The sequence below is a fragment of the Tamandua tetradactyla genome, chromosome 8 (genome assembly GCF_023851605.1).
Source record: "Tamandua tetradactyla isolate mTamTet1 chromosome 8, mTamTet1.pri, whole genome shotgun sequence".
NCBI lineage: Eukaryota > Metazoa > Chordata > Mammalia > Pilosa > Myrmecophagidae > Tamandua > Tamandua tetradactyla.
The window spans coordinates 34467013-34697694 of record NC_135334.1 but is presented as its reverse complement, the minus strand read 5'-3'; the positions used below and the strand labels follow the sequence as shown (position 1 = coordinate 34697694).

General features: G+C 36.4%; 1 protein-coding gene and 2 pseudogenes across 2 annotated transcripts; 2 read left to right on the top strand and 1 right to left on the bottom strand.

Annotated features, from left to right (window-relative positions):
• Window positions 1-32224: 32224 nt before the first annotated feature.
• Window positions 32225-183998, bottom strand: CWF19L2 (CWF19 like cell cycle control factor 2). Of its 2 annotated transcripts, XM_077113082.1 has the most exons (18): window positions 183851-183998; window positions 178679-178789; window positions 159204-159320; window positions 146080-146193; window positions 145218-145337; window positions 136595-136688; window positions 132540-132655; window positions 126447-127102; window positions 105263-105356; window positions 102323-102415; window positions 97046-97162; window positions 94849-94986; window positions 56390-56599; window positions 52709-52825; window positions 45804-45959; window positions 44281-44361; window positions 36527-36628; window positions 32225-32897 (listed from the first exon to the last, which is right to left on the bottom strand). In XM_077113082.1, exons 1-18 carry the CDS (start codon window positions 183941-183943, stop codon window positions 32754-32756), a joined length of 2673 nt encoding a protein of 890 aa, XP_076969197.1. In that variant the 5' UTR covers window positions 183944-183998; the 3' UTR covers window positions 32225-32753. The 2 variants fall into 2 exon arrangements, with proteins under 2 accessions (XP_076969197.1, XP_076969198.1); XM_077113083.1 differs by lacking the exons at window positions 44281-44361; window positions 45804-45959.
• LOC143644286 (large ribosomal subunit protein eL6 pseudogene) lies at window positions 87544-88342 on the top strand (annotated as a pseudogene).
• A 29904-nt stretch (window positions 183999-213902) lies between the features above and the next one.
• LOC143645055 (coiled-coil domain-containing protein 127-like) lies at window positions 213903-215358 on the top strand (annotated as a pseudogene).
• Window positions 215359-230682: the final 15324 nt, after the last annotated feature.

The window sequence follows — 230682 nt, the reverse complement described above, 5'->3', positions numbered from 1 at the left end:
GCCCTTTATCATGTTAAGGAAGTTTTCCTTCTATTCTTATCTTTTGAAGTGTTTTTATCAAGAAAGGATGCTAGATTTTGTTAAATGCCTTTTCCATGACAATTGAAATGATCATGTAGTTTTCCCCTTAACTTTGTTAATGTAGGGTATTACATTAATCTATTTTCTTTCTCTTTTTTTTTCTTCTCTTTTTGATGGAAGTTCTCTATTTCCTTGCATACTTGGGACAAAACGCACTTGATCATAGCATTTAATTCTTTTATTGTGCTATTGGATGCAATTTGCAAGTATTTAGTAGGGGATTTTTAGCAACTGTATTCATTAGAGAAATTGGTCTGTAATTTTCTCTTCTTGTAATTTCTTTGTCTGGATTTGGTATTAAGGTGACATTGGCTTCAGAGAATGAGTTACCTAGTGTTCCCTATTCAATTTTTTGGAATAGTTTGAGCAGGATTGGTATTAATTCTGCTTGGAATGATTGGTAAAATTCAACCTGTGGAGCCATCTGGTCCTGAGCTTTTATTTTTGGGGAGGTTTTTGTTAACCAATGCAATCTCTTTACTTGTGATTGGTTTATGGAGGTCTCCTATTTCATACAGAGTTGGTACAAGTTGTTCATGTGTTTCTAGGAAGCTGTCCATTTCATCTACATTGTCTAGTTTGTTGGCATAACATTGCTCATAGTATCCTCTGATGATCTTATTTATTATGTGGGGTTGGTAGTAACGTACCCCCTCATTTATAATTTTATTATTGCTTCTTATCTCTTTTTTTTGTCAATCTAGCCAAGGGTTTGTCCCTTTTATTGATTTTCTCAAAGAACCAACTTCTCATTTTTTATTCTAGCATTTTTTAATTATCAAATTTGTTCATTTCTGCTCTAAATCTTTGTTATTTCTCTCCTCTTTGCCTTGGGGTTAACTTGCTTTTTTTTTTTTTCTCTAGTTCCTTCTGGTATACAGTTAAGTCTTTGATTTTAGTGTTTAGGGCAATACATTTTCCTGTCAACAATGCCTTCACTGGACCCCATACTTTTCTTTTTTTTTTTTTTCATGATATAACATATATATGAAGCAAAGAAAAAAACAATAGTTTTCAAAGCACTCTTCAACAGGATAGACAGGATAGATCCCAGAGTTTGTCATGGGGTACTGTTCTAGCTTGCTAGCTGCCAGAATGCAACACACCAGAAATGGATTGGCTTTTAATAAAAGGGGATTTATTTTGTTAGTTCTTCAGAGGAAAGGCAGCTAACTTTCCACTGAGGTTCTTTCTTATGTGGGAAGGCACAGGATGGTCTCTGCTGACCTTCTCTCCAGGCCTCTGGGTTCCAACAACTTTCCCCGGGGTGAATTCTTTCTGCATCTCCAAAGGCCTGGCTGAGCTGCAAGTGCTGAGATGAGGAATGCCGAGCTGCTTGAGCTGTGCTACATTATGGTCTCTCATTTAAGCACCAGCCAATTAAGTCAAACGTCCTTCGTTGCATCAGGCACACCTCCTAGCCAACTGCAGATGTAAATCATCAACAGATGAGGTTCACGTACCATTGGCTCATGTCCGCAGCAACAAAACTAGGTACATTCACCTGGCCAAGTTGACAACTGAATCTAACTACCACAGGTATGATATCATCATCTCAGATTTTTCCTTCTAGCTGCTCCAGAACATTAGAAGCTAGAAGGAATAAATATTGTTTTATCATCACAATAAACTTTTTTCTTTTTTGTGAAAAATAATACATATACAAAAAAGCAATACATTTCAAAGCACATCACCACAATTAATTGTAGAACAGATTTCTGAGTTTGGTATAGATTATATTTCCACAATTTTAGATTTTTACTTCTAGCTGCCCTAAGATACTGGAGACAAAGAAATATCAATTAAATGATTCAGCAATCATATTCATTTGTTCAACCCTTACCTTTGATCCTTCTCCCACTCTTTAGAGGTATTTGGGCTATGCCCATTCTAACTCTTTCATGTTCAAAGGAGCTGTTAGTAATATGAGGCAGGGAGATGGAATTAGCTGATGTTTTGGAGAGGCTAGGCCCTCTAGGTTTCAGGACTTATCTGATCCAGGGGCCCATCTGGAGGTTGTAGGTTTTTGGAAAGTTCCCCTAGTGCATGGAACCTTCGTAGAATCTTACATTGTCCTAGGTGTTCCTTATCATAGGGATGGTTTAGGTTGGGGGTTGACAAATTATGATAGGTAGCAATGCCTAACTGAAGCTTGCATAAGAGTGACCTCCAGAGTAGCTTCTTGAATCTATCTGAACTCTCTCAGCCACTGATACCTGAGCCACTGATACCTGAGACGCTGATACACTGATAAGAATGTTATACTTCTTTTCCCCTTTTGGTCAGGATGGCATTGTTGATCCCATGGTACCAGGGCCAGACTCATCCCTGGGAGTCATCTCTCATGCCACCAGGGAGACTCTCACCCTTGGATGTCCTATTCCACATAGGGGGGAGAACAATGTGGATCCCATACATTTTTGATATGCTGTGTTCTCATTTTCATTTGTCTTGAGATATTAAGTGATTTCTCTTGTAATTTCTTCTTTGATCTACTGATTCTTTAAGAGTGTGTTGTTTAACCTTCAGAAATTTGTGAATTTTCCAGTCCTCTGCCTATTGTAGATTTCCAGCTCATTCTCCTATGAACCAAGAAAGTTCTTTCTATAATTTCAATGGTTTAAAATTTACTGAGACCTGTTTTGTGACCCAGCATGTGATCTATCCTGAGGAATGATCCATGAACACTTGAGAAAAAGGTATATCCTGCTGTGATGGGGTGCAATATTATGCAAATGTCTATTAGATCTGGTTTATTTATCATACTTTCCAAGTTCTAGATTTCCTTATTGATCTTCTGTCTAGATGTTTTATCTATTGATAAGAGTGTTGTGTTGAAATCTCCAACTGTTATTGTAGAGAAATCTATTTCTCCCTTCAATGTTACCAATGTTTGCCTCATGTATTTCTGGGGCACCTTGGTTGGGTTTATCAATATTTCTGATTGTTCTTACAAAAACTAGAATAAACATATGTCACAATTAAAATAGAGTGGTATATGGGACAATTACAATTAATGCAAACTAAGGACTGTAGTTAACAGTAATATTGTTATATTTTTCATCAATTGTAAAAAAAATACTATTCTAAAGCTAAGCATCAATAATAGATGGGTATAATGGGTATGGGATTTTTTTTCAGCGCGACAAGAATGTTCTCAAATTGACTGTGGTGATGAATGAATAACTCTGTGAATATACCAAGAGCCATTGATTGTAACCTTCGGATAGAGTGTATGGTGGGCGAATAAAATTGTTAGCCTCCCCCCTCAAGAAAAAGAGCCGGACTTGGTGCCCAGCCCTGTCTCTCCCTTTTCTTGGGGAAGAGCTGAACTTCAGCAAACTGATCTCCATCGTACCAAAAGCACTGTCTCTATCTGTCCTGCTTCTCCCTTGTTGGGAGCAAGTTTGAAATGGAACCTGCCAGGTTCAGATTCTTGGCTCATAAAGGAATGAAGTTGGAAATCAATAACAGACAGAGGGTCATAAACTTCACAAATATATGGAGGCTAAACAACACAATTTTAAACAAACAGTGGTTCAAGGAAAAAATTATAAGAGAAATCAGTAAATATCTTGAGGCAAATGAAAATGATAACAAAACATAACAAACTGATGGGATGCAGGAAAGACAGGGCTAAGAGGGAAATTTATTGCCTTAAATGCTTATATTAAAAAAGAAGGAAGAGCAAAAATCCAGGAATGAACTGTTCATTTGGAAGAACTAGAGAAAAAAAAACAAATTAACCCAAAAGCAAATAAACAAAAGAAAGAACGAAGATTAGAGCAGAAATAAATGAAATTGAAAACAACTGAAAATCAGTAAAACCAGAAGTTGGTCCTTTGAGTAAATTAATAAAATCAATAGACTCTTAGCTAGGTTGGCAAAAAGAAAGAGTAAATAAATAAAATCAGAAATAGAAAAGGAGACATAAACACTGACCCTGAAGAAATAAAGGAGGTAATGAGAGGATACTATGAGCAACTGTATGCTAATAAAGTAGACAATGTAGATGAAATGGACAACTTCATAGAAAGGCATGAACAACAAACATTGACTTCAGAAGAAACAGATGACCTCAACAAACCAATCACAAGTAAAGAGATTGAATCAGTCATCAAGAAGCTTCTCCAAAAGAAAAGTCCGGGACCAGATGACTTCATATGTGAACTCTACCAAGCATTCAAGAAAGAACTACTATGAATCCTGTTCAAACCCTTCAAAAAAATTGAAGACAGGGGAAGGTTACCTAACTCATTCTATGAAGCCAACATCACCCTAATACCAAAGCCAGAATAAGATAAGAAAAGAAAATTACAAACCAATCTCTCTAATGAATATAGATGCAAAACTCATCAACAAAATACTCGCAATTTGAATCAATCATCACATTAAAAGAATCGTACACCATGACCAAGTGGGATTTACTCCAGATATGCAAGGATGGTTCAACATAAGAAAATCAATTAATGTAATACTCCATAACAACAACTCAAAGCAGAAAAACCATAAGATCATCTTGAATGATGCAAAAAAGGCATTTGATAAAATTCAACATTCGTTCTTGATGAAAACACTTCAAAGGATAGGAATAGAAGGGAACTTCTTCAACATGATAAAGCGAGTATATGAGAAACCCACAGCTAACATCATCCTCAATGGGGAAAGACTGAAAGCTTTCCCCCTAAGATCAGGAACAAGACAGAGATACCACTGTCACCATTGTTATTCAACATTGTGCTGGAATTTCTAACCAGAATAATTATACAAGAAAAATAAATAAAAGGCATCCAAATTGGAAAAGAAATGGAAGGATACTATATGTCAAAAATCCCCAAAAATGTACAGCAGAATTATAGAGCTAATAAATGAGTACAGCAAAGTGGCAGGGTACAAGATCAACACCAAAAAATCACTAGTGTTTCTATATATTAGTAATGAGCAATCTGAGGAGGAAATCAAGAAAAAAAATCCATTTACAATAGCAACCAAAAGAATAAAATATTCTGGAATAAATTTAACTAAGGATACAAAAGACCCATATGAATAAAACTACAAGAAATTGCTAAAAGAAATCATGGATGAGGCGGGGCCAAGATGGCAGCTTAGTAAGGTACGTGCGTCTTAGTTCCTCCTCCAGAGCAACTACTAGGTGAACAGAAACAGTGCAGAACAGCTCCCAGGGCCACTGCAGGGAATGGACACACAGCGTTCCACAGTCTGGACAGGCTAGTCTGACTGCGAGACTCGGCTACGGTGAGATCCCCGAGCAGCGTGCGATTTCCTGAGCAGCGGCAGCTGTGGAGGCCGGAGCTCCTCCCTCCCTACTTCCCGGGCCAGCTGAGAGTCTCGGAGAGGCAAGTTTCCCAAGCCGCGGTGGCCGGCGCCCCTCTTTTGTGGGCGGCTTCCTGGACGGGCTACGAGTCTCAGATTAGAGGGCTACCCAAGCCATGGTGGCCCTCCCCCGCGGGCGGCTTCCTAGTCCGGTGGCGAATTCCCCAGGCCGCAGCGGCCGGTGACCGACGCCCCTCCCCCGCGGGCAACTTCCTGGTCCAGTGGCGAATTACCCGGGCCCGCTGCGGCCGGCGACTGACACCCCTCCAGGGAGAGGAGGGAATTTCCAACAGTGGCAGGGACTGGGTCCAACCAAACACCAATAGGGGAATTAATAAAGGAGCCACAGGGTCCCCTCAAGCTGCGGCGGCTGACGCCCCCACCACGCGCGGCCCCCCGAATCAACTGAGAGAATTGGATCGGAAATCCCAGGCCGCGGAGATCGGTAACCGGGAGGATCCCTTCCAAACACGTGAGACAAACGTGTGCCACGAGTGCCACCTACTGGGCAGGATAAGAAAAACAGAACCCAGAGATTTCACAGAAAAATCTTACAACCTTGTTGGGTCCGACACCCAGGGAAATCTGACTAAATGCCCAGACGCCAGCAGCAGAAGATAACGGTCCACGCTCAGAAGATTGAGAATATGGCCCAGTCAAAGGAACAAACCAATAGTTCAAATGAGATACAAGAGCTGAGACAACTAATGCTGAATATATGAACAGAAATGGAAAACCTCTTCAAAAATGAAATTGATAAATTGAGGAAGGACATGAAGAAGACATGGGCTGAACAAAAAGAAGAAATAGAAAAACTGAAAAAACAAATCACAGAACTTATGGAAGTGAAGGATAAAGTAGAAAAGATGGAAAAAACAATGGATACCTACAATGATAGATTTAAAGAGACAGAAGATAGAATTAGCGATTTGGAGGATGGAACATCTGAATTCCAAAAAGAAACAGAAACTATTGGGAAAAGAATGGAAAAATTTGAACAGGGTATCAGGGAACTCAAGGACAATATGAACCACACAAATATATGTGTAGTGGGTGTCCCAGAAGGAGAAGAGAAGGGAAAAGGAGGAGAAAAACTAATGGAAGAAATTATCACTGAAAATTTCCCAACTCTTATGAAAGACCTAAAATTACAGATCCAAGAAGTGCAGCGCACCCCAAAGAGATTAGACCCAAATAGGCGTTCCCCAAGACACTTACTAGTTAGAATGTCAGAGGTCAAAGAGAAAGAGAGGATCTTGAAAGCAGCAAGAGAAAAACAATCCATCACATACAAGGGAAACCCAATAAGACTATGTGTAGATTTCTCAGCAGAAACCATGGAAGCTAGAAGACAGTGGGATGATATATTTAAATTACTAAAAGAGAAAAACTGCCAACCAAGACTCCTATACAGCAAAATTATCCTTCAAAAATGAGGGAGAAATTAAAACATTCTCAGACAAAAAGTCACTGAGAGAATTTGTGACCAAGAGACCAGCTCTGCAAGAAATACTAAAGGGAGCACTAGAGTCAGATACAAAAAGACAGAAGAGAGAGGTATGGAGGAGAGTGTAGAAAGAAGGAAAATCAGATATGATATATATAATACAAAAGGCAAAATGTTAGAGGAAAATATTATCCAAACAGTAATAGCACTAAATGTTAATGGACTGAATTCCCCAATCAATAGACATAGATTGTCAGAATGGATTAAAAAACAGGATCCTTCTATATGCTGTCTACAGGAAACACATCTTAGGCCCAAAGATAAATATAGGTTGAAAGTGAAAGGTTGGGAAAAGATATTTCATGCAAATAACAACCAGAAAAGAGCAGGAGTGGCTATAATAATATCCAAAAAATAAGACTTCAAATGTAAAACAGTTAAAAGAGACAAAGAAGGACACTATATACTAATAAAAGGAACAATTAAACAAGAAGACATAACAATCATAAATATTTATGCACTGAACCAGAATGCCCCAAAATACGTGCGGAATACACTGCAAACACTGAAAAGGGAAATAGACTCATATACCATAATAGTTGGAGACTTCAATTCACCACTCTCATCAATGGACAGAACATTTAGACAGAGGATCAATAAAGAAATAGAGAATCTGAATATTACTATAAATGAGCTAGACTCAACAGACATTTATAGGACATTACATCCCACAACAGCAGGATACAACTTTTTCTCAAGTGCTCATGGATCATTCTCAAAGATAGATCATATGCTGGGTCACAAAGCAAGTCTTAACAAATTTAAAAAGATTGAAATCATACACAACACTTTCTCGGATCATAAAGGAATGAAGTTGGAAATCAACAATAGGCAGAGTGCCAGAAAATTCAGAAATACGTGGAGGCTCAACAACACACTCCTAAACAACGAGTGGGTCAAAGAAGAAATTGCAAGAGAAATTAGCAAATACCTCGAGGCGAATGAAAATGAAAACACAACATATCAAAACTTATGGGACGCAGCAAAGGCAGTGCTAAGAGGGAAATTTATTGCCCTAAATGCCTATATCAGAAAAGAAGAAAAGGCAAAAATGCAGGAATTAACTGTCCACTTGGAAGAACTGGAGAAAAAACAGCAAACTAATCCCAAAGCAAGCAAAAGGAAAGAAATAACAAAGATTAGAGCAGAAATAAATGAAATTGAAAACATGAAAACAATAGAGAAAATCAATAAAGCCAGAAGTTGGTTCTATGAGAAAATCAATAAGATTGATGGGCCCTTAGCAAGATTGATAAAAAGAAGAAGAGAGAGGATGCAAATAAATAAGATCAGAAATGGGAGAGGAGACATAACTACTGACCTCACAGAAATAAAGGAGGTAATAACAGGATACAATGAACAACTTTACGCTAATAAATACAACAATTTAGAGGAAATGGATGGGTTCCTGGAAAGACATGAACAACCAACTTTGACTCAAGAAGACATAGATGACCTCAACAAACCAATCACAAGTAAAGAAACTGAATCAGTCATTCAAAAGCTTCCTAAAAAGAAAAGTCCAGGACCAGATGGCTTCACATGTGAATTCTATCAAACATTCCAGAAAGAATGAGTACCAACTCTCCTCAAACTCTTCAAAAAAATCAAAGCGGAGGGAAAACTACCTAATTCATTCTATGAAGCCAACATCACCCTCATCCCAAAACCAGGCAAAGACATTAGAAAACAAGAAAACTACAGGCCAATCTCTCTAATGAATATAGATGCAAAAATCCTCAATAAAATTCTAGCAAATCGTATCCAACAACACATTAAAAGAATTATACATCATGACCAAGTAGGATTCATCCCAGGTATGCAAGGATGGTTCAACATAAGAAAATCAATTAATGTAATACACCATATCAACAAATCAAAGCAGAAAAATCACATGATCATCTCAATTGATGCAGAGAAGGCATTTGACAAGATTCAACATCCTTTCCTGTTGAAAACACTTCAAAAGATAGGAATACAAGGGAACTTCCTTAAAATGATAGAGGGAATATATGAAAAACCCACAGCTAATATCATCCTCAGTGGGGAAAAATTGAAAACTTTCCCCCTAGGATCAGGAACAAGACAAGGATGTCCACTATCACCACTATTATTCAACATTGTGTTGGAGGTTCTAGCCAGAGCAATTAGACAAGAAAAAGAAATACAAGGCATCAAAATTGGAAAGGAAGAAGTAAAACTATCACTGTTTGCAGACGATATGATACTATACGTCGAAAACCCGGAAGAATCCACAACAAAACTACTAGAGCTAATAAATGAGTACAGCAAAGTAGCAGGTTACAAGATCAACATTCAAAAATCTGTAGCATTTCTACACACTAGCAATGAACAAGCGGAGGGGGAAATCAAGAAACAAATCCCATTTACAATTGCAACTGAAAGAATAAAATACCTAGGAATAAATTTAACTAAAAAGACAAAAAACCTATATAAAGAAAACTATGAAAAACTGCTAAAAGAAATCACAGAAGACCTAAATAGATGGAAGGGCATACCGTGTTCATGGATTGGAAGACTAAATATAGTTAAGATGTCAATCCTACCTAAATTTATTTACAGATTCAATGCAATACCAATCAAAATCCCAACAACTTATTTTTCAGAAATAGAAAAACCAATAAGCAAATTTATCTGGAAGGGCAGAGTGCCCCGAATTGCTAAAAACATCTTGAGGAAAAAAAAAAGAAGCTGGAGGTCTTGCACTGCCTGACTTTAAGGCATATTATGAAGCCACTGTGGTCAAAACAGCATGGTATTGGCATAAAGATAGATATATCGACCAATGGAATCGAATAGAGTGCTCAGATATAGACCCTCTCATCTATGGACATTTGGTCTTTGATAAGGCAGTCAAGCCAACTCACCTGGGACAGAACAGTCTCTTCAATAAATGGTGCCTAGAGAACTGGATATCCATATGCAAAAGAATGAAAGAAGACCCATATCTCACACCCTACAAAAGTTAACTCAAAATGGATCAAAGATCTAAACATTAGGTCTAAGACCATAAAACAGTTAGAGGAAAATGTAGGAGATATCTTATGAATCTTACAATGGAGGCAGTTTTATGGACCTTAAACCTAAAGCAAGAGCACTGAAGAAAGAAATAAATAAATGGAAGCTCCTCAAAATTAAACACTTTGTGCATCGAAGAACTTCATCAAGAAAGTAGAAAGACAGCCTACACAATGGAGATAATATTTGGAAATGACATATCAGATAAAGGTCTAGTATCCAGAATTTATAAAGAGATTGTTCAACTCAACAACAAAAAGACAGCCAACCCAATTACAAAATGGGAAAAAGACTTGAACAGACACCTACCAGAGAGGAAATACAAATGGCCAAAGGCACATGAAGAGATGCTCAATGTCCCTGGCCATTAGAGAAATGCAAATCAAAACCACAATGAGATATCATCTCACACCCACCAGAATGGCCATTATGAACAAAACAGAAAATGACAAGGGCTGGAGAGGATGTGGAGAAAGAGGCACACTTATCCACTGTTGGTGGGAATGTCAAATGGTGCAACCTCTGTGGAAGGCAGTTTGGCGGTTCCTCAAAAAGCTGAATATAGAATTGCCATACGACCCAGCAATACCATTGCTGGAATCTACTCAAAGGACTTAAGGGCAAAAACTCAAACGGACATTTGCACACCAATGTTTATAGCAGCGTTATTTACAATTGCAAAGAGATGGAAACAGCCAAAATGTCCATCAACAGAAGAGTGGCTAAACAAAATGTGGTATATACATACGATGGAATATTATGCAGCTTTAAGACAAGATAAACTTATGAACCATGTAATAACATGGATGGACCTAGAGAACATTATGCTGAGAATCCAGCCAAAAACTAAAGACAAATACTGTATGGTCCCACTGATGTGAACCGACATTCGAGAATAAACTTGGAATATGTCATTGGTAACAGAGTTCAGCAGGAGTTAGAAACAGGGTAAGATAATGGGTAATTGGAGCTGATGGGATACAGACTGTGCAACAGGACTAGATACAAAAACTCAAAAGGGACAGCACAATAATACCTAATTGTAAAGTAATCATGTTAAAACACTGAATGAAGCTGCATCCGAGCTATAGGTTTTTGTTTTGTTTTGTTTTGTTTGTTTTTACTATTATTACTTTTATTTTTTTCTCTATATTAACATTTTAGATCTTTTTCTGTTGTGTTGCTAGTTCTTCTAAACCAATGCAAATGTACTAAGAAACGATGATCATGCATCTATGTGATGATGTTAAGAATTACTGATTGCATATGTAGAATGGTATGATTTCTAAATGTTGGGTTAATTTCTTTTTTTCCGTTAATTAATAAAAAAAAAAAAAAGAAAGAAATCATGGATGACCTAAATAAATGGAAGGACATATCATGTTTTCATCTATGAACAGTTGATCTTTGATAAGGCAGTAAAGCCAACTCACTGGGACAGAACAGCCTTTTCCATAAATGGTGCTTGGAGAACTGGATATCCATATGTAAAAGAATGAAAGAAGATCCATATCTCACACCCTATACAGATTAACTCAAAATGGATCAAACACCTAAACATTAGTGCTAAGACCATAAAACTTTTAGAAGAAAATGTAGGAAAATATCCTATAAACTTTTAAAAGGAGGCAGTTTCCTAGATCTTAGACTCAAAACATAAGCATTGAAGAAAGAAATAGATAAATGGGAATGCCTCAAAATTAAACCCTTCTGTGCATCAAAGAACTATGTCAAGAAAGTAAAAGGCAGCCTATGCAATGGGAGACAACATTTGAAACCACAAAGCAGATGTGGTTTCGTATTCAGAATACATGAAGAGATTGTTCAACTCAATAACAACAAAAAAACAAACAACCCAATTAAAAAAATGGGCAAAAGACATGAACAGACACTTAACAAAAGAGGAAATACAAATGGATAAAAGGTACATGACAAGATGCTCAACTTCACTGGCTATTAGGGAAATGAAAATCAAAAACACAATGAGATATCATCTGACACCCACTAGAATGGCCATTATCAAAAAAACAGAAAATGACAAGTGCTGGAGAGGATGTGGAGAAAGAGGCACACTTATCCACTATTAGTGGGAATGTTAAAAGGCACAACTGCTCAGGAAGCCAAGTATACTATTGCCATATGATCCAGCAATGTAATTCAAGATTTCTGTTCAGAGGACATGAGGGCAAGGACACAAATGGACATTAGCACACCAATGTTTATAGCATTATTTACAATGGCCAGGAGATGGAAACAGCCCAAATGTTCATCACTTGATGAGTGGCTAAACAAGCTGTGGTATATATATGCAATGGAATATCATGCAGCTGTCAGACAGAATAGTCAAGAAGCAATGGGGATGGAAATTGAGGACATTATGCTGAGTGAACTTAGCCAGAAACAAAAGGACAAATATTGTATTTTCTCACTAATATGAACTAATATTGATGAGTGAATTGAAGCTAAGAACACAGATTATCAGGAGATTGAAATAGGGTAGAGATTGGACAATTGGTGCGGAAAGAATACAGATTGTGCAACAGGACTTATTGTAAAAAATCAGAAATGGATAGCACATTACTATCTGATTGGACTACAATAACATATGTACATTGAATGAAATGCAATGTGAGTATGATAGAGGAAGAAGGGCTAGGGGCATGTATGAAAATAGAAGGAAAGATAGAGGATAAAAACAGGTGGTATAATTTAGGAATGTCTAGAGTGTGCAATGATAGTGATTAAGTGTAAAAATTAAAAAATGTTTTTGCATGAAGGAGAATGAATGTCAATATTGTAAGGTGTTAAAAATAGATGGTATATGGGAAAAGATACAATGTAAACTAGGGTCTATAGCCAACAGCAACATTGTAATATGCTTCCAATGAATGTAACAAAGGCATTATGCCAAAACTAAATGTCAACAGGTGGGGAATTGGGAAAGAGGTATAGATTCTTCCTGGAAGAAAAGGAAATGTTTTCAGATATAGTAGGGTGGTGAAGGCATTTCTGAACTCTTAGGTTGGATTGTATGATGTGTGAATAAATTTGTTTAAAAATGAAAAGATGCTCAGATGTGGCCTCTCTCTCTCAGCCAACATGACAAGCAAACTCACTGCCCTCCCCCTCTCTATGCGGGACATGACTCCCAGGGGTGTGGACATTCCTGGCAACATAGGACAGAAATCCTAGAATGAGCTGGGACTCAGCATCAAGGGATTGAGAAAACCTTCTCGACCAAAAGGGAGAAGAGAGAAATGAGACAAAATAAAGTGTCAATGGCTGAGAGATTTCAGAGTCGAGAGGTTATCCTGGAGGTTATTCTTATGCATTAAGTAGATATCATCTGTTTAGTTAAGGTGTAATGGAGAGGCTGGAGGGAACCGCCTAAAAATGTAGAGCTGTGTTCCAGTAGCCATGTTTCTTGAAGATGATTGTGTAATGATATACCTTTCACAATTTGACTGTGTGATTGTGAAAACCTTGTATCTGATGCTCCTTTTATCTACCTTAGGGACAGAAGAGTAAAATATATGGATTAAAAATAAATAAATAATAGGGGGAACAAATGTTAAAATAAATTTAGTAGATTGAAATGCTGGTGTTGGTGAGGGAGGTGTATGATATGTTCGAAATTTTTTTTCTTTTTATTTCTTTTTCTGGATTGATGCAAATGTTCTAAGAAGTGATTATGGTGACAAATATACAACTATGTGATGATATTGTGAATTATTGATTATATACCAAGAATGGAATGATCATATGTAAGAATGTTTGTGTTTCCATGTTATGTTTAAAAAAAATTTTTAATTAAAAAAAATGAACAGAGAAAAATAAGTGCTAGAGAAAATGTGGAGAAAAAGATGTACCAATTCACTGTTGGTATGGAAATGAAAGGTGTAGCCTCTTGGCTACAGTGTGGTGGTTCCACAGGAGGCTAGGGTTGGGATTGCCATATAATTCTGCAACCCTGTTGCTCAGTATATACCTGGAAGAACTGAGTCTGGGACATGAATGGACATTTGCACGCTGGTGCTTCTGGTGGCAGTGTTCCCAATCCACAACGAATGGAGATAGCCTAAGCGTAAAACGATTGAGGAATTGAAGGGGAACTATTGTGTATACACACAAAGGATTACTGAGTGTGCAAGAAGGAATGAAGCTGTGAGGCATGCAGCTGGGTAAATGAACCTTAAGAGTTGTATGTTCAATAAAAATGTCAGGAACAAAAACACAAATATTATCATGCCTCAATCATATAGACAAATTAGAACATAAAAATTTTGGTGAACTAAAGTTGAGAGTATGGGTTATCAGGTTGGGGCTTATTATAAAGGGTCCTAGATTGTAAGCTCTTACAGCAGTCATATATATTCAGAAGGTATAACTTTTAATTCTAAATTCTGAGATTTGAGCTGTTTGTACATAATGGTCTTTCCCAGAAACTTTGGGTATTTATGTGACACCTGAGACTCAGAGTTAGAGCTCTTAAGCTCTGAAAGTCAGTGTACCACATACAGGAACTGTTTAAAAAGCTGAAAAACTGATCAGACACCAAATAGAGATATGAATGAAGCTGATCTGGATAGGACTAAGGTGTATCAGAATACAGAGTAAACGATGATATTGTTCATATTTTAAAATTTCAACTTCTGTGTGAGACTAAACGGAGAGAATGTTTATTGGGTGCAAAATTTATAATTTGGGTAGTACATTTCCTAATTTAACTTAAATGTTCAGTTTAATTGAATAACATAAATACTTGGAATCTCATGGCATGAGATTTTGTTGTTGGTTTGTCCAGGTTAGTGTGATGCCCTAATAAATCCCAGAGTGATTTGGGCAGTGAATAAAGAAGTATTTGCAAAGTCCTCTTGGGGGAATAGGGAGAAAGGAGGAAATATTCAACTTCCCCATTTGCAGAATTTCTGATATTCTCACAAGCAGTGGGGACAACCAAATCAATAAGCCAAGCCCTCTATCTTGGGGTTCATCCCTATGAAACTCATTCCTGCAAAGGATAGGCTAAGCCTACTTGAAATTAGGCCTAAGAGTCACCCCAAGAGAACCTCTTCTGTTGCTCAGATGTGGCCTCTCTCTCTAAACCAACTCAGCAAGTGAACTCAGTACCCTTCCTCCTACGTGAGAAATGACTCCCAGGTGTGTAAATCTCCCTGGCATCGTAGGACTTGACTCTTGGGATGAGCCAGGACCTGGCATCAAAAAGATTAAGAAAGTGTTCTTGACCAAAAGAAATTAGAGAAATGAGACAAAATAAAGTTCCAGTGGCTGAGAGATTTCAAAAAGACTCGAGAGGTTATCCTGGAGGTTATTCTTATGCATTATATAGATATCCCTTTTTGGTTTATGGTGTATTGGAGTGGCTAGAGGGAAGAACCTGAAACTGCTGAGCTATGTTCCAGTAGCCTAGATTCTTAAGGATGATAGTATAAAGATGCAAAGTTTACAGTGTGATTGGTGATTGTGAAAACCTTGTGTTTGATGCTCCTTATATCCAGGGTGTGGACAGATGAGTAAAAAATATGGATAAAATTATAAACAAATAATAGAGGGTATAAAGGGTAAAATAAATGGGATAGATGGAAATACTATTGGTCAATGAGAGGGAGGGATAAGGTGTATGCTATGTATGAGTTTTTTCTTTTTTCCTTTTATTTCTTTTTCTGGAGTGATGCAATTGTTCTAAAAAATGATCACGGTGATGAATACACAACTACGTTATGATATTGTGAGCTACTGATTGTCCACCATGTATAGAATGTATGTGTGTGTAGGTTTCTCAATGGAAAAAGAAAGAAAAGAAGCAACACTGTATGGAATACCATGATTGTGGATAAGGTGTTACATAAGTCCACAGATGGTAGTTTTGGCAGAAGCACTGCATGCAGGGAAGGCAAACCCACATCTGGAGTATGTGTCTATTCCAGTTAAAACAAATTGCTGCCCCTTCCATAATGGAAATGGCCCAATGTAATCAACCTGCCACCTGGTAGAGACTGATCATCTCAGGGAATGGTGCCATATTGGGGACTGAGTATGTGTCTCTATGGCTAGCAGATTGAGCCCTCAGTAGTAGTCATAGCTAGCTTGGCCTTGATAAGTGCAGGTCCATGTTGTTAAGCCCATGATAACCTCCATTCCTATCACCATGACCACCTTGTTCATGAGCCCATTGGGCAATGGTAGGATGACTTGTATTCACAGAATGGGTCATCTTATCCACTTGATTTTTAAAACCTTCCTCTGCTGAACATTCACATGGGATACAAATATCTTCATTATGGTTTCCCTCCCCACTCCTCTTTTGTTTAGCTCACTGAGAAAGATCTATCCACATACCTCTTTCCCAGACCTCTTTGTCACCAATTTTCTAATCATGCTTCTTCCAAGTCCCTGACCATCCAGTCAAACCATTAGCAACCCATGAGTCAGTATACAAATGCACTTCTGGCAAGTTCTGCTCTTGAGCAAAATGAACAACCAGGTACACTGCTCAAAGTTCCACCCAGTGGGAGATTTTCCCACACCACTGTCCTTCAAAGACATCCCAGAAAGAGGCTGTAGTGCTGCAGCTGTCCACTTTTGGGTGGTACCTGCATATCATCCAGAACCATCTGTAAACCAGGCCTGAGTTTTCTCTTCCTCAGTCAAGAGACTGTAAGGAACTCCATAAGAGGACATAGTTCTGGGCTTGGAAAGAGAAGGTATTGTGGCAAAAATGGGGTCATGGGCATTTGGGCCACTTCCTCATGTGACTTAACTGTGCCCTCAGGACCTGCTCAAGCCCTATTTCTTGTATACCATTTCCATTTTATGATGGAATGCTGCTGTGCTCACCCAACTTTATGGCTTGGTTTTTCAGACAACATCCAGTTTGTGATAGGCAACTCAGTTCTCATGGTAACTTGGTGGTCCATGGTTAAGTGTTCAGTCTCTACTAAGGCCCAGTAGCAAGCCAAATGCTGTTTCTCAAAAGAAGTTATCTGCAGAGGGTGGTGAGACTTTACTCCAAAATCCTGTGGGTCAGCGTTGTGCTTATCCTATACGGGCCTGCCAAAGGCTCCAGACAGCATGTCTATTTGCCACTAATACTTCCAGCACCATCAGATCTGCTGCATTATATGGTCCAAGTGGCAAAGCATCTTGCACAGCAGCCAGGACCTGTCACAGACCCTCCTCTTCTTCCAATCCCCACTCAAAGCTAATAGCTTTTCTAGTCACTCAATAAATGGGCTGGAGTAGCACACCCAAATAAAGAATACGTTGTCTCCAAAATCCAAAGAGGCCAGCTAGGGGTTGTGACTCTTTTTTGGTCATAGGAGGGGCTACATGCAACAGCTTATCCTTCACCTTAAAAGGGATATACCAACATGCCCCAAACCACTGGACTGTAGAAATTTCACTGAGGTGGAAGACCCTTGTATTTTTGTTGAATTTATCTCTGCATCTTCTGACATGCAAATCCCTTAACAATACGTCTAGAGTACTTGCTACTTCTTGCTCACTACATCCAATCAGCCTGATATCATCAATATTATGGACCAGTTGATGTCTTGTGGGAGAAATTATCAAGGTCTCTGTGGACAACATTGTGATATAGGGCTGGAGAGTTGATATTCCAAGGTAGGATAGTGAAGGTATACTGCTGCTTTTGCCAGCTGAATGCAAACTATTTCTGGTGGTCCTTACTAACCGCAATCTGAATTAGCTAATCGAAAGTTACAATCATTGCCTACCAGTATTTTCCCGCCCCCTCCCCACCCACATCCCCACCAATTCTAGGAGGGCTTCCATTTTCAGTCATAAGGTCCTTCAATCTTGAGGCTCCACCATTTTCAATATGTGCCTTCCAAGGTCATCTTGCTTGCCTGCATCAGGTAGTAGAAAGGAAAGAGAATGAAGAATTGTGTGTATGTGCTTTATTTTAAGGAGTAAGGCTTCCACTCGCATTCCATTAGCTAGAAATCAATCACCTGACCACTATATGGAAGGCTTCATTGAAATATGTGTAGTTGAGTCGTCTGCCCAAGAAGAGAAAATTCTGGCCAATCCAGCCAGTCTTTGCTACATCTTTTAGCACCTGTTTTTTGATTAATGCATTAAAAAATACAATTTTATTTCTTTAAATCAGATTAGAAAATTTAGACTTTTCACTAAGGGTGGTCTTTGAATCAATTTATTTGAATATAAAATTAGGAATATTGCATTATAATGCCAAAGAACATTATTTTCAGTCTTTGAAAACTAGAGAACAAGGAAAAAGCAAAGGATCTAAAAGGAGTAAAGACGTAAATAATATGAAGTGTAATGCCATATCACTAAGCTATAATCAATCCACTCTTAGTTACTTGTACTAATATATATGGTAGATTTTACTACTCAATTGTTTTTTTATCTGTATAATCAAGAGCTGATTTTATATACCTAAACCCTTTGTGTATCTTAATGACCCTTATTATACTAATCAATCTACACAATACTCTTGAGTTTAGAGAGTCATTTTATATTCTTTATTTGAGCAGAATGGACAAGAAATTAAGTGTTTTATACAAAGGGAAACAGCATGTGGCTTCCAGGTTTACACTCACAACAACTAAATTTTCCCTCTAAAAAGTATTCAACTGAATTCTTTGTTTTTCATGCTGGTAGAAATGCAGTGACAAGCTAAAATTAAAATGGCAAAGTGAAGAAAATATACACAATAGTCATTTAAAATAGGTACACAAAAATTATATAATTGGAAGAATTAAAGGTTTAGACATGCATAATTTTCTCTCTAGTAGCAATATTCTCATGTAAAATTACTGAATATTAAAGTAGGTGTTTGTGAGGAATTGTATTCATTTTTTAGTTTCCTGTACAAGTACATCTATACTTTTTTTTTTATAAACACCTGTATTGAACTTAGGTATACAACCTGTGATAACACTCAATACAAAGTTATAGGTTAAACTTGCATCCTAAAATGTCATGTAGTAATAAAACATCCTTCAGAATATTTGCTCTAGAAGTGGCAGAAAGAGAAACAATACTAAGTATTTTATGTAGGATTAAACTTAAGCTTAAACTTAAGCTTAATATAAGTTAAAAATATAAGCTAAGCTTAATATTTAAATAAGAATACTAAAATGCTACATTCCACAAAGGAATTACCGATTTACACTTTCAAATGTTATGTACCCATCTCAATCATATTTGTTCCAAAAGATAAGAATACTAACAGAAGTTTCTCAAAGATCATGTTAATGTCCTTGGGATACTTCTGTGTCCTCTGGCACTTAAGGACATTGCCCAAATTTTATTAAATATTTCTTGATCTCAGTGCTTCTTCTTACCTTTAGAAACTACTCTCTTAGTTCTGAGATATCCCTTCAATTATGCAATTGCATTTCTAGACTCAGAATTATTTTAGCAAGTATACTATGTGTTAATCTATAGAAAATTTAAAAATCCACTAATCAAAAATACCATCTGAAATTTTTGGTTATTGATACCAATGGTAAAGTCTTGGATCAGGTAGAAGGCAAAGCAAACCTTAGAAAACAGTCATCTTGTTTTTTAAGTGCCAATAAAGTTCAATAATTCATTCAAATATTTACCATGAATCTACTGTATTTCAAGTACCAGTATTAGTTTACATAGGGGTAGACATGTAAACAAATAAATAAAATCTTATAGTTGCTATATTAGAATGCTGTACTTGGGAAAATGGGCATAAGAAAGTGGTTAATTCTACCCATGATGTCAGTAAAGTTTCCATAGAGAAGGTTAACACCTGGATTAAATTAGATCCTCAAAATGGGAGGTATCCTCCAGTGTGTGTGTTGTGGAAAGTAAAGAGAAGATTGTAAACAAAGGTAAAGATGCTGAATTAGCATTCTATGTTAAGTGACCTGAAGTAATTTGGTATGATCCCCATTGAGAGGAAGAAAGAGTGAGGTGGCAAGGAGAAAAAACAGATGGCAATAGACAAGCAGAATGAAGTAACATGATGAAAACATTTTCTCTCATGCCGAGGTGTTCAGACTTCATTCTATAGGTGATAAAGAACGATTGAAGAGAAGTAGTTGAAATGATCTTTTAGAGAACTAATTTTGACAGCCGTGTGGAAGGTGAAACAATAGTTAATTACAGTAGTCCAGAACGGAGATAATGGTGGTCTGAAGTGAGGCCACATCAAAGACAATAGGGAGGATAGTTGAAAGATGTTAAGAAAATATATTATTCAGGACATGATTATTGATTGAATGTGGAAGATACAAGAGCAGATGTGAAAAAGGACTCTCAAAGTTTCTGGCTTGACAATCTTGGCTTGTGGAAATACTGGAGGAAGAAAATATTTAGAGACGAAGAAAAGGTGTTTTCTTTTTACTATGCTGAGTCTAAAGTGGCTTATGGTTTGTTTTTTAAAGGTAGGGAATTTATTTAAGGAGTACACAAAGACAAAGGAACAAGAAATTACACCAATAGGTAAATTAAATAAAAAAGAAACAGCTACTGGAGGTCTCAGTTAGGTGGGTTTAGGCGAGAACAGGAGAGGACTCTGGGCAGTAAAGGACAATGGCAGCTACCTATATCCTTGTCTTCCTATATCCTCAGGAAACAATACAGAACAACAAGAAGGACAAATAAATTCACACATACCATATCCTCAACCTAATGAGAGTCAGATATATCCAAACTTCAAATTACTTATTAAGTTAAAAAAAAGAAAAAGCACCAGACCCAAGTGAGTGATCATTTACATTCCCTCAAGCCCTTGCAGCAAGCCAGGGCAGTTCAAGGAAAAACTACACAGAAATAAAGGAAATGGGAACTACTGGAAGGCCTAAAATTTATTCAAAATAACTACCAGAAATAGAAGTACCATTCTAAGTGTGAAGATACAGAAAAGCTACCTTGAAGATCAGAACTTTAAAGGGAAGGGATTACAAATACTTGCAGGCTTTCAAAGTCTTAGCTTCAGGAAAAGGACTAAAAGAAAAGATGTCCTTTGGTGGCTTGTAACATTTTTGCTCAGAAATTTACTTAGTAGTAACAGAGCAACCCCAGTTTTTTTTTATTACTGTTAGCATGATACATCTTTTTAATCCTATATTTTAAAACTATTTGCATCTTTATATTTAATGTGCATGTTTTTCTTTAGGTAACATACAGTTACTACTTGCTTTTTCACCCAATCTGTCAATCTCTTCACTTGTGATATTTAGAATATTTAAAGTAATTATTGATTTGTTTAGGTTTAACTCTATCCTCTTGCTATTTGTTTTCTATTTGACCTATCTGTACTTTGCTTTCATTTTCCTTTTTTTCTGCTTTCATTGGATTTTTTCTGTGATTCCATTTTATCTTCTTTGTTAGCTTATAAGATATAAATCTTTGTTTTGTATCTTAAGGTTTGCTTTAGGGTTTATACTATACATTTTTAATCAGCTACCTTCAAGTTGTATCATATCACTTTAGGTATAGTATAAAATGTATAACAGTATACTTTCATTTCTCCCCTTTCCTTCTTTGTGCAATTACTGTCATATATTTTGCCACATATGTTATAAATTCTCCACCTTATATTATTTTTGTTTAAACAAATAACTCCTAAAAGAACTTTTTTAAGGAATAAGGGAAAAAATTATATATCTAGCTACCATTTCAGCACTTCTTTGCATGCCTGGTGATTTTTGACAGGCTGCCAGATATTTTCAATTTTACATTGTAAGTACTGGGTATTTTTTATTTGTATAAACATTCTTCAGCTTTATTCTAGGATACAGTTACTTGGAAAGTTTTATTCCTTTGTCACTTGCTTTTAAGATTTGTTTGGCAGGATCAGAGCAGTCCTCAGTCTTGGGATAGTTATTGTATATGACTGAAACAAAATCATTCTCAGTGAATCATTCCAGCTGGTGGGAACTGTTATCTCTAATCCTTTCAGGTAGACCAATCTTTGCCTGGCCTTGAATAATTTTCTCACATGCATACATTGATTGATACTTAGCTGAACACTAGAAGGGGACCCTTTGAAGTTCTCCCTTTGTGCTATAATTGCTCCTCCAGTACTCAGTCCTGCTGTCTTCATCTTTCCAAACTCATATATTTATCTCCTTGACTTGGTACTTCTGTAGAATCTGCCTGGATTTCCTCTCCCTGCACTGCAGTCTGGAAAGGCAGTAAGCTAAGGCATTAATAGGGCTCATCTCATTACTTTCCCATCTCTTAGGAATCACTTATCTTATTTTGGCTGATCTCCCAATGATTCACATGATGTCTGTTTATGAGTTGTTTCAGGTAGGATGGTAAGTGCAGTTACTTTATCTTGGCTGGAGGCATAAGTATTAAGTTATTTTTTATGAAAAAAAAAGAATGACTTGGGGTTGAACCAAGAGCTCAGAAGCTGAGCAAATAATTAGTCCTAAGAACCAAGAATGGGGTCCCACTCAAGAAACTGGCAAGATGTGCTCAAATAAATTTAGAACTACTAATAAACAGTAATTGTTATGTGCTTCCTATTTTTCTTGCTTTTCACTGACTGTATCTACTTCAATTGTTGTAAGCTTCTCTTACCATTTTATGTTGTATGTGTATGTGTGGCGGGGTTACAAAAAACTTGCTTGGAAGTTCAGAGGGCTTCAGATTGATTGGAATCATCTAAGTAGCTACATCTGGATCTGATTCAAATGAGATCCTCAACTTTGAGCCTAGCCTGCTGCCCTAATGGGATGAAAATTTCTTGAGAGGATATGAATATATTTTTCATGTGGAGGAATGCAAGTTTGTGTCTAGACAGTGGACTATGGCAGATTCAATGGCCACAAATTCTTTGACACTCCTCTCATCAAAAGGCAGGGTTATAATCTCTCTTCTTCAATGAAGGTAGGTACTATGGCAGCTTTGATAAATCCAATACAGCAGAAATGAAGCTGGGCCAATTTATGGGTCTAGTTCATAAGAGACTGGCAGCTTCTATCTTTTATCTCTTAGAATTCTCCTTTGGAAAGGTACTCTGGGAAAAACTAGAATGAAATAGTAAGTTCAACTACCCTGAAATTGCCAAATGTGGAGCATGATACCAGTCATTCCAGCCCAGGTGCCCAGACATGAATTGAAAGAGCCATTCTGAAAATTCCAGGTCCAATATACACCACATAAAGGACAGAGACCCTAAAGATATGGCCCAAATCATCTCCAGATGGTTGAGTTACCTCTGCTGAGGCCCCAGACATCATGAAACAGAGACAAATAATCAGCCAAGTTTTGACCGAATTTCTCACCTATAAAATTGTGAGATACAATAAAATAGCTGTTATTATAAGTCACTAAGTGACATGGTTAGGGACAGGTGTCAACTTGGCCAAGTTGTGTACCTGTTCATCTGATTGGCAGCTGGCCTGTCTTTGCAATGAACATTTCATAGGATTAGGTCATGATCACTTAGCTACATCCACAGCTGATTCCATTTGTAATCAGCCAAAGGGGAGTGCTTCTGCAATTAGTGATGCTAAATGCAATCATGGGAAGCCTTTAAGGAGGACTCAGAGGAGACAGTTGCATTCCTCTTTGGGCTGTGAGCCTCCCTGTGGAGTTCATCCAGGCCATCATTGGAGTCATCGCTTCGAGCCTGCCCTGTGATTTTGGACTCTGCTTCCTACGTCACGTGAGACACTTCATAAATTTTATATTTCAAGTGTTCCCTGTTGATCTGTTTCTCTAGAGAACCCTAACTAATACTCTTGGTACCAGGAGTGGTTCTTAAGGAACAGAATCTTAAAAATGGGTTTTATGAATGGTTTTCTACTCTGACTGGGCTCAGAGAACACTAAGGACTCTGATTCCCGTAATCAGAATGACACTCTCCAATCCTGGACTGAGTTGGCAAAGAGATAGTCAAAATATCATCATTCGATTCTCCTAATGCTTCGCTTGTACAAGCCAGACTCTGGGGGATAAATGTTTTTGACACCTTTACAGAGTTTTGGTAGTAAGAGGTTATGAGATGTTGGTTGTTTGTTAGAGATACACTGTCTACATTAAAGGTGAAAGATGGCTTAACTTCAAACAAGAATTAAGGCCGTCTGAAAGATGTAGAGTTTCTATATCCTGAAGGAAAATTTTATTTCCTGTAGCCGTAGACTTGAGATCTCTGAAAATCAACTCAGATTCTTATTGTTAGTAGCAACTTTACAACGTAAACTGAAATCTCAGTCTTGCATGGTGCCTGCCGTAAAGTGAGGCATTGATTGGAAAGAGTGGACCCTGAAAATGGGATGGGACATATGGATTGGATAATGATGTGGGTGAGGTAAACCCTAGACCATGCTGACCTTCTAGATAACCCCTTAATAGCTGCCCTGAGACATAGCCTCCCCACCTCCAGCCTGCCTTAGGAATTGGCCACCCAACCTCCTCCTGAAGGGATTAGCCCTAGAGTTATTAATCCTGTTTCACAGATGAAACTGCAAATGAAAGCCCTGAAGCAAATGCTGGAAGATATTTCTAATTCTTTTCATGACCCACCCCCACCACCCCTCATTTCTTCTAGACCTATAACTAGACTAAGTCCCAACAGGCCCCTAAAGTGAGGTACAAAGTATCACACATGAGGAGGTACGTTATACTCCAAAAGAACTGTGTGAGTTTTCCAATTTATATAGACAAAATCAGGGGAATATGTGTGGCAATGGATTTTAAGAGTGTGGGATAATGGTGGGAGGAATATAAGGCTGGATCAGGCTGAATTTATTGATATGGGCCCACTAAGCAGAGATTCTGCATTCAATGTTATAGCTAGAGCAGTTAGAAAAGGTGTTAACAGCTTGTTTGGGTGGTTGGTTGAAACATGGATCAAAAGGTGGCCAACATTACCTGAGGTTGAAATGCCAGAACTGCCCTGGTATAATGTAGATGAGGGGATCCAGAGGCTTAGAGAGATTGGATGTTAGAGTGGATTTATCATGCAAAGCCTGCTCTTACACCCCAGGAATGCCAGAGATGCACCTTTTACCAGAACAGTGAGAAATAAGTGTGAGACTAGCACCATCATCCCTCAAGAGCTCTGTGGTTGCACTTCTCTGTAGGTCAGATATTACTGTAGGAACTGCTGTCACTGAGCTGGAATCTTAACACAATGGGGACAGGATCCCGAGTTGGCAGAAGCCAGGTGGCAGCACTTAATCACCAAAGACAGGGTAGATGGGTATTATAATAGACAACAAACTCAAAGGAGGCATCAAAATTATATGACACGCAGAGATTTGTGGCATTGGCTAGTAAATCATGGGGGCCTAGAAATACAATAGAAGGGCAGTCTACTAAATTCTTGTTGGAGCTGTATAAACAAAAGAGTTCTAGGTCAAGGGAACAGAAGTCTAACCTGAATTACAAAAACACAGAGTCACGGCCCCTTAATCAATTTCCAGACTTGAAACAGTTTACAGACCCTGAGCCCCTTGAATGAAGGGGAGGCCAGGTCCCTATGGGGAGAAACCTGTTACACTGCCACAAATTTATACTGTTAACCTTCCTCTAAGTCTTCCCCAAGGAGACCGACGGCCTTTTACCAGGGTAACTGTGCATTGGGGAAAAGGAAATGATCAGATATTTCGGGGATTATTAGACACTGGTTCAGAAGTGACATTAATTCCAGGGGACCCAAAACGTCACTCTGGACCACCAGTCAGAGTGGGGGCTTATGGAGGCCAGGTGATCAATGGAGTTTTAGCTCAGGTCCGTCTCACAGTGGGTCCAGTGGGCCCCGGACCCATCCTGTAGTTATTTCCCCAGTTCCGGTATAATTGGCATAGACATACTGAGCAACTGGCAGAATCCCCACGTTGGTTCTCTAACTCGTGCAGTGAGGGCTATTATGGTGGGAAAGGCCAAGTGGAAGCCACTAGAACTGCCCCTACCAAGCAAAATAGTAAATCAAAAGCAATACCGTATTCCTGGAGGGATTGCAGAGATTACTGCCACTCTTAAGGACTTGAAAGATGCAGGGGTGGTGATTCCCACCACATCCCCATTCAACTCTCCTATTTGGCCTGTGCAGAAAACAGATGGGTCTTGGAGAATGACAGTGGATTATCGTAAACTCAACCAGGTGGTAACTCCAATTGCAGCTGCTGTTCCAGATGTAGTATCATTGCTTGAGCAAATCAATACATCCCCTGGTACCTGGTATGCAGCTATTGATCTGGCAAATGCTTTTTTCTCAATAGCTATTAGTAAGGACCACCAGAAACAGTTTGCTTTCAGCTGGCAAGGTCAGCAATATACTTTTCACTGTCCTACCTCAGGGGTATCAACTCTCCAGCCCTATGTCATAATCTTGTTCGCAGAGACCTTGATCGTTTCTCCCCCCACAAGACATCACACTGGTCCATTATATTGATGATATCATGTTGATTGGACCTAGTGAGCAAGAAGTAGCAACTACTCTAGATTTACTGGTAAGGCATTTGCGTGTCAGAGGATGGGAGATAAATCCAACAAAAATACAGGGGCCTTCCACCTCAGTAAAATTTCTAGGTGTCCAGTGGTGTGGGGCATGTCGAGATATCCCTTCTAAGGTGAAGGATAAATTGCTGCATCTGGCCCCTCCCACAACCAAAAAAGAGGCACAACGCCTAGTTGGTCTTTTTGGATTTTGGCGACAACATATTCCTCATTTGGGTGTGCTACTCCGGCCCATTTATCGAGTGACCAGAAAAGCTGCTAATTTTGAGTGGGGACCTGAACAAGAGGAGGCTCTGCGACAGGTCCAGGCTGCTGTGCAAGCTGCTCTGCCACTTGGGCCATATGATCCAGCAGATCCAATGGTGCTGGAAGTGTCAGTGGCAAATAGAGATGCTGTCTGGAGCCTTTGGCAGGCCCCTATAGGAGAATCACAACGCAGACCCTTAGGATTTTGGAGCAAAGCCTTACCATCTGCTGCAGATAACTACTCTCCTTTTGAGAAACAGCTTTTGGCCTGCTACTGGGCCTTAGTAGAGACTGAACGCTTAACCATGGGCCACCAAGTTACCATGAGACCTGAGTTGCCTATCATGAGTTGGGTGTTGTCTGACCCACCAAGCCATAAAGTTGGGCGTGCACAGCAGCACTCTATTGTAAAGTGGAAATGGTATATACGAGATAGAGCCAGAGCAGGTCCTGAAGGCACAAGTAAGTTACATGAAGAAGTGGCACAAATGCCCATGGTTTCCACTCCTGCTGCCACATTACCTTCTCTTTCCCAGACCAGAGCTATGGCCTCTTGGGGAGTTCCTTACAGTGAATTGACTGAGGAAGAGAAAACTCGGGCCTGGTTTACAGATGGTTCAGCACGATATGCAGGTACCACCCGAAAGTGGACAGCTGCAGCATTACAACCCCTTTCTGGGGTGTCCTTGAAGGACAGTGGTGAGGGGAAATCCTCCCAGTGGGCAGAACTTCGAGCAGTGCACCTGGTTGTTCATTTTGCTTGGAAGGAAAACTGGCCAGAGGTGCGTTTGTATACTGACTCATGGGCTGTTGCTAATGGTTTGGCTGGATGGTCAGGGACTTGGAAAGACCATAATTGGAAAATTGGTGACAAAGAGGTCTGGGGAAGAAGTATGTGGATAGACCTTTCTGAGTGGGCTAAAAACATGAAGATATTTGTGTCCCATGTGAATGCACACCAGAGGGTGACTTCAGCAGAGGAAGATTTTAATAATCAAGTGGATAAGATGACCCGTTCTATGGATACCAGTCAGCCTGTTTCCCCAGCAACTCCTGTTATTGCCCAATGGGCTCATGAACAAAGTGGTCATGGTGGTAGGGATGGAGGTTATGCATGGGCTCAGCAACATGGACTTCCACTCACCAAGGCTGACCTGGCTACAGCCACTGCTGAGTGCCCAATCTGCCAGCAGCAGAGACCCACACTCAGCCCCCGATATGGCACCATTCCCCGAGGTGACCAGCCAGCTACATGGTGGCAGGTTGATTACATTGGACCACTCCCTTCATGGAAGGGGCAGCGATTTGTTCTAACTGGAATAGACACATACTCTGGATATGGGTTTGCTTTCCCTGCACGCAATGCTTCTGCCAAAACTACTATCCGTGGGCTTACAGAATGCCTTATCCATCGTCATGGTATTCCACATAGCATTGCTTCGGATCAAGGAACACACTTCACAGCAAATGAAGTGCGGGAATGGGCACATGCTCATGGAATTCTCTGGTCTTACCATGTTCCCCATCATCCAGCTGCTGGATTGATAGAACGGTGGAATGGCCTTTTGAAAACTCAATTACGGTGCCAACTAGGTGGCAAAAACTTGAAAGGCTGGGGTAATGTTCTCCAGGAAGCTGTGTATGCTCTGAATCAGCGTCCGCTGTATGGTGCTGTTTCTCCCATAGCCAGGATCCATGGGTCCAGGAACCAAGGGGTGGAAATGGGTGTGGTGCCACTCACTATTACTCCTAGTGATCCACTAGGAAAATTTTTGCTTCCTGTCCCTGCTACCCTGAGTTCTGCTGGTCTACAGGTTTTAGTTCCAAAACGGGGTGTGCTTTCTCCAGGAGAAACAACAGTGATACCACTGAACTGGAAGTTAAGATTGCCACCTGGCCACTTTGGGCTACTTATGCCTCTGGATCAACACACCAAGAAGGGGATTACATTATTGTCTGGGGTAATTGACCCTGACTATCAGAAGGAAGTAGGACTGCAACTACATAATGGAGGTAAAGAAGAGTTTTCTTGGAATATAGGAGATCCCCTGGGGCGTCTATTAGTACTACCATGCCCTGTGATTAAAATCAATGGAAAACTGCAACAACACAATCCAGGCAGGACCACTAATGGCTCTGAGACTTCAGGAATGAAGGTTTGGGTCACCCCACCAGGCAAAGAACCACGGCCAGCTGAAGTGCTTGCTGAGGGGAAAGGGAACATGGAATGGGTAGTGGAAGAAGGTAGTGATAAATATGAACTTCGACCACGTGATCAGTTACAGAAACGAGGACTGTAATGCTGTTTTGTTTGTGTTATACTATTTAAGTTGTAAGATATCAAGTTTAAGAATGAATGTTGCCCAAGGATTTGCACCTATTCTGGAGAGATTTAATGTGTTTCCAGTTATATGCAGGACAGTTGAGTATTGTCAGGTAAAAGAAAAAATGTGTGCTTATTTGTTTTCATTTGGAAATTAAGTATGGTCTAAGGTGATATATATATATATAGTGCCAAGTTGACAAGGGGTGGACTGTCATGGTTAGGGACAGGTGTCAACTTGGCCAAGTTGTGGTACCTGTTCATCTGATTGGGCAAGCACTGGCCTGTCTGTTGCAATGAGGACATTCCATAGGATTAGGTCATGATCACGTTAGCTACATCCACAGCTGATTCCATTTGTAATCAGCCAAAGGGGAGTGTCTTCTGCAATTAGTGATGCTAAATGCAATCATGGGAAGCCTTTTAAGGAGGACTCAGAGGAGACAGGTTGCATTCCTGCTTTGGCTGGTGAGCCTCTCCTGTGGAGTTCATCCAGGCCATCCATTGGAGTCATCGGCTTCGGAGCCTGCCCTGTGGATTTTGGACTCTGCATTCCTACGGTCACATGAGACACTTTCATAAATTTTATATTTGCAAGTGTTCCCTGTTGATGCTGTTTCTCTAGAGAACCCTAACTAATACACTAAGTTTTGGAGTAATTTGTTATGCAGCAATAAATAAGTAGCACAGAACAAATCAGTTAAGTTTTGGAGATGACCTATTAGGTATCAACTTGGCATTTGGATATATGAGTTCAGGGAAGAGGTCTAGGTAAAGATATCCATGATACGATGAAAGCTCTTCCAAGACAGGGATTTTGTTTTACTCGCTAATGTATCCCCAGCACACAGAACAGTGCCTGATACATAACAGAAACTCAAATACTTGTTGATATGAGCCAGATCATAAATGGTATTTGAACCATTTTAATGATGTGATTACCTTGGAAGTGAGTGTAGTAGAGAACAGATGAGGTTTGAGAATAAACACTTCAACATTAGAGGTTGACTAGATGAAGAAGAGTCAGCAAAGGAGACAGAGGGTACAGTACAGCCAGGAAGAAGGATAAATAAGAGACACTGTTTAGAAGCCAAGTGAAGATCATTTCAACAAGGGGAAATGATAAAGTATGTTAATGAAATTGATGTGTGCAGTAAGATGAGCATGAGAAGCAATTACTATTGACTTACACATGAACATTTTGGGAAAATGATGAGGATGAAGCCTAACTGTACTGACAAGAGGAGAATGATTGGAGAAGTAAAAGTGTGCTGGTCAGAAAGGAAGTATGTCCCCTAGAAAAGCCATGTTTTAATCTAAATCCCATTTCGTAAAGGCAGAATAATCCCTATTCAATACTGTATGTTTGAATCTGTAGTTAGATCATTTCCCTGGAGATGTAACTCAATCAAGAGTGGCTGTTAAGCTGGATTGGGGGAAATATGTCTCCACCCATTTGGATGGGTCTTGATTAGTTTCTGGAGTCCTATAAAAGATGCAACATTTTGGAGAATGAAAGAGATTCAGAGAGCAATTCAGAGAGCACAGAGGAGAATGACATGGCCACAAGAAGCAGAGTCCACTAGCCAGCGACCTCTGGAGATGAAGAAGGAAAATGCCTCCCGGGAAGCTTCACGAAACAGGAAGCCAGGAGAAGCTAGCAGATGACGCCATGTTTGCCATGTGCCCTTCCAGATGAGAGAGGAACCCTGACTGTGTTCACCATGTGCCTTTCCAGATGAGAGAGAATCTCTAACTGTGTTCGCCATGTGCCCTTCCACTTGAGAGAGAAACCCTAAACTTCGCTGGCCTTCTTGAATCAAGGTATCTTTCCGTAAATGTCTTAGATTGGACATTTCTACAGACTTGCTTTAACTGGGACATTTTCTCAGCCTTAGAACTATAAACTAACAACCTATTAAATTCCCATTTTTAAAAGCCATTCCGTTTCTGGTATATTGCATTCTGGCAGCTGGCAAACTAGAACAAAGAACCTTCTTTTTTTTTTTAAAAAAAGAATTTTGCTATCAACTGGAAAAGAGAAGTGGTTACAGGGAATGTGATACAAAATTTTGTTATTTGTTAATAGGAATCATCCTTTAAAGGGAAAAATGAATAAAACACACAGAGTGGTACCAATTGTGTAGATTACAAGGGATGAAAGAAACCTAGTACATAAATGAGTGGGCTACCTTATAAAAGAACAACAAAATAATTTATCTACAGTTTGCAAGAGAAGAAAAAGTAGTGTGTATGGATACAAATGAAGGCATGTTGTGGAAATTTCCTTCTCTTTGCTTTTATTTTCTCAATAAAAATGGAAGCAAGGCTATTAAGTGAAAATGTAAGAAAGGGGATGTGTGAAGTAGTCCTTACAATGTACTCAATATGCTTGGCATATTTTTCCCATAACATGCTGTAATTATTTATGTACATGTCTCTCTTTAAACACTAAACTGTAAAATAATTTAAGGCAGAGCACTTTTTTTCATCTTTACACAACCAGCACATTACACAGTGTCCTGCAAAGTAATATCAGCTACCTTTCTGACTAGATAAATGAATGTTACATGTTTTTTTTCCAAGACCTTGGAGCAAAGACAAATATAATTTGAAAACAGCAATAAATATAATGTTATCAAGCATGAATTCATAAATACTGAAGCCATTAAACTTCAATTTACATGTAAAAGAAAAAAATAGAACATATACTAAAATTTTTTTAACATACTAAAGATATAAAGGGATGTTGACATAAAAAATAACTGTAGAATGTGGGTTATTCCGGAATAAGCTTCACTACTGATTCTACGTATACAGCATTTCATAACAAAATGCCAAGTTTCACCTTCCAAACAAAAATCTTTGAAAGAGGATTATTCCAAAAATATCTTCATATATATTTAAAGTAGGAGCACTCTCATATTATGGTCATATCTTGTAAGCATATGGTTTCATCTTGACACTAAGTATGAGAACAATTAAAAATCTAGTACTTTCAATCAAGTGAGGGACAATGGAATGTACTCGACATTTAGAATGCTATCATTACTTGAGATTCTATAATAATCAATATAATCCCAAAATAATACTGGAAGATATTAATTCTTATACAAGCCTCAAATAACTATAAATTGTGTTATCTGGGACACTTATTTTTAAAATCACCAAAATTCAAAGGCACAAATAATAACGGACAAAAATAAAAACAAACTTGAATCATAAACATGAGTTATATTTTCATGATCAATTCTTTATTACTTTTGGGACATTCTTATTTCTTTAACAAAAAGAATAATAGAAATATAACATGCTGGTTGAAAATGAAGTGCTGTTCTACATAATCCTATGAAAAGGAATTTCATTTATTATTAAACATGCCAAGTCTTTCTAAAAAATGCAAAAGAAGTCAGTTAACAGACTTAACCTTGGAGCAGACCCACTTATCTTTGAACCAGTGATATGCTATGTCCTACGTATTCCTTCAAGGCCCTTTTCTACAGTTAACTGTAATAGTTAAGAATACCAAGAATTAGGAACAGAAGAAGAACGTGGAGCTGGTCATCCAGTTCATCTGGTCTTACTCCATTAATACTAAAATGAAGTCCACAGAAGGAATTGAGACTTTGTCAGTGACCCACAGGTCTGCTGCCATGACTCTTTCCCTATAGCCTAAGGATCAGTTGTTTAGTTAGATGACGGAAATAAAACTGAAAGGGATATAAAAATGATATTTAAAATGATAGGTACATTTTAACACTTTTTACTTTTGGTAAAGTCATATGGTTTCCACCACTGAGCAAACTGCAGTGCTTTCTTCCTCTGGTCCTCAAAGCTTTCTCGGATTCCTTTCCTCCAAAGTCTTGGTTCTATATCCAACATCCCACCAATGATTTCCTTTTAAAAAAAAATGAGAAAAACACAAACACATGTATGTATAATACTGAAAAATATCTTTTCTATTCATTACAGCATTAAGCAGTTTTCCATGCTGTTGTTCAAATAATGCACAAATATTAGTTTCCAGTTTAAAACATTTTGTTTTCAATTAGTTTTAATGATACAAATGCTGTGATTCTAGGAGTCCTTTGCTGTGTCTATTATCAAGCCACAGTTACATTTTGCTACTTGGTAACACATTACTAGAGGGTAGCTGTGCCAGTCTGAAACTATTATGTACTCCAGAGAAGCCATGTTATAATCCTGATCCAATCTTGTAGGGCCAGACCTATTGTTTAGGGTGGGAAACTTTGACTGGATTGTTTCCATGGAGTTGTGACACCCAGTTGTGGTATGACCTTTTGGTTAGATTACTTCTACAGAGATGTGACACAACCAATTGTGGGTGTGGCTTTTTGATTAGATGAAGATGTGATTCCACCCATTTCAAGTGTACCTCGATTACTTTACTAGAGTCCTTTAAAAGGGCAAACATTTTGGTGAGAGTGCAGAGCCAGAAAAGCCAACACGAGACACCTAAGTCTGAAGATGCAGGGCCCAACAGATGTCACCAAATACCTCCCCATGAGGTGTTAAGCAAGCCAGAACTTGGAGAGTGCCAAGGGAAGCCAAGAGATGAACCCAAGCTTGGAGAAGACAAGGAACCCCCACAGGAAAGAGAAGCTGAAAGCAATGGAACCCAGGAGCAAGGGACCAGCAGATGCCAGCCAGGTGCCTTCCCATCTGACAGAGGTGTTCCAGATGGCATTAGCCTTTCTTGAGTGAAGGTAACTTCTTACTGGTGCCTTAATTTGGACATTTTCATGGCTTTAGAACTATAAACTTGCAACTTAATAAGTTTCCCTTTTAAAAGCCATTCCATTTCTGGTAAATTGCATTCCAGCAGCTTTAGCAAACCAAAACAGTGTTAAGGGGAGGAAGAGAAAATGAAATTTAATTATTCTGGCTCTCATTAGATACTATGGTAAACAGTTTGGAGAAAAAGTAAATCAACATGTAGTAATTATTAACTTTACTGCTCAACTGCAGCTGAATCTTAGGTTTTCTCTGCTACCCAGTATACTTGTAAATCAGTTTCTTTACTACTAGCTGGACAACTTTTTTTTTTTTTTTCAGAACAAAACCACATTTAAAAAATTATTAGAGAAGTTATTGAAAAATTATGCAAAAAAATCAGAAAAATCATGAAGAAAAACAAAATCACATTTTAATATTAATCTAAGTAAATCTAGAATTAAAAGTTATAAATCATCTTCATTTAAAAAGTTACATTCCCAAGCTCTGAAATGAATAACTTGCATTATTATTATTCTGGCTTATTTCCTTCATGATCTTCCTTTTTTACTATTAGCTACAGACATTGACCAAATTTATGCATGTGAGTATCTGTGTATAGAAAGATAATGAGGGAAATTTGAGATGCTTAGAGGGAAAGTATAAGGAAATACAGGGAAATACTTGACTAGGGGTTAAATTCTGCATATTCAGTCTAGCTCTACTGGACTGTGTGGTGAAACAAATCACAAAATATCTCCAAGACATAGTTCTTCATCTTAACTCAACAGATATACCATGGGGGCCAACCATGCACAAGGCAAATGCCAAATGTTGTAGAGGTGCAAAGATAACTAACATAGATCTATCTGTCATTTAAGAGCTCTTATTGGTACCTGGAATGTGGTAGAAGCCAGAATAACAATCCAGTTACACAAAGAACTGTGATATAAAGTAGAATAAATTAAGTGCCAAAACAGATAAAGAATCTGCTTTGGAGACTCCAAAAAAGGGGGAAAGCTTCTAATTGTTTTATGAATCAGGAAAAACTTCATGAAAAAGGGAACCTCTTAACATTGGGAAAGGAAAATAGAGGGACAAATCGAGACAGTGGTTTGTAGAAGACATCAAGAAATGGAGCAAATTTAGGTTTAATGCAAGAGTTTCTCAGCTTCAGCCCAAGAAAGCATTGTAGTTTAAGAAAGCCTAGCTTATTAAATGGGCCTGAAATTGTCCCTATAAAACATCAATGTTTGTGTTATGTGTACCCTATAGAATTGATCTTTGTTCTATTACATAAGTAGCTGCTAACAGAAAGGGATTATTCAAATAATCTCTTCTTGCTCTCAGAAATTTCTTGCTGAAGAAAGTTTTTGGACCCACAGGCTGTTTCTTGAAAAACAAAGGGTTGGGGAAAGTAGATCTGTGAGGCAAAACTAACCAAGGAAAATTTTCTTTTAACTTTAAAACAATATCACATATAAATACTATATATGGCATAATATTTGAAATGGGAGCAATCTCCCAAATAAACTTACACACACACACAAAAATACTTAATTTCCTTTTCACTACAATCAAGCTTATTTTAAAATAAATCCAGGGTCATAGAGTCTTTATTTATAAACTCTATTAAATTAATAAAATTTGGATTTTTCAGAGCAGTGAAAATAGATTTTTTCCAGTTTACTCTGGAAAAAATATTCTAAAAATTTATCAAACATGTTTCTGTAATATATTTCAACAGTTCAAATATGTATATGATTCTAGATCTCTGGTTAACCCATTAAGGGCAACAGCAAGAAAAGTTTTGAATCCAAACATCTGGATTTATTTACAAATCGTCATTTGTAGACAATACTCTTACACAGGAGATGAAAGTGGAAAGGGAGGGAGTAGAGGGTGGTAAAGGGGACACCCTATACAAAGAGTTCACCAAGGCCCCTCTAATTTAGAGGAACTGACTACATAATGATATAAGCAAAAACGCCTGAGAGACACTAGATTAAAAGGTCACTTCTAGAACTATTATTGACCAGATTTCTTCTGACTGCTTTGGTTGCTGCATTAATTTCATTCCAGTTCCTAATGCTAATTTAAATACTTCCCCAATACTCCAATAAACCTTTAATTTATGGATAATATCCCTAGAGGATAAACTGTAGTAACAGCAATTAAAAGACAGAGACTCTAATATCTTCCCCAAAACTATCTGTATGAAATGAGTCATGTATTCTTAGACTATATTTTAGTCAGAAATGAAGAGATGAGATCATTTATTTTCTAGTTCAACCTTAACTGTATGTACCCCCAACTCTGTCACTTACTAGCAACATGACCCTGCAAGTTATATATGTCTCTATAGCTCATTTTCATCTATAAAATGAAAGTAATAACAGTACTACACAACAGAGTAATTATGAGACTAAATGAGGGCTTACAACACTGCCTGGCACACTGTAGACCCTTAATATATATTGGTAGTTAATCATTATTCTCAACACAAGGATGGGAGACTTCAAAGGAAAACATTACAGTTTTCCTATTACTATATAAACTATTATATACTATTGTTACTATTGCTGACAAATGTTTGGTTCCAAAATGACACTCCTGATACTGTTATAACTATTCTGAGTCATTTTTAATAATAGATTCTAGGTTCTCCCTCTAAAAACTGGTGGAGCACTATTCACCATACTCACAGTATTGGTACCTGAAGTTTAAATTTACCCTCAAAAGAAAAGAAGTAAATTGCTAAACACTGGAATTTTAACAAATTGTGAGCAAACCTTTCCAAAGTAAGCAGGAAATTTGTGCTGATCTTCAATAACATGGGCAAACCCTCCCTGGAGGCCAAAATCCACGGAGAAGTAAGGTAAGCCTCTGGGTACCTACATAAACAGAAAAATCATACATCAAATATGGCATCAAATCAGAAAGTAATGCTTACTCCCTCATTTGCTCTCTAATATTATAGTAATTAAGCACCTACTAAGTCAAATATATACAATGAATTTCCTACTCTAGAGATATGTAAGCAATAACCTAATTTCCTAAATAAACCATTTCATGTCAGCCAGACAGCTCTCATTTCCCAGCAATTATAATCAAAACCAATTATTTTCCTGCCCTGGGGGAAAACAGAAAAAATATACTATTTTTTTTTTTCTTTGCATGGGTAGGCACCAGGAATTGAACCCGGGTCTCCGGCATGGCAGGCAAGAATTCTGACACTAAGCCACTGTCACACCGCCCAATACTAATTTCTAATATAATGGCAAAATATCTTCCCGTAGACTAAACAAACAGAGAATAAGGATACACTTCTTCATATGTTAGTCATAATGCAGATTAGGAAAAGGGGCCTGGTCATGTACTTAGAGCTTTCTTTATGAGATCCCTGAAACTTTACTTTTGTTTAATTGGTTGTTTATCAAATAAATTAAACCAGAACAATCAGATCTTTTTGTAAAAATATTTTTATTGAGAAATAGCCACACACATACAGTACAATCATATATACAATCGATGACTCACAATATCATCGCATAGTAGTCTGTTCCTCACCATGATCATTTTTAGAGCATTTGCCTCATTCCAGAAAAAGAAAAAGAAAACAAAATAATTTATATATCCCATGCCCCTTATCTCTCTCCTCTCATTGACCCATGGTATTTCAATCTACCCAATTTTTACCCTCTATCTCTTGCTTCGTTTTTTCTTTTTCTTTCTTTTTTACTTTCACATAGGCAGGCACCAGGAAATAAACGCATTGCAAGTAAGAACTCTGCCGCTGAGCCACCGATGCCCGCCCTATTATTTACTTTTATCTGTATTTTTTTTTCTTTTACTCATCTGTCCACACCCTGGATAAAAGGAGCATCAGACACAAGATTTTCACACACAGTCACACTGTAAAAGCTATAGAGTCTTCTTCAAGAATCAAGGCTTCTGGAACACGGTTCAGCAGTTTCAGGTTCTTCTCTCTAGCCACTCCAATATGCCATAAACTAAAAAGGGATATGTATATAATGTGTAATAACCTCCAGGATAACCTCTCGACTCAGTTTGAAACCTCTCAGGCACAGACCTTATTTTCTCTCATTTCCCATTTTGGTCAAGAGGGCTTTCTCAGACCAGTGATGAGGTCCCAGCTAATCCCCAGAGTCAGGTCCACTGGGAATCATGTCCAGTGTAAGGGGAAGGGCAGTGAGTTCCCCTGCCGAGATGGCTTAGGGAGAGAGGCCAATCTAAGCAACAAAAGAGGCTCTGCAGCAGTAACTCTTAGACACACTTATCAGTAGGCTCAGCTTCTACTATGTAGAAGTAAGTTTCACATGGGTGAGCCCAAGATTGAGGGCAAAAACTCCTAGCTCCTTTAGTGCTTATTCCAGTTTTATCTGTGCTGAGGCCTGTTCTCAGTAGACAGAATTTGCTCATTAATTTGGTAATTGGAGCAGGTTGAGCTAAGCCCTTGTACTAGTAAAATCTGTTTCCTTTTCCCTTAGGGGACCAGCTTGGTGTGCCCATGTTCACCTGGTCCAAACTGGTGTATGCTGCGTGTCTGGTCACTAATGTTCCCCCAACAGTTGTTCTGTACCATTCCTGGTTATTTACCAGCTGCTCTGGAGGGTGAACTAAACTCTACACCTCACTATGCCCACCATCTTTATATCTTTTTTTTTCTTTAACTAGTGAGGTGGACATAGCAATACTTGGTTTACCAAACTCATTTCAAAATATCTCCAGAATTATCTATTATGTTTTCCTCCCTCCTTCCCTTTCTTTCCCATCTTCCTCCGTTTCTCTGCCTACACATACACACACATAGATGGAGTATTTTAAAACACATGCTGACAAGAGAAGTTCATAATTTCTTGCTTTCTCTATCAATTAACTGAATTTTGTGTCCTTCCAAGATTTCCCTTCAAGCCCCACCTTTTTTTAGTAGAGAGCATTCAAGTACATTAATTCATAGTAACATCCATCTTTCCTCTATAATTCTCTCATACAGTCAGCATTTACTCATTTTGACACTAAATCACATTTTACTTAACCTTATATTTTGTATGGTTTTCCAAGAAGGCAGGATATGGAAGGCCACAGTATGATAGGGTAGAAAGAGAGTGGTTATCTTGAAATATTATAAAGCAATCAAAATTAGGCTTATGAAGAGTTGTTCATGTAATAAGAAAATGCATAAGTTAAAAAAAGCAGCTTATAAAGTGATAAATAATATATAATGTAAAGAAACCCCTTACTGTTTTGTTTATATCTTTCTGTATTTCCACATTTTTGAAAATGTAATGAACATGTATAACCCTGAAAAATAAAGGAAAATAAGACAGACAAGACTCTAACTAATCACAGCTCTAATTCTAACAGTGTAACCTCAGGTAAGTTATCTAACATCTGAGTTTCATGAGAAAAATGAAGAGCTCGGAGCTTTGCTATGAGAATCAATTAGGACAAAGCATGTAAAATGGCCACCCAATTCCTGACACACAGAAGATAACTCAAGTAGTACTTTCATTTCCACCTCCTTTACAAGAGCGTTTTGTGAAAATCTGGTAGTCAAAGAAAAAAAGGTAGGAAGGCTTCATTACATTTTTGCCACCTAAAGTAGATCACCATTTGCAAAGCATGAATCTAAATGCCTAAAAGTGTGCTATAGAAGGATATCTAAATGCTTAAAGGCGTTACAGAAGGTCAATACTTCAGGAAAGATAAAATTTGAGGAAGAAAATTTTGAGGACAGTAACAAATCCTTTTATTTGTATCAAAATGGATGCCACGCCCCCCCCATAGTGTCAACATCCTAATTCCTTATTTGTCATAAATATGTTACCTTACAGATGTGATCAAGTTAAGGATTTTGAGATGAGGATATTATCCAGGTGGAGACAATGTAAGAACAAAGTTCCTTATAAGAGAGAGGGTCAGAGCCAGAGGGTCAGGAGGGTCAGGCAGAGAAAGACTGGAAAATGCTAAGCTGCTGGTTTTGATAATGGAGGAAGAGGCCATGAACAAAGGTATGTAGGTGGCTACTAGAAACTGGAAAAGACAAGGGAATGGATTATCCTCTAGAACATCCAGAAGGAAAACAGGTTTGCTGATTTCAGCCCATTAATACCCATTTCTGACTTCTGACCTATAAAGCTGTATGATTTTAGGCTACCAAGTTTGTGATAGTTTATTAAAGCAGCCACAGGAAACTAAAACACATAACAAGGCTCAACAATCTATGACGTATTTCCCAAGATGGCACAATGAATACACACTTCTTTTATCCAAAAGACAGTTGCTGCCACAAGTGTCACCTCTGTCCTCTTGCTATAGTCTGTAAAATGTCCTACATGCTGCCTTGCTAGAAGAGCTGTTAGTGAGTAGGCATTGCAGAGACTCTAGTATCAAAATGTATGTACATTTAGCACTTTTCCCTTTACTTCACTTGGTCAGTAGAGGAAAGGGAGTTACTCTGACATTATTCTTTAAAGGTACCAACAGAGTTATAGAAAAAATTTTATTTATGATAGAAAAGCAGCAGTACCTGAAAATTTCCCTCTAATATTCTATATGCACCTCCTGGCTTCCTATAATTGAACCTTGAGTTTGAAGTTTTCTGGGTAAACCCAAATTTCTCTTGAGAAGAACTTCTCTTTTTCAAAAACAAAAAAAATTCCCTAAATGTGCTGGATGCTTTTACTATTGCTATAGTTGCCACAAAATTAAAGTCAAAAACAAGTTTTAAAAGTTCATGAAGACTTCTCATACAATCTTCACGAAAAAGACTTGAGAAAAATAACCACTTTTGTAGTAAGTTATTTAATATCATGCAGTCACTCTGCAATGAACATTTAAATCTGCTTCCCTCAAACAGCCAAAATGTCCATCAACAGACAAGTGGCTAAACAAATTGTGGTATATACATACGATAGAATATTATGCAGCTTTAAGACAGAATAAATTTATGAAGCATGTAATAACATGGATGGACCTAGAGAACATTATGCTGAGTGAGACTAGCCAAAAACTAAAGGACAAATACTGTATGATCCCACGGATGTGAACCGACATTAGAGAATAAACTTGGAATATGTCATTGGTAACAGAGACTATCAGGAGTTAGAAACAGGGTAAGATAATGGGTTACTGGAGCTGAAGGGATACAGACTGTGCAACAGGACTAGATACAAAAACTCAAAAATGGACAGCACAATACTACCTAATTGTAATGTAATTATGTTAAAACACTGAATGAAGCTGCATCTGAGCTATAGTTTTTTGTTTGTTTGTTTGTTTTTATATATATTTTTTGTATTTTTTATTTTTATTTTTTTCTCTATATTATCATTTCTTTTTCTGTTGTCTTGCTATTTCTTTTTCTAAATCGATGCAAATGTACTAAGAAATGATGATCATACATCTATGTGATGATATTAAGAATTACTGATTGCATATGTAGAATGGAATGATTTCTAAATGTTGTGTTAGTTAATTTTTTTTAATTAATAAAAAAAAAATCTGCTTCCCTCGTCTATTTTCACAGACTTCATAATAAACTGCAAAGAAATTATAAGGCCCAGAGAGAGTAAACAAAACAAGCAGAAAAGGGGCCATTTATATTTGTATAGCAAAGAAAAATACAAATTCAACAAAGAATCAGAATGAATTACACATATATGAATCTCTATTATAAACCAATAATCTACTCAGCACCAAACAAAAACAAAAACAAAACACCCCACTCCCAATGAAGCAGGCAAAATACCTTATGAAACCAGCAAAGACACAAAGGTTTAAAAGAAGTGTAATGAGACCCTTTCTGAAGTAAAAATAATACAAAAAAACTTGAGTGCTTAACTGCATGCTCAATAACATCTTATTATCATTTTAAAAAGATCCCGGAAAGCTTGTTAACCTAGAAAGTGATCTCTGGAACTATTCTTACACTCGAGTTCTCTGCATAATTCCATCCACATAATTACAGAATCCTAAAGTTAAATTAAATGAGACCTCAGGAGGTCATCTGGATTACTTCTTATCTACTGTGACTCTCTCAAAATGGTCTCGTTTAAAACACTTTAAAACTGAATATACAACAGCCATTTTTCTAAGGATCAGTATCTTTCTCATTTTTCCATATTGGGTAAGTTATATTATTATTAAAACAAGCTGGCTCCTTGACTCAGGCACTTATTCAGGTTTGAAAAAACAAACAATAGGTACTAGATGGCTCACTGGTAAGATACTCTCTCTCCACACACACACACACACACACACACACACACACACACGGTGCAGCAAATGGGTAATATAACATTTCTTTCAAAATGTCTACTTTGAAATGTTTCCAACTGCCATTAAAATTGTACTCTGTAAGAATATTTAATACATGGGAAGTGATTATGATATGAGAAGTGAAAACTTTGGGCAATAAATGTACATACATTATGACACCATTTTTTGTAGGCTTATTAGTGAAAGAAGTAAATAAAACATTTAGGTTTTTTGTACTTTCTTTTTTTAAAAACATGTCCTCTGACCCAATTCACCAGTAAGGAAAAAAACTGTAGACTATGATTTACCTCTGAATTAAAACTATGTGTCTTTAATAATGCAATAAAATCTGAATATGTTGACTTGGCTATAATAAGTACAATTAGTAATCCTACTAATCACACATGTTGGGAGTCAGCTTTCCAAAAGAAATAGGGGAGAAATATCCTATTGACATTTACTAGAACAGGAGTCAGCTAACTTTTTCTGTAAAAGGCAAAATAGTATAATATTTTCGGCTTTGCAGATCATATAGTCTCTATTGCAACTACTCAATTCTGCCCTTGTAGCATGAAAGCAGCCACAGACAATATATAAACTGTTCACACAAACAGGCAGCGGGCTGGATTAGGCTCACAGGGTGTAGCTGCCACTCCCTGCAATAGAATATAAGCTCTTTAAAGACCTTCTTTATTTTACTAGAATAGTACCTAGTAAACATTACAACCACAATAAATAGTTCTAAAATAAATTATTTTTTGAATAGGAAAAAGAAGATTCCAAGCTCTTATTAAATCTATGTTCCATTTAATTTATGGTCCTAGAAAAACAAGAAATCATTGCACAAGTACTCAACTTATACTTGTTTATAAAAATTGAATTGCAAATTAAGATCAAACCATGAAATGTGGTTAAGCAAATCTCCAAAAGAATAATGCAGTCATAATCTGACTTAACAGGAACAATGAGGAACCTTTGCACAGGAAAAAGAAAATGAGTTCCAAATCCAAAATGGAGCCTTTATGAAAATTTTTCTCTCATTATAATCACAGTAACAAGAAGGCCCTTCTAGAACTGGGGAAAAAATGTAGAAATATTAAACTTCCCTACTTAGAGAATCCCTGATATTCTTGCAAGCTTTGGGGACTACCAATTTAATAGGTGAGCCCTCAGTTTTGGGGCTTGCCCTTATGAAACCTATTTCTGCAAAGGACCCCCAGAGAACACCTTTTGTTGCTCAGATATGGCCTTTGTCTCCAGGCCAACTTAGCAGGTGAACTCACTGCCCTCTCCCCTACACGGGACATGACTCCCAGGGGTGTAAATCTCCCTCACAATGAGGGACATGACTCTTGGGGATGAGCCTGGACTCAGCATCTTAGGATTGAGAAAGCCTTCTTGATGAAAAGGGTGAAGAGAAATGAAACAAAGTTTCAGTGGTTGAGAGATTCAAATATAGTCAAGAGATCATTCTGGAAGTTATTCTTACTCATCATATAGATATCCCTTTTTAGTTTTTAGTGGACTAGAATAGGTAGAAGAAAATACCTAAAACTGCTGAAGTGTATTGTATTAGCTTTGATTCTTGAACATAATTGTATAATTATATAGTTTTTACAGCATGACCATGTGATTGTGAAAACTCTGTGGCTGGCACTCCCTTTATCCAGTGTATGGACAAAATGAATAAAAAAATAAGGACAAAAAATAAGTAAATAATGGGGGGATACGGGGGACATGGGATGTTTTGGGTGTTCTTTTTCATTATTATTTTTATTCCTATAGGTTTTTTTTTTTGAGTAATGAATTCAAAAATTGATTGTGGTAATGAATGCACAACTGTATGATGACATTGTGAATCACTGATTGTACACTTTGAATGATTATATGGTATGTGAATATATCTCAATAAAATTGCATTAAAAAAAAAAGACCTAGTGTTGTCACAGAGTGGCTGAGTAGTCCATGAGACAAGCTCTTATGGCAGATACTGATGGCTGCCAATACCAATTAGAGGGACAACAATAGTAAAGGGCAATGGAGTGAGGAAGAAACATCCATTTGGAGAAGCAAAAAACCTCCACAAACAAATAAGCATTTGTTAAACCATGCAGAATGAAAATACTGTCTTATTTGTAGAATCAGTTACTTTGCCTTTGGTCATTCAGTCAAATGGTGTCTTTCTCAACGGAGTTGTGGAAATCAATGAAGATCTTAAACACTGAAATATTTTCTTGCATTAGAAAGAAAAATTGATACCTACAGACTTTCTGATATCTTTTGAAGACAGATCAATCAATTTCTTGTTCATGGACCATTCTTCATCAGACTCCATTATGGCTTTCTAAAAATCAATGATTTGTTAATGAAAATAATAGGTAAGTACAAAAAGACAGTTTAAAAATAAAATATACAGTGAATTAATTACTGGGCATATTATACAAGGTTAGGCCTTTATTCTGAATGGGTTAAGGCAATTTTGGTTACTTGAAATTGGTACATAAATTTTTTAAAGTTTTATCTTAAGTAAAAGATAATATTCTTTTATCTATTCTTAATTATTGTATTAACCTCAACTGTACATGACAAAAACAATCCTTAATAAGAGCTAGCAATTTACTATTGAACATACTTCATGAATATAAACTATTCCCTACTGCAATTTTTAATGACCAAATAAAAAGATTTAATGTAGAAAACTAACACATTTTTCTCTTAAGAGATGACATTTTGCCATGAGCAACAGTGGCCACTGTTTGTTGGGCCCCATACATCAAATGCCTCTAGTCACAATCACCTAAGACTATAATGAAGGAGTACAGAAAAACAATAATCTCTCATCTTAAGTTTGTTTAACAAATGACTACCATAGGTCTTTGGTATTATCTGGTATACTCATTATACTTAATAAATAATTCCTCAAATTAAATAATAGATTGTCTTTAAAGATTTCTAAAAAGAAAGTAGATTTTCACTACTTTTTTAACCTTAACAGTATTATAATCCTTTCTTTTGGATTTATAATTAATATTAATAACTTTATCATCTCAAACTGTCTAAATGTTTAATTCTCAAAAGTCTTCACTCATCACCTCACAAAACATTACCTTCTTTTTTCTGGACATGTGTTAATATTTCATATATGGTTCTACATTTATGCATCTGCATTAATCTATAAATTATATTATATTCAGATCAGAATCAAACACACAGTACTTAATAAAAGCTGCTTGAAATAATAATGACACATAATTGGTTAAGAACTCCAGTCATTTATTATATGCCCAAAAATGCTTCTCAGATGTTACAAACTTTTTTTCTATAAACACGATGAGAATGATGGGGTATTTGAATACTAAAACTTACGGCAATAAGTTGTATCAGCAATTGTGATCTGTGCTATCTGTCTTTCTATCTTTGACCCTAGTGCATTTCAATTAAAAGTTTCCTTAGGTTATAACAATTTTGACCTGAAAGGACTTGAAAGCAAAACACTGATTTCACTTGTGAAATGAGAAATTAAAATAGAAATTACAGTATTTGATAGTATATTCATACTTGTAAACAAGCATGCTTTTCAAAGCTCAAAACCCCAAACCTCTTTCTACAGACATTAAAGCACAAAAAAATACAGAGAATTTTTTGTGCTTTACTGCATTTTTTAACATATTGTGAAATTTCATATAAGTATAAAGAGAAAAAGCACATGAATAAAAACAACTCTATATTCATAAAATAGCTTTGTAATAAAAAGTAAGAATCCATGTAAAGACCATCTTTAAATACCTTAAAATAGATAGGAGCCATATCACCCACTTCCTTTGGGAGAGGAATACATTCATAAACCATATGATATTGTTTCTTCATGCTCATATTAGTTTCTAAAAAGATGCAGTCCAATCCTTTATTTTCAAACATCTTTACCAATGATTTTCTGAACATCTGAAGAAGGAAAAATAGCTAGGTAAAGGACTTATGGGAAAGTCAAAATACGAAAACAGTAAAAAGACCAATAAATCCCTTTAAAATAAAAACATAGTAACAATAGCTGAACTCTTTAATGTTACTTTATAATTATTTACTTTCTAAAACTACTACGTAATTTCACATATTTAAGCAACATAATTCTGAAAGTAATTCCGCAGAGTTTTATGTATATATTGGAAATAGTTCCAGTAAACTAAATTGAGAAAAGGAAGAGATAAAATCAAATGTAATTGGTAAAATATGCAGAGCTGATGGTAAAATCAAAGGAAAACATTCATAAACCAAAAAAAAGTACTCCAAGCTGGTGGGCATCCTTAAATTTTGGAACAGATAACAAACGGAATTCACTTCCAATTATTGCTCTATGCTCAATGGTATCTTCATTTGTTGTATCCCTTATATGTCTTCTGACCCCTCCTCACTTGTGACCTCATATATTCAAGATTTCCTCTTTAAATACATAATATAATCCTATCAAGTGTATGAAGGTCAAATGCACAAAAGTTGAAAAGAGGTTATAATTTGTCAAAGAGCTAAGCATTATTATAAAATCCCTAATTATTTACTACATTATTTTACATATTATATTCAGTTGTTCATATATTCATTTATTTTCATGCGCTCCTAAGCTTAGGGACAGCTATGTGTAGACAACAGTTGGATGGAGCTTAGACATGAGGCCCAGGGCAGGCTGCAGACTGGAAGTCAGAGGCCAGCTCTCCTCATATCAGCATGCTCTAGTGTGTTCTAGGTATCTGAAAATTTGAAATTCAAACTTGGCCTTTACAGAGCATTATTAAAGTTTATTTGCCTAAATAGAAGGATAAAACATTTCATTTAGACTTTGCTAATTTGATATCTTTTAATTTTAAACTTTTTATTCTGAGATATTTATAGATTCATAGAAATAATAGAGGGAGATCCTATGTACCTCGTACTCAGTTTAATTCAATGTTAATATCTTACAAAACTAGCGTACAGGGCGGGCCATGGTGGCTCAGCAGGCAGAGTTCTCACCTGCCATGCTGGAGACCTGGGTTCGATTCACAGTGCCTGCCCATGCAAAAAAAAAAAAACACAAACAAACAAACAAAAGAACTCGAGTACAACATCACAAGGAGCATATTGACATAGATACAGTCAAGATACTGAACAATTCCAACAGCATATGGATCCCTCCTGTTGCTCTCTTGTAGTCACACATACTTCCCTTCTGCCCTATATTCCTTGTACTTAATCCCTGACAAATATTAATCTCTTCTATTTCTTTAATTCTTTCATTTAAAAAATGTTATTTATATAAATGGAAGCATGTACACTTTTGGGATTCATCCAAGTTGTTACATCCATTGTACATTCTTATACCAATGTACCAAAGTATGTTTAACCATTCACCTCTTACACAACATCTGAGTTTTCCAGTTTTGGGCTATTATATTTCTTTACAGGATTTTGTCGATAAATAACTTTCATTTCTCTGGAATAAATGCCAAGACATACAATTTTTAAGTCATATAGTAATAGCATATTTCATATTTTAAGAAATTGCCCTACTGTTTTCCAAAGTGGCTAACCATTTTACATTTCCACCAACAATGTAAGAGCAATGTAGTTTCTCCACATCATCATCAGCATTTGAAATTGACAAGATTTTTTAATTTTATATTCTGATAGGTATTTATAGCACTAGATCCTTATGATTTTAATTTTGTATTTTCCTAACAGCTAATAACGTTGAATATCATTTCATGTACTTATTTGCCATCTATGTATACTCTTTGGTGAAATGTCTCTTCCTGGCTTTTACCTATTTTCTAACTGGTGTCAAGTCTAAGAACTTTCTTGTATAGCCCAAGATCCTGAAGATTGTATCCTAAAAGTTTTCTAAAAGGATTATCGTTTTACATTTTACATTTAAGTCCATAGTACATTTTGAATTAATTTTTGTAATAAGGCATGAGGTTTAGGCTGAGGTTTAGTTTTTTGTCTATGGAAGTTCAATTGCTAAAGCACTATTTGTTCAAAAGGTACCTTCCTAGTAAAACCCTGGATGACTGTTATAGATTCTATCTGGATAATCATGAAGCAGGCAGGCTCAAGATATCAAGGGTTTTAAATGAAAAACTGAACAAATACTAAATTAACTACTACTGCAAAGATGTTTCAATATTATAAAATCTATTAAAATCACACTAAAAGCCCCAAAGAGCACACACACACACATACACACTCAAACGCAAATATTTAAGTACTTTTCCTCTATATACATAAATACTTTAAATCAAAAATATTAGTTTAATGGTGCAATTTGAGGTTACCATCTCCATTAAAGTAGGATTTTCCCTAGCACAATATAACAAATACCCTATATACATTTCAATAATATTCATGTTTTCAAGGTACAAAACAACAAAACAATGAGGAAACTTTTTGTAGCTCATTATCAAAGATAAACCAAAAACTACCTCATGCTTCATAGATATAAGGAGATCTTAATTTATAGAGATGACATGAAAGCCCATATTCCTAGTAGAAAACATTCTATCATTTGGGTTATCACTAGTGTACATTTCTGAACTATGAGTATACATATCATTGCCCATTTCTCATTTAATCAACCCATCTGGACTTAAGTTTCTTATAACGTATTTAAGTGAAAACTACTATAGTGTTGCAGTTCTTAATTTCCATCAAGTCAAACTACAAAGAATCAGGTAAACATAAGTAAATAGTTTTGGAATTAAAGTACTTTTAAAAATATTAAAGCTATATAGAGCTGATCATGGTAAAATTTATATATGTTTTCTAAAGATAACATGTCTAAAGATAAAGTTATCTAAAGGTAAAGGTCATGAGACAGGACAGAAACATACATACATTTAATTCTCCTTCCTCTATAGGAAATCCCCTCAAAAAATGACATTAAAGCAATTTTTTTAAAAGGTATAAACCTACTTGAACAAAAAGAATGAGAGAAAATACACCAAAAATCAGATCACCCTGTAACATCTGACTTAAATGCTAGAAAGTCTGTTCATATCTAGTGGGGGTGAGGGTAGAGGCAAGTTTGCAAGAATAGTAAAGGAGAAACCCAGACTGCACTGCTCAGGAATTGGCAGCATCAAGTATTTACGGAAGGTGTGGCTAAAAATACATGGCTTTTCTTCTGAAGAAGCAATTAAAACCCCAAATCCTCTCCTCTACAAGCATAAAACTGCAGGATTCTCTTCTGGAGGAGGTAAAATTTAAGGCAGGTAGCTGGGCTGAAAAAACCAGACATACTTGGGATATATGGTGAAAATAAGGGAATTATAGGAAAGTATACTTAACAAATGTTCAATACTCTGCCATCCCCAGATTTTTTTCTCACTCAGCTCCCAGAACATTGACATCCAGACTTACAGACTCTAGGCAAGAGAATAAGAGTATTTCTAAGGAGTATGACTAGCTCCAAGAAAAAGACCTAAAGGTACCAACACTGGCAGTTTCCCAATGAAATGGGCCCTATCTCCATACTTCCCAGTGAACTCACTGTAGGTAAGCACCAGCATTCCTTCCTCACTCCAATTTGAGATATTCAATATATAAATAGGCCTACAGTGTCTGATGGTAGCATAAATTCAAGCTGTCAATCTGATAAGAATACATTTAAAGGGGATCAAGTTTCATTATAAATTTAGTAAAACTTGGGGGTGCAAGAGTAGTTCAGTGGTAGAATTCTTGCCTGCCATGAGGGAGACCTGGGTTTGATTACGGTCCATGCACTTCTTCCCGCCCCCCTCCCCCAAAAAATCAACAACAGGGGCTACAATAATGGGATACTCACATTGAAAAAGAATGAAATGCGACCCCACCTTACAGCATACAAAAAAAATTTTTTTAAGACAAAATCTAAAACACTAGATTTATTTAAATAAGCTTAGATTCAATATTTCATGAGTTCCCCATCCTGTAGTAATTTATAACTTATAATAACTTCCTTTCATCAAATAAATGAGTTATAATACCATTATTTGCATAAAAGATTGTATAAAATTCCTCCCTCACCCAATTTTCCATAATGCACCTGGCTTACAACATCTGCTAAGCTATAATGTAACCTCTACTAGAATATACTATACACTTTAGACAGAATTAATAACTGATTTTATCTTTGCATTTCTCACAACACCTAGAAAAATACCTTACATTAATGTATTCAGTATCTGTTCAACTGAATAATCTTCTTTATACAGCCCAATGCTTTTCAAGGAGTTTCATATGGTACAGAAATATAAAATATATAAACTAAATTCCTGTAATTATTAAATATCTTTTGGCACTGTATTTTGCTCTACAGGAAGTTAGTTTTGCATGTATAAGTTTTTAAAAGGCACCCCAGAAAAGATCTAAGATAATTCTGAAAACCAAATTTCCATACTTTCCACCTTAAATTACTTACTGGTACTGGCATCTGCTATTAGAAAAAAAAAATCTTCACATCAAAAATACTTGTCCAGCATGATTTTTCTGTAAACCTACAAATGCTCTAATCGGAAAAAACAAACAAAAAACCTGTCCACATTCTCACCCTTGCTTGGCCATGGATGCATTAAAAAAAAAATTGCCCTTAACCTTCAAAGCATAAACCCAAAAAGGACAGGGAGTAAGAGACCAAATTTCATGAAATGTAGTCAAAATAGTCTCTCTATTGGCATCTTTATCAGCAAGTTGCAAAAACTAGTAATACAGACTCTTATGAAGTCTTTTAATTTTTGCATTTTTTTAACCAGGGGTCCCTGCAATTCCTTTTCTGCTGTCAGGCCTACAAATACAAGAGCGTTCCTCCTTTCCTTCTTTTTTGGTAGTGAGGAGGTCCTGAAATAATTCAGCAGCAATTTCACCCATGCTGTGCCATTCAATCTCTTGAAGAGTCTGTTATTAAAAAAATATACACACACATAAATTATGTGTATACATATATATATTTGAATCTAAAAGCTGGGCATTATTATTAAGGGGAAAAGGCAGAAATTAAAGCCAGTAACGAAAGCATCACAAAAATCACAGCCACAGAGGTCAATTCTGTTCAAAGGATTTTTGAAATTGCTGAATAAAACCTCTGACTCACAAAATATCTTTTTATCACCTCAAATTTCTTTCCTTTTGCCTAGGATTTATTAGCTTACTATGAGAACAATGATTATTTCATACTACTAAAAAAAAAACCAACAGTGATTAGAAGTCTTAGATTAACTGTTTTTTTTTTTTTTTGAGTGCATGGTCCAGGACTCGAACCCAGGTTCTCCTGCATGAAGGCAGGCATTCTAACCTCTGAACTGCCCAGATTAACTTTTTTTTTTTTATTAATTAATGGAAAAAAAGAAATTAACCCAACATTTAGAAATCATACCATTCTACATATGCAATCAGTAATTCTTAACATCATCACATAGATGCATGATCATCATTTCTTAGTACATTTGCATCGGTTTAGAGGAACTAGCAACACAACAGAAAAAGATACAGAATGTTAATATAGAGAAAAGAAATAAAAGTAATAATATAGTAAAAAAAAAAACCTATAGCTCAGATGCAGCTTCATTCAGTGTTTTAACATGATTACTTTACACTTAGGTATTATTGTGCTGTCCATTTTTGAGTTTTTGTATCTAGTCCTGTTGCACAGTCTGTATCCCTTCAGCTCCAATTACCCATTATCTTACCCTGTTTCTAACTCCTGCTGGACTCTGTTACCAATGACATATTCCAAGTTTATTCTCGAATGTCCGTTCACATCAGTGGGACCATACAGTATTTGTCTTTTAGTTTTTGGCTGGACTCACTCAGCATAATGTTCTCTAGGTCCATCCATGTTATTACATGCTTCATAAGTTTATCTTGTTTTAAAGCTGCATAATATTCCATCGTATGTATATACCACAGTTTGTTTAGCCACTCTTCTGTTGATGGACATTTTGGCTGTTTTCCTCTCTTTGCAATTGTAAATAATGCTGCTATAAACATTGGTGTGCAAATGTCCGTTTGTGTCTTTGCCCTTAAGTTCTCTGAGTAGATACCTAGCAATGGTATTGCTGGGTCATATGGCAATTCTATATTCAGCTTTTTGAGGAACCGCCAAACTGCCTTCCACAGTGGTTGCACCATTTGACATTCCCACCAACAGTGAGTGGATAAGTGTGCCTCTTTCTCCGCATCCTCTCCAGCACTTGTCATTTTCTGTTTTGTTGATAATGGCCATTCTGATGGGTGTGAGATGATATCTCATTGTGGTTTTGATTTGCATTTCTCTAATGGCCAGGGCAGATTAACTTTTTAAGTAGAAATAATTATTACAAGCAGGCCATGATGGCTCAGCAGGCAGATTTCTTGCCAGCCATGTCAGAGACCCAGGTTTGATTTCAGTGCCTGCCCGTGCAAAAAATAATACTAAATAAAATAATAATTATACTTCATCAAACAGTTTATTTTGTGGACAAAAGTTTTCAAAAACATGGAGTATATAAGAGAAGGAAAATAACAAGAACTGAGTGGTAAAAACATTATGATACACAGATACACACCACTGTGGAAACATATGCAAGTGCTTAAATTCAGAAAATAAAATCATTAGACAAAGATACAAACCTATTGGAAATTATTTACAATAATTTGTGAAAATTGCTTAAAAGCATCTCAGTTATAATTAGCATTATCATGCTGACCTGAATTTCTTCCCAGATGTCCTCATCCAATAAGGTAGCTGCTCTATAGTGTTGTAGAGGGACTATCAGGCAGTGCCCCTCAGTAAGAGACTGAAAGTTGGGCAAACATAAATAAACCTATAAAAAAATTCCAAAGATGAAATGTTATTGCTATTTATTCTCAGTTGTAACAGATGAGTCCCTAGTAGGGAAAAATGGCTAACATTTAATGAAGTATACATTCTTATCAACAATATTTTTATTTGAATATTTTAAAAGATATTATGAGGATGAATTTTGAGAAACTGGAAATTTAGAGCGCAAAATCTTCATTTTTAGTGTTATACATCAGACAAAGGTTAAGATCACCTAAGCACAGAATAAATGACACTTTTTCCTCATTCTGAGGGAGCTACATGTTTTGGAAGCCTTTTAACAGCACAAGTTTCCCAAGCATAAAATGATACATGGCCTGGTAATGATAAATTAGTTTAACTTATTAACAAATCAGGTTTTCTTAAATCTCATTAGCTGAGACAAGAGAATTAACCTAACTAGGAGGGAAGGAAAATGACCTTGGGATGGCTTAGCTGATCTAGTTAAGCCCTCATTAATTACACATATACCCATTACCTAAAAGCTGATGCTATTTTCCCATTATATGCAAACTTTCTTTTAAAAGCAAAAAGGTTAAGTAGCAAAAGGTTTTACGAGGAGCATACAGAAAATTTTGTAAAGGGACTCAATCATATTTTCTATTATTTTTGTTAAGTTTAGTTAGAACTATTTTGCATGGCCGACAATATTTATTTGTTTATTTATTTATTTTACACCATATTGAAAATTTTTTTTAAATTTGATGAAAGGACAAAGTAGGAGTGCATTTGGATTTTTACCTATATTTACAGTAAAACTGCAATTACATTCACAATTTAAAAAAGAAATAAAGACAAAAAGGCATGGGAAAGTCTGAGGGCAACTCACTAGACTTAAAAAACAAAATATATTGACATAAATAAGTAAACTTCCTACAAAATTACTGTGAAAAAGAACAAGATACAAGTGTCAATCATAGGTAAGAAGACGCAAAACAGTCAAGTCTATTTTCAAAAGCATTATGAATATCATGAAAATTACCTAAAACAGGTACTGGAAATTATTTTTTCCCAGACAAGATGAACATATAAGAGGGAAAAGAAAAATAAACACCTAAAGGAATGAATTGGATGTGATATGATGTGATGAAATGGCACTTTAATTCTGTGGTCTAACTTTCAAAAATCCATAACCATAGTCTAATCATGAGAATAATATCAGACAAATTCCAACAGAGGGGAGAATACCTGAAAAATATTCCTCAAAACTCTCAAGGTCATCAAAACAAGGAAAACATGAGAAACTATCATTGTCAAGAAGAGTCTAAGGAAACATGACAACTAAACGTAGTATGGTATCATGAAACAGAAACAGGACACTAGATAAAAACTAAGGAAATCTGAGTAAAGTATAGCCTTTACTTGATAATGATGTATCAATCAATGCAGGTTTATTACTTAACAAATATACTATACTAATATAAAATGTTAATAAAAGGGAAAATGGTGTGGGATATGGGACTCTATGTACTAACGTCTCAATTGTTCTGTAAATCTACAACTATTCTAAAAGTAAATTATATTTATTTTAAAAAAAGCATAGTGCTGACAAGGAGGTGGATATAGACATTTTATTAAAAACATTTAATTAAAAAAAGGAGTGAGCAGGTAAGGATGTCTGATGATCAGAAATTTATTAACTTCTGACTCTAATGAGTGCTAATGTGGTTTCATGAATACATTTGGGTTGAAGACATTATTTTAATAGTAGAAATTCAAGCTGAGCCTCCAATTATTGAATTGCTTTAAAATACTGTTTCCTATTTCAGTTTAAGAGTAAGGCAATTCCTTAGAAACTCATGCTCATATATAATTAACTTAGGTAATAACTAAAGGGAATGATTTGTTATTGTTTATCTAGATTTTAAAAACTGATCTACTAGGTACAATGGATGGGGCAGGAAACCAGATATAGGGAACTGATGAACTTACTCCTAACCAATATTTCAGATATGTCCATATTGAAATATTTACAGATGAAAGGCTGAAGAGAGTGTAATAATGCACAGGTTGAGAAAGGAGAGAGATAACTGATTTCAAAACTTTCTGAATGAAAAGTCTAGTCAGAGGGGACAGAAACAGATTAGCCAATTCTCTCATTGCTAAAGGCAAAGAGAAGAATTTAATACCATTAGAAATCATTAATTTGGAAAATGTAGGTTATTCACAGTAGCAAAACTAAAAAGTAAGGGGAAAACAATCTAGGAGATCAATTTAACTGGTTAACAGTTTCCTTTGACCAGTGAATTAAGAAATGCCTGCTTTGGAATGCAGCTTAAAGAGCAGGAGGCTAACAAAATGATTGTACCCTTAATACACCTGTGCATCTATGCAGCCAGCCTGTCTTCAGTGCAACAGGGAAAATAAAACCATTGAAAAGATCCAAACTTCACCTAAGGCAATATAGGAAAATTTTAAGTGTTATTTGATATTTACTTTACTCTTACATTTTTTAAAGATAGGGAGTAGACTAAAGGTGAATGAAATCTTGACACATAAAGTCACATATACAAAAAATTTAAGTATTTATGTAAAAGGTCTAGAAAGGAATTCAGAAAAACTTACTACAAATAATTGGTTAAGGTGTTGTTTATTTTTCCTTTCTAATGTTTATTAAATTTGAATGCAATTTTTATATTTACCTTATTTTAGCTGAAATTTGGAAGAGAAGAAAAATAAGGATAAGAAATAAAAGTAAAAGAAGCCAACATTCAAACTGAGTGACTATCTTAATGACTTAACAATATACCAACCTAAAGAAAGACTAGACTTGGAACAGAAAAGTTAAAGTCATTGACTGTTCTTTGGACACATAATTGTACATGCATTTGTGTATGTGTAAGTGTATAGTACAATAAACAAATAAATTAATTAAATAAATACATATGCATATGTCTATACCTTAAACTATTTGCTCCAGACACCATTACGCCTTTCTGTGTCCATGATATAATATACCAGGTACACATAAATTATTTACTTAATGTAAAAATCAAATCAACAAATATTTTTTGAGATAAGTGACTAGAATGTACTAGGAGCAGAGTTAGATGCTTGGTATACAGTGACAAAGCAAAAATTATCTCTGTTCTCATGGAGCATACAGATTTTTATAGATTTATAGAGGAAGATATCCAATAAATAAATAGAACAAAAGAAAATACAATAAATTTCTTCAAATTATGAGATGTTCTATAAAGGAAAAAACCACTATGAGAAAATAAGGAAAAAGGCAAAAGCTACTTCAGACTGAGTCTCTCGGAGGTGATTTTAACGCTGAGAAAGTACCAATCACGCAAATAACATCACACTGCTGGTAAATGGGAGAGCCTGAATTTGAATCCAGGTAGTCTGGATCCAAACTCCATGAGCTTACCTACTACCCAATGCTGCTTCTCTAAAGAGTAGACTCATACAAGATGTAGAGCTTCATGTCATTGAATCAGGGAAGACAGATTCCTCAGAAATTTTACATGAGTATGAAGAAAAAGGCAAATATACATACTAAGAAATCTCTTCCTTAGGTAAATAATGTTACATTTCTTACCTTAATACCTATTGCAACAATAAGATGCTTGGGAAATTGAGAACTGTCAAAACAATATAGACATTTTTCCATTTGTGCAGTCAGACTCTGGTGCTCAGCAATAGCTCTTTTCCTCTGGTTCATATCTTCACCAAGACCTTCTCTATCAGCTGCTTTGGAGACAAACATGTCATCCAGAGTATAATAGTCTCTATCTGTTTTTCCCATAAACTGAAAAATCAAAATAATACGGTGAGGGGAAGAGTGTGGTAGTTAAGGTTTTATTGTAGTATAGCATCTTGAAGTCATATCTCCAGTTCTATGATAAAGCTCTTACATAACAAGAAAGAAAAATAAAATATGATTAAAAAGTAAACTTTTACCTTCAAAGATCAATCAGTCCATCACCATCATCACTTTTACATGATCACTTTACTAAGCATTTACTAAATGCAGTTCACTGCAATTTGAGTTTTTATAGTCCTATAAGGTAGGAACCATTATTTGGTGGAAGAAACTCCACCAGAGAGAGTTTAACTACTTTCACTTTAAAAATTAATACACACACTTACATAGGACAGAAAACATTTTTCAATTTTATCTCTAGATACCTTCTCTACATCTTCCCCAACATAAATTGTGTACTAACTGATGTTTTTTAAACACAATTTACTTATTTGTGCCCCTACTTAGAATCATTAAAGAGCTCTACATTGCCTACAGGAACAAATTAAACTCTAGTTTAGACACAGAAAACAATAATGGTTAAAAGCTTGGGTCCTACAGTCAAAACGGCCAGGGTCAAATTCTATCTCCCCCACTAACTGTATAACCTTAATTGAGTTATTTAGTCTCTCTGTGCCCTCTCTATGCCCTATTTCCCTCATTTTACAATGGTTATAATAAAATTATCCATCTAACAGGGTTGTCTCACCTAATCCTCACAGCTCGTGCATGGCATGCAGTAAGGACTCAGTAAATGTGAGTCACCAACATTATTATAAGTAGCCTTGAAGGCCTCTCAAGACTCATCTCACTTTGCTCTTAGGCAGACTCCATGTTCTAGCTACCCCATTTTAAGTGCCAGAAAGTACTGTTACCTGGATGTTTTACATATACTGCTGTCTGACCAAGTCTGTCCTCAATTTCACCATTTTACACCTACTCATCTTTCAATCCCAGACTTAAATATAGTCTTCACATCCATGAAAGAACATTCCTAGATCTTCCAAGCTCCTCGAATGTGTATCTATAGTTCCATGAATCTCATGATGACCACACAGAATCATAATTGGCCATTAACTTTTCTTTTCTTCCATTAGACTAAATTCCCTGAAGACAAGGAATTACTTTTCATTTATCATCAAATACAAAGCCATAGAAAGATGCCTGGATCTCAGCATACATAAAAATATTTAAAGAAAGTTGAAGTGGATCTATTAATACTAAAGTAGATCTCAGAGCAAAGAATATTATGAAGGGTAAAGAAGCCATTTCATAAAGTTAAAGGGATCAGATTATTAAGAGGGCAAGACAATCCTCAAAGTTTATGCACCTAATAACAGAGAATCAAAATACATGAAGCAAAACCTAAGATATGCAAGAAAAAAATAAACAAATACACAAGCGTAGTCAGAGATTTAAACACTCCTTTTTCAATAATTGATGGAACAAGTAGACAGAAAATCAATAGGCATATAGTACACTCAAAAACTCTCTCAACCAACTTGACGTAAGTGACATTGATAGAACATTACATCCAACAATACCAGAATACACATTCTTCTCAAGCACACATGGAATATTTACCAAGATAGATCACATTCTGGGTCATAAACAATTCTCAATATATTTAAAAGAATTCAAGTCACACAAAGTATATTCTCTAAACACAATGAATTAAATTAAAAATTGGTTAGAGAAGATCTTTGGAAAATACCTAAGTTTTTGGAAACTAAATAACACACTTCTAAATAACCCATGAAGAAATTTAGAAAATACAGTCAATCCTTGTTATTAGCAGATTCTGTTTATATGAGAATTCATTTACTCACTAAAATTTATTTGCAACCCCAAAAATCAACACTTGTAGCACTTTTACAGTCATTTTCAGACATGGGCAGAACAGCAAAATAATTTGAGTTGACTGATGTGCACATTTCCAGCAAAGTTGAAAAAGCAACAATCTATCTTTTTGTTTTTTCACAAAAAGTGCTTTTTGTTTGTGATTTTGCTATTAAGGAGTGCTAAAGAGGTATCTAGTGTTCCTAAGCAAAGAAGGATATGATATCCCTTATGGAGAAAATATATATGTTAGTTTCATACAGGCATGAGTTAAGTGCTCCTGGTCATGAGTTTAATGTTCATGAATCAATAATAAATATTAAATAAGATATCTTTAAATAGAAAGACAAATAAAACAAAGTTATTTATTGATTGGTTGATGAAAATGTTATGACCAGAGACTCACAGGATGCTAATCTAATATTCTCCTTAGAAGCAACATTCAGTATTCACTAATTCAGCATTCTCAGTGACTTTATAGAACATACAGCAACTAACAAAAACTTGAAACCAAAATAAACCAAAGCCACAACATATTAGCCCTTGCAAGATGCCACAGTATTTAGCAGTATTTAGAGGGAAATTTATAGTATTAACTATCTAAACAATAACACTAAACAAGAAAGGACTCATCATTGATGTCAGCTTCTACCTTAAGGAGCTAGAAGAGTATATAAAGCAATATAAGCAGAAGAAAATTTCTAAACTGTTATTCTTGATAGAACCAAGTTAAAAGATCATTATTAGTCAGGTATTTATCATAGCAGATTATCTTATTTGTCCACACTTGAAGTTTATTTTTCTCTTCCACATTTTCTCAATATTAATTCTTATATTCCTCTCTATTCTTTCACATTTTTCTATTTATGTGAACTATACTGCATTGTTTTTTTAACTGCAGACCTTTATACCCAATTCATTACATTTTGAACAACATCAGAACTGGTCATTCATTTTTATAATAATGACCAACTATGTACTAGGTACCAAGAGAAATTTTAAGTACTCTCTAATTCAAATAACCCTACAAAAATAGGAATTGTCATTCTCACTTGACAGATTATTAGAAAAAAACAGATTCAGAAAGAGTAATGTAAAGTCACACAGCTACTAAGAGGCAGAATCAGGAAACAAAGCAAGGTCTATCTGATGACAAAAGTGAAAAGTGCCTAACATATAGTAAGACATCTGTCCCTTAAGAAACATAAAAGGGTATATTTTGAATACAGTCTATGAATCAGAACAGGCAGTCAGAAGAAAACTTAGACTTAATCAAGAATAAATACACCATACCCAATTGAGTTAAGATACCTGTTTTGGTTTGCTGACGGCTGCTGGAATGTAATATACCAGAAATGGACTGGCTTTTAAAAGGGAATTTATTAAGTTACAAGTTTACAGTTCTAAGGCCACAAAAATGTCCAAACTAAGACATACAAAGAAAGAAACCTTAACGCTAAAGAAAGGCCAAGTGGTGTCTGGGAATTCTCTTCACATGGGAAGACACGCAGCCGGTGTCTGTTGGTCCTTTCTTAGCCGCTCCAGGGCAAGCTTTGGATTTCTTCTCTTGGCTTCCCTTGGCTCTCTCCAGGTTCTGGCTCACTTAGCATCTCATGGAAAGGTACATAGCAATGTCTGCTGAGCTCTGGCTCCTGTCTAGTTTCTGTTGACTCTCTTAGCTCCTGTAATCTCCTGGGACTTCGCATTTCCAAATGTCTGTGTCTAGGAATCTCTCTGTCAGCACTCCAAGTATCTCCAAAAGTCTGCACCTACATCAGCTCTTTTCAGAGAAACATTTCCAAAATGTTTCCCTTTTTAAAGGACTCTGGTAAACTAATCAAGACCCACCTTGAATGAGTGGGGCCACATCTCCATCTAATCAAAAGGTCCAACCACATGGGTGTGTCACATCTCCATGGAAATAATCCAATCAAAAGTTTCCACCCTAAACAATAGGTCTGTTCCCACAAGATCGGGTTAGGAAAATAACACGGCTTTTCTGGGGTACATAGCAGTTTCAAATCAGCACAGTAACTATTAAGGGGAATGCAGATAGCTAACAGTTATTTATTTTAACTAAAATATATTAGCAGGAGCAGATAATGTGCTTTTACAGATAAAAATGTGTGTTTCTATGTGTGCTATGTTATAGCACAGTGATATTAAAAATCAGTTCATAATTAGAAATGCATTTAATTCAAATAAAATGTTTTATAACATGGAGTATAATAGCACTCCTATTATTTAAATATAAATTCCATGGATGCTGCCAAACTTCTCTGATTTATTTCTAGTGTTTGAAATAAATACGGTATATATTCTTGCCAATTAAGGCAAATAACTCTTCAACACCACTGAAATATAGTTCTCATCTACCCAAGAACATCTATCTAAGAAATATCATTCTCACTTCCTAAAGCCTCTACTTACCTGGTTTTTCCTATCATGTTTTTTGGGGGGGTTGAGTCAAAAATTTTAATCTACAGGAAGTCACTCAAGTTAGTAGGTCATGCCCAGCTTACACGTATGCTATGGTAGAGAAAAATTAATACATTTTATCAATCACTGAGCCTACCTTCTTATTATTATTGGCAACAGTAGTCAATATTTTGTAATGGTTAGATTATTTACAGATGATAGAATATATTATGCTTAAGAGAGGAAAAACAATAATGCTGGAGAATGAGAGGTAAAGAAATAGCAGACAGACATGAAAATATACCTCAATCATTTAGACAGAATCTGAAAGAAAGCTGATGATTTTATATAAGGCAAAGATGGTATATCATAAATTTTTAAACTATGTGAATTTCTTTTCCAAATATTTCTGGAAAATGAAGAAAAATGATTATAAGAATTAAAAGAAGGGTATTTTTGAAAATGTGAAAAGGGAGAGAAGGAGAAGGAAGTGGAGGAGGGAAAGGAGAACACAGGAGTGGAAGAGGATGGAGAATACCATAGTGAAGCAATGGATACATATATATATATATATATATATATATATAATCACAAAGAAAAAGAGAGACAAAAACTTAAGCTATTTTTACTGAAAAAAAAAACAAAACAGCTAATAAATAAGGAGCAACAGAATTTTTAAAACCACTTTGTAAATTCAATTTGGAGAACAAAATTCTCACATACGTTAAAATATCCCAAAGACTACTTTTAATTACAAACAGAAAAATTCACCTCTGCAATGACATAATCAAGATTTGCATAGCAGGACATCCCAACATTATGCGCCTCTTGATAAGATAAAATTGGAAGTCCACAATATCACTAACGCAACAATTTTGCCAAAACCGTTTAGCCTTCATCTAATCATGTGAAACAATCAGACAAACCCTGATTGGGAATTAAGTTTATAAGCCACCAGTCTAGACTCTTAACACAGTCAATGTCAGGAAAAACAAAATAATGTAGAGGTCTACACTACTTTAGCTTACACTAAAGACACTGTGTAGTAAAGGATTAACTTTACCAAAAGAGAGATCTGAGCTTTGCCCTCAACTAGAAGATAATCTGTAAATCCTCAGAATGTCTTACCTAATAAGAGTGTCATTTTTTACGTAGGGACCTTGAGTTACAACAGCCTGTGCTAATAATATGACTTATGTTGGGGTTTTGGCTATCAGCTCAACTTCCAGATACACTGGAAACTACATGGATAAGGGGAAGATTTTGGAAGAACTATGAGGAAGTAAACAGGAAAAGCCTGGATTGCTATGAAGGGACTGCTGGTAGAAATTTGGATGGTAAGGGTCTTCTAATAAGGCCTTAGACAGAAATGATGACTACATTCTTGTAAACTGAAAGAAAGGTGATGTTTGTTTTAAACTGGCAGAGAATTGACAAAATTGAGTTCTGGTATTGGAAGGAAGGTAGAATTTGAAGGTGATGAGCTTGGATATCTAGCTGAGGAAATTTCCAAACTAAGCGTGGAAAATGCAGCCTGGCTTCTTCTTGCAACTTACTGTGAAATGCAACAAGAAAGGGATAAGCTGAGAACTGAACTCTTGGATACAAAGAAACCAGAAGCTGATAATGTGGAAAATGCTGTGCTCTTGGTAAATGAGACCCTGAGAATATGGCCCCATGTGAGGATTGAAACAAACAGAACCAATTAGCCGTTTCAGAAAAAGCCAGGGTTGGAGATGGAATCGCCCAAAAACGATCTGTGGAAAGTCCTATTGTCTAATGGTTTTGACCTCTATGCTCCATGCCAAATCAATGAATTTTTTATGAGATCTGTATGAACAGAACTACTGCCAGTCTGGACTAAAAGAGAGAGAAAAGGGCAAACTGAAGGAAAAATGACTTCAAAGGCAGAACCATGGAAACTAAGGTCTGGAGCCAGGAAATCTTGGGCAAGGAGAGCAGATCCACTCATGTGTGTAGAGAGGGTGAGTTTACTCCAGAAGCAGAGGGCAGGACTTCCATTTCATTGCTGGGGAAGAATGTTGCCCCTCAGGCCTCAGAGAGGGTGAAGCACATTCTCTAGGGATTGAAGAGGGTCTGGCTGCCAGCCCTTTGTTCTGAAGGAGTTGAGTGTGTGCCCTAGAGATGGCTGAGAGTCCAGGTGCTACCCAGATGCTTGAAAAGGGTGGGACCAAGACCAAGGTGGTCTCCCCAATGCCTGGATACACTGGAATGCTCATCGCAATGTTAGGAGAGAGAGGGGCCACTGTGTAAGCCCTTGGAAAGGGTGGGATAGCTGCTCTCTCAAGTCCCGAGGATAAATGATTCTCAGACCTTAAAATTTAATGAAGTTTGCCCTGCTCTCTTCAGACTTGCTTGAAATTCAATTTCAACAAATGTTTGACCTATTTTCCTTTCAATTTCTTCCCCTGGAAATGGAAATTTCTATCGTATGACTGTCCCTTCTTTGCATATCAGCAGTAGATAACTTGTTCTGGTTTCACAGGTTCATAGCCAGAAAAGAATTTTGCCTTGGGATAGACCACAACTGTAACTGATTTTGATGAGATTTTGTACTGTTTTTGACATGGTATTATATTTGTATTGTTAATGGTTTAAGGCTTTTGTGATATTGTGATGTAATTAATGCATTTTGTATATGGAAAGAACATGTCTTTTGGGGGTTCAGAGGGTGGAATGGGCTGGTTTGAAACTGCTATGTACCACAGAAAAGCTGTGTTCTTTTAATCCAATCTTGAGGGGCAGACCTATTGTTGGGTGGGACCTTATGATTAGGTGGTTTCCATATGACCCCACCCATCACAGTGGTCTTAATTAGCTTATGGGCATTCCTTAAAAGGAGAATATTTTGGAGAAAGGTCAGACACAGATGGTTGGCGATGCTGGGAGAGCCGTTTGAAACCAGAAGCCCAGAGAGAAGGACAGCAGACATGACCATGTGCCTTCCCATATGACAGAGAAACCCCAGACTTGACTGGCCTTTCCTGAGTGAAGATTATCTCTCATTGGTGCCTTAATTTGGTCATTTTCACTACCTTAGAATTATAACTTTCAACATAATAAATCCCCTTCATAAAAGTCAATACATTTGTGGTATATTGCATTCTAGCAGCTATAACAAACCAAAACAAATAGCTATTATTCAAAAATGGAAAACAGTGATTGTTGGAGAGGATACAGAGAAATTGCTACCTTCTTGCATTATTGGTGGGAATATAAAATGGTGCAGCCACTAGAGAAAGTAGTATGGCAGCTCCTCAAAAAGTTAAATATAAAATTACTCTATGACTCGACAATTTCACTCCTAGATTTATACAAAAAGAAACTGAGAACAGGGACTTAAACAGATACTTGTACATCAATGTTCATAGAAACATTACTCACAATAGCAAAAAGATGGAAACAATCTAAGTGTCCATCATCAGATGAATGGTAAATGTGGTATATACATACAATGGAATATTACTGAGCCATAAAAAGGAATGAAGTTATGACACATGCTACAGTATGGATGAACCTTGAGAGTATTATGTTAAATAAAATAAGCAAGGCATACAAAAAGAAATATGCATTATTACACTTGCATGAAATATCTAAAATAGACAAATTCATGGACACAGAAGTAAACTAGAAGCTATCAGGAGGGGTTGGGGGTTGGTAAAAGGGAGTTATTTCTTAATGGATACAATTTGTTTAGAATGATGAGAGTTTTGTTTACAGCTAGTGGTGATGTTGCACAACATCGTGAATACAATTAATGCAACTGAAATATACACTTAAAAATGGTTAAAATGGCAATTTTTATTTATACATATATGTTACCACAATAATTTCTTATATGGTTAAAAAGGCAAATTTGGTTTTGCGTATATCTTACCATGGTATTTATTTTATTTTAAAAAGAAAAAGAAGTTAGGGCAGCCATGAGGATCCCCAAACTTGGGGTTTAAGAGTGTTTTGGGGAACTCTCCCAAACTTAATAGAGATGTAATAGCCCAATGCAACACATGAAGAAATACTGAGATTCCATCTTGGATCAACATTTTTTTTAAAACTATAAAATTTAAAAATATGTTATACATTATCTTTTTTAAATAACCAGATGTCCCTGTATTATGTAGGAATCACCCAAAAGTGGACAACTGCAACACTACAGACCCAATCAGGGATCGCCCAGAGGTTCAATGGGGAAGAAAAATCCTCTCAGTGGGCAAAATTTCAAGCCTTGTTCAAAATGACTGGAAGGAGAGATGGCCAGAGGTGCAGGTCTACACTGATTCATGGACTGTGGCTCACGGTTTGGCTAGATGGTCAGGGACTTGGAAGGAACATAATTAAAGAATCTATGACAAAGAGGTCTCATGAAGAAGCATGTGGAAAAACCTCTCCAAATGGTCACAAATGTGTGAGCTTTTTATGATCTATGTGAAAAACTTCGCATCACCAGTAATTCCTATCACTGTCAAATGGGCTCATGAACAAAGTAGCCATGCACAAATGGAAATTATGCATGGGCTCAGCATCATGGACTGCCACTCATCAAAGCTGATTTGACTAAAGCCAATGCTGAATACCCAATCTCCCAACAACAGAGATCAACACCAAGCCTCTGATCTGACACTGTTCCCTGTAGGGATATGCCTGGTAGGTTGAGTAAATTGAAACACTTTAATCATAGAAAGGGCAGGGGTTGTTCTTACTAGAATATACATTTATATATATAATAATAATAAAATGAAAAGACTGGAAGAATGGTAGATTAGAAAGTTCTAGGACTTAGTCCTTCCACCAGAACAACTACTAAAAAGACAAGAACTGCCTGAAACAACTACTTGTAAACTCCAGGGGCCAGAAGAACACTGCACAGCACCCTGGGAAGAAAGGAGGAGGAAGAGGCTAGTAAAGTACAATAAAGAAGAGTGAATTGCTCTGTCAGCACTGCAACTACCAGCTCCCATCCCCCACTCATCAGGTAGGTTGCTATGGAGTCCAGCACCTGGTTTGTTCACTAGTGACAAAAAGACATAAAAATGCTCTTCCCCAAGATCAGAGGTGGGGAAGATAGATAAATAGATAAGTGGGACCTCATCAAAATTAAACAATTTTGTACCTCAAAAACAATTTATCATGAAAGTAAAATGACAAACCACACAATGGGAGAAAATATATGGAAACTGCATATCTATATCTGATAAAAGTTTAACATCCAGAATATACACAGAAAATCTTTAAATTAACAACAAAAAGACACAATGCCCAATTTAAAATGCGCAAAAGGTTTGAACAGACAGCTCTCCTAATAAGATATATAAATGACCAAAAAGCACATGAAAAGATGCTCAACATAATTAGCCATCAGGAGAAAGCCAATAAAAACCACAAGGAAATATCATTTCACACCCATTAAAATGGTTGCTATTAATGAAACAGAAACTGTTGCTTTTTTATTTCTTTGCTTTGTATATATGTTAGACTATCCAATAAAAAAGTTAAAAAAAATAAGAAAGAAAAAGGAAAAAAAAAAGCCTATGTTGGTAGCGAAGAAAAAGGGAAAAAAAAGCCTATGCTGGTAGCAGAGAAGCTTAGCCTACCTATAGGTATGCCTAAGAGTTACTTCTGGAGGACTTCTTTTGTTGCTCAGATGTGGCATAACTTCTCTAAGCCCAACTCTGCAAGTGAAGTCATTGCCCTTCCCACTATGTGGGACATGACATCCAGGGATGAAAGTCTCCCGGGTGACATGGGAGATGACTCCCAGGGATGAATTCAGCCCTGGCACTGTGAGGTCAACAATTCCATCCTGACCAAAAGGGGGAAAAGAAGTGTAACTAATACAGTATCAGTGGCAGAGAGTTCAAACAGAGTCAAGAGGCTACTCTGGAAGGTGCTGTTATGCAAGCTTCAGGTAGACACTGCTACCTATTATAATCTCCCAACCCTCAACCAGGACCATTCCAGCCAATCCTAAAAAATACCTAGGGCAATGCATAAGATTTCACAAGGGTTCCATGCACTAGCGCAACTTTCCAGAAACCTACAACCTCCAAATGGGTCTCTGGACCAGATAAGTCCTGAAACCTAGAGGGCCCAACCTCTCCAGAACATCAGATAGTTCCATCTTCCTACCCCATATTAGTGACAGACCCTTACAACATGAAAAAATTAGAATGGCCATAGCCCAAACACCCCTAAAAAGAGGGACAGAAAGATCACTGGTGATGGTAGAGTTTTATAGAGAAGACAGGATTTAACAAATGAATATGATTGCTGAATCATTAAACTGATCTCATTTAGTCTCTAGTATCTTACAGCAGCTAGAAGTAAAAACTTAAAATTGTGGAACTGTAACCCATGTCAAACTCTGAAATATGTTCTACAACTAATTGTGGTGCTGTGCTTTGAAATTTATTGCTTTTCTGTATGTGCTATTTTTCACAAAAAAGAAAGAAAAAAAGTCAATTGTGGTGAAAAAAAAAATATTTACTCCTTCTAGCCTCCTATATTCTGGAGCAGCTAGAAGAAAAATATGAGAGGATCATATCGTAGCCCATGACAAACTCTGAGATCTGTCCTACAGCCACTGGTTGAAGAGTGCTTTGAAAACTATTGCTTTTTTATTTCTTTCTTTGTATATATGTTATACTATGCAATAAAAAAGTTAAAAAACAGTAACAAACAAAAAAAAGAAACAGAAAATAACAAGTGCTGGATGGAGAGGATGTGGAGAAACAAGAACACTCATTCATTGCTGGTGGCAATGTGATATGGTGCAGCCACTGTGGAAAACAGTTTGGTGGTTCCTCAGAAGGCTTAGCCATATGATCCACCATTCCTATTACTAAGTCTATACTCAAAAGAATTGAAAGCAGGGACTCAAACAGGTATTTGCACGCAAATGTCCATAGCAGCATCCTTTACAATTGCCAAAAGATGGAAGCAACCCAAGTGCCATCAACCAATGAACAGACAAATAAAATGCAGTATATGTTCAATGGAGTATTATTCAGCCATAAAAAAAGAATGAAGTCTGGATACACACGAAAACATGGATGAATCCTGTTGAGTGAAATATGCCAGATACAAAAGAGCAAATATTATATGACCTCACTGATTGGAAATAATTAGAATCAGCAAACTCACAGAGTCAGAATCCAGAATATAGGTTACCAGAGGATGGAATAAGGATAAGGAATGGAAAGCTAACGCTTAAAATATATAGGGCTCATACTTAGAATGATGGAAATGTTTTGGAAATGGATGGGGATAAGGGAGCACAACACTGTGAACAAAATTCACAGCACTAAAATACATATTTGAATATGATTAAAACAGGAAATGTCAGATATTATATAATAACAAATTTTTTTTAAGTCCACTACACAGTGTACCCTAAGTTAAACCACGGACTATAGTTAATATTACAATTATAAAAATGCGCTGTTATCAATTGTAACAAATTTTCAACAACCAATGCAAGTTGTAGTTGGTAGGGTGGTATATAGGAATCATTTTGGCCCTGATTGTTATAATAAAGAAAAAAAATCGGCTAAACACTTGAATAGAGAGCTCTCCAAAGAAGATATACAAATGCCCAGATAGCACAATTTCATTAGCCAATATAGTAACGAAAATCAAAACCACAATGAGATACCATTTCAAACCCATTAGAATGGCTGCTATTAAAACAAACAAAAAACAAACAGAAAATTACAAGTTTTAAAGAAGACATGAAGAAATATGAACACTTATCATTGCTGGTGGCAATGTAAAATGATGCAGCCACTGTGGAAGATAGTTTGGTGGGTCCTCAGAAAGCTAGGGATTGTACTACCCTGCCATATGACTGAAATCCCACTAACAACCAGAAATGAAAGCAGTTAAGGCTTAAAGGAAGTTATGGCTTAAAATAATTGGGGTTCTTATTCAGAATGTGTTGGTAACAAATGGTGGTAATGATAGTAAAACATTGTGAATGTAATTCATTGCTCTGAAATATATATCTGAATGTGATTAAAAGGGAAAATGTTAGCTTATATATATGGTAAGAGAAAAAAACTTTTTTAAAAATCCATGTAACTACACTACACAGACAGTGAACCCGAAGTTACAACAGGGACTATATAGTTAATAGTATAATTATAAAAATGTGCTTTCATCAATTGTAACAAATATTCTGTACTAATGCAAGGGACTAATAATAGGACGGTATATAGGAATCTTGTGTTTTATGCATGATTGTTCTGCAAAGAGAAGTTGGGGAACTTCTCTAATGAAGAAAAGAAAAGGCAAAAAGGGGGAATTAAAATACTGGCTGGTGTGTTTGATGGTGACTATCAAAGGTAAACAGTTGTTACTTCAATGGAAGTGAGGAAACATATGTCTGGAATGTAAGACATCCTCTAGGGTACCCCTTAGTCCTACCATGGCCTGAGACTTAAAGTCAATAGAAAGCTACAACAACTTAAAGTAGGACTGCTAACAATGGCCCAGACCACCAGAAAAAAAATTTGAGTCACCTCATTGGGGAAGAAACTATAACCAGTTAAGGTGGTACTGAGTGAAAGAGAAAAGTAGTTACAAATATCAGCTAAAACCACATGACCAGTTGTAGAAACTAATACTGTAATAATTATGAGTAATTCTTCCAATATTTTGAAATGAATATTTATTAGGAAAATTTTTTTTTCTCTCTCCACCCTTTACCACATAACATAAAATTTATTGAGTAGTTAACTTTTACCTAAGTATTTAATTTACAAAAAAATCAAAGGGAAAGTGTCAACCAGCTAAGAGAAGAATGAAGGTGACCCAAAGAGGAGAGAGATCTTATAGTCTATTCTAAGAAAAGAATTAGCATGTTTTTGGTAATATAAGGGACAGTTGCATCAAGTTAGACAGAAGCATAACTTTGCTATCCTATTTGGGGGATTAAATATAGTTTAAGGGACTATGTCAAGGCAATAAGGAACAGGCTATGGTTGTTTCTCAATTTGGCTAGTTGGTACTACTTTTACCAGAATTCCCTTTCCTGAATGTTTCTGGCTAGGGTAGCCCATGAAAGAGATTCTTGTAAGAGAGAGAGTAGAAAGGAAGGAGCAGGCATTGTATCACTTGTATACATTATCACTTATCTGTTAGCTTACTTCATTGGTATAAGGCAGCAGTTGGTGCTACAACTACTCCGCCTTTTCTTCTATTCTCCCCAGCTTCTCCAACGCCTGGGTTAGTTCTGTATTTCAGATCCTGACCTCTAAAGGACACCCATACCACCAAGGTCAGAGGCAACAAGAATTGGCATGTGTTTTTGTCCATCCTTGAGGGCTCCAGATAGTGCTTGTGGTTGCAGCTTTTTCCTTCTTTACATCCATTTTCCCTCCCCAATTGCGTGTCCTGTGGACATAAAGCTCCAGCATCACACACAAACACAACAGCATTTAGAGAAAGCTGGACCAGCTCCCATAATTGCATAAGGTCAAATCCCTTCGTTTGTGTATGTGTTTCCTAGTGGTTCTCCTTCTCTGACTGAAATATGACTGATACAGATCTAATGTACTGTAAATAGCAATAACAAGGTGCTCTAGTTCTGAAGCTCTGCTTATTTAATTTTTTCAAGAGTGTCTCAAGAACAAAATTATAATTTTTAATATAATTAAGCTACTGTTTAAAAACAGTATATAACAGTACATGAAATTCAAATGTTTCAAATGTCAGTTGTATAATATGATGGCTGATAATAAATGTAATAATAACATAAGGCCACTCCTTTATGCCTTAGTATACTATCTTTAATAATCAAAATCAATAATACCATCTAGTACAGTCTAAACTGAATGTAGTCGGTCATTTACCTTCTCTGGTCCTATGCCCTGGTTGTCATGTTACTACAGAAATGTCATAAAACTTCATAAAATGGTTAAACTATAAATTTATAAGAGGAACTTGCTCTCCCACACAACTGGAAAACCTCCCATTTCCCACAGTAGCTATTTCAGAAGTTCACCAACAAGCCTTGGGCACCCTACCAATTCCCCTCTCATTCTCACTCTTACTTTCCCTCAAAGAAAACAAACAAACAAGAATTTCTTCATCTTCTTAGCACCAAACCAATAAACAAAAAACAAACTGTGATGGTTTGAAGCTGTGCGTACCCCAGAAAATCATGTTCTTAAATTTATCATTCCTGTGGGTGTGGACTCATTATAAATAGGATCTTTTGATGAGGCTGCTTCAGTGAAGGTGTGACCCACTTCATCCTGAAGGGGTCTTAATCCTTTTACTGGAGTCCTTAAAAAACTGGATGAATTCATTAGAGAAAACAATGGAAGCAAGAAGCTAAGGGCAACAAAACCTAGAAGAGAAAGTAGAGATGAGCAGATGTGGCCTTGCCACATGACAGAGGACAAGGTTTGCTGGCCACCAGTCTTTAGGAAAAAAGTATTACCTTGATGATGCCTTGATTTGGACTTTATCAAGACTCAAACTTGAATACAAGTTTACATTCCCATTGTTAAAAGCCTATCTATTTCACAGTATCTACTTCGCACAGTCTGGCAAATTCCTGTCTTTGCATGTGCTCCTGTTTAAAATAATCCTGCTATCTGTGCCCTGGACCCTAATCCCTCTTTACATGCTCTGAATAGGACTGACTCTCTGCAATCTGCTCAGATATGCCACTCTTCTTCTTTACTGTTGGCCTTTACTGTTGGCCTTTCCAACTCTTCCAAATCAGAATTTAAACACTGAAACACACTAAAGATTCTATTTTAAACACTCCTTTGTAATAGATATGACCCTGCCATCAGTCACAGCTAAATTTCTTGAAAAATTTGACTAAAGAGAAGAAAAGAAATCCGGACTTTATTGTGGGGATTGATAATCAATTAAATTAAATTGATAATTAATTATATTATTATATTGCTATTATATGAGATATCAAATCATAACTGATGTTTAAACCTTTTTTATTGTATGCTGGCAACACATAAAACAGCTAAATTTCCCAAATAGCTGAAGGTGTGCCATGTAAGCATAAAACCATTATTTATTCAATCCTTTCAAAAGGAAATGTTTCTAGCATTAAACACTGTCCTACCTTTTCAAATATGACACATGGAACTTAATATATTCCTGACAATAAAAAATAATTACTGAGTCAATTACTATGAGCCTTCAAAGTAAAAAAGGGCTAGTTTCTTCTATGGTAGGGCAGTTAAACCAACCAAGACTTCCACGATTTATTTATTTAGTTTTCTGCATTTTTGTATCTCATCCTCTGCTCTATGTATACCTCAGGGGGCAGTTCTTATTGATATAAGCATTTCTGCTTGTGGTGTTCTGTTTCCCAACTTTCAATTTGCTTATTTTACTAGGCACCTGGTCTAAAACTGTATAATCAAGTACATTACAACTGTGTATAATATAAGAGTAGGGTTTTAGAGGCATCTTCTCCACATACTCAATAAATAATTATTAAATTTATAGTAAAAATATAAAAGCTAGCCTACAATACATAAACGTGACGAGGATCAGGAGAAGATATGCAAAATGCCATATTTTTAATCATAATGTCAAACCACAGAACAAAGATTCATATACTTGTTTTATTCTCTGGTCTATAATCACATCCTAGCTAGAAGAAATTTTTTGAACTCTGTTTCTTTTACTACCAATTCCCATTCATATACTGCATCATTATGATGGTAAAATATTCACAATAATTTGTTACAGAAATAAAACAAAGAATCTGATCCCATGCATTTTCAAAATTAATTTAAGATAAGTAAAATCCAATCAAAGACAAACATTCCAAAAAGGAATTATTTTTCAAAGTGGAGCCAGAGCCAACTTGGTTAAGACAATGAAGAACAAATAATGATATATCAAGAAAACATACTGTGGCCTTGGCCTTCTGCATTCATACTATGTGAAGTATCACATTACCTAGTCCTTTTACAAATAATTAAAACCCTCACACTCCATAAAAAACCAGTATCACTATCACCTAGTTTATTAAAAAGAGTAACAACTTCCAAGTATTGGCTTCCTGAAAAGGCTAAAATGATACTATGTTTCAGATGTTCACATAGCTACCAAATATTCAAAAAAGCCAACAGTCCTATGATATTCTGCCTACTAATATCAATAAGCTTAAGCTGAGAAAAAAAATCTCGAATGAAATATATCCTACTATAGCAACTCACAGCTGACATACTATTTCTAAAAATTGCTTTCTTACTAAATCATGTACCAGTGCAGTGCTAGAAAGTTAGCAGCTAAATAGATATGCTGAGTGAATCGTAATTTCAGCTTCCAACTAAGCCTTTGTTGAAAAAACAAAAAAATAGAAAGAAATTCCATTAAGTGATTTTAAAATCTTACAAGGTAATATGGCATCAGATTCAAGTTCTTTAGCTTGTACATAATTCAAGTCCCTTAAGTTGATTCCTATCTTGTTACTTAGGCATAAGAATGAGCAACTCATAAGTGACTGTTTTTGTTAAGGGATTAAAAAAAACAAATCATCGAGGTTAGGAAAAGGAAAGAATCACTGATGCTGGGTCACAAAATAAAGAAAACCTCACGTTAAACACCAAAAATGACAATGGATATCTCTCATGCCACAAGAGATTTAACCATCTGAACCTAAAATCAAGGTGAGCTTTAAATCCCACAACCTTTTACTATCTAAGTAACCAAAAAAAATAGACTTTAATGTTAGCTTTGACAAATAAAAAACAATGGTTTTCATTAGAATATTTCCATGTCTACAAGAACTGGGAACATTATATATAATTCCTACCCACCTTTGTCTGGCAATACAGCTAATTTAAACATTAAACTAGGACTTCAGGGAAGATGGTAGAATAGGATAGATTGAGTTCACCCCTGTTCCAAGGAACAGGTAGAGAAGTAACAGAAAAACCAGGATGGCCATTCCAAGGTACAAATTACTTCAGAGGGTTTTTTGCACTACAGATGAATATTCTGGTTTAAAAAGCTGAGGAACTGAAATTCAGAGAACCAGACCATCCAGCTAGTACAAAGAGCCTCATGTACCCCTTTTCAAATGGAGGCCCAGATCCCTGAAGAGTGCATGGACAGGGAAGCGAGGACTAGAAAGTAAGTCAAGCCATGTTCCTTGAAATGCCACATCCATGTGCAAACCCTTGGGACCCACGCCCCTACCCTGACACAAACACACCACACACAAGCTCCACCTCACTACAATCTGTCCTCAGGTCCCCGGTTCCCCAAGCAGGCAAGTGCTGCACCCCAGCACTCCAAGCATCCCTGCCTCAATCCAACCAGGACATCTTTACCCCACTGCCCCACCCCCTGCACCTGCAGGCCTGCGTCCCATCCACACTTGTACCCCCACCCCGGCCCAACCCACTTCCCTGTGCACACATTCACCCAGCTCATCCATACACACACACACACACACACACACACACACACACCTGCACCTCACCATACCCCTTCACAGGTGCTCACAGGTGCCTCCATGCCAAACCCACACATGTGCGCACTCCTACCCCGACAGCCTCCTGCAAAACGTGCACACGCACACCCACACCCACGCCCCAAACCCCCACACACTCGCCCTGCCCCGTCGACCTGCACCACAACCCTGTCTGTCACATGTATAACTATGCCCTAACAGCTGCACCCCACCCTTAATGCCCCACCCCCATGTACATCTGTGTCCTGGCCCCAATGCCCACTCAAATGCACACCCGCACCCTGCCCCTTCCCCAGTACCCCCAATCCTTGAGCATGCACACCCATGTCTCAGCCCTACACTCCGACCTCCGTGCCTGTGGGGCTCCAAAAACTGTTTATTCTAAACAGCCTGCTAAGATGGTCACCTTAAGTGCTTCCAGGTCTAAAGTTCATGGGAAGCATGATGTAGCATAGCTTATGTAGCAAAAACACAGCACCAGCTATATAACCAATGATGTAACATGTATCCAATCATATATTCCAGGAATGATGTCACCTGTTAGTAAAATGCCACTTTTGTGTAATTTAGCAAATGGGTAACTATTGCTCTGTAAGCTTCAGGAGAGAGAGAGAAAAAGCAGAGTGGAAGGAATGATTAAAGATGGCCACTCTACCAGAAGCTCCTTGTGCTTTCTTTCAATTCACTGGACCAGAGTGACCAAACCTTAAAATATGCACCTGACAGTGCCCAATACCCAGTGCCCCGATTCCCACAACCCCTGTGCTCCCTACGTGCACCACACCCTACCCACACGTCCATGCCACAGCCTACCACCCTTGTGCTCCACCCTCTTGCACACCAACACATCCCATGACCCGCACAGCCCCCACGATCTGCTCCTGCCACACCCTGTCTCTGTGTCCCTCATGCTGCACCCGGCCCCTGATGTACCCTACAGTGTACCCCATGAACAGCACCCCTGGCCCATGCCCAGTTTTACTCGGTGCCCTGCTACCACACCGCTGCACCCTTCCCCACACCCTACATCCTGCTCCACGCCAGTGCCACAAATATAAAATCTTAGACTACTGAGGGAAATCAACTTCCAAGGTAACCCTAACAAGATAATTATATGCCTCTAAGGCAACAGAAAATCACAAAGTATGTGAAGATGCAGACAGATATAGCTGAATAAAATGAACAAATTAAAACACTGGAGGAGACACAGATTTCAGAACAACTAATCAAAAATGTTTGTACAGCTCTACAAAATAAAATCGGTGGTTGGCTAATGACATAAAGGAGACCAAGAAGACACTACAAAAGCATAAAGAAGAATTTGAAAGAAAAAACAGAAAAATAGCAAATATCACACAGATGAAAGATACTGCAGACCAAATAAAAAAAAAAATACCAGGGCGGGCCACGGTGGCTCAGCAGGCAAGGACGCTTGCCTGCCATGCCAGAGGACCTGGGTTCGATTCCCGGTGCCTGCCCACATTAAAAAAAAAAAGAAGAAAAAAAAAATACCAGAGACACACAACAGCAGATTTGAAGTGGCAAAAGAAAGAACAAGTGAAATAAAGGACAAGAGAATTGATTCACACACCCAAAAGAACAAATGGCAAAAAATATGGAAACATTTGAATTGAATCTCAGGGAAATGAGGGACAATATGAAGTACACAAATATAAAAATCATCCTTGTCTCAGAAGGAGAAGAGAATAGTCATGGGCTAGGAAGATTAGTCAAGGAGATAATGGGGAAAAACTTCCCAACTCTTATAAAGGACATATCTGCAAATCCAAGAAGCCCAACAAACACCAAATAGAATAAAATCAAATAGGCCTGCTCCAAGAACATACTAATCAATCTGTCAAATGTTGAAGAGAAGCAGAAAATCCTAAATGCAGCAAGAAAAAAGTGATCTACTATATACAAGGGAAACCACATAAGATTGAGTTTAGACTACTCAACAGGTACCATGCAGGTGAGAAGGCAGTGGTATGATATATTTAAGAGTCTGAAAGAGAAAGACTTCCAGTCAAGAATTCTGTACTCAGCAAAACTGTCCTTCAAAACTGAGGGAGAGATTAAAATTTCCACAGACAAACAAATCCTGAAACAATATGTCAACAAGAGACCAACCCTATAAGAAATACTAAAGGAAGTTCTGTTAGCTGAAAAAAAAAAAAGGAGAGGGAGGTTTGGAGGAGGACATAGAATTGATGAGTACCAGTAAAGGTAACTCAACGGATAAAATACAAAGAGGAAAAACAATATAGAGATCTGACAAATAAAATCCAAAGGATAAGATGGTGGATTCAAGAAATACCCTTTATAGTAATAACTTTGAATGTTAACAGACTAAACTTGCCAATTAAAAGATACAGATTGGCAGAATGGATTAAGAAATATAATCCAGCTATATGCTGTTTACAAGAGACTCATCTTAGATACAAGGATACAAACAGATTGAAAGCGAAAAGATATAAAAAGATGTTTCCCGCAAGTTGTAACCAAAAGAAAGCAGGAATAGCCATGCTGATATCAGACAAAATAGACTTTGAATGTAAAGACATCATAAGAGACAAAGAATGGCACTACATATTAATAAAAGGGACAAGTCTCCAAGAAGAAATAGCAATCATAAATGTTTAAGATCACAATCAAGAAGCTCCAAAGAACATGAGGCAAACACTGGCAAAACTGAAGAGAGCAATAAATGTTTCAACAGTAAAAGTGGGTGACTTCAGTATACCAATTCCTCTATAGATAGAACAACCAGACAGAGGACCAGGATAGAGAACTTAAAAAACTTGATAAATGTATTAGACCTGAAAGACATATATAGAACATTACACCCCAAAACACCAGGATATATATATTCTTCTCCAGTGCTCCTGGAATATTCTCCAGGATAGATCATATGCTGGGGCACAAAACAAGTCCTTATAAATTTAAAAAGATCAAAATTATTCAAAGCACTTTCTCTGATCACAATGAAATGTAGGTGGAAATCAATAATCACCAAAGAACCAGAACTTTCACAAATACATGGAGACTGAATAGCAGATTCTTAAACAACCAGTGGGTCAAAGAAGAGATTGCTAGAGAAACCAGTAACTATCTGGAGATGAATGAAAATGAGAATATGATATATCAGAATTTATGGGATGTGGCAAAAGCTGTGCTGAGAGGGAAATTTATTGTCCTAAATGCTTACATTTAAAAACAAGAAGGAGTAAAAATTGAGGACTTAACTGGTCACCTGGAGGAACTTTCTAGAGAAAGAACAGCAAACTAACCCTAAAGCAAATAGAAGAGAAATAACAAAGATGAAAGCAGATTTAAATGAATTAAAGAACAAAAGAATAAAAGAAAGAATCAATAAAACCAAAAGTCAGTTCTTAGAGAAAAATCAATAAAATCAATGGATCTCTATCTAAACTGATAAAGAAAAAGAGAGAGAGGAGGTAAATAAAATCAGAAATGAGAGGGGGGTCATTACCATGGACCCTGAAGAAATTTTAAAAAATCATAAGAGGATAGTATGAACAACTATACACCAACAAACTAGACAACTTAGATGGAAGAGACAAATTCCTAGAAACACATGAAGCACCTATACTGACTTGCAAAGAAATAGAAGATCTCAACAAATCAATCACAAGTAAAGAGGTTCAATGAGTTATCAAGAATCTTCCTACAAAGAAAAGCCCAGAGCAAGATGGCTTCACAGGGGAATTTTATCAAACACTCCAAAAAGAACTAACACCAATCCTGCTCAAACTCGAGCAAATACAGATGTTAAAAAGCATATGAAGAGATGCACATTTCCATTAGGTATAAAGGGAATGCACAACAAGACTACAATGAGATAGGTATCACCTCACACCTATAAGAATGGTTGCTATTAAACAAATAGGAGGTCGGTGCAATGGTGGCTCAGCAGGTAAAATTCTCACCTGCCATGCCACAGATACAGGTTCAATTCCCAGGGCCTGCTCATGCAAAACAAACACACAAACAAAAAAACTATAAACAAATAGGAAACTACAATGTTGAAAGAAAAAGAGAGACAAATGTTGGAGAAATTGTTACACTTATGCACCGTTAGTAGGAATGTATCATGGTACAGCCACTATTGGAAGACAGTTTGGTGGTTCCTTAGAAAACCAAATATTGAGTTGCACTACAACCCAGCAGTACCACTACTTGGTATACACTCAGAAGAGCTGAAAGCAGTGACACAAACAAACATTTGCACACTGATGCTCATAGTAACATTATTCACAATTGCCAAAAGATGGAAACAATCCAAATGCCCATTCACAGAGGAGGTGACAAACAAAATATGACATATACATATGATGGAATATTATGCAGCAGTAAGATGAAATGATGCCCTGAAACACATGACAAGATGGATGAACCTTGAGGACATAATACTGAGTGAAATAAGCCAGATACAAAAGGATAAATACTGTATGATTTTGTTTTTATGACCTTGGTAAAGGTAAACTCAGAGGCTTATAATACAGAATACAGAGGATTTAGAGATATACAGAAGCTAGGAATGGATCAAAGGTTAGCTAAAGAGGCTGAACTCAAATGTACGGGAATAGATAGAAGTGCAGGCAGTTCATTAGTGGGTCTATAAGTAATATCGTCATTTTGAAGTTGCACATGATTGAAAGGGATTGTACAGAGCCACATATCCCACCAATTAACACTACAAATATAAATGAGTTCTTGCATGAACTACTTCAAAGGTATGAATCTTGTACAAGGAGTTTATAATACTGAGGTATGGGGGAAAACTACTGCATGCTATGGGCTATGTTTAATAGGAAGACATCAACAGTACCACAGCAATAACAGGGGTAAATAATGAGAGGGAGGGACAAAAGTTAAGGGGAAGATTGGATTTTCTATTTCATGAGGGGATGTTTATCAGTTATTTTTCTCTTGTGAGCAATGAAAATTGTGTAAAATTGAGAGTGCTGGTGATTATACCACTAAGTGAAGATAATGTGACATGGACTATTGATTTTGGACATTATATATGATGCCCAATGGACAGGGGGCTGATGGATTCACAGACTGTGAACAGAATAGCAAACTGTGGTGTATACATATGATCGCATATTGGACATTATGTGATGCAAAATAAACCACAAACAAAAGAGCAAATATTGTATGGTCTCATTTAGAAAATACTTATAAGAAAATTGGGGCCTAGATTGTAAACTCATAGCAGTCACATTTAGTCTAGAAATTGTTATTTCTACATTTTAAGAGGATATGCCATATATGCATAACTTGGTATTGCCCTGGAATTTTGGGTTCCTGTGTGTCACCTATGACTCAGAGTAGGAGTTCTGCAGTTCTGAAGGTCAGCATGGCCACAAACACCAACTGTTAAATAAACTGAAAAAGAGATCAGGCTTCAATTAGAGATAAGAATGAAGCCTATCGGGGTCGGGACTAAAGTAAATCAGAATACAGGGGTAAGGAGGACGCTGTCAGTATTTTAGAACTTCACCTACTCTATAAGACCAAAAGAAGAGAGGTTTATTTTGTCCAAAACTTAAATTTTCTGTAGCACATAATCTAACTCAACTTGTCTGGATACAGTATTTAAAAACCCAGAAACAGGGAGCCCAGAATGGGAATGAGGGCATGTAATTCTGTACAGTTTAATGTAATGCCTGGGTGCATTCCAGAGTTTGTTGAGCAGACAATTAAAAAGTATTGGCAAAGACCCTTGAGGGATGGGAGAAAAAATATGGAACTATTAAACTTTCCTGCTGAGGAAACATCTGATACTGTCTCAAACATTAGGTACTCCCAAGTCAACAGGCTAAGCACTTGCTCTTGAGGCTTGCTCTTGTGAAGCTTATTTCTGTAATGGAGAAGCTAAGCCTACCTATACTATGTCTAAGAGTTACTTTCAGAGGACCTCTTTTACTGCTCAGATGTGGCCTCCCTCTCTAAGCCTAACTCTGCAAGTAAAAACCCTCCCCCTCTTGTGGGGCATGATATCAGGGGCAAAAGTCTCCCTGGCAATGCAGGATATGAATCCCAGAGATGAGCCTGGCCCTGGCATCATGGGATCGACAGTGCCTCCCTAAACAAAAAGGGGAAAAGATCTGTAACAAATAAAATAGCAGCTAAGAGAGTGCAAATAAAGTCGAGAGGTTACTATGGAGGCTACTCTTATGCAAGCTTCAGCTAGATACTGCTATTTTTCATGGTTTTCCAAACCCCAACCAAAACCATTCCTATTGACCTTAGAGAACACCTAAGGCTTTAGAGAGACTCTACAAAGGTTCTGTTCTGGTTTGAAAGGATGTATTTCCCCTAGAAAAGCCATGTTTAATCTAAATCTCATTTTGTAAAGGCAGAATAATCCCTATTCAATGCTGTATGTTTGAATCTGTAATTAGATCATCTCCCTGGAGATGTAACCCAATCAAGAGTGGTTGTTAAACTAGATTGGGGGAAATGTATGTCCACCCATTTGGATGGGTCTTGATTAGTTTCTGGAGTCCTAAAAAAGAGGGAACATTTTGGAGAATGAGAGAGATTCGGAGAGAGCAGAGAATGCTGCAGCACGACGAAGCAGAGTCCACAGCCTGCGACTTTTGGAGATGAAGAAGGAAAATGCCTCCCTGGGAGCTTCATGAAACAGGAAGCCAGGAGAAGAAGCTAGCAGATGACGCTGTGTTTGCCATGTGCCCTTCCAGATGAGAGAGGAATCATGACCATGTTCAATATGTGCCTTCCAGATAAGAGAGAAACTCTGACTGTGTTCGCTATGTGCCCTTCCACTTGAGAGAGAAACCCTGCACTTCATTGGTCTTCTTGAACCAAGGTATCTTTCTCTGGAGGCCTTTGATTGGACATTTCTATAGACTTGCTTTAATTGGGACATTTTCTAGGCCTTAGAACTGTAAACTAGCAACTTATTAAATTCCCCTTTTAAAAAGTCATTCTGGGGCGGGCCGCGGTGGCTCAGCGGGCAAGAGTGCTTGCCTGCCATGCCGGAGGACCCCGGTTCGATTCCCGGCCCCAGCCCATGTAAAAAACAAACAAACAAACAAAATATAATAAAACAAGAAAATGTTTAAAGATGTTTCCCTTTCTTCCTTCCTTCCTTCCTTCCATCCTTCCTTCCTTCTCTCTGTCTTTAAAAAAAAAAAAAAAAAAAAAAAAAGTCATTCTGTTCCTGGTATATTACATTCCAGCAGCTAGCAAACTAGAACAGGTTCCATGCACTATTATTACTTTCCAGAAACCTATAACCTCCAGATGGGTTCCTAGGCCAGATTACTGCTGAAATGCAGAGGGGCCAGTTTCTCCAGATCATCAACTAGTTCCATCCCCCATCCCTTAATATCTGTTACACTCTCCAACATGAAAAAGTTAGAATGGGAGAAAGATCAAAGGAGAAGGCGGAGTTATAAATGAGAAGATAGGACTTAACAAATGAGTATGATTGCTGAATCATTATATTGGTATTTTTTTTAGTCTCTAGTGTCTTGGAGCAGCCAGAAGGAAAACCTAAAATTGTGGAACTGTAACCATACCAAACTCAGAAATCTATTCTATAACTAATTGCTGTGGTATGCTTTGAAATTTATTGCTTTTTTTGTACATATGTTAATCTTCTCAATAAAAAAACAAAAACATTAAAGTGGAGTAGCACACAAGCTTTTTTTTTCCATTTTAGTCTATACAGCGTGTTCAGAAAACTAATTTCAACAAGATTTACATAATTTTATCAACATAAAATCTGCATTGCCTGATTTTAAGTTTACTTTTCCAGTGTTTCCACTGTAGTTTTATTATTTAGAAATATCCTGACTTCTCCCTAAAATCCTCAATGGAAGAAAGACAAGTATAGGGATTAGAGGCAGGACTCAAAATTGTTCCTCAAAAAGACAAAAGCTTATGTGTAATTCTGGGTATTGGACAGTCAAATTAAAGTATGGATAACAGAACAAACGTTTTTAAAATAAAATGTACTATTTGTGGTTGCAAGGACAGTTCTGTGGTAGAATTCCTGCATGCCACGTGGGAGACACGGGTTCAATTCCCAGCCCACACACTTCCCAAAAAACAAACAAGTCAAACAAACAAAGGAAAAAAAGCAATCCACAAAAAATCAACAAATGATGCTGCAATAATGGGATACCCACATGGAAAAAGAATGAATGTTACCCCCACCATACAGCATACAAAAAAAAGGTACTATTTGTAGACCAGGCAATCTACTAGTTAATATACCATTATCCCACCATTTGTTAAGCATTTGAGCTTCCAGTTACCATTATACTACTAAAATTTACTGGAAGAATATTATCACTATTTTTGAAATTTAAAGATAATTAGTTCTTGATTGTATGCACTATAAATTAACCACACATTCCAGGAAACCTGCCCTATCATTTTACTATCCCTGAGACCACAGCTCTTTATATCAGATAAAATGCTGAATATAATAATTTCTCTGCAGTTCAATCAGTGATGAGACTGCTTTGAAATTTTTTAAATGTGGTCTCAAATAAGAGAGGGAAAAAGCTAACTGATAAAAGAAAACGATGATAAGAGATAAAAGGCTGTGCTTTTTAAATATAATTGTTGCAAAATCTAAACAATGGTTATCAACGAGAACAACATAAAACATCTGAATTTTCAAAGCAATTTATGATAGTAGTGAAAAGGAATTTTTGAAGTTTCATACAGTCAACTTCAAAGTTCAAAGATGTGATTCTAGACAACAAAAATGTATGGAATAAGATTAAGTGCCAGGGACTACTCTAGATATTTACGATACAGTGTGAATAAAAGCAGACAAGACCCCAATATTATGGAAACTTAGAGAGCAGAGGGAAAGATAGATACTCACTAACGGACTGCTCAAAGAACAGACAGATTAGAGCTATGATAACAATTTGACATCCTAAAAGAAGGATTGATTCATTCAGAGAGGTGAGGAAAGGCTTTCCTAGAAAGAATGATACAAGTAAAATCTGTATGAATAGGAAGAGACAACCAGATTGAAAGAGATAAAGGTAACAAAGAATAGCAGAAACAGCATATTCAGAGAGGCTGTAGCAGAAGGAAGTTCATAATATAAATGAAGAGCGGAATGCAAGTCAGCGTGGCTGAAGCAGAGGAAACAAAAGAGAGCACATATGAGTTAAGCCTGAAAGAGAACAAAACATTCAAGGTCTTGTTCTTGTTAGGCCACACGATTGTTAAAGAATCTGATCTTTAGCGTAACAATAACCAAATGACACTTGAAATGCTTTAACCTAAGGGTTAACATGATCAGACATGCATTTTAAAAAAATTATCTGGCTTTACAGCATAGAGTAAAGAAAGAATTAGAAGAAGAAATGAAAGAATGTCAGAAAGCCAGTTAAGACGCAATTTTCGTAAACTAGGTAAGAAATAATGGTAGCTTGGTTGGTGTGGTAGCACTGGAAATGAAGAGAAGTAGATTTATTGGGGTCTGGGGAGAGTATAAACCTGGTGCTAGATCTGATATGGGTATGAGAGCAGTGATGCTAATGAGCCCTAGTTTACTGACCTAGATTTAACAGAAGTACTACGTATTGACACAGGAAATACTGGAAATGAACCCGGCTTGGAAAAGGGAATTATGATCATGGGTAAGTTATTGAATATCTCTGAGCATCAATTTTTATTTATTAATGGGTTAATAATACCTATACTACCAGATAATTACAAGCATTAGTGTATAGAAAGGACCTGATGTATATAGCATGTCTTCAAAAAAATGGTAATTATTATTATTATTATTCTGTCCTAAGTTCTTTGAGAACAATGAGTTCTCAAATGGGGACAATTTTGCCCAACAGGGGACATCTGGCAATGTCTAGAGACAATTTTGGCTGTTAAAACTGGGATGGGGTGGGGAGAATGCTAATGGCATCCACTGGGTAGCAACCAAGGATACTGCTAAAGATTCTAAAATACACAGGGCTGTTCTCCCACAATAAAGAATTAGCTAGTCCAAAATACCAACAGTATCCAAGGTGAAAGACCCTGTTCTAGAAGGACTCTGATTATATTAGTTCCACAGGGAAAGTTTTTTGTATTCATTACTGATACTGACCAACCACAGGAATTGGTGAATTAAATCAAATTATTACTTACATTCTGCTTAATCAATACCAAATATTATCTAAATTCAAGCCTGGAAATGGAAGAAATTAGTGAATTAACAGACTAAATACTATGCATACAAAAATATTCATTTCTTCTAACCATAAAAATTAATTTGTTTTTTACATTTTGATAGATGAGAAAAAAAACCTGACATACAATAAAATAACTGGCATTTTTTTAAAACTAAGATACTTGGATCACTAAATAAAAGAGTCCATGAAAACTAAAGGCTTTTTAATGTTGTTATGTGAAAATAATGGCTTGTAACAAAATATATTTAATTTGTATTACAGTATTACACAGGAATTACCAAGAGAAAATATATATTGCAGTTTAAGCCTTACAAAGGCATTTCAAGTTTTATGACAATGCTTCTAAAAAAAAAATTTGATCAAAACTAACACTATCCTTCAAATCTCAAACCCTCTAATTCACAGGAAAAAGACCAATTCATTGATGAAATAAATATAAATTTAATGTGGTTATTTTCATGCAATTCTGAGATCTAATTTTAAAAACATAGAATGAATAGGTAACTTATCCAAACAGGGTTCCCAGTTCTCAATAATTAAAACTTAATAGGACAGAATCTGAAAGAATTAACAGTCCTCACAAAATTTTACAATGATCAAAAACCAGGACATTAACTAAAGAATGTTAACTAAATAAATCTTCTGGTGGTCCCAGCCCCAGCCCAACATCCACCCTGGGTGAAGTTCAGAAAAACCAAAACCAAAACCCAGCCTGGACTGGATTTAAGCCTCTATTTGTTAAAAATGAATAGTTTTCTGAGTTTGTGTAAAATAAAAACATAACTTCTAACATTTCAAGTTTCCTTACGGGGGGATGTCACAGGAAAATATATAGGATTTCACACTCTTGGATTAGCATTTTCCAAAGCTAACCTCATCTCATATCTGCAAAAGTCTATAAGAATGGGAATGGCTACCATGAGAACTGAAATGACTAATGGATGTAGCAAATTCAATATGTCTTTACTCCCTCTAATTACACCTTTAAAAAAAAGTAAGCCCCATAATCTAAGTTTTTTATTAATATTATAGCTTACTGAAAATTAAAAGAGGATTCATGTTTTACTGTGTATTATGAAAATATATATGTACTTCAAAGATTATTTCCATCAGAAAATACATCTAGCTTTAAGTGTCACAAACACAGAAAAAATACAACTATATATAGAAACGCAAACATATTTTAGTAGATGATAAAGATCATTTTGTTTTCTTACAATTTAAGGTAAAACTCTAATTACTTTGTGTCTTTTTTCTCTCCCTTACCATTCGTCTTTTGTACCTTCCATTTCCCTTCCTCTCCAGCCCATTTTTAATGTTCTATCAATACAAAAGGATAAAATTCGGGCTCACATGCTAACAAAATTAATGAGGAAAGATGTATATAGAGCTCATGAAGATGCGCCTGAGACGTCGCCAAGGAAACACTAACGTCTTAAATTTTAAATGGAAGGGTTTATATATAAAGAATGTTTGAGTCAATAGAATATATTTTAAGAAATAGCAAAACATATACAACTTATTCCAGCCTACGAACAAATGACACATAAAAACTGTCCAAAGACAGCTAAATTTAGTGAACAATCAACAACTATCCATCAATATGCGTAATTTGAAAGACAGTATTTTTTAATGAAAAAAGCTAGGTTGAGAGTCAAAATTTGAGGCTTCTGACTGGCTTTTGCCATTCCCTCATTAGCTGTAGGAACTTGGAAAAGTTACATAATTTTGCATAAACCAGGTTCTTCATCAAAAAGAAGTTATTATTTACCTATTATCTTCTAGAAAATCATTGTACACTGCCATCCATATTTCAAGATACATACTTGTAGGCTTTAAAGGGGAAAATAGATGAACATACCCTTCTTTTTCAGGATACTTTTAATTGTTTCCTTTTTTTTCATTAATTATACAGTACATATTCAGTTTTTTAAAAAACTACAAAAATACAGAAAGAATTAAAAACTCAAATACCCTACATCCAAATATAATCAAGTTCATATTTGGTATGAGATAATTTTCTTTTCTGGCTATTAGAAAGAGATGCTATTAATAATTTAATGGCAAAATAAACTGAAAAAAAAGGGAATATAATTTTAATTCCACAATTACAAAAAAGGGCAGGCAGAAAAATTTAAATAAACTAAAAATTAAATCAGATAGCAATAAAAATAAAATATATACCAACAGTAAAAGACAATAAGGTAGATTTGAATACTGACTAGAAATAGTATCAAACTTGCTGTTCATCAAAAAATCTTTTCTGTCTCCTCAGTTAAGGTTAGGTCAACCTGGTGTTGCTCCCAAAAGACTGCACTTATTTTTTGTGGCAATTTGCACATTCATGGTAATTGAATTCATTTTTCATAATAATTTATTTAATGATCCTTTTTCCTCATTAGCCTATAAGCTTCATTAAGGCAAGGATCATGACTTCCTCTTGTGCCATTATATTCCCAACAGGAGATCACCTCACATAATAAATCAGATAAATGAACATTTGTTGACTGAATAAACAAATAAAATAAGCAGACTCTTGTTCTATTATCATATATTTCTGATTGTTACTTCTCCCCAAAAGTAAGACCCATTTTCAGGGGAACCACTAAAACAAAGAAAGTATCCAAATTCAAAGAATTTGCCATAACAATGTATATCATTTAGAGGGCTTACTAAAACATGGATTGGCAAACTATAGCCCACAGGCCAAATCAGGCTAGTCGCCTATTTTTTCTTTAAAGTTTTGTTGTAATATGGCCATACCCATTGATTTATGCATTGTCTATGTCTGCTTTTGTGCCACAACAGCACAACTGCAACAGATAGTTAAAAAATATTTACCTTCTGTCCCTTTACAGAAAAAGTTTGTTAACCTTTGTTCTAGACTTCACTTCTAAATAACAATATAAAGAAACATGAGCTTTTGTGAGCTTTTCATAAAAATATTTAACATATCAAAACTATATACCAGCTCTTTCCCATCTTGCAAGATGGCTGGTGAAATGGCTGAGAAGCCAGCTACTATGGAGAAGAAGTCAAGAAGGCTAATTCCAGTGGCAGTGTTAAGAAGAATAGCCTCAAGACCAAAAGCCCGAGAAGGGGAAGCCTCACTGCAGGCAAAACCTGGTCCTCGTAAGAGGAATTTGCAGATATTCCCAATCTGCAATATACTCCAGAAAGGCCATGTACAAGAGGAAGTATTCAGCAGCTAAATCCAGTATTGAAAAGAAAAAAAAGGAGAAGGTTCTTGCTTCTGTCACAAAACCCATTGGTGGTGACTAAAATGGAGGTACCACAATGGTTAAGCTTCACAAAATGCTGAGATATTATCCTACTGAAGACATGCCTTGGAAGCTGTTAAGCTGTGGCAAAAAACCCTTCAGTCAGCATGTGAGAAAGCTGAGATCTGGCATCACTCATGGGACCACTCTGATCATCCTCACTGGTTAACATAGGGCCAAGAGAGTGGTTTTTTTTTAAGCAGGTAAACTGCGGCTTGCTACTTGTGACTAGACCCTTGGTCCTCAATCAAGTTCCTTTACATAGGTCACACCAGACGGTTGTCATCGCCACCTCCACCAAAATTGACATAAGTGGTATGAAAATCCCAAAACATCTTAGTGATGCTTACTTCAAGAAGCTGTGCTAAGCCCAGACACCACAAAGGTGAGATCTTTGAAACTGTGGGCTCACAATGTGCCAAAAATCAAAGCTGTCCTCAGCCCAAGGATACCTGCCTTTTATGTTTTCTCTCACAAATGGAGTTTATCTCACAAATTGGTGTTCTAAACTTAACACTTAAGAACTTAATTAAATAACTGGAAAAAAAAACTATATACCAAAGAAACTGCTGGCTCTAAATATACAAAAGTTCATAAACTTTTAAGAGTGAGGGGATTAAACACAGCATATATAGTTGTAGTCAATAATCCAAGAACTCTGCACTTTATAAGCTGCTTATAGAGTTACTTCAAATTTTTAGCACCGCTGATTTTCATTATTAAAACTACAAAAAAAATTACTTCTACACTGTAGTTAATTATTAGCCTTGAACTAAAAATTAAACAATGCCAAATCAGCATTTCCTTAGCAACCTGTAATTCTATTGGTAGGGACTGGAATTAAAAAAACCTTTATCATTTATGAGAAATTTCCTAACATGATTCAAGCCTACTGTGCCAGTTTGAAACTATTATGTATCCCAGAAAACTCCTATCTTAATCCTGATACAATCTTGTGGGGCCACATCTATTGTGTAGGGTGGAAAGTTTTGATTAGATTTTTTCCATGGAGATGTGACACACTCAATTGTGGGTGTGGCCTTTTAATTAGATGAAGATGTGACTCTACCCATTCAAGGTGGGTCTTGATTTGTTAACTAGAATCCTTTAAAAGGGGAGATATTTCAGAAAAAGCTTCAAAAAGACTACAGGAGACCCAAACATTTGGAATGCAGAAAGAAAATGCACCCAAGGAAAGCTATTTAAAACCTAAAGCCAAAGTACCAGTAGACATCAGACATGTGCATTCCCAGCTGACAGAAGTGTTCTGGACCGATCAGCCTTTCTTAAGTTAATGTTATCTTTTCCTGGTTGCCTTAGTTTAGACATTGATATGGTCTTAGAACTGTAAACTTGCAACTTAATACACTTCATTTCTAAAAGCCATTCCATTTCTGGTATATTATGTTCTGGTAACATTAACAAACCAAAATACCTACTCTCTTCCTTCTGCTATCATACACAAATCAATTTTCAGCCAAAAAAAACCAAAAACGAAAACAGGCATGATAAAGTTAGAATAGTTCGCTGGGGGAGAGGAGAAGAGATGGCTTACTGCATTTTGTCAGTTTCTTCAACCAAATGAACATCACCATTAAATGGTGCAAAGAAAACAATTTTCTTGGATAAAAACAACACCGTTACAAAAACACACCTTATTAATATTACTACAAATTCAACAATACATAAATTGCTCAGCGAGCACTTTTTAAAAAAATCTAGATTCCATGTGTACCAGTTGCATAGTACTGCATTGGTTTAGTGTACAGGTTTATTTAACTCCATCAGTTTTGATCAACTTCTGCTGAAAATTATTAGTGAATATCTAAATGATATTCAAAAACAAAAGAATAAGCATTTATTTAGAAATAGCATAAAAAATGAAAGAAGGTGGGAAAGAAACATTGACTAACTACTATCTATGACAGACACTATCCTAGAAAGCTTTCTCATAAATCCATTTAATAAGGATATTTCATATGATTATTTAAAATATATCATTTTATAAAACTAGAACATTATTTTTTAAGTCAAAGGTTTCTGTGGTAGCTAAAATAGACTTGAAATGGAACTTTTAGGGGCCAAACACCATTGATAAATTGCTATAGTATTCTAATTCTTATGTTTTACTTTAGTGAATAGGAATATTTTTTAAATGAATTATTTAAAATGTTCAGGGAAACTGACTAAATGAAATTTCAATTATTGACAAATCAGTTAATACTAAAAATTATCCCATACAATATAAATAATATTAAAATATATTAAAATTATTAAAAGTAATGTCCAAATGTAACAAAAGAAATATATATTAAAAATATGTTCTGGGCAGGCCACAGTGGCTCAGCAGGAAGAGTTCTCACCTGCCATGCTACAGACCCGGGTTCGATTCCCGGTGCCTGCCTATGCAAAAAAAAAAAGCTCTATTGTTTGGACCCTTAAGGCTGTAAACAGCAGTGGTGAAATATGAAAAATACTACACAAGTCATGATCAATGTATCACAATCCATATAAAACAAAATTTCTATTCATTCCCTCTTGCACCCAAACGTGGCAAAAGAAAAATACACATGCAATCTGGTGTGCTTTATTTTAAATTTATAACCACACACTTCAAATTGGCCCTTAGCACTGCCTAAAATTGTACTTATTTTCCTTTATAGATTCACTCATAGTTTTTCCCAAAGACCATTTCACATCTTCTTCTCAAACCTCTAACGTCCTTTTTCTATCTTCACACTCAGCTGACAACCTTAGTCTCTGCACTGAACTATCAGAAGTAATAAGAACAAAACTGCTAATTTTCCTACTACCAAATTAGCCAACCTATTTGCATCTGTATCTTTATACTCTGCCTTTTTTCCCATTATAAATGTGAATAGTAACAAGCTCCTAAAGCCAACCTCTCCATCTATATATTGTCTCTATTGGAGACTAAATCATGACCGCACAAAAGGCATGTTTAAGTCCTACCCCTGATCCTGTTGTTGTGAACTCACTTGTAAGAAGAACCTTTGAAGATGTTGTTACTAACTAAGGTGCATTCGGATTTAATGACGTGAGCTATACTCAAATATGGCTAAAGTCCTTATAAGCAAAGGAAATTGGACATACAAAAAAGAGAAGCCATGGGAAGAGAAAGAAGTTGGAAGTCAATGAAACCTGAAAGAGAAATAAGAAAACACTGACATGTGTACTGCCATGTGACAGAAAAGCCAACTACAATTACTAGGAGCCGGCTACAAAACACCACAGTCTTGAAGAAAAAAGCACAGCCTTGCTGGCCCCTCAATTTTAGACTTTTCAAGTCTGAGCCAAGAAATCTCTATTGTTGTAAGCCCACCCCTTTTACGGTATTTGTTTCAGCGCCCAAGAAACTAATACACAGCCCTTTCTCTTCTGGCTATTCAAGAACTTTACTTTTTCAATTAGCCCTTTCTCTATTATGTCATTTTTTCCACTGAATTATTCCCATCAGCATACAAAGATGCTGCCATTCATGCTCATCTTAAAAAAAAATACAGACACATCTTCCCTGACCCCACTCAATTACAGTTCCTCTTAACAGCAAATTCTTCCTAAGAATATTTAGTTGAATATATTCACGGTCTTCACCAATTCTACACATGTTCACTCACGAATATCTATAATCAAGGAAACCACACTTGCCACCAGAAGTCTCCAAATTGCCCAATGGTCACATCTCTATTCATTTTAACCTTTCAAATGTAGCTGGCACAGTTGGCATCTGAAATACCACTCCTTCTTAGTTTTTTCTTACCTCACTAGCTGTTCTTTCTCAGTCTCATTTGCACAATCACTTCTCTCTCTCCTTCCAGACAGTACTCCAGGATTCACTCTTCAGACTCTCCCTTAAGCGTTTTCACACTTTTAAATCCCATGGCTTTAAATATTATTTACATAAAATATGTAAAATTTATATGGGAGAACCAACCCTACGCAGAGCTCCAGGGGAAGTCACTCCATACCACCATGCTGTCTAAAAGGCATTTCCTAGTTCAACGTGTGTAATAGTACTCTTGATTCACATCCCCCCCAACTTGTCCCTCCTCCAGTTTTTCCATTTCAGTAAATATCACCAACATCGTTGCAAATCGTTAATACTTCTCACCAGTTTTATTACCATAAACCAAGGCTCTTTTACCATTTATGTGGATTAATGCAACATCCATATAAGTGATTGCCCTGTTTTCACTCTTGCTTCCCTATATTATTTTCTCAGAACAAAAGCTAGAGAAATACTTTCAAAACATAAGCTAGATCATAACACTGCTTTGCTTCCCACCATTTAGATCAAAAACAAAAGTTCTTACAGCATGGGCTAAGAGACCCTACATCATGTGACCTCTGCAATATCTCCCATCTCATCTTCTCCTTCTCTTTCCCCTTCTCCCTTTTCTCCCAGTCACGCTTGTCAGCTTGCTATTTCCTGATGTTCTTCAGATTTGTCTCTGCTTCAGATCCTTTGCATGTTACTTCTTCTGCTAAAAATATTCCCAAATATTCACATGAATCACTCCCTCACTATGTTCAGAGTCTACTGTAACTTCCCTTCCACAGAGAGGCCTTCACTCAACACTATTGAAAATATGATCCTTCTCCTATCTTTTGCTTTACTTCTATAGAAATATTTTCTATCATGCAATATATTACTTGTGTTATATAATAGTTTATATTATGTATTTGTTCATTTTCTGTCTCATCTATTAGAAATATAAGCTCCTTGAGGGGAAAAACTTTGACTTGATTACCTCTCTATGTCTAGCACTTAGAATGGTGTCTGATACAAATTAGGTATTCAATAAACATTTGTCTGCTGAATAAATGACTTATTACAATTTCTAAAAAGGATTTTTCTCTTAAAAATAAACTTGAATGGATCATGATGCCATTACTAAAACCATATTTAATTCAGACTTCCTCACAAAGTGATCTTATTTCTAAGAAGTGAAATTTCATAAAATATGTCCTTTCTACACTGAATTTCCATATCTTAGGAAATTCCTTGCAATTCACACCAAATAAACACAGGATTTAATTATCCTAACGGGCTAAATTTAAGAATCCATACAATTCTTGGTGATGTGAAGAATAAGCATTTCTAAATTTAAAACCAAGTTTATTTTATCCTTCCACATCCACCTACTTCCAACATATATCCTGGTTTCATTTAATTTATTTTAATTTTCATGAGGTTAATATTTTAACCAGGCAATATATTGACATAGTTAACAAAAAAAAGAATTTGAAAATATATACAGTAAGAATTCTCCTTCCCATTTCTGTCCCTCAGATACACAGTTCCAGGCCCCATGAACCAAAAAGCAATCACTGGTATTATAGAACAGAGGTAGACAAACGTTTTCTGTTTAAAAAAAAAAAAAGAGATAATAAATATTTTTTACTTTGTACGCCACAGAATCTCTGCCACAACTACTCAATTTAGCCATATAGCAAAATCAACCATAGATAACATGTAAAGAAAGTGCCTGACTGTGTTCCAGTAAAGCTTTATTTGTGGGCAGTGCAACAATGGCTCAGTGGCAGAATTCTTGCCTGTCACACTGGAGAGCCGGGTTCAATTTCCGGAGCCTGCCCATGTCAAAAAAAAAACAAAAAACTTTATTTGCAAGAACAGGTGGTGAGCTGCATTTTTCCTATGGAGTCATTCTTTACCAACTCCTGTTATAGAGCTAAATTTATATATGTCTCTTCTATAAAACAACAACAACATTAATAGTAGTTATGCCAGTTTGAAACTATTATACATCCCAGAAAAGCTATGTTTTAATCCTGATCCAATCGTGTGGGAGCAGCCATTTCTTTTAATCCTGATTCAAGATTGTAAAGTGGAAACTTCTGATTATATTATCTCCACATAGATGAGGCACGCCCAATTGTGGGTTTGACCTTTTGACCAGAGGGAGATGTGACCCACCTATTCAAGGTGGGTTTTGATTAGTTTACTAGAGTCCTATAAAAAGGGAAACATTTTGGAGAAACCTCAGCTGCAGATGCCTAGAGAACAGTTGCTTCAGAGCTGACAGGGACATGAATGTTTGGAAATGCCTGGAGTTGTAACAGAGACAGTAGATGCCTAGACATGGTCAGAACCTAGCAGACATCACCACGTACCTTCCCATGAGATGCTAAGCAAGTCAGAAACCAGAGTTGTATACTGGAAAACTAAGTGCAGGCCCACAGATGCTTAGAGAGGAAACCACTGGCATCAGAAGCTGGAAGCAATGGAATTGGGAACAAGGACCAGGAGATGCCACCCACGTGCCTTCCCACATCGACCTTTCTTGAGTCAAGTTATCTTTCTCTGGGTGCCTTAGTTTGGACATACTTATGGCTTTAGAACTATAAACTTGTAACTTATTAAATTCCCTTTTTAAAAGTCATTCCATTTCTAGTATATTACATTTCAGCAGCATTAGCAAATCAACACAGGAGAGTTTAGGAAAGGATTGCAACAAAGAATGCTATTGAAAAACAAAAATTCATCCAGTCTATTCCTCGTAATAAATTAAGATAATGCATATTTTCAAATAAGTAGGCAATATTATTCCAAAATGCCTTCTCTACAATACGTAATCTATTATTCCATATTTTATTCTACCTCCTGATCATAATTATGAATAATTGGAGGACCATTAAGACAAGACAGATTAGTAACACAACTGGCAGCACATTTCCAATCATTAAACTCAGGGCCCAAACTTTCTCTTAAATGGTAGATCAAATCTATAAATAATATATCCACAGAATACATTAACAAACTAGTTACTATATTTAAAACAAACAAAATTCCAAATGTATACTTCCCAATCATAATCAATTCCAAAATATATGCTCCTTATATGTCTTACAAAGAACTTAAAATAATGAAATAAATTAAAATTAGAGAACTAGATCTCTAGAAAGTAAACCATTGCTAGATTGATTAACGAGCTTCTTAAAATACAAAGGTAACCTAGGAATATATCTTACCTTAGATGCCATTCTCATAAAAAGCCTGTTTTGATCTTCTGCTGTTCCCATCTTTTCATTTTTGACTAAATCATTTAGGCTTAGTTTAGCATCATCATAAAAGTATCTGACCCTCTCTTTTTCCTCATGTGTTGGTACCTATGGCAAAACGAAAATTATTAACATTGTGAAAATATAAGTCTCTGAACTGCTTTTAATGGATTATTCCATATATTTGATAGTAAATGTAAAATATATTATGCAACACAATCTTCCACTTATCCTTATTCTATTTGCTTCCATATGGAGGAACCATTAGAATAATGTTTCTTACTTCTCCTGCCCCTTTATTTCCTCTTCCCCAGGGATAGAAGTATGACATTATCTGATTGCTGAATGTGGGGCAAGAGCACAATTGCTCTATTCCTTCTTTTTCCCTCTCTGCTCTTCTCCTCCCTATAGCAAAAAATGCCTACCATTGTAGAAGGCAGCCTGCAGTTATCTAGAGATCAAGTAAATGTATCTAAAACAAAGGAAGTATTCATAAGCCCAATTCTAATTTTTAAGTCCAAATCAAAACTGATATTGTGATCTCTATCTAAGTTAATAATTTTCACTAGTTAATATCCCTATCAGTTGGTTCCATAACCAAATGTCGAAAGAAAAGTATTATTTATTCTTCCCAAACCAAATCTCTCCAATACTGCTCTCATATTTCCTTAACCAAATAAAACCTGGTCTTCAACTTCTTTGAGATCTCTGGAACCATATCCTGATATCTTTTCTCAGTATTACTGTAACTGTGTTAGCTAGCTTAAATTTCATATTCCATGACTTCAATCACTCTGTTATGGTTAGGTTCATGTGTCAACATGGCCAGGTGATGGTGCCCAGTTGCCCAGTCAAGCAGGCACTGGCATAACCATTACTGCAAGCACACTTCATGGCTAGTTTATTAAATTATCAGCATGTAGACTGCATCCATGGCTAATTACATCTGCAGCTGGCCAAAGAGAGTGCCTCCCATAATTAGTGATGTTTAATCTAATCAGTTGTAGGCTTTAAAGGGGAAGTCAGAAGAGAGAATCGCTCTTTCCACTTTAGCCAGCCAGCCTCTGCTGGGGGGAGCTGTCAGCTTGTGCTCTGCCCTACGGAATTTGGACTCATACATCTCCACACTTGCCGTGAGACATTTTCATAAAATCTCATATTTATAGACAGATATCTCTTGTCAGTTCTATTTCCCTAGAGAACCTGACTAATACACACTCCATGGGTCCAGACCCTCATCTCTTCTACCTTTTACTCTTTCATTACACTCAAAGAATAAACCCCTATGTTGAATGAACATGTCTACCTTCTTTACTCCTATACCTACACTACTTAGTAGCATGTAACTCAAAAAGCATCTCAGTCTGTTCTTTCTGCTATTCTCCATAGCATACTTAATACTTTACTATTCTCCTGCTTTATCTTTCTTCCAACCTCCTAATTTCTCTCTTTACATCAGAACAGGTCTCTAGCTTACTTTCTATTTGTTGAATGCATTAATTTATATCTCAACAGTGTAGACACCCATAAGACAAATACTAAACATTTGACGGAAAAATTCTGAATGAATACATCTTTGTGAACATGATTCCCACTTGTAGGATACTTCAAATTTAAAACAAACTCCTAATTTGGGAAAAATCAGTGCACTGCTTTTGGCATCTCGAAGTCTCGAGGTAGACTTCGAGATGCTAATTGCTAGAGCTGTTAGATGTAAAATTAAAATAGGTTTATAACGGATCACATTATCTACATAATTATTTAAACATTACTGTGTATGAATACCCCATCAGCAGATCTCAAATTAGCTGTCTAACACAGATAACAGATCCAGAAGACCAAGGTTTTCCCTAAGAGATATAGTAAGTATGTAAGAGGAAGCTACAAACACTGCCAAAGAAATTGTACCCTAAAATTAAAATTACCTTAAACATTCAAAATCCACAACAACCTTTCGAAAAAAAGCAATTGAATCTAATTCTACTTTGTAAAATGCAAAGGACTATAATTAAGAATAAAAGTAGAAACATAATTTTACTATGTTCTAATGTTTTTAGATTAGAAAGCTACAATTAAGAAAATATTTAGAGATTGTCTCACGCAAAGTAAGTCACAGGAAGAAGGAACGAATTTTGAATAATAAATAAAGACATTATGTTAACTATACCATCTGTCTCCTCTGTCTTTCTACTTTTGATTCTACAGATTTTCCCGGTGTGTTCACAGGCCATACTCTTCCAGACTGATCTGTTTTAACAAGGATCACTTCTTGATGGTCTTCCTTCTATGGAAAGATTGAGAGATAACTTTTGAAATTATTGTGAAGAATGTTGAATGTTTATATTTAATAACAAAAAAGTGATTAAAAAAAGATTCCCACTTTCATATATTACTATGGATTATTTTAGGATCTCCAGGATTTTAGTCATCTATCATACTAGAAAATGACTATAATCTTTTCAAGAAAAAAGGTGGGAAAAAATACCTAAAATTTAGTTATTTAAAAAAATAAGCAATCACCAAAGTAAAAAGTTAAATAAAATATTCATTTAGGTAATAATAAAAGATGACAAAATACCAACAGTCAACTAGACAGTATATAAGAGTATTCATTACATATGAAGATGTCATATTTAATGTATGCTTTTTCAATCTGAAGATCCTATTAAAATTTAATTATAATAAACAAAAGAACTAAATGACAAAACAATCTTGTTAAATTAGCTACTATAATGATACTCCGCATAAATTTCTTCTTTCCATTAGCAGCCCTCAAATGCTTTCCACTTCTATGATTTTTCAGAGGAAGTTATATCCCATATACTTTCAAGTCATAATCTTTTTCCTACAAAGTTTTAGCCAAATAGGTGCCTAGCACAGCACAGAACAAGAGTAAACTTTATTCTGTGATTAAAAAGGGATGTTAACGACCACAAGGAGGCCGCAATGGAGGTAACATAGCAACAGCGACTATAACTCTTTTCTTCCAAGAATATAGCTATAAACAGGATTGCCAGATCTTAAGACAATTTATACTTAGCTTCCTGAGGAATCACCAAATTCTTTTCCAGAGCTGTTGCACCATTTTACATTACCATCAACAGTGAGCAGAAAAAAAGCTCAGTTTCACAAGCGACTGCATAGCCCCATCTAATATCTAATATCTGGAGAGAAAATAGTGCACCAGGAAGACTATATGGATTACTGTGAGTAATAAGATGCCATACTGATCTCTAGTGCCTCTAAGCTCAGGTCCCTAGTTTTAAACCAGCTGAAATTGGAGTGATTTTAAAAATGGCTCCGGAGGAAGTGTAAACTAAGTATCAAGTTGCCCTATCACCCAGGAATAGTACTACTTGGTATATACCCAGAAGAAGAGCTGAAAGCAATGACACAAACACATTTGCACCCCAATGTTCATAGCAGCATTATTCACAATCGTCAAAAGATGGAAGCAAATCAGATGCCCATCAACAGATGAGTGGATCAGCAAAATGTGGTATATACATACGATGGAATATTATGCAGCAGTAAAACGAAATGATGTCCTGAAGCACATGACAAGATAGATGAGCCCTGAGGACATAATGCTGAGTGAAATCAGCCAGACACAAAAGGATAGATACTGTATGACTTCACTTTTGTGACCATGGTAAAGGGAAAATCAGAGGCTTATAATACAGAATATAGGGGATTTAAACATACATAGAAGCTAGAGATGGGTGAACTGTGAGCTAATGAGGTTGAACTCCAATGTAAGGGAAAAGATAGGAGGGAAGGTGGTTCTGTAGTGGGTCTATAAGTAATAGTACCATATGGAAGATGAACAAGATCGAAAGGGGTTGTACAGACCTATGTGTCCCACTGACTCACGCTAGAAATATGAATGAATTCTCGCAAGAATTACTTCGAAGATATGATTCTTGTACAAATAGTGTTTAAGTCCAGGGTACAGGGGGAAAACTGCTATTGCATGCTATGAGCTATGTTCAAAAGGAAACCATCAGGACTACCACAGCAACAGCAGCGGCAAATCAGATGGGGAGGGACAAGACTTAAGAGGAGGTTTAGATTTCTTATTTGGTGAGGATGTGTTTATTGGTTTTCTTTCTCTTGGGAACAATGAAATTATCTAAAATTGAGAATGTTAATGGACTGCAGACTTTGGGCCCTCTACAAGATGCCCAATGAATGCAGGTGGCTGAAGGATGCACTGGAGGAAAAGTAGACTGGTGAACAATGATGTATACTTATGAAAGAAGGTTGTGCTGCTACAAAAAGGAATAAAGTCGTGAGGCATGCAACAATGTGAATGAACATGTGGGACATTTGGTGAGACAATATAAGCAAGAAGCAAAAGAGCAAGAATGATATGGTCACCTTTAGAAAATACTTATAAGAAAACAGGGACCTAGACTGCAAGCTTTTACAGCAGACACATTAAGTTCCGGAGTGGTGATTATTATTTCGGGATTTGGAGAGGCTGTTTTATATATATAACCTGATATTTAGAGATAAGAATGAAGCCAAACAGATTGGGGTTAAAGTAATTCAGAACATAGTGGTAAGGAAGACAGTGTCTATATTTTAGAACAACACATAACTCTTTGAGACCAATGGAAGAAAGGTTTATTTGGTCTGGAACTAAAATTTTCTGTAGTGCATAATTTAATTCAACCTATCGGTATAGCTCATTTGAACAACTGAAACACAGGGAGCACAGAATAAGAGGTCCTTTAATCTTGTATAGATTATCATAATGCCTGGATACATCCTAGAGTAAATTAAGCAGATAATCAAAAACTATTTGCAAATCCCCTGAAGGATGGTAGAAAGAATATGGAACTATTAATCCTTACCATCAGGGAATTCCCTGATATCGTGTCAAACTTTAGGGACACCCAATCAACAGGCCACACCCTCGGTCATGAGGCTTACTCTTTTGAAGCTTATGTAGGTAGAAGAGAACCCTAGACTACCTATAGGTATGCCTAAGAGTTACTTCTGAAGGACATTTTTTGTTGCTCAGATGTGGCCTCAGTCTCTCTAAACCCAACTCTGTAAGCGAAATCACTGTCTTTTCCCCTACATGACATTCAAGGGTGAAAGTCTCCCTGGCAATGTGGGAGATAACTCCCAGGGATGAATCCAGACCTGGCACCATGGGATCAACAATTCCATCCTGACCAAAAGGGGGAAAAGAAGTATAATTAATGAAGCATCAGTGGCAGAGAGAGTTGAAATAGAGTCGAGAGGCTACTCTGAAGGTTGCTCTTACACAAGCTTCAGTTAGACCTTGCTACCTATCATAACCTGCCAACCCCCAACGAGGACCATTCCAGTTAATCTTAAAGCACAGCTAGGGTAATATATAAGATTCCATAAGAGTTCATGCACTAAAGTAACTTTCCAGAAACCTACAACCTCCAGATGGGTCCCTGGTCCATATAAGTCCTCAAATCCAGCCAAGTCTGTCCAGAACGTCAGATAGTTCCATCTCCCTACCCCATATTAGTGACAGACCCTTCCCATATCAAAAATTTAGAATCGCCATAGCCCAAACACCCCTAAAGAAACAGATGGAAGGATCAAAGATGATGGTGGAGTTATACAGAGAAGATAGGATTTATCAAATGAATATGAATGCTGAGCCACTCAATTGATATCTTGTTTAGTTTCCAGTATCTTAGAGCAACTAGACATAAAACCGTAAAAATGTGGACAAACTCTGAAATATATTCTACAACTAATTGTGGTACTGTGCTTTGAAATTTAGTGTTTTTTTTCACAAAAAAAGAAAAAAGTTGATTGTGGTGATTAAAAAATATTTAAGCCTCTAGCCTCCTATATTCTGGAGTAGCTAGAAGGAAAAATCTGAAAGGATCATGTGGTGGCCCATGACAATCTCTGGGATCTGTCCTGCAACTTCTTGTTAAGGCATGCTTTGAAAACTACTGCTTTTTTGGGCGGGCCACAAGGCAGAGTTCTCGCCTGCCATGCCAGAGACCTGGGTACAATTCCCAGTGCCTGCTCATGCAAAAAAAAAAATTATTGCTTTTTTTATTTCTTTGCTTTGTTTATATGTTACTCTATACAATAAAAAAGTGAAAAATTGATTTATTTAACCTCAACACTGTAAGGACCCAAGTAAGCCTTTGACTTCTATCAACATTTATTTCCTTGCTGATCTCATACAGTACCACGGATTTAAATATGCTCCAACCTAGGCTTCTTCCAGCTCCACACTATAACCAACTGCAGATTTGACATCTCTGGTTGTTCTACATCTAAATGGCATCCAAACTCAATATAACCAAAACAGAAGTTCTAATCTTTACCCCCAAATCTGCTCCTCCTCTTTCTCAAATAATGACCACTCTATTCTTTCAACAGCTCAAGATAAAAATCTTGGGATCCTCTTTGACGCTTCTCTTTATCTCATATCTCACATCTAAGCAATCATAAATATCCTTCTTTCAAAATACATACAGAAAACATATAAAGAATATCTAATCAATTCTATCTACCCCTCTAGGCAACTATCTTGATCAAGGCCACCATCACCTCTTATCTTTATTGCAAAAACCTAACTAGACTCCAGCTTATTATCCTGCCATCTATTCTTAATCCAAAACCAAGATTGTCCAATCAAAATATATTCTCTGCTCAAAACGTTTTATTAGCTTTTCATCTCACTGAGATCAAGGACCCAATTCTTTATATGACCTTCAAAGCTTAATATGATCTGGCTTCCCACAGTCTCTCTGACCTGGATCACCGGCATTCTTCTTTCTGGTTCATTTGACTCCAGCACCACTGGTCTCCTTGCTGTTCTTCTTACACATCAGAAAACCCCCCACCTTAGGCCTGCTGTCTGTTTTCTATACCTGGAGTGTTCTTCACTCAGATATAGAGAAATACACTCCTTCATTTCCTTCAAATCCTTGCATCAACATCACTTTTTCAATAAGGATTACCTGTATATTCTATTTAAAACTGTAAGCCACCAATACATTTGACATCCATTCACCCTAATCTTTTACTGTGTGATCTATTTATCATTTATTGTCTCTCTTTCTCTCCTCCTACTTGAATGATGAATTAATCACTGGATAAAGTAATTTATTTGATATGAAACAGATATCTAATTCAAGTCTTTAGGGGAAGAATTTACAGACCAAAGGAGTTAACTAACTTTTACAAGGTTAAACAGTAAGTAGCAGAGTACAAAATAAAACCAGGTCTCCTTGGCACCAGGCTAAGGCTCTATTTCCAATGTAAGAAAATACATATGAAAACACATTTTTAAAGCAAGCATAACCCCCTCACACACACACACAGATAAAGAAACACCTTATATGAAAATATTACCAATGCAAAGTAGTATTATTTTATGTGCCTGCAAAGATAATTATGTGCCTGCAAACAAACTTTTATACCTTACCTCTTTCCCAGATTTTCTCGACAATATCTGTGTTGTAATTTCTTTGAACTTATTTGCCTTTTCAAGCTGAGCTTTAAGTTGTTCAGCTAATTTCTTCAAAAACAAAATGTGAAAAACAGATAAACATACACATACTTTTAAAAATTCTGCATTATAGAATATTTTCAATTTATATAACAGAAGGAAAAACAGCATAATGAACACCCATGCAGTCATCACCTAGCTTCAGTTGCGAACTCACAGCATAATATATTACTTTTTAATGCACTTATCTCAGAACTTCTTAAATTTCTGTGGCATTTGTTTATGCTTTAAAGGTAAATCATTACAAGGACATATTTTTGGAGAGGGTGTTGTTTGAAACTATATATACTCCAGAAAAGCCATGTTCATTCAATTCTGATGCAATCTCGTGGGGTCAGACCTATCGTTTAGGTTGTTTACATGGAGAAGTGACACACCTCAGTTGTAGGTGTGACCTTCTGATTAGATGGAAATGTGACTCCACCCATTCAAGATGAGTCTTGATTAGTATATTGGAGTCCTTTAAAAAGGGAGACATTTTGAAAAACACAGATGCTTCTCAGCTGACACAGAAACAATGCAGACGCAGACATCTAGAAATGTTTGGAGTGCCAACAGAGATACGTGGAGTGCCAACAGAGAGAGCAGATGCCTAGACAGGGATAACTGGAGATAGAGAGCCCAGCAGATCGTACCATGGGCCTTCTTATGAAATACAATGTGCCTTCCCATGTTACAGACATAGGCTTTTCTTCAGAGTCAAGGTATATTTCACTGGATGCCTTAGTTGGGTCATTTTTGTGGCCTTAGAAATGTAAACTTGTAACTTAAAAAATCCCCTTTATAAAAGCCATGACATTTCTGGTTTATTGCATTCCAGCAATATTAGCAAACTAAAATAAGGGGACAGGAAGATGAAGGAATTATATAACCTTAAAGCTAACATTTTTATAATTCCTTAGATATTATAATCTTACAATATTTAAAACATGGGTTAAAAAAAGGAAGCCATTATAAGATATAAAATATTGCCTTTTGTATTGTCGATAAGCAATTTGGATAAAAATTCTGAATATATTTCATTTTTATTCTGAATAAATTTATATTTAAAAATTGACATATAAGGCAACAAGCCAATAAGTTAAAAATTAAACAAAAAGGATTTATGTGACAAGCAAAGAATAGCATTTACTACTAAAGTGGTTCCATCAACACAATAATATTTCTTTTAATATAAGCTAACCTCCTACCTAGGTGGCCTCTCTCAATTTTAGCTAATTCTTCAGTGCTTTCAAAATTCAAATTTCATTTTCTTGCTATTGTTGTTTTTGTTAGTTTCTCTCTCTCTTGCAAGTTCTGGGTTGAGTTGAAGTTGAGTATTATGAAGGTCCAGATTCAGAGAAAAACAGCATCTAAAAGATTTGCCTTTATAAGACATACAAACTAATAAATAGAAATGTCTTGTGAAGACCTTTTGTTCTGCCAAAGTGTATTGCACTGACAAATAAATAAAAAATAAAAAAACTTTTAAATAATTACTTTAAGGTGAATGAATACCTATGACCATGAGTGAATCTATTCTGTCAAGACATGGAAAGTTGTCTGACTTTCTATTTGCTATGTGCAACATAACGTATTATGAGTGCTTACTCCAGCAGGCATGTGACAGACCTTCGATATAATAAATAAATAAAATTAAAGCAGCGGCTCTTATCAAATCATTCCTATTTCTATTCAATTTTTAGGTAAAATAGTTTTAAATTACAACATCATGGCATTAAATGAACTTGTAATTGAGAAATTAGGATTTAAGGAATGATTTTGATTACTGAATCAAATGACAGAAAGTAATACCTGAAATCCAAAACTATGATTCAGCTGTCCTGGTATGTGAAATTATTGTAAAAGCCCTTATCTTGTGCCTTTGTGACTTTAAGACCCGCTACTCCCTTTATCTGGTCATTTTCTTGAAGGGGATAGTCCTAAGACTATTGAAGTATTTGAAGTCAGCCATTAACTAGTTTCAGCCCTGGACATTTGTAAATCCTATGAGCTAGACTCTGATTTTAAAAGATCACTTGTCTCCCTTCCTTTGGGCCTATACCTATAGTACTGAAGTGATGGCTCTGCCTCCCTTCCTTTCAGCTTCTGTTCACCCATTGAAATGATAATGATAAAACTGTCTCCTTTTCTGTATTGAACTAGCTGTTCAAAATGACCTCATCTCCCTTTGCTAAAATCCTCAAAAACTTTGAACCCCCTAAACTCATTTTGCGCCACTAGGCCATATGCTCTCCTACTACACGCCTAGTAATAAACTCTTTCTCTCTTTGAATCCCCGATGTCTCAGGAACTGGTTGAGTGTCAGGCAAAATAATCTACAGCCTTCATCCAGTAACAAGACAACCTATATAAAGCACCTGACACAATATCAAGCACAAAACATTGGTTTAAAACTTGGATAAATGAATTAACCACCCTTTTTTAGGAATTCATTTTTTAGGTTAGGAATTCATTTTTTAGGTAAGGGAAATGAAGAAAGTAGTAAGTATTCCTAGGAATACATGCCTAAAAGGGGAAAGAAGACAGTTTTATCTTTATCTCTCTCAAATACATTCAATAAGTTAGAAATTCAAGAATAGAGCAAATGGCAAAGTAAAAAACAAATTTTAAAAAAGTAGGTAGTTCCTTAGCATCTCATACTTCAGAAATCTGACAATGTAAGTAGATCATTCATTTAGCAGTGGACAGAATACTGTTCCTAAAAATGTTTAAGAACTTCTTTAAGGAATCAACAAACAATAGTTATTTTCAAAGCGTGGTATATCCACAAAGCTAAGGAACTTCCAAAATTACTCTTAAGATGTTAAATACTTAATCACTATTTTCCCAAAGAGCAAAATATACAAGTCTTACCATATTTCCCATCATCTCTGCCTTGATAATCTTGGCACCCAACTTGTTCTTCTCATCAACACTCAGAATATGGATGGACTCATCCTCTGAACTTCTGTTTGAACAGAACAGATCAAGAGGATATGAAATATAGTTACAGTGCAAATAACAACATCAAGACTCAAATGTTCTTTCAATTGACCTCAACAAAGCATTCAGTATCAACAGAAGATCAAGATCCTAATATATAAAAATGTTCTGCCATAAATCAATAGTTTGTGGTTCTCTGTTCCATCTCATGTGTGGCCCGTGATAGGGAACAAGCTGCCTGACAAAATCCACTACTAATAAGAAGACTCAATCAATAAATCCACAATTCTTCGTTATTTAATATTACCATACTCATTCTAAAATGGAAACAAACAGAAAACACTAGAGTAAGGCCATAATTCTAGACATCTGGGAAAACTCTTCTCATTTAATGTGATAAACTATTGATAACCTAAGAAACTGTAACCAGGATATTATATGTTCAACTATATTCAAAGAAGAAAAGCAATGATCATGTGCACTTTTGCAAAGGCAGTCCAGAATTAAGATCTCAAACTGAGATCATGTCCCAAAATTCCACTATGGAGCATTACAGAAGAAAAGAGAAAGTTCCAGATAGGGTCAGATTCCTGCCCCACTCAAAGTTGTCCCAATTACTGCATTAAGAGAGACCTAGGGCTATGATGTAGGGAGTGGGAAGCCAGGCAGGGCTTGGTGAACTTTGCTGAGTAAAGAAGACATACCTAAGAGTCCAGGGAGACTGAGGAAGCTAGAGTTTATACAAAAGAGTACCAGAGAGGAGCTCCCTTGACTATTCAAAGAAAAACTAACTTAGGCTATGGAAAGAAGTTTCCAAAAGGACTTGAGAAGAAGCATTCAGCACTCACAAAGGCCTGTAAACAGTGCCCAGCCCCAATGGCCAAAGAAACTTCATGATTCTGAAAGCACTGGGTAGAGTAGGCTCTTGCCTCACTGGAGGGGATTAAGTCCTAGACTAAATGCTGCTCTGGTCCCACCTCACAAATCTTAAAAGCAAGAACCAAAAGGATTAAGTGGTTTCCAAATAACTTAATCACATTCCAGAACAAAGCTCAAAATTATTTATAGGAGAGGAGTGATAGCATCAATATGGCGACATAAGACATCCTCTGGAAAAGTCTCTACTCAAAAACAGCTAATAAAAAGGACAAATAACCACCTGCTTGGAACTGTGGAGGATAACTGAGACTGGAGAAGGATGTCAAAAATGCTGAACATAAGAAAAAGAAAAAAATACCAATAAAGGTAGGAGATCTACAGCCTGGACCCACCAGCACTGACCTCTCCAGCTCACTAGGTCCTGGCCAGATTAAGATTCACACAAGGGTGGCACAGCTCAGGTCTTTCTGCCAGATGCAGACCATAAAGCCATTCACAGCAGCCAGTTAGAACCCCAGGTAAAGGGAACAAAGTATACAGAGACCCAGGGCACAGCACAGTAGACAACTAGTACACCTACACAAAAAAGGCAACCAGGAAATAAAAGAGACCATGAAGAAAGTTAGCAAGGAGTGTACACACTCAGCACAGTCTCTGTTTGCTGAAACATCTAATCAAAAATCAGAATTTTTTGGATTGAATCAATCTGCCTCCACAGAGAGGGATATCCCAACAGGAAAGTAATAAGATGCATAAAAACCTCACAGAAATACAAAGCGGGGAATGGAGGGAGATGGAACTGCTATAAGGCAGGACAAATTTCAAAGCAGAAAAAATACAATAAAAATGGTGCACTGTGTAAGGGAGAGATGTTAAATCTCAAGTGCTGGAGAAAATAATACACAAAAACAAATCAAAGAGATCAGAATTCCTACAGAAGGAATAGAGGAAAGGTAATTTTGTCTAAGAGGTGAAACAACTGCACCTAAAAAGGCAATCTTAAGAATCGTATCACATATCCAGGGCAAGAATCAAGTGCAGAAGATCTGAAATCAGAACAGTTAAACATGGGCTACTTTAAAGGCCCTGTATAAGATGGACCAAGGGTCAAAGAAGAGCCTTTTATTGTAGCCAAACTACAATGAAACCATAGGCAAGAGGGAGAAAAGATCTTCAGAGTTAGAATATTAAAATAATCTGATACCTAGACATTAGCAAAAAAAAAAAAAAAATGCAAGCTATATTAAGAAAAAGGAAGATATGGCTCAATCAAAGGAGACATTAGTTTTTCAGAACAATTAATCAAAGAAGTTCAGGCAAATTTCCTAAATCAACTTAAGAAGAAAAAGAATAAAATGGATAGAAATAAACTAATGATAGAGAGCTAAAGGAGATATAGGATTTTAAGAAGATAATGTGTAAGATAAAAAATGAAAGATATTATACAAACCTCTTTTTCAGACCACAATGAAATGAAGCTGGAAATCAATAACAGGCAGAGAGCTAGAAAATTCACAAATACATGGAAGTTAAACAACACACTCTTAAACAATCAGAGGGTCAAAAATGACAATGAAAGAGAATTCAGTTAATCTCTCGAGTGGAATGAAAATGAGAACATAACTTATCAAAACATATGGGATGCTGTGAAGGCAATGCTGAGAGGGAATCACACAGCCCTAACTACTTACATTTAAAAAGAAGAAAAGGCTAAAATCAAAGACCTAACTGCACATCTGGTGAACTAAAAAAAGAACAGCAAACTATCAAAAACAAGTAGAAGGAAAGAACTAATAAAGAGCAGATGTAAATGAAACTGAGGTAAAAACAACAACAACAACAAAAATAAACACAGAGCATTAGCAAAATCAGAAGCTGGTTCTTTGAGATGATCAATAAAATTGATAAACCCTTAGCTAGATTGACAAAGAAAACAGAGAGAAGATGCAAATAAATAAAATCAGAGATGGGGTGTGAAGGGAGACATTACTACTGACCCCACAGAAATAAAAAGAATATTAAGAGGATATTATGAACAACTATATGCCAACAAATTAGACAACCTAGAAGAAATCAACAAATTCCTAGAAACACATGAACAACCTATAATGCCTCTAGAAAAAATAGACGTCAACAGACCAATTACAAGTAGAAATCAGTCATCAAAGACCTACCAACAAAGGAAGCCCAGGAGCAGAATGGCTTCACAGGTGAATCCTATAAATCATTCCAAGAAATATTAATACCAATCCTTCTCAAACTCTTCGAAAAAATTAAAGAGGAGGGACCACTACCTAACTCATTCTCTCAGGCCAATATCACTCTAATACCAAAGGCAGACATTACGAGAAAAGACAATATGCAACAATTTCTCTAACAAATCCAGAATTATTTCTTGATAAAAACACTTCAAAAGACAGAACTAGAAGGAAACGTTCTTAACACAAGAAAGGGCAGATATGAAAATGCACAGCCAATATCATACTCAATGGTGAAATACTGAAAGCTTTCCCTCTAACATCAGGAACAAGACAAAGATGCCCACCTTGTCACCACTGTTATTCAACACTGTACTAGGAATTCTAGCTAGAGCACTGAAACAAGAAAAAGAAATAAAAGGCATTAATATTAGAAAGGAAGAAGTAAATATTTCACTATTTGCAGATGACATGATATACAGAAAGTCCCAAAAAAATCTACAGCAAAGATATAGGAGCTAATAAAGGAGTTCAGCAAAGTGGTGGGATACAAGATCAACATGCAAAAATCAACAGTGTTTCTATACACTAGCTACTAAGACATAGAAGTAAATCAAGAAAAAAATTCCATTTATACTGCAACTAAAAGAATAAAATATCTAGGAATAAATTTAACCTAGGATGTAAAAGACTTACACAGAATACTACAAAACATTACTGAAATAAATCAAAAAAGACCTAAATAAATAGAAGGACATTCCATGTTCATGGATTAGAAGACCAAATATTGTTAAGAGTCAATTCTAATCAAATTAATGTACAGATTCAACCTAATCTCAATCAAAATTCAAACATACTATTTCCAATAGTCCAGAAATGGAATTATAAAATTTATTTGGAAGGGTAAGGGGCTCCAAATAGCCAAAAGCATCTTGAAAAACAAGAATGAAGTTGGAGAACTCACACTGCTTGCCTTTAAAGCACATTACAAAGCTACAGTGGCCAAAATAGCATATTCCTGCCATAAACACAGATATATTGATCAAGGGAATCAAAATGAGTTGAGAAATAGACTTCTATTATCTATGGCCAACTGATATTTGGCAAGGCTGCCTAGTCCACTCAATTGGTAAAGAATAGTCTCTTCATCAAATGGTACTGAGAGAACTGGATATCAATATGCAAAAGAAAGCATATTCTTACACCTTACATAAAAAATTATCTCAAAATGAATCAAAGACTTAAGTATAAGAACTAGGACTATAAAACTCCTAAATGAAAATGTAGGGGAGCATCTTCAGGGTCTTATGTTAGGCAATGGTTTCTTAAATTTAAACTAAAGCATAAGCATGCTAAAAAGAAATGAAGTTGTGAGGCATGCAACATTGTGAATGAACTTGTGGGACATTTGGTGAGGCAAAATAAGCCAGAAACAAAAGAGCAAATATTGTATGGTCTCATTTAGAAAATTCTTATACGAAAACAGGGACTATAGCAGTCACATTTAGTCCAGAGTGGCAATTGTTATTTCTGGATTTTTAGAGGTTGTTTTAAGTATGTATAACCAGGTATTTAGACATAAGAACGAAGCTGATCAGGTCGGGATTAACGTAATTCAGAATATAGGGGTAAGGAAGACATTGTCTGTATTTTAGAACCTCACCTACTCTTTGAGACCAAAGGAAGAAAGGTTTGTTTTGTCTAGAACCTAAATTTCCTGTAGCACATAATCTAACTCAACCTGTCTATATAGATAACTTAAATAATCCAAACACAGGAAGCCCAGAATAAGAATGAGTACCTTTAATTCTGTTTAGCTTAATGTAATGCCTGGATAAATCCTAAAGTGTATTAAGCAGATAATCAAAAAGTGCTGGCAAAGTCCCTTGAGGAATGGGAGAAAATATATAGAACTATCAAACTTTCCCAACAGGGAAAACCCCTAATACTGTGTCAAACATTAAGGACACACAAATCAATAGGCCAAGCCCTTGATCTTGAGGCTTACTCTTGTGAAGTATGTAGTGAAAAAGCTTAGCCTACCTACAGGTATGCCTATCAGTTACTTCTGAAGAACCTCTTCTGTTGCTCGGATATGGCCTCACTCTCTCTAAGCCCAACTCTACAAGTGAAATCATTGCCCTACCCCCTAGTAGGACATGACATTCAGGGCTGAAAGTCTCCCTGGCAACATGGGATGTGACTCCCAGGAAAGAGCCTGGCCCTGGTACCATGGGATCAACAATGCCATCTTGACCAAAAGGGGGAAAAGGACCTTAGCAAATAAGGTTTCAGTGGCTGAGAGAGTTCAAATAGAGTCGAGCTGCTACTCTGGAGGTCACTCTTATGCAAGTTTCAGCTAGACATTGTTATCTATCATGGCTCACCAAACCCCAACCAAAACTATTCCTGCCAATCCTAAAGAACACCTAAGGCATTATTTATGATCCCACAAAGGTTCCATGTACTAGGGTAACCTTCCAGAAACCTACAACATCCAAATGGGTCCCTAGACCAGATAAGTTCTGAAATGCAGAGGGGCTAGCCTCTCCAGAATATCAACAAGTTCCATCTCCCTATCCCATATTATTAACATCCCCTTCCAACATAAAAAAGCTAGAATGGACACAACCCAAATACCTCTAAAGAGTGGGAGAAAGATCAAAGGAGATTGTAGAGTTATTCAGAGAAGGTAGGGTTTAACAAATGAGTATGATTGTTGAATCATTATATTGATATTTCTTTTAGTCTCCTGTATCTTAGAGCAGCTAGAAGTAAAAACCTAAAATTATGGAATTGTAACCCATATCAAATTCTGAAATCTGTTCTACAACTAATTGTTGTGATATGCTTTGAAATGTTTTTTATATATATTTTCACAAAAAAAGAAAAAAGTTGATTGTGATGATAAAAAAAAGAGAGAAAAAAAGTTGATTGTGATGATATATTCTGGAGCTGCTAGAAGGAAAAATCTGAGAGGATCATATGGAAGCCCATGACATACTCTGGGATCTATCCCATAACTACTTCTGAAGAGTGCTTTGAAAACTATTGCTTTTTTCTTTCTTTGCTTTGTATATATGTTATAATATACAATTTAAAAAGTTAAAAAAAAAGCACTCAATCCAAATAAAATTTTTTGTTAAGTAGAAAAAAGAGAACAAAGAGCACAAGATAAAAAGCAAAGATCAAATTACAGATTTGAATCTAATCATATCAATAATCACATTATATATAAATGAGCTAAACTTAGGAATTAAAAAGCAGAAATTGTCAAATTGGATAAAAAAAAAGCAAACCTCAACTACGTGAAATGCATTTTAAATATAAAGACACAATAGGTTAAACACAAAAGATGTAAAAAAAAATATACCACATTAATTCTAGTCAAAAGAAACCTGAGGTAGCTACACTAACAGTTAAATAATGAGCTTACTAAGTAAAAAATATACATATAATACCAGAGATAAAGAAGATCATTTCATATTAAAAAAAGAGGTCAATCCATCCAGAGATGATAAGAATCCTAAACGTTATACATCTAATAAAAAAGCTTCAAAATACATAAAACAAAAAAATGACAGAACTGCAATTCAATGCATGAAACCAAAAAACTCTCTCAGTACTCACAGTGCAAGTAAACAGGAAATAAACAAGGATATGGAAAACATGAACACCATCAATCAAATTAACTTATTGACGTTCATAGAACATCTACCCAAAAACAGAATATACAATATTTTCAAGTACATATAAAACATCTGCCAAAACAAACCATATCCTGGACCACAAAATAAGTCTCAATAAATTTAAAAGGAATCAAATAATAGAAAGTTTGTTTTCTGATACCAGTGAAGTTAAACTAGAAATCAGTAACAATAAGAACTCTGGAAAATCTGCAGTATTTGGAAACTAACTAGCATATATGTAAATAACCTATGGGTCAAAAATAAATCAAAGGAAATTAGAAATTATTTTGAACTGAATGAAAATATAAACCCAAATCAGAATTTGTGGGATGCTGTTAAAGAATTACTTAAGGGGAAATTTATAGCATAAAATAACAAGAAAATAAGAAAGATTGTGAATCAGTAAGCTCACCCGCTTAAGAATAAGTAGTAAATTAAGAATTAAGAATAAGTAGAATAAGAGTAAATTAAACCCTAAGTTAGCAGAATACAAGAAATAATTAAAATCATAATGGAAATTAATGAAATCGAAAACAATAAAAAAGCCAGTGAAACCAAAAGCTGGTTCTTTTGAGACAACCAATAAAACTGATAAACCTCTTGCTCGACCTATCAAGAAGGTACAAATTATTAATAAAGGAATATGAGAGGTAACATCACTACATACTCCAAGCATTTTACAAAAAGATTCCAGATGGCAAATAGGCCCATGAAAAGATGTTCAACATCATCACTCATAAGGGAAATGTAAAGCAAAACCATAACAAGATACTACTATACACCAGGAGAATATCCAAAATTAAAAGAACACCACATCAAGTTCTGGCAAGGATGTGGAAGAACTAGAAAATAAATAATGCTATTGGTAATGTAATATGGTACAACCACTTTGGAAAAGTTTAACAGTTTCTTAAAATTTAATCATACAGTTACCACATGATTCTAGTTATTTCTCCACTAAGTTTTTACCCTAAAGACAAAAAAGCACACATCCATACAAAATTTTGTACATGAGTTCAGAAAAGCTTTTTTATAGCCAAAACAGGAAACAATTCAAATTTCCACCAAGAGGTGAATGGATACACAAATTATGGTATATCCATCAGTGGAATATTACTTATCAGTAAAAAGGAAGAAGCTATTGATTAATGCAGCAACATGAATTTCAAAATAATTATTCTCAAAGAAGTTAAATAAAAATGAAGAGTATATAATATATGATTCCACTTATATAAAACTCTAGAAAATGCAAACTAGACTAGAATGAAAGAAAGCAGACAGGTGGTTGCCTGGGTAGGGGAATGGAGGATAGGTGAGGCAAGAGAAAAGGATTATGAAGGGGCACCAGGAAACTTTGGGGAACGATGGTTTGATGGGTATACACACATTTCACATTATATAAATATATGCAGTTTATTACATAATAATTATACTCAATAAAGCTGGTTTAAAAACACTCAAAGGGGATAAGAAAAAAACTTAAAAGTAGAACTATCTAATCTCTACCATATCAAATATAAAAGACTTATCTGTAACATTACAAGTTTTCCCAAATTCCTAGATTTTATCATACATTATTGAAATCAACTTAATCAAGTTTGCAACATACATTCTGAGCTAGTAATATGCAGCATATAGACAGAATTTAAATCAAAACTTTACTCCTCTATATATGGAAATTTTTTGTAAATACTAAATTTCTTTTGGGCAAAGGAAATAGAAACCTTTGAGCTGAAAAACAAAACAAAACATGATATTAATTGCTACAGAAATCTCATATTAGTGAAAGAAAGGCAATATTCTGATGCTTAGACTAAGAAACCTAAAATAAGTTAGGTAAAGCACAATTAGAAAGTAACATAGTTTTGTTCACCACATGTTCTTTCAGTTTACATTTTTAAAAGCAATTAAAATGAACAGTAGGGGCACTGCATCTGTGTAAGCAGGGGAACCTTTTTACTTTTCATATAACTTTGTGGAGTGAGTAACTATCATTAGTTGCACTTTTCTATAAGGAAAATATTTTTCATTAATTTTTTATTGTACTTCAAATATTATTTACTTGAATTTTCATACCAATCATATTTCTATAAAGATTGACTTACTAATCAAACACCAGTTTTCTCAATTTGAATTTTCCCCACACAATCAATTTTCTAAAAGTCTAGGCTTTGAAGATTTACTGTCCTTTATGTCCATTATATGGAAATTCTAACTATTAGTCAAATTCTTACATGTACGTATAATGTAAAATAAATTGAAATTACAGTTCATGCCCTTTCTAAAGAGAATCAGTGCAATTATTTTCCCCTGAAGTTTGTGCTGGTCCCTGGGTCTGACTCTCAAACTCTCATTTCCTAAGTGAGAAACCCCTGGCTGTTTCTTTCTTTCTTTCTTTCTTTTTCTCAGTTTGCTCTGCTTTATTTTTATCCTTTATTATGATTTCACAGTCCACTGTGAAAGATTCAAGTTAAAGCTGTTTCAAAAACTAAACAGAAACTAAAATAAAAGGTCTATACTGTATATTAAATCTTGCAATTTGAAAGACTTAAAAACCTTAAGAAAAGTCTCCACATTCAGGTTTGCCAAAACAAGTAGAAAAGGACATATTAAGTAAGACCATGCCAGAGATTGGGTGTTAGCCATTAAGTGTTAAAGGTTAAGAGCATAACCAGAACATGTAAGCCCTGGCTGCTTTTCCTTCTACTTTTTCTGTTCTTCTTTACTTTCCTGTACTTAATATCCAATCAGGTTTCTCCCCCCAACAAATGATGTCTAGTTCATCCACTTGTCATCTTAACACCACCCAACTAAGGAAATAAGAATCCAAAGAAAGGTAAAATGACTAAGGAAATGAGTTTCCCAATATTTCTCCATCTTTTCTGTTATTCCATTAGGCATTTACTATAATCCAGATGCAGGATAAGGCTGCACAGGATTTCCTGCTGAGTTTAATCATTCAGAAAGTAAGCAATTTTGCAAGCAATCTTAAGTTTAATAAGATAAACTTTTGATAGATAAAATCTACTTGTCAATACATTTCCTTCTTTTGAGGAAAATGTTTCCAGGGATGTTATCACAAACTACCATATCAAATGTCAAAATGTAAATAGATACATGCTTATAACAGATATGAGTAAAAATAAAAGTATCAATACCTAAAAACAGAGTATAATGAAATTTTCAGTTCCTGAAGCAAACTCTTTATGAAGCACTAAAAGCTATTTATTTCAATAAGTACCTCCTTGCAGCTCCCACACAAGAATTCAAGGGGCCACGAATGAGAAGCTTTTTCACTAGGCCATAGAAGGCAACTCAAACTCCTCCTGTCCATCTCCATGTTCACTCCTTTTAGTTCAGGTCTTCTTGTCTGTCAGCTAAATTAAAGGAACAGCCATCTAATTGGTAATCTTGTCTCAAGTCTACTGCATTTCACACTGCTTCTGGAATCTTTTTAAAATGCAAATCTGATATTTCTTTCTCATTACTCATAAAGTATTGTTCAACTCATGATTTCTGAAGCTGCTTATAAGGCGTACAAGACAATGCTTACAAAACATACCTGCTCATCTTCCTCCAACTCAACCATATTCTGTAAATTATTGAGAGGCTAGTGTAAGCTAACTAAGCACTCTATGAGGACTTAGAGATACAAAGACTAGAAAATATATACCATGCCCTGAGGGAGCTTCCGCATTCAACACTCCAAAATAGTGATGGCAAATGCTAACTATACCATGCTGGCTTACCTCTCCAAGTTGGTTGTTGTTCCCCACTTACTGAGTAATGGGTTCACATTTCAAAACTTCACCCAAGTATACCTATGCAACTTTCTCAGACCCTACTACCCCTACCCTTGCCCCAGAAGAATTAATCATCCCTTCCTTTGTGTTACTACTGTGACTTTAAGTACCCATATCATGGCATTTATGTGCCAGATTTGTTCACATGTCTACAGGACTACCTCTTCTTGAAGGCAGAACTGTGCCAATTATTTTCTTTTTTTTTGGGGGGGGGGGGCATGAAAGTCTCCGGGAATTGAACCCACATCTCTGGCATGGCAGGTGAGAATTCTGCCACTGAGCCACCATTGCACTACCTTGTGCCAATCATTTTTATATCGCCAAACATAAAACAGAACCATCTAGTAAATTTGTGAACAGCAGAATGAATTAGTCAAAATTCACCTTTGATGCAAAAAGTACCCCTTGTTACATAATTCCTTGTCACACCAATCTAGAAACTTAATCTTTTTTCAAACATGAGTGATTAAAAGAAACAAATGTTCGGTTTTTCAACCTTTTAGTATCCAAAAATCACCAAAGGGAACTGTGATGTGCACATGAACAAACAATTTTAGGGTAATTTGGTTCCAAAAGTTCAACATTTGTTGGTAATACTAAAATAATGTTTTTAATCTAGTAGTAGTAATGGTCATAAGAATGAGAGGCTATTTAAATTTTGTAGCTGTGTGTGACCCAAATTGTTGCATCACTTTTTTTTCTCTGAAGTTTTCAAACTCATTGTGATCTATATGCAGACCAAAAAGGACCATAACAGTCTATGGATCATATTTTGGAAAACAGTGACCTAATTACCCTGGATCCCACATTGATCTGCACTAACCGCAGGGATCTTGTTCAATTACCCTTTCTGTCATTTCTTTATATTTTTAACTTCTAAAATGGATAGAAGGATCCACACCAAAAAAAGAAAAAAAAGGGGATTGGAGGGTGAGAGCACTTCATTGAATCAATATGTCCCACATGTACATTCTATCTCTGCCACCTCATAATCCATAATCATAATTTAGTTCACTCAAATCTGACTTCTATATCCTCATTTACAATGTAAATATTCTTGATTAAGTTGCTACAGTCCTCTAACTTTGCCATTTCATTTTATTTTATTCTTCACTTTTTTGAGAACCTTTCCTCCACCCCGCAGACCTCTGGATGAAAACTTAAAGATGCAATCAAGGGAAAACAATGAAAGTAAACTGACATCTATCCAAAACCCACAAGTTTCAAGGAAATAACTGGAATCTCAAGAGTCTCTTAAAAGAGGTAACTTTCATTATCATGAAATTCTGAACCCACACAAATCAAAGGGGAAGAGGAAGTGGCATTTTCTCAAAGGAATTGAACTGTTTATTAGTGGATGGAAAGATACAGGGATAAATGGCATGATATACTACAATTACGAACATCTTTCATACTAGTTTTTTCAGTATTAACTGCTACTTTGACACACTTAACAATTACGGTGACAAATACATGAGGGCTGTTGGGCACACAATGACTGAAGAATGTACTGTTTATTTCATTAACATAGAAGCAAAGACACTACTCTACAGTAAAAAGCAGCGAACAGATGCTTCCTTATTTTCCCTAAGATTTTAGAATAACTACCAGATACTTTGAAAAGAAACATTACCATGACATCTGCAATTATCATACAAAAAGAAAAAAGTGAAAGCACTTCTCATTTTCCAGGATTACTGCTATACCTCAAAAGTCTTCTTTATAAGTAATTTCTAAAAAGCAAGTCCTATTTCCCCAGTAGAATATACTCTCTTTAAAATACACATATGCGCACATGCATACACACAATGCACACACACGAAATTGGCTGAAAACTTTTAAAGAAGGAATTAAAAGGGCTCTAGCCAAATGACATTTTGGAAACCTTGAGTGAGTGAATTGCAATTATTCTTCGCCTGCAGGGAGTGTTCTCAGATCTTATTCTTTTCTTACCAATTGTTCTCAAATTTTCTCCCCTACCTAAGGATCTGATGACTATACTCAAAGCCCATAGAATCTAGCATCCTTATCTTGTCCATCTAGACTATAATAGTAAACTCTGCCAATGATGACATTCAAATATTTAAAAATTATATTAAATAGGTTAATTCCTGATATGAAGTTAATAAAATCTACATTAAGAACATCATATTAATTTTTGTTCATGTCACATTACACTCAAAGGTTTCAAACTCCTGAAAGTACTTGGCTAATATATCTTCCAACAAAAAGAAAATAAAAATATATGCAAACACAATTTATTTCCAAGAATGATATGCTTAGAGTGCTTAGTAACACGGCCTACAATTGGAGAGTTTTTCCCTGCTGTTTAAGATAAACAACAGGGCTTGATAAATTTTATCATATTAAAGTGAGAATGAAAGATTGGATAAAAAAGAAAAGAAGAAAGGGATTTACAATGAAAAAGCAATGACAAAGACAATCTTTAACATGTAAAGAGCTTTCATAAATAAAGAACTCAAAAAGTAGGCAAATCTCTCTCCCAGCCAACACAACAAGCAAACTCACGGCCCTCCCCATCTCTACGTGGGACATCACTCCCAGGGGTGTGGACCTTCCTGGCATTGTGGAACTGAAATCCTAGATTGAGCTGGGACTCAACATCAAGGGATTGAGAAAACCTCCTGGACCAAAAACGGGAAGAGTGAAACGAGACAAAATAAAGTGTCAATGGCTGAGAGATTCCAAACAGAGTCGAGAGGTTATCCTGGAGGTTATTCCTATGCATTAAATAGATATCACCTTGTTAGTTAAGATGTAATGGAGAGGCTGGAGGGAATTGCCTGAAAATGTAGAGCTGTGTTCCAGTAGTCATGTTTCTTGAAGATGAATGTATAATGATACAGCTTTCGCAATGTGACTATGTGATTGTGAAAACCTTGTGTCTGATGCTCCTTTTATCTACCTTATGGACAGACAAGTAAAACATATGGAATAAAAATAAATAATAGGGGGAACAAATGCTAAAATAAATTTAGTTTGAAATGCTAGTGATCAATGAAAGTGAGGGGTAAGGGGTATGGTAGGTATAATCTTTTTTTTTCTTTCCTGTGTTCGTTCTATTTCTTTTTCTATTGTCTTTTTATTTCTTTTTCTGAATTAATGCAAATGTTCTAAGAAATGATGAATATGCAACTAAGTGATGATATTGTGAATTACTGATTATATATGTTGATGTTTTATTTGGTTTGTTAATTTTTTAATTAATAAATAAATTAAAAAAAACAAAAACAAAAAGAATAAGGAATAGGGGGAACAAACGTTAAAATAAATTTAGTTTGAAATGCTACTGATAAATGAAAGTAAGGGGTAAGGGGTATGGTATGTATAATCTTTTTTTTCTGTTATTGTTTTATTTCTTTTTCTGTTGCCTTTTTATTTCTTTTTCTGAATTGATGCAAATGTTCTAAGAAATGATGAATATGCAACTATGTGATGATAATGAGAATTACTGAATACATATGTAGAATGGAATTACATGTTAATGTTTTTGCTTGTTCTTAATTTTTTAAATTAATAAATTAAAAAAAAAAGTAGGCAAAGCATATGACTAGTTAACAAAAAAAGAAACAAAATAGACATTTATAAACCCAGAACAAGCATGAAAGGAATCCAGAAGTCTTCTTAGACAGAGAGGAGGCAGGATAGACAAAAAAAAAAAAAAAAAGGTGGAGGCTTTTGGAATTAGCTAGTTCTGAAATCAGGAAAAGGGCTATGCTCCAAGAAAAGTCACATAGAACAGGACAGCAATTCCAACTCTTGACTGGTGAACTCCGGGAGCTGGAGACCTGCTCTGAAAAGGATTTTTCTTCCCTCCTTTCCTTTCTTTTTTTTTTAATTTTTTAACAATCCAATAAAGAAAGTGACAGGTATTTCAATCCTCAGCACTGCCCCAGGCAAGGGCAAAGTTAAGGTATGTCTGAGAGACAAAGTAATTAGTTAGATGAAGGAGATAATTCCCTAAAGGGCATAACTTCAAGAAAAGAGTGAGAGAATAACAGGGCCTAGTCAAAGTGGTAGCTCTCATTCAGAGAAATCAGACCCCAGAGAACGGAAAACAGAAACAGCATAAGCTTGTCTTCAGTCTTAGCCTCTATCTCAACCAGGCCTCTGGAAGGGACAGGGTCTCCTGAAAATTAAAGGCACCACATTTTATGCCAGAAGGGAGAAGCAGGCTGACAAGCGCCACCTGCTGGGCAGAAGAGGAAAAGCAAAGACTCTAGAGGCTTCACAGGAAAGCCAGAAACCTGCTAGGTTTCATCCTCAAGGAAACGCAATACTGATTACACACCTTTCCTGAGATCTGGGCCTGTCTTCTCTGGAAAAATGTGAATGGGGTCGATCATATTTGGAGAGAACATCCTCAAAAAAAATTTTTCCATAAAGGCAGGGCAAGAACCAGAAAAACAAAAGCTGAAAATTTCTAATCAGCTGAACAGAAGCTATGCTAGAGGTCTAGAAGAAGTTGAACTGAATATCAAAGAACAGATAAAAAACAAAGCCAACCAACAAGAAAACTCAAGGTAAAAGAAAAAAACAACCTCTAGAATAAACTAATAAGGAATTCAGATGCCTATATACCAGCTAAAAATCAAGAGTGATACTAGGAAGGATGAAGATATGACCCAGTCAAAGGAACCAACTAATACTCCAAACAAGATACAGGAGTTGAAACAACTAATTAAAGATATTCAAACAAATCTCCTAAATCAAGTCAATAAGTTGAAGAAAGTATGGCAAAAGAGATGAAGGATATAAAGAAGACACTGGGCAACCATAAAGAAGAACTCTAAGGCATAAACAAGCAAATAGCAGAACTTATGAGACTGAAAGGCACAACAGAAGAGATGAAAAACATAACTGAGACCTAACAACAGCAAATTTGAAGAGGCAGGAAAAAGGATTAGGGAACTAGAGGACAGGATATCTGATATCCTACATACAAAGAACAGAAAGGGAAAAGAATGGAAAAAATATGAACAAAATTGAAGGAACTGAACATCACAAAGTATATGAATATACATGTTATGGGTGTTCCAGGAGGAAAAGAGAAGGGAAATGGGACAGAGAGAATAATGGAGGAAATAGTCACTGAAAACTTCCCAACTCTTATGAAAGACATAAAATTACAGATCCAAGAAGCGCAGCATACCCCAAACAGAACAGATCTGAATAGGCCTACCAGGACACTTATTAATCAGATTTTCAAATGTCAAAGACAAAGAGAATTCTGAAAGCAGCAAGAAAAATGTGATCCATCACATACATGGAAAGTTCAATAAAACCATGTGGGGATTTGTCAGCAGAAACCATGGTAGTGAGAAGGCAGTGGTATGACATATTTAAGATACTGAAAGAGAAAACTGCCAACCAAGAATTTTATATCTGGCAAAACTGTCCTTCAAAACTGAGGAGGGTTTAAAATATTTCCAGAAAAACAGATACTAAGAGTTTGTGAACTAAGAGAGGTTGTGAACAAACCTGCTCTAAATAGAATTACTAATGGAAGAAATAAAGGCAGATAGGAAAGATAAGAGAGAGGTCTGGAGAAGAGTGTAGAAATGAAGATTATTAGTAAGGGTGAAAATAGAGGGAAAAAATAAGATATGACATATAAAATCCAAAAGATAAAGTGGTAGAAGAAAGTACCACCTTTACAGTAATAAAATTAAGTGTTAATGGTCTAAATTCCCCAATCAAAAGACACAAACTGGCAAAAATGGATTTAAAAACAGGACTCATCTAGATGTTCACTTTAGACTCAAGGACAAAAGAAGTCTGAAAGTGAAAGAGGAAGGCTAGAAGCATGTATGATACCAGAAGGAAAAAGAGAATAAAAAATGGGACTGTATAACTTAGCAAAACATAGAAAGGACAATGATGTTGATTAAATGTACCAATATAAGAAAGTTTTTACATGAAGGAGAATAAATGAATGTCAACACTGAAGGGTCTTAAAAATGGGATGATATACGGGAAAAATCCAATCCAATAGTTAACAGTAACACTGTAATATGTTTCTATTAATTGTAACAAAGATAGTACACCAAAGCTAAATGTCAAGAAGAGGGGACATAAGGGGGATATGAGATTTTTACTGCTGTTCTTATTGTTTCTCTTTTTTTTTATTCATTTTTTCCCACTTCATTTTTTTTTTGTGTGTGGAAGAAACGGAAATTGCTCACAAGATTGTGGCAGTGAATGCATAACTATGTGATTATATCAGGAGTCACTAACTGTTTACTTAAGATAGATTAAATGGTATATAAATGAAATTGGTTAAAAATAACAGAATGATACATGTATTGGAGAAAATGTGGACAGAAAGATGCACCTATTCATTGTTGGGAGGGAAGCAGAATGGTACAGCCCCTCTGGAGGGCAGATAATAGTCCCACAGGAGGCTAAGATTAGGGTTGCCATATAATCCTGCAACCCCGTTATTAGGTATATACTTGAAAAAACCGAAAGCAGGAAAAGGGATATTTGCACACTGGTCTTTACAGTGGCAGAATTTACAATTTGCAATAGATGGAGGTGGTCTAAGGGTTCATCAACTGATGAATGAAAGGACAAACTTTGGTATATACATAAAACAGAATATTGAGCAGCTGCAAGAAGGAATGAAGTTGTGAGGCTTGCAACTAGGTGAATGAACACTATTAAGACATTATGTTGAGTGAAGTAAGCCAGAAACAAAAGGACAAATTTTGTTAGGACTCACTAATACGGACTAACCAGAATGTGCAAACTCTGAGAACTGAAGTGAAGAGCATGGGTTATAAGGGGATAGAACATGGGCACAGATTGGACAATCAATGCTTTAAGGAGTATAGAATATTCAGTTAGGCTTACTGTAAAGGTTCCTAGATTGTAAGCTCCTATAAAGTCTTATGTATTCTTGACTTTTAAGTGTTACTTCTAAATTATGAAAAGCTGAGCTCTTTGTGTATAAACTGGTTGCTTCCTGGAACTTTTGCATAAACTGCTTGCTTCCTGGAACTTTGGTCTCTGTGTGACACCTGAGAAGAAAAGTTAGAGTTCTGCAGCTCTGAAAGATGTTATTATCCCTTATGGCAAATGTTAAAAGAAGCTGAAAAAGAGGTCAGAATTTAATTAGAGATATGAATGAAGTTGATCTGTTAGGACTAAGATAAATCACAATAAAGAGTAAAGGGTGTTATTGACAGTATTTTAAAACTTCAACTTCTGTGTGAGATCAAAGGAACAAATGTTGATTTTATGCAAAATTTATATTTTCTGTAGCACACTATTTAATTTAACCTGTATAGTCAGTTCATTCAAATGACATAATTACATGGAACTCTGAATAGAGAATGAGATCTTGTTATTTTATACAGGTTGATGTTATCCCAGAGTAATGGGGACAGGAAATAAAAGTAACTGCAAAGTCCCCTTAAGGGATTGGGGACAAATGTGGAAATATTAAACTTTCCCACCTGGGGAATTCATGATATTCGCACAAGCATTAGGTATTCCCTCAATCTTGGGGCCTGCTCTTATGAAACCTATTCCTGCAAAGGAGAAGCTAAGCCTACTTATAATTATGCCTAGTAGTCACCCCCAGAGAACCTCTTTTGTTGCTCAGATGTGGCCTCTTTCTCTAAGCCAGCCCTGCAAATAAACTCACTACCCTCCCTATAACATTGGACATGATTCCCAGAAGTATAAGTCTCCCTGGTAACGTGGAACATGACTCCCAAGAATGAGTTTGGCCCTGGCCCTGGCCCTGGCCCTGGCCCTGTGGGATTGAGAAAGCCTTCTTGACCAAAAGGGGGGGAAATGAAACAAATTAGTGTTTCAGTGGCTAAGAGATCTAGAGTTGAGAGGTCATTCTGGAGGTTATTCTTATGCATTATATAGATATTCCTTTTAAGTTTCTAGTATATTAGAATAGCTAGAAGGAAATACCTGAAACTGTTCAATTGTAATCGCACAGCCTTGATTCCTGAAGATGACTGCATAGCTATAAACTATATAAGCTATATAGCTTATTCAAGTGTGAATGTGTGACTGTGAAAACCTTGTGGTTGACACTTCCTTTATCCAGTGTATGGACAGATGAGTAAGAAAATAAAGATAATACATAAATAATGGGGGGAGGAGAGGGATAAGGGGTATGGGATGTTTTTGGTGTTCTTTTTTATTTTTATTACTTTTTTTTTGGAGTAATTGTTCTAAAACTGTTTGCAGTGATGAATCCGCAACTATATACAACTCTACACACTCATGAATTTTTTTCATACATATATAGAAGATTCTTAGATTTTTTCCTTCCCTCTCCAGCCAATCATGGAATTCATACAAAGCCTTTATTAACACCGCTAATAAAGAATACTGTCTTCAGTCAAAAAAAAAAAAAAAAAAAAAAAACAGCGTTTAGTGAGTGTCTGTATTACGGTATAACTACCAGTTTCCAATTTAAATAAAACATATAAATATGAAGCAATTAGAGAACCAAATGGAATATTACCAGTGTAAAATTGCCTTGCATACTCTGTTTAGCTGCAGTCACAGAAGTTAAGACCTACAGATCACCAAACATTAAGCCAATCTTAATGATATCAGAAATAGCAAGTAAGTATTAGAAATCATTTACCACCCAAGGTACAAAAAGTGAAGCCTAGATAATTATATAGGTACGCACAGCCTTAAACATTCTATAGTCCTTGTTATGTGTGTTGGTTTGAAATTGTTATGTAGCCCAGAAAAGCCTTGTTCTAATCCTGATTCAATATATAGGATGGGACCTTTAGATTAGGTTACTTCCATGGAGATGTGGTGTGTCCAGTTGTGGATGTGGCCTTTTGATTAGATGGAGATGTGATTCTGCCCTTTCAAGGTAGGTCTTGATTAGTTTTTTGGGGTCCTTTACATGGGGGAAACTTTTTGGAGAAATCTCATATGCAGACACAGACATTTAGAAATACAGAAGCCCCAGGAGATACCAGAAGCTGAGAGAGCTGACAGGAGCTAGGCAGGAACAAGGAGCAACACAGTCACAGACATGTGGAGATGCTTGGAGTGCCAAGAGAGAGAGTAGGTACCTAGACACGGATGTTCAGAAATGCAGAACCCAACAGACAACACCATGTGCCTTCCCATGAGATGTTAAGCAAGCCACAGTTTTGCCCCAGAGAAGCTACATGAAGGTCCACAGACCTTTAGAGGAAGTTGCTGGAAGCAACGTACCAGGAAGAAAGTTCAGGAGATGCTAACACATGCCTTCCCAAGTTACAGACATCAGTCTTTCTTTGGAGTCAATGCATCTTTCTCTAGATGCCTTAACTTGGACATTTCAAAGGCCTCAAAACTGTAAACTTGTAACTTAATAAATCTCCTTTATAAAAGCTGTGCCATTTTTGGTATACTCCATTCTACCAGTATTAGGAAACTAAGACTTCATATTTATCCAGTCAACACAAATGGATCTGTCCTTCAGTCACCTGGGTCCAAAGCCTTGACCTGACTCAGAGCCCATTTGACTGGAGCTCCAAAACTCAGTCCAGATTTTGCCAACTCCTTACCAATATAAACTACTACCTACTGTGCTTTATAATCCACAGCTTCAGATGGAGTTAATAATAAAAGTGATTTACTAGACTCATGATCCCAAACCACATACTTTTATTTACTAGTGCCATTGAATCCTATTATTTCCTAAAACCTCTTCCTACAGTGTCCCACTGATTTGGTGGCAGGTGTTTTGTTATTGTTGTCTTTTTTATTAGCACATTAATGATCATTTAAGTCTGTCATTATCCTTTGGTTCTTATTTTGGATTTCCAGCTATCCTCACCAGGGCCATCCCTTTAGCTAAATCAGTGTGCCTAGGTTTGATCTCACTCAACCTAGGACTCTTCTTCTTCTGACCCAGCTGCATGTAAGTGCAACAGGTACATACAAATAAAACCAGCAAGTGCTTCCTATTTTTCTAATCATTACAAATATAATCACTACCCTATCTATATTTCACTTTTAAAACTCTAAAATGATCTTTAAAACCTTCAATTATCAAGAGTGGATTATTTATTTCTCTCTTCCCTCTGCAGTATGTTTGGCATATCTTTGTCACTTTATACTTTAACCCTGGCAGCATATTTTCTTTCAGTCTCCTAGATCACCCAGAGGCATGCAATATTTACAAATATAATTGTACTTAGCAATGGAGTCATTTCCTTAGAAGATAACACAGCACCAGCAACAAAATCTATCAAATTAATGCACTCAGCTTTTGAAGTTGCAAAAAAAGCAGCACATTTTGAACAAATATAACTATTGATTTTTTTCAAGTTCTTATGGTTAAATAAAACTAAAATAAAATACAATCCATAAACAAAACTACTGATTGTTAAATCTGTATATCTTATCTCTTTCATCAATTTTAAAAAAGATGAAACTCCTGTTTCATTAAAAACTAATGTTCTCAAAATACAGCTGAGTTCTTTGCATTCTCTGGAATTTAATATTCAATTATCAGTTTAAAATATAAATGGCAAGATACCCAGAAAATGAGGACTTTGTATCCTGCAGATGTTCTTTCTTCAGAGAATCATCTCTTAAGCTTTCATCCTGTGACTTTCCTCTCACGTGTTCTGGAATGTTTCGGCAGTCCTTACCGCTACTGGTTTCTAATGGCTTTTGATTTGAATGTCTCTTGTCTCCCTCTCTCCTGTCAGATTGACTCCATGATGATAAACTGCCTTTACTGTTCTTACTGGGTTTTTGAAAACCACAACTCAAAGAACCCTGAGATACTGATGCTGAAGATGAACTTGGTTCAAAATCTCTGCCCTTGCTGAGAAATGACATTTCTTCATCATCAGAGGGTCTTAAGAATTGAGATCTCAAATTTCTAAGGGAAGAAAACTCTTGGTTTTGTCTTAGATTGGATTCACTTCTTGTTTCTAAAGACCCTGATCTATTTCCTTTTTCATCACCAATAAACTTATCTTTATTGATATCGTTTGTAATATCTGTTGCACTATATCTATCCTTTGAACATTTATTATAACTTAGAAAATCTGATTTTCTATTATCTTGACTATTCTGTGCTTTATCTGAATATGTTGATTTTCTCCATCGTTCTTGTCTATAATCTTCTTTTTTGGATGCCGTTTTTTCAGCTTCTTCTAATTTCGATTGAAATATTTCCATTGACTACAAAGGAGAAAAATTGAACAAAACATCTAAAATTAAAAAAGGGTCCAGTGACTTGTCCCTCCCCTGCCCCATATACCATATTGCCATGATCCATTGTCATGTGACACATGGAAGAAAAAACTCACACACACAAAAAAACATAATTATCCTACCATAATACTGATACTTAAAAAAAAAAAAGGGTAAACAAAAAATTACCAAATAATGAAAAAGATCTAGGAGCTCAAAAGGAGAGCCACTTAGACTAAATTCCCTGCACTAAAACAAAGAGTAATACAAAAAAAAAAACAGATGAGATGGAATTTTTTAAAAAGTAGTAACTCCTACTCTCAGTGTAATTCAAGAGGTTACTTACTGAATTGTTAAAACAATTATAGACTCTCACGGAAAAAGAAGTAGTTCAAAACCCAGAAAAGCTTGTAAACGAAAACTGTCAAAAAAATTGCCCAGATACATTGAATAGATTAATTTAAAGTGGGAAAGCCTAATTAGTTAGTTCTAAGGAAAGAAAGCACTGCCTACTGAGCAGCTTTATTCTTTCTTAGTGATACATAAAATAACAGTACATCTGTAATTAGTAATTTCTTAGACACAATAAAATATGGCAATAAAAACAGCAGTTACCACAATGTATATAAGACTTACTATATTACACATTTTACATCACTTTAGTGGGCTCCTGAGACACAGTACCTACGTTCAAATCTATTTATTAACCATGTAATCTTAGTTATTTAACCTATGTATACTCATTTAAAAAATAAGAATAGTAGTATTTTTTTGAGGACTAAATGAGTTAATTACATATAAAACAATTTAACAGTGCCTAGGCATATGAAAAGCACTCAAATTATTATAAATGTTTATAACATTCCTATGAAGTGGATACTAATAATTCTGTTTTTAAAATCAACAACAACAACAAAATCAAGGTAAGGTCATGCACCAGATAATAACAAAGGCAATATTAAAATTCAGAACTACATGACCACAAAGTCAATGTTTTTTAAGTCCTATTTAAAAATATCTCTCTGGGTTGACAGAAAGCGGGTAGAGATTGGGCATTTGGTGCTGAAGGAATACAGATTATGCAACAGGACTGATTGTGAAAATTCAGAAATGGATAGCATGATACTACCAGATAGTAGCACAATAATATAAGTACACTGAATGAAGCTGAATGTGAGTATGGTTGAGGGAAAAGAGATGAGGGCATACAGGAAACCTAAAGGAAAGACAGAGGATAAAGACTAAGACAGCATCACTTAGGAATTCCTAGAGTGAACAATGACAGTGATTGAATGTACACATATAAAAATGTTTTTGTATTAGGGAGAATAAATGAATGTCAGCACTGCAAGGTGTTGAAAATGGGATGGTATACAGGAAAAAGTACACTCAACGTAAGCTAGGATCTGTAGTCCACAGTAACATTGTAATATACTTCCACTGAATGTAACAAAGGCATTATGCCAAAACTAAAGGTCAACAGCTGGGAGGTGGGGGAGGGGTAAGGATTCTTTATGGAAGAAAAGGAAATGTCTTCATATAGATTATGATGGCAAAGGCATGTCTACTTACTTAGGCTGCATTGTATATCCTATGAATAAAATTGGCTAAAAATAAACAGAGAGAAACAAGTGCTAGAGAAAATGTGGAGAAAGAGATGTACCTATTGTTAGTAGAGAAGCTGAGAGGTGCAGTCCCTCCGGGAGGGTGGTGCAGTGGTTCCACAGGAAGCTAAGGGTGGGGTTGCCATTGATCAAGCAACCCTACTGCTAGGTATATAGCTAAAGGAACTGAGAGCGGGAAACAAATGGAAATTTGCACACTGGTGTTTATGGTGGCAGTGTCTGTTATTCACAACAGATAGATGGAGGTGGCCTAAAGGTACTACTGAGAAACGGTAGGGGGAGCTATGGCATTTACATACAATGGATTACTGAATGGTTACAAGAAGGAATGAAGTTGTGAAGCATGCAACTAGGTGAATGAAACTTAAGGACAGTAATTCAATGAAATGTCAGGAACAAAAAGACAAATATTATTATTATGCCTCACTCATATGGACTAACTATAATATACAAATTTCAGGTATTTGTGTGACACCTGAGACTCACAGTAAGGTAAATCAAAATACTGGGTAATATGGTCTGTCTCTTCAAACTTCAATTTCTGTGTGAGACCAAAGGGAGAGATGTGTATTTGGTGCAAAATTCATGTTTTGCATAGCACATTATCTAATTTAACTTCTATAGTCAGTTTACTTGAATATCATAATTACATGGACTCTTGAATAGGGTGTGAAATCTTGTTGGTTTGTACAGGTTAGTGTGATGTCCTTATATATCCCAGAGTAATTTGGACAGAGAATAAAAAATAATTTGCAAAGTTCCCTTGGGGGAATGGGGAGAAAGGAGGAAATGTTCGACTTCCACATCTGGGGAGTTCCTGATATTCTCACAAACAGCAGGGACAACCAATTCAATAGGCTGAGCTCTGAATCTTGGGGTTCACCCCTATGAAGCTTATTCCTGCAAAGGAGAAGATAAGCCTACTGATAATTATGCCTAAATCACCCCCAGAGACTCTCTTTTGTTGTTCAAATGTGACCTCTATCTCTAAGCCAACTTGGCAGGTGAACTCATCGTCCTCCCCCTCACATGGGACATGACTCCCAGGGGTGTACATCTCCCTGGCAATGTGGGACCTGAATATTGGGGAATGAGCCAGGACCCAGGTCATGGGAATGAGATACACTTCTTGACCAAATGTGGGTAGAGAGACATGAGAAAAAATAAAGTCTTAGTGGTTGAGAGATTCCAAACAGTCGACAGGTTATCCTGGAGGTCATTCTTATGCATTATATAGACATCCCTTTTTAGTTTATGGTGTATTGGAGTGGGCTAGAGGAAAGTACCTGAACCTGTTGAACCATGTGCCAGTAACCTTTATTCTTAAAGAGGACTGTAAAACTATATAGCTTTTATAATTTGACTATGTAATTATGAAAACCTTGTATCTGATACTCCTTTTATGCAGGGAATAGAGAGATGAGTCAAAAAAAATAAAAATAAATAAGGATAATAAATAAATAATAGGGGAAGATAAAGGATAAAAATTATATTTAAATACAAGTGGTCAATGAGAGGGAAGGTTAAGGGGCATGGGATGTATGAGTTTTTTTTTTTCTTTTGATTTCTTTTTCTGGAGTGATGCAAATGTTCTAAAAATGACCATGGTGAGGAATATATAACTATGTGATGATGTATGAACCACCGATTATATAATATGGTTGGACTGTGTGTGTGTGTATATACAGATTTCTCAATAAAAATATTTTTTTAAATGTCTCCCTATGATTTTCATCTGTTTAAAGCATTAAGAAATTGTATAAACCTTCACAATTCAAATAATAAACTTAGCATAGCCCCTATTATCAAAACTTAATAAAAATAACATAAAAAGGAAACAATGGACCAATCTCCTTTATATCGAAAGATACAAATTAAAAATAAAATATCAACAAATTTAATTCAGTAGTATATTAAAAGAAATGCCATGAATAAAAAAGAAAATCATTCAAAGAACAGAAGAATGACCCAGCATTAATAGGTATTCACTAGTAATTTGCCATCTGCATGAATTACTGAAACTACAATTAAAACAGTCTGGGGCAGGCCACCGTGGCTCAGCAGGCAGAGTTCTCGCCTGCCATGCCAGGGACACAGGTTTGATTCCCGGTACCTGCCCAAGTGAAAAAAAAAAAAAAAACAGTCTGATACAAGTTCAGGAAAAGGCAAAAAATCAATGGAACAACAGATTGGAGAGTAAAGGAACATAACCCATGTATATAATGGAATTTAATATAATAAATGTTATTTCAAATCATGAGAAAATAATAATTTGATTCAATATATTGTAAATGACTAGCTAAAATTTGAGGAATGTTAGCACTCTACTTTACAGCATATGAAAATACATATTCCAGGATGATTAAAGATAAATATAAAATACAAAATGAGTAAGTACTCAAAGTAAATATAGGTACACATTTTTAAGACCTTGGGATGGAGAAGTCCTGTCAATGAATTTCCCCAAAAGCAGTTAAGTTATGAAGGAATAATTTGATGGATTTTTCTAGGTAAAAATATTTCAAGTTTATTCACAGCAAATATAAACAAATTAAAAACCAAACATGAAACTTAGGGGGAAAAACAGATTTGGTAAAAAATGTTAGACCAATCAATATCCCAAAAGAAAAATAATATAAGAAGCCAACTCATGAAAAAATACAAATAGCCACAAAACATGTTTAAGAATTTTCAATTCACTAGCAATAAATATATAAAAATAAAAGCCAAAAAAACCATTTTTTACCTATCATAACAGCAGAGACACTAAAAAAATGATAATTTTACTGTTAAAAATCATATGATGAAAGACATATTTTAATAACAGCATAATTTTTTGTCTACAATTGTTCTGTAGAGAAATTTGGCAATATATTTATTTCATTTTAAATGTCCATATCCTATAAGCCAGCACTTTCAATTTGAGTAATTCATATCTAGAAAATAATCAGATAAGTATGCAAAACGTATTGTACAAAAATGTTCTGCATAGTATTATTTAACAAAGGTTGAAAAAAACACATAAATGTCCATTCACTGACAAATAAATAAATAATGGTACAACCATACAAATATATAAGAAAATATTAGGTTGTTAAAATATATATATATATATCTACTGTCATCACATGTCTATCATAATAAGTAATGAGTCCACATTTATAAAACTGCATATTTTCAATGTATATAATAAATAGAAAAAACATCTAGAATATGTATGAAGACATTAACAGATTCTCTTAGGACTAAAGATGATCTGCTTTTCCTTTTCTTTTCTCTTTTCTTTTTGTGGCTTGCCTATATTTTAAAAATCTTACTAATTCTAAACTTGAACAAAGAGGAAATAAGGGGGGAAAGGTATCACTGTAAACTGAAAAACAAAGATAATTCACATATGGTAAATATGGGAGCTAGTTCTAAAATAGCATGAGCAGCATTGGTTCCATTGTTTTAAAAGTATACGTGCCCTCATGGGAAAATAACTATGGAATATACCAAAATTTTAACAGTAGTTATCTATAGAAGTATACTTTGAAGTCTTTCCTGCATAACTTGAATTTTATCACAATAAGAAAATACTATTATAGCATTAAACACATACTTCAGCTTTACATACTTAACTGTATATTCATTACGTCAATAAAAACATGCTATTTAAGTTACATAATAACGAAAAGCAGAAAATAACTTCAACAGAATATAAGTTTGAAATTGAATATCAATGCAACTCAAGTAGTTAAAGGCATTAATTTGTCCTATAACTCTAAAATGATAAAAATCCCCTTAATGGAGAGACTCACCCCATATCTTTCGGCTACAATGTCCTCAAAATTTCTATTTTGTTTATCAGCTTGTTCCTTCATTCTTTGATATGACTTCCTTAACCAGCTTAATCCACCATCTTCTACTACTGAAACTAAATTCCAATATAAATACCAGTTATACTTTCCTTTGGATATCATAAAATTAATATTTATTGCCTCTGCAATGACTTCTAAACTAGATAATAAAGTATTTTTTCTTGAATATATATAAAAATCATAAGGCATTTAAAATTCATTCAACATATATTTGAGTGACTATATATACAAGGTACAGAGTTCTGTCACTATAGGGAAGGAAAAGATAAAACTATCCTCAAAAAATTTTCCAATGTAAGAGAATGAGGTTAAAAAGATAAACACAATTACAATAAAGATAATATATGATAAGCATTTAAAAAGATATAAAAGGTTTTAGAAAATTAGAAAAATGAAAGGTTACTTTCAACTAGGAGGTCAGGGTAAATTTCACAAACTAGGCTGAAAAAAAATAAGTTGGGCTTCTATAAACAAATAGAAAAGCAGGGAGGACATTCCCAGAAATAAATAAGGAATAAAGGTACACACATCAGAGGAGAAATGAGAGGAAGGTGAAGCTACCTTAGCTGCAGTACAAATAAAAAATGACCAAAAAAAAATTTTTTTTTACTATACATAGAAAAAAAAAACAAAGAACAAATGACAGACTTATAGAACATAAGCTGAAATGTGCATTAAAACAAATTATCCTACTTTAGTCATGATTGCCAATCATGAACATGTAAATGCCTATTATTGCAATGAACTTTAAGCTATTTACATTTCCCTTTATACAAATCTCACTTCTGATATGCGTAAAGAGCAAATCTAATCAATAACTTAAATTTACTCCACTTGCCCAAAAATAGGACTGATTTAAGATCACCCTAGCTCTATAACCAACAGAAATGCACACAAACAGACCCCTCCCCCCAAAAATTATGCAGAACAATGTTCACAGTAGAACAATCTGCAATAATCTCAGCCTGAAAACAACCCAAATATCCATCATCAGTAGAATGGATACAAAGATGTGACATATCCTAAAACAGACTAATTTACAATAACAAGGATGATGAACTATAACTATACATGACAACATGGATGAATCTCAAAATATGCACAAAAGAAGCTTGAAACAAAAGAGGGCATACTGTACAATTCAAGGCGAAAATTATCTTTGATTGTAGTAGTTACCCTGCTGGGCAAAAGGCACTAACTAGAATGGACCACAAAGGGGGCTTCTGGTTGCTGAGGATGTTTTGTTTCCTGAACTGTGTGATTACATTCATGTTTTCACTTTATGAAAATGAGCAGTCAGCACACTTATGATTTCTGTACTTTTCTATACATGTATTGTACTTCCATACAAAGTTTACTTAAAAGAAGATTTCACAATTCTATTCTATTCAAATTAATTCTATTCTCTTGTTCAAGTCTCAAAATGTTATCTCTACCAAGCAATCTATTCTAAAATAATGTGGCCTCTCTAAGATATTCTTTACTTTGCAATGTAGATCTCTACTTAACATGATTAACTCTTCATTCAAAACCTTACTTTGCTCTTGCTTTTTTATTTATATAATCTGAGTTCAATACTGATAGTGCAATTACTCAGTAGGAAATTAATCTAAATATGCAATCTACAGTGTGATAGGTAAAAGAAACCCATCATAATCAATACGTGTGTTAATGTCCTAGGTATAGAAACAAATCGTCATTTCAAAGAATCACCTGTGAAACTGATAAAGTGCTGATGGACATAATAAAAATTTCTTGAACAGTCTATAATTGCGAAAACATCAATATAGCTCAGAAAAAAATACCTCAGAGGAAATGTAAGATTATTCTTATTCCTCTGTATTGACACTTATCAAAGAAATCTAACAAGAATAAACACTTTTAAGTCAATTCAGTCACATGCTAAATTCACAATTTAAAAAATATTTATACAATAATGTTATCTTTAGTGATATTATATGTTCTATTTCAATACTATTAACCTTATAATCACACATGGCAATAATCAAGTTTTTTTAATATAATAGAAATCAACACAATTTAATACTTAAAAAGCAAACAAAATTACCAATTTGCAGCATCATCTATCATAAAATTCAGTCTAAAATTTAATTAGTGAATATCTAGAATGATTATAAAATTTGTTAAACACAGTAAGAGGTAAAAACACGAATAAGGCATGGTCCCAGTCCTCTATGCTGAGATAAAGATACAATCAAATATTCTAATAAGTGGAAATGTCAAAATTCTAACCTCAAGCAGCTTGATTCCAAAGTCTGAATCCTTAACTTTGTGGTCACCTACATATTCCTTTTTAACACTAAGGTTTTAACAACTTTTAGGTGCCTCAGAGTTTCAGCCCCAGCACTGGTCTAAACAGAAGGAAACTATCTGTACATGGAGATCATTTTTGAAAACTTAAAAATGGGTGTCTGGCATGCCAGGACTTTCTGTCACTTTTTCTGCTTCTAAATAAATTTAAGAAAAGGGAAAAGGGAAATGATGATGAATGCTATGAAGGGAATCATACACTATATGATATGAATGATACGAAGGGTAAGGAGAAAGGCTCTCTGAGAAGCCATCTTACTTCTGGTGTCTTTGGTTCTGCCATCTGTTTAAGCCAGCTGAAAGATACCACCTAAAAACTCTACGTCTTTTCCACCCAGTAGAGTTAAGACCCTCTTGACTGAAAATATTAAAGATTTATCTTGTCAATTTTAAGCTTTCCCCACAGATAAATTTATTGACTGCTCTTTGAAAATGTGGGTAGTAAAAGCACAAATCATAAAATCAGCCCTACATAGTTATGGTTTACTGAGCTAACTTACTGTTCCCCTAATAGTCTTCTTTTTTTTTTTTAAGTTTCTATAGAACAGTATTTCAATTGTCACCCATCTGATGACTAGACTACTATTATGTAACCCAGCAGAGACATGTCTGCCCACTCAGGCAATCAAGTTATAATTTCTGATTGTTTCAGTAAAATTATTAAATAATAATTATAAAGGAACCTATAAGGTGGTTCTAGGGACATATCTACCTAAAATACAAAAGAATTACAACAAATGGCCAAAATAAAAATAAACTATATATAAAAAAGCAGAAAAATGCCCTACTGAAAAATCACTTGAATAAAAAGATAACATGATAATATATATACTACTACCATTGGTATCCTAGGTTTGTAAACAAAATTTTCATTGACTTGTCAATGCAACACTTAATTGGCAATATGTATTTTCTTAATTATATTGTAAAGTACATTATGTGACACCTTAAATATTTTGTCTCCATCTGCTGGAAAATAAAAGCACTATCCTCAGGTCAATTCACATTTTATTAACGCTGGCAAAGGAAAAAGTTCTGATGTGAAACCACATCTTTACTGTGTACACATTATTTGCATGAAATTTCACTTAATGGTTTTCACATTGTTATAGACTGTAAGAAACCAAATGCATTTTATATCCTCACAGAAGCATACTTTCTATTAATCCACCCAAAACAGAAACTTAAAAATAAAGATATCAAATATAAAAATATTTACTTAATCAACTTACTCCTAAATATATCATAATTAAAAGAATATTCCCAAGTACTAATAATGCGAATATGGCCTCAAAAGTTTACAAATATTTTATCAATGCTCTGTCATATGTAAATCAAAACTACTAATAATCCACAGATGCTCATATTATGAAACCATACAAATTTCACATCAAATAGTCAAAAATACATCAGTGCTTTGTGAATACACAGGCACAGGTAATTCAGGCCTTGGTCAACATTAAAGCACCAAGCAGAATAATTTAAATATTCAGTGAAAAAATTTAGACTTAATACATTCCATAATCTGATTTGAATTATTTATTATTATGCATTTTGGAATTCATAATAGATCTTACCAGTCTACCAACAAACTCAGGTCATTCCTTTAAGAATGAAAAGTTCTGAGAAATTCCTGTGTACCTACAACCAAAATATAGGCATACCTTTACTAACTGATGACACCTTACAATCTTCTGGTGGAAGACCTGTCCCACCATCCTTCCAGTACGGATTCAATTCTCTTTCCAAAAGTCTGGACTATAACAAAACATTTCAAAGGTCAGAATTTTAAAATAACCACACTACAAAAAATTACAAATAATAAATTAAAAATCTGAGACCTAATTAACAGTTGTGACGTTGGAAAAGTCATTTAAAGTACTCTTAAGATATACTCGTCCATAACTTGTAAGAGATAATGTCAAACTTGATTCATTCAATGCTTTCACTGAATGTCTACCGTGTCTCAAAACTGTGCTAAATGCAGGAGATTTAACAGTCAATATGCCTAGCTCAGCCCTTGTTCACTTATGATCGAGGACTACATACAATAAACAAACAACAGATAACACTTTGAAGATAGATGTACAAGTGCCAAAGCTGCAAACAGAATTCAAACCCCTCTCATTCAGAAGAATCAAAGAATACTTCCTATAGGAAGTAAAATGTTCAGTTCTTAGACCTAAGACTGGGCAGGAATTAACAAAGTTTTCTGATTGTTTGTTTGTTTGTTTGTAGGGTGTGATAGATACGTTCCAGTAGAAGGAATAATTTCATAAAACCTCAGAGGAAAAAGAAAGCACCAAATTTTCAGGGAACTTAAAGTACTTCAGTCTGGCTAGAACTTAGAAGTGTGAGTGGTGATTCAAGATTAGGTTGTAGAATAATCAGAATGTAGGCCATATAAGGCATTTTTAATTGCTTAGGGGCAACTGTGAATCATGAAAGTAGTTAGCTTTGTATCACACAAAGATCAAACTGGTTTCAGTGTGGAGGAAGATTATAGAAGGACAAGCATAGAGGGTGGGTATCCAGTTGAAATATTGTGGCTGTAGTCCAGGTAAGAGAAAATAGTAGCCTAACAGCTATCAATGAATAAGACAGGTATGGTCCTTGCCATCAAGAAATTACAGTCTAGTGAAGGGGGAATGACAATTAAGCAATATCACTGTAGATAAGTACTATGAAAGTAAATGATGCTTTAAATAGCAGGGGCACAAAAAATTGAAATTAGGAAATCAGAAAATGCTTCCTGGAAGAACTAATCATGACAGAGGGATGAAGAGAAATGGAAAGAGTTGAATGTTCGGAACCATACTACTAAAAACAAAAATGTTGAATAAATTTTTCTTAATCTTTTAAAATGTATCAATGAGTTGACAAGAAAATAAAGAATCTTCAGAGGACAAATTTAAGTTAAAGCATTAGCCAAGAGTGATAAGCAAAACCCTAAGGGTTTTCTTTCTTAGAGTTGTTTGTATCAAAAAAGATCGTCCCCTCTCTTTAATTCACTACAAAATCCCACAGAACTTACAATCAAGGAAGTTCTTCCAATTGCCTTATCTAAACACTCAGAGAGGTAAACATCAGATAGTCAGCAAGAAAAAGGATTACTGAATAGGACAAATGATAACCAGCTAGGCAAATTGTGTTATGCTCTCTGAAACATATAAAAGACAAAAGATTGTATATACAAAGAATTTCTAAAAATAAGTAAGGAAAAGATAAATGATCCCAGTAGAAAATAGGCAAAGAAAACACAGCAAGCAAATCACACTATAGGAAATTTGAATGACCAAAATACATGAAAAGTCAAAGTTTTAGTGATGAGATGAATGCATATCAAATCAATGAAATTTCATTTCTCATCTAATAATTAACCTGGCAAAAAGTTAAAAGTTTGAAAATATAGTTATTAAGTACTGGTAAAGAAACATTGCTTGGATAGTATAAATTGTTATCTCTCTGCAAATATTTGTAAAAGAAGACAGGTACATACTCTATAACTTAACAATTTCACTTCTAGTTATGTATTCTAGTTATAATTTAGCAATTCCACTACTAGTTTCTCATATGTGCAAGAGAAAATATATATACGGTCCTTCATAGTAGCACTGTTTGTACAGTGAAAAAGAGTAAACAATGCATAAGTGTCTAGAAATAGAGGAAAGAATAATTAGATAATGGAAGATACAGAACGATTAAAAGCAGTGAATCAGAAATAAATATATTAACATGAACCAATCTCAAAAACATGTTCAGGCCTTCTCTTCAAGATGGTTTTCACATCTTGAATAAAGAATAAATAGAAAAATATATAAAATATAAAACATATTTGAGTTCAGAACAAGATAAACATCTCTGTGAACCAAAACAAAACAGGAATGCAAGGCAGTAAGCAGGACTAAAGCCTCTGTCTTACTGAGCTCAGTTGTTCAAGCAGAAAGTAACAGTCTTGAGCACAATTTGCATAAGATTATAAATACTAAAGAGACTCCAGCTGAAACAGAAGAAGGGAGCTAGTCTCCCCACTCAAAGTCAAACACTTTAGTGAGGCGGTTTCCTGCTTATGAAAGAAGGCTGAAAAAAAATTTGGCATAGAACTCTATAAGCTAAAGACAGACATAAATGTTACAGTTCTATAGCATATAGCACAATACAGACCTAAGGAAGCAAGAGAATACAGACACAGCCTCAAGTACTGGCTTTCAAACTGTTCTTTTCACCCTGACCCAGAAAAAGGATATACTGGAAAAAAAAAAAGTTTTAAGACATAAACTGTATCTTTATTACAAGTAATATATGCTGATATTTTATATATTTTAAATGTTAATTAAAACAAATTAACTTCACAACCAACATCTTGAAGAATGCTGAGAATATTTAAAAAATGATATACCCAATGCCAGTGAAGAGATAAAACATCAACATGGTTTCACACTAAGACTTCAGCAAAGGACTATTAGTCTAGACTTCTTACCATTCATTTTACCCTCACTGCCATTACCAAAATAACATTTTGTTTTAAGAGGAGGGCCATTTTTTCTCATTAAGAAACCAAATATTTATGATCTCTTAAGAATATGATAATATACAGAGAATGACACACATAAATTGCTGTGTAGGTTTGAAAACTGGCTAATCTCACTCATCTATTAACTAGATGATTTATACCTGCATACAACGATCTGAATTCTTTACCTAACCAAAATCACAAATTACTACAGGTTATCAAAATTTAGAACTAAATCAAAGGACTTACAGAGCAGCATGGTAAAATAAAATTGATAGGGAAGGGGATAATAAATCTTCTATAATTTTAAATATACAGAGTCAAAAGCACCAATTATGTGCAGAATCTAAACTAGCAGCTAAAGAAGATAAAAACATGAACAAAATAAATTTCTCAAAAAGTTTATAATCTCATAAGGAAGACAGGATAAGACCATCAAATTACAGCACGTCATAGAAAATAACAAGTTAGGACAAATGAAGTTCTAAGGAAACATAAAGAAGGGATTTATTTTAGTCAAAGGAACAGGGAAAGTTTCATAATTTATACGAAATAGACACTGAACGATAAACAGGATACAAACATACAGAGATGAGGGGAATTAAGTTAGAAAGAAATAGATGAGCAAAAATTCAAAGACAGGAAATTACAGACAAACGTAACTAGATTAGTCATATTACCAAATAACTCCACTAGTTTGGTTGAGATAGAAATTACATAAGGGAAAGAAACTTGCCCTAAAGACTAATCTAATTAATTTGGACTCTATTTTGCAGGAAGCTGTTTAGAGACCTAAAGGAAAACAAGAAATATAGCATCCTTTTCTTAAGTCCAGGCTCTATATACATTAAGAAATAAAAGCCTAGGAAACAGAAGACAAAAATTATTTTTTGACTTATTTATTATTGTTGAAGGCTAAACTGAAAAGAGTTCAGTAAAAGTCAAATGAGCCTGTTAAGTGAACCCCACAATGAAACAGACTTTTCCAGATGTAGAAAGCACTAGGCCAACCTCTATTCCATTTCCTTCTTCGTCTCTGTAGGCAGACTGTTTCACAGAATAAGGAAGGCTAGGCTACACTAAACATGTCCAGTTTCTTCTTCCCAAATTTATCAATAGAAAATGTACTCCATAACCCCATAAACAGAGTAAGAAAAGAAGAATACATGAACATCACTAGAAGAGCTTCGTCCACTAGAAAGGAAGCATTAGAAATGGTAAAGCATCCCTGCCAAACTGAATCATAGAAAACTTCACTGGTCATTTAGAGCTGTTTAGTGCCCCCAGAAAAGGCCATGCTCTTTTAATCTATCCCTGTGGCTGCAGATCTGTTGTGGGTGAGACCTTTTAATTACAATATTTCAATTTGAGATGTGACCCACCCCATTCAAGGAGGGTCTTAATCCTTTTTATTGGAGTCCTTTATGAGAGAATAAAGGACAGAAAAAAACAAGAGAGCTTAGACAGAAACACCTGGAGAAGTTCAGAGAACGCTTAGAGAGAAAGCTCCCAGAGGAGCTGAGAAAGAAAAGCCCTGAAGATGCTAAGAGAAGAGGCCACTGGAACCAGAAGCTGAAAGCAGTGAAACCCAGAAGCAAAGGATCAGCAGATGCCAGCTATGTGCTTTGCCATCTGACAAAGGAAGCCCGGATGTGAACAGCTTTTCTTCAGTGAAAGTATCTTCCTCTCAATACCTTAATTTGGACACTTTCACAGCCTTAGAACTGTAAAATTGTTAGTGAATTAATACCCATTGTAAATGCCAATCCATTTCTGGTATACTCTTTCTGACAGTTTTAGCCAACTAAAACAGCTTCTACCATGATCAAAGCTGTAATTTGAAGAAATTGACCTGAGTTAGTTGTGGGACGGTGAAAAATAAACTAAGAGGTCATTTGTTGCCCAGGCAAGAATACATGAGGACCTGAACCATAATACTATATAATTTTAATGGCTTAGTTTCAGATATATACATACTAACTCAATTTCAGTTTAAAGACAAAATGAGCACAAACAAAACAGATCTGAACAGACCAACTCCAAGACACTGATCAGATTGTCAAAGCGAAAGAGAGAATTCTGAAGGCAGCAAGAGAAAAGCAATCCATCACATAAAAGGGAAGCTTGACAAGACGTCAGCAGATTTCTCAGCAGAAACCATGGCAGTAAGAAGGCAGTGGTATGATACATTTAAGAAAATGAAAGAGGAAAAACTGCCAACGAAAAATTTTACATCCAGCAAAACTGTCCTTACAAAATGAGGGACAGTTTGAAATGTTTTCAGACAGACACTAAGAGAGTTTGTGAACAAGCAACCTGCTCTACAAGAAATACTAAAAGGAGCACTACAGGCAGATAGGAAACACAGGAGAGAGAGGTCTGGAGAAGAGCATAGAAATGAGGTCTATCAGTAAAGATAAAAAGAGGAAGAAAATTATAAGGTATGATACATGAGAATAAAGTCATGACAGATGCAACAATGTAGATGAACCCTGAGGACATTATGATGAGTGAAATGAACCAGAAACAAAAGGACAAATACTGTATGGTCTCAATAATATGAACTAATATTAACAAGCAAACATTAAGAGTTAAAGTTGAGAGCACAGGAGATAAAAAGAGGGTAAAGATTAGGTATTTGATGCTGAAAGAGGACAGAATGTTCAAAAGGATAGATTGTAAAGATCCAGCAATAGACAGCACAATACTATCTGATGGTAGTACAATATTGCCAGTACACTGAACAAAGCTGATTGTGAGTATAGTTGAGAAAGGAAGAGTAGGGGCATGTATGATACCAGAAGGAAAGATAGAAAATAAAGACTGTGACTGTTTAACTTAGTGAAACCTAGAGGGGACAATGATGGTGACTAAATGTATAAATGTAAGAATGTTTTTACATGAAGGAGGACAAATGAATGTCAATAGCACAAGGTCTTTAAAACGGGACATTAATCAATGCAAACTAGGGTCTATACTTGTGTTAGTTAGATTCAGTTGTCAACTTGGCCAGGTGAGCATACCTAGTCTTGCTGCTGTGGTTTGCAAATGCCAGATATGTTTGAACGGTGTTTTGGATGGCTAAGGGGAAGATTTTGGAAGAACTGTGAAGAGAACGATGGAGAAGTCCTGGAGTGCGTGAAGAGACTGTTGGTGTAAATGGAACCACTGCCAATCTTGACAAAGGAGGACATAAAAGGGAGAGATTGGAGTCTGCAGAGTGAGAACCATGGAAGTTCGGGTCTGAAGCCAAGAAACCTCGGCCAGGAGAGTGGACCCACCCGTATGCATGGAGAGGGTGAGTTTACCCTGAAGGGCGAGGATGAGTCTCCCCTCTCATTGCAGTGGAAGAGTTGTGCAGCCTCGGGCCTTGGAAAAGGCGTAGCACGCTCCTTGGGGGACTGGGAGAGCCTGGCTGCCACCATGTGCAGGGGTTGAGCGTGTGCCCCAGAAATGGCAGACAGCCCAGGGGTGGCCCTGATGCTTGGAGAGAGTGGAGCCCAGAGGTGGTCTCCTCGATGTTCCCCGAAGTTGATTTGGAAAGAGGCCGGCCACTGCATAGGCCCTTGGAAGGGGTGGGACTGCCACTTCCTATAGCCGAAGGATGAATGACTTTCAGACTGTGAAATCCCACGGCGCTTGCCCTGCAGGTTTTACATCTGTGTTTCTTCCAATTTCTCCCTATGGAAATGAAAATCTGTATCCTGTGAATATCCTCCTTTGCTTATTGGCACCGGACTTGTTTTGAGATTCACAGGTCTACAGCAAGAGAATTTTTTACATCTGTTTAAGGTGATGCTTGAAGTTGCCAAGTTGACAAGGGGTGGACATGTGTTAGTTAGATTCAGTTGTCAACTTGGCCAGGTGAGCATACCTAGTCTTGCTGCTGCAGACATAAGCCAATGGTACGTGAACCTCATCTGCTGCTAATTACATCTGCAGTCGGCTAGGAGGCCTGTCTGCTGCAATGAGTGACGTTTGACTTAATTGGCTGGTGCTTAAATGAGAGAGCACAATGTTGCACAGCCAAGCAGCTCAGCATTCCTCATCTCAGCACTAGCAGCTCAGCCCAGGCCTTTGGAGATGCAGAAAGAAGTCACCCCAGGGAAAGTTGTTCGAACCCAGGGGCCTGGAGAGAAGACCAGCAGAGACCATCTTGTGCCTTCCACGTAAGAAAGAACCTCAGTGGAAAGTTAGCTGCCTTTCCTCTGAAGAACCAACAAAATAAATCCCCTTTTATTAAAAGCCAATCCATCTCTGGTGTGTTGCATTCCGGCAGCTAGCAAACTAGAACAATACTTAACAGTAACATTTTAATATGCTTCCATTAAGTGTAACAAAGATAACACACCAAAGTTAAATGTCAGTAAGAAGGAGATATAAGGGAGGGGTATGGGATTCTTGGTGTCACTGTTTCTCCTTTTTATTTATTTTTTTTATTTTTTGAGCCTTCATTTTTTTTCCCTCTTCTTCTCTGTGGAAGAAATGGAGATGTTCTCATATAGATTTGGTGGTAAATGCATAACCATGTGATTATACCTGGAACCACTGACTGCTACCTAGGAAGAACTGTATGGTGTGTGAATAAAACTGTTTAAAAATAACAGAAAGATACAAGTGCTGGAGAAAATGTGGAGAAAGAAATGTACTTATTCACTTTGGGGAGTGAAGTAGAATGGCACAGGCCCCTGGAGAACTATATAGTGGTTTTTAACAGGCTAAGTATAAAGGGTTGCCATATGATCCTGCAACTCCATTATTAAGTATATGCTTGAAAGAACTGAATGCAGGAACATGAGTGGACATTGGCACATTGGTACTATGGTGGCAGTATTCGTGATTTACAATGGATGGAGGTGGCCTAAGGGTACATCAGTGATGAACAGAAGGGCTAACTATGGTATATACATACAGTGGAATGATAAGTGGCTGCAAGAAAGTTGTGAGGCATGCAAACAGGTGAACAAACTTTGAAATGAAACAAAATAAAGTGGCCCAGAGGGCAGGCCATGGTGCTGCAGCAGGAAGAGTTCTCAGCTGCCATCCCGGAGACCTGGGTTCAATTCCCAGTCCCTACCCTTGCAAAATAAATAAATAAATAAAGTGGCCTGGGTTCAATTCCCAGTCCCTACCCTTGCAAAATAAATAAATAAATAAGTAAGTAAGTAAATAAACAAGTAAATAAATAAAAAAATAAATAAAGTGGCCCAGAGATTTCAAATGGAATCGAGAGGTCATTCTAGAGGTTATTCTTATGTATTATGTAGATATCCCTTTTAAGTCTGTGGTGTATTGGATTGGCTAAGGGGAAGTACCTGAAACTGTTGAACTATAATCCAGTAGCCTTACTTTCTGAAGATGATCATCTAACTATATAGCTTTTAAGGTGTGACCATATGACTGTGAAGACCTGTGGCTGGCAGTCTCTTTATCCAGTGTATGGAAAGATGAGTAAGAAAACAAAGACAAAAAATTGGTGGATCATGGAGGGGGGGGATGGGGAGTTGTGGGATGTTTTGGGTGTTCGTTTTTACTTTTATTTTTTATTCTTTTTTTTATTGTTTATGTAATAATGAAAATGCTTGAAAATTGACTGTGATAACAAAAAAGAACTTATGTCATTTCATCGTTGTTATTAATTTTATTAAACAATACAAAACATAAAATAATATTTTACTAATAAAACACTTGTATAGATGTTCTTATATGCTTATTAAAAGGCAAATTAGAAAGTTACAAAGAGTTACATACATACATACAAAAGGTAAACATACCTGTTCAGCTGTTTGGGTTTTCTCCTGCTCTATTTTCCTTAGAGTTTCTTTATCAGCTTTGAGTGATAATAATGATACAGTTTTAACAGACATAAAATCAACAGTCATCCACTCATCCCTCTGTTAAGAAAAAAAAATTCCTTTCAATCTAAACTGATTAGAACTTAATAATAAACACTTAATAGTATTAAGAGCAGGAACTTTGGAAGGATAATATAGTAACACTATATTTTTCCTCGATTTTTCTGTAAAACTAAAACGGCTCTAAAAAAAATAAAGTCTATTAACTAAGAAAAAAATCCTACCTTTCAGGACTGATGTAAGGATTAAATGACATAAAAGATATAAGGCATCCCACACAGTGCCTGGCACATAACAGGCATTAAAATACTAGTTCTTTTCACTTTCTTGCCTCAAGTATGGCTAACAATGGATAAATTACATTCTTCCCTGGGTATATAAACTATTACTCGAGATATGTGAATTATTCTACTATATATATTGCTGAGAAAACTATCGCTCTCAGTGAAAGAGGAAAAAAATTATGACTGAACTCACTTACTTAGAAAGGTCAAACAGTAGTAATAGTCACTAGGCTTCAAGTAAAAAAGGGCAAGTGTACTTCTCTATCAACAACTGGAAGTAGCAAGCCCTTTAAGGGACCAAAATAGAGACACACACTTTTTCACAGCAAGAGGAGGTGAAAGGCTCAGCAAACAGTATTACTGACACAAGTAATTCATATTGCATATTGTTTCAAAGTCTAATTTTTCTCCTAGGGAAATTTATAAAACATCTTTCATTTTAGCATTCATCTACCTTTAAAAGTTCATACATCTTCGTTTAATTTCAGGTGGCTTACCTGAACAATTTGGTCACTGTCTTCTTTTTCTGACTTTTCATCTTGCACTTTCCAGGCCTTTTCTTTGCTAGGAGCCTGGGATGGAACAGCTTCAACCCACTCATCTTCAGAGCTCTAAGAATATATAGCATACAAGTAAAATGCTTAAATTTACACACATTAATATAAAAATTCTGTGCTTTGTTAAGTGGTAGAAGATTCAGCGATCAAATGTTCTGGAGAAAATTCTTATACTACTATGTTTCCTGAAAAAAAAAAAAGACATTAAAAATTCGAAGAAAGAACAAGACGTAAGCCAACTATTTTGAATTAAGCTCACAAAATATCAACCAAATTATTTGTTTTCCTAGTAGCTGTGCTGGTTTGAAAGGATTGATGTACCCTAGAAAAGCCATAGCAATGGGCACTACAGGTTGGAAACTTGATTAGGTTATCTCCACAGAGATATGGCCCAATCAATTGTGGGTATCAGGCTTGATTAGATGGAGATGTGTCCTGACCCATTCTTTGTGGGTCTTGATTAGTTTACTGGAATCCCATAAAAGATGAGACATTTGGAGAGAGTTCCTTTTTGAGAATGAGAAAAGAGCTGCAGAGCCATGGCAGATGGACAAGAGAACCAGAGTCCCCCAGCGAACGACTTTTGGAGAGAAAGAAGGAAAATGCCTCCCAGGGAGCTTCATGATGTAAGAGGCCTGGAGAGAAATAGCTGCCACGTTCACCCTTCCAGCTAAGAGAGAAACGCTGAACGTCACAGGCCTTCTTGAACCAAAGTATCTTTCCCTGGATGCCTTAGATTGGACATTCCTATAGACTTGTCTGAATTTGGACAATTTTAAGGCCTTAGAACTATAAACTAGCAACTTATTAAATTCCCCTTTTTAAATGCCATTCTGTTTCTGGCATACTTCATTCTGGCAGCTAGCAAACTAGAACAGTAGCTTATCACGCCAAGAGAAAGCAAAACACAAAGATCAAAGCTGTCAGGTAGAGAGAACTCACTTCAACACAAAGCTACAGTTCCTAGCAGTACTACATCTTTGCTTAAACAAAACAGGCAAAAAGACACCTAAGTAAAAGAATGTGCTGTTTGCCCCTGATTTTTTAAGTTTTGATATTTCCCTGGATCTAAAAATGCTGTGATCTCAGCTGACAGCCAGACTGGTTAAGTAATTTGCTGTGTTTAAATACCAGATTACTAATTCAACTTCTAAGAAGTATTTAGTCAACATTCCTTACGAGTTCAGCATTAAGCCAGGTTTGGGGTTTTGTTTTCAAGAAATATATCAATCAACTCTTCCATATCAAGTACTGTTGTAAGTACTTTCACATATGCTATGACACTGACTCCTTAAAACAGTCTCTATAAAGTATTATTTTAGTTTTACAGATAAGGCAATGCCCCCAAAATTATATAATTTGCCAAAAGTTACATGGTTTCCAAGTAGGAGAACTAGGATACAAATCCAAATCTACCTGGCTGTCTTTGGAGTTGGAGAACTTAACAGTCAGTAAGATCCTAGAAATCACCTAGTACAAACTATTAGTTAATGCACAGTTGAGAAATTTTGAAGCCAAGGGTGGTGGAAAAGTGAGAGGATAATAGGGCTAACATGAGAACCTGAGTTCCTGAATGAGACCAGTTTTCTTCCACTCCACCAAGTTCTTGAAAATTATCTTAATCTTTCTTGACTGGAGAACACAAATATGTTTGTTAAAAGGTATTAGCCACATAGAGCAAATATTTGTGCTTTGGCATCTCAACTGACAACTGACTGAATGCACAGCAGATTGTGCCTAGTTATTTATTTACCTTTAGGTTTGATGTGATTTATAGAAACCTAAGAACTAGCTATGCATATTTATAATAACTATTTTTAAAAATAATTACTGATTCCACAATTTAAAAAGTCAATGCAAAAAATAAATAAATAGTTGGTGACAGACACAAAAATATACTCACCAGATATCTACTGTACCACAATTCTAAGTAGAATATGGCTAAGGATCTCTTGAAATAGTACATTTTGGCAGCCCATAATATTTGCTTACAAGGTTCACAAAGAATTTGTAATAGCAGGGGGCTGCTTATGGTTAAGTGGGTTTTTAAAGGGTGATATAAATTCATTAAAAACTTATACTGAAAAACACTATAAGAAAACACCCCAAAATAAAATCAGCAACTGTTTCAAATTAGAAAAAATAGTAATAATAATTAATGTAAGTGTATTTCTGGTTCACTCATGTTTACATCATTAAAGCAATTTAGAGAGACCTAGTACTACCTCTTAGTGCTATCCACTAAAAAGGGAGTTTATAATCTAAAATAACTAGCACTTTCTTTGGGAGAGTGCCACTTTGCTAAGATTTTTAAAAACGTATTTATCAGAGGCTTTTTAAACTACAGATTTTCTCTACCACTAGGTGTTGACCAACCACTTGATATTCACTAACTAGAACCATCAGATGCTTTGCCACCACAGAGGCAACCTATCTCCATCCCTGGATAAATATAATCATCATGATTTACAACTTCAGTTGAACTAAACTCTCAAACCCAATTAGCATTCCTCTTATTGGTCCTTTGTCAGTTCTCTCTCCCATTATCTTCACTTGCTCCCGTCTTTTGAAACATTTATCAGTTTTACCTCTATTTGTATAACAATTTCATTAATATATTACTCTTCCCCTAAACAGTAAGTTTCATGAAGTCAGGAACCACAACTGCTGTTGCCTACTTTGTATCCCCAAATACCTAGTTTAAGGCCTTAGCAGACAGTGGATACTTAATATTGTCTTCAACACCCTCCTCATGGTTTCTACAAATTTCTGCTCCTCTTATTCTCAGCAAATAATCTCTGCTCCTACCTCTTCAGGAAAAGTGAGGTCATTTTAGTTTCCAACTCACCGTCCTACAAACTTACTTATCTACTCTGGCTCCTATCTACTGAAACTGCTTCAATGGTCATCATTGGCTTCCAATTTGCCAAATTCAAAAAAAAAAAAAAATGTTTCATTATCTATCACCCTACACCACTCTGCTAAATACACCTCTGTTGAGCACTCACTTTCTTGACTTCCATAACATTTCCCAGCTCTCCTCCCACTCTTTATTTCTTCTCCATTTCCTTCTTAAACTCCTTCTTTGCTCAAGCTCTTAAACGTCATTATTGAATGAAGTCTCATTTTTTGCTTAATATAGACAGACAGACATATAGATAGATATAAATAAATATATCTATATATGTGTGTATCTTTTTATAGATCTTCTTTGATTTATTTTAGCAATGTTTTATAGTTTTCTGTGAACAGGTCCTTTATAACTCTCATTAAGCTTATTCCTAGATACCTGATTCTTTCAATTGCCACTGTGAATAGAATTTTGTTTCTTAATTGTCTCTTCAGTTAGGTCATTACTTGTGTATAGAAATATTACTGATTTTTGTGCATTAACCCTGTATCCTGCCACTTTGCTGAATTTATTTATTAACTCAAGTAGCCTTGTTATAGATTTCTCAGGATTTTCCATGTATAGAATCATGGCACCTGCAAATAATGTTAAGTTTGATTACTTCCTTTCCTATTTGGTTGCTTTTTATTTATTTTTCTTGACTGGATTGCTCTAGCTATATTTCTAGCACAATGTTGAATAACACTGGTGACAGTGGGCATCCTTGTCTCCTTCTTGATCTCAGGGAAAAAGTTTTCAGTCTGTCATGGCTGAGTATGATGCAGGCTGCAGATTTTGCATATATGCCCTTTACCATATTGAAGAAGTTTCTTCTGCTTCCTCCTTTTGTTGCTTTTTATCAGAAAAGGATGCTGAATTTTGTCAAATGTTTTTTGCAGCCTCAATCGAGATAACCATATGATTTTCCCTTTTGACTTATTATGTTGTATTACACTGATTGAATTGCTTGTGCTGAACCACTCTTGCCTACCTCGAATGAACCCCACTTTCATTCATTCATAATTTCTTTAATGTGACACTGGATTTGATTTGCAAGTATTTGTTGAGAATGTTTGCATCTATATTCTTTACAGAGATTGGCCTGCAGTTCTTTCTTGTAGTGTCTTTACCTGGTTTTGGTATTAAAGTGACATTAGCTTCATAAAATTAGTTTCATTGTGTTTCATTTTCTACAATTATTTAGAGGAGTTTGAGCAGGAATGGTGTTAGTTCTTTTTGGAATGTTTGGTAACATTCCTGTGAAGCCATCTGGCCCTGGACTTTTCTTTGTAGGAATATTTTTGATGACTGATTGAATCTCTTTACTTATTGTCACAGTCAGGTTCATGTGTCAACTTGGCCTGGTGGTAGTACCTGTTTGTCTGGTTGGGCAAGTGCTGGCCTGTGTGTTGCTATGAGGACATTTCACAGAATTAAATCATGATCACGTTGGCTACATCCACAGCTGATTCCATTTGTAATCAGCCAAGAGGAGTATTTCTTTAATGAGTGATGCTCAATCTAATCACCGGAAGCCTTTCAAGGAGGAGTCAGAAAAGACAGGCTCTCGGCCGGTGAGCCTCTCCTGTGGAATTTGTCCAGACCCTCCATCAGAATTATCAGCTTCACAGTCTGCCCTACAGATTATGGACTCTACATTCCCATGGTTACATGAGACACTTTCATAAATTTTCTATTCACGAATATTTCCTGTTGATTCTGTTTCTCTAGAGAACCCTAAAATACAACTTGGTAACAGGAGTGATTCTTAAGAAACAAAATCTTAAAAATGGGTTTTTATGAATGGTTTTCTACTCTGACTAGATTCAAAGGCATTAAGGACTCTGATTCCTATAATCAGAATGACACTGCCAATCCATGGAGTGAGTTGGCAAAAGAGATAGTCAAAATATCACCATTTGATTATTCTAACACTTCGCTTGCACGCAGCCAGGCTCTGGGGAATAATGTTTTTTTGGCTTGGAGGATGACAGCGGATTATCGTAAGCTCAACCAGGTGGTAACTCCAATTGCAGCTGTTGCTTCAGAGGTGGTATCATTGCTTGAGCAAATCAATATATGCCCTGGTATGCAGCTATTAATCTGGCAAATGCTTTTTTCTCAATAGCTGTTAGTACAAGGACCACCAGAAACAGTTTCCTTTCAGCTGGCAAGGTCAGCAATATACTTTCACTGTCCTACCTCAGGGGTATATCAACTCTCCAGTCCTATGTCATAATCTTGTCCACAGGGATCTTGATTGTTTCTCCCTCCCACAAAACATCACATTGGTCCATTATATTGATGATATCATGTTGATTAGACCTAGTGGGCAAGAAGTAGCAACTACTCTAGACTTACTGGTAAGGAATTTGCATGTCAGAGGATGGGAGATAAACCCAACAAAAACACAGGGGCCTTCCATCTCAGTGAAATTTCTAGGTGTCCAGTGGTGTGGGACATGTTGAGATATCCCTTCTAAGGTGAAGGATAAGTTGCTGCATCTGGCCCCTCCTACAAGCAAAAAAAGAGGCACAATGTCTAGTTGGTCTCTTTGGATTTCGGTGACATTAATTCCAGGGGTCCCAAAACATCACTCTGGTCCACCAGTCAGAGTGGGGGCTTATGGAGGTCAGGTGATCAATGGCGTTTTAGCTCACGTCCATCTCACAGTGGGTCCAGTGGGCCCCCAGACCCATTCTGTAGTTATTTCCCCAGTTCCAGAATGCATAATTGGAAGAGACATACAGAGCAACTGGCAGGATCCCCATATTTGGCTCTCTAACTCATGCAGTGAGGGCTATTATGGTGGGAAAGGCCAAGTAGAAGCCATTAGAACTGTCCCTACCTAGCAAAATAGTAAATCAGAAGCAATACCAGATTTCTGGAGGGACTGTAGAGATTACTGCCACTCTTAAGAACATGAAGGATGAAGGGGTGGTGATTCCCACCACATCCCCATTCAACTCTCCTATTTGGCCTGTGCAGAAAATAGATGGATTTTGGAGGATGACAGTGGATTATCATAAGCTCAACCAGGTGGTAACTCCAATTGCAGCTGCTGTCCCAGATGTGGTATCATGGCTTCAGCAAATCAATACATCCCCTGGTACCTAGTATGCAGCTACTGATCTGGCAAATGATTTTTCGCAATAGCTGTTAGTAAGGACCACCAGAAACAGTTTGCTTACAGCTGGCAAGGTCAGCAATATACTTTCACTGTCCTACCTCAGGGGTATATCAACTCTCCAGCCCTGTCGTCATCTTGTCTGCAGGGAACTTAATCATTTCTTCCTCCAAGACATCACATTGGTTCCATTATATTGATGATATCATGTTGATCAGACCTAGTGAGCAAGAAGTAGCAACTACTCTAGACTTACTGGTAAGGCATTTGCATGTCAGAGGATGGGAGATAAATCCAACAAAAATACAAGGGGCCTTCTACCTCAGTGAAATTTCTAGGTGCCAGTGGTGTGGGGCATGTCGAGATATCCCTTCTAAGATGAAGGATAAGTTGCTGCATCTGGCCCCTCCTACAAGCAAAAAAGAGGCACAATGCCTAGTTGGTCTCTTTGGATTTTGGTGACAACGTATTCCTCATTTGTGTAGGCTATTCATATCCCTGAATCAACAAGCCAAGAAGGTCATTACATTACTGGCTGGGGTAATTGATCCTATCAGAGGGAAATAGGACTGCAACTACACAATGGAGATAAAGAAGAGTTTTTCTGCAATATAGGAGATCCCCTAGGGCATCTTTTAGTACTACCATGTCCTGTGATTAAAATCATTGGAAAAACGCTGCAACCCAATCCAGGCAAGACTAACAATGAATGGCTCTAAACTTGAGGAATGAAGGTTTGGGTCACCCCATCAGGCAAAGAACCATAGCCAGCTGAAGTGCTTGCTGAGGGTAAGGGGAACATGGAATGTGTAGTGGAAGAAGGTAGTGATAAATATGAACTACGACCACATGATCAGTTACAGAAATGAGGACTATAATGCTGTTTTGGTCATGTTATACTATTTAAGTTGTAAGATATCATGTTTAAGAATGAATATTACTCAAGGACTTGTACTCTATTCTGGACAGATTTAATGTGTTTCTGGTTATATGCAGGACAGTTGAGCATTATTAGATGAGAAAAAAACGTGTCTTTTATTGTTTTCTATTTAGAAATTAGGTTTGGTTTAAGGTGATGAGTATTGCTGGCAAGTTGACAAGGGGTAGACTGTCATGGTCAGGTTCACATGTCAACTTGGCCAGGTGGTGGTTCCTGTTTGTCTGGTTGGGCAAGTGCTGGCCTGCCTTTTGCTATGAGGACATTTCATACAAGTAAATCATCATGTCGGCTATATCCACAGCTGATTCCATTTGTAATCAGCCAAGGGGAATGTCTTCTTTAATGAGTAATGCTTAATCCAATCACTGGAAGTCTTTTAAGTAGGATTCAGAAGAGACAGGCTCTCTTCCTGCTTCGGCTGGCGAGCCTCTCCTGTGGAGTTCATCTAGACCTTCCATCAGAATCATCCGCTTCACAACCTGCCCTATAGATTTCAGACTCTATGTTCCCATGGTTACATGAGATACTTTTATAAATTTCATATTCATGAATATTTCCTGTTGTTCTGTTTCTCTAGAGAACCCTAACTAATACACTTAGAATTGGCTTGTTGAGGTTTTCTATTTATTTTCAAGTCTGTGTAGGTTGTTCACGTGCTTCTAGGAATTTGATAATTTCATCTAAGTTATCTAGAGTGATGGCATATAGCTGTTCAGAGTATCCTCTTATGATTATTATTTGTTTCTTCAGGATCCATGGTAATGACGCCCCTCTCATTTCTGATTTTATTTGTATCCTTTCTCTTTTTTTTTTTATCAGCCTAGCTAAGGTTCAACAATTTTATTCATTTTCTCAAAGAACCATATTTTCATTTTATTGATTCTGTCTGTGGTTTTGTTTTTTGTTCTCCAGTTCACTTATTTCTGCTTTAATCTTTGTTATTTCTATTCTTCTATTTGCTTTAGGGTTAGTTTGCTGTTTTTTCTCTAATTGCTCATGGTGACCAGGTAAGTCCTCAATTTTTGCTTTCTTCTTTTTTAAGATAGGCATTTAGGACAAGAAATGTCCCTCTCACTACTGTCTTTGATGTAGCCAATAAATAGTGATAGGTTTTATTTTCATTTTCATTCATGTCCAGATATTTAGTGCTTTTTCTTGTGATTTCTTATTTGAACCACTGATTTAAGAGCGTGTTAATTAATCTCTCTATATTTGTGAAAGGTCTCATTCTTTGGCAATTATTGATTTTTTACCTTCATTCCATTATCATCAGAGAAAGTGCTTTGAATAATTTCAAACTTTAAATTTTTTTAAAGCCTGTTGTGTGTCCCAGCATATGATCTATCCCAGAGAATGTTCCATGAGCACTAGAGAAGAATGCATATCTTAGTGTTTTGAAGGTGTAACAATCCATATATGTCTATAAAGTCTAATTCATTAATTACATTGTCTAGGTTCTCTATTTCCTTATTGATTCTCTGCTTCTTTGTATTATAAAAGACAATGGTATATTGAAGTCTCCTACTATTACCATAGAGATATCTATTGCTCCCTTCAGTTATCTATTGCTCAATATATTTTTAATCTCAAAACAGATTAACTGTGTTGATTTGAAGATGTTCTGTACCCCCAGAAAAGGCCATGTTATTTTAATCTATTCCTGTAGGTTCAGACCTGTGGGTGGGAACTTTTGGTTACGTTATTTCAACTGAGATATAATCCTCCCCGTTCAAGGTGGACATTCAAAATTATTATGTACCCCAGAAAAGCCATGTCCTTTTCCTAATCCAATACTGCAGTCCTTTAAAAAAGGAAACATTATGGAGAAACCTTAGATACAGATGCAGACCCGGACGTTTAGAAATACAGAAACCCCAGGAGACACAGTTGCTTCTGAGCCGAAAGAGACACAGATATTTGAAGATGCTTGGGGTACCAACAGAGAGGGCAGAGCCTAGAAACAGACATTTAGAGAGGCAAGGCATAACAGACATCACCACATACCTTCCCATTAGATGCTAAGCAAGCCAGAACCCAGAATTGTGTCCTGGAGAAGATAAGTGAAGGCCCACAGGTGCTAAGAGAGGAAACCACTGGCATCAAAAGCCAAAAGCAATGGAACCAGGATCAAGGATCAACAGACACCAGCCACATCTGCCCATGTGACAGATAGTGGCCTTTCTTGAATCAAGAAAAGTATATTGCATTTCTTGAGTTTTTTATTTATTAAGTTACAAGTTTATAGTTCTAAGGCTATAAAAATGTCCAAACTAAAGCATCTAGGGAAAGATATCTTGGTTCAAAAACCAGTGAAGTTCAGGGTTTCTCTCTTAAGTGAGAAGGCACATAGTGAACATAGTCACAGTTTCTCTCTCAGCTGGAAGGGCACATGGCAAACACAGCATCATCTGCTAGCTTTCTCTATCGGCTTCCTGTTTCATGAAGCTCCCTGGGAAGCATTTTCCTTCTTCAACTCCAAAGGTCACTGGCTGGTAGACTCTGCTTCACGTGGCTATGTCATTCTCTGCTCTCAGAAATCCTCCAAAATGTTTCCTCTTTTATAGGACTCCAGTAAGCCAATCAAGACCCACCTAAATGGGTGGAGACACATCTCCCCTAATCCAGTTTAACAACCACCTGGATTAACAGCCATCTCCAAGGAAATAATCTAATTACAGATTCAAACATACAGTATTGAATAGGGATTATTTTGCCTTTATGAAATGGGATTTTGATTAAAACATGGCTTTTCTAGGGCCCATACATCCTTTCAAACCAGCACACTCACTTTTAAATAAACCATGAGTAAAAGAAAAAATAACAGGTAATTTAGGTAATATTTGACTAGGATGGCAGCAAAATATAACACACAAAATTAGTCATATGAAGAGATAACAGTGCTAAGATGAAAAGGAATAGCTTTGAATACTCAATAGAAAAGAAGAAAGATTTAGAATCAATGACTTGCATATCCAACTTTGGAAACTAGAAAAAGAAAAGCAAAGTAAACACATAATAATTATTAGGAAAGAAATAATGAAGAAAACAGAAGTCACTGAAACAGTAAACACATAATAATCATTAGGAAAGAATAATGAAAAAAACAGAAGTCAATGAAACAGAAAACTCACAGAGAATAATCAATAAATCAAAAGCCAATTCTTCGAAAGATTAATAAATAATTGATTAGACTAACCAAGCAAACAGAAAATAAAAATTGCGAAAATCAGGAATAAAGAGAGGACATCACTACAGATCCTACACACATTGAGAGAACGAGGGATTAGAGAACTTCATGACAATAAATTCAACAATTCAGATGACATAAATAAATTTGAAAAACACCAATTATCAAAACTGACTCAAGAAGAAACAAATATACTCAATATTAAGAATAATTCCACAACAGCTTAATCGAACACCATAGTATTTGGAACCTTGTGCAGGGCATGAGATTTTGTAGGTTTGTCCAGAGTGATGCCCAGATAAATCCCAGAGTGATCTGAACAGTGAATAGGGAAATATTTGCAGAGTCCCCTAGGGGGAATGGTGAGAAAGGGGGAAGATTCAACTTCCCCAAGTGAAGAATTCTTGATATTCTCACAGGCAGTGGGGACAGCCAAAGCAGTAGGCCAAGACTTCAATCTTGGGGTTTGTTCATATAAAACTTAGTCCCACAAAGGATAGGCTAACCCTATTTAAAATTAGGCCTAAAAACCACCCCCAAGAGAACCTCTTCTGTTGCTCAGATGTGGCCTCTCTCTCTCGGCCAACACAGCAAGGAAACTCACTGCCCTTCCCCTTTATGTGGGACATGACTCCCAGTGGTGTGGACCTTCCTAGCAACCTGGGACAGAAATCCTAGAATGAACTGGAACTCAGCATCAAGAGATTGAGAAAATCTTCTCAACCAAAAGAGGGAAGACCGAAATGAGACAAAATAAAGTATCAGTGGCTGAAAGATTCCAAATAGAGTCGAGAGTTCATCCTGGAAGTTATTCTTATACATTAAATAGATATCACCTTGTTAGTCAAGTTGTAATGGAGAGGCTGGAGAGAACTGCCTGAAAATGTGGAGCTGTGCTCTGGTGGCCATATTTCTTGAAGATAATTGTATGTTGATATGGCTGTCACAGTTTGACTGTGTGGTTCTGAGAGCCTTGTATCTGATGCTCCTTTTGTCTACCTTATTGATGGACAAGTTGAACATATGGATTAAAAATAAATAAATAATAGGGGGAACAAATGTTAAAATACATTTAGTAGATTGAAATGCTGGTGATAGGGTGAAGGGGGTAAGGGGTATGGTATGTATAAATTTTTTCTGTCTTCTTTTGTTTTTTCTGAATTGATGCAGATGTTCTAAGAAATGATCATGATGATGATGAATATACAACTATATGATGATAGTGTGAGTTACTGATTATATAACAAGAACGGAATGATCATATGATAAGAATGTTTGGTTTTGTATGTGGTTATGTATCATAAATAAAAAATAAATAAATTAAAAAAAAAAAGAAAAAAAATAATTCCACAAAGAAAACTCTGGGCCCTAATGGTTTCAATCATGAATTTTAACAAACATTTAAGTAAGAAATCACACGAATCTTGCACAAAATCTATCAGGAAATAAGAGGAAGAAATACACTCTAATTCATTTATGAAGTTAGAATTATTTTTATACTGAACCTATCAAAGATATTCCTCTTTCCCTAGAAATATTTTCTCAAAAAGATTAGCAAACAACACTGACTTTTGTAGTTAGCCCATTGTCCTTCCTTCCCTTCAATGCCAGGACAAACTTTTTTTAATCCACTTAATTCTAACGTGGGCTCTGAGCATTTATCCAAACCATTCTCACTAAAGTACACCGTACAACTTAAATATGTATGTACAAATGTACATCTGAAGTTTCTCCAAAATATTTCCTTTTAAAGGATTTCATAAACTAATGAAGACCCACCTGGAATGGGTGAAGTCACATCTCCATCAAATCAAAAGTTTCTAACCTACAGTATTGAATAAGAAACAGCTGCTCCCACAAGATTAGATCAAGTTTAAAACATGTCTTTTCTGGGGTACATAATAATTTCAAATCAATACAACGGCTTTCTGAAGAAGGGATCACTTTTCTCAGATTCTAAATAGGATCAGTAATTCAAACGCTCTATTGGGGAAATAGTGTCTCTATCTTTTTTTCACTTTAAGATCTTCTCCCTCCTTTCGCTCTAAGTTAAATGCAAAAAAATTTTTTTCTAGGTAATTTAAATATTCCTATCATTATAAAATATGTTGGCCAGTCTATAAAACTACCTAAATGTATTCCTCACTGCAAATTAATATACTACACTCTCATATAAGGTAGGTTTTCACTAGCCAATTATCACCTCAAGGTATACTATCAAAAATTTAGTTTCTGAAACTACAGGAGATGCCATACTTTGGACCTAGTAATTCATTTGAGAGCATAAACTAGTTACCCTTAAACTCACCAGCCCATCACTCTCTAAGCACAAAACATATTTTTCATCCTGAAAACATGCCTAAGGGTTATGGCATGCTGTCCCTTCCCACGTGAGTCCTCTTACCCCAGAACTAGCCAGCAGACCCAGCTACTCCCCATGCTGTCTCCAAAGATAAGGACAAAAGCACATCCTATTTTAAAGACTTAAAAGTTAATACCTACGGAAAAACAAACAGCAGTAACAAACTCTCAAATGTCTTAAAAAAGTCTTTTCCCTGTATTTTTACAATACAGCTCATTCCAACTTCTCCCAATTTTGCAACTATTTCTTTTTAATGTCTTTTGCTTTCTACCTGGATCTTCAATGTCTGGTTCAACCTCCCTAGAATTTCATCCATTCTAATGTCTCCAACTAGCAAAGATTTCCAACCATATCTCTATACTCTTACCTCTCTCTGGAACCCAAGGTCTACATTTCCAATATTTTCTGGACATATCCAAGTAAATTTCTCTCAGGCATTTTCATATGATAACTCATAATTTTTTTAAGATTCTATATATTTTTTAAGTTCCTAAATACAATTTCTTTACATAAAATTTTCTCAAATCATTCCTCTGGTTAGTTTTAGTACATACTTACTGATGAACTATCTACTGATTCATTTTCATATTTCTGTTTCTTGCTCTTTTTCTTCTTCTCTTTCTTTAATTTTTTTGAATGCTTGTCTTTTTTTTTCTTTTTCTTCACAGAATGTTCCTATAAATAATAGTTTTGAACAGGTAAGAAAGGAATTCAGTTTTTCTGTTTAAAAGAAACATTTTAAGGGAAAACAAATCATTTTCCAAAACACTTCAAATCTTTCAGGAAATGAGACAAAGAATATGACTAGATAAATAAAATCTTCCAAAAAAACCTTAAGTTGCTTCTATAATATATGCACTACTGATAAGTCATAAAACTGATTTTTTTATCAGAAAATAGGAGAGAACTTTTAGCTTTAGTTTATTTGCAGATTCCTTTGACAGATAACACATATATACATTCATACAAGTGTGTGTGTCTGTGGATATACTCAGGCAATCCACATTATTCATGGATTTTGTATATACAAATTAATCTACATGCTAAAATTTATTTGTAACCCCCAAAACAATACTCATGACACTTTCACCATCATGTGTGGACATGTACAGAGCAACAACAAACTTAAGTATTCCCAGCTTAATTAGACCAGAGCAACACTCAGCTTTTGTTTCATATCATTCTATAAACAAGAGCCCTTTCCACTGTATATTTATTGGCATAATTTTCCCATTTGTTGTGCTTTTTGTTATTTATTTCACTGCTTAAAAATGGCCCCTAAGCATAGTTCTGAAGTGTTATCTAGTGTTTTTAAGTGCAAAAAGTCTGTGATGTATCTCAGAGGAAATACATGTGTTAGATAAGCTGCAATAAGGCATGATGAGTTAAAGTGCTATTGACTGTGAGTTCAATGTTAATGAATCAACACCATATTTAATGAGCTCCAATTATCTGTACCCAGGGAGATTTATGACTAAACTCACTTAAATTTAAGTTGAGAGTCTTTGATGAAATGTTGCTCTAAAATGTTATGAGGGCAATGATACTCTTTCTAGATGGGGTTGAACTGGGCGGGATGGGAGTGCCTCTAAAAGATTACGCATTGACATGTTGATGAAATATTTGGATGAGTGACTCCTAGAGCCTAACCTTGTATTTTACCTAGAGGAAATGGTTCAATATTCACTATTTCAGGGCTCATGGTGCCTTTACAGAACATGATTACCATGAATAAGGAGAGTAAACTACATGTATGGGTATATATATGCATACCACCAAAAGGATTTATGGAAAATTATTAAATCATATAAAATATAACCAGATAGAATGAATTTAGATTGTTGAAGGACTGTGAGAAGATGGTGGAATATGAAGCTCCAGTAATCAGTTCCTTCACCAAAACAACTGTTAAACTGCCAGAAAGTGTCTGAATCAACTATGTTGAAACTCAGGAATCTAGTGGAACACTGTGCACCATCCGAGGAAGAGCAGGAGGAAGAGGCTGGTAAGCTGTAGTAAATACTGGTAAATTTCACCCTCCCTACAGCAACTGCCATCCCCCATCCCCCATCCCAATGGCAGGCACTACTGGGGACAATAGTTCAGGCTCTTGGTTCAGCTTGTTAATGCCACTGCGGGGCATAAAAGACCTAGTACTCCAAACACTAGGGGTGTGTGGTCTGATCATTACTTTTGATCAGTTACTTCAGATAACCAAGAACTGGTTCTGAGGGCAGCTATTGTTCCAATCCCCTTAGCCAAAAGCAGCAGAAGAATCTTAAAGATGGTAACCTTCCTTAAAATCATGGGAAACAGTTAAAGGGCTGCATTAAACGTGAAAGACCTGAATCAAGAAAATGCAGCTTCAAAAACCACAGAAGCTCCTGGCACCCCTGCTGTTCTCTCCCAAATCCCTTCCACAACATGGGATGGGGTCAGCTTGTGCTCCAATCATGGATCTCTGGCCCTGCTCCAGAGGGAGCAAAGTAACCTCCTCAAATATATTGGGGTACCTGGATGTCAGTGATATTCTATCAAAAAGAAATTTGAAAAACTGAACTAGAACACGTCTCTCCCTCAACCTCCCAAAATTTGTGCTGAAGGCAATTTAATTAATTGCAGACATTAAAGCAGTACAAGAAACAATTCAAAACAGCATGGGGAAATGACTACCAGCATTAAATTACACAAGAGAGCACCCAGGAAGGGGTGAAAGTCTGCTTCAAAAGGAGTAGAGGGGGCTTTCATTGCAACTCATATAAACCATAAACAAAGTTCCTAAGGCCACAGATAAGCACAAGCTCAGGAAAAGATGTAAGGAAGTTCCACTCAGGTTCAGATAAGAGAGAGAGAAGACCTTGCACTTCACATTTGTTTCCAGCTGATCTTATAGGAGGGCTAAGCTCTGTAGGAAGGGACTAGACAAAGCAGAGTGAATTTGAAAGACAATGAAAGGTAGTATTTGCTTTGCTTTGTTCGTTTTGATTAGCTTATTGGTCTTCAAGAAAATCCCTGTCATATCTATAAAGTATATCCATTACCTGGATATACTTTAAAAACAGAGAAGTCAGGGACTAAATTCAATAGTTATTACTTTAAAATATTGGAATGCATAGTGAGCCACAAAAGAATACAAGACAAACAAAGGAAAAGGAAATGATGGCCCATCCAAAGGAAGAAGATAAAAAACAAGAAACCACCAATGAAGAAGATAAGACTTTGGACTTACCAAACAAAGCCTTTTTAAAAAAATGGCCCTCGAGTTGCTCAAGTAGATAAAGGAAAGCACAGAGAAAGAACCAAAGGATATGAGGAAAGCAATGAATAAACAATATGGGAATCTCTTTGAGATGCTCAACACGAATCAAACAGAAATTCCGGAGTTAAAGAACACAATAATTGAAATGCAAAGTTCCCTGATGAGTTTTAACAGTTGACTGGGGATGGCAGAAGAAAGGATCAGTTATCTCAAAGACAAGACAAGTAAAATGATTCAGATGGAGAAGCAGAAAGAAAAAGAATACAAAAGTGAACAAAGCCTAAGAGACCTGTGGGACACCATCGAACATACACACATATGCATTACGAGGTCCATGAAGAAGAAGAAAGAAAAGAGCAGATGAAATATACAAAGAAATAATGGCAAAAAAAACTACTCAAATTTAACAAAAGACATGAATATATCCATTGAGAAGCCCAACAAACCCCGAAAAGAATAAACTCAAAGAACCGTGCCTAGACACATAGTAATTAAACTGTTCAAAACAAAGGACAAGAAAAGAGTTCTACAAGCTGCAAGAGAAAAGCATCAAGTTACATACAAGGAAATTACAAAAAGAGTTTGGGAAATTTCTCATCAGAAACCATGAAAGGAAGAAGTCAGTGGTACAAAATATTTAAGGTGCTGAATAAAAACAATTTTCAAACAAGAGTTTTATGACTGCCAAGACTTTCTTTCAAAAACAAGAGAGAGATTAGACACTCCAAGATAAATAAATGCTGAGGGAGTCACAACTAGTCCTGCTGTATAAACAATGCTTAAGAAAAACCTAGAGACAAAAAGAAAAAAATACTAGATACTGTATCAAAGCAGCATAAAGAAGAAAAGACCTGACTTCTGGGAAAATGCGGAATAAGATAGATTCAGTTCACCCCTGCTCCAAGGAACAGCTAGAAAAGTGACAGAAAAACAACCGGGACAGCAATTCCAGAGGACAAATAAACTCAGAGGATTTTCCATACTACATAAGGAGGTCCTGGATGAAAAAGCTGAGGAAATTGAGATGCAGAGAACTGATGACCATCCAGCTAGTGCAAACAGCCTAACGTGTCCCTTTCCAAATGGAGGCACAGTGCCTTTAGGAGACGAGGAAATAAGCCAAGTCATGTTCCTTGAATGTATCACAAACACACACGCTGCTGCCCCACCACCATGTGACCTGTCATGCCCTCCCACACCCCACATACCCAAGCACTGCTCACTGGTTCCCCAATGACCCCACTCCACCCCCACAACTGCACATGCGCACGCGCACACACACACACACACACACACACACACACACACACGCTGCCCCCACCGCAGGTGGTGATGTGAGCATCCAGGCCACACATACACTCCTACCGCACACACACACACCTGCCTCAGACCCCCACCACACACACACACACACACTAATCCACATCCCACCCACACCAGCACCCATGCTCCCATGACCCACCCCCTCGATCCCTGTACACCAACTCCATGTCCCATGCACACACCCTCATCCCACCCCACAGGCACTCATGTGCATATTTGTGGCACATACACAGCGCTCTACACACATGCACACCCATACCCAGGCACCTGCTTCATGCACACCCATACCTGACACGCCTCTGCACCCCACCCCCTCCACACCTGCACACCAGCACCCTGCCTGCCCTCAAACCACGCACATGTGCTCCACCCCCAACCCACAATGTGACACCCCATTACCTGCTCACCTGTACACTGCTCACACCACACAAGCACACCCCTGCACGCTGCCTCAGCACCTGTACCCCACCCCACCCAGCAGAAAGTCCCTGACTTTGGTCACTCGCAGACACGCCCACCCACACACCACCCCCTTGTGCCCTGAAACCTGCACCCCAATACTGATAACTACTATTCTCCATGCATGCAACCATGTCCTGCCCATTCACCCACCCACACAAACTCACACCATGCCCTACTGCTTACCAGTCCCCCACACCATATCAACCCACACAGCCCCCTCCCCTGATGATCCTCTTCTAGCAGTGCCTTGTTCCCCACACTGAACCCTATCCCTGCACTTCAAGGACTGCCCAAACTGCACCCTAGTAAAGGGCTAGGAAGATTAGTTCAGGACATAATAGGGGAAAACTTCCCAACCCTTATAAAAGATACGAATATGCAAACAAAGAAGCTCAACGAAACCTAAATAGAATAAATCCAAATAGGTATACTACAAGACACATACTAACCAGTCTGTCAAATATTGAAGAAAAGGAAAAAATTCTGAAAGTGGCAAGAGAAAAGCGATCTACTACATATAAGGGAAACCACATTAAGACTGAGTTTGGACTACTCAAAAGACACCATGGAGGCGAGAAGGCAGTGATACTGAAGATCCTGAAAGAGAAAGATTTCCAGCCAAGAATTCTGTACCCAGTCAAATTACCCTTCAAAAGAGGGAGAGATTAAAATTTTCACAGGCAAATAAATGCTGAGAGAATTTGTCAACAAGAGACCAGCCCTATAAGAAATACTAAAGGGAGTTTTGTCAGCTGAAAAGAAAAGATAGGAGAAGGCGTTTCAGAACTAAAAAGTACTAGCAAGGGTAATTTAAGGACAAAAAAAGAAAGAGGGAAACGAATAAATAAATCTGTCAAAGAAAATCCAAAGGATAAGGTGACAGACTCAAGAAATGTCTTTATAGTAATATCTTTCAAAGTTAATGGATCAAATTCACCAATTAAAGGATAAAGATTCACAGAATGTATTAAGAAATATGATCCATCTATATGCTGCTTACAAGAGACTCATCTTACACCCAAGGATTAAACAGAAAGTGAAATGATGGAAAAAGATGTTCCAGGCAGGCTGTAACCAAAAGAACGTAGAAGTAGCTATACTAATATCAGACAAAATAGACTTTAAATGTAAAGAAGTCATAAAAGACAAAAGAAGGACACTATATTAATAAAAGGGTCACTTCACAAAGAAGTGACAATTATAAATGCTTATGCTCCCAATGAAGGAGCTCCAAAGTACATGAGGCAAACATTAGCAAAACTGAAGGAAGCAACAGATGTTACAACAGTAATAGTGGAAAACTTCAATACAACACTCTCCTTTACAGATAGAACAACCACACAGAGGATCAACAAGGAAATACAGGACTTAATCTGATAAATGAATTAGACCTGAAAGACATATATATAAAATGTTATCCCCTAAAACACCTAGATATATATACTTCTCTAGCGCTCACAGAACATTCTCCAGAATAGATCATATGCTGGGACACAAAAGAACTCTTTAAAAATTTTAACAGCTTGAAATTATCCAAAGTATTTCCTCTGATCACAATGGAATGAAGCTATAAATCAATAACCACCAAAGAATGAGAACATTCACACACATATGGAGATTAAATAATGCACTCTAAAACAACCAGTGGGTCAAAGAAAAAATTGCTAGAGAAATCTGTAACTATCCAGAGACAAAGGAAAACAGAGAATATGGTGTATCAGAATTTATGAGATGCAGTAAAGACAGCTCAGAGGCAAATTTATTGCCCTAAAAACCTACGTTAAAAAAGAAGAAAGTCAAGAAATCAAGGGACTTAACTGCTCACCTGGAGGAACTACAGAAAGAACAGCAAACTAACCCCAAAGCAAACAGAAGAAGAGAAATAACAAAGATTAAAGCAGAATTAAATGAATTGGAGAACAAAGGAATAACAGAATCAATAAAAACCAAAAATTGGTTTTTTGAGAAAATAAAATAAAATAAAATCGACGGACCCTGTGCTGGTTTGAATCTGGTGGGCCCCGGAAAGGCCATGTTCTTTAATCCTCATCAATACTATTGGCTGGGAGCTTTTTGATTGTTTCCATGGAGATGTGACTCCCCGGATTGTGGATGGAGCAGAGGCAGATGTGACTCCACCCATTCCAGGTGGGGCTTGATTAGTTTGCTGGAATCCTTTAAAAGAGAAAGCATTTTGGACAAAGTATCCCTTTTTCAGAGCCACAAGAAAGCCACAGCAGAGCCAAGCAGAGCTACGGCAGAGGCATGAGGCTCAGAGCCCATGCTAGCAGAGACATTTGAAGATGAAAAATGAATATGTTCCCGGGGGAGCTTCATGAAACAAGAAGCCAGGAGAGAAGGCTGACAGACTTTGCCATGTGCCCTTCCAGCTGAGAGACAAGCCCTGAATTTCATCGGCCCTTCTTGAGAGAAGGTAACCTCTTGTTGGTGCCTTAATTTGGACATTTTTATAGACTTGCTTTAATTGGGACATTTTCTGAGCCTTAGAACTCTAAACTAGCAACTTATTAAATTCCCCTTTTTAAAATCCATTCCATTTCTAGTATATTGCATTGCAGCAGGCAGCAAACTAGAACAGACCCCTAGCTAGACTGACAAAGAAAAAAACAGAGAGGATGCAAATAAACAAAATCAGAAATGAGAGGGAGTCATTACAACAGATCCTGAAGAAATAAAAAAATCAGAAGAGGATGCTATGAACAACTAACCCCCACAAATGAGACAACTTAGATGAAATAGACAAATTCTTAGAAACACACAAACTAGTTACACTGATTTGAGAAGAAACAGAAAATCTAAACAAACCAATCACAAGTAAAGAGATTTAATCAGTCATCAAAAATCTTCCTACAAAGAAAAGTCCAGGGCCAGATGGTTTCACAGGGGAATTTTACCAAACATTTCAAAAAGAACTAACACCAATCCTGCTCAAACTCTTCCAAAAAAGTGAGAAGAAAAGGAACACTTACTAACTTATTTTTTGTAGCTAACATCACTCTAATACCAAAACCAGATAAAGACAGCATAAGGATAACTACATGCTAATCTCCCTAATGAATACAGATGGAAAAATTCTCAACAAAATACTAGCAAATTGAATTCAATGACACATTAAAATAATTATATAGCATTACCAAGTTGGGTTTATACCAGGAACACAGATGGTTCAACACAAGAAAATCAATTGGTATAATACAGCACACTGACAAATCGAAAGGGAAAAATTACATGATCATCTTGATTGATGATGAAAAAGCATTTGACAAAAGTCAACACTCTTTTTTAATAAAAACACTGCAAAAGGTAAAAATCAAAGGTAACTTCTGCAATATCATACAGGGTATATATGAAAAACCCATAGCCAGCATTGTACTCAATGGTGACGTATTGAAAGTCTCCCCCCTAAGACTGGGAACAAGACAAAGATGGCCTCTGTCACTATTATTCAACATGATACTAAAAGTTTTAGCCAGAACAATCAGGCAGGAAAAAGAAACATACGGCATCCAAGTTGGAATAGAAGAAGTAAAACTTTCATTCTTTAAAGATGACCTGATGCTATATTTGGAAAACCCTGAGAAATCTATGACAAAGCTTCTAGAGCTAAAAAACAAATTCAGCAGAGGTGGGATATAAAATTAATGTGCAAAAATCAATACTGTTTCTATACAAAGCAGTGACCTAAGGAGCCAATTAAGGAAAAAATTCCATTCAAAATAACAACCAAAAGAATCAAGTATCTAGGAATAAACTTAACTAGGTATGTAAAGGAACTGTACACAGAATCAGTAAGGCAGAACATGATCATCTCAATTGATGCAGAAAAGGCATTTGACAAAATTCAACATCCTTTCTTGAAGAAAACACTTCAAAGGATAGGAATATAGAAAAGAACTCCCTCAACATGATAAAGGGAATATATGAAAAACCCGCAGCTATCATACCCTGGTTAAAGACAGAAAGCTTTCCTTCTAAGATCAGGAACAAGATAAGGATGCTGTGTGGGTTGAAACTATTATACATGCCAAAAAGCCATGTCCTTTAATCCCAATTCAATATTTTAGGATAGATTATCTCCAAGGAGAAGTGGCATGCCCAATTGTGGGTGTGGCCTTTTGGTTAGATAGAGATGTGACTTCGCCCACTCAGGATGGGTCTTGATTAGTTTACTGGAGTCCTTTAAAAGAGGAAACATTTTGGAGAAAGCTCAGCACCAACAGAAAAAGCCAACAGAGACACCTGGAAAACCGTTGCTTCAGAGTCATTGCAGATGGTTGGAGAACAGAAGCAACAGATCCAGAATGAGAACCAGACATATGGATATAGAGGGCTCAGCAGACATCAACATGTGCCTTCTCATGAGATGCTAAGCAAGCCAGAACCTGAAGTTGTGTCCCAGAGGAATTAAGTAAAGGCCCACAGATGCCGAGTGAGGAAACCCCCACAGGAAACAGAGGTTGGAACCAACAGAACCCAGGACCAAGGGACCAACAAATGCCAGCCACATGTCTTCCCAGCTGACGGAGATGGCATCAACCTTTCTTGAGTGAAGGTAACCTCTTATTGATGCCTTAACTTGGACATTTTCTCAGAGTTAGAATTGTAAACTTGCAACTTAATAAATTTCATTTTTAAAAGCCACTCTATTTCTAGTACATTGCATTCTGGCAGATTTAACAAACTAATACACCCTACACTAACTACTGTTATTCAACATTCTACTGAAGCTCTAGCCAAAACAGCTAGGCAGGAAAAAAGAAATAATATACCCAACTGGAAAAGAAGAAGTAAAACTTTGCATATTTGCAGATGACATGATCCTATATATAGAAAATCCAGAAAAATCTACAATAAAGATATAAAATCTAATAAACACATTCAGGAAAGTGGTGGGGTAGTACAAGTTCAACATGCAAAAATCAGTATTGTTTCTATACCCTATTATATGCTACACTGAACAATCTGAAGACGAAATCAAGAGAAAATTTCCATTTACAATAGCAACCAAAAAAATTAAATATATAGGAACAAATCTAACAAAGAATGTAAAGGCCTTATAAGTAGAAAACTATAAGCCAAACTGAAAAAAACTAACAAAGACCTAAATAAATAGAAGAACATCTATGTTCATGAACTGGAAGACTAAGTACTATTAAGATGCCAATCCCAGCAAAGCAATTTATAAGTTCAATGCAAACTGTACCAAAATTCTAACAGCCTTCTTTGCAAAAATGGAAAAGCCAATTATCAACATTTACATGGAATGGTAAAGGACCCAAAACAGCCAAAGCCATCTTGAAAAAGAAGACTCAAGTTAGAGGATTTACAACTCCCAATCTTAAAACTTATTACAAAGCCACCATAATCAAAACACTGCATGGTACTGGCACAAGGACATACAGACCAATGGAATTTAAGAACTCAGAAATCAACACAGATATTTATGGTTAACTGATTTTTTACATGTAAAAAACCCATGTCCACTCAATTTGGAAAGAATAGTCTCTTTAAGTAATGTTGCTGGGAGAACTGGATATCCATATGCAAAAGAATAAAGGAGGACCCCTCCCTCAATATCTCTATCCATATACAAAAATTAACTCAAAATGGATCAAAGAACTAAATATAAGAACCAGGATTATAAAACTCCAAAGTAGAAAACATAGGAAACACCCTCAGGACCTTGAGATAGTCAGTGGTTTCTCAGACTTTAACACTCAAAGTATAAGAAACAAAAGAAAAATAAATAAATCGGACTGCCTCAAAAGTAAAAATTGTTGTTACTCAAAGGCCTTTATCATGAAAGTAAAAGATAACCTATACAATGTGAGAAAATATTTAGAAGCCACATATCTGATAAGGGTTTAGTATCCAGAATATTTGAAGAAATCCTGCAACTTAGCAACAAAAAGCCAAAGAACTCAGTTGAAAAATGGGTAAAAGGTATAAATAGACACATCTCCAAAGAAGATATGCAAATGACCAACAAACACATGAAAAGAAGGACATCATTAGCCACTAGAGCAATGTAAACCAAAACCATGAGATACCATTTCACATCTACTAGAATGGCTACTATTATGTCATCAACATGGTGACATAAATCAGCTACTGGAAATCTCTCCCCAGAGATTCAGCAAAAATAAATAAATGACAATTTTCACTTGTTCAGAACTCTGGAGAAAAGTAAAGACTGCAGAAGGATCTGAGAATGCTAAATCAGAGAAAATTATTAGATGGGAAATTTCTGTCCCAGACCAACCAGTCTACTCCCCTTTCTCTCACTCAGTCACACACAGCTCAGGAAGTGCCCAGAGGCAGCAGGCAGGATGCCACCCACCTCCTACTGGAGACACAGCCTATAAAATTCCTCACAGCAGTGAGTCACATCCCCACCTATATCCAGACACACAGACCCAAGCCCACAGGGTTCCAAGCCACTGGGGAAGATAGAATATAAAAAGGCAACAAGGAGGATATATTCTCCAGAGAAAAAGAATCAACAGGAAATATCCATAAATATAAAATTTATAAAAGTGTGTCAGGTAACCATGGGATGATAGAGTCCAAAATCTGTAGGGCAGACTGTGAAGCTGAAGACTCCAATGGAGGGTCTAGATGAACTCCACAGGAGAGGCTCACTGGCCAAAGCAGGAAGAGAGCCTGTCTCTTCTGAATTCTCCTTAACAGGTTTCCAGTGATTAGATTAAGCATCACTCATTGCAGAAGACACTCCCCTTGACTGATTACAATTGGTATCAGCTATAGATGCAGCCAACATGATGATTTAATTCTATGAAAAGTCCTCATAGCAACAGACAGGTCAGCACTTGCCCAACCAGATAAACAGGTTGCACGACTTGGCCAAGCTGACACATGAACCTGACCATGACAGAGGAGTTTCCAAAATGGAGCATAGGAAGAATCTTTCCCAAATAGCTGAATCTTTCCCAAAAGCAGTAAATAGCCAGGCAGAAAATACCCATATCAACTGTTTGGGAACCCAAGGGGCAGGGGGAAGACATGTCAAGACCCAGGTCAGTGACAGACAAAGAGTCTGAGAAAATATGGACAGACACTTGTTTCCAGCATGGGTCCTAGTGCCCACACACCACCCTTAAGGAAAACAGCACCAAGCAGCCCAATCCTAGTCTGGGGGATGACTGCAGATTGGGGTAGCTGTGGGTGTCCTATGCCCCCAAATAAAGTGGGGAACAAAGCCCCACATTGAGCCAGATTTTGGCCAGCAATGGGAGGACACAGGAACCCTGAAGTTTCAGCCCTGTCCGGTTAGACATGCCAGGCTCCAGAAGGTAAGTAGCTTCTGAGGACAATTAAATCACTGAAAAGCATATGCTGGGCAGGCCAGAAAGCTCATGGAGATACTCCAGGGCTTTTCAGACCCTCTCCAGATCTTATTTCAGGCCCATCAGAACTGATCTACACCCCTTGCACAGGTACCCAGCCCAGTTTTAGCTGAGCAATATGGACAATCCAACTGTCAAAGCAGTGCCCTAATACAAACCCAGGTAACAATTGAACACTAGAAAACAGAGAGAAATTGACCTTCAGAATAGCCGCACCAAGATAATAAGATAATCAGATATCAGCAAAAAAAATTGCAAGGCCTACTAAAACTCAAGAAGAAATGGCCCAGTCAAAAGAACAGATCAAAAAGTTAGAGGAAATATAGAATCTGGAATAAGTAATTAAAGATGTACAAAAAATCTGAATCAATTCAAAGAAATGAAGGAAAATATGTAAAAGAGATAAAGGATATTAAGAAGACACCAGAAGAGCATAAAGAAGAATTTGATAGAAAAATAATAGACATTATGAAAATAAAAGACCCTGTAGATGAATTTAAAATATACTGATGACACAAAAGAGCAGATTTGAAGAGGCAGAAGAATCAGTGAGCTAGAAGACAGATCAACCAAATATGAACAGACAAAAGAACAAATGGGGGAAAAAATGGAAAAATTTGAGAAGGGTCTCAGGGGCTCTGAGGGAAATTTAGGGAAATGACTGACAACACAAAGCACACAAATATATGCATCATGGATGTCCCAGTAGGAGAAGAGAAAGAAAAGGGGCAGGAAGAATATTCAAAAAAATAACTGAAAATTTCCCAACCCTTATAAAAGACATAAATATGCAAATCTAAGAAGCTGAACATACTCCAAATAGGATAAATCTGAATAGATCCACTCCAAGATACATAGTAATCAGACTGTCAAATGATGAAGAGAGGGAGAAAATTCTGAAAACAGCAAGAGAAAAAGTGATTCACCACATACAAGGGAAGCCAAATAAAACAATAAGTGCCAATTTCTCATAAGACATCATAGAGGCAAGAAGGCAATAGTATGATATATTTAAGACACTGAATGAGAAAAATTGCCAGCAAAGCTGTCCTTCAAAAAGGTTTAAAATATTCTTAAATAAACAGAAGCTGAGAGAGTTTGTTAATAAAGAGATTAGCCCTATGAGAACTACTAAAGGGAGTCCTGCCAGATGAAAAGGAAAGACAGGAGACAGCAGTCTGGAAGAGGGTACAGAATTGAAGAGTATTAACAAGAGTAACTTAAAGAATAAAAAGAGAGAGAAAAAGAAATAAATCTGACAAATAATAACCAAAGTTAAGATGGTTGAATCAAGAAATGCCTTTACAGTAATAACTTTGAATGTTAATGGATTAAACTCACCAAAAGACACACACCGGCAGAATGGACTTAAAAATATGATACATCTATAAGCTGTTTATAAGAAACTCATTTTAGACCCAAAGATACAAGTAGGTTGAAAGTAAAAGGATGGAAAAAGATATTCCATGCAAATAGTAACCAAAAGAAAGCTGGAGTGGCTAAACTAATAGCAGACCAAACAGACCTTAAATGCAAAAATGTTATAAGAGATAAAGAAGGATATTATATATTATTAACGGAGCAATTAACCAAGAAGAAATGACAATCATAAACATCTATGTTTCTAATTAAGGTGCCCCAAAGTATATGAGGAAAACACTGGCAAAACTGAAGGGAGTAATAGACGACTCTGCCATAATAGTGGGAGAGTTCAATATACCACTCTCTTCAATAGACAGAACAATTTAAACAGGATTAATAAAGAAACAGAGAATCTTTATAGCATGAAAAATGAATTAGACTTAACAGACATGTATAGAACACTGCACCCCAAAACACCAGAATAATCATTCTTCTCAAGTGCTCAAGGAACATTTTCTATGATAGACCATATGCTGGGGCACAATGCAGGTCTTACTACATTTTTAAAAGATTGAAAATATACAAATATGCAAAGCACATTCTCTAATATAATGGAATCAGGCTAGAAATCAATAACAGGGAACCAGAAAATACGCAAATACATGGAGGATAAACAACACAGTTTAAAACAATCAGTGGGTTAAAGAAGAAATTGTAAGAGAAATCTATAAATATTTCAAGACAAATGAAAACAAGAACACAATGTACCAAAACTTTTGGGGTGCAGTGAAGGCAATGCTGAGAGGAAACTTTATAGTCCTAAATACCTACCTTTAAAAGGAAGAAAGAGCTAAAATCAATGACCTCACTGAACAACTGGAGAAAGAACAGGAAACTAATCCCAAGGCAAAAGAAGGAAAGAAATAACAAAGATTAGAGCAGAAGTTAATGAAATGGAGAATTAACAATAAAAAGAAACAATAAAGCCAGAAATGGGTTCTTCTACACTGACAAAGACAAAAAGATAATAAAATAATAAAAAGCAAAAACAAGAGAGAGCGCATTATCACAGGCTCTGAAGATATAAAATAGATCATAAATGGTTACTATGAACAAATGTATGCCAACAAGCTAGACAATTTAGATCAAAATGGACAACTTCCTAGAAACACACAAACAACTGACACCGACTCAAGACGAAACAGCAGACCTCAACAAACCAATCACAAGTAAAGAGATCAAATAATATATCAAAAACCTATCAACAAAAAAATGCTCAGACCAGATAGCTTCATCGGGAAATTTTACCAAGCATTCCAAGAAGAATTAATACCATTCCTACTAAACTCTTCCAAAAAAACTGAAGAAGAAACACTACTGTGCTGATTTGAATGTACTATGTACCCCCAAAAAGCCATGTTTAAACCCTGATTCAATCTTGTGGGGGGTGCCATTTCTTTTCATCCTAATTCAATACTGTAGGTGTAAACTTGATTAGATTATCCCATGGTGATGTGGCATGCCCAACTGTGGGTGTGACCTTTTGATTAGATAGAGATATGACTCCACCCATTCCAGGTGGGCCTTGATTAGTTTACTGAAGTCCTTTAAAAGAGGAAACATTTTGGAGAGCCCAGAGCCAAAAGAAACAAAAGAGCCAACACAAGACCCAGACATTTGGAGATGCAAAAAGTGAATGCTCCCAGGGAAGCTGAAACCCAAAAACCCCAGCAGACACCAGCCACAGCTGACAAAGGTGTCCTGACTTGGCCTTTCTTGAGTGAGGGTATCTATCTCTGGAAGCCTTAGTTTGGATATTTTTATGGCCCTAGAAGTGTGAACTTGCAAATAAGTAAATTCCCTTTTTAAAAGCCATTCCAGGGCAGCATGACAATGGCTCAGAGGCAGAATTTTTGCATGCCATGCCAGAGACCAAAGTTTGATTCCCAGTGCCTACCCATGCGAAAAAAAAAAAAACAAACAAAAAACACCATTCCATTTCTGGTGTATTGCATTCTAGCAGCATTAACAAACCAAACTAAAACATTCTCTAATGAATATAGATGCAAAAATCATTAACAAAATATTCCCAAATAGAATCCAACTGCATATTAGCATCTTAAGAGAATTATACACCATGACCAATTGGGTTTTATCCCAGCTATGCAACAGCAGTTCAACACAAGAAAATCAACTAAGTAACACACCACATTAACAAATTAAAAGGGAAAAACTACATGATCATTTTGATTGATGCAGAAAACACTTCAAATGATAGGAATTGAAGGAAACATCCTGAACATAATGAAGAGCATATATGAAAAACCCACAGTTAACATCACTCTCAATGTGAGAGAAACTGAAAGATTTCCTTCTAAAGCAGGAACAAGAAAGGGTGCCCACTGTCACCACTGCTATTCAACACTGTACTAAAAGTTATGGTTAGAGCAATTAGGCAAGAAAAAGAGACAAAAGGCAACCAAATTTGAAAAGAAGAAGTAAAACAGTCACTATAAGCAGATGTTATGATCCTCTGTTTAGAAAATCCAGAAAAAATGACAGAAAGCTACTTGAGCTAAAGTGAGTTCCGCAAAGTGGCAGGATACAAGATCAACATGCAAAAAATCAATGGTGCTTCTATACACAAGCTATGAGCAATCCAAGAAGGAAATCAAGGAAAAAAAATCTATTTACAATAGCACCTAACCTAGGATCTAAAGGATTTATACACAGAAAACTACAAAATATTACTAAAAGAAATAAAAGAAGACTTGAATAAATGGAAAGACATTCCATGTTCATGCGTTGGAAGACCAAATGTCATTAGACCAAATGTCATTTGGTCTAAATGTAGATCAATTCTACCCAAATTGATCTACAGATTCAATGCAATACCACTCAAAATTCCAACAGACTACTTTGCTGAAATGGAAAAGCTAATTATCAATTTTAATTGGAAGGGTAAGGGGACTCAAATAGCCAAAAGCATCTTAAAACAGAAGAATGAAGTGAAAGTTATCACTCTTCCTGACCTTCAAGCATATTATAAAGCCACAGTGGTCAAAACTGCACGGTATTGCATAAAAATACACATATTGATTAATGGAATAGAACTGAGAGCTCAGAAATAGACTCTCAGATTGATTTTTCATGAAGTTTGTAAGTCCACTCAACTGGGACAGAACAGTTTCTTCAATAAATGGTGTTGGGAGAATTGGATATCCATAACCAAAAGAATGATAAAGGACCCCTATCTCACATCCTATTAAAATTAACTCAAAATGAATCAAAGACCTAAAAATGAGAACCAGTACCATAAAACTCCTAGAAGAAAATGTAGGGAAACATTCAAGATCTAGTGATACACAGCAGTTGCATAGACTCCAAGCAACAAATGAAAAAATAGATAAATGGGAACTCCTCAAAACTGAATACTTCAATACTTTGAAGGACTTTGTCAAAATTGTGAAAAGGGGCAGTGTGACAATAGCTCAGTGGCAGAACTTCTACCAGCCATGCCAGACAACCATGCTAAAAAAAAAATAAAGTGTGGAAAGGCATCTGATTCAATGGGAGAAAATATTTGAAAACCACATATCTAATAAGGATTTGATATCCAACATACATAAAGAAACCCTACAACTCAACAATAAAAAGACAAACAACCCAATTAAAAAATGGGCAAAAGACATGAGTACACATTTTTCCAAAGAGATGGGTAAAAAGCACATGAAAAGATGCTCAGCTTCACTAGCTATTAAGGAAATACAAATCAAAACCACAGTGAGATATCATTTTATACCTACAAGAATGGCTGCTATTAAACAAATAAGCAACAAGTGTTGGAGAGGATGTGGAGAAATTAGAACACTTATTCACTACTGGTGGGAAGGTAAATGGTACAGACTATGTGGAGGAGGGTTTGACAGTTCCTCAGGAAGCTAAGTACTGAATTGCTTTATGACCAGCAACTCTGCTAGTCCAGATATATCCAGAAGATCTGAAAGCAGGGATGCAAACAATCTTTGTATACTGAATTTCATAGCAGAATTATTCACAATTGCCAAAAGATAGAAACAACACAACCATACATCACAGATGAATAGAGAAACAAAATGTGATATACACATTTGATGAATATTATTCAGCATTAGAAGTAATGAAGCCCTGAAGCACACGACAACCTGAATGAACCTTGAAGGCATCATGTTAAGATGAAATAAATCAGACACTAAAAGACAAATATTATATGATCTCACTGATATGAACTAATAAAATATTTAAACTCACAGACATAAAATATAGGAATTTAGGTTACCAGGATATAGAATGAAGCTAAAGAATGGGGAGTGGTTGCTTAACATATGCAGAATGTTCAAATAGGTTGAACTTAACATTTGGAAATGGACAGGTAACGGTAGCACCTTATTGTGAGAATAATTATCAGTGGTGAATGGTGTGTGAGTGTGGTTGAAAGAGGAAGTTTAGAGTCATGTATGTCACCAGAAAGAAAGTTGGAGGTTAAAACATAGGAATGTATAACACAGGGAGTTTGCAGTGGACAATGTCTATGATTAATTGTACAAATATATAAAAGTTCTTTCATGGCTAGAGCAAATATACAATGCTATTACAAGGAGTTAATAATAGAAAAGTATATGGAAAATATATACCTATGACAAATTATGGACTATAGTTAACAATAAATATTTTAATAGTCGTTCATCAATAGTAACAAATGTACCACACCATGCTATGGGTCTATAATAAGGGGAGATAAGGTTTATGGGAGGATTAGGGTTTTCTTTTTTATTTTTATTTCTTTTCTGGAGTAATGAAAATGTTCTAAATTTGAAAATGGGGATGTACACATAACCATGTGACGATACTGTGAGCCAGTGGCTGTATACTTTAGATGGTTTCTGTGGTGTGTGAATACATCTCAGTAAAATTCCATTGAAAAAAATATGGAAAATAAATAGTGTTGGAGAGGATGTGGAGAAAAAGGAACACTCATTCACTTCTGATGGAAATATAAAATGATGCAGTTGCTGTGGGAAGCAGTTTGGTTGTTCCTCACAAAATTAAGTATGGAATTATCATATGACCCAGCAAGCTCACTTTCTATGTATATACCCAAAAGTACTGAAAGCAAGAATTCGAACAGACATTCGCATACTAATGTTCACAACAGCATTATTCACAATTGCCAAAGGATGGAAACAATCAAAGTGTTCATTACCCAATGAACGGATAAACAAAATATGGTATATACATATGATGGAATATTATTCAGCTAGAAAAGGAATGATGTTCTGATACATGTGACATGGAGGAACCCTGAACACATCATATTGGATGAAATAAGCAAGACACAAAAGGAAAAATATTGCATGATCTCACTGATATGAAACTATGAGAATAAAAATTCATAGAGTCAGAAACTAGAATATAGTTTATCAGGGGTCAGGGCAGAGGGAGGGATGGGGAGCACTGCTTCAAGTGTACAGAGTTTCTATTCTGGATGATGGAAGAGTCTTGATAATGGATGGTGGTGATGGTAGCACAACGTTATATATGAAGCACTGAATTATATATTCGAATAATGGTTAAAAGGGGAAGTTTTAGTATATATATTATATATACATATATTTTATATATATGTTACTAGAATAAAGATTAAAACAAACGAACAAAAACTATAGGACTATACAACACAAACTGTGAGCCCTAATGCCAACCATGGACTATAGTTAAGAGTACAATTATAAGTGTTCTTTCATTAGTATAACAAATACACCACAATAATGAGAGGTTTTAATAACAGAGTGGTATATGAAAATTATGTATTCTACGCATGATTTTTTTGTAAACCTACATACAACTTCTCTAATAAAAAAAGAATTTTGGGAAAAGAGTTGAGGCATAAAGAACAAGACATAATCTTGTTTTTTAGATCCATAAAATACATATTTTTCAGATTCATAAGCTTGTTACTAGTGAAGCCAGAAATTTGAAAATAAGTTTTCTACCAGCCTTCCCAAGTGGCAAAATATTTCCAATGTCATAACATTCCAAATATCATATTAATTCTGCCAGAGAGAATTCAGTAATGCCAACTATGTGATAGTCATTCTGTAAATTCTGAAAATATTCTATGAAGTTGCTCTTTTAATTTAACTTTAAAAAGTACAAAAAAAATAAATACGTTCACATCAGATAAACATGTTAGTATTCACCTGTGAGAATTGTTCAATTCGCTCATTCACATCAGGTAGCATCCAAGTGTCTTCACCCCGAAGTCGCTTAAGTTCTTTACATCTTTCTTCCTTTTCAAAATTGGCTTTAGCCTATAACGTGCAAAAAAAAAAAAATTAACTATTGATCTAACTACTTTTCACAACAACCTTTCCCACTCTCATATCATTCTCATGAATTGTCTGTTCCTTGCCAGGACTTTGTATCTACCAAAGTGTAGGAAAAATTTTTTTTAAACAAAACACATTTCCACATTATCACTCTCCAATGAACTGAGTCACCAAACAGGGACAGAATCCAGGGACCCATTCTAGATGCTCTCTCCCTCTAAACTTCTTACCTCAACTACAACTTGAATCCTTTTTCCCTTTCCCCATTCCTAGTGCTATTGCCTTAGAATTTTGTTAACAGTTAGGAGACCAATTCCTGAGTCTTCAATATACAACACCCAAACCTTTTTAACCCCCTCAAAAAAAAAAAAATGCTGCAGGAAGAATCATCTTTCTAAAAAACAAGTGCTAATTTTTAATCACCTTTCAGCAATAGTCAACTAAAGCAAGTTTTTCCTAGATAGTTGTTTCTACCCTCTTCATTATTTCCCCCAAACTCTAAAGCTAGATTTGATGCTTCTCAAATTCTATGCATACATCTACTATAAAATTTATTACTATAGTCTAATTTATTGTTTCCTTGCCTATACGTTCCTTGAAGTAGGTACATCTGTCATCTCTACATCCCCAGGAGGCTTTCACAGAGTGGTTCAATGAATGTTTGTCAAAATAAAAATTAAGTGAAATAAAATGTCTAGCGGGATATGTATTAATCACACTATTATTTACAGTAGCGAAAAAATGGAAACAATCCGCTGGTCAACTGTAGAAGAAGGAAATATATAATATGATTTATCTATGAGATTAATTAGTGTGAAGCCATAAAAAACAAGCATTCAGAAGCTATTTAATGGCATGAGAAACTGTTTACAATAAAAATGACAAAGCAGGATGAAACTACCTTTACATATGACCCCCAATTTTGTTGAAAGGGTATGAGGATTTGGATTTTTAGATTCATGTATCAACATATAAAAACAAAAAGCAAAAAACAAACAGAAAACTTTGGGAAGTACACCAAAATGTTACTATTACTTCTAGATCCCGGGCTTAAAAAGTATTTTTCTTCTTTAAACCTTTCTACATTTGGCAATTGTCTAAAATAAAATTTAAAAATATATATATATATATATTTTAAATGTTATTTTCAATGGGCAAAGGACTTGAACAGTTATTTCTCCAAAGATACACAAACGGCCAATAAGCACATGAAAAGATATTCAACATCATTTGCCATTGGGAAATGCAAATAAAAATCACAGCCACTCCACCCCCTAGGACAGTTATTATTTAAAAAACAGAAAGTAATAAGTATTGGCAAGGACGTGGAGAAACTAGAATCCTCATGCACTGCTGGTGGGAATGTAAAATGATGCAGTCACTGAAAAAGAGTTTGGCAGTGTCTCAAAAAGTAAACATACAATTAACCATAAGACCCAGCAATTTCACTCCTAGGTATGCAACCCAAAAAATTAAAAATAGGGATTCAAACAGATACAAGTACCTCAATGTTTATAGCAGCATCATTAACAATAAGCAAATGGTAGAAACAACCCAAGTATCCATAGACAGACGAATGGATGAACAAAATGTGGTAGATCTATATGATAGACTATTATTCAGCTGCGAAAAGGAATGAAGTTCTGATACATGCTACAATATGGATGAACCTGAAAACATTATGCTAAGTGAAATAAGCCAGATACAAAAAGACAAATATTGCTGATTTCACTTTAGAAATAACTAAAATAAACAAATTCAAGGAAACAGAAAGATTAGAAGTTACCAGGGCCCTGGGGGAGGGGGAATAGGGAGTTACTCCTTTAATGGGTACAGAGTTTCTGTTTAGGGAGATGAAAAATTTGTGGAAATGGACAGTGGTGAAGGTAGCACAACACTGTAAATGTAATTAATGCCACTGAATTGTACACTTAAAAATGGTTAAAATGACAAGTTTTATGTTATGCATGTTAACACAATAAAAAATCCCAGGTTCTAATGTAGTAAGCTTTCTGTGCCGCCCTCTTTAGAAAATGCCTGCAGGCTATAACACTACTTAGCTGCGATATCTGCTCCTCAGCAATGTCCCCCCATTTACGTGCAGTCACCTGGCCCCTTGTTTCAGGGACAAGAAACACAGACAGCTGGCACTTTCACTTCCTTTTTTCTATTAAAGTAATAAACTATCTGAATCTAACAAGGATTCATTGTTTCTTTTCCAGCCAAACCTGTAAGCAAGATGTTAAAACATATGATGCCATAGGCTTAAGCAATTTGAAGCAATATACTCTTTCTTTTTCATAAAACCCTCCCAGATTTTCCTTCTACAGTACTTTAAAGCTCACAGAATTTATGGTACTTATTACAAATGCTAATGCTTCATACAGAAGCCATTAAAAACAAATATCTTTAACATTCATTTTTTAAAAACAGCTTCAAAACTTCTCCAATGAATATTACAAGACTGATAAAAACAGTGTCTTATTTCAGATACTGGCAACCACATGAAAAGAAAATCAAAAAGGAAAAAATACATACAGAACACATACGGAAGATATAGGTCTCAGTCACACAATATTCAGAGTAGATGGGAATGTGAAATATTTAAACCAAGGTGGGAATAATTTTTGCTTGTTTGTTTGTTTTTTCTGGGGAAGTTATTAGAAAATAAATAAATAATCAAAATACCCAGAAGTGGGCAAATCAATCAGTAGCATAATATTAGGTCCTAAGAGTGACATTAGTGCCATCTTAAAATATTATTGAAAAGTTTGATTACATACCATGATGTCAAAAGTATGCACAAATACTTTATACACTGATGACAATCAAGTAAACTGGTATATCCTCTATGGTGAGTAACCTTGTCATAATTCTCAAAATTACAAAAGCATATATCCACTTCTAGGGATGTATCCAACAGATATATGTGTGTGTGTATATATAATAATATATATATATATGCAAATGATAACATGTAAATAAGCATATATAAGGTTATTCATTGTAACAATGTAATAATGAAAGATTATCCAAAAAAATACTAACATAGTACAAGTGATATTACACGAATTACTACAGACATTATTCATTAAAGTCCTCTGTAATAAAAATTATAAATAAATGTAATTCAGTGCAAACTGATTAGATAAATTATGATACATAATTACAGTGGAATATTATGCAGCTTAAAAAAAGAAACAACGCTCTCTCTCTCTCTCTCTCTTAGAGATAGTCAAGGGAAAAAAACAATGCTGGAATATGACTGCTAAAATATATTCAAACCCATTTAATGTCCAACAGAGCAAAGGAAGAATAGCCTTTGGGGATATATTCTCTACAGTCAATAATTAATATATCTTCCCTGCTTTCTAAAAGCAAATATCTAAGTTTACAAAGTCTCAGCTATAACCAATAGGAAATAGTCAAACAAAGTTGCATTGCCCTAATCATATGATCATCTAAACAGGCTTCTTAGAAAATTCTGTAGTTTGATATTAAAAGGACAGGGTCACTTTATGCTTTATTTCCAAGTTTTGGATATTTCTTAACACATCAGAAGGTGAACTGGAAGTTTTCTTCTTGTAGCATTTGTGAGTGTCATTTTATTCCACACCAATAAAAGTAAGGAAGCTCAAACAGAAAGACCACTTATATGAAAATGCATTACAATAAGAAAACACTTAATGAGCCTCCAACATGAACGGCAATGCTGCAAACAGATGTCAGTTCTCAAAGTTATCTTAGTTTGTACACAAATAAATGATTTTCATAATTTCTATTCAACAATCTAATGTTTTTGGTTGCTGTTCTCTACCGAGAGAATCTTATTAGAACTGCTTTGCTACTACTGATCCTCCCATAAATTAATCTTTCTTCCTTACCTGAGTTATATTCAACAAGCTGGCCCGAAATCTCAAAAAAAAAACAAAAACAAATTTTAAATACCAACGAGTAAATTATTTCACAAGAGCACTAAATAAAAGAAAATAAAGCTCAGTTTGCAGATAAGTCTTAAATAGAGGATTTAAAAAATGTTTACAAACCCTACTCCATCTAAACAGTGCTTGAAACACAGTGACAAGACTAATACCCTACTCTTACTCTTAAGATATGGCTGTAGTCATTATCCTCTCTTTTAACTCTTCTTCTTTACTCGCTCCTTCTCATCTGCATTTCAACTCGCTTAAACCTCTCGTCTTATATCAAACCAAAATAAAACCCTCACTTGTACCCTATGTAGTTCTCCAACTACAATTTTTCCTCTGCATTGTCAAACTTCTGATATCGTGAATAGCTTGCCAGATGGCACAGTGTAGTTTACTTCCTCTATTCTTTCGTAGTAACATAATGCGTATTTCAAGCTTTCTTTTTTTTTTTTTCTTTAACATGGGCAGGCACCGGGAATCGAACCCGGGTCCTCGAGCATGGCAGGCAAGCATTCCTACCTGCTGAGCCACCGTGGCCCACCCTGTATTTCAATCTTAATGAGAACTACAATGTTTCTCAACCTTTTTCGAAAATCTAAATTGTCTGGGCTTCCTTTGTCAATCCTTGTTTATATAAGTAAGGGCTTACAATAAGCTTGGAATTTATATCAATAGTAAAACAGTAGATTAAAGCAGTCAAATACAGTCTACCCCAATGCGCCTTGCATATGTTCCTCAAAATGAAAAAATTTCATTTCGAATACATCAGCAGCGAAGACTGAGGCTGGGAAGCCCGTTGGCAGAAGAGTCGTTGCAACTGGCGGCGTCCCTTCAAAGTAAGCAACCTAGGTGATAGAAAAGTCAAGAAGGAGTGATTTTAAGAGGTAAGGAAACTCTGAGGAAGTACAGATCACCCTGCAAAGAGAACCGGCAACTGGATCGCCAGAATATCTAGTATGCAAGCGATACCCAAGAGTTTGGAGACATCCCAAAGGGAGACCTCGCTCAAATAAGGTGTGGAACTGAAGGCAGAGGACGAGGGGGCTGAACGGCTAGCTCCCTCCAGTCCCACAATTCTAGAAGGCTCCAAAATACCCATAACGGGGGTAGATACCTGGCGCAACACTTCGGCCCTGGCAATCCGAGTCTGTTCTTTACGCTCTTCAATACGCCTCTCACTCTCAAATCTACCACTGGCGGCCGCCATAGTTGTTATCGACGTAAAGCTAGGGAACCGTCAGGAAATCCCAGTTTACGACAGTCGTAAATTAGTAAACAAGCGGGAGCTCCGACGAGGGGGAGGAAGGGCGCGGCTCCACCTACAGAGCATGCGCAGATCTGAGTTTCGCTTAAGGATCCAGTGATTACTCCAGCTCCAGGTTTTAGTGGAGAATTGAAGACTGCGGGAGGTTTACACTTCTGAGTGTGTTAGTGTCGCTCTGAGCAGAATTAATGTTAATATAAATTTGTTCTGCGCTTTGTACTGTACTAACGGCTTTCTAGCCTATTTCCTCTTGAATTCACTGGGGTAAGACGAGTAAGACAGAAACTCATAGAAGTTAAATCAGTGCTTCTCAAAAATTTCCACCAAACTACGCTTCTCACGAGTTTCCGGCTGCTGGGAGAAAAGAATGTGGTGTCTGGCTAGTCTATCGAAGAAAGAACTGCACCGGACAGTGCGGAACAGGCACTTCATTACTAGCTACCACGGTAGGAGAAAGAGAGTAGAGCTCGATTCTGAGGAAGGCATGAGATTGGTTGAATTTTATATTTAGGGCAAGGGCAGTGAAAAAGTTCCAGTAAGCCCTTGGCGAAAAAGGGGAGGGTAAGGAGAATGAAGTTGATAACATGGAGTAGCTACTATCTGAAATTGTCTTTCCGCTCCCACCCCCCACTTTTTTCCTCCTGCAGTCTTGAGTTATTTTTTTTCTGCAGTCCCACAAGTGCAAGACCAGTTTCAGTTCTGGGGAGGAAGCAGGTATTGGGGCAGGAGAGGCAAGGCCAGTAGCTTGGTCAAGAGAGAAATCGTCTCGGTCAAGTCATAGCTTCGTGGATTATAACATTTTTTCCATATGGATATCCGAAACTCTCAAAAACCCTTGTCAATTCGTTTCACTATTTCCACACTGATTTGAAATGGTGCTTTTAGCATATACTAAATTCCCACGTTTTTATGGGGTTGTTTCTGGAGTTTGTCCAATTGATAATTATTCCTGCAGCCATAGCACCCTATTTTAATTACTGTCGTTTATAGTATGGCTGTTGGAGAAATCATCATTCTTTTCCAAGGTATTCTTGGCTGTTCTTACATATTTTCTCCTCAATATGAGCATTAAAATCAGATTACCAATATCATTTTAAATCCTTAGATATTTTAATTGGTTTTATCTGTTGAAATTCTTTGATTACAAGCAATTGGAATGAAATTTGACAAATTTAAGCAAAGAAAGGAATTTATTAGTAGAATATCAGTAAGTTCATGCCATAAGGAAAAAGCCATAACTAAACTTAAAGGCAGGAAAGTTATCAGAACTGTAAACGTTCAACAATCAGAGCGCTGCCACCAAAACGAATGGGGGCAGGCTGCACCAACCACCCTGCACCAAAAATCAGTTGGAATCCAGAAGCTCTGAGAAATCCTAGGACTCCATGCCCCCTCTGCAACCACGGAGTAGTGTCAGCGCGCACCTTTCTACATCAGATAGCCTCTTGGAATAGAATGGAACTGGGTGAGATGTGTACTTACCTCAGGGTAATCAACTTTTTAAAAAATACCCATTTGAATACAGAAAATACATATTATGTATGTCTAGTGTCCTTTTAATGTTCCAGGATACCACATACACCTAGTTATTACGTCTCCTTAGATGCTTCTTGGTTGTGACAGTTTCACAGACTTTGTTTTTTGATGACCTTGACAGTTTTCAGTAGTACTGGTCAAGTATTTGGTAGAATGCCCCTCAATTGGGACTTTTCAAGTATTTTACTCATGATTAGACTGGGGCAATGGTTTTTTAGAAGGACCACATAAAGTGTCATTTAATCACATCATATCAAGGATGCGTACTATCAACATGATTATCACTAAGATTGTTAGCCTGGATAAGGCAGTGTTTGTCAGGTTTTTCCACTGCAAAATTATTCTTTTTCTCCCCTTTATATACTGTACTCTTTGGAAGGAAGTCACTTTGTGCAGCCCACACATAAGGAGAAGGGGTTTATGTTCCACCTCCTTGAAGGTGGGGTAGCTACATAAATTATTTAGAATTCTTCTGCCTATGTGCAAACACAGGTTAGGATACATGCATGGCTTTCCTTACTCTGGCAGTTGAGAGAACCTAGAAACAAAGGTAGTTCAATAGTAACAAGCACACTTAGTGCCAAGATCTTGGAGATTTGTCTCTCATCCCCCATTTATTTATATATTTAATAATTTATTCATGTTGTTATGGATTCATGGATTTTATTTTATACATTCCATTATAATCCAATACCACCTTATTTTGTTGCCTATATTGTTCTACCTTTTGCCATTGGGAGCTCTTTCACTTGACTCCTGTGTCCCTTTAATATGACCCCATTTTTGTGAGTTTGTTGTTTGTCTTTCCTGAGAACTTCCTTACTTTCTAGCACTACCGATCCTCCAGGCTCATCTTAAATACTTTTTGCTCCCGTCTCAGAGTCAGGTATTACTCCGAGAAGCTCTGGTTCCTCATATTGAAGAATGGTATTAAAAGCCAAGATGTGTGCACTAGGTGTGGTAATTGCTACTGGACTGCGTTGTTTCTAGGTCCTATCAACTGACAGAGCAAGAACAGATATGTGTATATACTAACATGTATGTACACATATCTATAAATATTTCTATATGTAACAATCTGTATCCATTTCAACTGCAATCCATTATCACAGTGATTGATACTAGCATCCTCCCTTGCTTATCTGTAACCTCCCACAGTAACAGTGAGGAGCCTGACTCCCATCATCTGCCATCACCCATTTACTTAATCGTTCAGTGCCAGTTCAGTTGTATAGTAGTGCCAGAATTGTTAACCCATGGCCCTGTGGAAAACTTTATCAGCTAGGAGACAGTGCTTATATACAGTTTCTTACACTAGTATTTCAATCTACCCAATTTATTCTATCCCTTATCCCCGCTATTATTTACTTTTTATCCATATATTTCTACTCATCTGTCCATACCCTGGATAAAAGGAGCATCAGACACAAAGTTTTCACAATCACACGGTCACATTATAAAAGTTATGTCATTATAACTCATCTTCAAGAATCAAGGCTACTGGAACACTGTTGAGTACTTTCCTCTAACCATTCCAATAGACCATAAACTAAAAAGGAATATCTGTTTAATGCATAAGAATAGCCCCCAGGATAACCTCTCGACTCTGTTTGAAATTTCTCAGCCACTGAAATTTTATTTTGTCTCATTTCTCTCTTTTCTCTTTTGGTCAAAAAGGCTTCTCAAATTTTTAGTTAATTTTAATTTTTAATCGTATGTTATTTTACTTCTTTAAATACAGGGTAAACTTTCGCACTTGTTTTTTATTATATTGCTGTCTTTGTGTGAAATAGTAAAAGCAGTTATACCTTAAATAGATGACTCTGAAGTGTTATTTTCTAAGAAACAGTGTGATTTGTGGACTTCCAAGTAAAAGCAGGGTGATATTTTAATTTTGCCTCAGTTATCTTGTTCTGGAGACTTTTCAGTCTTCCTCTGATTCATCAGAGAAGACTATCAAGGAAAATTACAGATTTGTGACTTTATGGAAATAAAATTCCAAAGTGCCTACTCTTTTCTCCTAATTGTACAAGGCACTGAATGATTGGACTTAGACAATCCCCAGTTTATTTATTCAACAAACATTTAACAAACATAGAATGTTTCAGGTACAATATAACAGCTGAGTCTATAAAGGTGAAAGGCAGAATCCTTACCTCAAAAGTTAGAGTCTAATATAGGAGGCAAACAAGTAAACCTTATGGTTTTCTCTGTTAGAGCCACCATTTGCCTTGAAATTCATTCAACAAACATTTATGATAGGCACTATTTTAGGCACCCAAACAGAAATAGACTAAAATCCCTGCCCTAATAGAGCTAATTTTCTTGTGGAGGGAAACAAACCACAAATGAATGAATAAATCCTTGTAAAAGGATACGATCCAGATGTAAAAGGGAATTAGGAAGAGATATGTATCTTACTATGGTGAATACCAGGATGAATTTTTTATGTAGTAGAATCCTGGATTTGATTGCTTCCTCATAGTATCATTTAACCTATCTGTAACTCTTATGTTGCCAATAAATTAGTTAGATCTAGAGGTCTGATTGAATTCATGTTATTTTTCCTTGACAAAATTACTTCATAAGTCTCTGCATCAAAAGGCTGAACATTAGACGTGCTTAATTCATTTGGCCCATGTAAATGGGCAAAGAAGTGTTGAGATAAACCTCTTCACTCTCCTTTCTGCCTCCATAACTCAGGGATATCTGGAACATGCATATCAAAGGGGAGAGTTCAGGTAGGTAGCTGGATATATGAATCTTGAGTAAGAATTTGTAAAAAGCCATATCTTTTGGACTTCTTTAAGCTCTGGACTCCATCTTTTAAATTCCAGAACAGGTTACAACCAAAAAGAAGTGACAGCCTCTTTGAGATTGTCTAATTTGACTCTTTTTATTAGGGAGGCTTCACACTGCTTATCTGGCCCATTTCAGTTCAGGGTAACCCACCAAAGCAAGATTGATTGGCGGGGGGGGGGGCTGTACCTGCTCACCTGGTACCAAAGGCCCCCAAGAAAGCAGGTCATGAAGCATTTTCTTTTCTATTTTTTTTTAACATTTTTCTTTATTGTAAAAAACAGCATATATACAAAAAAACCCAACAGATGTCCAAGTACACTCCAAACAAGCAGCCATACAACAGATTCCAAAGTCCGGCATGGGTTATAACTCCACAATCCCCCATTCCTTCTCCTAGCTGCTCCAAGACACTGGAGAACAAAAGAAGCATCAATATACTGATTCAGTAGTCACACTCATTTGCCTTTCTGCGCAACTTCACCATCACATTTGATCTTTCTCCCACTCCCCAGGAATATTTGGGCTATGGCTATTCTAACTTTTTCATGTTGGAAGGGGCCGTCAGTAATATGTAATAGGGGGATGGAACTAATTGATGTTCTGAAAAGGCTGGCCCCCCTACACTTCAGGAATTATCTGGTCCAGGGATCCATCTGGAGGTTGCAGGTTTCTGGAAAGTTACCCTAGTGCATCGAACCTTTGTAGAATCTTATATAATGTCCTAGATATTCTTTAGGATTAGCAGGAATGGTTTTGCCTGGGGCTTGGCAAGTTATGATAGCAGCAATGTCTAATTGAAGCTTGCATAAGAGTGACCTCCAGAGCAGCCCCTCAACTCCACCTGAACTCTCCCAGCCACTGACACCCTACTTGTTACAGTTTTTTATCCCCTTTTCATCAAGATGGCATTGTTGATCCCACGGTGCCAGGGCCAGACTCATCCCTGGGGGTCATCTCCCATGCCACCAGGGAGACCTTCATCCCTGGATGTCATGTCCCACATAGCAGGGGAGGGCAATGGTTTCACCTGCAGAGTTGGACTTAGAGAGAGAGAGAGGCCACATCTGAGCAGTAGAAGAGGTCCTTTGGAGGTGACTCTCAGGCATACTCAATAGGTAGGCTATGCTTCTCCACTACATGCATAAGCTTCAAGAGATCAAGGGCTTGGCTCATTGACTTGGCTATCCCCAAAGTTTGACACAGCATCTGGGGCCTCCCTCATGAAGTATTTTCTAACCACTTTGGTAGGGTTTACATAACAACCTTGCACCTCTATCAATCAGAAGGTGTTTTATTTTCCTGCTGCTAAAACAAATACTGTACAATGGGTTGGCTTAACAGTGATTTATTGGCTCACTGTGTCAGAAGCTAGAAGGCTTACCTACTCCTTGGTTGGTATCTTCTAGCTAGCCACAACTCTCTGGGGTTCCTTGGCTTTTCAATCACATGGCAGGGCACGTGGTGGCATCTTCTCTTTTCTCTTCCCAGTTCTGTTGACCTCTAGCTTTTGGCTGCCCCTCATAGCTTCTCTTTCTGTGTACGATTTCCTTTACTTATAAGGACTTCAGCTATATTGGATAAATACACTCTAACTAATAACATCTTCAAAGGTCCTAATTATGAAACAGTTCACATCCAAAGGACCAGGGGTTAGAACCTGAATATGCCTTTTGTGGAGAACATGATTCAATACCCAACAGATGGAATTTGAAAGCTCATTTTATCATTGAGAAAGGAACATCACAAGAAATGGATACCTCAAGAAATTAACCAGATCTTGATACCTCTTCCCTTGCCTTCCCTGTCCACTATTCCATCATGAAAATACAGAGGCGAGACCAGGCCAGCATGGTTACAGCTGAGATTAGAGTTGCCACTTGCATCTGCATCCATCTCACAGGTTCTGCTCTGATCTGGTGAGACGTGACTCCTGCCAGATCCTAACATTGCCTAGCTGTTTCCTTACTAAAGACAGCCAAGACTCAAGGAACAATGAGATATTTAAATATTATCTTCCCATTATAGAACGTGCACTGATGTTATCTTTTCACTGCCTCTCTGAGCAGATCTCCTACCTCCCCACCTCCTATCCACTGGGCTTTAGTCACACTGGATCCCTTTCTGATCTCATTCCCAACTAAGGCCTTTGCACTAGGCAGTCCCTCTCCCTGGAATATTTGCATGATTGGTAACTCTTTGTCATTGGTATGTCAGATCAAATGTCCCTTCCTTGAGGAAACCATCCCTGACTGTGCAATCTAAATTCCCCACCCCAGCACTACTCCCTAATTACTCTATCATATCACTGTATTTTATTTTCATTATAGCACTTATTGCTATCTACAGTTGTTCTGGAAGCTGTGTTTTAAAGATACAGAAGGGAGGGTGTGTCATCCCTTGATTGGATGGGGGCTTGTTAACTTAAGATTTGATTGGTTGCTGGGGTGCTGACACACTGCTCTGTCTCTCAAACAGCAGGCTCTGCAAAAGAAGCTGAGGGAAAGAAACTGAGAGACCTCTGGGTTATGGAATCCATTTTACATGTAAAGTTCCTTTTTTGAGACCATACATTCCTGCCTTTTTATTTTAATAAAATTGACTGGAGCTGGGGTTAGGTTTCGGGAGATGCTCTAGCCCAGCTCAAAACAATTTTTGGAGGGAGCAGAGATGTTCTTTCTTTAGCTACTTCCAGCTGAGTTAGGGAGAAGTTAAGGGGGGAGAAATTGCTTTGAGCTGAGTAGGGGCATCACTAATTGGGCTTGTGGGCACCTTCTGTTGGTATGGCTTGATAGCAATGTCTTTGCTGTGACAGAAGTAGATTTTCAAATTTCTGTTATAGCAGGAATATGTTTTCAGAATTTTGCTGGTTGGTTACGACTGCTATTGACCTGTGAATAAACTTAACCAGACATTATAAGAGACAGGGCTAGGAGGATAATTAAGAATAATTCATAAAGGGGTGGAGAAGAATGAAAGAAAAGTTGAAAGTTTTCTAGCCAAGATGAATTTTCATTTGCTATTATACCTGCATAAGACTAAATGAATTTGCATTTGCTATTATACTTGCATAAGAGTGACCTCCAGAATAGCCTCTCAACTCGATTTGAAATCTCGTGGCCAATGAAACTGTATTTCTTTTCCCCCTTTTGGTCAGTTCATCCGTGATGTCAGGCCCGGTCTTATCCTTGGAGTTTATGTTTTACAGTACCAGGATCAGTTATGTTCCATGTTGCCAGAGCTAATTATGTTTTGTGATGCCAGGGCCCATTATGTTTTACACTGCTGGTGCCAAGCTTATACTCCTGGAAATTATGTCCCACATTGGGGGCGGGGGGGGGGAGCTCAGAATTTGGCTTAGAGAGAGACCACATTTGAGCAACAGCAGAGATTTTCTGGAGATGGCTCTTAGGCACCAACTTTAGGTAGGTTTAGTTTACTATTACAGAAACAAGTTTTATAAGGGCAAACCTTAAAACTGAGGCCTTGGCTTATTAAATTGGGAGCCCTTTTTTTTCTTAAGAAAAATGTCAAGCTTGCCCACCTGGGGAATTCTTAATAGTTTCATTTTTTCCAGCCTCTCAGGGGACTTTGCAGATACTTTTTCATTATGTGCCCCCAATACTCTGAAATGCAGAGTATAAAACATTAACTGGTGTAAAACATTAAGATTTTATTCCTTATTCCAGGTTTTATAGTAAAGAAAACTGAATTAGGTTGTTTAACTCACTAAACAGATTAAATTAGATGGTGCAAATTTTGGGCAAAATAAACTTTTTTTAATCTCACACAAAAGTTAAAGCTTTAAAATACAGACAATATTATTTTTACCTTGTATATTGTATATTGATTTACCTTGGTTTTAACCAGATCAGTTTCATCACATCTTTAGTTGGCATTTGATCATTTTTAGTTGCTGTGTGGACCCATGCTAATTTTTAAAGCTGGAAAACCAAATTTGAGTTTTAGGTGTTATATAGACACTTAAAGTTCCAGGGAACTAGTGGGCTATACAAAGAGTAAAAGCACCGTAGAATTTAAAGATTAAGTTTATAATATAAACTTTATATAGGCTTTAATCTTTATAAGTATCCCTCAGTGAAGCTATCTTCAGAAACAAATTACCAGATAGGTGTTTCATATTAACAAATCATATTGACAGAATATTAAATTTTTAGGAATTTATACAATGTCCAAATACATGAATAAATTGCTTATGTAAATTCAATTATTAACAAGATAGAATATCCCTTTTAACCATTGTAATACTTTTCAAACGTTTTTTATTCAATAGGTTAAGTTATTTTGGTACCTTACTTATACAAGGTGAAAGAACAAATTATTTGTGACAGTTTTTCCCAAACAGTGAGAAGAACTGTCTTCTGAAATAAAGGATAATGACACTATAAACATTATTAAGGATATTATTTTGATGTAAAATATTCTAGACACAGTACTTGGTTGAGTAAGAAAAATTGTTTTTTAAAATATTTTACATTAAGAGCATACTAACAATCCATGTTAATAGAACACAGAGAAAACTTAACTTTAGTTTTGTATGAACACTCAGCTTAACACAAGAGCTTTCCTTTTTTTGAAATATATGATAAACAGACATATTAAATTTTGATTAGCACTGATTATGACAGACAGAACTCATTTTCATAAACATCTTCTTTATAGCTCTCTACAATCATTCAGAATTTATAATCAAAAATGACTCTAACAAACAAAATTCAACTCCTTGAACTCTCTATTTTTTGGGGGATCCATTCAGGGCTTGTAGTCCACAATGACTATAATAAACAAAATCTATTTCTTTAAACTCTCTAATACCTTCTGGTATCCATTCCACCTATAGTTTTTATTTATTCAGACTGAGCATAATCAGAAATAAATTTGATAATAAATTTACAAAGCTTTTGAACCTGCATATTTTTCCTAATAACAATATTCATGCAAGTGAGAAGAGACAAAGGTATTATAAAATAATGAAGGGAGGGAAGAAATTTTTCAACAATATTTTTAACTGCTAAACAATGCCAGGAATGTGTTAGTTAATAACCAGTTATGAATCTTTGATTAATATAAATGCAGGAATACATTAATTAATAACTAGACTGAACACAGTAGCTGATGAACAGGCATTAACCTCTTAAAACAGACATTTACTCCTACTATAATCAGGTAACACACCAGCAAGCATTTAAACAGGCTTATTTAACTTCATTACATTTTAATTTAATTGTTGGATTACTCATGTTTTTGGGAGTGTAGTTAACAGAAAAATTTAGGCCAGGGCTTCAAATCCTATATAGAACACATACCGGATACATGAACAATAAAACAGATATAAAACACTTATCATACTAACTTAATAATCCACTAATACTTTGTTAGGCTTTGATGAGGGATGGTTAGCAGGATTGAAGAAGGAGAAGTGACTGAAGGACACCTCCATAGGGGAAGGGGCAGAGGGCTTAAAACATTTTTTATAAGAGACTCCTCAGTGTTAAAAGAGATTTGCTGAGGGGCAGAAAGCTTAGAAGGTTTTCATGAAGGTGGTGAAGCGATAGAAGATAGAACAGCACAGAGGATGGCCGAGATTTTAATAAATTTCATAAGTTTGAGAGTAGGGAGAAGGGACAGTCAGACCATGTGCTAATAGAGAGTGCCATCTTGTGGCCAATGTTTTTGTTGTTTTAAAGGGTATTGGGGAAGACTTATGGAGGTCTGCTCATGCATGGCTTATTTGAAACTCACAATCTCCTTGGGACGTGAGACTGACACATGTTGCAGTTTTGCTTATGGGGAGCTCACAGCCAGGAGTCCGGAATGCTGAGTAAAATCAGGCTGGGGTGTTCCCTGAATACCAGACAAAATTGGGGAAAAATGCTCCCTGAGCATTACAGGGAGAGGGATCAAGTGAGACTAATCAACCCAGATCTACCATCCTTCACAACAAAGCAGGCATCCGTGGTTTGTCATCGGAGACCAGGAGAGTGTGTGCAGTCTTGCACTTAAGGTGTCCCCCCACCTACTCTTGATTGCTGCATGGGGGATAACAATCCCGCATCACATTCCCTGAGTGTGGGAGAGTTTTAACTGAGCTCAGATTTTTAGATCACCACCTCCCTGAGGCAAGCTGGGGTGTTCCCTGGACACCAAACAAAACTCTCAAGGAGAGGATCTGGGCAGAAAGGCATCACTAACCTAGGGCTGAATTAGTTGTAGATGTTTGAGTGCCTTGGAGGTGAGCTGGTGTCACATTACAGTGGTCTGAGCCAGTGGACTCAAGCCATTAATTGCATGGGAACCTCAACAACTGTGTCATTTCAAGGGATGGAGTTGATTGAAAGGCTGTCCTGTCACTTTGAGGGGCCAGAGACCCAAACCTGAGTCCAATCTCCAAATGGGGTTGACTGGAAGGCTGTCCCATCACCCCTAGGGGCCAGGAAGCTAAGCCTCAGTCTGACCTCCATCCCAGGTTTTGGCATCAGATGTTAGGCATGGAGTTGATAAGCATCCCACATGAGAAAGCGTGTCAAAGCTTAACAGCTTTATTGAAGTGAGGAAGCAGGGAGAAAGTAGGTGGGAGAGTGAAAGGGAGAAAGCAGGTGGGAGCCTGAAAATGGCTCCTACCTGGGGAAGAAAAAAAGAAAATGGTTCCCAAAAGCACTCTTTTTTAAACTTCATTTATTTGGAATTTATTCTAATTCTTATAGAAAGTCAAAAGCTATCAGTTCATAAATTGTGATAAGAGAACCTGTTTCAAAATGCTTTAACCTATCTGTTTCAGTATGCTAAAGTGGCCAGGATGCAAGATACCAGAAATGGATTGGCTTATATAAAGGAGATTTATTAAGTTACACATTACAATTCTAAGGATGTGAAAATGTCCAAATTAAGGCACCAACAAAAAAATACCTTCTCTCAAAAAGGCTAATTCTGGGTTTCTCTGCCATATGGGAAGATACATGGTGATGTCGGCTGTCCTTCTCTTCCTGCTTCTGGATTGACATAGCTCTCTCAGCTCCTTCTGCATCTCCAGACATCTGTTTTTTGGTTTCATTTTTCTGTTCTCTGTGTCAGTCTCAGAGTTTTCTCTCTCCAAAAGCTCCTTTAAGGGCTCCAGTAAACTAGTTAAGACCCACCTTGAATGGGCAGGATCACAACTCCATGGAAGTAATCTAATCGAAAGGTTTTATCTCCATGGAAACAATCTAATCAAAAAGTCCCACCCTTCCAAACCCGTGACTCCCGGGGAACGTGCACTCTCTCGGGCGGGCCGCTGCCGCTGGCGCCCTCCCGCCACGCTTGTTGCCCAGGGCCGACTAGGAAATTCGGACGGGCTCTTTCCCTGGCTGCAGCGACCAGCAACCCCCCCTGCGTTCGGACCCCGGGCCGGCTCAAGCCGTTTTGGCTAGTGAACCCCCAGGACGGCGAGAGTTTTCCAAAGTTTAAGGTCCCACAGCACCTTTTACTGGTGGGACCCGCAGACAAACGGGTGCCACGAGCGCCACCTACTGGGCAGGATAAGAAAAACAGAACCCAGAGATTTCACAGAAAAATATTACAACCTTGCTGGGTCCAACACCAAGAGAAATCTGAATAAATGCCTAGACGCCAGCAGCAGAAGATAACTGTCCACGCTCAAAAGATTGAGAATATGGCTCAGTCAAAGGAACAAACCAATAGCTCAAATGAGACACAAGAGCTGAGACAACTAATGCTGAATATACGAACAGAAATGGAAAACCTCTTCAAAAATGAAATCGATAAATTGAGGGAGGACATGAAGAGGACATGGGCTGAACATAAAGAAGAAATAGAAAAACTGAAAAAACAAATCGCAGAACTTATGGAAGTGAAGGATAAAGTAGCAAACATAGAAAAAATAATGGATAGCTACAATGATAGATTTAAAGAGACAGAAGATAGAATTAGTGATTTGGAGGATGGAACATCTGAATTCCAAAAAGAAACAGAAACTATAGGGAAAAGAATGGAAAAATTTGAACAGGGTATCAGGGAACTCAAGGACAATATGAACCGCACAAATATACGTGTTGTGGGTGTCCCAGAAGGAGAAGAGAAGGGAAAAGGAGGAGAAAAACTAATGGAAGAAATTATCACTGAAAATTTCCCAACTCTTTATGAAAGACCTAAAATTACAGATCCAAGAAGTGCAGCGCACCCCAAAGAGATTAGACCCAAATAGGCGTTCTCCAAGACACTTACTAGTTAGAATGTCAGAGGTCAAAGAGAAAGAGAAGATCTTGAAAGCAGCAAGAGAAAAACAATCCATTACATACAAGGGAAACCCGATAAGATTTTGTGTAGATTTCTCAGCAGAAACCATGGAAGCTAGAAGACAGTGGGATGATATATTTAAATTACTAAAAGAGAAAAACTGCCAACCAAGACTCCTATATCCAGCAAAATTATCCTTCAAAAATGAGGGAGAAATTAAAGCATTCTCAGACAAAAAGTCACTGAAAGAATTTGTGACCAAGAGACCAGCTCTGCAAGAAATACTAAAGGGAGCACTAGAGTCAGATACAAAAAGACAGAAGAGAGAGATATGGAAAAGAGGGTAGAAAGAAGGAAAATCAGATATGATATATATAATACAAAAGGCAAAATGGTAGAGGAAAATATTATCCAAACAGTAATAACACTAAATGTCAATGGACTGAATTCCCCAATCAAAAGACATAGATTGGCAGAATGGATTAAAAAACAGGATCCTTCTATATGCTGTCTACAGGAAACACATCTTAGACCCAAAGATAAACATAGGTTGAAAGTGAAAGGTTGGGAAAAGATATTTCATGCAAATAACAACCAGAAAAGAGCAGGAGTGGCTATACTAATATCCAACAAATTAGACTTCAAATGTAAAACAGTTAAAAGAGACAAAGAAGGACACTATATACTAATAAAAGGAACAATTAAACAAGAAGACATAACAATCATAAATATTTACGCACCGAATCAGAATGCCCCAAAATACGTGAGGAATATACTGCAAATATTGAAAAGGGAAATAGACTCATATACCATAATAGTTGGAGACTTCAACTCACCACTCTCATCAAGGGACAGATATCTAGACAGAGGATCAACAAAGAAATAGAGAATCTGAATATTACTATAAATGAACTAGACTTAATAGACATTTATAGGACATTACATCCCACAACAGCAGGATACACCTTTTTCTCAAGTGCTCATGGATCATTCTCAAAGATAGACCATATGCTGGGTCACAAAGCAAGTCTTAACAAATTTAAAAAGATTGAAATCTTACACAACACTTTCTCGGACCATAAAGGAATGATGTTGGAAATCAATAATAGGCAGAGTGCCAGAAAATTCACAAATACGTGGAGGCTCAACAACACACTCCTAAACAACGACTGGGTCAAAGAAGAAATTGCAAGGGAAATTAGCAAATACCTCGAGGCGAATGAAAATGAAAACACAACATATCAAAACTTATGGGACGCAGCAAAGGCAGTGCTAAGAGGGAAATTTATTGCTCTAAATGCCTATATCAGAAAAGAAGAAAAGGCAAAAATTCAGGAATTAACTATCCATTTGGAAGAACTGGAGAAAGAACAGCAAGCTAACCCCAAAGCAAGCAAAAGGAAAGAAATAACAAAGATTAGAGCACAAATAAATGAAATTGAAAACATGAAAACAATAGAGAATATCAATAAGGCTAGAAGTTGGTTCTATGAGAAAATCAATAAGATTGATGGGCCCTTAGCAAGATTGACAAAAAGAAGAAGAGAGAGGATGCAAATAAATAAGATCAGAAATGGAAGAGGAGACATAACTACTGACCTCACAGAAATAAAGGAGGTAATAACAGGATACTATGAACAACTTTACGCTAATAAATACAACAATTTAGAGGAAATGGACGGGTTCCTGGAAAGACATGAACAACCAACTTTGACTCAAGAAGACATAGATGACCTCAACAAACCAATCACAAGTAAAGAAATTGAATTAGTCATTCAAAAGCTTCCTAAAAAGAAAAGTCCAGGACCAGATGGCTTCACATGTGAATTCTACCAAACGTTCCAGAAAGAATTAGTACCAATTCTCTTCAAACTCTTCAAAAAAATCGAAGTGGAGGGAAAACTACCTAATTCATTCTATGAAGCCAACATCACCCTCATACCAAAACCAGGCAAAGATATTACAAAAAAAGAAAACTACAGACCAATCTCTCTAATGAATACAGATGCAAAAATCCTCAATAAAATTCTAGCAAATCGTATCCAACAGCACATTAAAAGAATTATACATCATGACCAAGTAGGATTCATCCCAGGTATGCAAGGATGGTTCAACATAAGAAAATCAATTAATGTAATACACCATATCAACAAATCAAAGCAGAAAAATCACATGATCATCTCAATTGATGCAGAGAAGGCATTCGACAAGATTCAACATCCTTTCCTGTTGAAAACACTTCAAAAGATAGGAATACAAGGGAACTTCCTTAAAATGATAGAGGGAATATATGAAAAACCCACAGCTAATATCATCCTCAATGGGGAAAAATTGAAAACTTTCCCCCTAAGATCAGGAACAAGACAAGGATGTCCACTATCACCACTATTATTCAACATTGTGTTGGAGGTTCTAGCCAGAGCAATTAGACAAGAAAAAGAAATACAAGGCATCAAAATTGGAAAGGAAGAAGTAAAACTATCACTGTTTGCAGACGATATGATACTATACATCGAAAACCCGGAAAAATCCACAACAAAACTACTAGAGCTAATAAATGAGTACAGCAAAGTAGCAGGTTACAAGATCAACATTCAAAAATCTGTAGCATTTCTATACACTAGTAATGAACAAGCTGAGGGGGAAATCAAGAAACGAATCCCATTTACAATTGCAACTAAAAGAATAAAATACCTAGGAATAAATTTAACTAAAGAGACAAAAAACCTATATAAAGAAAACTACAAAAAACTGCTAAAAGAAATCACAGAAGACCTAAATAGATGGAAGGGCATACCGTGTTCATGGATTGGAAGACTAAATATAGTTAAGATGTCAATCCTACCTAAATTGATTTACAGATTCAATGCAATACCAATCAAAATCCCAACAACTTATTTTTCAGAAATAGAAAAACCAATAAGCAAATTTATCTGGAAGGGCAGGGTGCCCCGAATTGCTAAAAACATCTTGAGGAAAAAAAACGAAGCTGGAGGTCTCACGCTGCCTGACTTTAAGGCATATTATGAAGCCACAGTGGTCAAAACAGCATGGTATTGGCATAAAGATAGATATATCGACCAATGGAATCGAATAGAGTGCTCAGATATAGACCCTCTCACCTATGGACATTTGATCTTTGATAAGGCAGTCAAGCCAACTCACCTGGGACAGAGCAGTCTCTTCAATAAATGGTGCCTAGAGAACTGGATATCCATATGCAAAAGAATGAAAGAAGACCCATCTCTCACACCCTATACAAAAGTTAACTCAAAATGGATCAAAGATCTAAACATTAGGTCTAAGACCATAAAACAGTTAGAGGAAAATGTTGGGAGATATCTTATGGATCTTACAACTGGAGGCGGTTTTATGGACCTTAAACCTAAAGCAAGAGCACTGAAGAAGGAAATAAATAAATGGGAACTCCTCAAAATTAAACACTTTTGTGCATCAAAGAACTTCATCAAGAAAGTAGAAAGACAGCCTTCACAATGGGAGACAATATTTGGAAATGATATATCAGATAAGGTCTAGTATCCAGAATTTATAAAGAGATTGTTCATCTCAACAACAAAAAGACAGCCAACCCAATTACAAAATGGGAAAAAGACTTGAACAGACACCTCTCAGAAGAGGAAATACGGATGGCCAAGAGGCACATGAAGAGATGCTCAATGTCCCTGGCCATTAGAGAAATGCAAATCAAAACCACAATGAGATATCATCTCACACCCACCAGAATGGCCATTATCAACAAAACAGAAAATGACAAGTGCTGGAGAGGATGCGGAGAAAGAGGCACACTTATCCACTGTTGGTGGGAATGTCAAAGGGTGCAACCACTGTGGAAGGCAGTTTGGCGGTTCCTCAAAAAGCTGAATATAGAACTGCCATACGACCCAGCAATACCATTGCTAGGTATCTACTCAAAGGACTTAAGGGCAAAGACACAAACGGACATTTGCACACCAATGTTTATAGCAGCATTATTTACAATTGCAAAGAGATGGAAACAGCCAAAATCTCCATCAACAGAAGAGTGGCTAAACAAACTGTGGTATATACATACGATGGAATATTATGCAGCTTTAAGACAAGATAAACTTATGAACCATGTAATAACATGGATGGACCTAGAGAATATTATGCTGAGTGAATCCAGCCAAAAACTAAAGGACAAATACTGTATGGTCCCACTGATGTGAACGGACATTCGAGAATAAACTTGAAATATGTCATTGGTAACAGAGTTCAGCAGGAGTTAGAAACAGGGTAAGACAATGGGTAATTGAAGCTGAAGGGATACAGACTGTGCAACAGGACTAGATACAAAAACTCAAAAATGGACAGCACAATAATACCTAATTGTAAAGTAATCATGTTAAAACACTGAATGAAGCTGCATCTGAGCTATAGGTTTTTGTTTTGTTTTGTGTTGTTTTGTTTTGATTTTACTATTATTACTTTTATTTTTTTCTCTATATTAACATTCTATATCTTTTTCGGTTATGTTGCTAGTTCTTCTAAACCAATGCAAATGTACTAAGAAATGATGATCATGCATCTATGTGATGATGTTAAGAATTAATGATTGCATGTGTAGAATGGTATGATCTCTAAATGTTGGGTTAATTTCTTTTTTTCCGTTAATTAAAAAAAAATAAATAAAAGAGAAGGGATAATTGGAGATGAAGGGATACAGACTGTACAACGGGACTGGATATAAAAACTCAGAAATGGACAGCACAATACTACCCAATTGTAATGCAATTATGTTAAAACACTGAATGAAGCTGCATGTGAGGTATAGGTTTTTTGTTTTTGTTTTTTTTGTTTTTTTTCTTTCTATTATTGTTTTAATTCTTATTCTGTTGTCTTTTTATTTCTTTTTCTAAATCGATGCAAATGTACTAAGAAATGATGAATATGCAACTATGTGATGTTATTAAGAATTACTGATTGTACATGTAGATTGGAATGATTTCTAATTGTTTTGTTAATTCTTTTTTTAATTAATAAAAAAATAAAAAATAAAAAAATAAAAAAAAAAAAAAAAAAAAAAGTCCCACCCGACAATAGGTCTGCGCCCAAATGATTGGATTAGGATTAAAAGAATGTGACTTTTCTGGGGTACATAATTTCAAACCAGCACACCATCTACATGGTCACATTTTGTAGAACTTAGGTTATATTATTGATTTATAAGGCAAATGTCAGGCATAGTCAAGATCATCCTTGAAAATCCCTTAAATTGCCCATATAGTGCAAGTACATGGTCTGAAGAAAATAAACATAAATAGTAATATTCATATATTAATATGTAGTTTGTAGAGTAACATGCAGCTTCACCAGGAGTCTGCATGTATTTAAAGTAGAAATGTCTTGTAAGTAGAATAGACCATATGTCACAAGTTGCCTGAGACAATCTAATTTATACTTATTCCTGGCAAAAATATCAATAGCAACCCTTTTTTTACTTTTGGAAGAGCCCCAGTTTGGATGATAAATCACATGGCCACACCACTCTGTTAAGCCAATCTTAAGTCTTTTTTGACATAAGACTATCTATCTTTACATGTTGGTAGAATTCAAGGCAAAGGCCAAGAACCTTTTCTAACAATGTGCTCAAGTCAATAGCACAGATTTAGAAGTCCTTGTCTTCTAACCATTAGTGTAATTCTTTGAAAGGTATTAGAGAGGTGTTCAATGTTCAGGTTCTAAAACCAGACTTTCTGAGTTTAAATTCTTACTCTCCACTTACCAGCTGTGCCAATTCACTTAAACTACTTTGAGCTTTAGTTCCTCATCTATAAAATGGCAATAATGATTTTTTACACCACATAGAACTGCTGGGAGAATTAAAGGAGTTAAAATATGTAAAGCTTAGAATAGTGCCTAAAAACTATACATGTTCCATATATGTCAGCAACAATATTTCCATACTTCTCTAAGGCTTTATCATTTTTTCTCTGTAATTTTTATGGCATAAATGTTTCCTAGATCCATTACATTCATCTTCACAAGTCATGTAGGAAACTAAGAAAACTATTTCTCAGTAAGTCCAGCATGCCAGTGCATCTCCAGAATTGGAGCAGATCATCATTTCTTTGGCCAAGTCCCAGGTATAGTAGCTGACTTATTTTTAGAGACTGTGTTGTCCAAAATTACGTATCTTCAAACACTGGGTTCATGGTCAACACCAGGGGTTTCTCAATCTTTAGGAAGCACCCAGAAACTAATACCAAAGGAGAGAGCATGGATTCTTCTTTATCCAGCATCTGGCATCCATGGGGATGAGATTCACTTTCCCTGTCAAATACCCACCCTTTTGTGGCCCATCTGCTTCAGCTGATTCCCTTCCCTGGCCATGCTGAGGCATATGTTACTAAGCCAGATGTCTGTAAATGTTCCCTCTTTCTCTCTGCCAACCTGCAAATAATTTAATTTCTCTAAATTAAGGCATGTATGATCTGAACATACGGTTTCCAGACAACTGTTTTGTTAATTTAAATATTGTATTTTTATTGAGGTAAGCCCTTTACTTGGCAATAGTTTAAATACCGAATGCTTGAAGCAAATATCTTTATTTCTTTAAAATATATCCTATAATTCAGTTTTTAACAGTGAAGAATTACTTTCACCTCACTTGTTCAGATTAAATGCTAATGTCTTTAATTTACTTTTAAATGTAATTGATTTTTAAGGGAAACATATTAGAGATGTCACCATAGTGAACTTTTTTATTATTATGTATTGTCTTAGTAGAATCATGTCCTCTCACCCTCCTTCCATTGGACCCTGACCATTTGTGAGCACTAGAGATCTGCTGACAAGTTCAGCTCCACCCATTTTTTAAACCATAGAGAGTCCAAATTAGCAGGAAATTTGGAGTGCCTCATGTACTAGTGAATTACTGAATACTCTTTTATCCAATGTCTGATGTTTTCCTTTCATAATCCCACACCACCTGATCAATGTGTGTTTTCCTTTCACAATCCCACACCACCTGATCAATCTGCCTGACTAGTCCTCTGTGCTGGTTTGAAATTGTTACGTACCCCAGAAGAGCCATGTTCTTTGAACCCTAATCCAATCTTGTGGGGGCAGACCCATTGTTTAGGGTGGAAACTTTGTTTAGGTTGTTTCCATGGAGATGTTACACAAACTGTTGTGGGTGGGATCTTTTGATTCCATTGCCTCCACGGAGGTGTGACACATACCCCCCATTTAAGGTGTGTCTTAATTAGTTTACTGGAGTCTTTAAAAGAGCTGAGACAGACACAGATGTTTGGAGATGCAGTGGAAAACACAAAAAGTCCACAGGATCTGTGAGAGCCATTTGAAACAAGAAGCCAAGAGAGGAGTTGAGCAGATGTTGCTGTGTGCCTTCCCATGAGATGCTAAGCAAGCTAGAACCCAGAGTTTTGCCTCAGAGAAGGTAAGTGAGGGCCCACAGATACTTAGAGAGGAAGCCACTGGAGTCAGAAGCACAAAAAAGCAATGAACTGGGAGCAAGGACCTCCGATGCCAGCCACTTGCCTTCTAGCTGACAAAGAAATCCCTGATGCTGTTCAGTTTTTCTTTGGAGTCAAGTTATCTCTCTCTAGAAGCCTTAGTTTGGGCATTTTTAAGGTCTTAGAACTGTAAACTTGTAACTTAATAAATCCCCTTTATAAAAAGCCATTCCATTTCTGGCATTTTGCATCTGGCAGCACTAGCAAGCTAAAATATCCTCCTGTGCTAGTTTGAAATGATGTATGTACCTTAGAAAAGCTATGTAATCCCATTTTGTAAAGGCAGCCATTTTTCTAATCCCTATTCAGTATTGTATGTTTGAAACTCTAATTATTAATCATCTCCCTGGAGATGTGATTTAATCAAAGTGATTGTTAAACTGGATTAGGTGGAGGCATGTCTCCACCCATTTGAGTGGGTCTTGATTAGTTTACTGGAATCCTATAAAAGAGGAAACATTTTGGAGAAAGAGAGATTCCGAGAGAGCAGAGAATGACATAGCCATGAGAAGCAGAGAGTCTACCAGCCAGTGATCTTTGGAGATAAAGAAGGAAAATGCCTCCTGGGGAGCTTCATGAAACCGGAAGCCAGGATAGAAAGCTAGCAGATGATGCCAAGTTCACCATGTGCCTTTTCAGATGAGAGAGAAACCCTGACTGTGTTTGCCATGTGCCTTCTCATTTGAGAAACACTGAACTTCATTGGCCTTCTTGAACCAAAGTATCTTTCTCTGGATGCCTTTGATTTGACATTTCTATAGACTTGCTTTAATTGGGACATTTTCTCAGCCTTAGAACTGTAAACTTGCAACGTATTAAATTCTGCTTTTTAAAAGCCATTCCATTTCTGGTATATTGCATTCTGGCAGCTAGCAAACTAAAACACCCCCATCCGGTTTCTGATTTTCTCTTCACTGGGGTAAAACTAGCATTGGATTCTGAACTGGAACCTGGTCCTGAGCCTTAGCTCAGTTGGATGGGAGCTCTGGAATTTTCCTTACCTGACATCATCTTTCCTGTCACTGATACCTCTCAATCTGCTTTGAATGGACCTCTCAGCCCATATGGTTCTGATCTCTACAACATTAGTAAGAATCCTCATGGTCTGCCCCTAGGTTTGAATTACATCTGCCTTGATTAGAACAGAACTGGTTGAACATCCTTGATCTTGATGACTTTAGAGTGTTACTTCTCCCTGGAGAAGGCCATATCTGCTTCCCTGTTAATTTCTTCCAGACCTTACTATTATTGATTGTTCTTCCCACCCAACAGAGTATCCATTGTGCTGTGTAGCCGAGGTCAAGGCAATTGATCCCAACTATCTCTGTAGGGCCAGAGGCTCCAACTCTTTTGCCAAGTGAGGCTTTCACTGATTCTGGAACTGGGTTGGCTGAGCCGACAGTTGGCACATTTTTAATCCTCTAAGGGAGGAAAGCAGGGAATGACAAACTATGATTTTCTGTTTCCTCCCACATAAAATTCATTGTGTTTTAAGTACCAATCAACTCTTAATTATCCACAGTAATGGTAGGAGGTAGTGACATATTTCAATACAGCATTGTCCTAAATCACAAATGTACTTGGGAGCACAATTATTTTCCCCTCAGCAGATTTACTTTGCTAATTATTCTGTGCTTGTAATTTTATTAAAATTAGCCTGCTTTCCTGAGAACTGTGCCTTATAATTATAGGAGACATTAGAGAAGTGTGTTGGGTGGCAGGGGATAGTGAGTCTTGAATTAGATATTTATATTAGATGCTTGCTATAGAAAAATCCCATACTTCTGTAGAAAAGTTAGTCATTGTAACCACTTTAGATAGCACACAACAATGTCATTTGAGGTTATTAGTGGTGGAAGTGGAGTATAATTTGGAGTAAGTCATTGAATGTACAATTAGTACAATAACCAAGCACTAATAGAAAAAGAGCCTAGTCACAAATGTAAAAAGTGAGAGAACATATTTATTCAATGACTGCTCGTTGCAATGTTCACATGTTTAGGAATCACAGCTGTTTATTTCATAGTAAAAATAATTTTATAATAAAATAGCTAATCAAAATTTAGAAAGAGAGAGGAGGAAGAGGAGAAAAAGAAGAGAGAAAGAGGGGAAAATATAAAAGCTAACATGTACTGATTGTGCCCTCTGTATCAACATGTACTGATTGTGCTGAGCAATTTATATGCATAATCTCTTTTAGTTCTTGCAACAATCCTAACAGAAGTACTATCATTATCCTCATTTTATAGATGGACAATGGAAGCTCAGAGAGGTTAAGTTATACAAGATCTAAGATAGTCTGAATTCAATATCCTGTTATTAACCACTATTTATTTTCTACTGTCTTTGACAGTAGGAATTCAGACTTGCCAGCCTCATGGTTGCATGAATCAGTTCCTTATAATAAATTTACATATATGTCATGTTAGGTATACACTCAATGTCAAAAAAGAAAAACATTTATTTCAGTGATAGAGCCTTTTAATCTTGGATAAGAGATTTGAAAACTAGACTGAGGTTATGGGTAGATAGGGAAGAACACATTTAAAGCTCTGTCTTAATGTTAATTCAGCCTTAATTACTGGCAACAACATGTCAAAGTAGATTATGTTTTTTAAATAGTACCTCCTAGTTGGGGGCTGTGATATTTAATTTCATGTGTCAACTTGGCTAGCTTAGGTATCCAGCTGTTTGGTCAAGTACTGGCTTGCTTGTTAATATGAGGGTATTTCAATATGGGATTTGCATCTCTAATCAGTTGGTTGCATCTACAGTCAACAAAGGAGATGGCCTCAGCAATGTTGGGAGTCTTGTGGTAGGGGACAGTCTTAGAACAACCTGCCATCTTTCTACACAATCCTGTAGTAGATAAGGGGACTGCCAGTATTGTTACATCCCCTATTGTCCAAAGCATATTCACTGGAGATAATGTAGTGGTTTATGTGTCTCTGGTATGGAGGGAGCAGTGTTCCTCTGCTATACTACACAAACACAAAAGAGGAGTTCTGCCTATAGAGCATCTCTTTGGGTTGCCATGGGTTGAGACCCAGTGGTTATGAGGAACTGATGCCCATTAGTGAAGATGACTTTGCTCTATCTCTTCTCTGTGTGAGTAAAGTGTTGTTCCACCCAGTGCGGTGTGAGTCAAGCTTCTGTTGGGAAGCCCACACCTATACTGGAATGGGTTGAGATCTCTTTAGGTGTTTCCTCCTGACCAACACTCAACATCCAATCAGTTAGTGGTCTTAAAAGTCAGAAGTGAGGATTTCAGAGGTCAGACTCAGCTTCAGCTTTGGCTCTTGCTGTACTATCAAGCCATTCAGCTTCTGCTAGGGAATTCAAACTAAGGACTTTAGCATCACCTTTATTGGGGTTTCCAGCTTATAGCCTGCCATATGAAATTTGGACTTGCCAACCTTATGGTTGCATGAGTCAGTTCCTCATAATTAATTTACATACATATCACGTTGTTTCTGTTTCTCTGTAGAACCCTGACTAATACAGGGACTGAGGTGACCTACATGTGAGGAAAATACACGTAACTAGAAAAGGAACTATATTTGGGAGCCTAGAAAAGGAAAAAGTTAAGAAAAAGTACCAGCATTTCCTGAAGAATGGCAGAGAAGACTGTGCCATGCCAATCACCAGAAAAGTGTAATCTCTTAATGTTTTGTCAGTTCTTTCCACAGCATAAGAAAAACGTCCCCCAAAACTCTTCAAAATGCTTGTTTGATTTACAGGCTGTCAATACTGCACAAATCTAGAGGGTACCTATGATAGTAAGGTTCAGGTGTCAACTTGGCCAGGTGATGATGCCCTGTTGTTCTGTTGTAGACTTAAATAATGAGCATGTGAAATTCATCTATGGCTGATTACAGCTGCAGTTGGCTAAGGGGAGTGCCTTCCACAATGAATGGCATTTAATTTAATTAGCTGGAGGCTTAAAAGAGAGCGGTCAGAAGAGAGCACAGCAGCTCAGCATACCTCATTTCAGCACTTGCAGCTCAGCCCAGACCTTTGGAGATACAGAAAGGAACTGCCCCCAGGAAAGCCATTGGAACTTAGAAGCCAGGAGAGAAGGCCAGCAGTCATCATTGTGCACCTTCCCAGGTGACAAAGAAACCCAGATGAAAGCCAGCTACCTTTCCTCCAAAGAACTGTAAATTTGTAACTAAATAAATCCCCTTATTAAAAGCTAATCCATCTCTGGTATGTTGCATTCTGGCAACTTTAGCAAACTAAAACAGTACCATGTCCATTTTATTCTATGGATTGCCCAAGCATCTTTGGATATAACCTTCGTCCTAAGAACCCTAATACTAAGAAGTGAGTGCTTGGAACTGTAAGTTAGAAGAACATATAACAGATGTTATGTATTGAAGTCTAATCTCTGGAAAGAAATGTCTTCCATTATACAGGAACAAATGGGTCTTTTGATCAATCTTTTATGAATGTGGGTACTGAAACTCAGTCCCCTGCTCTTGATAACTTTGGCTGCCTAACAAAATTGAGTTTCTTGGCCTGCAATCCCGAGGTCAAATCTGAACTATGATAATCTCAAACTACCTCCACCCCAAATAGGAGACCCCGTGTAAGTGGCAGCAAATCTCTTCATTGCTTTATAATTGTAACAACTTTTATAATTATCTAATATTCGCTTGTATTTGTCAAGTGCCGTCATTGAAAAGGTCCTGTAGCTCTCACAAAGAATCATGGTTTTTCCCCAATAAGTTGGTAATCAAAAATGAAATTAACTCTCCAAGGGGCAGGATATAAATGGTGCCACACATAGGAAGATGCCAGGAGGGTTTCAATACAGAAATTTGAGAGGTATCATTTTGCTATGGATTCTGCTTATTTTCTCAAATTCTAGCATAGTTTTCATCATGACTAATCTTCTTAAAGGAAGATGCAAAGTTCTACATTATTTTTCTCCTTTCCTATTTTACTTAACTGGAACTATTTTCAAAGACCACAAAAACCTATACAATTCATAGTATCACTGTATCCCAAGAAAACAAGTAGATTAAATTTAATAAGAAACAATATTATCTTAGTTTACCAGGGCCTCTATAAAAAAATACCACATAATGATTGGCTTAAATAGCAGGAATTTATTATTTCTGTTTTGGAGGCTAGAAGCCTAACATCAAGGTATCTCAAGGCTGTACTTTTGTCAGGAGTCTGTAGATTTCTCTTGATGGTTTGCCAGCATTCATTGGTGTTCCTTGACTTGTAAATACACCTCTGCCTCCATCACATGGCACATGGCAATCTCTCTTTTGTTCTCTGGCTTCTCATAATTTACTGTGTAGAAATTTCTCTAATTATGGGGACTTCAGCCTTATTGGAATAAGGCCCACTCTGATTCAATTTGGTCTTTTTTTTTTTTCCAAGTTTATTCACTAATGTCAATTTGATCTCATACAAATAGATCTTCAAAGGTTCTATTTACCAATGAGTTCACATGCACAGAACTGGGGGTTAGACTTGAGCATGTCCTTTATGCAAAATATGATTCAGGCCCCAAGATTTCATATCTATTACTGAGGGGTTTTGCCTCTTGAAGCCTCTTAATATTTGCTAGAATACACCATATTTCCCTTTCCAAGTGCCTCAGCTCATATGAATAGTTGAAAAGGAGATTGAAAGCTTATGTTGCATCAATGATTTGTCTACTGAGATCCAACTACTTTCATGAACAATTCTAACTGCAAGAGATAAGATTTACCAAAGAGGGTGGGGAGCAGGGATGTGAGAACTACAACATGGCATGGTGTAGTATAGTGATGTCTTTTTGTAAGTCAGATTTCTAGACAAGTATTCCTGGGATTGTAGTGGTCTTTTCATTGTTCATTTTCCCCCAAGGTCAAAGTTTCCTACACTGACATTACCAATAAAACTTTCTGCAATCATGTAAATATTCTTCATCTGTATTGGCTACTAATACCATACCAATAGCCACATATGGCTATTAAGCATTTGAAATGTGACTGGTCCACTAAGGAATTGAATTCTTTAATTTTATTTAATTTTAATTAATTTAAAGGTAAATAGTCACTTGTGGCTACTGGCTACCATATTGGACAATGCAGCTCTAGAAGAAAGAAGGGTTTAAGAAATAGAAAACTATTAAAAAGACCTCTCCCTGCTTCTATAGCACTTATCATTGAAGGCCAATCCCAAGGTTGTGGTGACAGGACTGGGGAATGACAACAGTTTGTCATTTCTATCTGTTGTTCAATGAGCTATAGGAAACCAGCAGCTGCCAAAGGCCTGGGTATGTTTATGACTTGGGAATGCTGCTTCATAAACAAATGCTTGAGTAACATAAAATAAGAACTCCTAAATGTGATTATACTTGCAGACTGGAGTTGCTAAAAGCTAGATATTATGCAAGTAAAATAGACAAAAAAAATTTTAGCACATATTAAAGTTTTATTCAGTCCATTAGTGAAAGAACAAGAGGGCTAGTTCAGGATCATGTAAACAAAAGAGGTTAATAGCCTATTAGGAAAGGAGTATTGAAATAAGATTGCTAAATTCGTTACAGAATTGGTTAGTTTTCTATAGGGCTGTAACTTTTGGGATTATCTTCTCTACAAGCCAAAGAAGGAAGAAGAGGAAGGAATGGGTGAGAAGGAGGGGAAAAGGGTGGGTCTCAAGCTCAAGGGTAGCTGACACTGAATTAATATTTTCTAGTAGCCAATGTTTCCTTCATATGTCTGGATTTCTCTCAATGACACCAACTATTCTCCTTTTTGCCCTTGCTCTCACCCATGGAATTAGTTGCTATCTTCTTTTCTAGGATTTTCACAACCATTCTTGCTTTCCTACCTACTGCTACCTAATTCCTTCAGATTCTTATCAACTTATCATCAAAGTCAATTAAGGAAACAAAAGTTTTCTGTTGTGCTTAAGATTCAAGAAAACTTCTCAAATTACTTTTTCTCTGTTGTGAGATAATTGTTCATTTTATACCAACAAGACGAATAGAATTCATATGCTGTGTATGCCATGCTCCTTTCAGAAAAGCTTAGTAAATTTTTACATTTTTAACGCAATTTAAAAATCACCTTTAATTTTCACGTTAACAATTCTTTTCAAGCAGTAAAATTATCTGAACAATATTTCAGAAGTATTTGAAACAATAAAAAGGCAACAGTGGTCTTGAATCTGTTAAAAAAAATAAGGAAGGAAGAAAAGAAGGGGAGAGAAAAAACATTAATCCATCAACTTTCCCAGTACAAAAAGAATTAGCTTTTCGTTTTAAGGTAGGAACTTACAGATCAATTATTATAGTGTCAAGGAGCCAAAAATACATTCATGCTAACACCTTTTCTTAATCTTCAACTAACTGTCAAGCACACAGTGCTTTAAAGCTGTACATCTTCCTTAAAGAAGAAACTCATTTTTCTGACCTTATTTTTTCTTATAAGAGGCTTATATGTTTCCCTTCCACATCATTCATGAACTACTCTGCTAGCCTCCTAACTAGTCCTCTTACATCTTGTTTTCCCTTCCTTCCTCCCACCTGATCCATTCTAAACACTTCTCCCAGATTAACTTTCCTTAATTACAGCTTTAATTTAATCCTCTGCTGCCCAGAAACCTTCCATTAGGACTCTGTTTCTATTATCTAAGTTTTGATTTCCTTAACTAGCATTTATAGCCCTTTGTGAACTTAGCTCAACCTTGCTCTTCAGCCTCATCTGCTATCCTCCTCTCCCAGATGCAGACCCCACTCTCTAGTATAGTAGTTCTCTGCCCAGGTAGCCCAACAGAATCATCCGGGGACTCCTAGACCAACTTTCATAGATTCTTATTTAATTGGCCTGGGCTCCCCAAGTGATTCTGATGTGCTAGAGGTTAAGAAACCTTCAGTCAAACCAAAGTGAAAATGTAAGTGTATGCTTTTCTGCTTTCACCTCTTTGTAATTCCCTCACCAGTTACACCAATTGAAATCTTCACCTATTTTTCAAAGTCCAGCTAAAATGTCACCCTTCCATGAAGTCCTCCCTAGTTATCCTGGCCAAAAGTCATCTCAGTTTTTCTCTAAATCCCTGCGCCAATTTGTTCCACCTACAAAATCTCTTATTGTTATTACAATCAATTACCAATTACTTAGGTCCTTACAGTTTGCAAAGTTATTCCTTTACTCTCTCCTCTTATTTTGTTAGCTATACAATGGTGGCTTTATCCTGACCCCAGTGATCTTGTTGTCAGAAATATTTAAAACAAAAGAAGAATTAAATTCCCTTTCACGGTTAGAGCACACAAAAACCACCTAGAAAGCCCATCAAAAAGTATGTATCTCATGGTTTGCAAAACCCCAACCAACACCATTCCTCTTAACCCTAAAGAACACCTAAGGCTCTAACTGAAATTCTACCAAATTTCATACACTAAAATTCCTTTCCAGAAATATACAGCCTCCAGATGGTTCCTAGGCCAGATAAGTCCTGAAACCCAGGGGCCAGTCTCTCTAGCAACTAGTTCCATCCCCCATCCCATATTGTTGACACCACTTTCCAACATAAAAAAGTTAGAATGGACCTAGTCCAAATACCCCTAAAGACTGGGAGAAACATCAAAAGAGAAGATGAAGTTACAGAGAGAAGATAGTTAATCCTACAAATAAGTATGACTGCTGAATCATTATATTGATATTTCTCTTAGTCTCCAGTATCTTGGAGCAGCTAGAAGAAAAAACTAAAACTGCAGAACTGTAACACATACCAAACTCTGAAATCTGTTCTATAACTATTTGTTACAATGCACTTCAAAATTTATTGTTTTTGTACATACATCATATTTCACAGTAAAAAAAAATGTTTTTTTAAAAAAAATCTATACATCTGATCCCACTCTCAGAAATACTAGTTCACTCTCGCTGATAAACCCAGGAACCTGGATTTTCTTATGCAGATAATTCTTATGCAGGTGATAAAAGCCACATTTTGAGAAACACAGCTCCAGGCGATTGTACACCATATGGAGATTGTAGGAAAACCTCCAAAGAGCCATTTTACCCATGTAAAATAATTAAACAGTAATTAAGAATTAATAGAGGGGAAAAACATTTTGACTGGTATAGATCACAGCCTTTGTGCCCAACAGCATTTCTCTCATTTTGTGAAGTTTGCTTCTTGAAACCACATCTATTTGTTTTCCAGATGTGCAAATAATGGGCTGACCAGACATCTGCATGGTGGTTAGAGCAAGCCTCCTCCCTCCAAGGTGTGAAAGGTTTGCTTGTTTTGTTCTTCTTCTCTGGCATGGAGGTCATCTGTCACATTTCTCATTTCAGAAGGGCTTTGGAGCAAATCATTTGGTTCAGAGTGTTCAAGCCAGGTTTCCCTCATGTGAGCCTCTCCACTGACATCGAATTTGTGCAGTTGACTACGGCAAGGTTGGAATGCAGTCAAAAAAAAAAATCTCTGCCCAGATTAAAGACAGGACCACCTGCTTCCAGGAGAAAAGGGTTGGAGTATTTCAAATAAGATATCCTTTCATACCTTGACATTCAGAAGATTCCTTTCAGTATCACCCAGGATAGAAATTGTTATTTGGTCATTTGGCATGAACTTTCTTCTTGTGATGCTTTCTTCAAGCATGTTAATATCTTATTTGTGTGTGTGAACTTGGTGTAGTCCAAGAAAAAAGATCTATTCATTTGTCAAGCAGGATTTATAATGAAGGTTGTTCTATAGTTGGAGCCACATAGATTCTTCACATAGATAAGTGAAGATTATACATGTAGCATTATTTATAGAGAGGACATACACTAAATTTAAATTGAATTTTAAGATAGAGTATACACTCTCTATTCTCTTTACCCACAGTTGACTTCAGAGCCCAAAGAACTTCTGTCTTTTCTCTCCCCACTGCTCAAAATCCTTTGCTTTCTAAGGTAGTCAGAAGTATCTTTCCGGAGATGCAGCAGGCAGAGGCCACAGCGCTCCTGACCCAGAGGTATATATCTCCATGAATAACTTAAATGGTCTCCAAAATTGGAATATCCAGCCTAGTTTCAGTGCTGATGGGAGTAATGGGAGCACATGGAATTGTGCCCTGTTGGTTCTGATGCTAGGAATGGCTGCTTTTTCCCAAGGCACAAAATAGGAACCTCCTCCTCCTTTAGGCTAAAAAGCAAGCTTGAAAGTCTAGCAGTGTCATAATGAGATTCAAATATTTACAAATCAGCCATATCCATTTATGCGATGGGAATCTGGGGCCCTTAGCTTCCCTGTCTATGTTCCAATAAAAGGGACCTCTGGTCCAGGGTAAAGCTGCTGCCAGGATTTGAGTGAACTTGCAGCCTCTGTCTCAGCTAGAGCATCAGTGACTGGACAATACTTGTCTTCTGAGCATACACAGCCCTTAACTAGTTTTAATATAAGAATTTTGCATATTATACAGTTTCATAAAAAATGTTATCTTTTGGTATTTCTGAGGTCTTAAGCTTTTATTGTAATACTATTCTTACTTGCTCTGTGTTGTCTTTAAGTAAAGATTAAAGAACTTAAGCTCTGACTTTTTATTATGCATAGTTTTATCTCCCCTTTTATTCATATCAGGTTGGATTTTGTCTAGGGAGTCTCAAAAAGAAATAGAAAAAGATAAGGAAGCATATCATCAGAGAACAGCTGCTTTCCGAATGGATCTTGGAGCCAAGTATCATGCCCTGATCTCAGTAAATCGCCACACTGTCACTCAGTTGTCTTTAGAATTTGAAAAGGAACAAAACAGAACTACTAGTTTTTAAGAAGCCCTTATCTCTCGGGGTCACAAGTTGGTAGAAGAAAAGAAGCTTCTGGAACAGGAACAGGTACAGGTTATGCAAGAAAAGAGACAGTTACAGCCTTTAAGGAGTCATACCAGAGCTGCCTGGAAAAGGAAGAAGACTGGCAAAAGAGAGCCAAGTTTTGCTGAAAGAGTTTGAAGATGCTCTTACAGAAAGACAGAATATTTACAGCAGTCTGATTCTCCCTTAAAACAAGCAGCTGGAAATAGAGAAGAGCTTACTGGTTTGAGCATCCATTGACCCAGCTGCCACTGAACTAGAGATGGCAGCTGTTTAACTGACATATTTAAACATGATACATGTTGTGGTGATGTCTGGAATACTAACAAATGCCAGAATGGGAGACTCATGGTTATACCTGAAATATTGGGAACTAATTGTTGAACTGAAAAAGTTTAAGAGAGTAGAGAAACCATATTCGAAAAGCAAGGCAAAAATGAAATAGAACTTCCTTTACTGGCTCAAGGCCAGACTATCATTTGACATTGTGATAGATTATTCAGTGTTTTCTCCATCTCTCCTGCATGTGCTACCTGTGTGGTGGCTATATATAAGCACCATTGAGCAGAGTGCTGTTCCACTCTTACCGCCTGCTGTGGATTGACTGTGTACTGTTTTTTCTAAGAAGTACTGTTAGGCCTCTGGGAGACAGGGTTTCCTTCTTTGTACTCTAGCTATTAAGGATACAGATTCTCTGAATGATATTTAGGTTTAGTTAAAACCTCAAGTTTTAGCTCAAGGATAAAAAACGTTCTTAAAAAAGGACAAATACAGAAAAAAATTAAAAAATAAAAATAAAAGAACCAAAAAATTTTAAAAAGGTGTCTTTCCAATAATAATAATAATAATACCTCTAAGCTATAGCATATTGGTATCTGCAAATTATTTAGCACTGAGTTTTTCTCTCAGCAAAGTATTTTCCTCACCCCTTACTATACCTTATAAATGTTTGGAAAGGCGACTAGGAAACTAATCAATTTTAGGGCATCCAGACTGCTGGTTTGAAAGGATGTATAGACCCTAGAAAAGCCATGTTTTAATCATAATCCCATTTCATAAAAGCAGAATAATCCCTATTCAATATTGTATGTTTGAATCTGTAATTAGATCATCTCCTTGGAGATGTAACTGAATCAAGGTGGTTGTTAAGCTGGATTAGGGGAGATGTGTCCTCACCCATTTGGGTGGGTCTTGATTGGTTTACTGGAGTCCTATAAAAGAGGAAACATTTTGGAGAATGAGAGATCTCTGAGAGAGCAGAGAATGACATAACCATGAGAAAAAGAGTCTACCAGCCAGCAAACTTTGGAGATGAAGAAGGAAAATGCCTCCTGCGGAGCTTCATGAAACAGGAAGCCAGGAGAGAAAGCTAGCAGATGATACCATGTTCACCATGTGCCCTTCCAGCTGAGAGAGAAACCCTGACTATGTTTGCCATGTGCCTTCTCACTTGAGAGAGAAACCCTGAACGTCATTGGCTTTCTCAAACCAAGGTATCCTTCTCTGGATGCCTTTGATTTGACATTTCTATAGACTTGCTTTAATTGGGACATTTTCTTGGCCTTAGAACTGTAAACTTGCAACTTATTAAATTCCCCTTTTAAAAAGCCATTCCATTCCTGGTATATTGAATCTGGCGGCTAGCAAACTAGAACACAGACCAAAAAGGAGTTGTCAGTCAGGTGTGGGGAAATCTACTCCATATATTTATTACCTACTCTCTACCATGGGAAGCTGACCCTTATAGACTGCATCACTTGGGCTCCTTTTGTTTCTTTGGTCTCCTCTTATGTTCAGCAATGCGAGACCTGGAGAAGACTGGAGGGCAGAAGAGAGAATAAAGGTACTTTTACCTGGCTCCTACCTATAGGACTGCAGATTAAATATCTGTGTCATTTTATCACAGCACCACAGCTCCTATCAGGTATCCCTCTCCTACAGCCATCCTCTCATGATGACAGCAAATAACTGCCCCTGGCCTTATTACTTATTACACGTCTAGGGAGAGTAATGGTTCCCAGCTGTTACTAGCCCTGGAGTATTTCAACTTCCTTCCACGTTTTCCCTTGACCTTGCCCATACTTTGTAAATAGCACACTCATTAAAAAACTCTCCCATATGACACTTATTTGAGTATGCCATGAGTACTATTTGCTGGAACCTTGCCTGATAAAGAGGGGAAACTTAAACAGGCCATATTTAGTGATATTGGACTTTCCCGTAATTTTGGTGTATGGAGGCTAGAACTAGCCTTAATTAAACTTCAGAAGTTCTCAAATAAGATAATAAATAAGGCAGATATGATATATTCTATACCCCCAATAAAGACCTTCTCTCGAAATTCTCAATCACAAAAATTATTCAAATGCTACACAAAAATATGCCTCAGTAAATTACTTAAAAAGTAGAAACAGCACAGAGAACATTCTCTGACCATCAATGCTATAAGAGTAGAAACTAATTACAAAATAAAAAAATAAAAGTCTCCATTCTTCCTGAAAAGTGTAAAACTTTTATGTAGGTAAATCTTTGATCAAAAAGATATAAAAATAGGGTGTGACATCATCAACATTACGATGTCAGACATCCCCAAGAAAAGTTTCCCCAGAAACAACTAATAAAAGGACAATTCACATTTGCTTGGAACCCTGGAGGACAGCAGGACTGGGGAACGGCTCCATAAACACTGAACCGAACAACAACAAAAACACCAAAAAATTAGGTAAGAGATCTGCAACCTGGACCTGCCAGTTGGGACCACTCCCCCTCACTCACTCGCTCCCAGGCAGCTCAGGAAACACAGAGGCAACACAGCCTGGGGACCTCATGCAGTAGATTCAAACCATAGAGCCTCACACAGCAGTTAAGTTAGAACCCCACATATATCCAGGCACAGGGACCCAAGTACACAGAGACACAGGGCAGAACCAAGTGGCTAATGAGGAAGTGCATACAAAAGGGGCCCAAGGAAATAAAAAAGACCAAGGTAGAATTGCTGGCAAAAGGTACATATACTCAACCCAGTCTCTGATTGTTGCATTACCTAAAGGAAAAAAATGGACCTTTTTGAACATCAACATACACTAATGGGGAAGTGAGGCAGAAAAGATTTATAGGAGGAAAAAAAAGGGTGGGGGTAGGTAGGGTGGAAACTGAACTTCTTTAAGTTAGGATATATATATATCTATATCAAGTATAATGAAAAGGTGGAACTGAGTGAGGGAGAAAAGTTAAATAAATCATGGGAGATGGGGAAAAAATTCTGCACAAAAACAGAACAGGGCGGGCCATCGTGGCTTAGCAGGCAGAGTTCTCGCCTGCCATGCCAGAGACCCAGGTTTGATTCCTGGTGCCTGCCCGTGCAAAAAAAAAGAAAAAGAAAAAAAACAGAAACAGATCCCACAGAAGGAACAGAGGAAAGGAAGTTTTCTCCTGGAGGTAAAACAATTGCACATAAAAGAGCAATCTTAAAACTTGCACCACATATCCAGGGTAAGAATCAGGTGAAGACCTCAGATAATTGGAACAATTAAAGACAGGCTACTTTAAAGATCCAGTATAAGTCAGACCAAGTATCAAAAAAGAGGCTTAACACAAAGTCAATCTGAAATAAAACCAGGGAAAGATACCTTGGTTTGAAAAGGCCGATGATATTCAGTGTTTCTCTCCCAGCTGGAAGGGCACATGGTGAACATGATGGCATCTCCTAGCTTTCTCTCCAGGCCTCTTGCTTCATGAAGCTTCACAGCAGGCATTTTCCTTCATCTCCAAAGGTTGCAGGCTGGTGGACTCTGTGCTTCTCCCATCATTCTGTCATGGTTCTGAGGCTCTCTCCTCATTCTCAAAAGGAAATCTTTCCAAAATGTCTCCTTTTTTATAGGATTCCAGGAACTAATCAAGACTTACATAGAATGGGTGGTGACACGTCTCCATCTAAACAAGGTTAATACCCACAACTGATCAAGTCACATCTCTGTGTAGATAAAACTAATCAAGTTTCCAACCTATAGTGCTGAATAGGGATTAGAAGAAACCGTTGCTCCCACAAGATTAATTTGGATTAAAAGATGGCTTTTCTAGGGTGCATATATCTTTTCAAACTAGCATATTCCCCAACATGTTAAAAGGCATATATGAATAACTCACTGCTATCAACATACTCAATAGTAAAAAACTGAGAGCTTCCCCTCTAATATCTGGAACAAGACAAAGATGCCCGCTGTCACCACTGTTATTCAACACTTTTACTAGAAGTTCTAACCAGAGCTGTTAGGCAAGAAAAAGAAATGAAATGCATCCAAATTGGAAAGGAAGAAGTAAAACTTTCACTGTTTGCAGATGGCATTATTCTATATAGAGAAAGTCCCAGAAAGTCCACAACAAATCTCCTAGAGCTATTAAACAAATTCAGCAAAGTAGCAATATACAAGATCAATGTGTAAAAATCAATAGTGTTTCCATACACAGTAATGAGCAATCGGAGGATAAAATTAAGAAAAAAATTCCATTTACAACAGCAATTAAAAAATCAAATATTTAGGAATAAATCTAACCAGGAATATGAAGGACTTGTACTCAGAAAACTACAAAACTTTGCTAAAAGAAATCATTGAAGACCTAAATAAATGGAAAGACATTCCATGCTCATGGATCGAAAGACTATTATTAAGATGTCAATTCTGTCCAAAGTGATTTACAGTTTCAGTGCAGTCCCAAATTTCAACAGTCTTCTTTGCAGAAATGGAAAAGTCAATTATCGAATTTATTTGGAAGGGTAAGGGGCTCAAAATAGCCAAAACCATCTTGGAAAAGAAGAATGGAGTTGAAGGATTCACATTTCCTGACTTAATACTCAAAATGGATCAAAGACCCAAAATACGAACCAGGGCTATAAAATTCCTAGATGAAAACATAGGGAAGTATTTCAGGACCTTATGTTAGGCAATAGTTTCTTAAGACATTACATCCAAAGCAAAGCAACATTTGAAAATATGGATAAATGGGGCCTCAGTAAAATATAAATTTTTTTATCAGTGGGCTTTATCATGAAAGTGAAAAGACATCTTCCTCAATGGGAGAAAATATTTTGAAACCATATTTCTGATAAGGGTTTAATATCCAGAATATATAAAGAAGGCCAACAACTCCACAATAAAAAGACAAAAAACTAATTTAAAAAATGGACAAAAGATTTGAATAGACATTTCTCCAAAGAAGATTTAAAGTGGCCAATATGCACATGAAAAGTTGCTCAACATCCTTAGCTATTAGGAAATGTGTAGTTGAAACCACAGTAAGGTACCGTTTCATACATTAGAATGGCACTACGAAAAAAAAACAGAAAATTTAAGTGATGGAGAGGATATGGAGAAATAGGAACATGCTTTCATTCTTGGTGGGGATGTAAATGGTGCAGCCCCTATTGAAGACAGTTTTTGGAAAGTTAAATATTGAATTATCATATAGTCCTCTTCTAGTTATATAACCAAAAGATTTGAAAGCGAGGACTTAAACAGGTATTTGCACACCAATGTTCATGGTGGCATTATTCACAATTTCCAAAAAGATGGAAGCAACCAAGTGTCCATCAACCAATGAATGGATAAATAAAATGTGGTATATACATAACAAAGGAATATTATTCAGCCATAAAAAGGAATGAAGTTCCAATATATGCAACGACATGGATGAATCTTGAAGACTTCATGTTGCATTAATAAACCAGACACAAAAGGACAAATATTGTATGATCTGCTTTATATGAAATAATTAGAATAAGCAAAACTCATGGAGTTAATAGTTTACCAGGGGCAGGTATGCATGAAGGGAATGGAGAGTTAATTTTTAAGTTGTACAGTTTCTATTTGGGTTTTGCTAACTGATGATGTTGATGGTTAGATAACATTGTGAATGCTATTAACAGCACTATATTATAAATGTGAGTGATTAAAAGGAAAAATTTTAGGTTGTATATGCTACTAGAATAAATTTTTTAAAAATATAGCACTATATGATAAACACTATTATAAATGATGGAGTACAGTTAATAGCATATGTCATGGTTAGGGACAGGTGTCAACTTGGCCAAGTTGTGGTACCTGTTCATCTGATTGGGCAAGCGCTGGCCTGTCTGTTGCAATGAGGACATTTCATAGGATTAGGTCATGATCACGTCAGCTACATCCACAGCTGATTCCATTTGTAATCAGCCAAAGGGGAGTGTCTTCTGCAATTAGTGATGCTAAATCCAATCATGGGAAGCCTTTTAAGGAGGACTCAGAGGAGACAGGTTCCATTCCTGCTTTGGCTGGTGAGCCTCTCCTGTGGAGTTCATCCAGGCCATCCATTGGAGTCATCGGCTTCGGAGCCTGCCCTGTGGATTTTGGACTCTGCATTCCTACGGTCACGTGAGACACTTTCATAAATTTTATATTTGCAAGTGTTCCCTGTTGATTCTGTTTCTCTAGAGAACCCTAACTAATACAGCATAATTATAAAAATGTTCTTTCATGAACTGTAACAAATGTACCACACTAATGTAAGGTGTTAATAAGATGGTATATGAGAACCCTGTATTATTTATGATTTTGTTGTAAACCTACAACTTCTCCAATAAAATAATATAAAATACACAAATAGAAGTTGCCAGATTTCTTTAAAATAATCATAATGAAAACATAACTCTATCAGAATCATAAAGAGGGCTTAAGGGAAAATTGAAAACATTAATATAAAAGAAAAATGAAATAAATATATTAAGCATCTGGTGCAAAAAGAAATCAGAAGGAAGGATATTAATAAGTTAGAACATAGAAAAACAGCATGAATAAATACATCCTATAGTTAATTCATGGGGGTGGGGGAGGTGACAAACTACTAACTGAATCAAGTGAAAATGGGAGAAATTACAGAAGTATAAAATAAGAAATAAGAAAAAATATCCATAGGAAAATACAATGAAAGAAAAGAATCACAAAACTCTGCAAACAATTATGAAAATCTTCATAAAATGGATAATATTCTAAGGTACATCATGTGATTCTAGAAGAGGCAAAATATATAATCATAGTCCCATAGAAGAAATGAATATTTGTCAAAGAGCTAACCCCCACAGTTGACCAAAAAGAAAATCAGGCCCAGATTGCTTCATGAAAGAAGTTTATTATCCCTTTAAAAACCAGATGATTCCAATGGTATTTAACTATCATAAAGCTGTAGTACTGGAGATTGAGGAGGAAAACCTCTGAATTATTTTTATGGGAAGAGTGTAACATTGATACTAAAACCTGACAAGGATTGCAGGTAAGTAAATCTACAAACATTCTCATCTATGAACATCAATGCAAAAATCCTGATAAAATATCATGACATCAAAAGAAAGACCTAGTATGGCCAGGTGAACTTCACCTGAAAAATTAAAAGCTACTTCAACATTAAAACATCTATTAATATAATTGATCATATTATAGATATAAGGACAAATAACTACACTTAGATAATTGGGTACTGTTCTAGTTTGCTAGCTGCCAGAATGCAATATACCAGTAATGGCACAGTTTTTAAAAAGAGGAATTTAATAAATTGCTAGTTTACAGTTCTAAGCTGTGGAAATGTCCAAATTAAAGCAAGTCTATAGAAATGTCCAATCTAAGGCATCCAGGGACAGATACCTTGGTTCAAGAAGGTCAATATGGTTCAGGGTTTCTCTCTCAACTGGAAAGGCACATGGCAAACATGGTGATATCTGCTAGCTTTCTCTTCAGGCTTCTGGTTTCATGAAGCTCTCCTGGGACTATTCCTTACTCATCTCCAAAGGTCTTTGGTTGCATGGGCTCTGGCTCTCATCATTCTTGTGACTCTGCTGTGTTGCTCAAGCTTTCTCCAAAATGCTTCCTCTTTTAAAGGATTCCAGTAAACTAATCAACACCCACCTGGAATGGGTGGAGTCACATCTCCCTCTAATGAAAGGATAATACCCACAAGTGGGCGAGTCACATTTTCATGGAGATAACCTAATCAAATTTCCAACCTACATTACTAAACAGGGTTTAAAAGAAACAGTTGTTCCTACAAGATTGATTAGGATTAAAACATGGCTTTTCTAGGGTACATAAATTCTTTCAAACCAGCACAGGTACTAAAACAGCATTTTACAAAATTTAAAGTTATTTTTCAGACAAAACTCAGTAAAACAGGAATAGATTAGACAATTTGATAAAATTTCAATCATTTCAAATTTTTTTTTTTAATTTCAATCATTTCAGCCTCAAAGGTAGGAGTCTGGTTAATGGGAAATACTAGAGTTATTTCTATTCAAATCAGGAATAAGACAAAGATATTCACTATATTTACTACTATTTTCTGGGGTTATTGGCTAACTAAAATAGACAAGAGAATGAAATTAGAGTTATAAAAATTATAAATGAGATAAAACTATCCTTATTTGCATATGAAGAGACTAGATAAGTAGAAATATCAAAAGAACTCTTTGGAAATCTATTAAAAAATAAAAGAATTCTAGGAATATATCCAAAAGTATTAAAAACAGGAACTCAAGCAGATACTTGTACATCAGTGTTTATATAGCATTATTTACAATAGCCAAAAGGTGGAACATCACATTCATCAACAGATGAATGGAAAAGCAAAATGTGGTATATCCATGTTCATTTACTAAATCTGCTGGAATACAATATATCATGAATGGGTTGGCTTTTACAATGGGGATTTATTAGCTTACAAATGTACAGTTCTAAGGCCATGAAAATGTCCAAATTAAGGCATCAAGAAGAAAATACCTTCTCTGAAGAAAGGCTGCTGGCATCTGAGGTTCCTCTGTCAGATGGCTAGGCACATAGCCAGTGTCTGCTGGTCCTTTGGTCCCAAGTTTCATTGCTTTGAGTTCTTGGTTCCAGTGGGCTCCTCTCTGAGCTTCTTGGATCCTCTCTTAGCTTCTCCAGGACTTTTCTCTCTCTAAGCTCTCTCAGCCTTTTCTGTCTTTATCCTTTCATAAAGAACTCCAGTAAAAAGTTGAAGACCCACCATGAATGAGATGGGCCATATCTCAAACTGAAATAACCTAACTAAAAGGTCCCACCTGCAATAGATTCACACACACAGAGTGGATAAAAGACCATGGCCTTGGATGGTGCAACACTGGCTCAATGGCAGAATTCTCACCTGCCATGCCAGAGACCTGGGTTCGATTCCCAGAGCCTACCCATGTCAAAAAAAAAAGAAAGACCATGGCCTTTTCTGGGGTTACATAACAGCTTCAAATCAGCATACCATATATGGGATATTACTCAGCCAGAAAAAGGAATGAAGTTCTAATACAGGTTACAACATTGATAAACCTTGAAAACATTATGCTAAGTGACATAAGCCTGACACAAAATACCAAGTATTGTATGATTCCACTTATATGAAATATCTAGAATAAACACATTTACAGACACAGAAAATAGACTGCAGATTACCAAGAGCTAGGAGGTGGGAAATGGGGAGTTATTGCTCAATAGGTAAAGAGTTTCTATTTGGGGCAATGAAAATGTTTTGATAATTGATGGTGCTGATAGTAGCATAACATTGTAACTATAATTAATAGCACTGAATGGTACACTAAAAAATGGTCAAAATGTCAAATTTAGTGTTATATATATATATATATATATATATATATATATAAATATATATATATATATATATTTTTTTTAACGAGGCCAAAGATTACTAAAATTTAAATATGGGTAGGAGTGGGGAATAAGACATGAATGAATTCCTGAATACCTTGGAGTGGGGAAGATTTTTTCAAAGTTTGATTTAAAATTCAGAACCATAAAAGAAAAGATTGACATCAAAGCCCCACATATGGCTAAATTTACTATAAGCAAAAAAAAAAAAAAAAAAAAAGTCAAGACAAAAAGACAAAGAAGAAACTGGAAAAATATTTGCAACTGAAAGGAAATCAATAAAGAAAAACCTAACAAATCAATAGAAAAATGATCAAAGGATGTGAACAGACAATTCATAGGAAATGGAATTATAGATTATTTAATGCACGGAAATATGTTCAACCTCATTCATAAGAGAAATACAAATTAAACTACCCCACATTATGATTTTCCACCTATCAGACTGGCAAAATCTAAAATTTAATAAATTCATATGGAAGATATTTTCATACATATCTGATATGATTATAAATTGGTATGAATTCCTTAATGGGCAAAATGAAAATATTTTTCTAAGAAAAAGTAAAAGTGAGTTGGAAATGTATTGTTGGTTAATCTAGTCTTTTTAAATCAAACATCTGCATTTTTTAAAATTTTTATATATATATATATTTTTGACAAACCAAAACAACATGCAAACATGAACATTCTTAACATACAAACATTCCATATATGTGTACAATCAATAACTCACAATATCATCACATAGTAGTATATTCATCACCATGATCATTTTTTAGAACATCTACATCACTCCAGAAAAAGAAATAAAAAGGAAAAAGAAAAAAATTTAAAAAACAAAAAGAAACTCATACATACATTACCCCTTACCCCTCCCTCTCACTGACTGCTACTATTTCGATCTACCCAATATACTTTAACCGTTGTTCCCCCTATTTTTTTCTATACCCCTTACAACTCCCTTTCATTGATCACTAGTATTTCAATCTACTCAATTTATTTCAACATTTGTTCCCCCTATTATTTATTTTTAATCCATATTTTTTATTCATCTGTCCATACTGTAGATAAAACAAGCAGCAGACACATGGTTTTCACAATCACACAGTCACACTGTGAAAGCTATATCATATTTATATTAAAGAAACATGGCTACAGGAACACAGTTCTACAATTTCAGGCACTTCCCTCTAGCCTCTCTAATAGACCTTAAACTAAAAATGGGATATCTATATAATGCGTAAGAATAACCTCCAAGATAACCTCTTGACTCTGTTTGAAATCTCTCAGCCACCTTCCCCCTTTTGGTCCAGAAGGCTTTCTCAATCCCTGAATGCTGAGTCCCAGCTCATTCTGGGATTTCTGTCACACGTTGCCAGGGAGGTTTACACCCCTGGGAGTCATGTCCCACATAGAGAGGGGGAGGGCAGTGGCTTTACTTGCCCTATTGACTGAGAGAGAGATAGGCCACATCTGAGCAACAAATGAGGTTCTCTGGGGGTGACTATTAGGCCTAATTTTAAATAGGTTTAGCTTATCCTTTGTGGGGATAATTTTCATATGAACAAACCCCAAGATTGAGGGCCTGATTTGGTTGTCCCTACTGCTTGCAAGAATATCAGGAATTCTCCATTTTCTCGCCCTTCCCCCAAGGAGACTTTGCAAATACTTCTTTATTCACTGTTCAAATAACTCTGGGATTTATCGGGGCATCACACTGGACAAACCTACAAAATCTCAGGCCCTATTCAAGGTTCCATGTACTTACGGTGTTCAATTAACCTACCCATATAAGTTATATTAGGAAATGCTAGTAAAAATATAAATTTTGTACCACATTTTTTGCTTTAGCCTCACATAGAAGTTGAAGTTTTAAAATATGAATGACCATCTATTTTCAACCCCCCGGCAATATTGACATTCCTTTGTTCTTCCTCATGCAAAGACATTTTTTTATTTGTACATTTAGTCACTATTATTGCACACTCGAGGTAGTCCTAAATTATACCATCTCAGTCTTTATTGTCTATCCTTCCTTCTGGTTTCATATGTGCTCCCAGCCCTCCTCCCTCTATCATTCTCACATTCAGCTTCATTCAGTGTACTTACATTATTTTGCTACAATCAGGTAGTATTGTGCTATCCATTTCTGAGTTTTTACAATCAGTCCTGTCTATTTTAAATCAAACATCTGTATTTTTAAAGTTAAAAATAAATAAATAATAAATAAATTTTATTTAATAAATAATATTTGAGACCAGAAGAAATGTCCATTTTGAAAACTGAAAAGTCAAATTAGATGGGATTATACTCATCAATCCTTACAGTTGAAATGATCAGAATTGTCACCGAGTCAGTATTCAAAGATTATGAGCTATCCAGGTTGTACCCTGAGATTTCCATTTCCAGTTGATGGACCAGAGTATAGTAGGTACCACTGAAATCAGCTAGATAAACAGGGTAAAATAAAAATAATGTCTATTTGAAAATACTGGGAAGCTTTTGAGGCATCCAGAGCCTGAGAGGCTAAGTTCCCAGAGAGAAGGGAAGCTCACTGAGGTGAGTTGTCAATTCTTATTTTTTGCCTATTTTCTATATTTATCTTTTCATATCTGTTTGTAGAAGTTCTTTGTATATAAGGACACAACTTTTTTCCAATTTAAAATATAAATAGGATTTTTATATTAAATGATGCACACACGCTTAATAAAAATTAAACATTCTTGCTTTCCATCAGAATGTTGAATTCTTACAGCCTTCCAGCAGAAGTAACTGTAAGAACAGAGGCCTTATCTATTTTGTTCATTGCTCTGTCTCCAGCAGCTAGCATAGAGCTTGGTATATGTTGGTGCTCAAATACATAGGAAGCTCAGTGGCTCAACGTCACTTTTGTAAAGTCTAATGGGGGTTAAATGACACTCCAGAGAAACTTTCCTTCTTGTAGTAGTAACTCAGGGATCCAAGCTACCTCCATTTTATGAGGCCCCTATCTCACCCTTACACATGATTTCTAGGGTTGCCATGGCAAAAGAAGAGAAAGAACTGGGAACCCACATCTGTTCTCTATCCTCCCAACTCCTTTGGAAAATTTCAAACATACAAAAAAGTTGAAATACGGTACAAAAACCCACAATCTATAATTATTTTTCTTTTGGCATGGGCAGGCACCAGGAATCAAACCCGCCACAATATATTTTAACTAGATTCACCAATTAATTTTGTAATATTCGCATGCATCCTCTCTCTTGTATGTTACATATTTCTTTTTGCTGAACAATTAGGAAGTAAGTTTTAAACACCACGACACTTCACAGTATATATCTTCTAAGAAAAAGGACATTTTCTTACATAACTGCAAACTATTCATTCCGCATCAGAATTGAAACTCATCCCCTTACTATCTGGTCTCCACACAGGAGCCAGAGTATCCCTCTAAAGTGGAATTCATTGTGTCACTCCTTCACTCAAAACCCTTCAAATAGCTCACCATCTCAGATTAAAAACCAAAAACTTGTTGGCATATCCTACGTGGTCTACTCTTCCTCCCATCCCCAAATTTACTCACTGACCTTATCTCCAGCTACTCTCTCATTCTGTTCCAGCCACACTGGCCTCCTGCTGTTCTTCTTAGGCCTTGCTCCTTAGGCCTTTGCACTGTTTTGTTTTGTCTTTTTTCTCTTTCTGAAATGTTCTTTATCCCAGATATTTATCACTTTACATAATATGTAGTTTGTTTATTTACTATGCTTATTATCTATTCCATCACATCCCATCATATCCCTCCCTCCAACTAGAACGTAAACTCCATGAAGGTAGGATCTTGTGTTCACCATTGTCTAGAATAGTGTGCCTAGCATGTAGTTGGCAATCAATAAATATACACTGAATGACTTGTATGAATGTCAACATCAAATTTGCCCTTACACACACACACACACACACACACACAGACACACAAATTCACAGAGACTAGGAAAGGTCAAGATCAGATTGCTCTCAGGGATGTGACTAGAGCAGGGACTGGGTGAAGCAAGCTGACATTTATTGACTATCTGTTGGATAATAAGTACTATGCTCAGTGTTTTACACATTATCTCATGTAATCCACTTAGCAAACTTGCCAGGTAGGTGTTATAATCTCTTTAAGATACAGATTTTCCCAAGGTCCTTGCAGCTAGTAAGCGGTGGAGTTCTGTTTCAGATCCATATCTTACTTGAAAACCTTTATTCTTTCTTCAACCACTAAGCTAACTTGCCTCAGAAAATAGGTACACCAGGTGAGAGTGTTTAGCAAGGCAGATGCTAATAAAGCAGGCACACAATTGCCACCATATTCTGACATACATGACTAAATTTTCAAAGACTCAGATTAAATTCTTAATAGATGTAAAGCATGATTCAAGTCATCATAGCTCCATTCTTATTTCTTAGATTTTTGTCTTACCTTATCCAGTGTTGATACGAACAGATTATTTTCCATATCATATATATAGTTTAAAGTCTTGTGTAAGGAGCTAATAATTTTTCTAATCATATAATTCGTACAGTCAACCCCGATATTTTCTTTCAAAAGCTGATAAGACAAACAATAGACAGAGGAGTGAAGAATTGTGAAACCAACTATATAATACTCCCTCAATACCCTGTATTAAAACTTAAGACTCTTTCTCTCACCAACTACAGAACGTTGATTCTTCAGAATTACAGAGCAATAACTGACAAAAGCTCATCTTATATTTCTTTCTTCTTTTATGGGGCAATTCTTTTGTAGGAAGATCTATAGATTTCTAAAGAAGACTTCAGGAGAAGACCACGACAATCTATTCAATGTGTATAATCAATGGCTCTCGGTATAATCAGAGTTGTGCTTTCATCACCACAATCTGAAATTTTAGAACATTTCCATTGCTCCACAAACAAAAAGCCCCCCTTTCACTGACACTTAGCATTAGGTATGCCTTTTCCTATATACCACCCTATTATTAATACCTTGCAATAGTGACATACATTTATTCTAATTCATAAGAACATGTTTATATTTATACTATAAACCACCTTCATAATCTACAACAGGATTCACTATGTTATGCAGTTCCATGTTTCATCCTGTATGTTATACAGTCCCAGGTTTCATCCTGTAGCTTTCCTTCCAGTGAAATACAGACCCCAAACTTTTTCTTTCAACAACAATCACACACGATTCAGTGTGGTTAATTACACTCACAATATTCTGTTCCCATCACCTCTATCCATTCCCAAACACTTACAAATCAACCTTATTAAAAATTCTGCACCAATTAAGCATCATCTTCCCATTCCCCCAATTTATCTCCTGGTAATCTATATTCTACATTGCTAATTCATGAGTTTGCTCATTACATTTAGATCACATTGTATTTAGATCACATATGACATCATATAATATTTGCTCTTTTGTATCTCGCTTAATTCACACAATATAATGTCCTCAAAGTTCTTGTCACATTTATCAGGACTTCATTTCTTCTTTTTATTTTTGTATGCTGTATGGTGGCAGGGTCACAATCCATTCTTTCTTCATGAGAATATCTCATTACTGCAGCCAAATTTGTTGATTTGCATGGGCCGGGAACACAGGTCTCCCGCATGGCAAGTAAGAATTCTACTACTGAACTACCCCTCCACCCCCACTTCATTTCTTCTTACAGTTGAATAGTATTCCATCATATGTATATACCATGTTTTATTTATTCATTCATTGGTTGATGGACACTTAAAGCGATTGTTTCCATCTTTTGGCAATTGTGAACAATGCCACTATGAACATCGGTGTGCAAATGTCTGTTCACATTTCAGTTCTTCTGAATATATCCCTAGTAGCAGGATTGATAGATTCTATTCTTAGCTTCCTAAGGAATTGCTAAATTGTCTTCCACAGCAACTGCTAGCATTTGACATTCCCAACAACAGTGAATAAGTGGTACTATTTCTCCACATCCTCTCCAACATTTGTAGCTTTCTAATAGTGGCCATTCCAGTAGGTATAAAATGATATCTCATTATGCTAGTGATGTTGAGCATCTCTTCATGTGTTT

Excerpts from the sequence above, each read along its gene's own strand:
- CWF19L2 (XM_077113082.1), bottom strand. The coding sequence starts at position 183,943 with ATGGCGGCCGCCAGTGGTAGATTTGAGAGTGAGAGGCGTATTGAAGAG. Across the intron at positions 145,338-146,079 it reads ACAGTGACCAAATTGTTCAG|AGGGATGAGTGGATGACTGT; the intron begins GTAAGCCACCTG and ends TTTTCTTAACAG. Across the intron at positions 32,898-36,526 it reads TTCCTGCTTACTTTGGAAAG|GAAATCATTGGTGGGATGTT; the intron begins GTTTGCTCACAA and ends TTTTTTTAAAAG.